The sequence below is a fragment of the Rhinatrema bivittatum genome, chromosome 18, assembly GCF_901001135.1.
Source record: "Rhinatrema bivittatum chromosome 18, aRhiBiv1.1, whole genome shotgun sequence".
In the NCBI taxonomy this organism is placed as follows: domain Eukaryota; kingdom Metazoa; phylum Chordata; class Amphibia; order Gymnophiona; family Rhinatrematidae; genus Rhinatrema; species Rhinatrema bivittatum.
In genome coordinates this window covers 41,217,917-41,505,681 of record NC_042632.1, presented here as the reverse complement: position 1 = coordinate 41,505,681, position 287,765 = coordinate 41,217,917, and the positions used below count along the sequence as shown (strand labels likewise).

At 43.5% G+C, this 287,765-nt stretch overlaps 5 protein-coding genes and 1 long non-coding RNA gene across 17 annotated transcripts in view; 5 read left to right on the top strand and 1 right to left on the bottom strand.

Moving 5' to 3' along the window:
* The first annotated feature begins 64,813 nt into the window (after positions 1 to 64,813).
* LOC115079937 lies at positions 64,814 to 75,968 on the top strand. The gene is made up of 2 exons (XR_003853455.1): positions 64,814 to 64,946; positions 75,430 to 75,968. It is a non-coding gene; the product is annotated as an uncharacterized LOC115079937 (long non-coding RNA).
* A 3,567-nt stretch (positions 75,969 to 79,535) lies between these two features.
* On the top strand, positions 79,536 to 176,119 carry CLINT1 (clathrin interactor 1). Of its 2 annotated transcripts, XM_029583904.1 has the most exons (12): positions 79,536 to 79,775; positions 131,338 to 131,442; positions 134,802 to 134,898; positions 143,920 to 144,028; positions 145,016 to 145,180; positions 148,261 to 148,438; positions 149,331 to 149,577; positions 163,488 to 163,569; positions 169,958 to 170,035; positions 171,644 to 171,930; positions 173,529 to 173,733; positions 174,586 to 174,938. In XM_029583904.1, exons 1-12 carry the CDS (start codon positions 79,735 to 79,737, stop codon positions 174,936 to 174,938), a joined length of 1,947 nt encoding a protein of 648 aa, XP_029439764.1. In that variant the 5' UTR covers positions 79,536 to 79,734. The 2 variants fall into 2 exon arrangements, with proteins under 2 accessions (XP_029439764.1, XP_029439763.1); XM_029583903.1 differs by lacking the exon at positions 79,536 to 79,775 and having other exon boundaries at positions 173,583 to 173,733; positions 174,586 to 176,119.
* A 28,067-nt stretch (positions 176,120 to 204,186) lies between these two features.
* LSM11 (LSM11, U7 small nuclear RNA associated) lies at positions 204,187 to 214,414 on the bottom strand. Of its 2 annotated transcripts, XM_029583400.1 has the most exons (4): positions 214,016 to 214,414; positions 207,939 to 208,078; positions 207,379 to 207,462; positions 204,187 to 205,270 (listed from the first exon to the last, which is right to left on the bottom strand). In XM_029583400.1, exons 1-4 carry the CDS (start codon positions 214,389 to 214,391, stop codon positions 204,935 to 204,937), a joined length of 936 nt encoding a protein of 311 aa, XP_029439260.1. In that variant the 5' UTR covers positions 214,392 to 214,414; the 3' UTR covers positions 204,187 to 204,934. The 2 variants fall into 2 exon arrangements, with proteins under 2 accessions (XP_029439260.1, XP_029439261.1); XM_029583401.1 differs by lacking the exon at positions 207,939 to 208,078 and having other exon boundaries at positions 213,927 to 214,414.
* A 103-nt stretch (positions 214,415 to 214,517) lies between these two features.
* On the top strand, positions 214,518 to 256,711 carry THG1L (tRNA-histidine guanylyltransferase 1 like). 9 transcript variants are annotated; one of them, XM_029583393.1, is made up of 7 exons: positions 214,518 to 214,854; positions 218,899 to 219,075; positions 220,435 to 220,604; positions 223,262 to 223,350; positions 223,905 to 224,012; positions 225,910 to 226,083; positions 256,637 to 256,711. In XM_029583393.1, exons 1-6 carry the CDS (start codon positions 214,544 to 214,546, stop codon positions 226,069 to 226,071), a joined length of 1,017 nt encoding a protein of 338 aa, XP_029439253.1. In that variant the 5' UTR covers positions 214,518 to 214,543; the 3' UTR covers positions 226,072 to 226,083; positions 256,637 to 256,711. The 9 variants fall into 9 exon arrangements, with proteins under 9 accessions (XP_029439253.1, XP_029439252.1, XP_029439254.1 ...); XM_029583392.1 differs by lacking the exon at positions 256,637 to 256,711 and adding an exon at positions 240,388 to 240,501; XM_029583394.1 differs by lacking the exon at positions 256,637 to 256,711 and having other exon boundaries at positions 214,518 to 214,770; positions 225,910 to 226,917.
* SOX30 (SRY-box transcription factor 30) lies at positions 228,407 to 265,518 on the top strand. Of its 2 annotated transcripts, none has more exons than XM_029583390.1 (5): positions 228,407 to 228,822; positions 240,388 to 240,627; positions 256,637 to 256,804; positions 260,709 to 261,213; positions 264,403 to 265,518. In XM_029583390.1, the coding sequence occupies exons 2-5, from the start codon at positions 240,390 to 240,392 to the stop codon at positions 264,776 to 264,778; spliced, it is 1,287 nt and encodes a 428-aa protein (XP_029439250.1). In that variant the 5' UTR covers positions 228,407 to 228,822; positions 240,388 to 240,389; the 3' UTR covers positions 264,779 to 265,518. The 2 variants fall into 2 exon arrangements, with proteins under 2 accessions (XP_029439250.1, XP_029439249.1); XM_029583389.1 differs by lacking the exon at positions 228,407 to 228,822 and adding an exon at positions 231,731 to 233,002.
* An 11,752-nt stretch (positions 265,519 to 277,270) lies between these two features.
* The window catches only part of ADAM19 (ADAM metallopeptidase domain 19), a 55,671-nt gene continuing 45,176 nt past the window's right edge, over positions 277,271 to 287,765 (top strand). The window contains exon 1 of the mRNA XM_029583447.1: positions 277,271 to 277,449. The gene's annotated coding sequence lies outside the window, so the exon portion shown is untranslated. The remainder of the gene's footprint in view (positions 277,450 to 287,765) is intronic.

The window sequence follows — 287,765 nt, the reverse complement described above, 5'->3', positions numbered from 1 at the left end:
AAACCATGAGGGGTTGGAAGTTGCATTCCTTCTATCTCCAGAATACTGTGGTGAGTACAGAAGGCCACCCCCTCCCCAAAAAAAAAAATCACTGTCACAGTGCCTCTGATATCCCACAAAGGTGATTGTTTCTGAGGGATCCGGCCTCTCACTCTTGGGTCCGTCTCTTGTGGGGAGATAAAGGCTCCAGACCTTAGTTCTGTGTGTGAACAAAGATCTACTTAGGAGTAGTAAGATGTGAATGTCAGGTGATGTCCTGGGGGCTAGCAATGTGGAAAGAAAGGAGAAACGGAGAGAGCTGGCCATCCGGTGCTCTGTCCCAGCGATCCAGGAGTCCAAATGAAGAAAGGAAAAGGCGCAGAAGAAGAAAGAATCAAGCACTGGAGCAACAAGTACTGAAAACGACCCTTGGGCGTCAGGAAGCCCAGCATCTGGCCAAGGGAATCATCCAAGGGGAACGGAATGAGGGGATCGCAGGAGGGCGCACAAGCAAAGATTATGTGAAATCTCAGTACTTGTTTGGAGAATATTGCCTTGCTGAAGGACTGTATAAATTGAAACTAAGTATTTAGTATTTATTTGTACTTATTAATCGCCCACCTGCCGAGGCTCTAAGCGATTTACACTGTAAACATGCATGATCATGATTAAGGAAGGAACATAAAATCATAGTAAACAATTTTTTTAAAAAAAAGGTCTAATTTAAATAGCTTAACAAAGATTTATTTTTGGAACACACTTTGCAGCAGTGTCTCCTTGAAAAGGTTTCCATCAAAACGCCTTGGGTCTTGGAGGTTAATCCTTACCCTGTCACCCCCACCCCCGACCCAAAGGAACCCATACCAGGGTTTGGGAGAATGAATTATGGACTCAGCCATGGTATTGAGTGGTTCCTTCTCAGTATTGAGATGTAGGATGGCCCTTCAAGTCCCTGGAGAACCCTTTCTCCTTTCAATAGGAGAACAAAGGATTACACTTGGTTGCTTCATCCGTCAGTCACAGGCCTGAAGCTACGGCAAGAGATCCACTTAAAGCCTGAGTGATCAGCAGCCACTAGGTCAGATTTAAGTACTAATCTAATCTAACCATAGAATTATATCCCACCCTTTCAGTTCTATAGGATGGCCCAGAGCAGCTTACAACACATAGAAATACAATTCCATAAGAACAAAGTACAAAATAAAACTTACATATTAAAATACATTTTATAAATACACATATTATTATCATCCTAGTTTATATATGACACTCTCTTCCAGCCTGGGAGTTCAAAGTGTGTGTTATAATATAGTGCAGTAATTATGGAGTCAGATGCATGATAAATATAAACAATATTTGGCATAGTAGCTTACAGTAGTTAGGTTGTGTAGTTAAATAACATAGCCAAGGTAGTGTATTTAGCCTGAGTTTAAGTAGTGCAAAGAGGTTGTCTAGCATTAGTATAGTGTAATCTGAGTATAGACAGTGCAGAAAGGCTGTCTAATGGGTTATATAAAGAGTTTTAGTAGCATTTGTGTCATTAGTTGGGACAAAATGCCTCAAAGAGCAATGCTTTCACTAGTTTCCTGAAGGATAGCAGATCTGGGGCGTATCTGATGTGAGGTGTTAAGTTCCAGGGGGCTGCAAAGGTCCAGAGATGCTTGAGTTTGTGAGCGCAGAGAGTGTGATGGTATATAAGGGATGAGAGACGTCCTGATGTAGGTTAGAGCTAGGCCGTTGAGTGTTTTATAGGTAGGACTAAGAGTTTTGAATGCAATTCACAAAACAATAACATAAATAATTAAAAATAACAACCCTAGCTTTCAACTTACTACCCCAAATCAATTAAGCCTATTTTACTTTGAATACATATCCAGCGCAGCTCACTGTTTTAACGGCAGGGGGAATGAAGAAAAGAGGATTTATATTCAGACAACAACCAACAAGGACTGAATTGCACAGGCTGGGTAAACAAGAGTGGGAGTAGCTTTCTTATTGCAGCGGTTACTACCCTTAACCAATTAAACTTGATACTTTACTTTAACGCAGATCCAGCACTGCTCTCTACATCAATGGTGGGGGTGGAAGGAAATTGGAACCATAAAGTTACCAATAAGGGCCCTGAACTCAGCGGTCAGATTAACAGATAAGTATGAGAAAAATAAGTGTGAAAGCTTGCTGGGCAGACTGGATGGGCCGTTTGGTGGTCTTCTGCCGCCATTTCTAAGTTTCTATGTTTCTATTACCTAATCTCACTAGGGTAAACATCAGCTGAGGCCAAGATATTAATTTACCATAAAGTCAAATTACAAAAACCCCAAATCTAAACCTCACCACCCGTATTAACCTCAATCCTACATGACCTTCAAACAGCAGGTAAGGTCGGGGGGGGGGGGGGGGGGGATCCATACCTGAAGCACTATGGCAGCCCCCCCCCCCCCCCCCATGGCACAAACGGTTCTCTCCTACATTCCTCCCTTCCAGTATCAGTTACAGGCCAGATTTCAAAGCTACTGCAGTTCAAGTAAGCCCCCTCTTGCTCACAGTAATCAGCCTAAGAGGCTCTTTTACAAACTCTTAGCTCCAGCTCCATGGAAGCAGTCAGAAAGTGTGGCTGGGCAACGTTGCCTGCCACTCCTTCCCTCGAACCACGAAAGCAACTACGCAACCACACAGATATCCAGCTGGGACAGTACCTGAGACACAAACTCAAGCCCCTCGTAGAAAGTACTGGGCCAGAGGTAAAGCAAGAAAAAACAAAAATCCACCCACGCAAAAAGCCTGCAAAACAATTTTTATTCGCACATTGAAGATGACAACAAGTCCACATGGAGCCGTTTGCGACGAGCCATTTCCATGGATGTCCCCCAACAGTTTTCTTACACAAAAGACAAAAGATGCTATGAACCTTACACTAGTTTGATCCTTGACTCAGGCTGTTGCTGAAGCTTGTGTCAGGGCCTTTTCACTCGAGCTTACAACTTCTCCCTTTGCTCTTGGACCTGTTTCAGGAAACCTGATTTCAGTCTGAAGGCCGAGATTTAACATGGCTTTGCTTTCCAACAGGCATTTTTATGGCCTCCTTTTGTTTAAAGATTCATGCATTTTCTCTATTTCTATGATGTTTGCTGCATTTAAATTTCTGTGTGAAAATTCAAGCGGTGTAATTTGTACTTTCTGCATAAACATTTTTCACAGAATGCAGTTTTTCATATTTTGATATTTTCTTCCTTCCACTGTGATAAATTACAGTTGCTGTTGTTGACAGTACAAGTCCTGCAAGGGAAAAAAATGTATAAAGAGTATTGCAGGACTTTTTGCTTAAAAGGGGGTTGCATTTAAGAATCAGGCAAAACTCTACATCGCTTTTTACACAAGCTTTTCCTTATGTTTTTTTCAATCAAAAATGTTTCCTTTCATAAATTGCTGGAAATTAAATATGGGAGCAAAAGTTAGAACTGCTTCAAAACTGTGCTAGCAAACTCACTTGTGGGCTTTTTTTAACCTTTTGGTCAAAACCTAACTCCAGGCCACCTTCTGAGCCAGAAACTCACTGCTGCCTCTTTGGCACTCTTACATGGTGAATCCAGTCCCAAATGCTAGAAGCACGTCTTTAGCCCAAGCACCAGATCAAATGATCTGCAATTTTCTGCATTTCGAGGAAAACGGACCAACCGAACTATATTAACAATGAGTGGCAGGCGGCAAGCAGGTTGATGGTTCTCTCGCGGGACACAGTGAGCGCGTGCAACAGAGCTCGGGTCTCATTGTCCTGATCAGAATTCAAGATGGCCGCCGTCTCAGGGCAGCGGTAACTCCAGTACTTGAGAACCACAAGTAGGTCTGGTTTTAATGATATCCACAATGAACATTGATCAGGCATATCTGCCTACATTTTGTCTAAAAGCCTGGTTAATTTGAATATTTTGGATATCCTGAAAAACAAACCAGTTCTTTAACGTTGCCTCCCCTGTCCAATGGATAATAACCTAATCTGAGCTTCAGATTAACTCTCTCGTCTCTCTGCTCTTCCCATTGTGCACATGCATGTCAATAATTTCATGCCTAATAGGAGGTAAGGTGAAAACATGAATTTTCAGCCTTGCAAAATATTTGCAAAATAAAAATTTATTGATTTTGTTTTGTACTTTTTAATTTAATTTAATTTTTCATTTCTTTTGTTTTGCTTTGTTTCATCTATTTAAAATGGAAAAGAAAAAATCGGAAAAAAAAACAAAATGTCAGATCCGCCCCACTCTCTTCCACCTCCACCAAAGCTCCCGCGGTGCTCCCCAGGATCCCCTTCACCTATTCACCCCCATCTGTTGGTCTAAGGAATATGAGTGATCCCCAGTTGCTCCTTCCCCACTGGGTTTCCATCTCAAAATGATTCCCTGGTATCGCACAGTTTTGTTATACAGAGGTAACTCAGAACTGGCTGGTGCCTTTTTGTGATGGAGACTTAGGGCCAGATTTTATAACATGCGCGCACGCAGGGGGAGGCAGAGGTAGGTTTTTGGGGGTTGCACATGTATCTTACTCGCGCAACCCTTTGAAAATCTACCCCTTAGTGTGGTAGGAACAACTGGAGATTGTTCTTTCCCCTTGGATCCGCGGTTTGGGTTAGTGCTCAGGGGCAGACCCTGAGAGGAGCAGTCATAGTTTGCAAATGAAACAAAAGAAAAACAAACAAAATTTTTGTTTTTGAAATGAAATGAAATGGGAAATTTTGTAGAAATTTTCCATTTTTGTTTCAAACAAAAGCACATCCCTAACATGTGTTTTACTTCCTCCTCTAGAAGCAAATCAGTATGAAACCTTTGATTTCACATTATACTTTTATGTAGAAATAAAGGCCAACAAACAACTTGACAGTCCTCTTTATTGGACATACTGTTGCTGTTCATTTCCACTTATCTGTTAGAAGATGGTGACATTCAAACCGGTGCACGGGTGCATCGGCCTGCGCCCAAGGACGCAGCTATTTTATAACTTGCGCGTGTAAACGAGTGCATGTCATAAAATAGCCTGGCCGTGTGCACGTGTACACCAAATTTTAAATGGGCACGCGCACAGACGTGCGAATCACGCTTCTGCCGCGTAAATCGGAGAATTTTGAAAGGGGCGCATGATCGCACCATTCCCAGTTTGCCAGCTCATGCAACAGTTCGCCCAGTTAACAGACAGGTCCTCCAATCCCCTCCCCGGTGCACCACTCCCCCCCCCCCCCCCCCCCCCCAGTTAACCCCAGACCCTTTAAACCTCTCAGAAATGGCTCGATCCTTTTATTTTATAACTTACACGTCAACCATAGCAGAAGTAAAGCTACGGGGCAGGGGACCTCAGTGCACATCGGGGCGCATAAGTATTTATGCGTACCTCTCTGGTTCACGCCCCGAAATGCCCATGCCCCGCCCAGACTGTGACCACGCCCCGCCCCTTTTTGGAAACATTGGAGATGTGAGTGCCGCAACATTTACGCGCATACATGGATGCTTTTTAAAAATACGGTCGGCGCGCGTAAGCCCAATTTCTTCGCACATCCCCTAACTGATGCGCTTGCTGCGCTTTTAAGAATTCACTTTTTAGTGAGCTAAGACCAACTGCATGAAATCATTTCTTCTGATAATCTGGAGCTTTCAGCATGAAAATTTTTTCCAGTAAGCACCATGGAAAACGTTTTCAGGGAAAGTGACAAATTCTGGCCAATTTATTTCCAGCGCAAAGAGTTCTGTCTTTGTGTGTCGTTTCCCAAGTGACTTGGCTTACCTTGGCAGAGCTGAAACAGCAGCTTTTCCCATTCTGTCAGGAACATTTTTCTGCCCCCCATTCTTTAGCCAGGTCCTGGGGTGCCAGCTGGCATTGACTCCATTGGGTGGTAAAGCAGTGAGGGACTCGACACCCACCTGTTCCATCACCCACCTCTGTCCCGTGTGCTATTAATAAACAGCCAACTCTGCAGTAACCGCACATCCTGGCCACATCCAGCCTGCAGCACGCAAAGCTTGCGGAAAATGATGGAATTTGGAGATTTTAATGAGCTTAAGGTGTGAAAGGAAAGGCCGTTTCTGTTCATAAAATTATAGTGCTTGAATCACGGGTTTCTATATCTAACGCTTGCTCAGATTCATGCATGTATATGTGTATGCACGCGTGTGTGTGTGTGTGTGTATGTATATATATATATATATATATATATATATATATATACAGTATTTGTTTATACATATGTCATTGTTAAAATGAAATGCCAACTTTATATGTTAGATCTGTTCAGAAATGGGTGGCAGTGGAGCAGATGTGGGATATGTGTTGCAGATAGAGAACACTCGTTGTAATTCGAGTCCCATAAATATGAACCTGTGAGTAACAAGGGAAATCTGTTCTCTGTGAGTAGCCAGCCCGGCTCTTTAAACAAAAATCAGGCCACGGTCTGCAGGCCCATTGTAATGGGCCTTTGCCATGTGCTCCCTGCAAAATGTCCAGGGGGGAATGGCAGGCGTAGCCGGAGGAATAGGAGAGGAGATGGAAGAGAGAGGAGAGCTGGGTAAAAACCACTGCAGGCTTTTCGGGGCACAGGCTCACACAGGGGATACAGACCTAGGCATTAGCACATAGAGACAGCATCGTGTGCTCACCTTTATGGAGACAAATGCAATCCAAAACACGTGGGCAGGGACAATGGCACTATCATATGCTTGTTCGTATGAGGGTGACGTGTGGAATTTAAGGCAAAATTTGTTTTATTTTCATTTCATTTTTATGGTTTATTAGGGAGTAGCGTTGATATGCTAGTTTTGCTTTTTGCTCTTTTCATTGGCGACACTACGGGGTCCGGACAACACTGGATGCCCCCCTGAAGAAGCTGGCGAAACATGTCGGGCAGAGTGTGTTTTCTTCGAGCATTATTTGAAGACTGTGTGTTTCCAAATAAGCAGTGACTGCACTTTACTGCAGCTCTTGAGGGTGGGAAATGCACATTGTTTAAGGATTTCTCCGAGAACTGTGGGTTTCAAACAAGCAGCAACTGCATTCCATTACAAACTGGTTTTTGAGAGGGTGAGGTTTGAAATGTTTGTGACTCTTGCTTTTTCAAGATTAATGCATCTAAATAAGCAGAAGTTGCATTCAATTTCACCTTTGAATTGAGTCTACATTTTTCATGCTCTATTGTCTGTTTTTTATGTGGTGTAATAAGTGTGTTATTGTGGATGTAATACTTCTTTATTTGGATTCATGGAGCTAAGGCATTAATAAGTGATATTGTACATATTTGCTAGTGTTGGCGTTTATTTTTGTCTTTTAAGTAATTTGGTGGTTTGTTTTTGTCTTTTGTATATTATTTGTTGTGGGGTCTGGTAGTATGATGAAACTGATATAAAAAGTATTGGTGGGGTGGTCTTTATATGTTTTGGGATGATTTGTATTTATATCATTTTATGTGAGGTTTGTATACAGTATGCGCTTGAAAGGTAATGGAGGCTGAATAAAGGTTCATTATTTGTATATTTCCACATACGGCACTTACAGAAACACTGACCACAGGAATATATGCGACAAACCCCCACAGCACTGCCATATTTTACTGTAGTTTAACAAATTCACCCCAGTGTGAGGAACGTGCACGCCCAGGTACCCAATCCATAGATGTGCCGCTGTTACCAAGATATTGATCTTCAGGGTGTGTTCATGTTGAGTTGATTGCCACTGTGTTACCATTGCATGGTCAGTACCATTAGCGAAGACCGCTCAGAAAACTGCCAGACATCAGAGACTGAGAGGGATTACATCGGCTCTTAGTTTATGAATTCTGCAAGAATAATTCCACAGCTAGAACTTTGGCTCACCTGTTGTTGTTTTTTACCCGCAGACCTGTGAGATGCCTAAGGATCTTAGGTGCTGTATCCCCTCCCCTCCCCCTAGCCTCCAGTGACAAAGCTAAAGGCCTTGTCAAGTGCAATGTTGTTCTTTAAACTGAAAATCATAAGTGTTCCCAACGGCGTAAATATTTGTCCTTCCAGAGGAGCAACGTTCAATCTGCTGCCCACAACACTCTGAGGAAAAAAAAAAAACACCCGAACCTCATCCCTCCCTCACCACCCACCACCTCCTTCTAAAATGATGCATTATTATTAATAAATGAATGGAGCTATTTGTTATTTATTATTTAAGCCCTCAGCAGGCTTGAGTGATATATGAAATATAGGCCAGTAATTTATTTATTAGGGAAAATAATGATTTTTTTTTCCCTGTTGTATAGAGTAGGCCCAACTGACCTGTCACACGCGGAGGTTTATCAAACACAAAGGATGTGGAACTCTGTAAGCACAGACTCCTTCCAGGGCCGTGTAACTGACATCCTCCCTAACATAAGTACATTGAAGGAATAATTTATAGAAGTATTCTGGGAATATTTGTGGGTGTTTTATTACCACTCTGGCGTGCTATTGATTTCAATATACTGTATTAACATAACTTAAAAGTGAGGGCACGCCACGAAAGCCTTTTATCCAAATCAGCTCTGATGGAGTCCGTGAACTCAGTGGACGAGGTTAATAATTACATGTCACAGCCAAAGGTTTTAGATAATGAATCTGACTCCTCCATGGCAGAGGGAACTAGCCATGGGGGGGGGGGGGGGCGGCTTCAGCCGTTTCTTCCGCTCCGTGCCGCTTAACTGGGCGGCGTGCTTCGTTTGCACATTTTGATTGGTCAGTCACTCTGAAGCACCTTCATTCTTCAGAACGGCCGATATCAGACAGAGCAGTTTGAAGAGCCAGTCCCATGGGTCCGCTGAAGCTTTATACACTGTGCTTCAGTCTGCAGTGGACCCCACTGGAGACTGCTGTCCATCTGAAGAAAGGCGCCACAGGGTCAAGGGAGAGGATTTCTGAGTGACTGGGAGAGATCATAAAGCTGAGCAGTTGGGGGTTGGATGGGCAAACTGGATAGGCCGTAATTGGTCGTTTTCTGCCGTCATGTTTCCGCTTCTGTGCTCTTATGCTTCGGCGTCTTTGTACAGTCTTCATGTTGGTCCAGTGACAGGTATCAGAAGCTGCAGATATTAATACTGTTTCAAAATGATGGGGTGGAGGGGGAACGGAAGGGTCCATTATGTTCCCAGTTCTTCACATGTTATAACGCTTGTACCTAAGCCTCATTAATGGAACCATTTTCAAAAGAGCCCACCCAGGTTCAAAGCTCGCAGGTACCCTCAGATGGTTCTTCAAAGGGAAAGTCCACGCAGAGTTTTCCCTTTGATAATTGCCCACAGACTTTCCGCCTGCTTTTCGTGCGGGTTAAATTTGGCTGGAAAATAGTGCATGTACATTTTGAAAAATGCCGCTCTACCCTAACCCCACCCACACCACGCCCCCAGGAAGGCCTCCCCTTAACCCGGATACAATTACATGAACTGTGGAATAACACCAGTGAAAGGGTGAGCAATTTCCAGACAGCCCTTGTACTTGGGTACATCGGTATTTACCTGGCTAAATGGCTTTTGAAAATTGCCTTCCAGTCTAGTTATCTAGGACAGAAAAATCATACTAACTTATTCAAGATGAGAATGACAAAGCTACTTAATATAGGAAAAAATGTCAGCAAGGCGTAAAATGAAAAGTAAAGTGAGAATTACGGAGTACTGGTCCTTGTAGTAATTCCTAAGAGCCTGGATGTCCATGCCACTGGCTTCATTCTCACTCACACTGGAGTAGTGAAACTGGCTTATACTGTGAAGTCCTCTCCAAGGCCCACTTATTTCAGGATTTGAGATTTTTAATACTGTAGGGAGAGAGGGAGACAGCGCATCTTGCTATCTATGAGTCAACAGAGTATTACTGCTCTGTAACTTGGAAAGAAGTGGAGCAGACCATGTTACATGGGTCTTGAACAGTTTAGTGCCTGAAAGTACTTGCAGGCCACAGAGGCAAGCACATTTTCAAAGGAAAGCTCCCCACGGAGTTTTCCTTTGAAAATCCGAGGCTGGCAGGGGAAAGTGGGCACATTGTTCCCAGGTAATTCACATCTGCTTTGCCACAGGAGGAATGTATGCAACTTAAAACACCCATGGAAATTTAAAATCTTTGCATGGACTTTAACTCTCCTAACTTAACCCCACCCTTTTTCTTTCTTTTTTTTTTACTGTGGGTAAAAAGTATCTGCACTGGGGGGAGGGGAAACAATTTTCAGATCTGCTGTTTACATAGATAAATAGCTGTTTACCCATGCAAAAAAGCTTTGAAAACAGGGGCTGGATCTGGAAGAAATTATCAATGGTGCTAGCCTCGGTCCACCAGTGGTCGTTTGTAAGCGCAACTTCAGCAGGATTCCCCTGTGGAGAATAAGAAAATTAAGATAACAGGGATTTGGGGGGGGGGGGGGGGGCAGATGGAGTTTGTTTCCTCCAAGTCCTGACTTTTTTTGTTTTGTTTTTCATTTCATTATTTCTTCATGATTTTTACATGGTTTGTTTGGTTTTTTTTTGGGGGGGGGGGGGTGTTATTTTGAATAAATGAAAAGTAAAACAAACAAAAAAAAAAAGATAAAAATGATCTGTGTACACTCCTAATGATATCATGGGCTCATTCAGGAGCTCAAGGCCTTCTAGCCAGATGCATGGAAGCAGAGATTCCTGCAGCATGGTCCTAGCTATGAGACACTTGGCTGTCACCTAGTAAATGGAGCTAATATCAACATGCTACTGTAAATGGGATATATATATATATATGATAATACTTTGGTTTTGGAATACTGTACTGTGGCTTCCACTGAGTAAGACTGTGGTAATAAACTACATGTGACGGTGCAGTTTTCCTATGATAATACTATGGCTTTGGCATGCTATACTGTGATCTCCCTTTGGTAGCATACAGTAATAATGTGGCACGTGACAGTGCGGTATTCCTAGGGTAATGCTGTAGATTTGGCACTAGATAATATGCTTTCCCCCTTGGCAATATAATCCCAATGACATGAAAGTGTTAGGAAAGAATGAGCCCTCACCAATTTCCCCAGAATTAAACCGATTTGGTATTTCCATTGGGATCTCAGCAAAGAGCCAAAATGTTAAGCCAATTTCTTTTTCCTGTCGTCTCCCTCACTTGTAATTTCTAATGAATACTAACAATAATCAGTTTGTATAAATATTGCTTTTAGGTTCACTCATGCTTTGCCAAGAAATTCTTCCCAGGTAACAAGTCTGAGGTTCATTAGTCTCTCATTAACAAGAGAGAAAAATAAAGATTCAGAAGGGGGAAAAAAAAGTCTATCCAAAGATATTGGTGGAACCTAATTGCCTGTAAGGAATTCTTAATAATGTTTGCTAATCGTCCCAGCCTTTTCAACGTTAGAATGTTCATTTTACCTTCCAAAAGAGTTATTACTTGTTCTTGCTGCAAACCTGCAAAGATCAATTAATGCACAGAGATTTTAAGAATGTGTTACAGATTCTCCATCGCTAGAGCATTCTGAATTTATTTTGTATTTTCTGGCATCATAAAATTGAACATAAGAACATAAGAAAATGCCATACTGGGTCAGACCAAGAGTCCATCAAGCCCAGTATCCTGTTTCCAACGGTGGCCAATCCAGGCCATAAGAACCTGGCAAGTACCCAAACATTAGATAGATCACAAGCTACTATTGCTTATACCATCATAGCAGTTTATGGATTTATCCTCTAGGAACTTATCCAAACCTTTTTTAAACCTAATTACACTAACTGTTGTAACCACATCCCCTGGCAATGAATTCCAGAGCTTAACTATGCGCTGAGTGAAAAATAATTTTCTTCGATTTGTTTTAACAAGCCTCCCCTAACTTCATGGCGTGCCCCCTGGTCCTTCTATTATCTGAGAGAATAAATAACCGATTTACATTAACTTGTTCAAGTCCTTTCATGATTTTGTAGACTTCTATTGTATCCCCCTTCAGTCGTCTCTTCTCCAAACTGAACAGCCCTAACTTCTTTAGCCTTTCCTCATAGGGGAGCCGCTGTTCCATGCCCCTTATTTTGGTCGCCCTTCTCTGCACTCTCTCCAGTGCAACTATATCCTTTTGGAGATGCGGTGACCTTATGATTGTGGATAAACTGGAGGGAGCAGGGTGATAGGAAAAAAGCCCGATGGAACTTTGTTTTATTATTTTAGAGTTGTGATTTTTATGGTGGGATGGGGGGGGCTCCAAGGCTGACTGCTACTGCCTTTTTTAAAATATAAAATGAAAGAAAAATTAAAAGAAAAAAACCCAAAATGGAATAAAATACCCCACCAAAGAAATAAAATGAAAACAAAATAAATAAAAACAAAAAAACACTTGCATACCACAAATTTGTACCGTTGCTCGCCTTTTAATTTTTTTGCCTTTCTTCTTCTTTCTGTAATGTCTTATTTATTTATTTTTTTATGTTTTATTTATATATTTATTTAAATGCTTTTAAAATATACCGACATTCATAGGACATATCATGCCGGTTCACAATCAACATTGGAAAGGCGGAAGAGGAAATTACAAATAACAGGGAGGGGGGAGGTGGAGCAGGAAAGGAAAATGGAGAGGATGGGGGCCAGGTGACAGCAAGCGCAGAAGTTGCGGGAAGGAGAAAGGTAGTGAAGTGCTAGGAGAGAGAGAAATTGATAGGAACTGTGTTAAAAACTGAGTATAAAATTAACAAATTTACAAAATCAGCAATTCCATATGATATACTTTATGAATGCTAACCTTTGGTTCCCAATGTTTATTATTGCTTAATCTATTCAATGTATGTGTGTGTGGCAGTGTACATATATACCCCAAGCTCAGGGCCAGATTTATTAAGTACTTTTCCCATGGTCATAGTATTACTACTACTAAACCTCTATCACCAAGAAGAGGAAAAGTTAACATTTCGGACAAACTGTTCCTCCAGCTACGTCTCTGTTCGTTTCAACCTCCTATGCAAACCACATGTTCCAATAACATATACTGTAAATTTGCATCTTGGGTCTTATTTTCTCAGCAATTAGAATGCCCAAAAAGAGTTTACTGTTTATACTGAACTAACCACACATAATTATAATAGATTGGTTGGAGCCAACAAACTTTGTAGTGGACATTTGTGGTGATATCGACTAAAGTCTGTTCCCAGGCTACGGATTTCAGCACCACCCTTCCCAGCAGTCTGCATTTCCCTTATTTGAAAAGAAGATATCTGGTTCACAATATTTCAATATTTCAAAATAAGAAACAAATAGTTACTCCACTACAGTATACAAGATTAAAGATATAATAGTCATAGCAAAAAAAAAAACTGTGAGAAAGTTGCAGTTTAGACACATTTTTATGAGTATCTTCTGTACACTTGGGCATAGTTGCTACTCAATACATTAAGATGAAATTCCCTATTACATTTGCAATTGGTAAACCATTGCGCACAACACAGAGGTAGAAAATTAACATTTCTTTCTGTTTTTTTTCTACAGGCCTTCTCTTACAAAATAGTAATACTCCATCTTCTCCCCATTCCAGCTCTGCAGTAAGTAACTCTTGGTGTCTGATCATGCAGTGTGTTAAAGGTCTGTAAAGGGAGCATCAGTTATCCATTAATTAAATAACATTTATAGTAAAACCTCACTGTAACATCACTTGGAAGGTAGCATTAGATGTGACTTCAAATCCATAGTTAATGCAGTCTTTGTCTATCCATCCAGTACGTGCGTAAGTCTGTTGGGGTGAGGCACTTAACACATGCAAGTCATGATATGCTGTTCTGTGACTACTGACTCTCCCATTTAAGGAAAGGCTGAAATATCCCTACACGTGAAGAAAGCCGCAAGACAGGTCCCGGGTTGGACAGGACCAACTACATCACCCACAAAGTGAGTACACCTTGCCAATCTTGTTTCATTACGGATAATGACAAATGTGGTCTTCTGTATCCTCATCACTTTTTATTTCATAAAACTTGGCCTCTAAAAACAGATAACAATGAATACGGATATATTTTAGAGGAGAAATGTTTCCAAAAGTTAGGGAAGCTTCCAAAAACTGCTGAATAGGTAGCAAGTGGACAAAGCTAGTGACTGAACAGGTTAGAAAATTTGGAAACTATAATCTGTTACAGCAGTCACTGAGTCCCACGCAGTTTTGAATCTATAACGAGTTCATAAGCCAAGAATATATTAATAAGGTTTGTATATAGCTTCTGAGCTTTCTCATAAATGGTATTGTAAAGTTAAAAAAAAACCTCATGACACAACACAAATACCATGCGCTTCCATGAATTTGCTTATCACTGGCATCAGCAATTTCCTCTCATTAGTACAGATAAGTATGTAGATGAAGAAGCTGGGGAGCATACAGATTATCCTGCTAAAGTTAACTGGATAACTTGTCCTGGATATTCAGCGGCATAATACTCTCCCAAAGTTATCCGGCTACATATGGCCGGTTAACTGAAAAACCTAACCGGCTATATTCAGACATATGACCAGAGGTTTTCAGTTATTTGGTCTTGTGTGGCTGGATAACTTGCTGCTTAACCCAGATAGCTTTTGAAGATATCCGATTAAGTAGTGCTGGCCCAATTTAAATAAAAAAAATGAATTAAAGGGGCCTCTGGCCCAGTTCTCTCCTTACCCTAAGCAAATTTAATAAACGGCCCTGTCGGGATGTGCACTCCATGTCCCTAAACCCCTCCTAAATTTGTGAAAAGCGTTGCAGTCCGCAGGTTGGGCCTCCCCACCCCCCCTTCTCTGTTTCCAAGAAAAATTTTAAAGCCGGCTTCCACCCACCCAATGGCCCGGGCCGCACCCCTCCCAGATCTCCCAATCAAAAAAAAAAAAAAAACCCCTCCCAGGAGCAAGGTATAAACTCTCCCGCTTCCAAACCTGCACGGCTGCTTCTGTTCGAAGGAACCGTGAGCTCCCCGCAGAAGCTTCTGACAGAAGCAGCAGCGCTAGCAGTGAGTGACTTTTTACCTCGTCCCTGGCAGAGGGAGGATGGGGAGTCCCGGCGAGGGGGGGGTGGGGGCCAGACCATTGGGAGTGCAGATGAGTAGGAGGGTCTGGGGGAGACGATAGATTTTAAAATTTTATTGGAGAAGGTGAGGGGCCCAACCTGCAGACCACAACACTTTTCATAAATTTAGGAGGGGTTTAGGGGGGATGGGAGATGCATGGCCCAACACGGCTATCTATTAAATTTGGTTTGGGTATGGACCCTTCACTTTTTTTTTTTTTTTTTAAATTGTAACAGCACTACTTAACCAGATAGCTTCCGAAGATACCCGGTTTAGTAGCAAGTTATCCGCTCCCATAGGGCCAGATAACTTTAGACATGCTCTGAAGCAAGTCCAAAGTTACTCAACTAAGTTAGCCAGATAAACCTGAAATTCAGCTAAGCTAGATAATTAAACTTCACCCAGAAGCATCCCGGAATGCCTCTCTTTTATCCAGCTGAATTATAGCCGGACAATGACTGAAATCTAGCTGGATTAAGTGGTTCAATATTCAAAAACTCGCCACTCTGGATGAATTTTTCAGGAAGATGTGGACTTTAAGAAACTGTAACTAAATAAATAAATACATTTAGACAGATAACTTGTGAATTATCCATCTAAATGGCCTTGAATTAGTTAAAAGAAGAAGTGGCAATACAGTTGAGTAGGGATAATATTATATAAGGCCAACAAATGTTTAAAGAAGGAAACTTTCAAGATTAATACAAATCTTGTTTTGTAACCTGGCAGTTTCTTCTTGCTCCTTTGGCGTTCCAGCTCTGTCACAGAGTCCCTCTTTCGCAACTACCTAAAGAAAAAAAAAAGAATGAAAAGCAAAACAAAAGGAGAGCAAACTGAGATGGAGAAAGAAATGGGAAAAAGAACAAACCGAAACCATTCCTCAGATACGACAAAACGTCTGTAATCCCCAGCTCACCATGTTACAGAAAACCAATACAGGGGTTCTTGTCCACAGAGGAAGAGAATATATGCTCCTCAATCCGCTGCACTTCAACAGCAAAATGGAAACATTGCACACTGGATTTGTTTTTCCCAAAGTCTTTTACTGTAAGAAAAAATATTAACAGCAGAAGAGTCTATATGCAAGTCTTCTCCTCTTTATTAGCAGAGCAGTGAATCTTTTCTGAACAACAGAGGTTACTTATAAAGCATCCCTTAAGCACATTAGAATATAAAAAAAAATTATTTATAAGGCAATAGACAATAATTATTAAGAACAGCAAAAAATAAAGGGACAACAGAAACAATATCGGTGTTCAATAATCTATGCAAAAAAAAACCAAACAAACCCCACCCTCTTACTAATGGCAATGGCCTGGGAGGCTGACCACCAGACTCTCTTGGTGTGCCTGGCTGAAAAAAACCAGTCTGACTGCAATCAAAACCAATCTCCTTTAGTGGGCTATCAGATATAGCTTGCTGGATGGGCCCAGATATTAATTGGCTTGCTAATTTACAAGATGCAGATCACTGCATTCAGTCTCAGTTCCTCTGAATGCTTGTGCCTAGCAATGAGTGCTGGTTTTATCTTGCGGTGTAGAATCCCAAAAGTAAACCCACAGGAGGTAGTTTTTAAAAGGCGTTACCAAGCAAACGTAACATACTATCGTAGCAGTGTTCAAAAGCTGCAGAATTCTCTGACCCTTGCCGCAGAATCTGTCTTTGGCCTTTCCTGTGTTAGAGCATCACATCTACTCTCATTCCATCTTCCTAAAGATCTCCCAACTACTATACAGTTATTATAGGTAACCATTACATTTTTTTACTGATACAGTGTAAAAATGGTGACGAGAAAGTAAACTTGTAATAATGCAACTTTGGTTACATTGCAAGGGTTAGAGTGGTGTTTGTGATGTCGCTCATCATTTTAAAAGCCACGCCTCTCTCCTTGGCTACTCAACTTTGTGACTGCAAAAATCTTTTATCAAGAAAAAGCTTGGATAATCCAGGAAGGCATAGTCTGACCTTCCCTGTTTTTCAGTGATTTGCAGCATCGTTGAACTGAAGTCATTGAACGTGCAGGGTCACGTGATTCTCCAGACATCATAAAAATAGCTTCTCCCGTTAACTTTTGGATGCAGACAAGTATTTAGCCTTTACCCGTTGATGCAGAGATCTGCGGCCTAAAAAAAAAAATTAAAAAAAATGCTCTGTGTAAGTGAGAGACCCGGTGATCGCCACCATAAAAACATGTCGGAGTGTTACTAGCACATTGCCAGTAACCGAAGAGCACAAAAGCTTGGCCGATTCCACTATAGCAGCATGGCGTACTTACACCAATGTATGACAACATGCTTCTGGAAATATTTCCGTAGCAAGAAAACTTAAGAGCATAACTGAAACATACTGATTTCTTTCTTTGGTTGCAGCTGCACTGATTCTCTTTGGACTAGAGGTTTCCTCTTTTTTTTTTTTTTTCTGGTTAGAGATTTTCTTTTTTTTTTTTTTTTTCAATAATTTTGCTCATGTTATGTCACAACTCGTTTCCCAGAAGTCCCTGCCTGCAAAGGAAATGTGGGATCTATTGAAAGGGAAAGGTTAAAGGATATAAAGCTGAATTGCAAGCTTCTCATTTTATGTGGTTCAGTTAGATCCCGGCTTGAGAACCTTCTCCCAGCTCCCTGCTGTCGGTGAGAGAGAGAGCCAGGCAGGGGATACTGAGACAGAAAGTGCCGCAAGCAGGGCCGGGATTAGGATGGCGGCGCCCATGGGACTAAGGGCAAGGAAAGCAGAGTTCAGCAGGGGGAGTCCCAGTTTTGGGGACTTCAGAATTTGGTACCCAAGGCACGTGCCTGTGCTGCCTATGACTATATCCGGTCCTGGCCACATGCAGAGAGAGGAAGACAAAGAACAGAGGTGCGCAGAGGGAACGTGACAGGTATAGAAAGAGAGAGGAAGACATGCAGAAAATATCAAGAGAGAAAGAGGCGCATGAAGAAGGAGAGTAACAAGCCGTCTTCTGGGACATGTTCTTTAGCTTCCAGGTTTTTTTTTTTCCTGTTTCCAAGGAGACAGCTTGCCGCTAACCTCACCTCTGATGCCCAGGTGACATCATGAGGTCAGTACGGACATAAACCATGTCGGCTGCATCTTCTGAGAACCAGCACAGGCTCCATTAAACTCACCTATTACCCGGCCCAAAAGCACACGGAAGCCAAATAATGTTTTATGTTTTCCTCTGGCATTGCGGTGACAGTACCTAGACATGGTGTCACTTGATGGAGACAGCTGGATATCACGGACTCAGGGGCCATTAGAGGCATCGTAAAGTATCCAGTGGAATACATTACCCACGACTGCTCAGTCTTTTTATATCACTGATACGAGAGAATCAAGGGTGCTGAGAGGGGTATTTTATCCAGCCTACAAAGCCCAGCTTAAGCTTTTCTCATTCTCTTTCCAGTCCCAAAACTCTGCTCCCACATATTCAAGAACATTTTCCAATCTGGTAGACGAAACTAGCAAGAAGGGAAACCATACAACATAAAATGTTTCTAACTAACAGGCCGATACAGTACAGTGTGCTCCAGTGGAGTGCACTGTTAACCTGCATTTGGATGTGCGTTTTGGAAGAATTAGCTTTACCCCTTATTCAGTAAGTGGTAATAGCGCGTCGAAAACGCGCGTCCAACCCCCCCCCTCCCAGACTAATAGCGCCCACAACATGCAAATGCATGATGATGGCCCTATTAGTCATTCCCGCGCGATACAGAAAGCAAAATGTGCAGCCAAGCCGCACATTTTACTTTCAGAAATTGGCGCCTACTCAAAGGTAGGCGCTAATTTCTGCTGGCACTGCTTTTCTGTGCACCCTCTGACTTAATATCATGGCGATATTAAGTCGGAGGTCCCAAAAGTTAAAAAAAAGTTTTAAAAAATGTGAAATCGGCTCGCGGGTTGAAAACTGGACGCTCAATTTTGCCGGTATCCGGTTTCCGAACCCGTGGCTGTCAGCGGGCTCGAGAACCAATGCCGGCAAAATTGAGCATTGGCTGTCAAACCCGCTGACAGCCACCGCTTCCGTCAAAAAAGAGGCGCTAGGGACGCGCTGGTGTCCCTAGCGCCTCTTTTTACCACCGGCCCTAATTTAAATATTTTAGTTTACTGAATCGCGCGCACAGAACACTGGCCTGTGCACGCGCCCTCTCTCCCGCGAACTTTACTGTATCGGCCTGTAAGGAAACGGTTCCCATACTTTCATACAAATGACGCCAGGAACATCACAAAAGAAACGTATCCTACGCCCATACTACTGCCCTCGTGGCACAGTGCAAATAACAAGGGAAGCCATTACTATGCAGCTGCAGGCGTGATGTGGCACACATAATAACAAAGGGAGCCACGGCTAAAGGCCGTTATTCCTCTTTTGTTGTCCATGACTTTTCCTCAGGTCATCTACCTTTCTTAATCTAAGTCTCTTTTCCTTCCCTGAGAAATCTGCTGGAGTAATGAACGTTCAGCATAAATTCGGCAAGTTGTCCCCTGCTTCGCCCCGCTTTTGTATGAAAAGAGGTTCCTGAGATTGTGCTGAACATCTGCATGTGCCCCTCCCCTAATAACTCTGAAATGGGTGGACCTGGCTCCACCAGACTTTGTGTGGGGTAGATCTTGGGGGGGCATCAAACTTTTGAGTATTTAAAGCTGGTGAGTGGTTGATGGGGGGGATGTGGAGTAGGGGGCAAACTTGGCAATTGTTCATAAGAAATGTGTTTCTTCCTCCCCCTCCCCACCTATAAGTTTGAAACAAGGGATCTGGCTGTACCAACCTTTGTGTAGAGAGAGGTCTTCAGGAGGGGATATGAGACTTTTCCACTTTGGAAAGTTTGGGGGGGGCAATGAGGGAGGGGCTAAATTAGGTATTTATTGGAATAAGAAATATATTGGGGGGGGGGGGGTACTTTGAACCAAGGCTATCTAGAAGGCTATAACCTTTACTGGTCATCTCCTTGAACCTTATTCAATAATTATATTTTCAATTGACTCAGAATGGGAAAAAGTCCTCTATGAATAAGGCCCTTTGCGCATTAAGATTTAGCTTGTAAAAAATAAGGGTCAACAAACAAGTGGTAGGCAACACCTTCCTGCTGGAGTAGCTCAATGCATCTGTGACTAGTTTTCAAGTGCTATATCAGAGCGCAGAATTTGCACAGAATTTCCATTCTCTGTGCAGAATTTGGCGACGATGGAGAAGGAGGCCCTGGTGTGCCCACGAGCAGAGCTTGACCTGCTCGCAGTGAAGATGAAGGCCCCAGCGAAGATGGGACAGGCCCCGGTGAGAGTGAATGTGTGTAGAGGTGTGTATGTGTGTGTAGAGGTGTGTATGTGTGTGTAGAGGTGTGTATGTGAAAAACCTTAAATAAATAAATAAAAAAAAAAAAAATGTGTGTGCGAGCCCGGGAGGGGAAAGCCAGGTTATGTTCAGATTACCTTCCGTTTCGAAAAAAACTCACGACGACTTGGCTATTCCAAACAACCTTTCCTGGAACCGTCTTGTCCTAGTTATGTAGTAAGCCTTACTGTATGTTGTTTGCTTTGGCAGCGACTTGCTTTTTGCATAACCTGTAATGCCTGACTTGTTTTTATATATTTTTTGCTTTGTTTGTGCTTAGCGGTTATTTTTATTTTATTGGTGGTTTGTATCTTTTGTCGGGGGGGGGGGCGGGGGAGAGAGTTATCTGCTGTTGCCTGCCAAGGGCATCTTTTACACATGATTGTGCAGGCTGCAAGTCCAACTGAAATAAATAATCAGGAAGGGATGGCCTGCAGTTTGTTTGCTTGGCCCTAATAGTGAAGTAGACTACACAGCAGCCACTGTGCTTGGCTCAAAATGTAAAGCATGGCCCGTTCTCCATCGGACGGGTAGCTCTTTGCCTTTCTGTGACTTGGGTCAGGAAGTATCGCCGATTGTCACATTATCCACCTTGAAGGTTATGGATGACAGTAAGATCCACAGTCAGATTTCACCGGGAAGAAACCCATTTTTGGGCACATTTTGAAGAAGAAGAAGCACGGCTATTGCTGCCATTCCCACCTTCTCTGCAAATTTTTTTTTTTTTTTTTTGGTATGATTAATTAAGTAATAATTTTTTTGTTACCTCATTAAAATGCTGAACATTTGCTTTACAGCTGGTCAGAGGAACAAAGGTGGGAAAAATTTATGACTTAATTTTAGTTCATTAGCGCAGGGAGAAACCTATCCCATCATTCTCTCTCTCTCTCCTCTCCCTCCCCCCGCCCATGCTATCCCGAGAAGCCCCCTAAACTCTTTGCACGGCACAAGGCGCCAGAGTCCTCGCCACCCCTTTATCTTCCGCTGCCTCATTAAGAGAAATGAACCCACTGAGGAGGGAGAGGCGACGCAGGGGAAATAAAACCACAGTCCCATGGTACCACCTATAATGAATTGTTATGAAAACCACAAAAACATCTGTCTGCGGATATTGTTCTTTGATTTGAAGTCAGTGTTGTAAGCGGTAATTTTTGTCATTAAAGCTGTTAATCTGCTCAGCGCTCCTCATAACTTTTTATGAAGAAGAAGGGAAAAAAAAAAAAACCTCCAGCTCTGCTGCCTCCGCCTTCCTTTAGAGAGAATGAGAGAAACAACCCCAGCGAGAGAGAGAGAGAGAGAGATGGAGAGACGGAACAGAGCGAGGGGGAGAAAGACAGGGAAGGAGGGAGAGAGAGAGAGACAGGGAAAAATTATAAGAGAAAGGGAATAGAAAGAGACGGCAAAGAGAGACAGAAGGGGGATGAGAAAGTGAGGTGGGGAAGGGAGAAAAATAAGGATTGAGAGAGGAAGAGACGAAGCGCACTCCGCACAAAAGCATTGGAATAATTGGCTTTAATGACCATCGATTCTGAACTCTGGTTTCTGCAGCAAAAGCCAGGGCGCCAGCATCCCGGGGCTGGCTGGGGAAAGAGGCAGGGCCAGGGTGCCAGCACAGGCAGCCCCTGGGGAGGGGGAGAAGGGGGGGAGCGACTTCTCCATCCCATCTCATTGAAATGAACACCCCCCCACCTCCCATTAAAGGCAAATATCGTGGGTGAGTAATTGCCTGGTAAAAAGCATTGGCTGACGCCTCCACGCTCAGCCACATTAAAATGGATGGCTGGGGGTGGGGGGGAGGGGGGTGGTAGCGTCCCCTGGGAATCTGCCTCCCCAAAAGGTGACGCGGATATCACAGACCCCGGCTGGAAAATTGTTTCCAGTTCTATTCTACAGTCCCAGATGAGAAATGACAACCATTTTAAATCAACACCTTCCCCCCTGTCAGTTCGCCAAGGGCTATAGCAGGAGCCTTTGCTATCGTTACTAGGTTGGCCTTCTTCAGACGATGGCAATTAAAAGAAAATGGTATGCAGCCCCCATCCTCTGGTTGTACTTATGAAGCCAGGGAACACAGTCAGTACCAGGGCTGTTTAGTGCATGCACAGTCCCAATAAACCCTGGCTAGGATTCTCCAAAAAAGAAAAGGATGGGAGGGGAATAGACTTCCAAGTCCCAAGGCATAATGTCAGTCTCTTTTCTGGGAGTGCTCAAACTCTATGCCTTGCATCACTGTGATACCACCTGCACTAAGAGTGAGTCCAGAAGATGACCAAGGCCTGTCACTGTGATGGCTGAGGAAGGAAGTTAAAAATTCAATTAGCAATGAACGAGAGCTCGTGGCACCATAGCCCAGCACGTACTGGTTCCAGTGAGCAGGAAGGTCAAAAGGTGCAAAAGAGTGAAGGGATTTAGGCTTCCACTTTTTTCATTAAGCCAAAGGATGCCCAAAGACTCTAGAGGGAGCCTCGGGAGTCTGAGAGACCGTTTGATACACAGGTCCATACAGGAGGAGAGAGGCATCCTGGCAAAACGTTAAAAGGTCTACTGAAAACTGTTTTACCCAACAGCATGGGAAAGGGGAGTAGAAATGACCGGAGTGCTTTTGTTTATTCTTTTGTGAGAAAAACGTGATAGCCCCAGGATATGGCCATGACGGTCTGAAAGTAATATACTGAAGGACTTAACACACAGACGGAATCTTTTGTGCGTATCACAGAGGACAAGCACTGGGGACCTGGGAGACTAAGCTCACCAATCTGACTGATTATCGGGGAATCTCCTGAGTAGCAGGGATTTTCTTCTACTAAAAGAAGTGGCGTACTAAGGGGGGGGGGGTGGGGGGCGGTCCGCCCCGGGTGACAGCCGGGAGGTCGTCAGCCGTGAGTGGAGCCCATCCTGCTCGCGCTAGAAGAGGAGGCCGCGAGGGGTGGGAGCACTGGGCGGCCACCTAGAGCGCTACGGGTCTGGAGCTGGCACCTGATTATCCTTTTCTTCTTCCCGCCCCCACGGCCCGGAAGAGGAAGTGGTGGGTCTGCACAGGTGGGAAGAAGGAAAGGTCTTGCAGTCACGGCCCGAAGTAGGAGGAAGAGCAACAGTGCTGGCCCCCCCCCCTTCCCACCGCAGATGCAGGAAATAGAACTGCACCAGCCCCCGTGCCGCCTTAAGAAAAATGAAGAGTCACGGGGGCTGAAGGAAGGAACTGCTGCTGTGCTTCTGATGGGGAGCGGGGTAGAAAGTGAAAGAGTGTTTATGTCTATGTGTTTGTGTGTGTGTGTGTGTGTGTATGGGAGTGAGGGTGCATGTTTGTGTGGAGGGAGCTGGGTGAAGGGGTGTGTATGTGTGAGAGAGAGAGAAATGGATGGAGCCTGTGTCCTGGGGTGTGTGAAAGTTTGTGCAAGAGAGAGAGAGAGCTTGTGTGAGAGATCACTGGGTGGGGGGAGGAGGGAAGGAGAAGTGAATCTGGTGAGGGGGGGGTGCCAAAGGATATATCTACCCCGGGTGCCAAATACTTTAGGTACGCCACTGACTAAAAGTAAACGCCTTGCTTATTTATTTAGCATTTAAACATTTTATATCCTGCTAAATCCAAAATCCAAAACGATTTATAATAAAACATTCATAATAATAATATACATAAAAACTAATAAACATACACAATACTAAAACAAACGAAGACAATTTATTTTAAACAAATATAGAAACATTGCCCATGAGATAAAACACAGTCACTAGTAAAAGATCAGCATTGCTCTTAAAATTGACAACAGAATCAGTATAGGCTCCACTGTTTAAAATCTTACTGAAAAAGTTTTAAATCAGTTTAAAAATGTCCAAAAACAAGAAAGCCTTCAACTGCTTCCTGAAAGATTTTACACAACATTATGTTTGGATTCTGAAAGTTTATTCCAAAGAGCCAGAGCCATAATTGTAAACATTCCATCAGAAGATTCATGTAACCTAACCATTTTAGGATTCGGCATGCTTAGTTTGAGAGCTTCTTACATTTGGAAAGGACTAAGAGAATCAACTGTAAATCATTTCTTTCATTTATTTGCATTTTAAATAAATATTTACTCCATTAACTATTTTCAGTTTCTACCTTAAATGAATGCAAATCATTGGGAACCCCATCCGAGTGTGTTAAGCATATTGTTACATCTATCCTGAGTTTCCTTCCCTGGAAGGTCCAGTTTGCCCCACTCCATCTGCCTCTGGGAAAAGAGTGGTCATAGATGCATGAATGGTCAGTAGCTAAGACTGAAGCTTCGGCCAATGGCGTCACTGCTCATGAGTTTCAAACTTGAGCTATTCAACCATTTTTCCATATGCATTAAGAATGAAAACCCAGACCAGCTATGGTCAAAACAGAGATTTCCTTTGGGTGCCAGCCTACTGTTATCGTGCATATTCCTGCTGTAATGGTGCCTGAAGCTGCAGATAGAAAAGTGTGGATTTAATGACAAGGGTGGCAGGCCTCATTGCCCGTCAAAGGTGAGAAGCTGGAACAACAAAATGAGCTTTCCAGATGTTAGTTAGTTTGGGTTACACGCTCTGCTGCTTCGAAGGTCAGCTGTTGTTATACACAGAGAAAGCGAGAGTTGTAAATGTCAGATTATAGAAACATGTTTAAATTAGCACAGGTTTGAAATGTATGAGTGGCAAGAGCACATCAAAGGTTTGGGAGAGAAGGGCAACCTTAGGAGTGGTTCTGAAAGGTCAGGTTCTGGTACCGAGGTGGCATAGAAAGGGCAGAAAGAACCATGAACTCTTGAGCATGAGAGAATAAAGAATCCAGAGCTTGCTTTATAAGGCATAGGAGCTCTTGTGTCCTATACTGCAGTGTAATGGGTGTTTTCTCTTGGAAGTTCACTCCTATAATCTTCTGCATTTGTGTTTATTCTTGACAATACTCTGCCATTTCTCCTGATTGAACAGATAGCCTTGTTTGTTTAGCAGGTCTTGTAAATAAACCATAGATTGCTATGATGAGGTACCTGAATAAATACAAATATTAAGAGGGCGTGCGTTTTATGGGAACTATGCATTGGTCTTTTTCTTTCATGGTAATGGAACGGAAATTTTGTTGAGCTGATTACAGCTCAGGCAAGGGAAAATACAAAAAATATACAAACTGTATACGGCAGCCGAGGTTTTAACTGTTAATCCTTGACTTAAAAGTTCCCACAGGGTCCATCAGTCGGGCTCATGAAGTTCCTGTCAACAGGGATATAACAAACCCTAAAGCGAGAGAAACGCAGGTACAAGCAGAAAAAAAACAAAATGAGATAACTAGAGCAGCACTCTGCCACAAGATGGAAAAATGATGGTCTCCCGTCGAAATACTGTAACATGAGGTTCTTCTCATTGTGGTCGTTCATGAAAGCTCACCTGCGGCGCCGTCGGCCGTAGGGACACCATGTCCCTAGCTTGCTTACTTTCCCTTTAAATAAGAAGTGGATCTCCCTTACTTGTATCTCTGCTCTTTCAGAATAAGGCTAATTCCTGGTCAGGGGAAAACACGACAGCAGGCCAATATATCTTATATATGCACTGGCTGCCACCCATGAAACGTTTTCCTGTCATCGCTCACCCGGGCCTCGCTCCGGCCACACAGCTGCCTTCTTCAAGCCCATGCAGGACCCCCACTGGCTTTCCATTGCATGGGGGTCTCTCTTCAGCAGATGCACATATGAACACACCGCTGGCCCTGGCAGTCAGTCACCACTTTCTAGGAGCCTAAGCATATATTATACATCTATATCCACATAGACAGATAAAATAGTTAGATGTATGTATATTAAAGAGAGATTAAATCCTCCTATAACAATGGTCATTACATCATCATGCCCCCTGTAAGGTTTCCCCCCATACTGCACAGGTTCAGGTTAACAATCTCAGCCAAAATGGCAAGAAGGGATTTCTCCTCAGCTCATAGCTCCAGGGCCAGTGGAAGCACTAGGTGGCTATCTTTAGTGCCACAATTTTGGGTGCTGGAGCAGCAGGACCAGACCAGGCTGGGAGGAAGAGGAAGAATGCACCTGGGGCTGGACTAGAGGCAAGGGGCAGAGAGAGAACGAGAAATGCTTCTGGAGCTGGTGGAGGGGGGGGGGGGGGGCACACGGCTGAAGCTTTGCCTAGGGTGTCTGGTACCCTTGCACTAGCCTTCCAGAGCTCAGACCCTGCATTTGCATCTTGATCAAAGAGAACTACTATCCATACCTGTTAATTTTTAAATGGTTTCTCTAGCATTGAGACTGCACACCAAAACGTCTATAATTACACTTTCTAGAAAGAGTGACGTATAAATCAAGGTCTGATTTGTACAGTTATTAGACTGAGTGAAAGAATTTTTGCTGAAAACTATCAGATTTCATTATAAAGGAGGAACAATTCCATGTTTTGATTATAAGATTACACATTTTAGCTCTCTGCCTATCAAACATGAACCCAGTCCAAATGTACTTCTGTAGGGATAGAAGGAATCTCCCCCCTCACAAATATTCCTATTGACAGCGTGCGGAAACCAATTCAGTCTGTATACAGAGACTTTAATATTCAAGATCAGTCTGAGACTCATAAATTTGATTAGTTTTTCCCATGTCGGTCAACAAACTGATCCTAAATGGGATGCTGCAGAAAACATAGAACAAAACCAGCATACAGGTATAAAGAGAGAGAGAGAGAGAGGAAAGGAAAAACATGGGAGGAATAAAAGAATATTATCTCACATTTTACAAGCAGCAGATGAAGGGGTCGAATGTTTTGAAGAAGCATCTTCAGAGAATCTTTCCCCTGCACCAGAAGCAAGCGTGATAAATTATTTGTGATTGTGACACCTGCCAGTGGATTTCACTACTTGAGAGTTCATTACGAGGAACTTCAGTGAGGTCAATAAAGCTCCTTCACACAGATAACATAGCAGAGGTTTAGGAACTGGATGAAAGATAAACTCAGAAGTTAAGTTCATGCTAATATAAAAAAAAAAAAATGACCATACTTTGTGGAATCCTACAGTCTGGTGAAATAGGTCAGGATTTCTCCACCGTATTTTACAACAGGAAGGGGAGCCCAGATCAGAAGTTTGATTAATGTTTTATGAAACCGAACTAAACTATATCTTTTCAGACTACTTTTATCTCGCAGGCACAGGTCCATGCCCAAGAAATGCATTAGAAATAGATTAGAAAGGCCTTAGGAGTTCTCTGCCCTAGAGTGGCCTTATCCCTTCTTCTTCTTCTTAACTTTTATTTGTAGAAATGCGCGTAGAAAATGGACGCTCGTATTGTGCCTGGTTTTCCTAACCTACGCCCATCTGCCTGTGCTGGGCACCTGATGTTATATGGTAATGAGGTGCCGCACTAAAAAGGGTGGGCTAGGGATAAATTGTGCGTCCCTAGCGTGCCCTTGGCATCAGAAGCTCAGGAGACGCAACTTTGTGGGTTAGGAAAATGGATGCTCAATTTACAAGCGTCTGCTTTCCTAACCCGGCGCACAGCCACTAGTTAGGAAAATGGATGCTGGTAAATTGGGCATCCATTTTCCTAACCTGACCACCGTCAAGACTTTTTTTTTTTTTTCTTTTTACAGTGCTGCTTTCTGTGGTTCCTCCTACTTAGTATCGTGATGATATTAAGTCAGAGGACTAACAGAAAAGCAGTATGTTTGGGTGTTTTGTTGAGGCTTGGGGTGACTAAATGTGCACGTCGGGCGCACGGTAATTTTGTGCATCTGGGGTACTAGCTAACACCCTCATCTACATGGCATTTACATGTGATGAGTGTTTTAGCTATGCATTGGTTTAGATGTGTGTTTTGGACGTGCTAATCCCATTATTGCATCAGGAGTTATTCTAGCGCTTCCAAAAACGCGTATCCAACCGAACGTCAAGCTGTCTGCTAGGCTGAGTGCACTATATTGCATTGGCCTCTTAGTGTGTACTTAGCTCAGGCTGGTTCATTGGTAGCTCAAGGCAAGTTACTTTCAGGTACGGTAAGTATTTTCCCTGCCCCCAGAGGGCTCACAATCTAGAAACATGTGTCAAACTCTTTGGTGAAACAGTGGATTGGAAGATCTGCCATGCAGGTAACTTTATTTTGCAAGCTAAAGCAAGGGTCTGGTGTGGCAGTGCATGGAACTTCATTGAAGATCTACTGATTTTTCCTCAAAGGCAAAACTGCTCTACAGCTTCCCATGTCTTTGCCCCCTAACAACATTTTGCATTGGATGCCCTAACTTATCCAGCCCAAGTTTTCAGGACATGTCAGATGGGGTGGGGGCATGAGGGTTTTTCCTTATAAAATAATGTCACTTTATGAACCAGTGACCATAGTCGCGCTTCCAGAGATGCGCTGTCGTTCTAAAAATGGCACGAAAACATTGATGGTAGTTATATCATTTTGTATCAGATTCATTTCTCATGGAAAACAACACAAGGACAAAATGAAATTTTGCTAGGTTTGGGTTTTTTTTATGCCATTTTAGCATGTACCAAAGAGTTTTTAGTATGTGCTCTTAGTGAAGTATGCAAGTTGTAAAAAAAGCAGTTCAAACAAATGATATAGAAGAGAAAGAACCAATCGAAATGTCCAAATGACATAAAAACAAGGGTTTTTTTCCCCCAAGCACATCTCTAATGAATTTACCAATGTGCACACAGCGGTGGTGATTTTTTTTTTTTTTGTAGGTCAACCTGGAACTTTTTCAACTTGCTTCCTTCTCTCCGTTGGAGCGGAGGTCACTGCTGGCCCCGACTTGGTGCCTTTTTTTTTTTTTTTCTTTCTCTCAGAAAAATTACCGCGGCATTCTGGTGCCTTTTTCTTAAAGGACGCGAAGATGACAACATGCATACAGGCAGTTCAGGCAAAAGGGCTGCTCTACGCTTCCATTTCCACTGAGCGATCTGGACTGTACTAAGCGCGAGCAGGGACATTCCCTGTGATTTGATTGCTCGGTAGAATTTGTGTGTGCAGTGGAGAGAGGGGGTTATTATCATCGGCCCTTTGCAGCGCACATTCCCCTCAGAAAAGGGGTTGCCAGATGTTTGCTTGGCCAGCCCCTCCTCAGTACTGTGCATGCAGGGTCGCAGCCTGGGAAGAACAGAGCGCAGTCACCCTGGCGGAAGAGGTTAGCCGAGGTGGTGGTCCGAAGGCACAGTGCGGTTTTCACTGCTTCCTAAAGCCACTGTCTCAGAGATGGTTTGGATAAACATAACAATGCACGCAACTCACAGTCAGGGAGTTGGTAAGAGTGGAAAAGTCTGCCCTCTGGTGCCGTATGTTTTTTAAAAAAATGATTTATTTTTTTTTAAAGGGATGTGATTGTGCCAGGGAGAAAGAAAAAAAAAAAGAGTGAGAAGTAAAATGAATTTTCCATATTTTTCTCAAGCTAGGAAAAAAAAAAACAGATGTGATGGTTCAATTCATTACAAAATAATTTAGCACAGCTTTTCACACACTTCCATTGTGTCTGGGATGAGGGAGGGTGATGGGACCAGTGCTGGTGTGGGAACTCATTACAAAGTACTTTCCCTTATTTCAATCAAACAACTTCTCAGAGTAGTTGGCTTTAAACACGCTCATTTACCCTCTCTGGAACAATCGGGCAGAAAACATGCACACAGTATACACACTCTTAGAAATGTACACTCAAATGCAAGATGACATACGTGACACCATATTCAGGAACACACAGTCAACATTAATAAGTGGTTTCTACCTATCTGTATCTAAACAGCAAGTAACAGCAGCATTTAGTAACATTGTAACACAGTAAGGACAGTGAAAAGGGCCAAATTGTTCATCCAGTCTGCCCAGCAAGCTTCTTATGGTAGTATCTGCCACACAGGGCAGGTTACCCCCATGTTTCTCTTAAAGGTAGCAACTGCCGCTCTGTGCAGTTTCCCCCCAAGCCTTATGATAACCCATAAAAAATTTATTGCTAGCAACATTTTTACTGGGCGATGAGCCTTCTTGAAAATTCAGACAGAGCTGATGTGTTTTCCTTATGGACTTGGCCTTAGAAGAGGTCCTGTGCTTTTTTCCCTTATGTCTCGTATCAGTACCCCAGACCGTAAAAGTTAGTGTCTGTCTTGGTTGTTGTCTGAATGCAATTTCTCTTCCCCCCCCCCCCCCCCCCCACACACACACACACTGTTGTCATAGCGGAGAGCGATGCTGTAGTTGCGTCAAACGAATCAAGGCTTGTTGGTTAAGGGCACCAGCAAGTTACCCCCATGCACCCTTTTCTTCATTTCCATCTTCTAGCCTTAAAGGATCCACAATGTTTATCTCGTGCCACTTTGAATTCTTTGACTGGTTTCATCTTCATAAGACCCAAGAAAGATTGGGTCTCCCATTCTGCATCTATTGAAAATATTTCTGATTAATTAGGACCATGGAGTTCTCACAACGATGAAGATTGTTTTCCATTGAGTGTCAGTAGCATGTGAAGTACATTAAAGCCCACCAATCCATTCATTTTGATTCAAAAAGGAAAAATGCAACTGAATCAAGTGAGCACAGTCCATGAAAAATCTGAATCCATTCTAGCTCTGTCAGTTTAATCTCATTAAAGTCTATGGGGGAAGTTTCAAGATGTCCACTGGATACATTTTAGTTCTGCTGGAAATATCGGCTGCCTTTGATACTATAGACCATCAGTTTTTGTTGTCATAGTTGCGAGATATAGGAATCGAGATAACGTTTTGAAATGGTTTGAATCATTTCTGACTAGTCATTATTTCAAATGAAAAGTGGTGATCAACATATGAACGGTACCCAGTTACCATGAAGATCCCTCAAGGGTCCATGTTGTCTGCCCCCTTTTTAACATTTATGTCTATACCCTAGTCACCAATGTGGGAGTAGGCTACAACTCTATGCAGATGATATCCAGTTTTTCATCTCAATTGCTGATACACATAATTTTGTTGGAAACTGCTTATGTTCAGTCCGTTATTGGATGTAGAACAACAAACTGGCAAAACTAATTGTCATTGGCAGATTTTTGTACTGTTTTACAATTATTAGTAATCTTTAGATTAGATTATTGCAACTCTTTCTATGTTGGGTTGCCTGCATATAAACTGAGATGTTTGCAGGCAGTGCAAAACACTGCTGCATGGTTGATTACCGGTGCTAATTTATCAGATCATATTACACCAATCCTGAGCTCATTACATTGGATTCCAAGCCAATGGCGAATACAATTTAAGATTGTAACATTAGCACATCATGCTTTCAGCAATGAAATACCATTATGTGTTGTCTATGGCCCACAATTTCCTGAATATACCTTCCATCCATCATGTTTACCTGGATGAAACCAGAGAACAAACTTTCTGTGTAGCTGGCACGACTTTGTGCTATCCAATGCTATTCTACTTTTCAGAAAGCAGGTAAAAGCTTAATATTTTAGATTATCTTTCAAGCAGGGTCATTACTAGGTTATTCATATATACTTCCTAAGACAAGTGCTTATTAAGACTTTTGATAATCATGTTTTCTGACCTTATGTATTATATATTGCATGTATATTTTCTGGTTTTTTGTTTTGGTTTGTCACAATATTTTAAATCTGTTTTATATTTGATTTTATCCATGTTTTGTTTATTCTGATTTTATGTATTTATTAATTATGTATTTATTTATTTATTTATTTATTTATTTAGGATTTTTATATACCGACATTCTCAATACAAATATCAAATCAGGTCTGTTTCCATAGAACAAAACTGTCGCGGTTAAAGCGTTACATTAAACAGAGTTTCTGAACATAAGAACATAAATATTAAATATTAAATAGACAACAATAATGTTATGCATGTATGGAGTTGGCAGATTCACAGAAAGATGAGTGACGGAGGACTATTTGGATGTTTTGAATCCAGGGTTCTTGAGTGTCCAGTTGCCATGTCTGTCTACGAGCCCCGAGGAACTGTCTCTGAAGTCCCCCTGCACCTTCACCCTGAATAGATATGCGAGAAGGGACACCTGGAGAGAGTTATGCTGGAGACCTTTTCAATTCCAGCATTGGGAAGAAGATTCTGATCCTGGGGAAAACTGACAAAGAATTTCTCTGATAGAAGTCTAAAAAAACCAATTTTAGGCTGGTGGCTGCCAATTTTTTCCAGATTGGAGGCATTGGTTGTGGCCAACATTGAGCAGCTGCATAATTCAGTTGTGCAATTTGAGCAGCACGTGACTCCCTATGAAGGAGCAATTATAGATCTGTCAAGAAAAATTTCTTTTAGAGATCCAAAGCTTCCTTTGCGCAATCTCTACAATATGGGGCGGATTTTAAAAGGAGCGCGAATAGCCTACTTTTGTTTGCGCTCCAGGCGCAAATAAAAGTACGCTGGATTTTAGTAGATACGCGCGGAGCCGCGCGTATCTGCTAAAAACCTGGATCGGCGCGCGCAAGGCTATGGATTTTGTATAGCCGGCGCGCGCCGAGCCGCGCAGCCTACCCCCGTTCCCTCCAAGGCCGCTCCGAAATCGGAGCGGCCTTGGAGGGAATCCTCTAACGCCCTCCCCTCACCTTCCCCTCCCTTCCTCTACCTAACCCACCTACCCGGCCCTGTCTACACCCCCCCTTACCTTTGTTGGGGGATTTACGCCTCCCAGAGGGAGGCGTAAATCCCCGCGCGCCAGCGGGCCTCCTGCGCGCCGGGCCGCGACCTGGGGGCGGGTACGGAGGGCGCGGCCACGCCCCCGGACCGCCCCGGGCCGTAGCCACGCTCCGGTAGGCCTATGTAAAATAGGCTTCCCGGCGCGCAGGGCCCTGCTCGCCTAAATCCGCCCGGTTTTGGGCGGATTTAGGCGAGCAGGGCTCTTAAAATCCGCCCCTATGGTTTTAGGTGCAAAATGAAAAATCATGATGCATTCCTTAAAGTACAATTTGTTGAGGCTTTTGGCTAACGTTGGCATAATAATTGCAACATATGAGTAGCTAAGATGTTTTAAATCACTTTCATGTATGGCTGTTATTATATTGTACGTGTGATGCTTCATATTGTAATTCGCATAGCACAATTTTTTCGATATAGGCAGTTGCTAAATGTTTTAATAAATAAATAAATAAACTAGCAGTTGTTGAATATTCCTAGAACGGCCCATATCTCTGTTGCAGGCCTCTTGAAGAGTTACTTAAGGGAAATGGTGAGTGTCCCAGGTTTGGCTCTGCCACCATTAGTGAAGGCATACTTTTTATCCAATAAAAAGGCTACTAAAAAGGTTATTAAAAAGGTTAAGAGAAAAATCCATAGCTAAGAGAGCTCCAGTGTTAGTGAGTCCTTGAAAATGTCACTTTGTTCATCTCATTTACATTAGAATAAGGTAGGAATTAGATCTTTAAATTGTTTTTCTCCAAGGAAGATGTTAACTTTTTTTGGCCAGACTGCTAGAATTTTCCCAGATATTGCTGGGAAAATTTAGCTTTAGAGGCAGGAATGCCTGCCTTTTAGACGGGAAGTTGTAGCACTGGATGTCTTTTTTTTTTTTTTTCATCATCAGTATATATAACATGCATAGCCTCACCGGATGGTGTCTGTTTGTCGGAGACAGCTGTGATGTGCATGTGTGCGCTGGCGTGCACGCCCACCCAACCAGCCTCTGGGCAGTGTACACATGTATCGCTGAACCGTGTACTTACTCTTGGATCCAAGTAGGTGCGTATCACGTAACTTATGTGCATGCACACCCCATCCCTGGGATGAAGGCAGAGGAGCTGTGAGAGGATAATGGCTGCAGGAAGATGAGGGGCCGCGGGCCTGGTGGGGTCCCAAAGGCAGGAAGCTACAAGGAGAGAGCTGCAGGCAGAGAATGGCTGCCGGATGCTGAAGGGCCATGGACCGGAAGGAGGCAGGGCACCTGGAATAGCGAGCTGTGGAGTAGCTGGACTGGAGGACACCTGAGAGACGGTTAGGAGGGAGAGATGGGGAGGAGTACATGGATCGGGTGGGGATGGGGTGAGGGGGGCTAAGCTTGCTGAAATCAAGCTGGGAAGGGGGGGGAGGGGCACAAATATCCAGGGCAGAGAAGATGGGAGAGGTGCTGGGGTGGGGCTGGGTCTGGGGAAGGGAGTGCCTGGGTCAGGATGTGGAGGGGAGGGGATCGGAGCGTGCAGGGCTTGGGTTGAGGGGAAGGGAATGCTGGGGGAAGACTGCGGGTGGAGGGGGGTGCTGGAGTGGGAGGTGAGGGATTGCTAGGGTCAGGCTGGGAAGGGGGCTTAGGCTAGGGTGGAGTTTGGGGGTCAGTCTGAGGAAAAGGGTTAGGCTGGGGAAGGGATTACTTGGGTCTGGCTGGGGTACAGGGGGCCTCTTAGGAATTTCACTGGGTGTCAGCTATTTATTATTGATTATCCCTGCAACTGTAAAATTGTGTATGGCAAAATGCTTATCTTTTCTACAGTCCGAGTCAATTGTCTGTTTTTTGGTACTTGAAATGGTTTCCAGCTATTCCTTGCCATTCTTTGCTTCCCTAATTTTGGAGGTTAATGTGACTTGTGTTTTTTTGTTTCTATCTTTCTGATAGTGAGATGGGAACAGCCCAAATCATTATTAAAGGCAGAAGCAAGGCATATATTTACATTTCTTTTCCCTTTGTAGAATTTTCTGGTTTTGGCGTCCTCCTATAGCTGTGATTTTAGTGTATGGATTTAGCAAATGCAACACTGATTTTGGCTGAGTGTTTTGCTGGCAATTTGTTTCGATTTCTTTTCAGTGATGCACATTATCTTTCCTGCTATGTAACACTGGAAAAAAAAAAAAAAAAGAGGTCAATATTCAGTGCGACTTAGCCAGCTAAGCGGAGTTGGGTGAATATTTAGCCATGCTGAGTGGCTGCCACTTAGCTGGCTGTTTAACCGGCTGAATAATGAGCTAGATAAGTGAGGGGTGAGACAAGGGCATTCTGGAGCGGACCTGCATTTCAGCCGTATAAGGCTTAGTTAGGTGGATAAATCTAGGACAGCTAAATCCTATAGCTAGCCAGATAAGCTTAACCGTCTAATTAAAAGGTAGCTGAATATAGTTAGTGGCGCGGCAGCACCAATGAAAATCTTGGCCAAGTTAGCCCGGTATGTTTAATCGGGCTTAGCTTGCTAGCCGGACAGTGGCTGAATTGACCTCAGAGTTTATGCTAATAAATCTCATTAATGTACCCATGGAACAGAATCTCACAAAAATGAAGGAAGGACATAATCCTCTCTGTGAATGCTTCCCTACATACACAAACACACACTTATTAAGCACAACAAGACTCCATTGAAAAGGCAAAGGAAAATACTATTTATAACGCAATGATACATAAACCAATAGACATTAACTGTTGATACTTTCTATATATATATATATACTCACCTCAGGTGCAAGATGAGGGACTCAATCTTCAAAGAATTGCAGCCCCCTTCGGAAATTGGCTAGGAGTGAGCACCTAAATTTAGGTGAAAAAAATCATTGGGGCAATCGGGTGCTTAATGCTGGAAATAAGCAGTGCTTAAATCTGAGCAAATGAATAGCAGACCTAAATTCAGGATCCTACACGTTGGGTGCCTAGCTTCAGGAATTTGTAGCTGAAACCTTAGGTCCCTACGCTCAACCAAAAATGCTCCTAAATTTAGGGACAATTTTTGACTCCTGAGCCCCTGGCTTAGCAGTAAGAAGTATCTGTGTGTCTTTAGTGAGTTTTCAAAGAGAAGAAATGTCCCATCGTACTTTGTGCCTGCTACATGGATTAGGCAGGGGGACACTATGCACATAGATTTAGAAACTGTACATACACATGTAGTTTACCCTTCCCTCCTCCTCCGCCCCCAATTAGTGAATGTATGATCCTGGTCAACCCCCAGGAGGAGAAAGTCAGGCAAGGCGGCCAATAATGCCTGTGCATGACAAGGATGGGGAGAAAGACAGACCTGCCAGAGCCAAGCAGATCCACATAAGGCACACACTAGAGAAACTCCCAGGGCAATAAGGAAGGGACGTGAAAGTGGGAGTTCTGCTTAAGAAAAGAGAGGGCCTTAGGGATTGGACTCCTGGGAAGAGGGAGCGAGGGAGTCAATATCCCCTCTAAGCCGTGCATGCGCACACAGGAAAGTGTTTCAAAGGAAACGGATCACTTGGTGCCATTTTGATAAATGAAGCCGAAGGAACGGGAGACAATTTTCCACTCGGCCCGCGAATGCCTTGCTGTTGGTTGAAAGATTTATATTATGTACAATCAGCATTTTATGTATGTTTTTATCTGTACATCACCTCATCCCATTTAGGCAATTAATAAATTTGAATAAAAGATGATAAAGATACTAAAATAAGGGGACACTCCATGAAACTAACAAGCGGAAGATTTGAAATAAATCATAGAAAGTACTTTTTCACTCAGCGCACAATCAAGATGTGAAATTTGTTGCCAGAGGACTGGCACAGCAGGGTTTAAAAGAGGTTTGGACAAGTTCCTGGAGAAAAAGTCCATAAAACCTTATTAGCCAGGTAGACTAAAGAAGGTTATTGCCATCCTTGGGCGTGAATAGCAGGAAACAGATTTACTTTCTGGGATCTGCTGGGTTCTTGTGACCTGGGTTGGCCACTGTCCGGCCCAGCATGGCATTTCCTGCCTTCTTGCGTTAGCCCAGCTATTTGATAGTGAAGCCCCCATCGCTCGTGTCTCCGTGGGTGGGGGAGGGAAGCTGTGGCATTGTTTCATTTCGGTACTTTGGGCAGAGTCTCCTGTTGCATACAAAGAGAAAACAAAAATCATTTTCTCAGTGTTCGCTGAATAGCGTTTGTCATATGACTACAAGACGGGTCCTGTTCTTTGGGATTTCTCAGCTGTGCATTATTATTCCATTATCATTCTCTGCTCATATGTTTAACTCTTTTTCCCTTGTATGTTACTTTCAGCTTCTTTCACCCCGCTCTGCCTCCCCCCGTCTACACAGCCCATACAGTAACCTGTCTAATATGCCACTTAGTGCATGCCGCCTGCCCTAGGGTTGACTCTGAAATGGAAGAGATGCCCCCTATTAAAGGTGTTGCTTCTGTGCTTTCTCTTTTCTTGTTTTGCTTTTGCTGCTTTCTGGGTTCTCTGTTTTGCCTCTTGTCTGTGTTGGCCTTTTTTTTTTCCCTTTCGTCCAACCGTGACACGATGATCCTCCGCCTCCAGGAACAAGTGAAGGAAGGAGCTAGTGTCCTAGAAGAGATCCCTCAAACCTTTTCCCTCATTCTCCCCTCTCCACGCCCGCAAGAGGCACCCAGGTCCTAGCACCACCCTGGAACCTGGCAGAAAAGAAAAAACAAAATACAAAAAGAGGCTTCAAAAAGATGGACTCATTGTGAAATATATTGCTTTGGAAATTGGGTCCATCATTTCGAAACACCTTGTATTTATATATATATACCAGTACGTAATGTTTTAAAAACAAAACCAAATAGCAATTTCTGTTAACTTTCTGTCCTATCCTTTTTATTATTATTATTATTATTATTATTATTAATAATAAATTCTAGTGATATGGGAGTGAGCTTGCTGTGTATCACTGCAGTTGTATGGATGCATGTGTACAGTGTATGTGTGATCGTGTAAGAATCAAGTGTGCATGAACAGGTGGAGCAAGAGTGAGTAATGTGTGCATATGTTGGAAAGCACATACATACATATATTTATTTATTTATTTATTTATTTCAAATTTTTATATACCGGCATTCGAGACAGCAGTCACATCATGCTGGTTCACATAAAACAGGGGTGCATAGTAAACATAACTATAACAATGGTGCTGAAAAGGCAGTTACATATAACAGGGTGATAAGAACTTGGCTGAGAAGGAAGAGAAAGGACAGGATTAATTCACACAGGTAAACGATAGAAGATATGGTTAATCAAGGTGTAGTTGGAGATTAGTTGACCATGTTGGTGTCCGGGAAAGCTTGTATGAATATCCAGGTCTTTAGTCTTTTTTTGAAGGTTGAGATGAATGGTTCTGTTCTGAGATTTGAGGGGATGGAGTTCCATAACGGTGGAATGGCTGTAGAGAAAGCCCGGTCTCTTAGTGTGCAGTGTCTGGTAGATTTGGACGGTGGTACCTGTAGCGATCCTTTGTATGCATCTCTTGTCGGTCTTGACGAATTGTGTAGTCGGAGAGGGATCTGTAGGTCAATGGGAGCCAGTTGGTGGATGATTTTGTATGTAGTAAGAATGGCCTTGTATATTATTCTAAAGTGTATAGGTAGCCAATGGAGGCTCTTTAGAATGGGGGTTATGTGGTCCCTTCTCCTGGTATTTGTCAGAATTCGTGCAGCTGCATTTTGCACCATCTGAAGCGGTTTGGTGTATGAAGCGGGAAGGCCGAGTAGGATGGTGTTACAATAGTCTAATTTTGAAAAAATGATTGCTTGTAGAATAGTTCTGAAATCTTGAGCATGGAAAAGAGGTCTAATTCTTTTCAGCACTTGTAGTTGGTAGAAACAGTCTTTGGTGGTTTTGTTAATGGTGGCTTTGAAATTCAGGCGATTATCAATTAGGACTCCTAGGTCTCTCACTTGTGTGATTGTTGGCGTGGCTTGTTGTGCAGAGGTGATGGTGCTATTTTCTGAGGCGATAAGCAGGAGTTCAGTTTTGCCGGAATTTAATACCAGGTTTAGGCTGGTGAGGAGGAGTTTAATTTTTTGAAGGCATGTGTCCCAGTAAGCCAGAGTTTTTGCGAAGGAATCCTTAATGGGTATCAGGAGCTGTATATCGTCCGCGTAAAGGAAGTGTGTATATATATATCTATATATATATATATATATCAGGAAGCATCTACTAAGCCATCCCTAGAAAGATAAGAGCTCTGCAGCTAAAGCAAAACAAAGGGAAGCCCCAAAAGTGACTTCTGCTCTGAGCGGGCGTGTAGATGTTTGGGGGTGGAGGCTACCGGGATATGACTGAATGCCAGCTCTTTGTATGGATGAGTAACTCCTGGTGGGCCGGCGTTGGGGGCAGAACAGAAGGCATTAGCGGATCCTCCATGGTGGCGCCACTTCCTTTGCACCTTAAACGTCTATTTTCCTGGCCAGGCCAAATAATTATTTATTCCCCCCCCCCCCCCCCCCCCCCCCAAATGACACTGAATAAACCCTGGTAAACACTTTAATAAATGTTGATATCTGGCTGTTGTTTCCCAACTCGAGTCCCAAAATGGCAAGAGTAAATCGAGACCTTTATGTTTTGCTCTTGCGTGAGGAGTCCTTCTGGATATATTTTAGCTCAGACCAAACTTCACAAAAGACTAAAACTGCTTTGTCTTACCCTGTTTGCTTTCTTTCAAGGATTACTACAAACAGTATTTAGCAGCTGAGAGGCTCCTGACACTCATGCGTTCCTAACTTGTACTGATTCCTGTGCACATCTTATTATCAGTGCTTTGTCCTTGGCTCCAACTTCAGAGAAATTCTTTTTTGTTTCGCTTCATCCAGGATGTTTTGCATTTCCTGACCCTGCTGTGAGGATCGAAACAAAAGGAGATAACAGGGTAACTTTGCCTTCCTTTAATGCGCACATTCATGCCTTGCTCATCTGGTGGCCCCTTATTTCTCATCTGTTCACGTGCCTTTTGTCAGGTGAAGATGGGATCCTTATGACGTGCACATTTCATGCTCACCTGGGAATCTTATCCCCTCTGCATGTCCCTGTGATTGAGACCTGCTTTTCATATTCCACCCCACTTATGTTTTCTTCATTGATCATGTGTAGCAAAACCCTGTGTTGATTCCATTCCCAAAGGAGAAAAAGATGCTATCATAGACCGGCTGGCAAGGCACAATACATTAAATAAAAACAACATGGTAGCTGTGGAAAAGCAAAGGTAGGTAGACAGAACCTTAACATCAGCCTAACACTATTCCTTACAGATGCAAGCATGGTGCTGTCATCTGGAATTCAGATTGACCTGGTTTAATGGGACACAGCCAGCGTGGATTTACCCAAGGGAAGTCTTGCCTAACAAATCTGCTTCATTTTTTTGAAGGGGTGAATAAACATATGGACAAAGGTGAACCGGTAGCTGTGGTGTATTTGGATTTTCAGAAGGCGTTCGACAAAGTCCCGCATGAGCGGCTTCTAAGAAAACTAAAAAGTCATGGGATAATAGACGATGTCCTTTTGTGGACTGCAAGCTGGTTAAAAGACAGGAAACAGAGAGTAGGATTAAATGGTCTGTTTTCACAGTGGAAAAAGGTAAACAGTGGAGTGCCTCAGGGTTCTGTATTTGGACCGGTGCTTTTTAATATATTTATAAATGACCTGGAAAGGGGTACAATGACTGAGGTGATCAAATTTGCAGATGACACAAAATTATGCAGAGTAGTTAAATCTCAAACAGATTATGATAAATTGCAGGAGGACTTTGCAAGACTGGAAGATTGGACTTCCAAATTCCAGATGAAATTTAACATGGACAAGTGCAAAGTGATGCATAAAGGGAAAAATAAACCTTGCTGTAATTACACAATGTTAGGTTCTATCTAGTGGATAATACATTGACATCGTCGGCTCAGTGTGCTGTGGTGATCAAAAAAGGAAACAGAATGTTAGGAATTGTTAGGAAGGGTATGGTACATAAAATGATGGATGTCATAATGCCTCTATATCGCTCCATGGTGAGACTGCATCTTGAATACTGTGTGCAATTCTGGTCACCACATCTCAAAAAAGATATAGTTGCACTGGAGATATACAAAGAGCAACCAAAATGATAAGGGGCATGGAACAGCTCCCCTATGAGGAAAGGCTAAGGCAGTTAGGGTTGCTCAGTTTGGAGAAGGGATGATTGAGGGGGGGTTAAAATAGAGGTCTACAAAATCATGAATGGACTTCAACAAGTTAATGTAAATCAGCTATTTACTATCTCAGATAATAGAAGGACTAGGGGGTACTCCATGAAGTTAGCAAGTAGCTCATTTAAAACAAATCTAAGAAAATTATTTTTCACTCAGCACATAGTTAACCTCTGGAATTCATTGCCAGAAGATGTGGTTACATCTGTTGTGTAAAAAAGGTTTGGATAAGTTTCTAGAGGAAAAATCCATAAACTGCTATTAATTAATAAACAATAGTAGCTTGTAATTTACTTAATGTTTGGGTACTTTCCAGGTACTTGTGACTTGGATTGGCCACTGTTGGAAACAGGATACTGGGCTTGATGGACCCTTGGTTTGACCCAGTATGGCATATCTTATGCTCTTATGGAATGATGAGAACAGAATGTTCTAATGCAACCACATCCCACTATTGTGTCTGCCACAGTATGTTTGTCAATTTAGCTCTTGCTAAGCACAGTTGCATTTTTCACTCAAATGTTTTATACCAGGGGTGGCCAACTCTGGTCTGGTTTTCAGGATATCCAGAATCCAAATCTATCTCATGCAAAGTCATTCTGGATATCCTGAAAACCAACTTCATTTGTAGATCTTAAGGACCGGAGTTGGCCACCCCTGACTTATATAAATATCTCCCATTCAGGACAAATCAGAGCCAAGGCATGAGTCCATCCTAGAAATAAACATCTCGGATCACTTCCAGTGGATTGTTGTCTGGTAATGTACACCCCCTTAAAAACACCCTGTCCAGCGGCTGAAGAATAGGAAATACCACACCTGAGAAGAGATCAATCTGAGAAGGTATAAAAGTTAAATAAAATGTTCCTGCTGACAGAAAAGACAGGATTGGTAACTCTTCCTTATCAGGAAAAGATTCCTTCTCTTGTAGTCAACATACTACAATTTTTCCAGCCCCTTATGTCAATTAATTTCCATTTCTTCTAAGCTCTTAAATAAATGGAGAAGATACCGTGAATAAGCAGAGGTCAATGTACAGAAGAAAAATGGTGGTACAGGGAGACAAGAACCCTGAAAATGATTAAACGAAATATGCTCATGAAATTCAAAATACAAAAGCAGCCATCTGCCTTCTCCCCGTTCAAGTTTGTAATGTCTTCTTGTTGGACTGGGGCAGCTGCATGGGCTTTCCATGTGCTGTGCGTGATTACGGAGGTCCTCTTCACAGATGCAAGGCATTAGCATAGCCTGCCTGGCAGCATCCTGTTTTTCCTATCACGCCTTTGAACCTCCTCCATGTTTCTCAGGGGTTTTATCAGAAAGACTGTTCCTTATGAAACATCTCAGCAAGGAGATCTGACAGCTTCTCAAACACCAGCTGAAATTTATTTGCCTTCCGCTGCTTCCTGTTTTTACAAGTTTATTAATGTTTCATCAAGATTTACAGGAGATTAAAATGCTCACCGCTAGAACTGAATTTTAATTTACGAGAATGGGCTCTTTTTACTTGGCACAAAGCAATACTGTAAAAAAAAAACAACAACCCTATGCTTTCTGACAAAATCTTTTCATACAATTCTAAAGAAAACACATATAATTTTAACCTTTTTTATTTTTCAAGGCTCAATTTACAGTTGCTCCATGAAACAAGAAGAGTGTTGCTAATGTTGCTAAAGACCTAGAAACATTAGCAATCACATTAAAATCTGTCATCAGCCTGCAATGTTAGGGACTTGGTGGGAGACAATAGATATTTTTGTAATGATTTGTTCTCCCACAGTAATGTAATAAATGGCTGCAGAAAATCGCCAACTGGCCCATCCAGCCTGCCCAGTTATTCTGGTCCATACTGAAAGGATTATATCCTGGCTACCAGCCAAAGGACCTTGTCCGCCTGTAGGATATCACTCTATGGAGCGGTCTTTGGCTTTAGGGAGACGTGCTGGAGGACAGAAAACTAGACTCTGGCTTTCAGCAGAAGAGCACTTTTATTCTTCACATCTGCTTTGTAGTGCCTGAAAAATGGAATATAAATCAAATAAATAAGGAGAAAGACAGCAAAAAGCCTGCTTACCTCAGCAATGTTACACCAAACATCAGGCATCCAAACAGAGGGTTCTGGCATAGTTACTGGAGCTTCCTTCTCCTGTCTGGACCTGCTTGCTCCTTCCTGAATGTGGACTTTCCTGCCCTGGGAAATGCCCTTTGGCCGGAATTCCCACTCTGGGTATTTAAGGTGGACCAGGCCAGATAACTGGTCCCCATCCTTTAAGGTGATTAGGGGGTTCTAGTCTATAGTACCCTTCACACCCTCCTTATCCAAGTCAACTTTTTTTGTCTTCCTCCGTGGATGACCATTCCAAGCAACTGAATAAGCAAGTTTTCATATCCAATTCAATGCCCAACTGCCCCTTCTCCCTGCTATCTCAATCCCAAGCCCTTCAATTGCCCAAGCAGCCAGCAAAAGCAGTGAAACCATTGCTGAGACCTCTAGCCACTTAGATCCCCTTGGCCTTGCTGGAAGTGCCCAGCACAGGCTCCATTGGTTTCTGGGGAGTCATGGCCTGCTTGTCCCAACCTGGCTTTTCCATGGCCTACTGTGTCACCAGGTTTACGCAGCCTTTCAGCCCTATTCCTGCTACTGCCTTCCATATCTGACTCAAGCATTAGGGTCAGATATGGAGTTAGAGACATATACAGAAAATAATTGTTGGTTGAGTTCATTATTTCGGTTTGGTTTCCATATTTTGTTTGTTTCATTTCTTTCAGTGCCCAAGTTCGTTTGTATTGTTATTCGTTCATTTCCATTAAAGTCAAGAGGGGAAATAATGTTTCCTAGTTTGGTCTCAAACATTGGGGTTTTCTATGTAAGTTTAATGAAATTTGCAGGCAGACATCAACAGAAGAGGGAACAGCTCTCCAAGACACCCAGAGTGGAGCAAAGGGCACCAACAGCAGTGGCATTAAAACCCCACAGCCCCAAAAGAGAGAGGTAAAGCAGCACAAACAGTGGCATGAGAAACCCAAAGCAGGCACCAAAAGAGAGGAAAAGGGCACTGGCAGCAGTGACATGGTGATCCAAGGCACTAAAAAAAGGGGCGAAAGCAGCCCATGAACACCCAAGACACCAAAAGAGGAGCAAAGAGCATTAACAACCATGGCATGAAGACCCCCAAGCTTCCAACGAGGGGAAAGTGGCATGAATACCTCAAAGCAGAGAATGAGGGGTATGGCAGCAAGCACAGTGACATCAATCCCCAAAAACACTGGGGGGGGGGGGTATGGAAGCAAACAGGGTAGCATCAAAACCCCAAGATACAGAGTGAGGGGTAAGACATCAAGAGGAGCAGCATCAACATCCCCAGGGCTCAGAGGGCAGAGTGAGGCAGCCAGCCCAGCAAGGCACTGAACCAGAAGAGAGGCAGGGCCTGAGGACCAGGCTGGGCAACAGTACAGCAGGGCGCCGAACCAGAAAAACGGCAGAGCACGAGAAGCAAGCCAGGCAACAGCAGCAAGAGCGGCAACTGGCGATGACATAGCAGGTGCTGAGACCATAAAGCACGGGCATTAGTTCCATGTAACTGTGCATTCAGACCTTCTTCTGCCACTCACATGAAAATTCAGAGAAACCCAGCAGAGGGAGGTTTATCTTAACGAAGACTGACTTTTCCACCAACTCTGGTGCCCGCTGTGAATAATGTGAGCTCATAATGTGCCTTTCCATTAAGCATTCTCATTCATTGGGGATGCTGTGGCAAACTGATTAAAGCTATAGCCTGTGGTCATCACGGGGAGTGGGGGAGGATGTGGTGGCTTCATTGGGGTAATTATAATCCACCACTTATAGCAATCTTCAAATAACAAATTTAAAGAATAATGAATATAGAGATCTTCATAACACCAAGTACTCACTGGCAAGTTTAGTAACTTGACTCCATGTTTTAATTATTGGTGTTTTATCTTCTTTTTTTAAGGATTTTGTTGAAGCATGTAAAAATCTCAAATTTAAACACAAGATGCTTAACATAATGTCTAAGATTCACGACACAGACCCCCATGTTTCAAACATTAACTTCAGGGGAAAATTTTCTCTTGCAGGCATCTGGATATGGTGTCTGCAGAACATGGATTCCTATACAGTAAAAAGGCAGCCATTTTATATGTTGTATTATACTTCCAAAGAACCAATCAGATTAAATCTGTAAATGCACTCTGATCACTGGAATCTATGACTATTTGCAAATTGCATCCAATCACATTTTTCTTCAGATGATGATGAGCCATCCTCATTCATCCCATAGGGTGCCAATAGTGTTAGGTGTAAAGATCCAGAATTGCTCTCTATAGTTTAGCATCTCCTCTCTCTGTCATTATGATAATGGACCATTTAAATTTACCAAAAATATGTCTGATGATAGGTGCTTGTTCTCTCTTAGTCTTTAAACTGTTTAGGTGCTCTTTTAAAAGTATACATACTGATCTCTTTGTGTAACCAATATATAATTTTGGGCACAGCTACTGTATCACATAAATCCCATTAGTTGTAGAGCACTCAAAATTACTCTTCTAAGTAAATAATACTATAATTGGTTGCTGAATGTGTCCCTGTTGACATGCTTTGTGATACCATACTTGTTGATCAGCTGTCTCTTACATTTTCAGTAAGGCTGCCCTTACTACATAAACTCTAGCATTGACAGCCCATGAATAAGTTATCAATGGAGGATCACCATTGGGCTATGTGTTACGAGCGCGCGCAGGCGCGGTCGTCGTAAGCGGGTGGTGAGCCCTTGGGCCACGGCAGGACTCAAGGAGGAGCCCCAAGCCACACCGTGGGAGGTGAGCTGAGCAGGCATGGTGAGCCAGGCAGGCAGGAACAGAAGCAGGGAGTCCGACCCTCAGCCGGACCTGCATGCCCATGGTAGCCAACACGGGGAAGTTGACTAATGAACGGTCCTCCGACTGTTCCCGGCCCTTTCGGACCTGCCGCTGGGAACGGCAATGGGCAGCAGGCCGGACAGAGGCGAGGGCAGACAGAGTCCTTACACTGAGGACGTGAGACGAGGGCTGAAGCAGACATCCAAGAGAGGCTGAAGCAAGACGTTGGAGACATCAGGGCAAGGGCTGAAGCAAGACATAGGAAAGATCCAGGCGAGCAGGAACTCCGATGCTGGGATACTGACATCCGAAGCCCCTCGGCTGGCAGAAGCTCAAGAGCCCGTGGGACGAATCCCTCCTGTTGGCCACTCCAGGGCCCAACAGGACAGAAGGCTCAGGAACCAGACCAGGACGTAGGTCAAGGCAGAGACACGAAGACATCAGGACAAGGGCTGAAGCAAGACAATCGTAGACAAGGCAGGTGCAGACATTGCAGACAAGGCTGGACGGAAACATGGCACTGTCCAACAGGGCGCCCTACTCAGCCAGCACAGCTAGACTGGTCACGGACCACCCCGTCCCAGACGCGCCCTACACAGCCCAGGAAGGCTGGTCGCAGACCACGCTGAGGAAAGGAGGGTGCAGGGAAACTCCAGGCGAACAGGAACTCCGATGCTGGGATACTGACATCCGAAGCCCTTACGGCTGGCAGGAACAGACATCGGGACTAGGTACCATCTAGAGACGGAGGACCTGGATCGGGAGAGGCCACAGACAACTGTGTAACCCAATCCGAAGGCAAACAGGAACTAACAAGCAAGTCCTTATATACTGGAGGTTGTAGGCAACTCTCTGGGAGGAGTTAGAGAGGACCGCCCCTTGCTGGCCCTATAACTGGGGAAGAGAGCTGTGGGCCAGCCCCTAGAGAAACGGGCGTGGCTGGAAGCAGGAAGTCCAAACACAGGCACGACGCCACAGGAACAGCTAGGCCTCTCAGGCCCTGGAGCAAGTCCCGGATGGAACACAGGCGAGGCCCTGGCTTCAGAGCGGCCTCTGGAGGAAGGTAAGATACCTCCTGTAGCGCAGCAACAGGGGGGATCGCAACACTATGTGCTAATATTTGCTTATGCTATTTGTTATATCTGCAAATTTGTTGGAATACCTCAACAGACTTACATCTAGTCACTGTTGACTGGAAGTTCTATATTGTAACAAGCCCAACCACAAAGAAGGAGCCCAGTTCCTGGATATCAGAAGACCTGTTATCATTTCGGTCACTCTTGGTGAGGTCAAGCTTATTAGCAGCTAGTTTTGTCCATCAACAATCATATAATAGAACTTAAATGTAGATCTGTTCCTGGATTCAAGTCATGGTGAAGGGCTGGGAAACCATTCTGTAGCAATATTTTTTCAGAGCAGCCAGGTAGGGAGCAAAGGAATGCAAGAGAGAATCAGGATCCTTGGCTCAGCTGAATCTAAGAGTTTAGTTTTCAGCTGAACAATAATTCTCAAGATGGGTAATATTTAAGTAATCATCGCTAAGAAATTGGTTATTACCTCCAAGCTAATGACTGATTTGTTAGTTAATAGTCCAAGGTGAAATCAAGGGCAGGAAATTCTCTGAACAAATCTTACCCCTATGGCAATAAGAATAGATTTCAAAGCTAATATATGTCATGTTCATGATTTATAACAACACTAATGTTTTATAAAAGAGCTGATGCCGTATGCTAGAGAATTCATTATTTCCTGGGACTTTCACAACCAACTGTTCACTAACCAGAGCCTGCATCTGAAACTTAATCTTATATATTTTCTGCTCTTTCTATATGGATATTTCCAGTGAGTGCTCAGCCGTTTGATATGTTGAACCAACGAAACAGTATTGGCAAACCTCTTTTACTAAGCGAAATCAAATTTTGCTGGCCAGATGGGCACAGCACAAATGTTTGCCCCAGATACAAATATTGGGCACCAAGAGATTAATCACATGTTGGGTCCTATGCAATAAAACACATGCCAAAAAGAACATACATGATAAAATCATCACTTAACGTGTTTTCCATCAATACTTAAAAAATAAGAATAAACAAAACACTAGTGCATACAGCAGGGGCCGCTTAACAACCAAACTTTTTTTCAGCTACCAAAAATAATAATAATAGCTAGGGCACTCATATATTTGTGACCTATTGTCAGAGCAGTTTTTAACTTCGCTCATATAGATCTGTGGTGACACATTTATAAACATCACCCTTTTCTTTTTTTTTTTTTGCAAGCTAATTTTTCTGCAGATTAAAATGCTCTTCTATGAGTGCATTCAATCCAGAAGAATATAATACCCCCACTGCAATACTAAAGATTGGTATCAGGAAACAGCTAATGGCGCTGTCATCCACATTTCCCCTTTATTATTCTCTTACTCCCCATGTTTGTTTTCTGAATTCCTTTTTAGATTTCTCGGCTTCCTTTCGGAACTATCAACCACATTAGGGATTTTACCACTCCCAATATGGGCCATGTTTTGGCTCCTTCTTCTGGGGTTCTTGTAATTATGAGAATTTACCAAAGACTGTATATATTCTCAGGATGAAATTGTGTCAGTAAAAAATTGCCTAAGACATCTCACTTTGTGTCCTGTGTTGAGCTTTAACAACTACCACCAGAGAGGAGATGCAGCTCTTGATGGTTGTTGCTGAAAGTAAGCAAAGTGAAGTGTTTTAGGAGATGTTGTTCCGACATATGGCATTATGACTAGGCTCTCTCTCTCTCTCTCTCTCTCTCCATGGTCCCCCCAGTGGTTGTATTTAGGAAATACCACATTCTGACACTTATGTCAAAGTGCGAAGAAGTTATCGCAATTTGCGGTAACTTAGCTCTTTGCATAGGTATTAGTGCAAATTGCAATAAACTGCCTATTACCATAAAACACGCCCCTTTTTCTATCGCAGGCAATATTTAGTGCATTTTGATAAATCCAGGCTTTAGTTGGATAACTTTATCCCACCCTGGAACACTTTTTTTTTTTTAATCCAGCTAAATTTTTGCTAGATAAGTAGCTCAATATTTTAAAAAATTCTCATTTATTTGGATAACTAAATGCCTCTGAACACTGACCCCCTAAGGGGCCCTAACGGGCCAATGTAGATGGCGTCTCCAAAAAGTCACTGAGAAATCTGTAAAGAATTTGGGGTATTGTTCCATACGTTGGGTGCAAAGCACCTTGTGCAGGCTAGCCTTGCTATAGCTAGTGAAGGGACGGATGAAAGGTACAACATGCACAGGCATCATAAAAACTGCCATACATGTCAGCTACTCGGAGAAATCCCCCATGCTAATGGGCCCAAAATGAAACGGCCAATCAACAAGGGAGAGTCCCTCTTCCTTGAACCCCAGCAAAAAAAAAAAAAAAGCTGATCCCTCCCCTGAACATCAATCTCAACCCCAAAATATAGCAGGCATTCCCCTGAATATTCACCCCAGCAGTGAGGCCACCAGCCCCTTGAACAAGTGTCACCCTGTCCCACTAGAGAGGCACTAATTCAGGAAAGTGAGGTATCCCCACCAAGAAAGGCAGCCTCTCCCCCTTCCAGCAGAAACCCCATCCACCCCTTCGGATCTAGGTACCCACCAGTCTTGATGGGTAGGGGGTCTTTGTAGGCAGGAGAGATGTCAAAGTCCTCATGCCCACACTGCAGCCAACATCAAATGACAACGCTGAGGTGCTTCACCATTCATGGTGAATGATGTGCTTTATCATACATGTAATGCAGAGTCAGCTGTGATGCAGGCAAGAGGGCTCCACCATCTCTCCTGAGTATGAAGCCCACTTCTCCCCGGGATACCTATACTGATAAAGTATAATAGAAAAGAATCAAAGCACAGCCCTTCAATATTGCTGACTTAAAAGCACAGGATGCTAGGCTGACAATCATTTCTGTGATATATTTCACAACTCTCAGATTGAAAGCCCTTGCAATACAAACAACACTGAGGAGAGTGTCTCAGTGGTAGTTTATTAATAGGTAAGACAAAATAACATAAACATTCCCTGACATACAATATAATGCCGGTACAAGTCAACAAGTAACTTCAATCATGGCTACAAATGCTCAGTGTTGGGGCAAAGCTTAAATCCAATCCAGGTCAGTTTCAACAGTAATTCTTCTTCATGGACAAGCACAGTCAAGATTTTAGATGCAACATCTGCTTACAGAGCTTCAGGACTTTCACATCACATAATATCAGTATGCATAGGAATAAGAACTCACGGATCTTCCACCGGTGTCTCACATCATCACTAGGCCATCTTAATTGTGGGACAAATCTTCCTGGAGTCCCAGCATACTTTTCGAATCTCCTGAGGACCAATCCAGGTCCTTAGGAGCAGTGCCGTGCACTAGGCAAACAGTTATCTGAGCCTGGCTTCTTCAGAGCTGTTCTGTGTGTCTACACCCATCACAGCAGTCGTGAACCAAGCAGACCCTGATTCAAGGCCAAAGGTAACACTTTTTGCCCTAACAACAGCCCTGTATGCTCGTAGAAGGTAAAAACAAAATAGGGAAGAAAGTTATTTATAGGAAGCTAAGATTCCATCCTTAACTTGATTTAATATTGTGCTGAGGATTAGGGGCCAGATATGAGAACACATATAAAATGCATACCAAATCTCAGAAAGGTGATGATAATTATCCAGCAGGGTAGAAGAGAAGCAAGAACACAGATAAAAAGATGCATATCGTATCGTCAGCCTTTGCAGAAGGGCTGCTAGAGATGGTTGCACTAACACAGCAATTTCAGGCGACGTGGTAACCCCCAACTGCAGAGAGAGGACAAGGCAAACCTGTTCATGGAGTCACAGCAACTGGAAACAGACCACAGAATTTAAATGAAAAACTAAGAGGGCTGCATACTTTTTTTTAACAAAAATTTTATTGATTAAAAATATACATTTTTACAATAGCTGTGATAAACATAGCATCAGATCCACTGCAATTAGAAATTAGATCAAATATATAAATATTATAAATACAGTAGATGATTATATAAAACATCTCCATATTGAAATAGCTGAATTAAAAAATTAAAGAATTGTTAGTATTCAACATCATAGTGCCAGATACATTGATGTTAGAGAAAACCTAATTATATATCTTTATATTTGTAAACCGTTTTGATGGCTTTATAATGAAGCCGAATGACAGTATATAAAACCTGATAAATAAATAAATAAATAAAAATATCTGTTTTGCATGGCAGATTATAGCAAGCATTCACATAATGTAGATTAATATAGTAACATGGTAATATATACAGTGGCCATCCACTACCAACCTTCTAGTACCGACCCAATTGGTTGCTGGGGAGTTATAGCTTGTTGGTAACAACCTGACTGGGTTAAAATACTTATTATTGTTGTTGCCTTCATTCCTCCATTTTCTTTTTGGGCTCCTTGATGATGGTATAGTCATGAAGAAAGCCGTGGACCAGCTTGCGGCAGGCTTGGCTGGACACTGTCTCCAGAGCATGCAGTGGTTGGCTCCTGGAGAAAGGGAGAATGTCCTGGATGCAAGCAGGATGTCTGATCTTGGGTGGTTTTCCCATCTGTGTGTGTTTTGAAAGAGTCAAATATCAACCAGTGGGATTCCTGTATTCTTGGGATGCCCATAGTCTTCAGTAAGTCCCATGCAAGAGGGCACTCTATGAACAAGGTTCCTAGCACACATGAATGCCTTTAGAAGCAGGCCACCCTGCAATGTCCCTGTGCCTTGTCTGTGATGTTTAGCTCCACCGTGGGGCAGGTGGCTTCCGGTGAGTTGCTCATAGCTTTCATAGCGTCCTTTGTGTGGCTCAGCCTGGACATGGTTCCTGTTATCCATTGGGGGATGCGCTTTCATTTTGAAAGAAGGCGTTTTTCATAATGAAAAAATCTATTTCTGGTTTGTTCCAAATGGAATGAACCGAAAATAGACTTACTCGAAAATATTTGAAAGTTTTCAGATATTTTTGGTTTCTTACTTTAAAAAAAAAAAAAGGGGGAGGCCCTCCCCAGGCTTCCCCACTGCTGTCTAACCTAATTGGAGTCTCCCCAGGTCCCACCAGGACCCCCAACAAACCCTCACACATACACACACACACACACACACACACCTACAAATAAGCTATGGCCCCTCTGCTCTGCATTGTTTTAGGGCAGCATGTAATCTATCAACCTTTTGGAATCCTGCTGGGTACTTGTGGATTGGCCACTGTTGGAAAGAAGATGCCGGGCTTGATGGACCTTTGATCTGGCTCAATATGGCAAACCTTATGTTCGTAAGACATGGCGTAATATTTGCAGCGTTGCCTTTCCATAGGCAGAGTTGTTACTTTTTAAGTTCTGGCAGTTTTGGTATGGGAGATTTAATTTATTGTAATTATAATCCAGTTTACTCATGACTTTCTGAGGGCCAAGCCCACACCCAACGTGTCTTACCATACGTCAAATCCCTGCGAGTTCCAAGTACCTTTTTTTTTGCAGGGTTTTCTGGCTGGCACAACAACAGGGTATGTAAATATAATATACATGCTACTGTGAAATTTTACCTCGAAAGACTTTACTTTGAATGTCCTGTTTCATGTAAAATATTTTATTATAAACACAATATTTTAATTGTTTGTGGAGAGGGCTGGAGCGGAGAGATTGAGGGGAGGGTGGGGCAAAGCTGTAAGGTTCACTTAAGGGTGCCTAATACCCTTGCACTGGAAACCATACAAATTAACTGTTAAAAAACAAAATCCAGAACAAGGAAGGAGAAGCCCAGTACTCGATCACACAGGGCAGCAAAAAAAAAAAAACTTAGCCCTAGCCCTGACACAGGCAGACAGAGAGAGGACAGCATTGTCAGAGAGTTGGGGACAGTCAAGTGGACTCTTTAGGATACAGCAAGAGAAAAACTATTTTCCATGCACCTTCATGGGAGAATTTCCACGCGAACGGTGGAAAAATGATTTTAAAAAATGCCAATTCCAAAGCATTTTGCCACTTTAAAAATAATGATAGCAGAAAGAGAATTTTGCAGGTTTTATTTGTGTATTTTCTCAGCAATGTGCTCATTAAATTCTTTGTGAGCTGCCTGGCCACATCTCTTTTTAAACCAGCCATGACTCTCCAAGAGCAACCTGGGCTATGCTAGAGATCTTTAGCATTGTGGGTGCTAAATTTGCTGATGTCCCTGGTAACTGAACGTATCAAATTAATTCTCAGCTGCTGAATGTACTAGAGACTCAAGCAAAAGTTTAAAAAAAAATGCAAGCTCTGAAAATGCTGATGATTTCTAAATGTAAAGATGCTGATCCGATAAGGTGGGAAACAATAGGAATCATCAATGTACTGTGCGAAACCTCTCCCCAGCTCACTCCATCCCACTCCGCCACAACAATCCCTGCCCTGCTTTTCGTCTTTCCCAGAGAAAGTGAAAAAAAAAAAAAGAAGAAACCAATCTAAGCATACAAAAACTTCGCTGTCAGGTTGTGGTTTTCTTGGTTTTCCTGAGAATTTATTGCTGTGCCAGGAATTAATTTGTGGATAATCAGAGTCTTGGGATCAGAACAAAATCCATGTGAAGAAAAGAGAAACCTCAAGAATGTCCTAATTGGCAAGGGGAGAGCTCTCCGCCGTCAACTCGACTGCCAAAGGAATGGGGACGAGCTTTATGAAAATATTTTTTTAAACCATTATTGATTACAACACTTTACAAATTATTACAAGTCACTTCTGAATGCTTGGTTTAACCAACCCCCAGCCGCCTCTAGCTTGGCTCAATACCTTCTCCATTTTGTGGAGTGTCTGGACCCCAAATTGACGGGTGAAATATTTTTCCGACTTACATAATAAGCTTTCTTCCTTTTGTTATTTTACCCTGCACTCTTGGAAAGTTCTCCGTTGGATTGAACAGGCCTCAGAATGTGTATCATAAAATTATATTTTAAATACCAAACTACCTTGTGAGACTGGAAAATTGGGCATCTAAATGGCAGATGAAATTTAATGTGGATAAGTGCAAGGTGATGCATATAGGGAAAAATAACCCATACTATAGTTACACAATGTTAGGTTCCATATTAGGTGCTACAACCCAAGAAAGAGATCTAGGTGTCATAGTGGATAACACATTGAAATCGTCGGTGCAGTGTGCTGCGGCAGTCAAAAAAGCAAACAGAATGTTGGGAATTATTAGAAAGGGAACGGAGAATAAAACGGAAAATGTAACAATGCCTCTATCACTCCATGGTGAGACCGCACCTTGAATACTGTGTACAATTCTGGTCGCCGCATTTCAAAAAAGATATAATTGCGATGAAGAAGGTACAGAGAAGGGCGACCAAAATGATAAGGGGAATGGAACAGCTCCCCTATGAGGAAAGACTAAAGAGGTTAGGACTTTTCAGCTTGGAGAAGAGACGGCTGAGGGGGGATATGATAGAGATGTTTAAAATCATGAGAGATCTAGAACGAGTAGATGTGAATCGGTTATTTACTCTTTCGGATAGTAGAAAGACTAGGGGGCACTCCATGAAGTTAGCATGGGGCACATTTAAAACTAATTGGAGAAAGTTCTTTTTTTTTTACTCAACGCACAATTAAACTCTGGAATTTGTTGCCAGAGGATGTGGTTAGTGCAGTTAGTATAGCTGTGTTTAAAAAAGGATTGGATAAGTTCTTGGAGGAGAAGTCCATTACCTGCTATTAAGTTCACTTAGAGAATAGCCACTGCCATTAGCAACGGTTACATGGAATAGACTTAGTGTTTGGGTACTTGCCAGGTTCTTATGGCCTAGATTGGCCACTGTTGGAAGCAGGATGCTGGGCTTGATGGACCCTTGGTCTGACCCAGTATGGTATGTTCTTAAGCATATATTCAGAGCTGGCGTAAACATATTTGGCACCTTAGGCATACCTTCAGTCATTCAAACAACCTCCCCTCCCCCCACCCCCTGACTTTACTAGCGGGTCTTTGCTAATATTGACTCAGGTACAGCGCCCCTCTGGACTTCATGCTGGCAGGATTTTGCCACCCCCCCCCAAAAAAAAAAAAAAATCTTTAGCGCTCCAGGTGACCGCCTAAGTTTGCCTGATGGAAGAACAGGATCCGCAAACATTGGTGTAAAATCAGGGCCCTGCATGACTTTCCACGGCCACGTCTTCAAATTCGGGAGAGGCTGAATAGTCCTGGAAGCTGCGCTGCGGCCTGCGTAAACTTGAGTTGGTGAATCCAGACCAGTTCCTAACATTCGGATGTCCACACCATTATTTATTTAATAGAACATTTTCTATTAAACTGAAACAGACACTACAATGTTTTACTTCTTGTTAAACTTTTTATCTTTCCTCTAACTCTAATCCCAGTTAGAATAACCCCTGTTTTATTGTAACTTTTTCTTCCATGCACTTGTTATACTTTTGTAATGTATACTCTTATGTTTTAGTTATGTACGTTATAATGTATTGCTCACCCCTTGTTTTATGTAAACCGACATGATACGAATTTCCGTGAATGCCGGTATAGAAAAACACAAATAAATAAAAATAAATAAATTAACTACCCTACTACCACTTCGGGGGGGGGGGGGGGGGAATGGAGCAGCAGCGCTGCCGCCGTGCCCGGATGAATTTCCCATGACATCTGATACTGGCGAGGGTTTTTCACCAGGCCCTGCTGGAGCAGCAATTCGCCGTGTTTCTGCTACCACATTTGTTTCCAATTTTGTGAATGTGGTTATTTCCGTAAGCTCCGTTGTGAAAGCAAAAAAAAAAAAAAGGCATTCTTGACTCTTCATGTTGCAAAGCTAATTATAAATCATTATAGCAGGGCTGCCCACAACAAAGTTCTCAGACCCCAAGAATGAATCGTTTGTAATGATTCTTCCCGCCCCCTCTCTGACTCTCACTCTCATTTTCTCTTTTTAGAACAGGGGAGGGGGAGGGAAGAGCTATGGGGGGGGGGTGAGGAGGGGGCTGCTTTTATTTAAAGATGTTTTTATTGGCTTTGAAAGGGAAAATGTCAGTTCCAAGGACTGGTTTTTTTTTTTTTTCCCAGAGTAAGATAAACTCCTGCGTGCCATACATCAGGGCTTGAATGTCTCTCTCTGACAGGACCCCACATTTGTTTTAAAGGCATTTTTTAGGATCCTATCTGATCAGACTGGAAGGGGAGGGGAATAACAGATGAATTTTCGGCAGGGATGAATGTCTCTCTGCAGGACCCTTTGAAGCAGGAACCTAGCACCAGGCTTTGCACGTTTTGAGATTTTAATTTTTTTTTAACAGTAATCATTCTTCTTGAGGTTTGTGCTGACGCTTACAGCAGGGAGAGTGACCCATTGTAAAATTCTTTCAGGGTTCTCATGCAGGTAAAAAAAAAAAATAAAATAAATTCCTTTTCTATTGCCTCTGTAGGGCGTAGACTATTTGACACACAGGGCAAGTCAGGAATAACCCAGTGCTAGGTCCCATAAAGCAGAGCAGTGTAATAGGACAGGAGAAGGAGCAGAGCTTAGCGAGTTTGCAAATCAGGAAAGTCAGAAAATCGAATAGGGGCATAAGGAAATTCAGTTGCTTTTTGGATCTGTCCTGATCCGGCAATACAATGGAGGATCCTTACAAAAGAAGGATCATATGCAATTTAATTAAATGCAAGCTAGTATATCTGTGTAAAAAAATGTCATCATTTTATTGGAATAACTTGAACTAGGTCAAACGCTATGAAGCCGATATTGGGGGGAAAAAAGCTTACTGGCGGATTTTTAAAGCCCTAAGTGTGCCAAAGCTATGGACAGCGTGTAAGTAATGAAATAAAAAATACTAGGCGAGTCAGCGGGGTTTTAAGGGTTAGGGTTAATAGGGTAAAAGGGAGGCAAGTTAGCTAGGGGGGTTAGGAAGTCCTCTCCTTTACTGGGACGAAGTGGGAACGAACTGGGGAAACAGGTAATTGCGTTGGCACGCACATCTACTAAAATCCCCGCCCCACACACACACACACTTACACACTCGAGGCAGCATTTGCGCGAACATGCGCGCATCAATATAAAGTCATGCGCACATGAACACGCATACAGCCTATTTTATAACGGGTGCACGTATACGCGCCTGTTATAAAATCCATGCCCGTGTGCGCGAGCCAGCAAATGTGTGCACCTGGGTCCACGCGCACTGGTCTTAAAATTCACCTCTAAGTTCCTACATTAGCTATCTAAGTTAGGTGCCTATTTTCAGCCGAACTTAGGAACCCAAGAAGTCTATATTCAAAAGCATTTAGTTGACTAACTCAGAAGCTAGCCAGCTAAATGAATATTTGGGCACTGATCGGGCTAAAATCTAGCCGGCGAATAAGTTAGGATGCTAAAATGTAGCCGGCTAAGAGCTGGATTTTCTATCTTCGCATGCCTTCCTGAATCGTGCGGTAACGGGGGGCCAGGGGGCGAAGCGGGGGGGGGCGGGCCTGCGAAAGCCGGAAGCGATCGCACCACCACGGTGTTATCGCTGCCAGCTTTCGCACCCAATAGCGCCACCGTGAAAGGTGGCGCTATTGGGTGTGCTACTGGCGGCGATAAGGGGGTCTTACCTTTTTGCGTGCGATAGGGATCGAAAATGACCCCCCTTATTAGGGGCGTAACTGGGAAGAGTTGAGCTCACTGGATGAATTAGCTAGCTAAGTCTGGTCGGGCCAAAGAGCTGGCTATCCTTCTAAACATTCTGCTCCTCTAATGCATAGTCTTTCAGATCTTGCCAAACGTATCATCTGAGATATATATATATATATATACATATATATATATCAGACACCTAGGACAAATCATACCGAGCACCTGATCCATTTAAGTGGCTCGGCAGCTCTGGGAAGGGAAGGTTAGCAGCGTCAATCCCTGGGGTTCCACAGCCCTCAGTTCTGGCTGCTATTTTTTAAGGGTATTTTTTTTTTTCTTTTAATATAATAAGTGTAGTAACAGATGCGGTTTTCTTATTCCAGCATGGAGACGTGAGAGAATGTACTGCCTGGGAGTCTGTACTGCATGATCTGCAGCCACCCCTCCCCCATCGTCCCTCTCAGCGGTTTGGTTCATTTTCAAGTCAAAATATGTTTAGGTGTCCAAATTTGGAAGCGTGTTAGCTTTAGCAGAAGCAGTGGCAAAGGGGAATTTATCGGAAAACTCTTTGCAAATTTGGGAAACCCAGACCCCCAACTCTTCTTTCCTTGTCACCCTCCCCACGTAACCCCCTGCATCCTCTCTCCTAAACTTTTCCTCCCCTATTCCTGCCTTCCCTCCCCGCCACCGCCTTCCCTTCCCCTCCTCGTTTTTCCCACATCCTCGCCTCCATCCTACTTTCTTCCACTCTCGCTTTTGTTCTCCTCCCTTCCCCTTTGTTCCCTCTTCCCCGTTACTTCCAAGACATTCAACCCCTTTGTCTCCTTTCGTTTCACCCCTCCCCCATTTTCTCCTTTGACTTCTTTCCTTCTTCTCTCATTTCCTTTCTCCTCTCCTTTGTGCTCTCTCTCCCCCTTCTCTCCTTTGCTTTATCTCCTCCTTTCTCTCTTTGCTTTGTCTCCCTCCTTCCCTACTTCTCTCTGTCCCCCTTTTCCTTGTGCTCTCCCTCCTCACTAGTGGGCTTTCTTTCCCCTTCCCTCCCATCTCCCTGTGGTTGCTGTAAAACAGTGGGGGCAATGCAAAACGCTGAGCAGTTTCCTAATGCACAAGCTTTTTTTTTTTTTTTAAACTCCTGATATGGCCTAGAATGCATGTTGATGGCCCTATTAGTTAGTCCCGCATGATACAGAAAGCAAAATATGCAGCGAAGCCGCACATTTTACTTTCAAAAATTAACGCTTTTCTGTACATCTTCCGATTTAATATCATAGCGATATTAAGTCGGAGGCCCCAAAAATAAAAAAAGACATTTTAAATGTGCCCGCAGCCCGCGGGTCGGAAGACAGACGCTCAATTATGCCGGCGTCCATTTTCCGAACCCATCGCTGTCAGCAGGCTCGATAACCAATGCAGGAAAAATTGAGCATTGCTTGTCAAACCCGCTGACAGCCACCGCTTCTGTCAAAAAGGAGGCACTAGGGACGCGCTAGTGTCCCTAGCGCCTCCTTTTACCGCTGGCCCTCATTTGAATATTTTTTTTTTTTACTAAATCGCGTGCCCAGAAGAGTGGCCTGTGCTCGCCCGCTCTCCCGCGCTTCTTTCTGTATCGGCCTGTAAGAAAGCAGGAGGTAATCCAGTGCGGCCCTCGGCACCGAGGAGTAATACCTAAAGCCACCATTAGCATGGGATTTCCCTGCGCACATTTCTTGTGCGCAAAACTCCTTGCTGTGTTGGCAGCAGAGGTCGCACGTAAAAAAATGTGCGCAGAACTAAAGGTTAAACTGCGCGCAGTGCTGAGTGTCACCTTTTGGCATCGGTGGGGTTCATGGGCAGTACAGCGAGAATAGCTGCAGGGTTAGGAAGTGCTTCAATCAGATTATGCCACTCCCAGCTCGCCCCACAGCCTATTGGTTTTAAGCACTTCTGATGATAACCAACAGGCCGGGGGGGTGGGGGGGGGGTGCAGAAGGGCAACACAGGAGAGAAAACTGCTTCCTGGTCTCCCCCCTGTGGCTGCTTCTGCTGTGCTGTCTGTGATATTTGTGTTGCGTTAGGGGGAGGAATGCCACTGGTGGGGGGATAGTTTGACAGGGCCCGTGAGGCTGGGAATTCACCCAGAGAGTTCCCAGCTATGCCCACGCTGCTTCTGGGCCCTGAGTCTTTATTGGTTCACTGCGGACATCAGCAATTTTGCTAGACCCCCCTTAGCCATGGCTCCCTTGCTTTGCAGGGGCTGTGAAAACGTCCCTTACACTGCTGTGCAGAAGTCAAAATGCTATGGTCCGACAACAAAAAAAAAGAGTACAATAATGTGATTATTGTATATTTGCTTAAATGTTGGTTTGTTTTTTTTGTTTGTTTTTAAAGTAAAATACAAGGATCCCAAATGAGGCTAAAGCTATCTGATGTCAGTTCATGCCACGTCTTCCGGGGTCTGTGCCACCAGAGGGCAGAGCACGGAGCCGAGCACCTTTCATCCAGTCTCCAAAAGAGGAGAAAGCTGCCAGTAGCCACCGCACGCTGCAGACAGAGAAGCCAGCGGGAGAGCACCTCGTTCCCGAGCCGCGGCAATCCCTCACTCCTGGTCTCATCATTGAGGCCGGCCCACAGATTTCCCAATGCCTGGAAATCCAGACCTGCCCGGAAAGTAACGGATAAGCCAGAGAGCTCTGTTCAGCAATAAGACCCGTGCAGACCACATCTGTGCGCGTTCTCTCCTTAACCCTGGCCTGCCTGAGCTTCTGTTTTTCCAGTACCGAATTCCTGAATCTCTTTCCCCTGTATCGTTCCCTGACCTGTAACCCTCCATGCCCAGAACCCTCCTCTGCCCCATTCCAAGGCCAAACCACCCTTTTAGAAGAAGCAATAATAATGATGAGTCTTTCTCAGACGGGCAGTGATACCGGTAAGCCTGCAATTGCCCTTCTGTGTCATTTCTAAATTGTGCAAGTCTGGGAAAAGAGGTTATTGGGGGGTTTTATTTTGTTTTCCTGTACTGCCAATTTTGATCAAACACAGAAGAGTTTCAGAAGGCAGGAGATGTTATTTCTAGGCTGTGGTTATTATTGCTAATGAAGATACCTTGAGAAAAGGTGTTGATAATCTCAAATATACTTAGGACAGAGCTTTGCTGGGCATGAATGAGTAACCAGTAGACTCAAAAGAAATGAACAAACTATCTCTTCAGGTGAAACTCATTTGTATTTTCTCCTTATCTTCACTGTGGGTTTGGCGCTGTTTGTCTGTCTAGAAACAAAGGGAACTAATCTGGCCCGTTGACTCGGGGACAGCGCGGCCACGCGGGAGGCTTGGAGTTCGGTCCCTGAATGGGGCTTTCCTGCTCTCTGGGCTTCCCGGGGCCCCAGAGATGCGGCAGAGCCTCCCCCCTCCCCCGGGAGGAGGCGAGAGGGACTCCCAGACTTAGGTGTCCATGCCAGCTAGGCCCAGGGCTGTCACTGCAATGGCCGGTTCCGCGCCGTGAGCGGGCTAAGAAGGCAGCGGGGAAAAGCACCAGGCGCGGTGGCGAATGAAGGCTCAGGGAGGCAGATCCCAGCACCGGGTTCAGCTGGAAGTCTGAAGGGAGTAGAAAGAAACAACCGGGCCATAAAAAAAAAGAAAGAAACTGGCGTGCCTGCTTCTCCCAGTCCACACCCCTCCCGTTTCTCTTTATCATCTTTGTGAGCAATATTGCGGAGGAAATAGAGGAGTAAGTTAGTTTGTCTTTCTGCAGATAGCTTGAAGATCTGCAACCAATTGGACGCCTCTAAGCGAGTGATGGGAACTGTAAAGCTAAATGAGTTTATTTAAGGCCCACACCGGGAGTATGGCCTAGCAGTTAGGTCAGGCTAGTATAGAATAGAGCAGTGTTTTTCCTCAACCACCAGGTCCGTGGACTGGCATCGCTCCCTGGAATCATCGCTGCAGCTCTGCGGAGCAGGAAGATAAGGGAGGAAACGAGATCTGTCCCGCAGCTGCAACGTGGCTGCGCTGCACCCTACATCCACAGCCACCCGAGGCTTCTCCTGTGGACCTTCATTGTCTTTATGTCCCGAGGCCCCGCCCCCCCATCTCTAGGAGGGGAAGCAGCTGCAGCCGGTGTGAGACTTGAGTCAGGCTCTGCCCCATTCTCATGCCCCCCCCCCCCCCCCCCCCACCTTTCACACAGAAGCAAGGAGAGGGCAGGGCCAGCAAGAGGCCTGAGAGAGGAGCAAGAGTCTGACTCGGTCTCATGCTGGCTTGTGAACGTTCAGCTACAGTTACGCCGCTACCAGAGATCAGGCCTCGGGGACCGAACCCAAAATGGGGGAAAAAGGTTCACTGGCTGGGGATATAATTGTAGGAACGTTGGCTGGCAAGGGAGGGAGGGAAAGGGAGGGATTTTTTATTTTTCATTTTTTAGACTACGTTTTCCTTAAACTGGCTAGTTGCGTTCTTAAAATGACACGGACCAGTTGCAGGGCTGGCACATGAGAGCAAAGAGCTGGTGGGGGAGGGAGTATATCCTCCCCCTCTAATTTTCTGAGGGACTCCCCCCCCCCCCCCCCCCCCCCCCCCCCATTCTCAGCAGCACTGGTAGCCGGTTCCTGGCATCCTGGAATAGAGGAATGCACCACCTATGTCACAGCATCCCTGTCAGTGGCCACTGTACTGGTTTTCTCCTGCTCGTGACACACACACACACACACACACCCCCTCCGGTATCTATGTGGATTTTTGGTTTGGATTTAGAGAGAGAAGGAGTGCTTCCTTTCAGTTGCCGGAATTTTTCAGAATAAAAGCCCAACGTTTTGGCTGAGAAACTAAAAAAAAAGAGAAATTCCCAGCTGACACCCAGTGGTTGGTAAGCCATCTCTAGTGATTTTTGCAGTGGAGTACTATGTGTGACTCTTTTTGTTCGGAAGGAAGCTTTTATCCCATAAAGAGAGAAGTTTCTTTGGTCAGTTTGGTGTCCCTTAGTCTAAAGGATTTTCCTTCCTTGCCATCCTGGCAAAAAGAGTGACGCAGAAGTAGTGGATACTTAGACAGCATCCTCACAGGGAGGAGAGTGTCAATCTGAGCTAACCGTTCTGCTCGGTTAAGGAGGTGCCCGCAAGGCAGAGATGTTCGAGTGCCCAAGAACAAGCATATGGATTCCGGGTGTTTGGATGGGGAGCTACACTGGAAGAAAAGGAGACGGTTTTGCTCCCCCCGGAGGCTTCATATTCCCTTCATGAACAAAGAATGGAACCTAAGGGAGAGATCACAGATTCACTATTCTGCATTTCTTTAGGGAAGTTATCTGAAAGAGACTTACACCGAGTGCTCTTTCATGCGTGAGCTAATCCATGGGTCAGGTTGTGTTGGAAGCCCAGCTTTGGGGACAGCTTGCTTACTGGGCACTCCCTAAGGAGACGGGCAGTAAAGCCTATGGCTTCCCCCTTAGGGAGGAGCCTCCCTCTGGAGATCTGAAAGAAAGGCGATAGCAGAGACCTAGCCCCGGTATTAAGTGTAACCCCCGTGACTCGCTGAGGAGAGGCCAGAGTACGGAGGTCACACTAACACTTGCACGCCTCCTCATCGCCAATCCCGGGGAACACCCGAAGCGGTGAATAAATAAATGCCAAAGGCTCAGGGCGCCAGAAATTGTAGATTCTAAGTAACGCGGGTGGCAAACGCCAAGAAGTCGATAAGGAGGCCTGTCCGGGTAATGTCTGAGTTACTCGGACGAACCCTGAGTTTTGAATTTCCCACACCACCAAGCGCCTACATTTTACCCGAGTAAAATTTAGGCGAATGAAAAGAGGCAAGTTGGGCGCCATTCCAAGGGCGTGACCAAAATCTCATCTTTAAGCAGGTACGTTCGGCGGCAGCCTTATCCAGCAAAGCGCCACTGATTATCTGCGCAAAGTTAGCCAGCTAAACTCAGTGGTCTGCTGAATACGGGCCCCCCCCCAATCTTTGCAGACCCCAGACCCTCACATATAACTACAAAAACAAATGCCACAGTAAAACATCCACAAGCACCGCCATACCATAGCCGACCTAGCACTAGCGTCAGTGACCATCTACTTTAATGAAAGAAGAAAAAGAAGCCTGGTCAGGCATCCAGCATTGTGGATGGCCGAATGTCTGTCCCCCCCCCCCCCCCATGTATAGACATGGAGGAGTAGCCTAGCAATTAGAGCAGCGGGCTATGAACCAGGGAAACTTGCGCTCATATCCCACTGCTCCTCCTTGTGAACTCGCACAAGTCACTTCGCCCTCTGTTGCCTCAAGTACGGGCTTATATTGTGAGCCCACTGTGGACAGGAAAATACCTTCAGTCCCTGAATGCGGTCCACTTTGAAGTGGGTTAAAAAAACAGAACATAAGTTAATCATTCCTTACCTGTATCAGCATACTGCCTCAATGAGAAGCAGAACAATTGGATTTGAAATCGTAGGTAGGAGTGGCTAGAAGACGTTTTTAGGCTTAAATATATTTATAAATTGCAACAACAAAAAAGCAGAAATAATAATGACAGGAAAGTAATGATTTCTGAACACCTCATGTCAAACTTAAGAATTACAATTTCTAATTGCAAGATTCATGTAGGAATGCTGGCTTGATTCCAGAAGAGAAGGCTCTTGTTACTGATGTGCTGACTCCTTTCTTATTTGGCTCTGGCCACTCTGTGTTGCCTCTTGCGAGAGCAATCTTTTCTCACTTTCAGTCTTTCAGCCCAACCGTAACAGCTACTCCCCAACTCTGGAAGTGGGTGGAGGAAGGGGGGAGGGGGTGTCTATGCCCCGACCCTTCAAACACCCCCACAAAACGTGCCCAGGACTTAGGAAACCCATAGAAGAGAGCAGAAAGGGAAAGGAGAGAAATGTTTTTAAAAAACCAAAAAAAAGTTAATCAAGCAAGGTGAAGATGAGCAGGCCAGAAACGGCCCACCCGGGTGGAGGTGGCAGGGGCCAGCGCTGAGACAGATTTTGGATGTACCGGGGACAGATTTGGTGAGAGGTCAGATGGAGGACAATGAGGTACGAAGGCAGGGGGATCCGGTGTTGGTTTGCATGTGGGAAGTTGAACTCTCATCTGTCCAGGGTGGTAGAAAACCAGAGGAAAAATCTCATCTGGACAGACTGCATGGGCCAGTTGCTCTTGATATCTTGTTGGTTTTTTTTTTGTTTTTTGTTAATTTCGCTGTCCTCTTTTTTTTTTTTTAATTATTAGATTCAAGAAACGTAGAAGATGTCGAAAGAAATGCATTATCGGGTCAGCTCGATCTGCCCATTTGTGCCTGCCTGCTGTACTGTTGTAGGTCTTACTGGATATGTGGTTGTCTTCTTCTTGGCGGAACATAGGTAGGTCAACCAAGCTAAATACGATGACTGCACTGATAAATTTGGAATAAGCGTTTGGAATGTACACAATACGCTGCCAGAGAGAAATACAGGAAATGTAATACGGATTGCAGATAGGGTATCGGCAGCAGACAGCTCACGCACAGCCACTCCCAGGCAATCCCAAGATTAACAGGACTGGCAAGTTTGATTCAAAGGGCACAAAATAATGAGCTCTCTCCCCAGCAGCAGAGGAGCTCAAGGCTGGTTTTCTATGAAGCCCTTAATTGCAACTTTCTTTCCTGCCTGTGTTTTGCACGAGTCTCACCCTAGGAAAAATTACAACATTAAGATAATGGTACTACTTTACGCTTTCTGGGACGCCAGGGTTTTGTTTTAAAATATTATGCTTCTAGGAATATTTTTAACAGGTCCCAAGACTATTCTTACATACTGCATCATCATTTACTGATTTCTATTACTGTTTACTGTGTTGATTTTTCCCATAGTAAATTTACCATAAGTACAGGCAGTATAGTGAATTACTATAGTTAACAGTACCAGAGCATTATCAGGTTACCAGCTGAAGTTTCTACAGAAGCATTGCACATTACCCTGCTATCTGGACCTATTCTTTGGGATCCTTCTGCGTACTTGTGACCTGGATTGGTCACAGATGGAGACAGGATACTGAGCTTGATGGACCTTTGGTCTGACCCAGTATGGCATTTTTTATGTTCTTACGTAATAGGGGCACTGACACCACTAGCAGCATAAAGAACCAGCATGGCTTGGCTACTGAGAAAAAGTAAGACCAGAGTACAGCTGGTTGGCCTAAAACAGAGAGAGAGAGAGAGAGCAAGAAAAGTACAGGTGTGAGTGAGAGAAGGAGGGAGTATACGGTATATGTATGATAGAGAGGTATACAGGCTTTGTGAGAGCAAGGGACGTAGTATGTGTGAGAGAGAGAGGGATGGAGAGTGTGTGTGTGGTGTATGTTTGTGAGGGGAAGGAGAGATAGAGGGCGGAAGGCTGTGTGTGAGAAGGAAGGAGAGAGAGTGAGAAAGGTATAGGTGTGAGTGAGAGAAGGAGGGAGTATACAGTATATGTGTGATAGAGAGGTATGCAGGTTTTGTGAGAGCAAGGGAAGTAGTATGTGTGAGAGAGAGAGAGAGGGATGGAGAGTGTGTGTGTGAGAAGGAGGGAGCTAGAGAGAGGGGAGAGAAAAGAGCATCCCCCTAATTTTTTTGCCTCTCCTCCTCCTCCTCCGCTCTGCAGGCTGATCCTTCAACTACCACCACAGAGAGAAGCTTCCTTCCTCCTGCACAGCATTATTGAGTCTCCTGCTTGCAGCTATCATATGGAAGGGTGTGGAGGGGAGGGTCAGTGGTACCCTCTTGAACACTGTGCCCTGTGCAGCCACACAGGTCACACATCCCAAAAGCTAGCCTTGGGTACAGGATAGAGGTTGAAATTATTCTATGCACAAATCAAGAGTGTGATCTATGGTTGATCATATTTGATGATCTCAAGGTGGCCAAAAAGGTAGAGAAGGAGACATCAGAAGCTAAAAAAAAAGATGCTTAGGTACATAGGAATGGCCAGAAGACCTCATTCTGGAGTCCACACCTTCAAAAAGGTATAAACCAGATGGAGTTGGTCCAGACGTTGACTACTAAAATGGTCAGTGGTATTTGTTGTAAAACCTTATGGGAACAGACTTAAACATCTAAACGTGTAACCTAGAAGAAAAGCAAGATAGAGGAGATATGATAGAGACATTCAAATACCACCAAGGTATCAAGGCAGAGGAGGAGGATCTCTTTCAACAAAAAGGAGGCTCTGGATGAGGGTGGGATGTGGGATAAGGGTGAAAGAAAGTAGACTCAGGAGTAATCTAAGGAAGTATTAATTTACAGAGAGGGTGATGGATGCATGGAACGGCCTCCCAGTGGAGAAAATGGAGACTATCTGAATTCAAGAAAGCAGAAATGTCACAAAAAGCAACACATTTTCATCTGGTTTTGTTTCTGCATTTCAGCATGTGCATAAATGCAAAAATGAAATAAGAAAAAAAATAGTAAAAAAACCAAAACAAACAAAACAAAATTTTTATTGCCATGCACACCCTTATTGCCTGGTGACTACATTTTTCACCTCAGAGGCTACCCATCAGTCTGCAATTACATATCACATAGCAGGCATCTTTCTGTCAGATAAAACCAAATTGTACCTCCTAGTGAGGAATCATGGGCTTTCCAATAACTGCCGTTTCATAAACAACTGATAGGGCAATCCACTTTCTCAGAAAGTCTTTTTTTTTTTTTTTAATAATTTAAGTTTTTATTAGAATTATAATTGCATAACAAAGTATTATCAAATTCAACAGTACAACACTTTTCAACTCCACAAACCTGTCTGCAAATCTAACCTCTCCCTTCCTTTCCACTCATCCCCTGACCCATCCCTAAGTGCAAGTCCCTGCAAAACACGTTCTATTCCAGTGTTGAATCATTTGCCAAATTCCCCCCCCCAAAAGCTGGACGTTTATTCTTCCTTTTTACAATTAACTTCTCCATTTGGTACATGCCCCTTAGCTGCTTGTAGAATAATACAGTACTAGGCACAGAAGATTGTTTTCATTGTGCAGCTATCTCGCATCCTAGTTGCTAAGAGTTCATTGTCTATTCATTTGCTTTATTTTATCGACACCTCCTCCACCTGAGCATTCAGAAAATATCTTAGAATGCAACTCAACCTTTTACTTTTCTAATATCTAGTGTCATATTTTGTACTCTCTTCCAAAAGGAACAATATAGAAATGACCTTGTGTGTCTCGGATTTTCAGGCTGTCACTCGAGCACTTTCCCTTTTCATTGGATGTTTTTATATTTGCCCCATACAAAGTCTGTATTTTTTTTTTTATTCTTACTGTTTTGATTGACTCTTCCCCACAATGAGCCTGGCAGCAGCCAGTCGCCAACAGAGCAGAGCTAGTGTCCACCTCAGACTGAGTATCCCAGCAACATGCACTTAATAAGAATGCAAATTAGCTCATCTGCATATTTTCTGGAGTGGGGAAGGGGGTGTTAAAGTAGAACTTCTTCGAATTGTTAGCGCTACAAGATTTGTGCTTGTTAGAAGGCAATGGCACCACAGCGATTGTTGTAACAGAGCCCAGCTGATGTAAACGGAACGATTTTCCTTAACAGTCATGTGATCAATGACATCCTGCTCCTTTCACCTAATAACGGTGGCAATAAGGGCCCGCATTATGGCAAACCTGTACCTGTGCTGCGGCCTTTGCTCCAGTTCTCAAAGGGACAATATGAGCATGCCTTCCCTCCGGAAAATTGTCCTGGGAAAGAGTGAGATTTGCAGCTGAGATTTGCAGCTGCAGCTGCTTTTTCAGTAAGCACTTTCTCCATACCAAATAATGCAGTGAGATATGAAAATGGAATTTTCGTGCACGGTTTCCTTCCCCCCCCCCCAACCTGAACACAGGCCGGGCCTGCCACCTCCTTACCCAGGGTAAAAGTATCGCATTGCTGATCCACGTGCATACTTTCGCCCAGCTATGGGGGTGGGCAATATCCAGACAGCCAGTTCAGTCAGGTAACAGGCACAGAGTATTTAGAGTTCATTGGTGGCAGTATGAATAAGAAATGGCAAGCAGCACACTGCTCTTTCAATGAGCTTACATCTCATCGAGGTCATAACGAGTAGATGAAATGGTTCTCTCCATAGCGCCTGGATTGAATAGGAAAGTGCCACAGAAAACCTGCAGCATGGAAAATTGTAAGGTTCGACTGCAGTGGTGTTCTGACTGCATTCCCCAGGCAACGCAACTACAGCCTTGCGTCGACGGAAGTTCTGCTTTAAACTTGGACTCAGACTGGAGCCACTTCCTCGTTCAAAGGGAAGGGAAAATTGCTTTGCATTTAGAGCCCGATTTTCAAAGCTGTCGATGTGCGTAAAATACGATTTTATGTGCCTAAATGGCTGTTATAAAAAATGCACGTAACCCCATTTCACGCGTACTTGTTCACGTACTAGCCACAGGCATTCTGGGGAGGCAGTGTTGGGACTTGAGCGCATATGCTTTTATTTTCACAAGATAAAATTTCGCCTTGCGAAGAGCAGAGATAACTTGGTGCGGGCTATTTTGTAAGTGATGAAGGACACTTATCCAAGCATTTTCAAAGTAAACTTATGTGCATAAGTTTGCTTTGGAAATGTGGGGTGAAGTCTGCGTTTACATGTTATACACACACACACACACACACAAAACACAGCTATTAAATTACCCTCCCTATTGCTCTCCACTGCTTTTTTTCCTTCTAAGTGTTATTATGACCCGGGTAGGCATTACTAACCAAAGGCTTCCTCTCTGATTTTTCAAACAATGATTTGTTCTTCTAACATTCCTAATATTTTCTAAGTAAGACTTTTAAGTGCTTTACAAGCTACCACCTCAGACATAGGCATGCAGTCACATCTGTGAAAGATGTCATGCAACTTTCGGTGTTTGGACACAGAAGGCCAATACAGTACAGTGCGCTCCGACGGAGCGCACTGTTAACCTGCCATTGGACGCGCTTTTTCCCTTACCCCTTATTCAGTAAGGGGCGGAAAACGCGCGGCCAACCCGCCGAACCTAATAGCGCCTTCAATTTGCAAATGCATGTTGATGGCCCTATTAGGTATTTGCGTGCAATTCAGAAAGTAAAATGTGCAGCCAAGATGTACATTTTACTTTCAGAAATTAGCGCCTACCCAAAGATAGGCGCTAATTTCTTCCGGCACCGGGAAAGTGCACAGAAAAGCAGTAAAAACTGCTTTTCTGTGCACCCTCCGACTTAATATCATGGCGATATTAAGTCGGAGGTCCCGAAGAGTAAAAAAAGTTAAAAAAAAAAAAGAACAAAAAAATTTGAAGTCGGCCGGCGGCTGTCGGGTCGAAAACCGGATGCTCAATTTTGCCAGCGTCTGGTTTCTGAGCCCGTGGCTATCAACGGGCTCGAGAACCGATGCCAGCAAACTTGAGCGTCGGCTGTCAAACCCGCTGACAGCCGCCGCTCCTTTTGCCCGTTTCTATTGCCGGGCCTCATTTGAATAATGTATCGCGTGCACAGGCAAGTGGCCCGTGCGCGCATGGGCAAACGGAATAGGCCTAAGAGAGGGCAATAATAAAAGCCACATCTGCAGGTAAAGCAGGTATGTTCCTGCAGATATGGACTCTTTGATTACTGCCCACCTCAATGCGTGGAAAAGTATGGTCATTGCTCAATGACACACTTACTTTTACAACTGCATACTGTGCAAGAGTTCCTTGGGTCAGGGAGAGCGCAGACTACACAACAACACGTGCAGTTTTGGAATAAGCAAAACTTTGCAGGTTATTTACGATGGAAAAAAAGTCCCCATAGACAAAGCAGGCACAAATCTCTGCGGGCAATTTTTCTGGGGACAATAAGCAAACCCGGGTAGTTTTGCTTTGATTATTGGTATAAAGCCCGCGGGTAAAAGTTACCCCCGGGGGTTTGTAACAATGCAGGTAGTTTGATCATTTACCCCGGTGTGACAGCCTATGGATAAAAGGAACAATATATTTATCAGCCTTACAGACTTGCAAATGAACAGATTGCAAAACTGGGGCATGGTCAATGTGAATCCTGAGCTCGTGATATCCGTGTGATTAGCATTAGACAATCTCCTGTCATCGAAAGAGTTAAGCATCACAGCTCTCTGCCTTTTTGGTCTCTAATGAGATATTTCCCTGGTAGGCAGGAATGTCATTGCCTCTGGCAAGGATGTGCTCACGTCTGCTGCATCTGTGGACTCCTCTGTATTTATCGCTAGGTATTCTTGAGCCTGTTGAGCATAACTGTATGTTTGGCAAGTTCTGACTAGCAATTTACACATCTAAATTCATCTCCCTTTCACCTCCCAAGCAGAGCCCAGTGAGAACAGATCAGAGCTTCCTAAAGAGGTGTTCTGTATTCACTATATCAACAAAAAGATGGGCGTAAAGTTAGGATTTTTTTGGGGGATTCGGAGTGTGTTAAAACCTAGGAGCTATGAATTCTGAAATAAAGAGCTCATGGATATTTAGATTCAACAGCCTTTCCTTCTGAATCAAATGAAAGATAATCAGATGGATCCTTCCTTCGTTTTCTCCTTCGGAATTTGAATCCGGTCCAGGGGCTAGGCTGGACTCCAAGCTTACCATGCATAATCAGATCTCAGCTACTGTTCATGCTCTATTTTATTATCTTCGTCAGGCATGTCAATTGCGGCCTTTCTTAGAGAAAAAAAAGCATTTTGAGACGATTGCTCATTACTGATTCTGGATCACCTTGATTGCTAGCAATGCTTTATGTTTCCCTAAAGTGGGAACTTAGATGAAGCAAAAGAGGGAGAGACGGCAAAACAGGCACAGAAAACTGTATGCCACCCACATAGAGTTGATAGCCAACATCCAGGTTGGCCAGGACTCACATAATGAGTTGAATTCACTCCCCAAAGCATTTGTTATGAGGAAATAGTCGACTTTGCCTTGCTCCTCTGTACTATCACCCCCACCCCAAATCGCGCATGACCTTTGAAAGATACAAATATCATACCTGCCCCCAAGGGCTACCTCCACCCAAAGGTTGGCTACGTTTAGTCTAACCATTTAGAAACTGAAAGGGGGGGGGGGGTGCACACCCACACATACTCTGAACGATCCGAAAAGCTCTGCTCTTTAAATTAAAATATGTTCAGAGCTATCTTAAGAATTACAAGTCTGTTAGAAGTGAAGCAATATAATGGACCATCATAATAAGCATTACCGGTCTACGACCTTCATTGCTTTCTCAAAATAAGATTCTGTTTCAGATCTGAAGCAGAAACTTATGTCGGGGGATAGTTGGGATTACAATACAAGAAAGCAAAGAGAGCAAAGATAAGTTGATTATCATTTTATTTACATAAAATTATCTTTAAAAAAAATACACACCTTATTGGACCAATGATTATTGAGAAAGCAATGAAGGTCGTAGACCGGTAGTGCTTATTATGATGGCCCACCATACTGCTTCACTTCTAACAGATTTGTAATTCTTACCATTTTGGACTAGTGCAGACAATTTTTTGACTCTTGTGTTTAATTGTCAGAACTACCTTAAGACATCTTGAAATGGTTACTTTTCAGCAACTTAAAAGATATTTGAACTGTGAAAGACCCCAGGAATGTACCTAAACTCCTTTAGATTTGGTTATTCAGAGGTTCATATTCAACGCGTTTGTCCAGCTAAGTTTGGCAGTTAGCAGGACAAACACTAGGATTTGAAAATCCTGCCGGTCTGACTGCCCCCGACATAGCCAGCTACATTGTTATCCAGCTGCAAACATATCCAATTATGTCAGGCGAGGTCCGGGAATTTTCCAGTGAGGAGCACAGATATCCAGCTAAGCCCGATAGCTCTGATTTTCAAATTATCTAGTTCATGTGACCAGCTAACTTTAGGACAGCATGGAAGAAAATCCTAAAGGACACCGGATAAACTTATCCAGCAAACCTGGATATAGCCGGGTAAATTCAGTGGTGTGCCCGTACCATTGAATATCCCAAGCTAGCCAAATAAACTTATGTTTATCTGGCTAACTTTGCCAGCCAGCCAGTGGCAAAATATGGACCTCTCTGTATACATATCTGAGCTGGAGCTAGAACTAAGTTATAATAAATCACCAGGTAGCTATTATATAAATACATATCCAGAATTTAACCAAATATGGATCTGAGCAACCCTGAGTAGGACTGAGATTTGATCGGAAGTAGTGGAACAGGCCACAGAATGACATCCAAGGTTTAAAAATAAGCCAACCCTGAAAATACGCCTTGCACAATCCTTTTCCCCACTCTTTATCAACTCCCGAATTGTGGGTGTTTTTAGGTTATTTTCCATGCACGGTTAATACAATTTGTGGTGACCATGTCGGATTTCTTCCACAGACAAAGTTCCACAACTTAACAACCACAGCTTAAAGCCGCATGCGCGCCTTTAAGCTCCCTCCCGCAGTCCTGAAGTTGTGGTTAAGGACTGGAGTGGTTTTGAGAGAAGTGAACATCAGCTACAGCAAGGACTCCATCAGCAAAGAGTGGGAATAGTTTCTGAAAGATCGAGGGGGGGGGGGGGGGGGTCATATGATTGCCCTTTACGTGGATGCTTCATTTCTCTGTGAATGGCTTCAGGGGCTTATGTAACTGTAAGTGAGTTCTATCCCATGGGCTGAAGCCCTTTTGGTGACTTAAGTGCTGTCGCTTGTCACGATGCATTTTTCCACAAATGTATGATTTTTCAGGTTTGCATGTCTTTTTTCGATCTCTCGGCTCTCTAAGGGACATCATGTCAGTTTCCCTTTGACTGTTGCTGAAAATCCGTCTGCTCAAATTCTCCAAAGCCTGTTTGATGGGAGGACATGCTGACAGCTCCTACCTCTCTGATGTTCGTACCTTGATGTCCTTCCTCGTACATATATTTTTTTTTCTTCCTTATAACTGGGGCTTCTATTCATGTTGGCAGCATTTACATTTCCCTGCCTTGAAAAGGAAAATTGCACAATCAAGAGACTTCAACAGGCTCCCTGTGTCTCCTGACCTTTTCCTTCCCAGTATCTACCAGTAAATACAGCCGCCACTACTCAGGAACCGTTGCAATCTCCTCTGTGCCTCAGCTCCTCTATTCCTTGCCCCTGTAATATGCATGTTGCATTTCTACATACTTGAAGATACATGATAAAGTGCAATGCCAGATAAGTGACAGATACCAAATAGATAGGGAAACGGGCCCTGGCTTTATTCAGCTCTGTTCCATCAATGTGTTTGCTTTCCACAGCCTTTTCTAATTGAAGGTAAGAGCAGTTTGCTCTTTTTATTTTTTTTTTGCATGACTAAGCAGGAGATATGTCTGCTACATGGCTCAAAAGGCTCCATTCATCCACAATCCCTTTGGCCTTCAGCCGTCCAGAATGCTGCCTCAGGAGCCTGGCCATCTTTGGCCCTACTATTGACGTACCACCTTAAAAAATATAAAGTATAGGGCTGGCCTGCTCAGTGGCAATGCTGTGCAGCACCATGCCAGAGACCATAGCTCATCCAGGGCTGGGGATGCTGCAAGGGCAGTGTTCACAGCCATCATACAGCAATGCTTAGGTTTGCTGGGTGACTATTCTAGTAATAAATGGATATTTTGTTAACTGGTTTATGACTTAGCCTCCCTAGTGAAAGTAGGCTTGATTTAAGTTTGTCCAGTTTGATATATTGATGTATTGTTTTGTATTAGTTTTTATATTAATTTATTTTACTGATGTATTAGATTAATGGTGTATGGGGACCGATTCCATAATAAATATTTTTATGTACAAACCCTGAAGGCACTTAGTGCTTATTCAATCTGAGGTTGTTGGACCATTTGTGAACACCATTGCAACACACCTGCTCCTTGCTATTCAGCCTAGTGTGTTTGCTCAACTCTCCACATTTTTTGTCTGGCTTTGCTTTGTTTTTTTACTGAAAACATGTATGATCAGAATAAAATAAATTTTGGAACAACAAATAGATGTACCTAAAATTATCAAACTCAAAATACGATACATGAAAATAGCAAAATGAGCCAGTAGTGAAATAAAACTTCTAAATTACAGATATACCCTACAACAGGGGGTCTCTACCAGGTCTTCAGGACACAACTAACTAGTCAAGTTTTCAGAATATCCACAATGAATATGCATGAGATAGATATGCATACAATGGAGGTAGTGCATGCAAATCTATCTCATACATATTCTTTGAGGATATCCTGAAAAACAGGTCTGTTTCTGGCTCTCTAGGACCAGAGATGGCCACCCCTGTTTTATATTTTATGCTCTGACATGCAATCTATTAGCACCTTTTGTACTGTCATAGGTTTCTTATTATAGTTTGTAGTTTTAGTATCCATTTTTGTTGCACTGTTATGTTTTTGATGTATTATCTTTGACTGTATTGTACTATTTTTTACATATTATTACTACTTGCTTTGAGCATTCTATGGAAAGGTGAGCAAAAAATCAAATTAAATAAATGCATTCATTTATTTAAAAAGGTAAAAGAGTAACAACAGATCTCTGGCTTGATCAGAACCCTGCAACAAGTCATAGTTAATATGGGACCAGAACACAGGGACCATAGGACACCAGCTGCATAGACTGAAAGGAGAGATGTAGGGAACAAACCACATGGGGAACCCCCTGTTTCAGAGGAAAGGAGACATCAGGACACACAGCTTTCAGAGCTGCACACACTCCTCCAGATGAGGCCTCACCAAATCTTCAGTGATCAACCATGTTTGGAAAGAAAGCAGAACAAATGAAGCAAACACTTTGCATTTGTGATGAAAATTGCATATATCATGTCATGCAAATAGTTTAATTAAAATACTGATTTTTTTTTTTTTGCACTTTGTATCCATGCATATAGGAGAGTTTCAAGCTCGGGGGATCTTCGGACAGAGCTTTATTAATGCTGGGTAGTTAGTCTGAAACTGCTGCCAAAACCTCTCCCAGAAGATTGTGTTGGCCACTGTAAGGATCTTTAATTGGCATTAAGTGACGGAGACAGGCAGTGCTGGTGAAGTGGAAGGCATAAATCACGTTCAGATGTTGGCAAGCTGCATTTCTCCACCAGCGTTCTGTAAACACTGAGGATTAGTTTTCTTTAGAGGATCCTGCTGCGCCCAGAATTTGCCAGTCAATAGAGTTTGCATGCCTCGGAAGTAGCTTCAAGCTTGAGATTGGTTCCGACGTGGACGCTTGAATGTAACATACACCAACATGCCACTGAAACGCTGAAAAGAAAGCGTAGAAGCATTAAGAGCAATGTTTTACCGTACAAATGATATGAGCATGAACAGTACACTGTAACCAGCAGGAGAATATGGCTGCTTTCTTGTTACTAGTGACGCTCACAATAGTGCTGTGTAGACAATATTCCAAGAGATAAAATGTGGATGCTACCTATTTAATTTGTACGTAAGTAGTCACGGGCTCTAGTCTAATTTGCAAGCATATATTTTTTTTCAGATCTTGCACTGGATTTGCCAACATAGGCCTGACTGCTTTGATGGTGCTTTCTCTTTTCTTTTGCCCCTGCTGAGGTCCTTGGCACCGGTGTTCAAAAACTGTAGAGGCACATGGCACTGAAGTCAACATGAAGACAATATATGAAAACTTTTGTTTCCCTTTCAGAGTTCTCAGTGATTGCCATTGCAACCAAGGACCCCAGATCGGATAAGAAAATGAATTATTTATTTATTCAATAGATTTATATTTTGCCTTTCAAGTGCTTCAAAGCTGATTACCCTTATATTTATGTTTTCTTGTGACACAGATTTCAGCTTTCTACCTAAGAGCCTAAATTTGGCTTCCAGAACCTCCCTCCCACATTTTCCTATGTCATTGGTGCCCACATGTACCACAACAGCTGACTCCTCCTCAGCACTGTCTAAAATCCTATCTAGATGACGCATGAGGTCTGTCACCTTCACATCAGATAGGCATGTTACCAGGGAATCCTCACGCCCACCAGCCACCCAGCTGTCTACATTCCTAATAATCGAATCACCAACTATGATGGCTGACCAAACCCTTCCCTCCTGGGTAGTAGCCCTGGGAGACACATCCTCAGTGCGAGAGGACAATGCACCACCTGACAAGCAGGTCCTTGCTACAGGATCATTTCCTGCCGCATCAGGTTGATGCTCTCCAATCACGAGACCTTCCTCCTCCAAGGCAGCACCAGGGCTGCCAGTCTGAAGTTGGGACTTGACTACTATGTCCCTGAAGGTCTCATCTATATACCTCTCTGTCTGCCTCAGCTCCTCCAGGTCTGCCACTCTAGCCTCCAGAGATCAGACTCGTTCTCTGAGAGCCAGGAGCTCTTTGCATCGCATGCACACATACAATTTCTCACCAGTGGGTAAAAAGTCATACATGTGAGACTTGATGCAAAAAACTAGAAGGCCCCCTTCTTGCTACTGGACTGCTGCCTTCATCTTAAATTTGTTCAGTTCCTAGTTAAGTTTTAGGTTTCTATGGAAGTAGGAATGCGTACAATTAGGATCCTTTAAATGTATTAGTGTATTCACTATATATCTGGTAGTGACCTAAAAGGGAATGATCAAACTCTTGATAAGGTGTGGGGAATTTCTGAGTTTAAGTTAAAAGGCACATTTTTTTTTTTAAGTGTGAAAGTGACCCTGCCTATAAATGTAAGCATAAGCTAGGGGTGGGTGGGAGTGTTGGAAAATTCAAACACACAAACGTATGTTTGTTGCCTGCCTTTCTGACTACCTTTTTCAAACAAAACACACAAACACACTAAATAAAATACCACAATAGTTTACTTCTTCCCAGTACATTTAAGTTTTAAAAAATTTCTCCAAGCAGTACTTACTGATTCTTTCCAGCCACCAGCAAGGTGATCTGCTCCTCTCAGTGCTCCCACTGGAGCACTGAGAGGCGAGAAGGAGGATTTTGGAGTGGGTGGCTGGGAAGGGAAAGATAGCTGGAGATGATACTAGCAAGGGGGAGAAGGAGGGCTGAGAGGGGGTAATAAAGGCAGAGGCAGACTTCCCTTTTAGGCAGAGAAGCAGCTGCCCTACCACCAAAGTCGGACCTGTCACCAGAAGTAGCCCTTCTGCATGGCCCTGTCATTATTTTGTGATGGCTAGCTGACACAACATTACGAAGGGACCTCATGGGCCTGCTGCAGTGCTGAAGGTGGAGAAGGAACCCTGAAATCTAGCTATGAGTGAATAGAGAGGCAGAGAGAGAAAATTGAGAAACCAAGGGAAAGATCAATGTCAGAGAGACAAACGTAAGGAAAGATTTGAAGAAGGCAGGAGAGAGAAGAAACGGACAAGGGACAGCAGACTCTGAAAAAGGAGTAACAGTAGGAGTCCAACATAAGGAAAGCAGAAAAAGAGATGAGAACCAATGAATTAGAAAACAAAATGCCAGTCAACAAAGATAGAAATAGCTTTTTATTTTCAGTTTAGTGATTGGAATATATCAGATTTGTAAATATGTATCTCCGATATCTTTGTATTTCATACAGTACAGGAGCAAATGCATTTGTGTTTCTATTTCTCCAGTGTTGCACTGCATGTAGAATTGGACTTCTTGGAGTTTCCATTTCAACTTTTGCTTGCATGCTTCTAATTTGTGGTCACTTATTCTGTATTTCTTGAGGTTCTATCTGTATTCTGCCTGGGTGACTCAAGATATTGTGCTAGCATGTAGCATCTTTATATGACTCTTTAGCAGTCTGGATCATTCTGTTTTTCCAGTAGGAAGTGTATTAGTGTTCCAGAACCTGGCATAATTTTGCAGCACTGCCTTTTCATATATTATTACCGTTTGAGTCCTGGGAATTATTGCTATCCATAATATATCGGGCTTGGTAGTGGGTCCATCAGTGCTCGCGCATGTTCCCCAGCCTGTCGATAGATGGAGCAGGTGGCTCCCTGGCCGCCTTAGAGACTCAAACACGCCAGAGGTACGAAGGACAGCGGCCATCGCGGGACAGGCAGAATATAACAGAGGAGACTCTGGCATGTTGCGAATGGAGCGCTTCCCGAGGCACACGCTCCATTCGCAGCGAGGATGAAGACACGGCGCGCCATTCGCGGCGAAAAGGGAAGGCCCCCGTGTGCCGCGATCGGCGCGCCCAGGCCTTCATCTTCGCTGCGAATGGAGCGTGTGCCACAGGAGGCACTCTCTTCGCGGCATGCCGAGGTCTCCGCTGCTATTTTCTGCTCAAGGTGAAAATGGAAGGCCCCCGTGTGCTGCGAATGGTGCACCAGGCCTTCATCTTCGCTGCGAACGGTGTGGGTCCCGCGGCATGCCGGTGAAAGAGAATGTGTGTCAGGGAGGGGAGGGTGAGAGAGAGCAGGAGGGTGTGAGAGCATGGGGGGGAGGATGCCAGTGAGAGAGAATGTGTGAACATCATATCGGTTTACATGGTGCTTGAAACAGTAGTACATTGAACAGGGAGCACAGGTAAAGTGTATTTACCTGGGTAAAACCCAATTTTAAGCATGTAAATGCTTTATAAAATCAGGCCCTTAGATCTGAGAACCAAAGGCAGAATTCCCAGCTCATTCATTCCTTCTGCTTCCTTCTCATTATTCGTTACCCTTATTAATACTGACCTCATTATGTTCTAATTACTACTTTGATTATTTGTGAAATCACAACAGTTCTCTCACTGTTGACTTAGCAGGACTAACCCATTTCCAACTGCTGAGTTACACCTACTTAAGCTAAAAGAGCACAAAGTTATTTCTCGGTGTGCCTGTCATGAAAGGACAAATGAGTCAGTCTGGGTGAGAAAAGCCTTCTCCGCCAAGTTTCGGCAACCTTTACTGGAATTTGGCCGAGTTAAAACCCGGAAGCAGAGTCCTTGCTGCCGCCCCACAGACTACAATTCCCAGGGAGCCATGCGCCAGGACGTGCCTCCCACGCACGGCGCCGTAACGTACCTGACGTCTATGCCGCGGCTCTCCGGCTGACCTGAGACGGGAGAGGAGCGGCGGCGGTGGTGGCTGCTTCGCGAGCCCCCACCCCACCCGGCGTAAGAGAGCTAGGCCGTGGTCCCACCCCCTTCCTCCCTCCCGTCCGCGCGCCGCCACTTCCTAATCCGACTCCATCGGCCGCCGCCGCGGGACGAGCAGAGGGCCAGGTCTGCCGAAGCGGAGAGCCCCGCCGTGGGGAAGCAGCCGTCATGCTGAATATGTGGAAAGTGCGGGAGCTGGTGGATAAAGCGTGAGTATTTCTAACGCAGGGTGCTGGGGGGGGGGGGAGGCAAGACCCCCTCCGCCGAAACCGACCCGCAGACACGTACCCTGCCGCTGACGTCACGGCCCGCGGCCCTCTCTCTCCCTCCCTCCCTCCTTCAGCTGATGTGGACGCGTCAATGGCGGCGCCGGCTGAGAAGGAAGGAGGCCGCAGGCGAGGGAGCTAGCAGCCCTCAGGTGGGGCTCTGAGGGACAGCCTGGACCTGGTGCTCTCACATGGCCAGGCCGCCCGCCCTCATTCCTTGCCCATCGTCCCTGTGGGCTGCCTTTTCAGCAGGAGGTTATACTGAGAAGCTGCTTATTTGGGGGTTGGTTTCTCCGATAACAGCAACCTGCTGCACCTCCAAACTTCCAAGCTATGTTGTTTCCCTTGTAGGCCTGTGCTTTGGGGGTCTACTCTGTTAGGTTGCACAGTCTGCGTTCCTTAACTCTCACAGAATTGGCTTGAGACTTAAAAGAAGAGGCTTCTTAAATCGAACAGGTGTTATAATCTTTCTGGAGATTAATTTTTATAGACTTAACATTTGCTGTGGCTCTGAATTATGCGTCACACTGGAAAAAACATTTGCCAGGACTTTTTTGGATAGGTGGTTTTTGGTGTCACAGCAAAAATTGGCCTTTAGCAATATTAATTAAGGAAGAAATTGAATAGAAATAATTTGGGCATTTTATGTGTTTACTGCATGCATGGAACGTGTGTGTAAACTACAAATTGCTACACTGTCTATCCTCTCTGCAGTTAAAAGCATAAACTCTGTAAGAGCATATGTGCTTTGTCCTACTGCAACAGGTTCGTGTGTGGCTGGGAAATGGTTTGGAAGTACATATGCTATGTATGGGAGTTTTGTGCCCACTGTTGAGGGAGTGAAGCAACTTGCATAGGTGTCATTTTTCTCTGTCACTTTTGACAGGCATTTCCACAAGTTTTTATAGAACCAACTTAGCTGTATGTGCATTGTAATAAGGACAAAACATCCTATCAAAATGAGCTAATTACTATCATAGTAGCAATTATGCATACAAAAGATTTCCAGTGACTGACTACAGACAGCTTTTGTTTTTGTTTTTTTTATTTTATTTTGAAGGATCTTCTGCATGTTGTGAATAATAGAACACATTCACAGGAAGTTTTAGGTTTCCTTTCACTATTATTTACTGAAGGAAAGTGAGTATAGTGACCTTGAAACAACAATGTGTTTTATCTGTTGGGTTTTTCCCTAAGACAAAAGTTTACAATGTCTTTCTTTACTTATCCCAACAGTATATATGGATGTAGTTCAGTTCAGTACCTCATGCATGTCTCTGTATAGCTTTTCAATTCTTTTTATGTAGGTTTGTATATTACAGTGCTTTAGGCATGCTGAAAACTTGTGTATTGTAACAGAACAGTTTTGAGGTTGTATAATCTTTGGTGAGTGACGTTAGATGGGTGGAGCAGTATATGTGTTCTGACTGGCTGAAGGAACACACCATTTATCTTCTGAATCATCTGTTCTGCTTATGCAGCTGTGAACTAATTCAGAAATGGACTGTAAATTTAATAACTTGAAGGGAATTAGGTGTAAAAAATGAATTTTTTCACCTAGTGTCCACACCCATAAACATTTAATTCTTTTCAGTATGCAAAATCAGAGCTTTATTTAGCTTGGTCGGACAATAAAGGTTGTCCCTTGAAAAATTAGATATGTAGCTGTTCTGATTAATTACCTATTAGAATTTTGATATTTTCAGGGCTGTACCTGAATATTGTTGAACAATGGATTATGTATGATATGATGGCAGGGAGGGATAGACTCAAAAGTAAAACTATTTTTTCACCAGATGGGTGGTAAGTGTATAAAACAACCTCCCAGAAGAGTAAAAATCAATGTTATAATTCAGGAACATGAGGGCAAACTCAGAAAAATTCTTAGTTGTGGTTTTAGGCATCTACTGGGTACTTGTGACCTGGACTGGCCACTGTCTGAGACAGAATGCTGGCTAATAGTCTGATCCATCATGGCGTGTCTTTTGTTATTATGAAATAAGGCTAAAACAGAAGATCGCGCAAGGTGAGCAATAGGTAAGGAAAACAAGCATACTGGATGGGTCTTATGATCTTTGTCTAACTTGATATTCTGTATTGGAAGCTTAAAATAAATTCTTCTTTCCATGTCTGTCTTGAGTTCGACTTACACAAAGGGAAGTTTTATTTAAAAACCTTAATGTAGGTGACAGGGCATTGTGAGTGAATTTTTGGCATTAAAGCTGGGAAATATTAGCACATGGATCCATGCAGCTTCTAAATGAGCTTAAATGATTTAAACTAATCAAAAATGGCTTAACAGTTTGCATCTGCATTGCCAGAAAGTTATGTCAGATACATCTCTGCCATATGTTTACAATATGTGGGATGTATGCAGTAACCGTTACCTAATTATTGCATATAGAAACTTAGAAATGATGACAGAAAAGGTCCAGTGGTCCATCCAGTCTGCCCAGCAAGCTTCCCATGGTAGTATCTGCTGCGCCGTGCAGGTTACCCCCCATGTATCGGTTAGTTTTGCCTGACGTGTTTTGCTTATGGACTTGGCTGAAGAAGCAGTCCTGTGCTTTTTTCCTTAATGTCTGATCATCAATATTCCACACTGTAAAAAAAATAAAAAGTCGTGGTTCGTGTTGGTTGTCCCTGAATCCAAACATCTCTTTCCTTTCAGCTCCCACCCCTCTCCTTCGAAGCAGAGAGCGATGTTTCATCAAAAGCATCAAGGCTTATTGGTTAAGGGTAGTAATCCCATGCTTCTGTTAAGGGTAGCAACCATGCACTGTACTGGTTCCCCCCGTGTTCATCAGTTCTGCAGACCTTTAAAAGTCAGGGCCCTCGATGATTGCTGTCTAAATCCATTTCTCCTTTTCCCCCCTGCCATTGAAGCAGAGCAGTGTTGGAGTTGCATCAAAAGTATCAAAGCTTATTTGGTTAAGGGTAGTAAGCGCCGCACCATCAAGTTACCCCCCATGCATGCGCTTTTCAGTTCCTTTAAGACTTGACCATAGAAGCAGTCCTGTGTGGTTTCCCTTATGTCCGCGTAACAGTATTTCAGATCATGGAAGTCTGAGCCCTCGACTGTCGTCTGAATCCAGTTCCTCTTATCTCCCTGCCAACTAAGCGGAGAGCAATGTTGCATTAAAAGCATCAAAGCATATTGGTTAAGGGTAGTAATCTCCATGCTTTCTGCTAAAAGTAGTAACCTCTGTATCAGCAACTTACCCCCCCCCCCCCCTGCACAATTATCTCATTTGTCTTCTAGCCTTTAGAGATCCACAGTGTTTATCCCATGCCCCTTTGAATTCTTTGACTGTTTTCTTCTTCACCACCTCCTCCGGAAGGGCATTCCAGGCCTCCTCCACCCTCTCCATGAAGGAATATTTCCTGACGGTTCTGAATATTTCCTGTCATTGATTCTGAGAATATTGCAATACAATATTCTTAATATTTTTTTTCTTTTATATTATATTAAGGAATTTTTCCTTATATTAAGGAATTTAATCACATTGTACATTGTTGTCTTCTTGTGATGACCTCTTGTTGATTTCTTGTTGTTTAATCTATTTTCCCTACTGCCCTAGGTTAACCCCCTGCCCAGTTCGCCTACCTTGTTGAAATGTACTTCTAAACCTTTTGTTAATATGTGAACCGGTATGATGTCCCCACTAATACCGGTATATAAAAGTTTCTAAGTAAAAAAATAAAATAAATATTGTATTGCAATATTAGTCTGTTGTAACTTGCTTTGAACTCTTTTGCTGGAAAAACATTTAACAAATGATACAGAACTTGACTTTTGGCTTAGTCTTAGCACTGGTTTAGTTATCGCTTCACCCCATGTTGGTTTGGATTTTAGTGTGTGTACTCCTGACTTGGTTTTGAAACGTGGACAGAACCTGTTTGATTTTGTGTGTTTTGCAGTTACAGGGCTCTGCTAGATAACCTGAAAGCTCTCTTAAGTTGTAGCACATACTTGTGGATACATTGGGAATAAATGAACAAACTGCAACACAATATTTTTTGACCTTGGAGCCTCTGATTGCTAATATGGTATGCTACGTATACATACAACAGGATAATTAGTGGCTTCAAAGGATCTTTTTTGGGGAAACAATTCTGTCTTGTTTACCTGAGGATGTTGGCCTTCAGATCCACTCGGCTTCTTATAATTTTGGATGTGACTGCATTCCATCCGGCTCCCCATCTCCTAGTCTTCCATTCCCTGTCTGTTTTTCCCCTCTTCCATCTCTTCCTTGCTTTTGTTCTCTCTTCACCTGTCTGTCCACTGTCTTTCCTGTTTCTTATTTCCCTTCTTAGTGCTTTCTAGCTTTCTTACCTCCACCTCCCCAGTTTTGCACTCCAGCAGCAGCAAACCACCACCACATGCCACAGGGGTAGTGAGACTCTGGAGAGGCCTCTGGCACCTTGCTATCTATCTCTGCGGTAGCCGCCTTTCCTGCTACCCTGTACAGGGTTCAATTCTAATTTGTAAGACAGGAGGAGGAGGCAGCAAAGGTGGTAGCAGCTGCTGTGGGGACAGGAGGCATAGTGGTTTTTTTTAGCTGTCCTCTGTGGTGCCAGCTGTTTTAGTTCCATGATCCAGCTGCCTTTCTTGCTACTCTCATGCTAGTGGTGGCATCTTAGCCTCTTGCCGGTGACCAGTGAGGCAGGAGGGCATGGATGTAGATGGCAATGGATCACTGACCAGGGGTCCCCAAGCTTTGGCATCGAGGGTTGCAACCCAGTTGAGTCGTCAGGATTTTCATGGTGAATATGCATTTTATCTATTTGCATACAATAGAGGCAGTGCATGCAAACAGATCTCATGCCACATAGATTGTGGAAATCCTGGAAACCATACAAGGTTGAGGACGGAGTTCGGGGACAACCTGACTGAGATCAGTTAATTTGGCTCTTCTGCAGCGGTCACATGTGCTTCTCTCCTATTCCTTGGGCAGTGGTAGTTTGCTTGTGTATTCCTACTTCAAAGTACTCCTGGTTGAAAACCAGTGGTTTAAATTATTTATCACACTGTTCCTCGCAGTGCAGGCAGAAAACTTGGGCACCAGCTCAGATATTTTTAGAAGTGAGAGAAATATTTTGTTCTTTATCTGGATTTTGTTAGTTTTAACTTGTTTCTAAAAACTTTTTTCTCTTTTAGGGAGGGTTATTTTTCTTTTTTTTATCTCCCATACCTTTTGACTCTTTGTTCTCCCTTTCCTTCAGCTCCTTCTCCTCCTCCAGTGTCTTCTTTCCCATTTCTACCTGCCACAGCAGCTCTCCCAGGGGCTTGGTGGTGGCTCTGCTGTGACCTTCCTGGAGCCCAGCAGTGGCTTTACTTGAGCAGATGCCTGGGCAGCCTGGTGCCTAGAGTTTTTCCCAGCCTGGCTCCAAGCTTCTTTGCTATGCACAAATGCAGATGCCAAAAAGCTGACATTTTGTATTGTTGAATAGTAAAAAAAAAAATCTTTGGGACACATTTAACTTGCTGCCTAGGTCAACAAGTACATTCAGTCTGAGGAATTAGCAAGATATAGGGGGCATAGTTCATAAACTTCAAATAAGGAAGAAGATGAAAATTGTAGTTTGGCCTTTAACAAGTGGAATCGGTTACTTATTTTTATAGTGTTCTTGGTGTTCCGTGTGTGCAATCGAAAAGAACTCATGTGATTTATAAAGTCTCTAACCCAAATTAAAATCACACAGTGAACCAGCGTCATCTTCAGAGAGAACATTAATCTGCCTATTCAGTTTTCATGGTTGTGTTCTGCTAATTAAGGTGTTCAGTTACTGTTTTAGTTTAACCGCTCTCCTTGATAGAGAATCTGGATTTGTTTGCAGCCTTAAATCTCACACTTTAAACTGATCAGAGTTCTGCTGACGTGGCACTCTCAAATTCTGGTGGTTAGAAAAGAAAAAATGAGGCCAGGACTGCTCTTATGCTGGTTATAAAACAGCAGCATTGGCAGGAGACAAGTTGAGGGAGTCGCACCAAACTTTACCAGCTACAGGAGTAGGTTACAGTAACTAGGCCTGTAGGAAGGAAAGTAAGAATTGTGTGATGGCTTGCTGATGAGGAGGGACAATTTCAGAGTAACAGTTGTATTTTGAAATAAGTTAATTGCAGCAATATTATTTTTAGCTTAGAATTCCCTTTCTGCTTGGAATTACCTGCAGATCAAGGTAGGCTTGTGCTGATTGCAGGCCTGCAGCAGTACATAACCAAAATACTGGATTACTTCTGAAAATTAAAGCATGGAGATAAACCAGTCATAAATTGTCTTAAACTAAATACAGAAGCAACTTATGTGATCATCAAGTCACGGCCTTGTACCATTCTGTCCTTCTTGCGCTGACTCAGTAAATATATTTTTTTTTAATTGTAATTTAAAATTGTTTTTAATTATTATCCTGTGCCTATCCATCTGGTGACTGGGGTTAAGAAGATAGTCAGTCAGTGACTGTCATATGATGTGGGTTATTATGTAATTAAAAAGGAATTAGACCATAACTCATAGTATGCTTATCAGGATGACGTTTTCAAATATTTGTTTTGCCCATACCATGACAAGCATGAACCTCTTTCTTAAGCCGGGATATATCTCAATCTTTCAAATTTATCACTAGTGCCCTTCTTATCTATTTATTTTGTTTTGCATACCGATATTCTGATAACAATCATGCCAGTTTACAGCATAAATGTAAATAACATCGCATAAAATGTAAAAGTCCAAAAACCATACAAATACAGTTAAAATAAAATACAGATAATTCATTAAAATAAAACAAGATATAATCAAATTTCATAAAAGAATAACATAAAAGGCCTCACTTGCTCATTCACAGCAGCTCTATTCATAAATCATTTAAAATGCTTCCTCTCCAAATGCTCATCTAAATAACCAAGTTTTTAAGTCTTTCTTAAAAGTTTGAAAATAAGACTGTAGTCTTAGATCCACACAAAGTGAGTTCCATAATTTCGGCCCAGCCAAAGATATCGCTCTTTCCCCTAACTTCGCTTAGATGGACGGACCTGAGCAATGGAATAGTTAAGACATTTATTTGCTGATCGTAAGTTACGGTGTGGAGTATGAATACGTAGAGATCCGTTTAACCATTCTATTTTGTCGTCATATAATTTGTGTATTAGACAAAATACTTTTTACTCTATTCTGAATTTAATCAAGTCACGGAATAAAGACTCACCAAAGTTAGAAGCTGTTATTTTAACCTAACAATGCATTGTAATGGTAAAACCAATCCACCTAAATGTTCCCAACAAACAAGCTTAACATACACACTTAGTTTATAATTATGAATTGTTACTGTACAATGATGGCACATAACCAATTTGTAATCTATACCACCCATATGTTTCATTGTTATGCCCTTATGTAAACCGTTGTGATGGTTAGCTAACTTAACGACGGTATAGAAACGTTTTTAAATAAATCTGTAACCAGTGCAAATCTATCAAGGTTGGTGTAATATGATCATATTTTTTTCCGGTTAGGACTCTTGCAGCTGCATTCTGTAGTAGGTGAAGAGGTCTTAGAGTACTCATGGGAAGACCTAAGAGGAGAGCATTACAATAATCCATCTTTGAAAAAATTAATGTCTACAACACGGTCCTAAAATTATTAAAATATAAGAGGTTTTAATTTTTTTTTTAAATATGTAACTTGTTAAAACTGTCTCTAACTGTATTTAATGGTTTTCTTCATATTCAACTCACTATCCAAATAATACTCAGATCCCTAGCGGAATTAACTAAATTGAAATCAGAATGACCGATTCTATAAGTCATAGTCATGCTCTAATTTGTTGCATGGTGAGTCAATGCTAATTTCATTGTTGAATTGATGACACATCTCCCTTTATTTTATTTAGATTTTTATATTCCGCTTTTTCACACTTTTATTTAAAGCACTTCAAAGCTGATTACATTCAGATACTGTAGGTATTTCCCTATCCCCAGAGGGCTTACAGTATAATTTTGTATCTGAGGCAATGGAGGGTAAAGTGACTTGTCCAAGGTCATAAGGAGCAGCAGTGGGACTTGAACCCTGGTCTCATGGTTCATAGTCCGCTGCTCTAACCACTAGGTTACTCTTAATCTCAAAATATTGTCTGTGGAATCCTTTAGTGGTTAAAGCATCTGTACATTGTCAGCAGAAATGTAATGTATTATCCCTAGTCCAGATAAAAGTTTACAAAGCGGCAACATATATAGATTAGATAGAGTTGCTGACAAAGACAAACCCTGGGGTACTTCTCAGTCAAGAGATATTTTATCAGATTTCAAAATCCCAATTTTAACCGTATATGAATGATCTTGAAGATAGGAGTTAAACCAACACAATGTTGTACCAGATAATCCAATTTCTGATGGGTGATTAACTGGACTAATCTTTTTAATTGTTTCAATTTCAGTCTAAGAAACTGTTTCAAAAGCATCCCAAACTTGACCTCTGCAAGGGTGATCTTTTGATGTGATAGTGTGGGAATGTTATTAAGCAGTTTTATAGTTTTTCCTTAAAGAAGGCAAAATCATTACTTTTTGACTCTGTGGTCTCATAATTCTGCTTAAGTTGCATCGACTTGATAAGATCTTGAACATAAGAAAGCAATCTTGGGGTTAAAACTAAAATCATGTATCTTCCTAGCATAATCATGTTTCGAATTAGAGATCTGAATTCTATATTTGGAAAGCAATGCTTGGTAGACAGCTAGGGTTTGGGTAGAGGGCTTCTTTCTCCATGCCCTTTTCTGTCTTTATTAAGACCCTTTTTAGTTCTTTTAATTCATGCATGTGCCAGAGAGTATTAAACTTTCCTTTTACATTCATCTGCTTTCTAGTTAAGAATCATAGAAAACCAAGACATCACTGATCATTCAATATTCTCATATTCTAATTTCTGTAGGGCTTCACTAAATCATCAGTACTGATTGGTCTAAGGAGTTCAGGCACAATATTAAGGTTTCTAAGGTCTTGCTGAGTCTGTTTAAAAGAGAGGGTGGTATGAATCAAATAATCAGATCACTGTACAGGTTTACAGATTGGGAAAGAATAGTTAACAAGGGGCTGATAGATCTAATTTTTGTTAAACTTATGGCCTGCTTTGTTGTTGGTTTGTTTAATTTGTTGTAAACGAAAAGCTGCCAGAGTATCGAGAAAGATCTCACATGCAGGAGAAAGTGGAATGCTATCTACATGTAAATTGAAATTGCCCAATATTACTGTAGGTATGTCCACTGCTGTATTAACTAAAAATTCAATTAATGGGGAACTATTGTGATCCAGGAGGACAGTACACTAAACATACCTGAAGGAAACTTTTTTATAAATCCTACTTCAAAAGGTGGGGCAATATCCACATGGTGTTTTATTAACTTTAGTTCCTTTTTTGCTATAACCGTAATGCCATCTCCTTTCCGCTTAGATCTAGGAATAAAGTCATGTGACTGAGAAAATTGATTAAAACTAAATCAGAACTTTTTAACCAGCAAACATTGGAAGAAAACTCTTCCAATAAATCATTAATTTCAGGTATTTTCTTCGATTGAGCATTAATTAAAAGCAAAGAAAACTAACTTGACAAATTGGGGATCTACTTACAGAGATATAAAGTGCAAAGTCCTATGTCTTTTGAGTCTGCATTTCAGTTGGCAATTCCCATTTTTTCCATGATTTAACGTAATCTCAATATTTTCAGCCATTTTAGAACTTAGTCAATCCAGAGGAAGAAGACGACATTGTTATTGATCCTTGTTGTGAATTTGCGCCCAAAGGGGCACACTAAGGGGCAAGTCTCTTACTTGCCCCCTTCAGCGTGTACCAGATTTAAAACAAACTAGAGAGTATTTTTTTCACTGAAAACATAATCAAGCTGTAGAATCTGTTGCCAGTGGATATGATCAAGGCGACTAGCATAGCGGGCTTTAAAAGACGTTTGGACAAGTTCCTGGATGGAAAGTCCTTAAAACATTAGCCAGGTAAACTAGGGAAAGCCCCTACTACCCCTGGGAGTAACAAGAAAGTGAATCTGTTTGAGATCTGCCAGGTACTTGAGACCTGGACTCAACACGGTTTGAGACAGGATGCTGGGCTCGATGGCCCTTTGCTTTGAATCAGCGTGGCTCATCCTGTGTTTTTAACAAAGGACTGTACAGTACAGACAAGACAGTTCATAGCAATTACAGAAAAAAACCAAACCTGGCAAAACAGACAAATGCAGATTCTGTAGTACAGAAATGGAAACAGTTATACATCTCGTTGCTGGGTGTGATATGCTTATGAATGATTAGAAGGCCTGTATAAAAAAGGTACAAGGAGGTAGCATGGCTGATAGACTGAAAACTGTGTAATCACTATTACATCACTTTACCCTGATAGAATTACAAAAAATGAATGGTGCGATCACTTAAGTCATTCCCATTCCAACCAATAAAAAGCTTGATGCTAGAAAAGCATCCTTTATCCATTCTTCCCACTCTTGATTTTATAAACTTCTACCTTTGTCTTTTCGAAGCTGACTTTTTTATTGCCCTTCTCTGCACTTTTTCTAGTTCCACTATGCCTTTTTGAGATGGGGTGTCTAGACCTGCAAACAATACTCAAAGTACACTTACACCATGTATCAAGACAGAGGCAATATATTATCCATTTCTGTTCTGAATGTTGTGCATATTTTTTTTTATACACACAAACCAGTTAGATGTTGAAGTGCTATAGCACAGATATGTACCCCTGCAAAAAAAAAGCATTACATTCGTCTATAGCCAAAATGCTTCTGAAATGAATGTAGTCAAACTTTACTAAATCTGTGTCACCAAGAACAAAAATGGTGCTTAAAATTGTTGATTGGCTTTAAACTGACCACCCTTGCACATCAAACTGGATTTAATGAAGAATTTCACCAAGGGCATGGACAAAACTAAAGCAGCCTTCGTTTCCCCAGTGGTAAATTTGCAAGGTTAAGTGAAGCTAAGATAAAGGAAGATGTCTTTGGCCCTTCGAGATTATGCATTTAACCATGCATTGTGCGGCATGAAAAAGGCATTGTAGAAAGCCTTCCAGTTAGTGGTAACACGTTTTCTTGGAAACAGCTGACAACCACAGGGAGTTGATAGAAATCTCCCCTAAGGCATACGAAAGCCTTGGCTGCAACATGTCACTAAAGATAACATTTTTTTTAATTTTTTTGCACACTCATCTAGATTTTTTTCCACAAACTGCTGAGCAGCGAGTGATCATGGTAAGCAATTTCACCAGGACACTGCATCAATGGAAAAACAGTAACAGGGTAAATGGAGCTCATCAAAGCTTGTTCACTATTGCCGGACAAGGACAAGAAACGTTCCATTTAATGATTATAAGCAACCAACCAACTAACCACTGAATGAGAACTACACTATGTACATATTATATACATAATAGCTGTAGGCCTTTTGTTTTAGTAAATGTTATTTCTATAATCCTTTTGCAAATTTAATTTTTAAAATGTTAAATAAACAAGAGAGGTCTTTTCAAGTATTTACGATTGTATATTCCACCTGAGTTTTTACAATTTATGGTTAAAACTCTACTACATGTGTAATAGACATGGACATAAAATGTAAAAAGTTAAATATCAAGGAAACAGCCAGCTGGTTTAATTATATTTGAATTCAGCACATCTACATTAATAATAAATGGCACATTTTATCACTGAAGCAAGACTACTACTGTAAACCGTTCTGATGGCAAAACCGAATGACGGTATACAAAACACATTAAATAAATAACTTCTAAAAATTTGTATAGCAGTGTTGTTAGTGTCCTTGAAGGTAAACCTTGTGGCTCCCGTTGATCCCTTGTATGGCACTTGCTGTGGCTCCTGGCTTGCATTTTTTTTTTTTTTTTACCTTTTATTGTGGGGAAACAGACTTGGGGCACTGGCCAGCAGCACAGAAGAGGTGTATCAATGGGCCTGAGCCAGCTGAAGAAAATAGGAATGGAGGAATGTAGAACATGGTGATAGCCAGCGAGGGGGGAGAGACAGCGGTAGCAGCAATTATTTAATATTCCAACATGCAAAGGCAAGAGGAGGCATCGGTGATCCTGTGCCGTGGCAGACCATGGTAAGAGAGGCTGCTGAGGAGGGGGGGAGGCTTCTGAGGAGATTGAGAGAGAGGGTGACTGCTGGAGATGGATGGGGGAGTTTGAAAGAGATAAGAGCATGTTGGCACAAGGTAGATGGGATAGAGAGAGAGAGTGAGGAGTCATTGGCACATGCCAGTCTTTAATGTTGTTGGCCTGTGATCTTACACCAAAAATTTGTCAGCCTTCCTTCAGCCCCTCTGAATCCAAATTGGCCCCCACTTAAAAACTGAAAACCATTGCAAATTGGCTTTTTGAGAGAGAATAGTGGTCTCCAGAGGTCTTCATCACTCTTGGTTACAGTTCTTTACCTCAACATTTTCTACCATTTATCCCTTTAGGAATTATTTTTTGTCATATTTGCTCCAAGCATTTCCTTGCATTGCATTTTCTATTTTCTATTTTTTCTGTTTTCACTTTTGTGTAGGAAGTAGAGGCAAACTTTTAATATTGTAAAATAGGCCTGTCTAAAAATAATAGGACTTCATGTTCAGACATTGACATCACATAATCTTTTATCAAAAGTAATGTTTTGAATTTCAGAACCTTCAACTTTGTGAATTAAAAATGTGGCCTATTGAAATTTATACTGTGATACCATGAGACTATAAATTTAATTTTATGAATTTGAAAATGTACAACAAACAGCCACTCTCAAAATGTAAACCATGCAATTATTTTCTGCCTACTTATGTAAATAAGATTTTGTGGGTCTTTGGCCTTATTGATATATGCTGGAATCGAGAGAGTGCATAAAATACCAGAGGGGGAGATAATTTAAAAATGTTGTTTCAAGAAACATTACCTTGGATTAGAAAACTGGGTGCCATGAATTCCTTAAGTGTAACTCTGGTTTGTATCTGACCAGCAGTGGAATTGGATATGTTTGAATAACTAAGAGACCATATATAGCATCAACTATTTAATGTCTGCCATGGAAACTTGAATGTTAGATATGACCCATAGGTTACAACTCTGCCTAAGATTTTGTTGAGTATTCATATATTTTTTTAGTTAATTGTTTGGTAAAACAATTAATTGTACTTCAGAATGTATATCTGTACAATATTAGATATATTCATGTTACTAAAAATACTATAAACTTATCTAAATACAATCTCATAGGATTGTAAATAAATATATAATTGCCTAGTAATTAGAATTGGAATGGTATAAGTTAATGTTACCAAACACGACGTTAATCCTGACGAAGGCATTCATGTGCTACAACTAATCAGGCAGGACCATACAGTGGCTATAGAAAGTCTACTCCCACCTTCCTATACGTTCATTTTTTGTTACCTTTTAGCCTGGAAGTAATGTATCCACACATCCTACCCCACAACTGCCAAATGAAAAATATTTATTCCTTAAAAAACTAAGTAGAAATAAAAGCATGGAATAACTTGGATAAGTGTTCCTTCCCCCCCCCCCCCCCCCCCCCCACACACACTTCATCTGTACTTCTGTAGCAAGCCTAAGTACTTAAAGGTTTAGTATAACCAGTGACCTTCAAAAGCATACACATGAATTGGCCCCACCTGCCTTAAATTGTACTGATTTACATAAGAGGATACATTCAGCAGTTCTTGTTGGTTCTCACTGCTGGGTAGTGTATGATAAAGCAAAGAACCAACTATGAACACCAAAGAACTCTGGGACAATTCTGGGAATAAAAGAATTGCAAAGTCCTTGAATACCTCTTGGAGCCATGGTCAAGATAGTTAAGGTGTATGGCATCTCCAAGACCTTTTATGGTTAAATAATTTTTATTGAGCATACAAGAAAAAAAAAAACAAAACAAAGCCTCCAGGCTGTGTGTACACTGTCACAACCCGGGAGCTAATACAGATAACAGCCAAACTTAAGCTCATTTATAAACAGACACATATAACCCCCTCCTTACAATCTCCTCTATATCTAATTTACGCAATCTGGGACTGGCCTAGTCAAGACACCTGGATAAACAAACGAACAACAAAAATACCAGCCCCCCCGACTGCTAACTCTAGAAGGAGAACCGTCCCCCTATGCCTAAGATGCCAAGATCCTCCCCAGAACCTTCCCCCCATCTTTCCCTCCCCCCCCTACCCCCCCCCTCAACCCAAAGACCACGTCAATTGTATTATTTAATCATATCGTTTGGCATCTGCGAGCAAACAAGCGAGTCCGTACCCACTACAGTCCATCATTTAGCACCAGACTTCTGGAACGATGTGGCAGAGCTTGGAGATAAGCGTCCCAGATCTGCAGGAACCGACGACGTCGTTGCGGACACGCTCTGGAGTCCAAATTATCCATTTGCATCATGCGATGGAGATGAATCCGCCAAGCCCAGATCGAAGGGGGCTCCGACTCCCTCCAGTTGAGTAATATAACCTTCTTCCCCACTGCCGCTGCTTTCCTCAAAAACAGACGAGTACCCACGCCCCGTACAAGCGGGTGTGGGATGCAGTCAAATAAACACATATAGGGAGAAAGAGGAAGGTTAATATGCAATAATCGCCGTAAATAACACAGAATCTTACCCCAGTAATTTTGCATATAAGGACAGGTCCAAAATACATGAGACATAGTCCCCAAGGTCGCGGCACAACGCGGACATGTCGCTACGGGGGTAATCTTGATCTGAAATGCCCGCTGGGGTGTCACGTAAGCTCTATGCAAGAATTTAAACTGCATTTCCCGATAATACATATTTCCAGTAACTCTGGTTACATTCTTCATACAGGCCTTAAACGCTGCCACAGGTATGGTGAAGTCGCCATCCCGCCCCCATCGCTCCACAGAGATGTGACATGCATCAGGGACATGACCTTTAAGTAATTCCTGATAGAACCGGGAAAGAGATATCCCTTGCTTGCTGTCAAAGTGAAAAATTTGATTTAGCGCTTGATAGTTAGCAGGCAGTTTGGTGGAACGCTCCAAAGAATGGACATAATGGCGGACCTGCATGTAACTAAATAGCTGATTATTGGATATCTCATACAAAGCCTGTAGGTCCGCAAATGGAAGTAACTCACCTCCGGGGTCTACGATATGGCCCACTTGCGCTATACCTTTCAATTCCCACTCCCGAAATCCACGAGATTGGGTTCCCGGTGTAAAGTCAGAGTTCCCCATTAGGGGTAGCAAAAATGCACATTGCGCGGGAATGCGCAGGTGTGCAGTCAAAAATCGCCAGGCCTCTCTAATCGGGCTGATTAGCCAGTGCTGTGATAGAACTCTGGGGAGCGTCTGACGAGGACACATGAGGACAAATTTGAGATCAAAGGGAGCAACTAATGTGTTTTCTGCGATGTAGCTTACAACCGTCGATTCTCCCAGCATCCAGTCTCTGACCAATCTTAAGTTGGCAGCTATGTTATAGCGTAACAGATCTGGAACTCCCATTCCTCCAAGTCCCCACTTTAACTTGAGCCACGACAAGGGGATGCGAGCCTTCCTCCCCCGCCAAAAAAAGACGCGCAAGAGAGTGTCGAGGGCCTTTAAATCGCTGCGCCGAAGGGATAGCGGGAAGTTCTGCAGTTCCAAGACCTTTTAACTGCATGACCTAGCATGGGTGAGACCGATCAGGGAGGCAACCTAGAGGCCAATGGCAACTTGGAAAGAGCCATCAGCTTTCATGACGAAGACAAAGTGTGCCTTTGATGACAATATCCCAAGCACTCCACAGATTTGGCCGTATGGTAGGCTGGCAAGAAGGAATGAACTACTTAAAGCTCACCTTGAGTCCTATTTAAAATATACAAAGGATTGTTTGGGATATTGTAGCCATATGGCTAAACGTTTTCTGGGCTGACAGAAATAAAATAGAACTTTTTTGCCTGAATACAAAGTTGTTGGTTTTTGGTTTTTTTTTTACATTTTGGTGCAAACCCATCAATCACCCTGAGAACACCATCTCTACTGTGAAGCATAGTGGTGGCAGTAGCATGCTATGGGGATGCTTCTCATAGGCAGGGATTGGAGCCCTCGTGAGGATAGAAGGGGACGGTGAATGGAGAAAAGTACAGTAAAGTCCTTGAGAAAAACCTGATGCCCTCTTCAAAAAAAAAAAAAAAGATGGAGACCTATTCCCAGCAGACTCATAGCTGTAATTGTTGCCAATGGTGCTTCTACCAAGCATTGACTTAGATTTATCCATTTTGTTTTGGCACTTCTGATTGGAATTGAGAGCTGAAACTCAGTCCAGGTATAGGTGATCATATAAATTGCTTTTGATAATCAATTACAAGCTTGGATTTGAAAATGTCAGTTCCTGGGGAATAAAATTGTGATCATTTTAGTACATGCTGCATTTTAAATCCATTTTCAGCAGTGGTGGTGATGTTGGTCTTGGAGATTCCAGTGCTTAGACACAAAAAAAATAGATGCCTGGATCTTTTTCAATTGTTTATTCAAACAGAGACGTGTTAACAATTCGCCTGACTCAGGCCGAGTTTCGCGGCTCAAAAGCCGCTGCCTCAGGGGCTACAAACAAATCAAATATAAATTAACATCAATATCTAAAACCACCAAACCAATTACCAACATCATTAAGATCTTATAATGTCTATGTTTGGGTATGTTTGTTATTAATAATTTTATTTGACAAAATGTTTTAGATATATGTCTGGGTATGTTTGTTATTAATAACAAAATTTTTTGTCACCATTTTAATATTTCAATATCTGAGATCTTAGTGAAGGATTAAAAAAAGTTTTTATTTTTAATATTGACTTTCTAATATTTATAAGATCTTAATGATGTTGGTAATTGGTTTGGTGATTTTAGATATTGATGTTAATTTATATTTGATTTGTTTGTAGCCCCTGAGGCAGCGGCTTTTGAGCCGCGAAACTCGGCCTGAGTCGGGCAAATTGTTAACACGTCTCTGTTTGAATAAACAATTGAAAAAGATCCAGGCATCTATTTTTTTTGTGTTTATCCTGACGGCTATCATAGATCGCCTACCTCTTTGCTTTCTTGGATTCCAGTGCTTAGTGCAGGTAAAAAGCGTAGACGTTATATTCAATAACATCTTACATATGTGTGAACACATTAAAGCACTTGTGAAAGCTGGCTATTATAAATTTGTTTATTGAAAGCATTAAAGCCCTTGTTGGGCCATTCTGAATTGTAATCGGTAGTTCAAGGTTTAGTGTTACCAGCTCTAGATTATTGTAATTCTGTTCTGATTGGCTTCCCAGCATCCACCGTGCAGGCCCTCCAGATTCTTCACAATTCTGTTCCACGCTTGGTCTTGGGTGTTGATATAAGCTCATATCACCTCCATATTGAAGGAATTACACTGGCTGCCTGTTAATTGGAGGATCAGATACACAAGTGATTAATTCATAAGATGCTTAATGAAATCCTCCCTTCCCTCAATGACTTCATTGTTGCATGTTTATAATCCTAAATCGACCTTAGGTTTGTCATGAAGGGGATTATTGGATGGTCCTTCAGATCGGCTATCTGAAACGCTGGAATTTGCTGTAAGAGGCCCAGCATCTTATTACCTGTGCTAAGACTTTTAGAAAATTTTAGACATTTTTCTTTCAATGGGTGTTTGTGGAATGAAAGACGGCATATGATTTTTTTGGACCTAAATTTTAAGATTTTGATTTGGCATCAGTACTGTATTTAAATCTATCCGTATTTTGTTTTTTCACACTTTATGAATGTTTTTATTTGTGAGCCACTTGGAGCTATGGTCAGATGACATAATTATATCTCAAGGATTTATATGCAAGTCTTTTCACAAAAATTGTGTGCACATTCTTGGATCTCGGTGGTAATTTTGGGAATATGGTGATTGGAGTGGACTCTGAACATACTGGCATTATCTTTAAACCTTGAGTATTTCATATCTGTGTGTCATTTCTACCTCATGGAGCCCTGTGCATCTTTTTTGGCCTGAGCATCAAATGGTAGTACAGAAATGGCCTGTCACTTATGAGTGCAGGTGTATAACTTGTGACTTACGTGTGTGTGTGTGTAAATATTCTTTACATTTCAAGCATTAGTGTTCCTTCATTTATATATGTGTGTGTGTGTGTATAGAAATGAAGGAACACTAATACTTGAAATGTAAACAATATTTGAGAAACTTTTTTATTCTAAATTAATAAACATTAAACTAAATGTACACAATGATCTATAAGTAAATGTTAAACTCCGCTGGCACAAAATAAGTTCTTCCTTGAGAAGGTGGGTGATAACAATCTTGTAAAGAGTTGAGCATGCCGTGGTGAAATGATCTTGTAGCAGAACAGCCTTTACTTGTCCGTGCTGAGCTTGTGCACTGGGCACCAGCACTAGATGGTTCTAGAGCACAGATCCCCCATCCCGGTAATGGCTTCATCAGGGGGATGGAATCAGCAAGTGCCGCAATTCCTTAATGGACTTAATGCAATGTCTGTCTCGTATTCTAGCATGGCATTGCAATGAGACGACAAGCTGGACACGTATTGTAATGATTTAAACATCAAGAAAATCTCAGCCTTCTCTACTCCCATACATTTCAGAGAAAATCATGAAATTCCAAAATTTCCCACATTTTTCTAAATATTGTTTACAATAGTGTTCCTTCATTTCTGTAGATATACATACATATGTATAACTGTATATATTGGTTGGAACGCCAAACATTTTCTCTGCCAGTACTCTGCATTTTAAAAATTCTTACATACTACTTGATTCAATAGGGTTAGGCCCAAGTAGTTTACAATCTATATATAAAATTTGTGTCTCTGGGTGGTGTGTTTATTGATTCTCATAATTTAAGGTTGGTTTAGGAGAAGGAAAGGTGAAAGTCCGATAAGAGTAAAATAAACATTAAAAACATAAGTAGGGTACATGCTTATCCATGTTTGCCTGCAGGGAAGAAATCTTTGAACAGCTTGCTTAAAATGTTTAAGCTGAAGTAGATTAATTCTTTGATAGAAACGAGGGTATGCTCACAAGATTTAATAAACTGTAAGAAAGTAGGGTGGACAGAGAAGGGGCCAGCTGTTCCCTTTCCGTACTATATTGCAAACTCTAATCTTCTCAAACCTTGACTACTGTAACTCCTTACTACTGGAGTCTTCCAGCAAGTCTCTTAAAACCACTGCAGCAAGGCTATTAGGATCTAGGAAATATCACATTACACCCTCACTGCTGTCACTGCATTGGTTACTACTACAATCCAGAATCTACTATAAAATATTAACGATGAAATTCAACATCTTTCACGCCAATAAACACGGCTTATTAGGAGTGACACTACAACTGCACAATTCTTGGCAAACACTAAGATCTCAAAATAAAGGACTATTGTCTATTCCCACAATACGGTGCATGCATCTGGCGCAAATAAGAGATCGTGTGTTTTCCATAGCAGGTCCAAAGCTCTGGAATTCTCTGCCTGAGGCACTGCGTATTTTACCAGATAGAAATTTAACTGTGAATTAAAAATATGGCTATTCAAAAATGCTTATGATTTAACTTAAACAGAATAAACAGAACCAAAACACAAGGACAAAAGATAATCGAATCATGAGGAATAAATCAAACAAGAGAATGCAAGATTCTCAAAACTCACTTAGACATGAAAACTTTCATTTCATTTTAATATCCATATTCTTTGCTTATGTACTAGATCAATTTTAATATGTACCAGAGTATTTTCACTTAATAATAATTAATGCCTGCCTATGAATGCCACCTCTGTAACCAGTCTGAGTTACAATTATGAATTCACTTGTAAACCGTTGTGATCTATACATGGAATGACGGTATATAAAATATTTAAAATCCTTTGTGACCATTTCGAGGAAAACGAGGCTGCTGTAGCTCATTTGTAATATAGATTCAATCAACAGTTTGCTGAGGCATAGCATATTAATATTTTAATATTCTGTAGAGCAAGGTTTTTAGGGTCCATAAGTTCTATAAGCTTGCACACATACATAGTGCTTGTTTTCCCCTTTACAATTACAATTGAGAGAAACTGACTGGTCTTTTAATATCTTTTCCTTGGAATCTTTTAGACCTTGGGCAAGTTATTTTATTTCCTTGTGGGGCAAGTTATTGTTCCCTTTCTCCCGCATTCCCATGGATGTTGCTGCAAAGTTCAGATTTCAAGAATCTGGTTATCCATACCCAGAAGCATGTTTCCAAAATGCTTTAAATTACAAAGGAAATGCACTTCAGTTTGAATAAAAATGACTATATGAATAGTTAGAAATCAGAATCAACAAACAAGTTGTAGGTGATTCACCCTTTTATTGGACTGATCCTGTGATCAGCTTTTGAGAACTCTGCTCCATCCATCAGGTCAGTGAAGAAACAGTGCAGTTACAGTGTGCTACATAGTACAGACAGTTGTTAATGAATGCCCTTTGCAGGAAATTATCACTTCTGAGGCTATTCTTATTAGTATGAGTAGTATTGGGAGAGATTCTGGAGAGGCTTCTCTTTCATCCCTTGGCCAGCCAGTGGAGCTAGACTTACCTGGTTAGTCATCCTGCCTGAGGAGGTGGTGATAGTGAATGTGGCGTAAAGGGCAAATGTCTGGCCATAATGTTGGCTGCCACAGATGAATACATTTTTGGGATGTATAAATAAGAATCTATTCTCCGAATTTGTAGGCATTCCCTATCATAGCAAGACATGTACAAAAGCTATTCACTGTAAATCTATATTGCGTACAAGATGTTACTTATTTTAAATAATTAAAGATGTCTCCTATTTAGAGTTGAATGATTTATTTTTTCATAAGACTGAGTCATGTTGTACATCGCTCTAGAAATACAGAATTTTTCAGAGATGTGAAGATCAAAGTAGCTCGGGAGTAGAAATAAGTGACCCTGTGGAACAGACACAGTAGAGGAGACATTAAAGGGTACCAGCATGAGTTGGTAGATGGGCAGAGAGATCAGCTAGAGAACGTTGAGGCTTCTGGGGTGTTGAGATCTCGCTCGCTCTCTTCGGTGGCCTACATAATACTGAAGTGGAAAGATTGGCACGACACTCAATATGCTGTCTCTTCGGGTACAATTTGTAGCAGACTCTGCCTGTACTGCTACAAATACACTGGGCTGCCTTTTAGATCATTTCTCTTGAGGGGACTTAGACAATGTTTTGTTACAGACCATTGTAGAAGGTGAAGTATTAGGATTTATAAAAGATGCAAGGATGTGAAAGTTTGATTTGCAGTGTTGGGAAAACAAGTCTGACTTTTTTATGATGCCCACAAACATTCATCAGACACATTGAATGATTACAGGCTAATTTACATATTTGGTTATCTTGAAATCTCAATCTGTGTGCAACACTCAATATCTGAATTTTGTATAGCTTCCCCTCAGAATCCATATTTTTCTTGTTAGGAAATGAGTCTTGATGAATTGACTTTAAACAGAAAATGTTTGGTAATATCTACAGTAATATGCAGTTTTACAGACTATTAGAAATGAATGAACACTAGGGGAAATGTAGAGGTTTTATATTTACATTTTGTTTTGTTTTACCACCATTGGCTTTTGCTGAGCATTTTGTATTTATGCTCGAAAGCAACGAATTCCAAGAACTTGTCAGACGTAATTTTGAGGTTTATACATTTTCCTGAGATGCATTCTGTATCAGCTTGAGAAATGTTATGTAGTAGAAAGGCTTAAAGTTCCTGTTTAGTCAGTACCCTTAGTTTCAAGAGCCTGTTACGTTTTGCCACACAAGTAAAAAAAAAAAAAAAAAAAAAGACTGAAGAGGCACAGAAAAGCTATCATTAATATCTGATGACAGCTTGAACCTTTCAGCCCTTCTGGAAACTTTGATTGTAACACTGGTTCTTGACCCAGAGATTGGCTATTAAGACCCCCCCCCCCTCCCCCAAGCACCAGGCAGAGCAGTTTTTGACATTGAAAATCAGGGTCTTTCCAGATATGTCTAAGAAGGCCACACAGAAGAGGCAAATAGATCTTGCTGTTAAGACCCGGAGTTCTTCAGTTAGGAGCTTTTATGTTTTAAAGTTTTTTCCTGCAGATTTTCTGTGAAATGTTTCATGTTCATTTTTTGAGCTTTAGCTGTTTTGAGTGATAAGGTTGGACAGTTGGGGTAGGCCTGGGGTTCTTTATTGTATGTATCTGATTAGTTGTGTTTTTCTTCTTACAGTTTTGCTTGTCAATTGTCTTTGCATTATGTAAATTTTCTTGGATTGTGGAATTGATTTATCCAATTATGATGGGCTGTATGTTTGAGTTGGCAGTGTTGTTTAATAGTAGGCTTTTTTTCTTCTTTTTTCCTTGTGCTAACTTGTAATTCCTTTTCAAGAAGTTCTGCAAAATATATTTGAAATATGTTAGAAATAAAGAAATAGAACAGCGAAAAATATAAATTCAATCAGAGCTCATGAAAGATTTGAAAATTGTCAACTCCCCTTGCCTTCCCTTCCAAACAGCTCAGGGATGGGAATAGGATGGAAACCTGCTCCCCCAAACTCACCCAGTCTTCAAGCTTTAGGATAGGAGTCAGATTCAGCTGAATGTCACCCTAGGGTCGGCCCTGTCAGGGAGAACCCCCTCATGTCCCAAAATCTCAAAGCTTAACAAATTTAGTCAGGCCAGGATATGTTACCATGAATATACATAAGACACAAATTATTCTTAAGACCATTTTGAATTCCATAAGTTTCAGTCCAGTTTTCCACAGCTATGCCTGTTTACTAATGTCCTTCAGTTGAGTTTCATGCAAATTAAGTCTGTTTTCCAGAGCTAAAGTCTTATCCAAAACTAAAGAAATTTGGGCAGTCAGGAACTTTCCAAGTCCAAAAATTGCCTTCCGGATTTCTTCCAAGGTAAACTCGGGGGGCTTTTCCATCTGGAAGCCATGCAAATGTTCCTGCAATGTATTTAAACTACCTGCAATGGTCTTCTCCAGCTTGCACCTTGCCAGAAATTCTAACTAGTGCAGTGTCCTCCCTCTGCCTCCTTCCAATCCGAGCCCTGGAAACTGCACCCGCAAGCTCCTCTCCTGCAGCTCTCTCTGCAAACGCTGACCTCCAAATGATGTTGTCTAGTGCCCAAGGCAAGCAGTCTTCCGCGGGATCCATCAGTAGCTCTTGTTCCGTGGGGGTGAGCGACGTGCTCAGTCAGGGATAGATGGGTACACTGAAATCTCCTCCAATGACCACTGCTCCCTGGAACTCTATGCAAAGGGCGCAACAAAAGAATCTATCTGAAGGAGAAACTGGGACAGCGAGGTAAGTCCTGGTTTCCCCTTCCCTCTTCACCATTACAACAGCAAGAATATGAAAAAAAAAAAAGGTGGAGTGTTGAGAGCACTCGATGTCCACAGCTCCTGCTGTGGCGCCATCTTGGATTCTCCCACCTGTCTTATGGAATTTTTTTTTTTTTTAATGCCTCCGTTCTACATCTTATTTCCTCTATGTATTGTATCTATTCTATGGACATCTTCCCCACTACCTGTGCCCTATTTTTCCTCTTTCCCTTGCTTGCTTTCTTGTTTTCCCTCCCTATCTTTGCCCCCCCCCTCACTTTTCTCCTTTCACTTATTACTTTTCTTGCCCTTGCGTCTTCCTCCTTTCATGCTTCCTCTGTGGCTGAGTAAAAGAGGACCACTGGCTGGCAGCTGGAGCTGTTCTCACTATGTGGACAGGCTAACCGTACCCCCCGCAGCTCGGGAATAGCACGAGAGAACTGGCACTGCACACCTGAATCTTATCCTGCGCATGAGGAAGCAACCGTGGCACCGGCAGATGATGGAATCGAAGATCTCCGCTCAACATTTCTGTGCTGAGCTCCCAGAATTTCTGACTGGTGGACATCATGGGTGGGGGCTCCTCCTCTCTGACTTTATGCTACAAGAGTAGGATGTGGCAAGGACCTCTTATCCTTTATCTGATTGTCACAAATAAGAAATGTCTTTAGTCAAGTCTTAATCTTCTAATGTGTTTGGGGTTTTTCTTTTTTCTTTCCTTTGCATTTCTGATGACACGTTGAAATAGTTCAGAAACCTCTACAGAAACACACACGGTCTCATGCAAAAAAAAATGGCTCATGTTTACAAAAGCATTTCATTTAAATGTGCAAAGCTTAGCTTAGAGGTGCAAATTTAAATATTTGAATGTGGACTAAACTCCAGTTGCCAGTCTTACCCTTTGTGAATGAGAAATTTAATTGCATTCACGCTGCCTCCTAGCTCTCTGTTAAGTGTGCAAAAATATAAATTCAGATTGATGTGGGGAAACCTTCATAAAATAAGTGTTCACAAGGCTTTAAATTTGACATTAGCTAATTGGTTGTGTAAGTATGTGCATATGCCACTGCTTATCGTATACCAATAGTTATTCAAAACAGAATGCTACAGCAGAGTTGTCAAACTAGTCCCTTGTGTGCCACCTACAATTCTATAGTCAAACTATCCCAAAAGAATATTCATGAGATTCATTTCCATGCATTGGCTGTTTATGGTTGATTTTCATATCTGGTTATTCTGAAGCCAGACTAATTTGTGGCTCTCGTGGGTCAGACACTCCCCCAAAACATGATGGCATGCTTACTCAGAGTGGGATGATTTTATAAAATTTGTACTTGAGATCTGGTTTTGTCCCATTGTCTCAAGGTGAACACCAGTTTCGCTAAATCTGATATTGGTGGTTTTGAATTTCGACCTACTTCTCTAAACAGTGAACAAAAAGAAATATACCCAGTAGGTGATCTTACCTAGGATCCACATATCAAACAATAGCTTATTTCAAAATGTTTTGGACAAGGCTAATTTTGTGAAAGTTGCTGTGTAACTTTTGGACCCCTTCATGATGGAACATGTTGCTACTTTTGGGGAAAAAGGGTCAGGTTAGAATTTTATTTAGTAGCATTGCATGTAAGGAAATAAAAGATGCATACAGTATTGTTCCATTTCGTGTCAGTCTCAGAAACCTGAGACTTGAACCTCCGATGCAAGTGAAACGACCTTGTGTTGTTTAGAATTTAGTTACTTGATCCACTAGTGAAACCAGTTTTGCGTATTGTACTACTTGGGGAGAGATCAAACATTTCACAACCTTTTGTAGGAATAGGCAGGGTTTCTCAGTAAGCCTCTTCTGCAGTTTCCTTTGTGAATACTTCTGGGAAGTAGGAGGATGTCCATAGCACCTACAGCTGTAGTAAATCTTAAGAAGAAATCCTGGGCTAGGGGAGAGTGCATTTGTATCTGAAATCGTATATATTTCTGGCAGAACAGTTCAGCATAGTCAAATATATTTTTACCTCTCCTGCCCTGATGCTACCGCCTCTTAGCACTACTGATTCAGGACACTTATTTTTGCAATTATATTTACATGGCAGGTGCCTTATTAATTAGAGAGAGAAAAGCATTCTGCCTGGTGCTGTTATAAAGAAATTGAGTTTTCTGATAGTTAAAATTGGATTAATGTAATCCTGTGTTTAGAATGTGATTAGCTATCTAAGGGGAGTTTAACTCCTATTCATTTCAATGAGGAAAATTTAAAAAAAACAAACATTTGAATGATATAACTCAAACAACCCAGTAGGCTTAGTTCTTTGAAAATGTGTGTTCTTCCCAGCATTGCTAGGGCATTTCTTAGAACACTGTCTCAGATTATAGTGAAAAATATCTCTGGAATCAAAACCTCCTTTTCTGTTGTTTTTAGTACCCAGTGCTATTGAAAATAAGTTTGCATAGGTAAGAATGTTTAAAAATCCTTTCTGCACAAAAGGATAAGGATGCAGGTACGCATACCTTCAAATTGAACACAGTCATTTGCAATTCAATATATGTTCAGCAATATAGTTTCTACCATTTTTGCCTGGCACAGACATCAAACTCACTGTAGTTTTCTGGATCACCCCTTGACCCCTTTTTAAAAATTGTCATTGCATTGGCAATCTTCCAGCCTTCAGGTACCATAGATTGTTATTGATAGTTTACAAATTTCCAATACCAGGTCTGCAATTTAATTTCTCAGTTCTTTCAGTACTCTGGGATGTGTACCATTTGGTCCAGGTGATTTGCTACTCTTTAGTTTTGTCAATTTGTCCTAGTACATCTTCCAGATTCACTGAGGTTTATTTCAGTTCCTCTGAATCATCACCTTTGAATTGCATTTCTGGCATGGGTATCTCTCTCACATCTTCCTCAGTGAATACCGAAGCAAAGAATTCATTTAGTCTGTCTGCTATGGTTTTGTCATCTCTAAGTACCCCTTGATCATCCAATGGTCCAACTGACTCCCTCGCAGGCTTTTTACCTCAAATGTACCTGAAAGTTTATTACAAGTTTGTTTCCATGGCAAGCTTCTTTTCAAATTCTTGTTTTGCCTTCCTTATCAGTGCTTTTCATCTGACTTGCCAGTGTTTATGCTGTTTCTTATTTTCTTCATTTGGATCCCTTTTCCATTTCATAAAAGATGTTTTTAGATGATATATCTCTCTCTCACCTTTCAAAGTCTCTTAAACTTTCTTCCACTTTTTCTAATGTGTGAAATACATCTGGTCTGGGCTTCCAATATGGTATTTTTAAACAGAAGAAAGAAAGAAAGAGCTTAATACGTTTTCCATCCAAGAAAACTCCTTCCAAAAAGGAAAAACTCAGACAACCTCTTCGTCTCTACTCAACACTAGAAATATTATAGATTTTGCATATACCGTATCAGCAAGCCTGGCGATGTGCCAACCCAAACGTTTTGAAGGAGGCCGTCCGGTCTTTTAATCATCTGCGGTTAGGGTCTTTAAATATGCACACGTCCTTGTGCTAGAATTAAGACTCGCATTAAACCAATCGCAGTGCAGTTAAGATATTCAAGTTGTCTTTTTCTTTTTAATTATTTTTTTCAATTTCAGACCTCTTTGTAATCCCCATAAGTGCAATTCAAATAATATGGCATCAGCTCGACACCTGGCTGATGTTTCGCTAGACAGCTTCGTCAGGAGCTGCTATTAGTCCTTTACTACCATTTTTAAAGGGATCACCACTTCATTCATACTTGATTATATGAAGTATGAATAAAGCGGTGATCCCTTTAAAAATGGCGGTAAAGGACTAATATCAGCAGCTCCTGCCGAAGCTGTCTAGCGAAACATCGACCTAGTGGTTTAGGGCAGTATAGTGTCGCATGCATGACTGCAGGCAACTAAGTGGGAACTGGTACCTGTGCAACTGCAGAAAGCAGCTGCACTGTGTGCCTGTCTTGTCCTGCAATGACTTCCACTCTGTGGACAAGCAAAAATACTGCCAGGGACCACTGCTGGTTAAAGGACTAGTGGTTGAAAAACACTGCGCTAGGCATCGATGTGAAAGCAAGGCATGATAGGTTTTTCAAGCCGCTGGGATGGCCACATTACTTAGTGATATTTTGGTATGACAGCTTGAATTCTTGTCTGTGGTGTGGTTTTCTCTTCCTGTGATGAGCTGATAATATAGCATTTAGCTCGACACCATGGCACAGTTCAAAAATCCACTTCTAGCTTCTGCTCTCCTTTTATCTTTTTATTACTGAATAAAAAGCAGACTTGTTGGCTCTTGTCACTTAATCTTTATAAACAGGAAGAGAATGATGCAGAAGATACCAAATGTAAGCTGGATATAGTACATGGTCAAGCTGAGTTTTAGTAGTGTGATCGCTGGCAGTGACTCACTGCAAGTTCTCTTGAATGCAAGGAAATGTTACAAAAAAAATTAAAAATATATGTTGATACCTTGCTGTTGGCACAGCTTAATACATTTCTTGACTAGCTTTCGAGAGCTAAAACTCTGCTTCATGTCAATAGAATGAGCAAAAGATAACATTACTAGGAAATGTCATTGTCTCATTCTGTTCTAGCCTGAGGAAGAGTTTTAGATCTCAGAAAGTAGGCAAATGTATTGTTAGTCCAGCAAAAAGGTATTACTATATATGTATACCCTTATTTTTTGGCTATGTTAACCTTTATTTCTGTGTAAGCTAATTTTTATATTCCCTCCCATTGCTTAGTCATTACGGAGACAGTCCTTGTTCAGTGGCCCAACCCAATGGCTCCTTCTGGAACCCTATAGTCGTGAGCCCTAAATCTGGTCACTAGATATATTGTGTGATGACTAGGACCCACTCTACAACTCTCCCTCCCTCCCCCCTGGGACTGAACACAGCCACTGTGGCATTCCCATCTCTTGTTGACTCTGTGAGCAGAAGACCTGACTCAAGAATTGAACACACACCTCTTTGTCTGGCCACACACAGCACTGCCACTGTATTATAAGGCTGGTCCATTTTGTTAACTTTATTTTGGTAAAGTTAGTGGTTGCAAATGCTTCTGAATCTGCAGCACTAGAAACAGAAGTCCTTCACTGATCTATGAACAGGTATAGCACAGGAAAGTGACAGTGCAAGCTCTTCTTCCTTGTCCATTGTCTCACCAGTGTACCAAAACTGCACTTTGGAGGTAGCAACTCTAGGGGGCATCAGAAAACAATTTAGTCTCCCTACCCTTGCAGTCTTTGACCTGTCTGCTGAGACCGCCAACAGTGCTGCCAGTTAGTGAAAGTATTTGTCTGTGGGGAGGTGCCCACGGAAAATTGAAGAGACCATAAGCATATTTTGTATGGGCCAACTATCAGCTCTCAAGTGGTAATGTCAGTCACACTTTAACATTTATAAGCTTCCTCTATGCAGATTACTAGCAGGATTGGATAAGTTCTTGGAGGAGAAGTCCATTACCTGCTATTAATAGCCACTGCCATTAGCAATGGTAACATGGAATAGACTTAGTTTTTGGGTACTTGCCAGATTCTTATGGCCTGGATTGGCCACTGTTGGAAACAGGATGCTGGGCTTGATGGACCTTGGTCTGACCCAGTATGACATTTTCTTATGTTCCTTATACGCTGATGACAAACATAAGAAATTGCCATGCTGGGTCAGACCAAGGGTCCATCAAGCCCAGCATCCTGTTTCCAACAGAGGCCAAACCAGGTCACAAGAACCTGGCAATTACCCAAACACCAAGAAGATCCCATGATACCAATGCAATTAATAGCAGTGGCTATTCCCTAAGTGAACTTTATTAATAGCAGTTAATGGACTTCTCCTCCAGTCATTCACCCAGGCATCTGCCACCCTCTCTGTGGAAAAAATGACTGACATTGTTCCTATATCTACTCCCTTGAAGCTTTCTATTGTGACCCCTAGTTCTACAACTTCCTTTCCAATGCCAAAGCTTGGCTTCCTGTTCATTAATACCTTACAGAATCATATCCCCCCCCCCCCCCATCTCACTTTTCTCTTCTAGGGTATATGTATTAAGTTCCTGCAATCATCTCATGGGGCTTTTAGTGCAAAAACTGTTCATTTTAGGTTTTTTTTTTGTTTGTTTTTTTTAATAGCCTCCAGAACTGAACACGGTACTCCAGGTGAGGCCTCCTCAGTGGTCTGTAAAGAAGACATATTGCCTTTTTCTACTGGTTATGCCTCTCCCTCGTCATCCAAGCATCTTCCTGGTTTTGCTACCTTGAATTAATCTGATGCCATTACACATGCAGCTCGTAACCTTTTATGACATTTAACATGCATGAGGACGCTATTAGGAAGTATCAACCACTGTGATAACATTGAGAGACTGCAGTGGCATTAAGACAGTAAAACAACTTGTCTAAAAACATGATTTTGTATGTTTATTTGTAGCTACTGAGAGTGTTTCTTTGATCATGTAGGTAGAGTTCAGTTTAAAAAAAACGGTTCCTTATCTTTGCTTACAAAAAGGTGTGGTGCGTAATGATATAAAAGTCAGTACATGTTGAACCAGTGCAGAGCCCTAATGGCAGTCCAAGAAGAGTTCTGCATTGCACAATCTCTGAACATGGTTACGGCATGACGAAATGTGAATAAGGCCTTGATTTTTCAAGCCCTTGTTTCTCAACACAGGATTTATTTCTTAATCCCATTTACATTTTCACATTTCAAAACACTGTACAGGGTATCATGAATACCTAATAACTTTGCTTTTAAAAACTGTTACATTTTTTCCTCTGTGAATAATCTAACTTTCTTTTATTAAAATAGTCCATTAGTTTGGGTGTTTGTTAGATATAGACTTCTGTTCTTCTCAGATTGTGGACATGACTATTTTGTATACTTGTAATTTATTAACGAAATACTTGGAATAAACAGATAAAAATGTTAATTAGAAGTGGACAATCAAGATCCCAAGAACTGCAATTGTTAGGCTGGTTTTGGAACTGTTGCTGTAAAGTTGTGGAGCTTAATAGACTACAAATACCCCAGTAGTGCATTAGCAAGTCAATGCATGGGGGGTAGGCAGGAAGCACCTCTGGTGCCTTGCTGCTTCTGCCTTGTCCTCTGGTCTGTCCGTACATGCATGCTGACAGTCCAGGGGCCACAGGAGACGGGTATTCTTCCAACTTTCCCCAGCTTTCCCTCTTTCCGACTTGCTTTTTCTGTACCCTGACCGGCAGCGTTTAGTGCTTTGTCCCTCTTCACTGATTCTCACTGGCAGCAATACATAGCATGCAAGATACTGAGTACTAATGGTCCCACTCCCTCAATTTTTTCTCCTTTTCATCTCACCCTTTTATCTTCTCCCTTGCCATCTATACGGTCCCTTTTACTTTCCTTCACCTCATCCTTTACTCCCATCTTTTTACTTCCTACCTATTCTGATGCCCTTAATTGCCCAGGTTGTCACTACTGTATCGCTTCTCCTTTGTCGCCCCCTCCCATGCTCCTTAACAGAAGCTCCAGGATCCTCTACAAGTTAGATTCCTCTTTGGTGGATTCTAGATAACTCTGCCTGCCTCATTTCTACTGCCAACATGCATCATTTAAATATGTTGCGCCAATCTTATGTTAGAGTGCATACATAGTTGGTTTTTTTGTTCTTTGACCGTGGCAGTTTCTGCCTGCTCCATTGGGCTTCCAGCTTAATTGGAACCAGACCTGAGATCCTAGCACCATGAGCCTTTGTTCACAACTACCTAGGAACTTTTTTTTCCCCTATTTTATATCCCACCAACAGTCACCTGAACTCCGTATCCTCTTGTACCGGATCCGGTACTTGGTAGGCACACTCCCGTGCACCTACAACTGCAGTCAATTGAAAATCCCTCCTCCAGGTCCAGGAGGTTCCCCTAGTGGAGCTCAAACCCACAGTCTCCGGCTAGTTGGGGAACTGAAGTTCTCCTGGTGAGCCACCTGCTCCAGCCAGCTACCATGGAGCTTGGCTTCCTGCCTGAGTCTCAGCCTTTATATTACAGTCCTCTTCTTTGTATGCCACAAGTCCCAGCAAGACAAAAAGAATGTCCCAAAACAAGCCAGCAAGGAATTTAAGTCCGGCCCTACTGGCCTCTTTGCCGCCACCTTCGTATCTCTGGGCCTCTACAACTTTTCCCCAGAGATAACGCCACCCACTTGACAGTCTTAGAAATAGTTCATTGGCAAAACAATTCAAAACCAATGACAGTCTCTGGATTCCCAGGCTCACCTTTCCTGGCACCAAGGTTGCAGTCCTTCTGCTTTCAGTCTTTCCTGCGTGCGCAGCTTCCTGGGAACTGAGTCATTCCAGAGACGGGTATCACGGTCCAGGATCCAACCTCTTTAGTCCCCCCAGAAGGAGACTGAAGCTGCTCTGGATGAGGTTCGTTTTTGTAGGGTAGAGGCTCCTCCCCTAGTGGCCAGGGATTGGTTCTCGAGGCTCCACCCCTTTTCCTCCCACACCTGTGTCTCTTGTCTGTTTATTGCTGGGGGGAAGGAACCAATGTGACTCCCTAGTCCCCTGTCTCTGTTTTCCTTCCCTCTTAAATTTCTTCCCTGGGGTTTTTAGTTCCTGGGGTTTTAACCTTCCTCCCCGGACTGGCATATTGACCCCGTCACACATGCATAACCTAGTTATTGCAGTGACCATCCTTGTCTGGGAGGCTGTGCACCAGAGCTGCTTCTGGACTCCTGCGTTGTGGCCCTAAATCTGGCCACTAGGCATCCTCCTTAAGCAAGAACCATGACTCCTCCGTTCTCAGGCCTGTGCTGCCACTGCAGCGTTTCCAGCATTCCCAGCCCCAGCTGACCCGGGATTGACACAGGAACCTTGTGCATGGTATTATATGCATAACACAATTGTTCTAATCTGTTACCTTCAGCAGTCAAGTTTTCTTCTCTGGAAAGAAAACTGAACTCTTTGCAGGTTGTGCTATCTATTAAGAAATACCGAAGATAATCTCTGAGCTTAAAAGTTCCGTTTCAGATGAGAACATCCAAAGAATCCATCCCCACCCCTATTTTCAAAACGCTGCAAGCAAACTGAGATAAAAACCTTTTTGCAATTTTATCATGGCTTTTGGCATGACAAAAAAAATAAATAAAACTGGGGTTAAAACTATTTCTTAAGCCAATTCAAACAACTGATTTTTATAAAAATCCAGTATAAAATGTAAGTGAAGAAAATGGTGTATTCATATGCACTCCACAGTCAAAACATTAGCAGCAATGAACAAAAAATTGTATAACCATTACACACCATAAAAAAAATAAATTCAATTTTAATTAGAATTAATCAAGTACTGTGTAATCAGTCTCATTTGATTCATTTTTATTAACATTTAATTTTTGTCTTTTACAGTATGTAATGGTTATACAATTTTTGTGACTTGACAGTGTGGGGTTTTTTTTTTGAGTACATGTGATTTTACTTGGGGGGGGGGGGGGGGGTTTCCACTCAGATTTTTATATTTTTAATTTTCAAAGAACAAATGAAAATCAGTTTTCTAAATTTACTTGCACTATCACATCCTAAGCTAATCTCGTTTACCCGCCTTCCCATGCATGTCTACAGAAGGTTCTGAAATCTCAGTGGGATCAAAGTTTTTTCATTCACTGTCTCCAACGCATTCAGATTCCTCTCAGGGTGCAAAGCTGTCTTCTGTGGTGGGAAGATCAGGCTTTGCTTTCTCTAGAGCTGCTGCTTTGCTGCTGGAGCCATCGGGTGGTCCTAACCACCGATGCGTTCTTCATACAATGGGGAGGACACACTGACCTAGCTCAGATCGAAGGAGTGTGGTTGGTAGCAGAGTGTGCCCTATAGATTAACCTTTTGGAGCTAAGGACTATTCTCAAAGTCCTAAAAACCCTTCTCCCGTATACTTTCAGGGAATAGGAACCAGGTGACTGTTCTCTCTGAACAAGCAAGGCAGATACTTGGACTATGGGCATGGGCCTGCAAGAATCAGCTTTTTCTACAAAGTGGCTTATCTACTGGGCACTCAAAATTGCTCAGTGGAGTTCTTCAGTCTCATGAGTGGTCCCTGACAGCCTGTTTTGACCCAAGGGGAAGGCTGAATGTGAATCTCTTTGCCTCTGATATGAACTACAAACTCAGCTGCTGTTGCTCCATAAGATCGAGCAGGTACAAATTAGAGTCTAACACATTTCCTCTAAACTAGAGCATAGGTCTACTCTACATTTTTCCTTCAATCCCATTAATCTCTAAGGTGCAGAGGGACAAGGCTGGTCTTATTCTCATTGCTCCTGCATAGCCACATCGGTTCTGGTATCACTAAGTGTTTTGTCTGTTCATCCAGCCTCTGATATGCCTGAGACTCTCCTCCCTCATCTATCAGGAGGAGGTAAGGATCTGAATCTGCCATCAAGGCCAGTGATGGCATGGGTGTTGAGCACAAGATAGCTGCACCCTTTCTCTTGACCAGGGAGATAAAGGATATTCTGATGTCTTCCAAACGTCTGTCCAAGAAGTTGTATGGGTTCAAGTAATGGAGGTTCTTAATCTGGTTCGAAGCCAGGGGTGCAATCCCTTCATTTTCTTGTCTGGCAGGATCCAGCAGTACCTTTTTCATCTCTCTTCATCAGGATTGGCCACATCTGTCAGGGTTCACCTGAGTGTCATAGCAGCCTCTCTCGATCCATCCTTTTATCCTAAGTTCATGAGGGGTGCTGAGGTGTTCCAGGTCACCTATTTGGAAATATCCAGTGCTGTGAGATCTCAATGTGGTTTTCACTCAGCTCATGAAACCTCCATTTGAGTCTCTGGAGAAAGTGGATTTGAAACTTCTTGCCTTCAAAGTGGTGTGCTCTGTAGCAGTGACATCGGGAGTTGGGTGAGTGAGCTGCAAGCACTTGTCTCATATCTGCCCTATCATCTCTTTTTTTTTCATAAGTTATATTATGAACTGCCAAGGTGTTTCAGTCTTTCACATCAGTCTTTTTCCAAAACCTCATACCCATATAGGGGAAGAGGCTCTCCATTCTTTTGACTGCAAGAGGGCTTTGGTGTACTATTTGCAGAGAATTCAACTACATGGTCAGTCTACACAGTTGTTTGTCTCTTTTGACCCTAATCATCTGGGTCAGGCCGTGGCCAAGATAACCTTTTCAAATAGGGTTGTGGATTGCATCATCTACTTATTCATTGGCTGTCTGTGGGAAATTATTTTAAGGAGTTGTTTAGCTTGCGGAAGAGTAATTGTACTGTGATAGAAAGCAATGACGCAGAGAAATAATTATTTGATATAAGGCCTATAAGTTCTGGGAATATGCCATTTTTCTTAGCCTGCTTGTAACAATAAAACAAGTCTTGATCAGATATATTGAAAAAGCAGTTAGTCAAGAAGGCTAACTGTGCAGATATCTGAGAAAAACAGGACACTAGCCTCTAGGCCACACCTAACTGCTTTACTGATGTGATAACGGACAGTTGGGGCCTCAAAGAGCACATGGGAGTGGCCTAGAGAAGAAACTGGAGCAGAGGTCAGCAGAATTTAACTTAAAGACCTACTGCAAACAAGCTGTTTGAAATCAGAGGAAAGTTTTGGAACATTACCAGTGGCTAATGAAATGATTGATGAAGGCGGGAAAGCTTTTGAACATTACTAGTGGTTAATGGAGTGACCAATGAGTGTTGTGATTTTCCAAAGCATTGTGTTCCCAGATTTTCCAAAAATATCTCACATCGGGAACTGTGAGGAAAGTATTTTGTATATATATATATTCTTTAATGCAATCTCTAATCTTGTATGCTTTATTGCTTATTCTCAGACTTGTAAGAAAACTTCTATACTTATTTATAAGTGTGTTGTGTAATCTGACAAAATAATCACTAATTTTTCCTATGTACTACACTGTCCTACAATTTGGAGGCATGTCTAGAGTATATCAAGTCAGGCTACCAAGGCAGCTACCACTCTTTCTAGGTTCTGCTTCTATCAAGGAGATTTGCAAAGCTGCTACCTGGTCATGAGTTCACACCTTCATGTCCTACTGCTGTCTTGATATGGTGCATTTTGACAAGCAATCTTGAACATAAGGACTGCCATACTGGGTCAGACAAGGTCCATCAAGCCCATATCCTGTTTACAACCATGGCCAATCCTAGTCACAAGTACCAGCCCAGACCCAAAAAGTAAATAGATATCCCTGGGCATAAGCAGCATGGAAAGCAATGGCTTTCCCCAAGTCTGTCCAATAAGTTTATGGACTTTTTCTCCAGAAGCTGGTCCAAACCTTTTTAAAACCCAACTACACTAACTGCCTTTACCAATTCCTCCAGCAATGAATTCCATAGAGTAACTGTGTTTTTGTTTTGTGTGTTGCTTAGTAACTTATTTATAAGAGTAAACTGATTTTGCATTTACCCATTCCACTCCACTCATGATTTTATAGACCTTTGTCATATCTCCCTCAGCCTTCCCTTCTCCAAACTGAAGAGCCCTAACCTTTTCAAACCATGCATTACTTTTCAGCTGAGTAGTCTGCTTTTCCCCTCTGTGGAAGTCTTAGGTTGTCTTGGATCTGATCTTAGACTTTTTTTACATTTACAACCTCTGCATTGGACTGCTCAGTTGTATGGTTAATTGCATTCTACTTGTAGATGGAGAAAGTTGTAATTGCTTACCTGTAACAGGGCTTCTCCTTAGACAGCAGGATTAATCATCTACCCCTATATGCCTCCCTGGAGAGCTGACTCTTGCTGTGACCAAGCTCTGGGGTAGACTGAGGGACTCCCACTCATGCTCAGATGGAATCTTGAAATCTGAGCAGTGGTCTATCAGTGACATTGAATTGACATCATCTAATCGTGTGGTTGATTTTTATCCTGCTGTCAATGGAGGGCTACAGGTAAGCTACAATGCTTTCTTTCTGTTGCAATCCACTTCTTAATATTTACCAGTACAACCAATAAGAAAAGAAAATTGACAGATGCATTTTAAAGAACTTGATAGATGATTTATTCTTCATTTTTTAATCTCAAGTTCTGTAACTTTTTTTTATTCAAATACCTTATGTTAAGATGATGGTAATTGCCTCCTGAGTTAATCTAGTTAACTCAGAGCTGAGTGAGGCAGCTTTGAGATAAACTAATATTTTTTTTTATGTGCAGGCAATAAGTGGTTTGAGGTTTTGTTTTTGTTTTTTTTTATATTATATTTTACATAGTAAAATAGTTTTCTCTTGGCTTTGTTTGCTGTTGCCCTCATTTAGAACACAGCGCCATATATCGGAGCGGAAACTAGTCCTTTGCAGACAAAATCTATACAAGGAGCCTTATTGGAATGGTGAAGAGGTTTGATTTCTCTATTGCTCTGCTGCTCAGATATGTGTTTAAAAGCATTATTAGTGATTTGAGGATGGAAGCAAAAAGCTAAAACCTATCTTTTTTTTTTAAATATTTATAACCTGCTTGCTCTGTCGTTCACAGTGGGTTACAGTAAAAACATACATAAAAGGTAGCAGATAATGCAGCAGACAAAAATACAAATTGACATAGATTTGTTACTTATGTGTTACAAATAAAGAGTACTCAGTGAGAATGCAGGACTACTGGAGGAAAGAAAGCTAGCTCTCGGCATAAGCAAGCTGGAAAAGAGAGGTTTTCAGCTGTGCTTGAAATAAATTTTGGGCATGAGGTCAGACATAGAAACTGCGGCAAGGAGTTCCACAGACAGCGACTGCAATGGAGAAGACGAGACCTCGTACCTTGCCAGGCCGAGCCTTTCGAACGGGCGATGCCTCGAGCAAACCAGTCGGCAAAACGCAAGGGTCTTTGTGGACGCTATACACGTACACTTGAATTTAACCTTAAAACCATTGCTGTGGTCCGTTAATACTTAAAGAATGGAAAATGCTATTGTCGCAAACATTTTCTTACTCTGTTAGCAAAGCATTCAGGCATGTGTAATGCAAGGGAGATTGTAATATTCGTAGCAATAAAATTTTGAGCAAATAGTCCAGCAAAATAAGTACAGTTGCAGTTTAATCTGTTGTATCCTACACCATTGAATGAATTGAAATGAGGGGGCAAATCCTATTTCATTTGTGAAATTATACCTGGATCTGGCTTTTTTTTGGGGGGGGGGGGGGGGGGGCAATCCTTTGACAAATCAGTATTTAAAGTTTGCATCTATTTCAGGCATGCGCTTGTACAGTAAGTTAGGAAAACTTTCAAACAAGTTGGGTGCAGGTTTCTCCCTCCTTTCCTACTTGAGCTTAGGCCATGATCGGCTGTGTGGCAGCTCAGTGTTTCCCCAACCAGTGTGCCTTCAGACCTGATCCAGGTGTGCCATGGAAAAGCCACCACTGCCTGACGCTCAAGCCCAGACCAGCACCTGGGTTCAGCCCTCAGCACCTCACAGCAACAAGAGACAGCAGTTGCTGTTAAATATTCAGCAGCTCCTCTGAGAAACATGTCATGCATACTCTCCTTCCTGAACTGTGGGAATTAAGCGGCAGCAAGCAGAGCAGGGATAGATGGGCCCCACCGTGTGCATAACATACACTGCACCACCACCTCTTCCCCCACTCGAGTCTCTCTTGGGTTCTTGCAGCTTCTATCTTATCCCCAGGTTGGTGAGACAGGCACATGCACTAAGCCCCTGATGTGACTCACTCTGAGTGTTGGGAGCATTAGCAGTGGATGTTAGTTTTGACTACCATATGTAGATGACAAAGCCAGCTGCCTGTACAATATTCATATCTCCCTTCTCCTGCAATTTTGGATCATTGTGATGGGTTCATGTATGTCTCTGTCCCTTTGTTTTTAAAATTTGAGGAGAGACCAATGGGGCTTTAAGTGCTTTCCTAGCGTGCTCTTTTTGGCTATATGAGTCTTAGTGTCTGCACTGCCTGCTCCAGAGGATGGTGTGCCATGTACCATGTTTGTTAGTATAGATGTGCCTTGCGCTTGAAAATTTGGGCAACATTGTGATAGCTTCACAAGCCTTCCTCTGCTTCTACCTTCCTCTGTCCTTTCGTTGCCCTGTTCATTTAATCTTCCTTCCATCATCCAGTCCTCTTTAGACCAGATGTAGTTTCTGGGAATGCATTTTATCTTGGTTGTCTAGCATCAGAATGTTTCTGATTTTCTATGTTTAACCTCTTGTAGCCACACGTTGTCTAAAGCATGACGTGAATGGTGTAATAAGGCTTGTTTTGAAAATGCACATATAAAGAATGATTTTTAAGAAAATACCTAATGTGTATTCTAGTATATTGCTTCTTATAATAGTGCAGTCTTTTAGAGATGTGAGCTTGAGTGATGGTGGACAGCATGGTGCTTCTTGGAAAGGTTTTTTATTTTTTTTTTAGGTACTGTATTTAATAACCCATAGGAGTTGTAAGGGGCACAGGAAATAGCTTCTTAGTTCCTTCCTCCCACAAGCCATAACTCAGCTTTGGACATCAGGATTGTTTGGTCTTGGCTTTCATTTTTCTCAGTGCAAGGCAATTGCACATCTGCCACATAAATTATGAAAACTGTTAACATGAAAGTTGGAAATCCAGGTCAGACTGTTTGTGGTTGACCAAGAAGATGGTACAAATGGGTAAAAGTTAACTGACTGAATTTCTGCATGAGTGAGGGAATCCTTTGGCATCTAGTATTTATACACTTGAGGGCCTGACATAGATTTAAATTGCCATTCATTTTGTACTTGCATACAGTCAAGTGGTACTTAACACGGGGGGCAGTTATCCTTGGATGATCTACGATATTAAGTCTAGACATTTTTAACATGCAAAGTTTATCTACCATCACTAGTTCCAGCTGCAGAGTTAGCATGTCAAGGGCTCAGTCCATATTTAAAAGTCTAGGTTCTTTTTCAGAAATAGGCCACTTGAACTACTGCAAAAGATATTAATAAAAAAAAATGCACCATGTCGTCTGTAGCAGTTTCATCCATAGGGATTAGATTGAGGGGTGCTGGGTTACCCCAGGAAATTCCATCAGATGGCAACTAAAGGAAACTTAACAGCATTGATTAACAATCCACAGAACATTTGTGCATATCACAATCTAGATGAACCCATCAACTGGTTGGTTTCCTGGCAAATGAGGCATGAGAAACCCAGCATAATGGTCAGAAGGGAAGAGGTAGTAGAAATGTTTCTATCCTTCTATGCGTTCCTCCTCTGATAATTTCTTTAGGGAATCCTAGAGAGGTTTCTTACAAGGGTTGATGCGTTGGTGGCATCGTACACCAAGAATGCACAATGCCAGTCTTGGGAGCCTTCAATGTGCTTTTCTCTCCAGTGTAAGAGTAAATGTCCCAGTTTGAATTGTTGATACCAGGCTGATTCCTGAAATTTATAAGGGCCCTTTGTCTTGCACATAGTACGAAGAAACAGTTTTAGTGAAAGTGCTGTAAGTTAACACTTGTCTTAAGTGCTGTATGTGTTGAGAGAAATGCTTGTACTTGTGCCAAACCTGGAATATGACTCTTAATCACTTGAGGTCGTGTCCCCCCCCCCCCCCCCCCCCCCCGCAATCATATATTCTGCTGTGGTTTCAGTTACAGAAGGAAACCTAAAAGTAGGAGAGAGATTACACAAAAGAGCATGCCATTTGGAATGATCATTTAATAATATACCACTTAAAAAGAACAATACCTCCTTGGAAATAATTAACAGTAAGCTGTCACCACTCATAAAGTGATGCTGCCGTAGATGTGCCCCTAGCAGCTTGTATTGGGAGTGGGAGGGTGGCATGGAATCGGTAGGCACAGTGTCTTCAAAGATTTAATTATTTCCATAGGATAGGGAATTTTTGTTGTTTTTTCTCTTCACCTACATATTTTACAGCAGCCGACCTGTGACTGCAGCACCACGTTGAATGTGATTGATTCTTTCAGATTGAAAACAGGCCTAGAGTAAGACAAGATTCCAAACTTTACTCCTTTCTTTGGGCTGGATGTATTGAACACTTTTCCACAGGCACAGAATGGGGAAAACCCCTTTTGTAGGCCTGCCCTTTGTTCGGCTTGTGTGCGTGATATGATGCTGGCACTCAGCCCCCCCCTGCTCTACCTCTCTTGCATGGCCCGTTTGAGAAGAGGCGAGCTTTGAACTGGGGTCGGTGTGTCAGCTGCTGTTAGACTGGCAGCTAGAGTAGAGCCGAACAAACCAACCCTGCCAGTTTTTTTAATTTCAAGCTTTTAGTGTTCCCGATTGTAAAATAAAGCAGGGAACGGAACGTAATGCAGAATATTATGTTCCCAGGGCTCCCATCTATGCATGATATCATAAGAGCTTTGAAAATGTACATTTATAAATGTTTTAACTGTATAACTCTTTCCAGTTCCTTAGCTCATCCCTGCAGTGCAGTGGAGCCCTTCCCAGTGCCCCTGAGATAAGAGGCATGGTTCTCGTTCTGCCCTTTCCAGCTAATGGCATCTTTTTCCTGTAAGCCCTTCAAGAAATCCATTGTAGCTTTCCAAGTCTCATTTCTGTCGCAGGGTTAGATGTAAAGGTCAGCGCTTACCTCACTACCTCTTCCACCAAATTCATTCCATTGGGATGGTACCACTGCTGCAAACCTTTCCTTTTTCTTATTCATGGTATCCTTCCTTTGTTGTACTTTCTTTTTTTTTTTTTTTTTATTTTCAAACACTGTTAACGAGTCAGGATACCTGTTACAAATACAGTTTCTTTTTTACCTGCTTGCACTCGACAACCAAGCCCATGCTATTGTCGTCACTAATAAACCAGAGTCCATGAAAATGTATCATTGCCTTACTGCCCAACTGCATTTTAAAATTTCTATACATGTAGACTAGTAGGAGGCTTAGCCCTAGGTATTAGTTTAAAAAAAAAAAATGCTTCAAGGAACTTTGGTGGGCTCAGCTTTGCTAATAGGCTCATTACTTCATAGAAATGTGAAGGGAGCACCTTGTAGTGCTAGCAAAGTGGTGCTTGGGCCACAGATTAGCTTCTCAAGTTCTACAGGGCTGTGAGCCTGTGCCAGAAGTCCAAACGGGAGTCCTGCATGCCGTACAGTTCATGCGTTGATTTATCGAGCGCCATTTCTGGGTTCGGTTTCTTTCACCAGGCACAAAATTGAATATAAACGATTCCACGGCATCCAGAACTCAGCCATCCTGACGCATTCACGTCGGAAGAAAGCAAGGATTTATTGGAAAAGTTTGGCAGCTGAAAAACAAAACAAAAAATGCTTTTTTTTTTTTTTTTTGAGCTTTTGAAAGATTTGCAATTTAAGACATTTTTTGTCTATTTTATGGAAGGTTTCTTTTTTTTTTCTAAATAAGAAAATGTTTTAAAGAGAAATTTCCAGTGTCCATGCATTCCTTTGTTTTACACAAGAGAAGATTTATCAGTTTTTCTTCCAGCCAGGATCTTTTGTGCGATCTGTGTTCTTTTTGTGATTGAGAGACAAGAGTATTTAGTAGTTAATGACAGCTTTGCTGTACATTGGGATATTGAGGTCCAGGGTGGACATCCAAACACCCCTAAGTAGAATAAAAAGATACAATTTTTATGGTGAAAAATGGTGTGTTCATGTTTGTATACCATATAACTTCTTGTTTTTCATTCTTTTGCTTATGATGTATGGCATTAAATTTAAATGGACAGACTGGGTGAGCTAAGTAGTCTTTTTCTTCTTCTGACAGTCTTCTGTATTTTTATGACACAAGCCAGATTACTAAGCCCTTCTCCCCACTGTTAACAAAATGGGGAAAAAAAGCCCTTTATATGTCCCATAGTCTGATATAAACTACTAAACAGCAGTGTCAAATTAGAAGTACATTTCTGCTGATTGTGCGAAAATCAGGTTTTGGTGCTGGCATTGTTTCTAATTGCTACTTTCTACCCAACTCCTCAAGCTTCCATCTTATTTTAATCCAAGCAGTGGACTAAATCATTGAAAGCTTACTTAATTATGACTGTTAGCATCTGATATTTTACCAAAACTTTTAGTAATGTCATCAGAAAATGTTGAAATTGAAAATCAAAGGTTTGTATATGATTATATGACACAATAAAGGCACCGGTTAATAAGCTGCTGCCTTCATGCGAGATCCTCCTATTCCTTTAGGAAGGTCTCGTATCTAAATTGCTAAAAGTTCTTTGTGCATACTTTAATAATTTTATTAGATTGGTACCTTGTGGGATTAGTCAGGTTTAAATGCAGAGGTAATCCAAAACTAAGCACAGCATGGGTGGGGGTTTTTTTTTTCTGCTGAGAGAGTGCTGTGGAACAGTAGGATGAAAAGATTTCATCTCATGCGTTTTTTTGCTTGTTTGGAGAAGCATATATCCATGCAGCTCTGCATGATTTTTCTGGAACAGCACCCAGGTGTAAACTAATCAGAGAGCTCCCCCTGGCCTCGGAAAGTGTCCGCTGAATATTAAATTTATATCAATCACAGGAAGTTCTTGGCAATCGGACTCCTCATTTTTTTCCCTTCACATCTGGACGTAAATTATTTTTTGCTGCAGAGGTCACAGGAATCATGGGTAGGGCATGGAAACGAGGGCCATAGAAAACATGGGAAAGGAAGAATAAAATCAGAGTCCCACCTTTTTTAACAAATAGTTATTTTAAGCAACCTGGATCCCAGCCAAACTACACAGCTTTTTTTATTTTTTTTTTTGTTCAAGTTTACATTTGTAACTGAGTTAAATGCTGCTTAACCTTATTTGTTTTATGTTCGAACTGTTTATTGCCATCAGACCTCATCTTGGCATTTCTGAAAGACTAAGCTTGTTTCTCCTTTCGCTGTGAATGCCGGCATTTGCTGCAGAGGTGTGCTCCAGAGTTCTTATATTTATGCCCCCTGTATCTGCAACTCTAGTTCATTTAATCCTCCTGACTTCCACCCGAGTTCTTTGTTTCCCTTTTTTTAACTTTTTCTTCTACCACCAGCACTAAGTATATGTATGTATGTGTGTATATGCTATTAAAGCCTTTACATTTTGTAACTTTACAAAAATAAGTAAACACAAAATCATAAGTTTCCTTCTGTGATGACCCTCCTTCTGTTTTCTCAACTAGTTAGTGTGTATGTATTTCTTGGAAACGGAAGAACAAATATAACAGAGAAAAATCAAACTTTTTTTTTTTTTGCTGCTTAGATATCATTATTTACTAATAAAAAGGTTTTTGCAGGCCTGTTTCTGGTTTCTGCATGAAAGAGAAAATAACACACTTCAGTTTTTTTGTTAGGTTGACCGGTCAGTGGTCAGGTTTTACCAGAAGCGTGCTTTAACTGAACAGCACCATGGAAGGCAGGGTCTGAATCGATGGAATTTATAAATCATGCTAGTTACTCTGCATATAACACACAGATATCTTTAATATCACAGCATTCTTATTCACAAGGTTGTGATGTCAAAATGATCTGGGAAGGAACAGGAAAAATAATACTGTCGTTTTCATGCCAAACATCTGGGAGTATTTTTTTTTTTTATTTTGTTTTGTTTTTTCCCTTACATATGATTTATTGATTTATAACACTGAGCAGATTTCTCATGGGTTTTACTATCTTCCCTAGCATTCTAGGATGTCGGATCACTGCTCTGCTTCTTGGTCCCTGCACCACTGGCGTGTGGGGGGAAAAGCAGTTGTATGGCAATAAAACTTTCCTTACACTAATACGCATGGCTCATTTTAATAGATGGAGATTCAGTACTTCCCAGTGGAAATTGGTTGTTTTAGTTTTGGTGGTGGGTTTTCTCTTCACCCCTCCCCAAGTCCTAAGTGGAACTCTAATCATGAAAGTAAACAGAACCTTCCTTTTCCTCTTGCGAGATTAGCCCTTACACTTGGGATTTCCAACTCCTTAGCTGCTGGAAACAGAAGGCATATCCCTCTCATGACCTCATTGTTGTCTATAAGGGGGAAGTGGCCCTAGGCTCTTGCTAGTAGTCTCTGTCTCCTGCAGCTGCAGACAAGTATAGACAGACCTTCCAGATTCTCCCAGTGTCAGAGAATGGTCCTGGCCTGATGGAGCTTTCTATCTCCTGGGGCTTCAGGCTCTAGAGGCTGCTTTCCAGGAAGGATCCTGGTAGAAAAATGACCTAGGAGCTTCCCTAGGGAATAGAGGATCCCTCCTAGCAGTGATCCCCCCTCTACTAGAGCAGGGTTCTCAGGGAACCTAGCCCTGTTTAAAAAAATAAATAAAAATGTATATGTATATTTCTAGGGGACCTAAGGTTCTTTATCTCTTACTCCCCCCACCTTCACCTCTCCACTTTACTCATGTTCCTCCTCAGGTTGTGCGGGTGGAATAAAGAGAATTAAAAAAAAAAAAAAGGACAAAACAGGAGAGGGGGAGCCCAGGCAGACAACACAGCCATTTCCAGCCTTCTCCAAGACTTTTCCAGAGATGCTGAGTATGGGTTACATTGGGAGAAGGAAAGCAATGGCTAAGTTTACTAAATATCAGGCAGGCTTTCAGGTCCTGGGACACACTAGCACAGTGGTCTATTTAAAAAAAAAATAAAAATATATATATATCTCTATGGCCACAGGTGTGTGGCCTGCAAATCCAAGAAGGTCCTTGGTGTTGCCAGGCAAGAGTGGGGTTCCTGACCCTGCCTTCCTGGATAGGCCTAGTGAGAACCTGCCTCGAACAGGTGAAGGGTTGCATGAGGGGGGCAGGCCTTCGGGCTGATGTTTTGTCCCAACTGCTTCAGGAGAGGAGGAGCCTATACCTCCAGGCCACCTAGACCCGGCAGTCCCTTCAGTGGCAGGGGACTCAGGAAGGTATGGGAGGCAAATTTGAGGTATTCCGGACATGCCTCGAGCAGAAACTTATAAAGGGCTCATCTGGAACTTATTTCAGGGATTTTTCTCAGAATGTGTCTTGTTTATGCACCAGGCTTTCTGTGTTAGGTCTGGTTTTACTGCTGGTTCAACATTGCCAAACCAGGGTTTCACTGATAGAGCGTGGCCCTTAAACTCTGAAGGGGCACCTACATGGATAAAGCCTTGCCAGCTTTAACAATTATCCTGGACTCCAGAGAAGAGGGCTAGTCAGCAGATAAGTTGGAGCCTAGCACACCCCTGGGCTTCCAGAAGGGAGAGGCCGTGCCCTTTGAAGGAGAATTCAACAATAGTAAACCTGTTTTCCCCCTCTCCACCCCTCCTCCCCTCCCCCACCCCCTCCCCGTCCCCCCTCCTCTCTCTTCTAACTCTACACAATTGTCTTTCTATGGCATTGCTATTTTTATGAATACTTTGTATATATTGATACTCTATATATATTTGTAAATTTTGCTCATAACGTTTTGTTTGATTATTTCCCTCCTTTATCTCCCCTCCTCATTTGTTCATATGTTAATTCATTATATCTGTTCGATGTAAAACGCCATCCCAGGCGCCTGTTTGTTACACTGTAAACCGATGTGATATCCCTGATGAACGTCGGTATATAAAAATTTTAAATAAATAAATAAATAAATTAGTATGCAGGTGGCCCTGAGAGATCAGGCACCAAAACAGAAGATCCTTCAGAAGGGGGGATTACATCCTTCAGGGATTAAGGGAGCACTTAAGAGCTTTTCCCTTACATGAAGCCCTAAAAAGGAATGGTATTAGTGGAGTGGGTTACCTCACAAGTAGGGCTCAGAGAAGGCAGGGTAATGGGAAATTTGTACCTTTTCCCTGCGGAAGAAAAGAACAATTACTGCAAATCCCAAGGGTTGATAGCGCTGGTGTCTGTGGTACCCTGTAAAACCACCACCCCAGTGGAGGGAGGAATAGCCTTGAAAGACCCTCAGGATAGGAAGATTGAAGTAATTCTAAAACAGTCCATCACAGGGGCCATGGCAATTCAGGCCTTTGTTTATGGAGGCCATGTAGCCTGAGCCGTCTTATTCTGGATACATCAGTTGCCTGAGAGGCAAGAATGCAAAGGGGGTACCCTGCTTGGAATGGTAGGTACTACCATAGGCAAATTGCAGGGTGAACTAGATGGACCATTTGGTCTTTATCTGCCGTTACTATGTTAAGAAACCGCACATTAGAGGTCAGCCATGACCTTTTTGGTAGACACGATGTATGACCTGATTAGGCTATCCTCTAGGGCAGTTGCCCCTGGGGTAGCAGCCAGACTCCTCTGGCTACAGAACTGGGCAGCAGACTCAGCATCCAAGTCACATTTCTGCAAGGTTCCCTTTAAGTGGGGGGATTACTATTTAGAGAAGCTAATAAAAGATTTGGTGGAATCTAAGCTGTTACAGACTCCTGGAGGATAGAGCCTGATGAGGCACTCGGGAGGGCTAAGAAGACAACATCTCAAGGGCAAATCATCTGGTCAGGTATCCCTACTCATAGCACAGAGTAGAGTCCATTCCTTTTGAGGCACCTGAAGACCAAGGGGAGGCCTAATTGCAGGCATAGGAAGTAGTCACATTTCGCAATGATACCCAGCAGGTCCCTCCAACATTAATACTGGTAGATGGACACCTGATGTGGTATTATGCAGAGTGGAACCTGATTACTATAGACCAGTGGGACCTGGGCATAATACTAAGGGGTATGTGCTGGAATACATCTTGCCAGTACTGCCTTTATAATGTCCCCCTGCATGTCTCAAAACAAAAGGGAGGAGGTAAGGACCAGCCTTCTAAAGTTACGGAACTTAGAATCTATGGTTCCAGTCCCTTGCCAGCAAAGAGGACCGGAAACATTCTTGATTTATTTGCAGTCCCAAAGAAGGATGGCAGCATTTATCCCATCTCATCCTAGACTTGAGGTCAAGTATTTTAAACTTTTTAGTTTAAGGATGTAACAATACAAGAAAGATGGAGAGACTCCACTCAGTTATGGCAATGAAAGGAAAAGGTTTTTTTCCTCCTCATTGATTCTGGCAGTGTCCTATCTTAGGGCTTCTTATCAAAACTACCTCTTGCTTCTGTGTCCTAGGCAAACACTGCCACTTCCAGGCTCTACCCTTTTGGTTTTGCAATTGCCCTGAGGTCTTTTACCAAGGTCATAGTAGTCATAGGCAGCAGCTCTTTACAAGCAAGGGATAAAGATTCATCCTTATCTAGATGGCTGGCTCAACAGAGCAGAAAACACACAGTAGAACTAGCAGGCATCAGCCATGGTAGTCAGTTCCTAGAAAGGCTTGGTTGGGTGTTAAACTATGCAAAGAGCAACCTAGAACTGTTGCATTCCATTACTTCCTACCTATGATGAAAGGTGGTCAGAATCCCCGGACACTGCCATGGAGGTAGCATATGTGAGCAAACTGGCACCTGTACTCACAGGCTTGCGGAAGAAGCAAGCAGAATTCTCAGTTGGGCAGAGGAACCTGTACATGCTGTCAGCATCTCGTGTTTCAGGAAAGGAAAATGTTCAAGCAGACTTTCTCAGGAGAAATAAGCTGTACCCAGGAGAATGGGAGCTGTCAGAAGGCCTTTCAGATGACAGTGGAACAATGGGAACCTCCAGCCGTGGACTTAATGGCAACCCGAGTGAATGCTAAAGCTAACAAGTTCTTCAGACGATGGACAGAGGTAGGATCCAGCAGGATAGATGCCTTAATCCAGTCATGGCTGAAGGGCTTTCTCCTTCACGTTTTCCCACATTGGCGTCTAATAGGCAAGGTGATTAAGAAAATAGAGGTAATCTTGGTAGCCCCAGATTGGCCAAGGGAGGACTTGGTATACAAACCGAAAAAGGCTTCTAGCCGGGGGTGTCCGTCCCCCCCCCCCCCCCCCACACACACACACAAAACTCCCCAGAGAATGCAGTTTGCTGTGCCAGGAGCCAATAACAATGTAAATCCCATCTCCATTTTGAAAGGGCATGCCTGCAAGGGAAAAGCTATTTCTCTGCAGTGGTGATTATGTTGAAAGCACATAAGATCTCGATGTCATTAGCCTCCACAATCGAATATAGGCTATTCGAAGCTTTCTGCTGGGCATATAAAACCTCCCAATGGAGATCGTATATCTTACAAATTCTAGTCTTCTTGCAGAAGAGCCCTGGACAAGGGTTTAGCACTCAATTCACTGAAGGTGCAAGTTGTGTCCATATCCTACTGTGGGGGGCTACTTTAAAGGGACCCAAGTAGCAGCACATCTGGACATAGTGTGCTTTTTGAAAAAGGTGAAATATATATGAACACTCTTCAGACCAGTGCTCCCTCAGTGGAATCTCAACCTGGTCCTCACAGCCTTAGTAAGAGCTCCCTTTGAGCCCTTAAGGCAACCATCCATTAAGGACTTGTCATTGAAAGCTAATTTTTAGATAGCAATCTGCTCTACCAGGTGTATCTTGGAATTGCAGGCCCCTCTCATGCAGGGAGCTGTACTTGGTGATTTTGCCTCATTCATGCCCTTTTCGTCAGGTACCCTCCTTCCTTCCGAAGATTGTGTCTCCACATAAATCAGACTGTGTCCTTACCAGCCTTCAGGAGAAAAGAATATAGGGGCAAGGACGAAAGACTGCACCTCCTCAACATGCACTGCGTGATACTAAGATATAGAAAGGTGACGAACGCCTTTGGGAAGTTGGACAGTTTATTTGTACTGTTCAGAGGACCTTGAAAAAGAGAAGCATCCTCCAAGGTCACATTGGCTAGATAGATCAGAGACAGTCACCTCAGCCTATGTACATGCATATTCGACAAATTCGTAGGCATCATCCTTAGCAGAAGCTTTTGCCACTTAGTCATACCTGCTCTCGTTTTCCAAACATTATAGGCTAGATGTGCAGATTGGGCCAGACGTGGCTTTCGGGTTGAGGGTGCTTGGGGCAGCTCCATGTTCCTCCCACCTGGCCTAATAGCTTTTTTAACTCCCAAGTGTAAGGACTGGTCTAGAAGAAAGAAAAGGTGACGTTTTGTTCTCACGTGTTAATTTCCTTTCCTTAAGTCCTGCTAGACTAGTCCAAGTCTCACTCTGGAATACAGGGGCTACAAGCAGATATGTCCTGGGCAGTCTGACTTGCGTTCTCTCTCTCTTTCCCTCTCACCTCTCTTCCCTCTCCCCAGGGAGAGGGAGTAACCTCAAGGGATCTAGACTGAGAGAGAGTCCTTTTCTGATTGCTCTGGCAGAAGGCTGCTGGCGAGGGCCTATAGACAAGAATGAGGTTATGAACTCATGAGCTGAGGCATGGGGAAATACCAAGTGTAAGGACTGGTCTAGCAGAACATGAGGAAAGGAAGTTAGCAGGTAAGAACAAATTTCACCTTTGTCATTTCACCATGTTACGTTAAATAAACAATCCAATGTGTTGGAAATAGGAATTCTAAGGATATTGCATAATGCTAAATATTCCATGTGGATTCAGAAAGTAGTGAGAGAATTGATGGAGAGCAAATCTCTCGAGTAGTAGCATGTTGAAACATGCTTTTGATAGTTAATGTGTCAAGTTTACCTAACACTGTTTTGATAATTTTTATCTGGAGAGGCATTAATGATTGCTGCTTATTCTCATGGGCTGTATCAAGCTCATAGAGATACACCAGAACAAATAGATGTCCCTGCAGAATATCTAGATAGCATGGATAATATGCACATCCATCTCTGTATATACATCTTATTTCCAGGTTTTTGTGTGTGTGTGTTCTGTTTAGAGGATCCCCACATTACCTTTTTGTAAAGGATGCTCTTGGACAGCTAGGTTTATATAATATGGAAGAGGGTGGGAAAATATTTAGAAATCTTGAGTACCAGCCAACACTATGAGGAGCTAGTACTACTTATGACTTCTGTAGTGCTATTTGACATTCGCAGTGCTCTACAAAACACACAATCAGTCCCTACTGTGTAGAGCTTGCAGTCTAAGACAAACATAGAGGGCAAAAGCTAAGGGAAGACTCTTCCCGTCCCCCCCTGTAATTAAACCTTTTTTTTTTTTTGGTACTTATTTTGCTCCCTTAATTCTCCATCTTCTATCCTCCTCCTCTGCTTTTCTTTCTGTCCCACTGTCTCTTGTTCCCTCTTCTGTGAGGCAGGATACTGGACGCAATGGACTGTCCTCAGCAGCTTCTCTCGGCCCCAGGTGCTGGTTTTTCTCACCCCCGATCATTTGTACATGTTTGGGGTTTTTCTTTTTAGCTTGAAACTGAGGGCAAGTATAATATGAGGAGGGAACAATTTGTGAGTCCGTTTAAATTGATTAAAACTTCCAGGAGTGTGTGTGTTTTTGGGGGTTTTGGGTTTTGTTTTTTTTTTTGGATGCTTCTTTCATTTCGAGAGCCTTGAATTTTAATTTGGCTGATGTCATTGTGTAATATAATACAGCTCCACACAGAGATGAACTAGCAAGCCATTGTATGAGAATCCTATATGTTTGAGTTCTTTGTAGAGTACCTTGGATACAATCAAGAAACAAGAGTCCATTTCTGACGTTTATTTCAAAGAGGAGGGCACATTTTTTTTCTGCTTGTGTGTATATTCTCCTGTTGTATGTGTGTTTTTGTAATTCCCATCAGACTGTTAAAACTGATCGTGCATCAGCTTTAATACAGCCTTATGACATGTAAGAACTAAATTTAAACTGGATTACTGGAACTTCTGAACTGAGTTTGTTTTGCAGGTCTTTGAGCAGGTAGGTAGACTGTCCTGCTGGACACTACCATTCAGAGGACTGGGATTCTATTTTTTTTTTTAAACCCTTATGAAAGTACTGCAGAGCTTTTGAAATCCTTGGAGGGTTTGATATTCCTATTTGCAGGGGAAAATAGTTGCCTATCTGCTAATATCTTTCGAAGTTTGGGTAAATGGATAGTGTGCAAGCTTGCAAGCAGATCCAATCCAGTCAGAGGCTAGTTAGTTTTTTAATAGGCTCTCGCCATGCAGTTTCACCTTTAATTTGACCAAAAGCCATTTTTACTGGCATGATGCCAGTTTTAATGTATTCCCTTGTCTCTCATCTGTATTCTGGCAGCTAATGGAATAGTAAAACCTTCTTAAAGATAACTTAAATGCATCATATTAAGTCCTGAGGGGTAGCTGGTGCACTAAAGATGTAGTCTGGTGTGTTTTGTTGTTTTTTTTCCCCCTCATCCTTTCCAGGTGTCTCATCGAGGTGTCCAGTTGTGTCGTCAAGTTTTTGTGAGCTTTTCAGTTTTGAGGCTAATCTTGTGGGTTTTTCTTCCTCCTTGCAGCACCAATGTGGTGATGAATTACTCGGAGATTGAGTCTAAAGTTCGAGAAGCAACGAATGATGATCCATGGGGACCTTCAGGGCAGCTCATGGGAGAAATTGCCAAGTAAGTGATGGTTTGACACGGTGCAGCAATGTATGGATAGACCACAGTTTTTGCCCAGAAATGCAACAGTCCTTCCTTATCTGGTTGGCACTTCCTGGTTTAATAAAAATAGTAATAGAGAAAGGGTGATGTTTACAGAGGCCCTCTTTCTCTCAGTGCTACATATCCATGATTATTTTAACCCCAAATGTCTTTTGTGAGTGAACTTTATTCCATTTCTGACATAGGAGTTAAATTTCCAAACTTTAAAGGTACTTGATTAAGGACCTCCAAACCAGAGACTCTCTGCCCCAGAATCCCCAAATCAGAGATGCAGAATTGCTGTATAGGTAGTTGTCTTTTGTTATGTAAACTCTTTGGGGAAGCACTTATAATAGCACAGATAGCACTTAGTGCTTCTGTGGATTTACTGGCCAATAGCAGCACGACAGGAGGATGGCAGACTTTTTTTACAGCAAACCAGAGAAGCATGAGGCAACAGTGATACAGTTGTACATATAGCAAACCCTGCATGATGTTGACAATAGTGCTCCTATAGGTCTCAGCCCCAAAGAGCTTACTTAATCATAGATAGATGTACGTAGGGAAAAAGTGCATTCCCTAAAAAGCTTAGATAATAGGTGCACACTGGTGACAAACTAGTAAATGCCAGTCCCAAAGAAGCCCTTTTTTAATTTTATGCCTGCCTAGTGCATTTTTCAGTTTCATGTGCACTAATCATGTTTTATGCATGCTAGGCATATTTTTTTAGTTACATCAGAATTAAAAAAAAAAATGCTATTTGCATAACATTAGCTTACTGCATTGGGAGTTGGCTCATTTTTCAGCTCGTGAATAAAGAAAATATGTGCTAAAATTTAGCTCATATGTGAGTAAAAAAAAAAAAACCAAAACATTTTATTGCATCAGCCCTGAGTCATGAAAAATGCCAGGGCATTCACCTTTATAACTCCAAATGGCCTGGGGCAGCTTGGCTCTGTCTGAGACTTATTTTAACCAGTCATGCTTGGGTAATGTGATAATTCCTTACCCATTCTCCACTTCTGAAGCTTTTATGGAATCCATCCACAAGAAATTGTTTGCCTGATTGCAAAGCATAGCAGAGCCTGTTTGGGTAAAAATGGCTGCACAGATCCGCAGTATCAATCATCATCTTATTCGTCACTAGAGATGCCAGGTTAGAAACATCAAGAAGTACAAAGCTTGGAGCTTTTTTTTTTATTTTTCTTTATTTCTTTATTTTTTAATGAGGTTTCCATGCAAGTGTCTGATAAAACTGCAAGGGAATAAATGTTTTTTGGAATCTAATTCAGCTGAGTGGCTTTTCAAAATAGGGATATATCTATCTATTTTATAATGCTGTTTGAGCTTATCAGAGTGATTCTTGACATTTCTTGCTGTTAATTTTTTTTTTTTTTTTTTTAGTTCTCCCCCCCCCCCCTATTGTGGGCTAATGAATAGGGATGTGCATTTGACGGGCATTCGTTTCCCAGTACGCGCGTACCTTACAGATGTATAGTACACCCACAGAAACTTCTAATACGCGCATAAGTTTCTATGCATCTACTATACATCTGCAAGGTGCATGCGTAATAAGAAACTAATGAAACAAATGGCTGTCCAATGCACATCCTACTAATATTTAATTATATGTGATCTGTTTTATTTTTACATTTTTCTTTTAGAAGTACTTGAAAAAGTGGAATATAAATAAAAATATATAAATAAATTGATGTGTATAACTTGCAGTGCTTTTCTTGTATCAAGGTTCTTTTGATTTGAATTTTTTTTTTTAATCAAAGAGCATAAAAAACAGTCTAGATCAATTTGGTGGTGTTAAATGCAGAGTTATCGGGTATATTTTATGATGTCTTCCAGAAACTGAGGTATAAGTTTTTTATAGTGTTTGCTATAAAATAAAAAAGCTAAAAATCTCGAGAAATTACATCTGAAGAACGGATCTTGTGGTCCCAAAGTACATGTACTACAATGCATTTTTTGTTTGTCCTTTTTAAAAAGAACATAAGAACATGCCATACTGGGTCAGACCAAGGGTCCATCAACCCAGTATCCTGTTTCCAATAGTGGCCAATCCAAATCGCAGGTGCCCAAACATTAGATAAATCACAATCTACTACTGCTAATTACCGTGTTAGCAGTTTATGGATTTTTCCTCTAGGAGCTTATCCACACCTTTTTTTAAACCCAGTTACACTAACTGCTGTAACCTCATCCTCTGACAATGAATTCCCGAGCTTAACTGTGCACTGAGTGAAAGAATTTTCTTCGATTTTGTTTTAAATAAGCTACTTGCTACTAAGAATTGAGAAATAATTTGTCTTTTTATGAGTTCTGTGCCTAGAACAGAAAAATGTATAACTGTCATTGTAAAAAGTTGAAGTTCTAAACGTTTTATTGGTAGCTGCTTGCTGTGGTTGCTAGTGTTTTGGTTTAAATGACAAGTTTTCTGGTTGGTGATTATTATCAGAACTGAAGACACAACTATGGTGGGGAGAAGCATGGGACTATCACATGGCAGCTGGGTGGATCCTTCCAGTCCTTGGTTAGTGTGGGACACGTGTACAGAGGGGAGAACCTTTATGCCTCTTGAGCAGAAGGGTGTGTCGGGGTGAGGGAAATGAGCAACAGACTGAAGTAGACTGGGATCTGAGCTACCGGGAGCTGTTCCTTTTCATTCACAGGTGGCATCTTTGGTTTGGAATCAAAAGGTTGCAAGTTTCAAATCCTGACCTCCCTGGCTGGAAGTAGCAGCAGCCATAAAAACCCTCTCAAAACCCCTTCCGTACATGATCGGCCTGTTCAGACCTATGCAGCTTTAAGTCTTTTCATCTAAACTAAATTTATATAGTTATTCTGACATGTTCTAAGATGGATGACACCCCTTCCTTTTGCTACCTCTTTGAATCTTCTGCCTTCTAAGGATTCTCACCTAAAGGAGCAACTCCTCTTGCTGAGTTGGTAGAAGGTCTGTCTCCTCATGTCCCTTCCCCCCCCCCCCCCCTTAAGTTACCATCACAAGTTTCAAATCATAAGGACTTATTGCAGTCTCTATAAGGTAGAAACTGGGCAGTCCCTTCGGAGAAATGAGCCACAGCACAGATATAAAATTAAACTATTCAGAAAGAAATCTCTGTGAGTTCAGGTTTATAGAATACTTTCATTTGTGCATTGAAATGTCCTCACTTTGCTAAGGGGGGGATTTGTGAGGTTTTGCTACAAGATGTTGGATTATTGTAATTAAAACCAAGTCTGCCATCTAGTGCCTGAGCTCAGCTAGGCAGCCTGCCCATCAGAGGATATTATATATCTCCTGTTTTTTGTTCTTTTTTTTTTTTCAGGGCTACGTTTATGTACGAGCAGTTTCCAGAACTGATGAATATGCTATGGAGTCGAATGCTGAAGGATAATAAAAAGAACTGGAGGAGAGTTTATAAGGTGCGCGTGGTAAAGGAATTGACCCCTTCTGGCCTTTTGACCTGTAGCACCACATAATATTTTCTGTATTTTACAAAAAAAAAAAGCCCTGGTTTTCTAGGTGCCAAATATTTTATCACCTTCGTAGCAAGATGCACCAGTGGTGGAACGTGACTTGTTTAGGTAGCGTGCTGCAGCAATGCCCGCTTTAAGCATCTGTTAGGGTCTTACCAGATGTTTTGTTTTAAACTTGTGGGTTGCAATTGAGAACTGTAACGAGCATTTCAGAAATCCGTGGGGTGGGGAGGGAATTCTGTTACCTGCCTGTCTTATGCCTTCTGAATTGTACAGTCAGATACCGTAGCAGGAACTTGGCTACAACTAGAAGTGACCTCGCTAGTGGTCAGATAGGGAGGGGGGTGGGGAGAGAAACTGTGTTTAGGTGGTTATACCAACACCTTAGGGACCATCTGAACTGTGTTCCTTTTTGGCAGATGGTTCTTGTAGCAGGGATTATTGACATGGGAAGCAGCACACGAGGAATTTGAGGCGATGTTCTTATATCTGGAGCAGTGTAGGCTACGTATCCTGAAGCAGTGACTGCTCATCTCGTTGCTCTGTGATTTTACAATTGAATGTGTGACTTGGGAGTTCCAGTAACGTTTTCTGAGACAAACTTTCACTTATTTTTTTTAACCCACCTTCTCATCCCCCATTCCCCTTTTCTAATATGTCGTTTTGCAAGCTGGTTTGTGAGTGTAACGATGCTTAAGGATAAATGTTTTTCTTTTTAGTGGTATGTAAATCATGCCCAGAAGGGGGGGACGGGGGACTAGCATCCAAAGTCTGTCCTTACCAAAAAAAAAAAAAAAAGTGCAGACCGTTAGTCCCAGCCAAAGTAATGTTGTTATGTAAAAATAAAACAAAATGTATTTTAAGATGTGCAGGGAATTCATACACAGTTTTGAAGACTTGGTGTTTCTCCAACAACATACTTGGAAGTGGAGTTTTGAACCTGTTTACAATTTAGTTCTCACATTCAATGTGTATTTTTTTTTTTTTTTTTACTTCTGAATCACTTGTTTCTAACATTTTTGCCATGTAAATGGTTCATTTGCTTCAAAAAGTGCATCTTCTCACATTTTCTGTTTTCCTAGCGTGTAGACAAATGGACTCTGGACCAGTGGGTTATGCTCCCCTGCCAGCAGATGGAGCAAAGGAAGCTGACATCACAGTATATATACTCCTTTAGTGACCCCAGCCTGCAGTATTCTCCGTCTCCAGCAGATGGTGAACGTGCATCTCCCTATGGGGATTGCTTAAGGGTTTTTTTTGTGTATTTATTTATTTATTTATTTATTTTTGGAAGGAGAAATTTGAATTCTGGAAAAGAGCCCTGCTGTCCTGCACTGATACCAAAAGATCCATTCCCCAGTTGAGAATTCCTGAGGAGATTTCTGTGGTCCCTCAGAGGTGTGTCTTGGTCCGTTAGCTGGGTTTCCTAGCGTGGACTTAGCTGCTCGTTCAGCTGAAAAGCAGCGGGTGCAGGAGGCCGAGCGTGGCGGTGACAGCAGATGCCCTCTCCCTCCGCAGCCGGAGACCTTCTCTGTACTCAGCCGGTAAGCACTGAGCTTGGGTAAGGGTGAAAAAAAAAAATTACCTTCGGAGACAAAAACAATTAGAGGGGTTTTAGGAATTCCTCCGGTCTCCATGTTTGGCGTGCCATCCCGACATTCGTTTCCACTTCCATTGGGATTGGGGAACTGGGCAACCTGGCGCGTTGAACAGCCCCAGTGGGCTAGGCCCCGCAGTTAGGCTTTTTGCTTGCATGCCACGTGGTAGGCCACAGCATCGTTTTTGCGCGCTCCTGTGCATGCTTTGCTGCCCTCTATAGGCTGTCTGTGCGCGCAGTGCATCAGTTTTGCACACGTATTGTGCGCTTAGTTTTGGGTGTGCCTTTTGCGTTCACAAATTTTGAACTGTTTCAAATGCTTTAGCTTGGCGTACAAGTTGTGTGTGTGTGCCTTGCAGTGCTTGCTTCTCCGGTGCTTAATTTTTGTGTGCATACATTTTTGAGCGCAAGCCATTTAGAGACATGTTTATTGCCATGATGGCGCCGGTAAACAAGAAGCCTAAGTATATTTCTCTTTGTGTTGCCTGTCATATTAGGGCTTCTCAGCCTGACCTGTCTTCTAACTTGTCGGTGCTGTTCGGGTACTCAGGGAAAGTTGTCTTCCTCAGATTTTGCTAAGCCTGGCTCTTCCCATTCTGTTGATGGGTTGGTTACAGCTTTGGCTGGAGGGATGCCAGACCTTGGTTCTCCCTTGACTGGCTCCTTGCAGGAGAGGTCAATTCTGTGGGCCCTGCTCCAGTTCCTTCTGGGGTTGGTTTGGACCCAGCTGCTTTTTCTTGGGTGAATTTTATTTTCAAGTCTTACAAGCTTTTCTTCAGGTGCAGCCCTCCGCTTCACCCAATCTTGAGGTCTGACCTTCAGCCAGTGTCTCCTCCCTCTTCCAGTCCTATACGGAAGCGCCGGGGCTCACCTCTGCTCCCTGCAGGTATTCTCGACAGGAACCCAGATGGCACTGATGATGAGGCAGATCCTGATTCCTTGGAAGATTGGGAAATCCCTCCAGGTCTGGAACCATATCTCACCATGTTGCAGTTCTTTCATAGAGATGAATTGCCAGCCCTGATTTCCCAGACTGGGTATTCCTGGTATGGATGCCATGTCTGAGCCACTGTCCCCAGGACGTTTTCCAAGGTTATGGTGGTAGTAGTGGTGGCCTTGAGAAGCGAAGTCATCCTGGATACTTGGATGACTGGCTGATTCGTGCCATGTCTCAGGAAGAAAGCCGCCTGGTGATGCACACGGTTGTCTCCTTGTTGCAGGAGCTCAGTTGGGTAGTGGACATGGCCAAGAGCAGTCTTCAGCCGTCCCAGTCATCAGAGTACCTGGGTGTTCAGTTCGACACGAGACGGGACAGAGTTTTCCTGCCGGAAGTTCAAATTCAGAAATTCATGTGTCTGGTGCGTCAGTTGGTGAACACTATAAGCCTCATGGTGTGGTCCTATCTGCAGCTTGATGGCAGCAACCCTGGAAGTGGTGCTATGGGCGAGGACACACATGCGTCCTTTTCAGCACTCGCTACTGTCTCATTGGAACCCACAGACTTGGGACTATTCAGTTTGGCACCACTTGCCAATGGAAGTCTGCTCTCGCCTCCAGTGGTGGTTGCAGAAGGCTCATCTAAGAGAGAGTGTTTCCTTCTCCTCCCTGACCTGGCAGGGGAGCATAAACCCACTGGTCCTGTGTCCATCTCTCTACATTAAGGAAAACAAAATTATCAGGTAAGCAAATTTTCCATTTGAGTTCGGGAAAACTAACTGGCTATTCAATTGAAAATGTTTTCAGCCAACTATGCCTTTCTACGTTAATTATAATGCAGCAGGATTTGTGTGGGGATTTTTTATTTTTTTTTAAATATAAAATATATTCCTTGGGTAACTTCACAGTGACCATACAGCAGGAAAACCATTGGAGCTACGCCCAACCCCAAACCCTCCAGAAAATCCATAATGGAGTTAACAGCATCCTCATGTCATGTAAGGAAACCATGGGCCCTGTTGGCCTGTGAAAGGCACGCTTTTAATATTCTGCAGGCACTCCCGATATCAAAATGTAATCTCTTCACCTCATGTTTGATAAATGGTGGATTTGTTAAATTTTGTATATTACTATACTTCCATTCATTGGTTCATTTTGAGTTAAAATATAAACCAACTCAACTCGAGCTCCCTACACTTTTTCTGCAGCTGTTATTTAAGAGTCTGCTTCATTTTGTATTTGTTGAAAAAGTGTTGAGCTGAGACAGTTAATATTTTGTGCACGTTTGCATGGGGGGATGGCAGCAAAGGTAGCATTAATTCTAAGGCAAGGTGCACATGTTCTCAAGGTACTTGTGAGCACCATAATTGTTTTCCCTGGAGTATAATATAAATTAATATTTAATGCTATCTTACATGGTACATATAGTTCTAAAGCTTTTCTCGAACTAGCAGCCAGACTTCAAAAAGGGTTTCTTTTCTTTCAGTCCCCCCCCCCCCCCCCCCCCATTCTGAGGCTGTCTTCTCTTTTGGTAATAGGCAAAAAATCAGATCCTACATCTGCCAATTTGGAATTAGACTAACTGGAAGAAGTTTATTATTCAGAATACTGCAAACTTTGCTTTCTGGTTGCTTTGAAATGTACCCGGGCACAATGCAGTTTCTTATCTAGAGCAAATTGAAATTGCCCTTTGTATGTATATTTTGTATATATTTATTCTTTGCTAGATCTGGAAAAATAAGATGTATACTTTCATGAACTCTTCAGCTTCTGATGGAAAATGTTGTTGTTTTTTGCAATAGCCAGAATAAATTATTTCAGAATCACATATGCCGTAAGCAAACTTTTAAAAACAAAATTATAGTTGAATCGCTGCATCTTTGAAGGAAACAGGGAAAAATATTTTTACTTTGTGTCAGCTTGTCTTTGACCTTTCAAGGGCATCCAGATTTATTTTTTTTTGTTATATGCTTTAGCTTTGACTTTTGCCGTAAAACCAATTGTGTGTTGCCCCTGTTTTGCCCTGACCCACCCCTCTCCTACCTCTTCATCTTCCTGGGAATATTCTACATCAAGACTTTTCAACCCAGTCCACGCGTACCCCCTGACCTGTCTATTTTTCAGGTTATCCACAGTGAGTATGCATTAGAGAGAGTTGCATGCACTGGCTTCGTTATATGCAAATGCATCTTGTGCATATTCATTGCGGGTATCCTGAAAAGTCGAGTGGCTAGGTTGTACTCTCAAAAACATGGTTGAAAACCTCTGCAACATCAGGAGTTTTCCTTTGTAGCTTGGCTGAGTGTGCTCCATTAAAGCAAAAATAACTCCAGCAGTAACAGTGCTCAAAATAATTGAGCATCCCAGCAGCTTGGAAAGCGATAGAAGGTACTGCTGGGAAAAGGGGGACAAGCAGGTTGGAGCAATAACAGAAAAAAGGTGGAAAGCACATTGGTTTCTAATTTCCTCTTGAAAACTTAGGGTTTTCAGAAATTGAATATTTTTCTTGGAGGGCAAGCAGTTCACTCATCACAAAACTGTGTGATGTCATCTTGACGGCATCGAGCCAGGCATTATCTTCTAGAGCTTTCTAGGAGATTCTTCAATTCCACTGGGCATGTGCAGCAGTTTCCTCCCACAGCATACCTCAGTTTTGTTTTTCTGCGGTTTCTGTCATGTTTTTTCTTACAGAGCAGCCTACTCAGTCAGTGATTTTTTTTTTTCTTTTCATATGCTTTAGCGTTTTTTTTTTTTACTTCCCCCTCTAGTTTTCAGCTAATTTTTCTCTCTTGTATTTTATTTTGTCATCTCTGCATCAAGCCTGTCTCTTGTGCCTCCCACAGACCCTGCATTGACATCCCTTTATTTTTTTTTTTTTTGTCTCCCGGGTAGATTTAGTTCAGTGCAGTCATTCTCTATCTTTATTTCACACTGATGATCTTTATTGCAGTTGCTGAAAAAATAAACTGTTTCAAGGAGTACTAGGACTGCAGTCAGAAGATGTCCCTCAGATTTCCTTGCAATATGCTATTCGTGTCTAGGTGAGGACCACCAGATTTGTGCAAGGAAGTTGCTGAGAGTCATCATGTCTGACAGGGAGATGCTTCAGACCCATCTTTTACTCGAGAAGCCCAGTTCACTGGTTGTCAAAGGAGAACAATAGAGCAGTGTAAACTACTGGAAGCAAGAAATGCTTAAGGATGTCTTGACTCCTTTGGCATCAAATCCTGCTGCTAGGCCTAAAGAGCGAGTCCACGCTTGCTCTCCCAGCTTGTGCTAACCAGAGTGCTTTTGAGTGTTTGAACACACTGCTGAGAATTTCCAGCGTAAAGGGGCCATCAAAGGCAAGGACTGTTGACACTTCTCTGAGAGCAAGGGAATCCTGGAATGCATCATTCAACCCCCAAAGCAACTGTGCTTGGAGGATAGTTCTACCTCCCATCACTAGCATCTGTTGCCTCGGGCTATTCAGGGCCAGCTTCAGGCTGCCAACTTCCCTTGGAGCGCTCCAAGATAGATTGGTCCAACTCCTGGTTCCCATTGACATTTTGTTTCATCTGTCTTTGAGAAGGAACACGGGAAGCACATTGTAGAGGCAGTTGCTCAGCACATAAAGAGCACCGAGTTGTCTGCATCATCCAGCTCGATACTGCGTGTCATGCTTAACTACCTCATTCATCGCGTGTTCTTGCTCAGAAAGTGAACTTCAATGTCTGTATAGGGTGCACTGAATCAGTTTCTGCTATTTTGGGGTCTGGAAGACTCTATCCCAAGTGTCTCCCTTTAGCGCTGAAAGGCATTTCACTCTGAATTCACTGTGGCGTCAACAGTCCTCTCCAGTTTTTTTGAGAGTGACTGTGAAGATTCTTGGGTATCCTTTTACAAATTAGTAGAGGGTGGCTCTGAAGAAGAGTGCTCTACTGATTTCCCTGCTGACCCATCTCCTTCTCTGCAGTTCCCCTACCTGGGGATTTCTTGTTTTCTGATTTTGTCCAGGTAATGGTTAAGACCATTCCCATCAAGTTGCTTCCCATCAAGTTGCAGATTGAGAGAGCCCAGGCTGTCTCTTTTTGGTTACCTCAAGTCCATGGATGTCCCAAAATGAGCTTGTTCGTTCTCTCTACCAGGATATACATAAGAGGATGTAGGAAATTCCATAATCTATACTTCCAAATGTCTCACTAGTCAACTGTTGAATCCACCCTAAAACGTCAGTCTTTTGCCTTTAGTACAGTGCCCTCTGAGTCATGAATGCAAAATTAATAGGGGTGGGCCACAAACTGATCATGTGTTCAGGGTATGCCTAATGAATAATCCATGAAATAGGTTTCCCTACGACTGAAGCAGTGTCATGCAAACCTTTCTTATGCATATTCAATAAGAATATTCTGAAAACATGACTGATTTGTGGCCCTCAAGGGCTGAAGTTGGCCATACCTGCTCTAAATCATTTTGGAAGAAGGCATTATCAGAATTATGTTCTTCAGTTCTGCATAGCATCTTATCAGACCTACATGGTCTACTATTACACACCATTTTTGAGAAAGCACATAGCTTCACTGAATGCTTCTCTCAAGAGGGGCACGTTTAGCTTGCTATTGGCATGAGGAGTGCAAAAAGCATCTTATCAGCTTAGCATATAACACTTTTGAAATGGCATAGTGGTGGTTGAGCACAGGCTCTCATGGTTGCATGCATCAGACCTATGTAAGGACATGCAAGAAAGACTTGCTGGCATGCAATATACAATCTCTTTTTGGAGATAAGGTCGAAGAGGCCATGGATCTGAAAGTCCACCAGGTCCTCTCCTCTACCACAGCTTCCTAGCTAGCATTCTCTGAGATACCAGTCTTGAACTCAGGAAGTATTTCTATCAGAAGAAATCATTCCCCCATCACCAGCAGGGCTTCATTCTTTGCCAGCATGAGGATATATGTTTTAAGCCTCATACTACCCAGCCAAAATCTGGAATGGGCTTTTGACTGAACACAAGGAGGTCAATAATCAGACATAGCCAGCTAAGTAAGTTAGCCAGGATATTCAGTGGTGCAGCTGTGCCACTAATATCCATGGATAAGTTTACAGTTAGCCCAATAAAGTTTGAATATTGCTACTTATCTGGCTAACTCCTCTGTTACATCCCCAGAATGCCTTTTTTTTTTTTTTTTTTAATCCAGCTAGATTTTAGCCAGATGAGGCTAAATGTACCAAAATTTGTAATTGAAACGGATCTTTATCCTTCCAAATGGCTTTTGAATGTCTCCCTCAGAGTATCGCCAGTACCTCGGTCTGTGTTCTGGAGTTGCAGCATGTGCGAGGGAAACTATATAAAGTTCTGTGCACACCATTGGCCCATCATAACCTCTTGATGGTTGCATGCTTCAGATAATTTGTAGCCCCGTGAGATTATCTATTGGCTCTGCCACCAGATTGTCCACTAGAGAGAGGCTTTACCTTCTGACAAACTCTGGGACCTGCTGAGGTTAGAATTCTGTTTTGGAGATCAGATTGATCACACTGTAGCATCTCAGGAAACAGGATGTGGATTTTATTCTTGTGTTCTTCTGGTACCCAAAAAATGAGGGTATACTGTCCTGTCCTAGATCTAAAGGCCTTGAAGAAGTTTCTCATGAAAGAGAGAGACATGCATTCCCTGGGTACCTCACTGCCCATATTAAACAAAGGAGACTGGCTGTGTTCTTTGAATTTGAAAGAAGCATACACCCACATCCAAATTGCAAGTATTTCAGATTTCAAGTAGGGGAGCTCCATCTACAGTATGGTGTCCTACTGTTTGGCTTAGTAACAGCTCCTTGGGTTTTCACAAAATGTAGAACAGCAGTGGCTATTTTATCTACAGAAACTAGGTGTGCGTGTGTTTGCCTGCATGGATGATTGCTAGTCAAAGGCAGTTCTCATGCGGAAGGCAGAATTAAGCATTTTGGTGCTATAGTTATTAGGGTTCATAATAAATTACCCCAAATCCTATCTAAGCCAGATACCTCATATGGGCTCTGCTAGATGGAATTTGAACCTTTGCTTCCCTGTCAACAGAATTATGGATATTGAGGGTCTTTAAAAATAGAAATAATTGTTCTGATCGGTTTAATTATGTTCAGTTTTTATTTTTGTTAATTGACATGTAGTTTAAAAGATATTAAGGAGCTGAACAGAGAGAATGTCCAAAAAAAAAAAACCCCTCAAATAAATTGACCTCTGGCTCTCACTGTCTTGTAATTTTAACACTTCTGTTTCTCTAAACGAGTCACAGATAAACCTTCATTAGCTAATTTGGTGAATTTTTAGTTTTTTGTGGAACACTTAAAGTAAGGAAAAAAAAAAAAGATGCTGAGGGACCTTTTGCTCATGTAATTATTAGATGACTTGTGTACATTACTAGCTTGTAAATATGTTTTTTTTTTTTAATATTTTAGTCTTTGCTGCTCTTAGCTTACCTCATAAGGAACGGATCAGAGCGTGTTGTTACGAGTGCCAGAGAACACATTTATGATTTGCGATCCCTGGAAAATTACCACTTTGTAGGTGAGCATTAGAAAAATTGTATAAGCAAATCAAACCATTCGTCGAAGTTGTCAGTCACCTGAACAGGCTTCAGAAGCTTCTGCGTTGCTCTAATTAGAATGTGACTGTTGCCGGTTGTGTATAGAGGGCAGAATCCAAGATGTGGGACCCTAGAGTATTAATTAGTGAAGACAAGAACTTGCAGAGAGGACTGGCTAATAACAACAGAACCAACACAACATGAGTGTTCGGGTTTATATTAAAATATGCACCAGAGACTGGTCCCCTGTGGTGTCCATAAAGGAATAGCTTTAATTATACGGGAAGAAAAGGTTAGAGTTCCAAAACACACACATCTGTTTGAAGCTGCTTTTTTTTCTCCTCTCCACCAAATAATATTTACAATGAAAAGGGAGCAGGGGCCAGTATGTGTGCTGAATGTCAAAGAGGCAGGAGCGAGAGGAGAGAAGCACATTTGAGTTTATAGCTGCCTGATCTTGCCTGAAAGCACTTTAATAAAAAAATAAAAAAAATGGGGAGGGGGGGTGCCTAGTATTGCAGCGAAACAGTCCTGCTAATTAGTGTTTCCAAAAACAGCACCCGTAAAACCAAGGAACGGGAAGAGTAGTTTTTAAAATGTGTTAATTTGGTTAAAATATTTTTGAAGTGGGAAAAAAGCTAGTCATTTTAACAAGAGGAAAACAAGTAAAGAATAATCAGAGGCAGTCACATTTTTTCCTTTATTTTGTTTTGCTAATCGTACCAGTCCTTTCAACAGAACGTTTGACAATCTTTTGTAATAAAAATGTACCCTTTACTAGGAAATTGCTGGAATTATCGCAGAGGAAAATTACCTTTTGTAAAATAGAGCTGCATTTTTTGTCTTGTAGGCGTGGAAATGTAAAATTTACGAGTTTTGGGGTTTTTTTTTCTCTCTCTCTCTCAATTTTATGCTGATTTATTCTGACCAATTCATTCTTTCTGCTTCCCCCCCTCCTTCCCATATAGATGAGAATGGCAAAGACCAAGGGGTAAACATACGGCAGAAGGTGAAAGAAATGGTGGAGTTTGCCCAGGATGATGACCGCCTTCGGGAAGAGAGGAAGAAAGCAAAGAAGAACAAAGACAAATATGTTGGAGTGTCGTCAGACAGTGTTGGAGGGTTCCGATACAGTGAGTACTGTGCTGTGTTAGGCGAGACGATGGGGAGAGCAGTTTGCACTCACAGATTGGACTTTACATGGATGTACTGCAAGGAGAAAATAGACACCATGGCACCAATGCTTGGTAGAGTTTACAGAAGTCCTTGAGCATGTTCTTTCAAAGCCACTATAAATATGACCAGCCAAACTGTGTGCCATGACAAAACTAGGAGACAGCTCTAGTATGTACGGAAGTTATCCCATTAATTTTATTTATTTATTTATAGTTGAGTATATGCTACGTCTCATTAGAGGTGTTGCTAGGAACCTAAAAGACGCAGGGTACAGGCTTATAAGCCTTCTTTATCCTTCCCTCCCTTCCCCCCCCCCTCTGAGATTTCAGTAACTAACTCAATCACGATCAGCTGCTTCCTCTTCCCCTTGAGCAATCCTATAAAAATTGGACATCGTACAAATGATCTCTGTTGTATTCCCAAGCATAGAAACATGACAGCAGGAAAAGACCGTATGGCCCATCCAATCTGCTCATCCGTCCAATTAATTGAACATTATAATTCTCATCACTTCCTTAGAGATCCCCTGTATTTATCCCATGCTTTCTTGAATTCAGATATGGTTTTTTGTCTCCACCACTTCCACTGGGAAGGCTGTTCCACTCATCCACCACCCTTTCTAAATAACAAAGAAACCTCTGGCTAGTTTCAAAATCTAGTTTAAATATCACTAAGATTATTTGAGAGCATTGGTCAATAAATACTTTATATGAGAGAGGCCCCAAACTTCAATCAGGATAGGACAGAATCCCAGTATAAAGCTTGCACCTCAGGTTCTACAATACCCTGCATTCACCGAAACTCCCCCCAACAAAGGGTGCAGAGCAGAACAAGGACACTTCCCCTTATCACTCATTATAGAAAAATGTTCAGTTTCTGGTATCACCTCAGTAACAGCAACACAAACTTCATCCACTACCAGGAACATTGTGTAGTACAAAATCCTACAAAAATGTACTCTGAATCTATAGCCATACCATAACTCCCTAACTACTAGAATCACAGTAAGCACCCTACCTATGAAAAGGCAACACAGCAAATATTACACCAGGCCCTAAAACATCAGTTAGCTTCCTACCAGGAAAATTAGTCGGGCTGCTACAGATCTCTATACAGAAACTACAGGCTAATGTGCAGAACAGGTTCAGACCCTCATTACATATAGAATAAAGAGACCATAAAGTAGAAATACAAACATTCAGATAAAAACCGAATTGGAAACTGCAAGAAGCCAGACTGTACGCAGTGGAAAAACAGAATCATCACCGTTCCTCATGAAACATCAAACAAAATCAAGAAACGTAAAGCATCAATCATAACAGTAATGTCACGGGAAGTAAAAATGGTAAATTTTTTTTCTGTGGCAGCAATTGTGTGAAACAAGACAGGCTTGAGAGAAGGGATTGTATGACATGGATTCTATTTTATGGGTCTTGTGGGTAAGTTTGAGGGCGGGTTTGTTGTACCACACTTTGTAGTTAAGCCGCGTGCGATTAAGATTTGCTAAATAAAATACCAAAAATATTTTAAAAGTACCCAATTTACTTTAAACTGTTGTGTTGATTGCTCTGGTTGCAGTAGCATCTCTGAGGTAATTGTAAACTCCTGCCTTCATTTAACTTCCAGCCAGTTATTTGTTGTGCATTCTCTCTAATGATTGAATCATTTGTGCTAATTGTGTCTTGCACATCCCTTTGCTCTGTGGGTTCTCACCGTTGATCATGTAAATGTTCTTGGCAGGCAGATACAGTCACAGAGCTCAGGGAAGTGTCTCCTTGCAGTTATACTCCCCATGGGGCTCAGGCTGCACCGCTCCTGGTTCTCTCCTCTCTTCCCCCTCTGCTTGCGAAACACACACACGGGTCGCTGCATCTGCACCTTTTCAGCAGTCGTCTGCTTCCTTCCTCTCCAGGGCTGGCTCTTCATATTCTGCCGTCGCTCTGTTCACGAACTACTGAGTCCAAGGTTTTATCAGTGATCAGAGTCCTACCTCCTCATACTGGTTTCCTTGCAGTAGGAGCACTGGCACTTATTCCACTTCAGTTTGATCTTTCAAATAAGCTCCGCTCCAAATAGAATGAACATTTTCTTGCATTTTTCCCCCAACATGACCAATTGACACCACAAAAAAAGAAAAAAAAAAACTATTATATGCATTCAGTACATATAAACCTACATACTGTACTATGGAGAACGCTTAGAAATCCACCATCTCTGCCACCTTAAGTGTCAAATCTCTGGACCCTGATATGAGGAGGCAAGGGGGGACTGATCTCTGTTCAGTAATACATGTACAGAATGTTATGCAGAATATGTAAAGCCAGTACTACTGTTTTAGTAAAATAATGTTGAATTGTTTGGTGGTATATTCAATTTTGGGTTTGAAATCTCTTGTTAAATTTTCTTAATTACTTCTTTTCATTTCAGTTTTGCTCTCTGGCTTGGAGGCTTTAATTTTCTTGTATCTAGAAAATCATTGGGTTTTATATTTGAAATGTAGTGTGCCGATAGAAAAACAAATGTCCTTTCATATGTTCTTTGCTGTTAGATCTCAATGGAGTACTGTGTGGCCAGAACTTGGTCTCTTTTTTTTCTGCCAAGTCCATGTGGGCTGTGCACAGACCCGGGCCTCGGTCAAGGAAAGGCGTGCTTCAGGCAGCCAGATTTTGGGAAGAATTCTGCAGCCAGGCTTTAGATAGTTCCCCTTTGACTGATTTACTCCATCGGAAAACTGATTTCCGGTTTTGCTGGCACAAACCAGTTACTGGTTGTGCTTCCCTTGTGCTGCCCGTACGGCACGCAGAAACCCTGCATATTCGCATGGCCAGCATTTAGAAACTTGCATGGTGCGCTGGGCTGGCATTCGCCAGGACCCCAAGAACTTGTCATTTACTGGGAAGAAGGGGTTCCTGGTGACAGGGAGAGGGCTTTGTTTTGAAACCCGGATCCCCCTTCTCCTCTCCCCTGGCCCCCCAGCCTTTTTTTTTGTTCAAATGCAGCGCCTTCAGTTTCACTTTGCTTTTAATTCACGACGTAGACGAAAGGTACGATCCGGAGCCCAAATCCAAATGGGATGAAGAGTGGGACAAAAGCAAGACCAGCTTTCCATTCAGCGACAAACTAGGCGAGCTGAGTGATAAAATTGGGAGCACAATCGACGACACCATCAATAAGTTCCGCAGGAAAGACCGGGAAGAGTCTCCAGAGCGATGCAGGTAACATTTATAAGAGCTTAGACCTCACCATAACTGCCTCTTCTCTAACACTGGTACCATCACCGGGTGAGGTCCTAATTTTGATCTCCTCTCTAATATAATTGTATGGTTCGTTCAGTAAATATTTTGCGTGGGTTTCCCTGACTTACTCTCAGGTCTATCATCATGCATAATTAATTCCCTACCCCCCAGCCCTCCCTGTATTATCTGTTCGGGAGCATTCTCTGCCCTCTGGCCTACTCTCCAAGCACAGCATTGAGGTCCTGGGACTATTAAGAGCCCAGGATTTCTCCAAATTTTGATTTTTAAACCTAGTCAGCATTAAGTAAATTCCACTCAAAGAACAGAACAGTATTTATTATGTTTGCGGTGTCCTGCAAATGATTCAACTTTAAAAACTTCAGAATTCTCTTAGTCTACAATAATGCCTATCTGAAACAGGCAACCAGAGTGCTGAGTAGACATCAACTGGCCCTTTGAGACCCACAAAAGCCATTTGAACCACGATAGCCCTGTTAGCTGATTTCTTTCTTGGCTTCCAAACCACAGTAATGCATGAACTTAAGTGGCTAGCCTAAAGTTCTGAAAGTTATTGTCCAAATGACTCTCAGTAATGCCTAATATCATCTCTTCCCTTCTTACACCCCCCCCCAGGCAACTCTGATACCTAGATCAAGTGTGCCTGTAATTCTAAACCTTGGCAGACTGCAGGAGGTTTACATCCTTCAGACATCCCTTCTAGAAGAAATAGGTCTTAGAAAGAAAGCATGATTATAATGAGATTTTTCTGCTGTTTAAAGAAATCTTGTTTAGTACTGCCGCTCCACAGGTGGGGGAAGGAGGGAGATAGCAAACTTTCCTTGATTTGCATCTTCCTTTTCTTCTACCACAGTGACAGTGATGAGGAGAAGAGAGCTCGACGAGGTAAATCCCCCAAAGATGAATTTAAGGATGAGGAGGAAACCGTGACGACAAAACACATCCACATCACACAAGCTACAGAGACCACCACGACGAGAATGAAACGCACAGGAAACCCGTCAAAAACCATCGATTTGGGAGCAGCAGCACATTACACCGGGGACAATGGCAGTCCCCAGCTGAACGCCACAGCTCACACACAGCACGCTACAGCCAAGGTGGGAATACCGTGATATGTTTGCTATAGCACCGACTGGGAATTTACCCATCAGATAAATGTCAGGGTAATCCGAATGGAAACAAAGGCAGAGTGAAGCCAGCCTCTAAAGATGGGAAAGCAAAACCTTTTTTTTTTTAAATAATATACTTACAACAAGAGGTTGCAGTAGCGCCATTCCTCAAGGCATCAACCCCGTCTGCTGTTCATTCGCACATCTTTCATATACATTCATAGTTAAATTGTATTTAAAAATGATCTAAAAGAGAGAGCATTTCTCTCGTTTACTTCATGCTTAGATCAGAAAGGATTGGGCATTCAGGCTGCAAACCTAAGGAGTTTCCTTGGGGAAATTAAAAATCAGTAGATGAATGGGTTTGCAGGTGGATATACCCCTGGTGAGGTTTCAGTTTTCCAAGGACACTCCGTTTAAGAGTTAGCAGTTTGCTCAGCCAAGCATGATGTAAGTAAGTATGAGATGCTGTTCACTTTAGGCAGTGATGGTTCTGGACTGGGGACCGTGGATCAGGGCTTCCTTCAGAACCTTGTAATCATGAGCCCTGAATCCAGCCTTAAGCAATGACCATGACTCCCTTCCTGCCAGGGGCTGTGAATGCTGCTTCCGCAGTATCCACTTAAGATTTATTTTTGTTTCTGTCAGCACATAGCCAATATACTTTCACATTTCCATTAATATATTAAAATTAAGAAACTGTCAAAAACTGCTGATAGAATATATTTTTAGTATACAGAATATATTATATTCTCACAGGACAAGCAGGATGGTAGTCCTCACATATGGGTGACATCAAAGGATGGAGCTCAATCAGTCTTCTTTATTCTGCGCAGCAGTAGCCTCGCAGTTAAGGAGCTCTGCAGAGGTTCCTGACAGGAATTTTCCTCACGGAATTACTAAAAGTTAATTTGCCCCACAGGGGTCCCTCCTTTAACTTTTCCAAGCCGCGGTACTCCGGTAAGTTTTTACCCATTTTTCCGTCTATTACCGTCGAGTTTGGCCCTCGCAGCCTACTGGCCGTTGACCGTACCGCAGCTAAATTTTTTCCATGGCGTCGGGGTTCCATTGGTGCCCAGACTGTAATCGCACCATGTCCATCACAGACCCCCGTAAAGTCTGTGTAATGTGTCTTGGATGAGAGCATGATGTCTTGACCTGCACCAAATGTGCCCTAATGACACCAAAAGGTCGCAAGGCCAGAATGGAGAAGCTGGAACTTCTCTTCCGTGCTCAAACCCCGACTCCGTCCATTGCATCGACACTGTCAGAACCGGCTCAGTCAACTTCACGCCAGCATCGACCACCGGCCGGTGACCGGCCGGCGTCGACGACATCTCGGCCTTCGACACCCTCTACTCCCCCTCAGGACCGAGGGGCTCGTAGAGACAAACATCGACATCAAAAGTCTCGGATCATCCGAGCTGCTGTCGAAGAAACCCCGTCCAGAAAAGGCACCGACCTTTTTGGTGACTGGGTCACCGAGGCAACCCTCACCCGAAAGGGTATCGGGAGCCGCGACTCCGCCTTTAACGGTGGTCCCTCCGGCTATGCCTCTGCCTCCTTCTGTTCCGGAGCCAGGGCTGCTTGCTCCAGGTCTCCGAGAAGAACTGGACCAGATGGTTCAGGAGGCAATCGACAGGGCGATGCAACAACTCCAGGTTCCTCCAGCACCGACACCGGTACCGATTGTGGAACAGACCACAGACCCGATTCCAGCAGTGTTGGCATCGCTGCTCTCCAGGATGGAAGCGCTCATTGCCGCTTTTTCACTGATGGCTCCGGTGCCCTCCCCACTTACTTTGTCATCGGGAGGAGAAACACCGTTCCGCATCCCTCCATCGGGAGTTCTGCCTCCGCCATCGATGCCGATATGCCCGTCGGCACCACCAAGCCATCCATCGATGCCCTCGATGCCTTAATCGGTGCCTCCAATTATTCCTTTGATTCCTTCGGAGCCTAGACCAGGACCCTCAGGTATCCCACCACCCCGTCCCCCTCTACCTCCTAGAGGGACACGTGCTGATCCCTATGATTCCTGGACTGATGATTCCTCCCCAGATACCGATGATTTGCTTTCACCACCTTCACCCACTGAAAGTAGAAAGCATTCTCCTCCAGAGGACCTTTCCTTTATAAATTTTGTGAAGGAAATGGCTGAATTGGTTCCCTTCCAATTACAGACTGAACAGGATGATAGATATCAGATGATGGAGTTGCTTCAATTCCTGGATGCTCCAAAGGAAATAACCTCCATCCCTATCCACCAGGTTCTTCTGGATCTCCTTAAGAAGAACTGGGAACATCCTGGCTCTATTGCTCCAGTCCACAGAAAAGCTGACACTACCTATTTGGGGCAGTCAGCTCTGAGTTTTCAAAAATCTCAATTGGATCACCAGTCTGTGGTGGTAGAATCCACACAGAAAAGAACAAAAAGATCAAAGCCTCACACTTCTTTTCCTCCTGGCAAGGAACAGAAGTTTTTAGATGCCATTGGTCACCGTGTCTTCCAAGGATCAATGCTCATCTCCCGAATTGCCACTTATCTGCTCTATATGACCCAATATAATAGGGTCATTTTTAAGCAGATACAAGATATGACTCCCTGCCTCAGCAATTTCAAGAACAACTCCAAACCCTAGTAAACAAAGGGTTTGAGGCAGGCAAGCATGAGATCAAATCATCCTATGATATCTTTGATACTGCTACTAGAGTATCTGCAGCAGCTATTTTGGCAAGGAGATGGGCCTGGCTCAAGTCTTCTGACCTTTGCCCTTAGGTACAAGACAGGTTATCTGACCTGCCCTGTGTCACAATCTGTTTGGCGAACAGATTCAACGGACAGTGGCGGAACTGATGCCATTACCTGGGGCTCCAGGACAACCGGAATTCGCATTATTCCAAATGCTGATGAATAGATTAGATGCCCTCGTCGATGCCATTCCACCGCAACCTACTCTTGCTAAACTGCAGGACTAGGGGATGTTCCTGGACAGAAACCTGTCGATGATCCTCAACCAGGCCTTCAGGTCTCTTTAGACCATTGATTCCATCACTTCCACCAAGATCTACTCCTCCTTCTCCTTCCGGACAAGTGCCATACGACTCATGGGAGGAGAAAAATACTGATTCTTATTTGGAAAGCTTCATGTCTGACCTGTCTCCTCCTGAAGGCAGGAAGAAGTCTCCACCAGAAGACTTGTCCTTCACAAATTTCATAAAAGACATGGCAGACGCAATTCCCTTCAACTTAGTGTCTGAGGAGGATACACGACAGCAGACTTTAGAAGTCTTAAAATTTATTGACCCTCCAAAAGAGGTCCTGGCCATTCCTGTCCACGAAGTACTTTTGGAGTTACAACATAGGCTTTGGGAACATCCATGTTCCGTTTCACCTATTAATAAGAGTGGATTCTACATACCTTGTTCAACATGTGCCTGGTTATCAAAAGCCACAGTTACCGCATCAATCGGTAGTAGTTGAGTCGGCTCAAAAGAAGTCCAAAAGAGTATGACCTTATTCCTCTCTCCACCTGGGAAGGATCATAGATTCCTAGACTTTCGGGAGAAAGGTATTCCAAGGAGCTATGCTCAACTCAAGGATAGCGTCCTTTCAACTTTATATGATGCAATACCAAAGGAATCTATGGAAGCAGATGCAGGAACTTTCTAACTCCCTACCTCAACAGTACCAGGATGCAGCTCAGGCCATTATACATAAAGGACTTGAAGCTGGAAAGCACGAAGTCCGGGCTGCCTACGATAACTTCAAAACATCTTCAAGGATGGCAGCCTCAAGAATCAGTGCACATCGCTGGGCCTGGCTAAAAGCCTCTGCCCTCAGGCCTGAGGTACAAGAGAAGCTAGTGGATTTGACCTGCGTAGGTGACAACCTTTTGGGGTCGAAAGTCCAGGATGCAGTGGCCCATCTAAAAGAACACAGAGACATTGCGCCAACTGTCGTCAGTTCCGCAAGACTCTTCCTCATCAATGTCTCGCCGTCCACCACGGAAAGAAACCAGAAAACCTTTCTACCGGCAGAGACGATATTACCCACCAGCATCCAGGGGTAGATCTTCTCGTCCACAACAAAGATCTCAGCCCAGACAGCCTAGAGCCACTAGGCCTCAACCGCCACTGCAGACGGAACCAGCTACAGGTTTTTGAGGCCACCACCAGAGAGCAAAGTCATCTCCACAATCCCAAACCGAACCTGCCAGTAGGAGGCAGAGTTTCCTCCTCCTACAACCATTGGTTGCAGATGATAACAGACCAATGGGTTCTCTCAATAATATCACGAGGTTACCTACTCAATTTCCTCTCAACTCCAAGAGACTTTCCTCCAAAACCTCTTTCATTAACCGAAAATCACATAATTCGTCTACAAGCAGAATTATCCACCCTTCTGAGAGCCAGAGCTGAGGAACCGGTGCCCCGGACTCAGCAGGGCAGAGGATTCTACTCCCATTATTTCCTCATTCCAAAGAAAACTGGAGGCCTACGTCCCATCCTAGACGTCAGAGATCTCAACAAATTTCGAAAGAAAGAAAAGTTCAGGATGGTTCTCTAGGCACCATGCTTCCCCTTCTTCAAACAGGAGATTGGCTTTGTTCTCTGGATCTACAAGACGCTAACGCTCACATTCCAATATTCCCTCCTCATCGCAAGTACCTGCGTTTCCTGGTGGGTCATCAACATTTCCAGTACAGAGTACTACCATTCGGACTTGCCTCAGCTCCCAGAGTATTCACGAAATGCCTAGCAGTAGTAGCAGCACATTTACACAAGGAAAGTGTCCACGTTTTCCCCTATCTAGACGACTGGCTCATCAGAAGTCAATCTCAACAAGGAGCTTTGGCTTCTCTCAGCCGAACAATTGCTCTACCTCACTCGATGGGGTTTCTCATCAATTATCAAAAGTCCCATCTCATTCCGTCTCACCTACTTCAATTCATCGGAGCAGAATTGAACACCATCCTTTCAAGAGCTTTTCTACCCAAGGATCTGGCAGACACACTCTCCCTACTAGCAAACTCACTACACTTGCAGAAACAAGCAACAGCTCATCAGTTTCTAACTTTACTGGGCCACATGGCCTCCACAGTTCGTCACTCCTATGGCAAGACTATAGCCATGAGAATGACCCAATGGACATTAAGGTCACAATGGATCCAAGCCATTCAATCACTGTCTTCTCCAATTCAAGTAACCCACCAACTGTGGTGTTCTCTCATTTGGTGGATCAACAGAGACAACTTGTGCAAGGGTTTACCCTTCCAACAACCAGTCCCACAGATAACTTTAACTACAGATGCATCCACCTTAGGTTGGGGAGCACACATACACGATCTCCAAACCCAGGGTACTTGGACAAAACTCAAAGCAACATTTCAAATCAATTTCCTGGAACTTCGAGCTATACGAAATGATCCTCATGTGTTCAAAGACTGCCTTTCACACAAGACTGTTCTGATTCAAACAGACAATACAGTAGCCATGTGGTACCTGAACAAACAGGGAGGAACGGGTTTGTATCTCCTTTGTCAAGAAGCTGCACAAATTTGGGACTGGGCCCTAACACATTCCATATTTCTCTGGGCCACTTAGCTAGCGTGCATCCACAGCGTAGTTGTAGATCACCTCAGTCATCAGTTCCAACCTCACGAGTGGTCCCTGGATCCCTTAGTAGCGACCAGGATATTCCAACGTTGGGGACAACCAATAATAGACCTCGTTGCATCACACCTGAATCACAAAGTGGACAAGTTCTGCACTCTGCACAGGCAGAAACACCAGCCAGCCAAGGACGCCTTTGCTCGCCCTTGGAACTCCGGCCTTTTATACGCGTATTCTCCGATACCGCTAATAACCAAAACTCTAGTGAAGCTACAACAGGACAAGGGGTCCATGATATTCATAACCCCGTATTGGCCTTGACAAGTATGATTTCCCATACTCCTAGACCTCTTGATCAGAGAACCAATTCGCCTGGGTGTAGCTCCTAATCTCATAACTCAGGATCAGGGCAGGTTGCGCCATCTCAACCTTCAATCCCTATCTCTGACAGCATGGATGTTGAAAGCTTGATCTTACAACCCCTCAATCTTTCAACTAATGTCTCAAGTGCTTATAGCTTCACGTAAACCTTCCACGTGAAAGAACTATTCTTCGAAATGAAAAAGATTTACTTTGTGGTGCATGCAAAAGAACATAGACTCTTTCTCCTGCCCCACACCTTCTCTGCTAGACTACTTATGCCATCTTTCAGACTCTGGTCTCCAGACCTCATCTGTAAGAGTACACTTAAGTGCAGTCTCATCTTACCATAAGATGGAAGATGCACCAATATCCATACAACCTCTTATCAGTAGGTTTAACTCACCTAAAACCACCAATTCAGCCACCTGTCACAGAATGGGACCTGAATTTGGTCTTAACAAGGCTCATGCATTCTCCTTTTGAACCCATGACTTCCTGTGATCTTAAATTTCTCACATGGAAGACTATCTTCCTCATAGCCTCATTAAGGTTAAAATACCGTCTAAGTTTTTAACTTGTACTTTCTATGGTAAAATTTCTTTTACCGGCCTATCTTCCTTCCAGCTTGTTGCAAGCTTCCAAGTTCTCTCCCCTTGTTGATTGTAATTTTTGACTTATTCCTACTTATTGTTATCTTTCGTTTACGTGGATTTGTTACTCTTGTTGTTTTTCCCTTTTGTTAATCTGTAAACCGATCCGATATGGTAATTTACTATGAAGGTCGGTATAAAAAACTGTTAAATAAATAAATAAATAGCCATTACATCGGCTAGAAGGATTAGTGAGTTACAAGCACTTAGCACTTACTCACTCTGTACAAAATTCCTACATGACAGAGTGGTTCTCCGGACACATCCAAAATTCCCCCCCCCAAGGTAGTTACGGTATTCCACTTGAACCAATCCCTAGTTTTGCTCACATTCTTCCCAAGACCTCACACTCTCCAAGGTGAAAGGGCCTTACATACCTTGGACTGTAAACGTGCGTTAGCATATTACTTAGACCGCACTGGTGTCCATAGGAAATACACTCAACTCTTTGTATCTTTTGATCCAAACAAACCGGGTAATCCAGTGGGCAAACACACTCTCGCCAACTGGCTAGCAGATTGTATAGAATTCTGTTATGAAAAAGCAGGCCTTCCTCTCCAAGGGCGAGTAAAACCGCATTCAGTAAGGGCAAGGTCAACCTCAGTGCCCAATCCTTGGCCTATGCAAAGCGGCAACATGGAGTTCTCTTCGCACCTTTGCAGCTCATTACTGTTTGGACAAAGAAGTACGACTAGATTCCGCCTACGGACAATCTGTCTTAAAGAACTTGTTTCCAGTATAATCCCAACTCCTTCTACATCCAACCTACTGTGATTTTTGGCTGCCTCATTTTTACCAACAATACTGCAATGTTGCTTCACTACAAAATGACTCTGCCTCTAGCTTGCTAATCACCCATATGTGAGGACTAGCATCCTGCTTGTCCTGGGATAAAGCAAAATTGCTTACCTTGTAATAGGTATTATCCCAGGACGGCAGGATGTAGTCCTGACGAAACCCACCCGCCATCCCACGGAGTTAGGTCCGATACGTTTTATTATTTTATTTTTTGCTAAAGCTCATTGCTACATACAAGACTGAAGGGAGACCCCTGTGGCTGAGAATATCATGGCACGCTGGGAGGGCTCAGTGTGCCAGTCAAAAGTTTCTAGAAACTTTGGCAAAGTTTTCCATGATAGGGCTCAGTCAGTGACGTCACCCATATGTGAGGACTACATCCTGCTGTCCTGGGATCCACACCTATTACAAGGTAAGCAATTTTGCTTTATGTTCAGCAACTATTTTTACTTGATCCAGATAGAGATCGGATTCTTGGATGTTTTTAAATTTTAAAGTTAGTTTTCCCAAATGTATCTCAAATGACAGAGAAGAAGAGAGCAATTTCTGTGGCCCAGAGTCCTGCAAATGGCGGCCCAGTTTTGGTTAAACTTCCCATGTAAATGTGTGTTAAAATCTCAAGGTCTAAGTATATTTTCTATGATCTTGCCCAGTTAACTGAGTTTTTGGGTTCTAAGGCTGTAGTCTGAACTCTTCTTCCTTATTCCTTCCCTGTTAGTACTATCTTATGGGATAGTTATCTATGTTAAGTAATAAAAGGCAACCTATTATCTGGATTTATATTATTGCTTGGAATGATGACTCGGCCTAATCTTATATTGTGGACTGCTTCCTATATAGAAACATAGAAATGACGGCAGAAGACCAAACGGCCCATCCAGTCTGCCCAGCAAGCTTCACACATTTTTTTTTCTCATACTTATCTGTTTCTCTTAGCTCTTTGGTTCTATTTCCCTTCCACCCCCACCATTAATGTAGAGAGCAGTGATAGAGCTGCAACCAAGTGAAATATCAACCTTGATTAGTTACGGGTAGTAGGGGTACTAAGCGCCGCAATAAGCAAGCTACACCCATGCTTATTTGTTTTACCCAGACTGTGTTATTCAGCCCTTATTGGTTGTTTTTCTTCTCCCCTGCTGTTGAAGCAGGGAGCTATGCTGGATATGCGTGTAGTATCAGTTTTTCTTCTCCCCTGCCGTTGAAGCAGGATATGCATTGAAAGTGAAGTATCAGGCTTATTTGGTTTGGGGTAGTAACCGCCGTAACAAGCCAGCTACTCCCCACTTTGTGAGTGCGAATCCTTTTTTCCACATTTCCTCTTGCTGTTGTAGCTTAGAGCGATGTTGGAGTCACAGTAAGCATGTGTATGTTTATTGAATAAGGGTATTGACTCCAGGCAGTAGCCATCATTCTGGCGAGTCACCCACTCTTCATTGGCAGCCTCTTGACTTTATGGATCCACAGTGTTTATCCCACGCCCCTTTGAAGTCCTTCACAGTTCTGGTCTTCACCACATCCTCCGGAAGGGCATTCCAGGCATCCACCACCCTCTCCGTGAAGAAATATTTCCTGACATTGGTTCTGAATCTTCCTCCCTGGAGCTTCAAATCGTGACCCCTGGTTCTGCTGATTTTTTTTCCTATGGAAAAGGTTTGTCGTTGTCTTTGGATCATTAAAACCTTTCAAGTATCTGAAAGTCTGTATCATATCACCTCTGTTCCTCCTTTCCTCCAGGGTGTACATATTTAGATTCTTCAATCTCTCCTCATAAGTCATTTGATGAAGACCTTCCACCTTTTTGGTCACCCTTCTCTGGACCGCCTCCATCTTGTCTCTGTCTCTTCGGAGATATGGTCTCCAGAACTGAACACAATACTCCAGGTGAGGTCTCACCAAGGACCTGTACAAGGGGATAATCACTTCCCTTTTCTTACTCGATATTCCTCTCTCTATGCAGCCCAGCATTCTTCTGGCTTTAGCTATCGCCTTGTCACATTGTTTCACCGACTTCAGATCATTAGACACCATCACCCCAAGGTCTCTCTCCTGCTCCGTGCACATCAGCCTTTCTCCCCCCATCGAATACAGTTCATTCGGATTTCCACTCCCCATATGCATGACTTTGCACTTCTTGGCATTGAATGTCAGCTGCCATATCTTCGACCACTCTTCCATCTTCCTTAAATCCCGTCTCATGCTCTCCACTCCTTCCGGCGTGTCCACTCTGTTGCAGATCTTAGTGTCATCCGCAAAAAGACATACCTTACCTTCTATCCCTTCCGCAATGTCGCTCACAAAGATATTGAAAAGGACCGGTCCCAACACCGATCCCTGCGGTACACCGCTTAAAACCGCTCTCTCTTCAGAGAGAGTTCCATTTACCATCACACATTGTCTTCTGTCCGTCAACCAGTTTGCAATCCAGGCCACCACCTCGGCACTCACTCCTAAGCTTCTCATTTTATTCACCAGTCTCCTGTGCGGGACAGTGTCAAAAGCTTTGCTGAAATCCAAGTAGATAACATCGAGTGCTCTTCCTCGATCCAATTCCTTGGTTACCCAGTCAAAAAAGTCAATCAGATTTGTCTGACAGGATCTTCCAATGGTGAATCCATGCTGCCTCTGGTCCAGCATGGACCAGTTTACACTATGTTTATAGTTATGTTATTTCAGTTCATTGCTGATTCTTTGGGAGATTTATTTCATGGATATATGTGATAAATAATAAGTTAACGGGGAAAAATAAAACCCGTAAGTGCAAGCCTCTCTTCGTGCCTGTTCCCAGGAACACCTCGGCTCAGTGCAGGTAAATTTACCCACAGACATGACACAGCCACATATTGGGCAGGCAGTTTTATAATGAGCCATTTCAGCGAGCAAAATGCTTTTACCCAAGGAAAAGGCTTGGGAAAATTACCCTCTGTGCTTAAGTTGCAGAAACTTAGTTCTAGTCAGTGGAGCTATTTTAAACTTAAAATGTAATTTTACTAGCTCTGGAAGGAATAGAAAGAAATGATTTGAAAGCAGCAAATAGGGACATAAACAATGATAAATCTGAAGAGAAGGACATCTGCTGCCCTGGATGGTTTCCCATGACAAGTTAAAGAGCTGTAAGAAATGCAGTGCAGTCAGGACTTCCTCGAGCTGTCCTGTTATTCTGCAGTGAACTCTTCTCAGACCCCACCGGTCTTCCTACTTTCAGATGTGCTAGTTTCTCAATTACTTTCTGTCTATCTATCTATATATATCTATATCTATAGAGAGAGAGTGAGAGAGAGATGTTGATGGCAGGTAAAGTTATAAAAGCACTGCTAGCAATGCTCCTACATCTTAGTGCACACTGAAACCATTTATTGTGCGCTAACAACCCAGAAACCAACCAAGTTGGAACCAGAATGTGGGTGGTAGACGGGTACCAGCCAGTAAAAGCCACAGGCATCTTGGAGGCCAGATGGTTAGCCAACATACTCATTAATTTTTGTTAGCATTGAGATTATTACAAAGCTTGATGGCAAGACGGGGAGGGGGGTGATTTTAGGACAATGGAGGGGATAAGTGACGGATTAAATATGAAAATTTGTATGCTCATGTCCCTGTCTCTGAAATTTGCGACAAACTATTTTCAGTGGCAGACCCACAACTTTGGAATCAGTTACCCCTATCTTTGAGAAAACAAGAAAGAGCATCAACATTTAAAAACAACTCAAAAGCTCATTTATTCAGGCAAGCATTTTATTAAGATGACATTTGTTAATATTCATGCTAAATGAGCTGATATCTGCAGTTGTCACGTTATGTGTTCTCATAAACTGATGATGTATTTCCTTCTCATATTTTGTTCTGCAATGTCAGCATTTTACTTGTCTAATTGTTTTACTACTGTGATTTTTATTGTAAGCCACCTAGGGCATAGGATAGAGCGGCATATGAGAATTTTAGAATAAAAATAAATACCTAGTAAGAAGACAAAAACGGACTTGGGTAAGGCGTAATATCCTAGCAAAACTTGTTTTATGGTAGTAGCTGGGAGATATTTTTAACAGTATGGAGAGAATAACTGGACAACTAGTTGGGCCAATTGATCTGTTTCTGCAGTCCTCTCTGTTAAAATACGATAATGTAGCCCCTTGACTCGAGCAGATTACAGGACTCCAGACAGCTTGGTTTCACAGAGGGAGATCTTGTCAAACAGACCCGATCGAGTTCTTTGATAAAGTGACTAGAGGAGTGGATTCAGTGAGGCCTTTGATACTATTCCACATATTCTATTCTTAATGTTCCTTGTAAGACATTTACTTGTCACTGTTGTTATTGTTCAAAATGTAAACCGAATTGATCAGTAATTCTGTTACTGGAAAATCGGTATAGAAAAGTTCTAAATAAATAAATAAATAATGTACGTTAAGGAGCTAAATATCAATGTTCCAAGGGCTTCAGAAGAAAGTTTGTGTAGTTTTGCTATTCCACTGACGGAGCGCAGATTACATTGATTGTGCCACGTAGACTGGTTTAAAAAAAAAAAAAAAATCAACCGTGAGAGCAGAGGAGAGAGTTATCGGGGCGAGAAACCAGTTACACAGCAAAAGCAGTGGTGGATGAAGGCACTCTTTTGGGGGGGGGGGGGGGGGGCGAGTGGTGTGCCTCAGGGTTTGGTGCTGGGGCCAGTACTTTTCAGCACATGACAGTGTTCAAGAAAAATGACTGTACTCGGATGAAACAAAAATGTGTAACGGACACTGGGAGGGATGGAAAAATGGAAGGTGACATTTTAAAAAGTGGAGGAATAGCCAACAGTTTGGAAAGTGTACTGCAGTGCAAAAAGTCTGAAATCATAGGGTGGTCGTTTATCAATTACAAGGGTAAGAACTGCCAACTGATAAGCAGAACAGAGACCTAACAGGAACAACCTGATCTGAAAATTAGCATTCAATGTAATGAAGCCTCAGAAAAGGCTAACAGTATGCTTTTGGTGCATGAGGAAAGGAAATATTGCCAAGGTACAGGACATTGTTGAGACCCTATCTTTTGATTACACTGTTCAGTTCTGGGGGTCTTATATAAGGACATTGAAAGGATGATAGCGGGTCAGATAAGGGCTACCAAAATGGTGCAGAACCTACTGCGTTGGCACTAGAGCTTTAAGGAACTTAAAATGTACTCTGTAGACCAGGGATCAGCAATTTTTTTTTTAATACGGTCAAAAAACATGCAATGTTCCTTAAAGCGATGTAGGTGTGCCAACCCTCACCTCTAGGGGAAGGAGGTCCCCAGCAGAGTTGTGCATCCTCGTTTAGGGGAAAGTGGGATGCTGCGTATTGGTGAAAGCTTGCATCTTCTGCCCACTCAGCATGCCCCCGTTTGTCGCTCCTTCTACAATCCCAACACTGCCTTTTCAAACCATACAAGCTAACTAATCTGATGCACTGCAAGATTGCCAGAGCTGGCCTGCAAGTTTTTAAAGCTGTGATGCCAGTATTGCAGAGGGAGATCTTCATGTGGCGTGCATGCCAAGAATTCTAAGCTCTTCTCCAGTAGTAGAAGGGCAGGTAGGACAGAAAGATTCACATATTTAGCCAGCTTTAAATTAGGAAAAGTAATGGCAGGATCATTTTCAAATTATAAATAAAAGCTTAAGGACAAAAGTGGTGATATAAACTTGGAAAAAAGGACACTGAGAGAAAGCTGTGTGTAGGGTACTATAAGTAGGCAGGGGCAACTGGGCAGATTGGGCTACAAACTTAAATAGGAGATGTTAGTGAAAGTCTGCCCTCCCAAGTTGCGTGCTTTGCACATGTAAGTACATTTTATTATTGCTAGAGAAGCAAGTCTTGGAGCAATTTTCAGAGTTCATACAATGAAGTTTTAATGCTGTTAAAGCTTAAAAAGAATGTTGAAGCAAAATTCAAGATCCTGAAACTTACATGTAAAGTGATTTTTAATGTATGTTTGGATGTATTTAAATCCAGTCTTTGAGGTTCACAAACTGGTCTGGATTTCCAGATATTCAGAATGCATATTTTTCAGATACATTGCTATAAATGAACACAGCACTGCTAGATGTACGCAGCACTGTTCAAATACACCCAGACAATCAAACTAGAACTGGTTGCGAAACTCGAAAAACTGGAGTTTGGGTACTGTTTTTCATAGTTCATAGTATAGTTCTTTATTTTGATTTCACAAAAATTGCTTTTCTATATTCTAATGGTTAACTTCACAACTGTTTAATAGGGGCAACAAGCATTCAGTAAAGGATTTTAGCATATTTCCCAGGTGTTGAAGTTATGCCTCAGAACTCTCACCTAGGATGTACATCAAAATCCTTAAATGCACACTATGTTTTTATTTGGTACTATAATGGCAATAAGGTAACACGAATGCCATGTTTTGACTTACTGACTAGAACCCAATGGGTAAAGTTTTGCTAAGTTAACTATTTGTAGCTAACGAATTTTGTGGATTTCTTTCTAGGCCTCCGCAGGATCAGGCAGCAAGTCATCCAACGACCTTGTGGATCTTTTATTTGAAAACTCTGGCCAGTCGCCCACCTCAGGTAGACGTGTATTTCACACTCATCCCATTTATCCTTTTGCAAGATCTAGTAGCTTCTCTCCTTTGTTTATCAACATATTACTTGAGCTTTCTCTTTTGGTGGTGGTGATTGTGATTTTTGCTGTTCCCAAAGAAAAATCTCCTCCACAAATGAATCTTTCAGTGCCACTCTTGAATGAGCAGTGGTCACCTCTGCAGTAGTAATTCTTATTGCCTCGGATCTCCAGACTTTGCCTCCCTGAGAAGAAACCTGAACACGGGTCTCTTGCACTGCTCACATGATAGTACAGCTGACCCACAATACTCCTTTATCAATCAGATGTTTGTATCTTATGCCCAAACTGTAAATCTGATCTCATCTTAAATGGTGGATATCTAACTAGAGAAATCACAACATGCTGTACTTCAAAATTCATACTATGCTGTCGTCTTGGCATGCTTTGTCATGCCCAGTATTTGGAAACTGATAGATATAAGCAGCTATCCTCTTCTCCACTTTGTGTCAAATGCATTTTGGGTGATACTAATTTGTGTTCTGGTCTTTGTATTAAACTGTGCAGCTGCCTCAGGTTGTTATTTTCCTTTGTGTTATGGTAAAGGTAATAGTGGAGCAAAATAAACTCAAAAAGTCAGCAAGTCAATTTGCTGGCACAGTGTTAAAATGACGCCTCTTTTGCTTCAGACTTGCAATTTTAATTTCCTGCAATATCTGAAAGGAAAAGGTTTGTGTAAGCAAATGTGTCTGCAAAAAGGGCTGCAGAACATTGGGCCCCAAAGCATCAGCTTCATGGATGAGGCCAAAGCTCTGTAGTCTTTCAGTTGTTAAATTTTCAAGAAAAAGTTGTGTTTAAGAACATAAGAAAATGCCATACTGGGTCAGATCAAGGGTCCATCAAGCCCAGCATCCTGTTTCCAACAGTGGCCAATCCAGGCCATAAGAACCTGGCAAGTACCCAAAAACTAAGTCTATTCCATGTAACCATTGCTAATGGCAGTGGCTATTCTCTAAGTGACCTTAATAGCAGGTAATGGACTTCTCCTCCAAGAACTCATCCAATCCTTTTTTAAACACAGCTATACTAACTGCACTAACCTGAAATTGCAGGAAATTTAGTTTGCAGTAAAAGTTTAATTTAGGTCACCTTTTTCTGCAGGAATACCTGTACTCGACATGTTAAAAATACATCATACATCATTAAGCATGATACATCAGTAAATTAATACAGGAAATCAAAATCAATGGCAACAGTATGAAAACATCCTAACATAAATACATTTTCCCCCAACCCTTCCTTTCACAAAGGGCTTGAGCTACATAAACCCATATCTCCTAAAATAAATTATACAGACAACATAAACTCAGAGCCAAGAAACTTTGACCCAGCCTCCCAAAAACTTCTTACCTACTTACTTTCTTCTCTAATCAAAAGCAGCATAATATGGATCCATTCACTATCTAAGGAGCTCCCCAAGGGGGCCGGCCTCTTTTTGGTTACCACTTTGGAGACATCCTTCCTCTTCTTTTCAGGTCAGCCTGTGCAGACAACAGCAGTAGGGGACAGAGGGAGAGCCTCCCTCCGATCCACAGTGGCAGAGAGGAAAACGGTGGTAGCTTTTGGCAGCGGGAACATGATGGCAAAAGCTCGCCACCTGCAGTGTCTCGGCAGGCTCCTTGCAGTAGCTCGCCCTCTATATATGTAATTGGGGCATATCCCAGTGGAAGTCTTCTCACTGGTCTTTGACAGATTTATTTTTCTTCTTCTTTGCCTTCTTTCTCAAGTGATTTTAGTCATAGTTTTGCACGCCTCACTTGTATGACGTTGACCCCGTGCCCTTTGTGACTATAACAGCTTGTTGTGGATAATGCAGAGTGCCCCAGTCCCTATGAAACCCAGTGGATACGCCAGTCTTTAATTTGGAGCCTCTTGCAAGAAACAATCCAGTAATCCTGGCAAAACCAGTCAAACAGAACTTTAGGTAACATCTGGGAGGCGCATCTCACAGGAATGCATGACTGCCTTTCCAGTGTTTTGCAGCAGCTTTTACGCTGGGCTTGATTTTTTAGCGTAAGCATCCTGTGCAGTCCTCTGCAAGGTTGTATAGAGTCCTGCAGAATGCCAGAGCCAGGAAAGGCTCTCCTCCAGCTGGTTCTGCAACTCATCCGCTTACAGCATCTCTGCTTGGTCATGTTCATCTCGCTGGTGACACAGTTCCAGAAGCAAGCCCAGGCTGGCAGGGAGGGCTATCGGTCTCCCAGCCTTCAACATGTTAGTTCTTGGCATGAATGTGCAGGAGCATCTGGAATCTACAGCAGCGCCACTAGAAGAGTCTTCCGGGATGCGTTATCTTAAAATGTATGTAAGGAAACTGATTTTCAGGCTTCTTGAAGGTAATTTTGCCCTGCTGTTGCAGGATCTTCAAATCTTGGCTGTTGGTAATCTGTGATAGGAGATCCTGTCCCTTGAATCTTGGTACTAATGTCTTCCTACTTAATAATAGAAGGATCTTGAGCTTACCAGAGGTTTACTGATACAGCAAACACTATCCAGTTCCTGCATCCTCTCTGTTGCATGACTGTTCCATTTCAGGCAGCCTCTTCTGCCTATGGCCTTCGGAGATGAAGTGAGGATTTCCTAGTATTTTAGCTTTTTGACTTGGAACTCCAGATCAGTGGTTCTTAATCTGGTCCTCAAGGACTGTTCAGCCAGTCTGGCTTTCAGGCAATCCACAATGAATGTATATAAAATACATGCAAATATATCTTATGCATATTCATTGTGGGTAGCCTGCAGACTAGTCAGGTAGTCCCTGAGGATCAGGTTGAGAACCACTACTACAGATCTCGAGAACCATGGGATTAATCATACAGTCCAGTAAGCAAATTCAGCCTTCATACTCTCTTGATTTACTGACTTTTGTTTTTGGAGGACAGTTTTGGATACAGTGGTGTTCATGTTTAGAGCAGAATGTTTGCAGCTGCAATTCTTGTAAACAGATTATTTTTTCTAGGCAATCGGGTTGTTGTGGTGTTGTGTTGCTGTGTTGCAAAGCACAATTGTACACGCTTTACTGTAACACAAGCTTACGTTTGGGCTAACCTAGCGTTCTGGAGAGATCTCTGGTGCATGACTCCTGTTCTCACTACTGTGACTGCAATGACCAGACCAGGAAGAGTGGGAAGGGTGGGTCTGTTCAAATAGGCACAAAATCCCCAGGTAACTGTAAATCAAAGTCTCATGGTGCCAGAATCCCAACACTGGTCTCAGTTGAACTGAAAGAGAAAGTAGAAACTTACTGAGCCACAAAAAAAAATGTTTAGTGGCCTGGATCCATAGCAGTGCCATGCAGAGAACCTGGATTTGATTCCTGAGTCAGGATTTCCACTCCTAGAGTCAACTGGGGCTGGAGATGCTGTGGAGGCAGGATGGGCAAGTCGTAGTCATTGTGCAACAGTCTGACATACTGGCCAGATTCGGGACCCACGATTGCAGGGATCCGGAGGGAGCCCTAGTGCTTGCCTCCCGGCCGAGAACAGTCACCATGACGACTGCGCTAGGTGAGTTGGAGGGGCTATAAAAATAAGGGCTAAATATTCAGGTGGATGTAAATGATTCCAGTTGAGCTGCAAGCCCAAAGGATCAGGAGGAATCTGCTAGCTGAAAAAATATATATATTTCAGTAAAAAAAAAATAAAATAAAATAAAAATAACATGATCTTGATTTGATTTTGTTTCTTTAACATGGACCTGTAGCTCTCAGATGTCCTTAGTAGAAAGGCACAGAGCGGGTCAAGGGATGTTAGGCCACTCTTTCACTAGATGATGATGATGTGGTCACAAAGCAGCTTCACACACGGAAAACTAAATTGACAAATAAATTAAATTTAATAATAATTCTTAAATGAGTGCCTTTTGTGGCTCATTCTGTTTACCAACGTGTCCTGTTAGAAATGAAGTAACTTGTAACAGAGAGGCAAATGCACTTACAGGAAAAATGGATTCTCTCCTTTTGTCCTCCATAGTTGCTTTTGTCCGTTTATTACCAAGGACATAGTTCCAGTTTAATTAACCCAGTTGAGTGTAGCAGATGGGGTAGAATGTCTTACAGCAATGTGACAATTTAGGAATGGTACCAGATGTTGGAAGCTGTCCCTGGTGGTGTTTGAGTGCTGCACAGATGTTCCAGTCCCACCTGGTTGCCTCCTGAGCACTGTGTGCTAAGCAGCTGTGGTATAACAAATATAATGTATGCAGAACACTAAAAGCGCAATAATTGCACCGCTGCTCGTGTGCATGAATGGGGCTGTGTCGAGGTGAAATCGATAAAGAGAAGAAAGACAGTTGATGAGCTATATGTAATGTAGGGGCATATAACACAACTGATGGATGGATGCAAAAGAAAAAAAAAAAAAGAAGCGAGATGCGCTTACTGTACCAGTAAATAATTACATTCAGTTCAAAGGGGAAAGAAACCGCTGCCTTCAGCATTCATAGAGAATAGTGGACGCATGCCTGAAGGACATGGGAAATAACTTTAATACTCCATATGAGCTGCAAATGATCGATCATGTAGCAGAAAAATGAGGCACTGTCCCATCTGACTGCAGACCTGCATGAGATGAGCCTAGAGACTGTTAGCAAGCATAGTCTTTTGTACCCAGAATTGGCTAAGCTAGTGAAGAACTGGAGAAATTGATCAACAAAGAAACTTGCTGAAAATTATTAGTAAAGACTATGACAACGTCTTTCAGAATTCAAGCCATCATTAATCTGTAATCTCGAACATAGCCCTTTATATTCAATACTAGTGTAGCAATGCTGTTCAGTAGCGACACTTTACTGTGTGCTACTAAGTAGACCACCAAGGTTTGTTGGATGGCAGCCTTGTTTGTGGGCCAGCAATGAGTGTGATTTTTTTTTTTCAAAAGTGATGTTCCTGGTCCTGAAAAGAGAGAGTAAGGCAACAAAGCATTAAAACTAACAAATCGTGCTACGTACTTAGGGTTGCCTACATGATGCAAGTATAAAGGGATTGGGAGAAAAGTGCATGTCCCTAAATGACCTTGAAAGGTAGAAATGAGAGTCCTACAAGCACATGATAGTGTTTAAATTCCAAGCAAAAGAAACAATTAAGAGAAAATGTGACACACAGGCCAAATTCCTGGTGCAAGCTATTCTAAATTACTAATTTTTTGCTTAAGAGTTTATATAGTGCTGTACAGAATAATTCATAATTACTCCTCACCCCCTAAGTCAGAATTTGATCATGGGGAGGTTGTGACTCATTCAAGGTATTGTACTGAATGGTGCATTGGGGAAATGAGCTTCTATCGCTGAATCTTCTGCTACTGTCATTGTCCAGGCCAAACTAGAAACACTGAGGTCAATATTCAAAGCACGTTCAGCACTATTGAGCTGTAGAAGTCTAACTTATCTGAATATGCTCCTACGTTCAGCGGCCACCACTTGGCCGCATAAGTCACTTGTGTGGCTAAAATGTTATAAAGTAAATAATAATATGCATGTCCTCCAAAACATCAATGAACCCTACTACAAATAATCAGAGGTAAATCAATAAATACCATATCATAACTCCATACTCAATGAAATCCAATCCTTTATTTTGTAATTATAATAGACCTATGTATCCTATAAATATAAGCACATTAAAAATGAACGCACCTAAATCTCAGTTCATCACACCCATACCACAACACATCATGTTTTACTCTGCCATCATTACAACCACACCATTACACTCTCATTCATAACATAACTTAATGGTTGTAATGATGACAGGGTAAAGCATGATGTGTTGTGGTATGGGTGTGATGAACTGAGATTTAGGTGCGTTCATTTTTAATGTGCTTATATTTATAGGATACATAGGTCCATTATAATTACAAAATAAAGGATTGGATTTCATTGAGTATGAGTTATGATATGGTATTTATGGCTAAAATGTTAGCCATATATATATATATATATATATATATATATATATATATATATATATATATATATATATATATATATATATATATATATATATATATATATATATATATATATATATATATATATATATATATATATATATATATATATATATATATATATATATATTTTAAGCAACTTAGCCGGATATGACTTATCCGGCTAAGTTATAAGATACATTTAGGAGCACAGCTAAGCCGCTGAAGATTATATATATATATATATATATAATCTTCAGCGGCTTAGCTGTGCTCCTAAATGTATCTTATAACTTAGCCGGATAAGTCATATCTGGCTAAGTTGCTTAAACAGCCAGCTTTGAATATTGACCTTGCTGTGAATAGGGTAAGTGGTCACAAGTGTCCTACAGCCGTGTTGCCTCTTGGATTCTAGGTCCTTCACCCGGCCCGTTTGGAGGCTTTGCTGACTTCACCTCTGCAGCAGCAGCAGCAAGTTTACCAGCAACCCAAGGTATGAGATTTCTTCAGCCGGAGCACTAGAGTTAAGAGGTTATTCTTTAGTCTGTTTGCTTTTGAGTTGTAACGCCGCCTGATGCCCAGAAGTAACGGGAAAGGAACGCTTGTCTGCTAATTTTGTGGTTGCAGCTGATTGGTTGGATGCTGTCCCATTGTTTTCCCGTATGGGAACTTTTAGCATTCATACTTTGCAGCTGCTTATTTTCAAAAGGAAGCTGTGGGGAGTTTCTTTGAAAATTAGCTGCAATGTTCACAGGCCCCAAAAGGTAGCTGTTGATTGCACACACACACACGACACATATGTAAATAAACATACGATTGCACATTTAATACATTTTAAAACATGCTTTTAAATTTTGTTGTGGTTGGAGGTCTGTAGTAGAATAATATTGCCCCACATGGATGGGGGAGGGGGGGGGGCATATACATGTCCTGCCCTGGTGAAAGAATCAGTAGTGGCTATGGTCACATTGGGTTACTTGCCATGATAGCCCAAGGGGGTTGGCTTTGATTTGACCCAATACAGTATAGAGGCCACCATTTGATTACTGACAGGTAGTATGAGATGTAGAAAGGACCTGTGCAGCTTAGAGCAGCTTTCCATTATTTGCCCAGAAATCAATAGCTTCTTTCTTTCTCTGTTCACTTATGTACTGTTCAGAACCAAAACAAATCTATTGTGTAAACTGAGCAGCAATTTAAGAGAAGTGGTTAGGTTCCTGAAAAGCAGGGTGATAGGTAAAAAGGCTAGGAGTTTGAGGGTTAGCCTGTCAGTCTCCAGCCCATGTAGTCTGAATGCTTTCAAGGCAATCCTAGGAAATGGGAACACAGGAATAAAACCGGTTAGAATCTGATCGTGAAACTACTTCCTACCCCCACAGTTCCAAACCCTCTCTTACTATACTTTCCAAAAACGGGTTGGTCTAGAGTGGCTGGGGCCCAACAGGCAATTTAGGTAGGAGAGATTCCTCTTTGGTTAAAGTTTAACAGTCTGCGCCTGTGGAGCCCAACTACAGCAATGCCCTACTTGGGCGCATTAACCACACCTGCCTTGCAAATGGTGATGTTTTGTAAATATGTGTGCATACCAACTGCTATATGACAGCTATACAAATCTCTGCCATAGATGCTTTCGCTCCCTGAGAACACCATAGTCTGTATGCTTAAAAAAAATGTTCAGAAATCTTGGATGAACAGTGCTTCATCTGGAAACCCAATGGCTTAAATGCATACCCCAAACAACTGTTCCAACCTTTGGAAGGATCTTGACCATTATTAAACACCTCATAACATCCTCTTCAGCTACAACTAAAAATCAGGTGCAGACTGCGACAAGCCAGTAAACAGAAAGTAGTGGTATTTCAGTACCCCTCTGAAAGATAAGCAGATCTCCTTTACTGTCGTGCAAGGAGCACTGGAATATTCATGAGACAGGATGATGTCCAGATGGAGCTCTTGCTTGCAAATGGTAATCGGGACGGACACAGATCTACTCTCATTTGTTTTACTTCACTGAGCTGTACATGTTGCGGTCCTTACCTTACAGAAAGTCAATTTTACTTTTCTCTGGCTGTTTTGTTTTTTTTTTTTGCCCCGTGTGCAGCAGTGAGTGGGAATGGAGAATTTGGAGACTGGAGTGCCTTTAATCAAGTATCTCCAGGGCCAGCGACACCCTCCTCTGACCTCTTCAGCGGAGTCTCACAACCAGTTCCAGACCTCTTTTCTACTTCCCCGCAACCAGCTCTGGGCCACCCTCCAGTTGCCACGAATCCTGCTGCATTCTTCGATATGATGGGCCCTCATGCTACCTTGACCTCTTCTCAGAGCATGAACATCTCCATGATGAGCTCGAACTCCATGGGAATCACACTCCCCATGTCAAGATCCCAGGTACGGAGGCCCCTTATCCTCCTCTGTCATTATTCATATTGCTTTTTGGCCACATGGATCCATAAGATGATCTATACCTTCATATTTCAGAAACTTACCTCATTTGCTATGTGCATTAATCCTGCAAATACAGACCTAAACCATTTTAAAAGTCAAAACTTACTAATGTTTATAGTGTTGCATGTTGTAGTAGCTGCCTTTCAGATTGACTGTTTCCTGAATGCTGCTTTTGGTGAGGTTAATAATTGTAATGCCTGTTGCACTTGGATTAGTGGTTTCAACTCGCACATCAAGCTTGTAGGCAGCAGTGTAGACCACGTGCAAAAGGAGATTTTATATTTGAATGTGTAGCACAAGGTCAATATTTTGGTCTGTTGGAGATCTTCATTTCTTAGGATAAAAATCTTGTATCATATCACAGATCCTTCTGCCTAGGGAAGCAGGGGTTTGGGTGTTATGCATCTGATTTCATCTTTGTGTGTGTGTGTAGGGGGAATTCTTCACTTATCTGTATTTGAGGAGCACAGATGCACTATAGGATTTTCTACTTTTTTTTGCTCTTAGCTGGAAAACATTGAGGATAATTTTCCAAAGGATTAATGTACTTAAAACTGGGTTTTACGCACCTAAGTGCAGTTTAAGCATGAAAGTGGCTTTTTGAAAATTGCTATGATATATGCTACTTTTGCACACACAAATCATTAATGTTCAACGTGGTTGCATTTAAACAAGAAAATTCCAATAATCTCCCACCATAGATAGGAGAAACAGTATTCTTTTAATCAGAGATCCTGATTGAAGCCCAGATTTTTAAATTTACTCAAAACAAATTCCCAGCAATGTACTGGTTGACAATTGCTCAATAGTCCATTTGAAAATTCAATTTATTTTTTGTTTATTTCATCTGTGTGTATTCTGTGCAACTGATCCACCATTTATTTGTAGAATTCAGAAAAAAGCATCACACAGCAAAAAGCTGTAAGGATAGCTTAGTTATTTTAAGGCATCTGCCTTTAACATCTATAAACCGATTGGTATCCCCTGCAGGGCTGACTGAAATAGATAAAATGTGGGCTCTGCTCTCCCTGCATCCTGCCATATGGGAGGCCTTCTTTTCATTCCCTTCTGATGGCAAGGGCTGGAAATGTTGCAGAGGCAGCAGTCCCAGCTTTCTAGGATGAGGGTCTTCACCGTGGCGTGATAGCAATGCCTGTTGGCCAGGTTCTGCCGCTCAGCAGGAGGATTGAATGAGCTGGATGAGAAGAGGTCTAGCTTGAATGAAGTTAGCTGGGACTCCCAAAGGAGCAGAAGTAGGTTACCAGGCCAAAAAATGAATAAAGGGGACGATGTAGCTGGGTGATAATTGCTCAAACTGCTTGTAAAGCACTTGGGATGAAAGCCTTATGCAAGTACAATAGTCGTGAAGAGAAGGAAGAGTAAGATAAATGCCTTGGCACTGAAGGGGAATGGAGTGCAATGTTAGGTACATGGATAATTTAATCAAAAGAGATCAAACTGTACCTGAAGGAGGGAAATGAGCCACATCTTAGAAGAGCCAGTATTGTTTTAACTGGACTTTTCTGTTTTAACTCTTATAGCCTTTGCAAAGTATTAACACAGCTTTACAGAAGCCTCACCCTCTTCCTACTCAGGGCACAGACATGATCCCAAAGCAGATCGGCAAGACGTTACCATCCACCTGGTCGGACCCCAGCGTGAACATCAGTTTGGATAACCTCGTTCCAGGCATGCAGCCATCTAAACCTCAGCAGCCGTCACTTAACACCATGATACAGCAGCAGAGTAAGTCGGCACGGGAGCACTCGTTCACGTGATGCACCATTTCTTTCTGTCTGCTGTTCTTCCTCCTCCTTCAGTATCTGTTCTCACGTTTGCTGAACTTCCAAGACCACCCTGCCCCTTTTCCTGCTGTAAGATGCCCTCGTTTCAATCTGCCGTCCACGGAAGTGAGCACGGGCGCAGTCTGCTGGCGTTTGGCCTTACTCGGTGGTCAAGAAAGTGAATGACTCATGGACTCCAGCAGTGTTCACAGACTTTATGCTGTTCTCTGTTGCCCCAGAATTACATTTCTGATCTTCCTACATTAGTTTCAGGTGCTGCGACACTACAATAAGCAAGCACTTAAAAGTAATTTACTGACCTTTATTCCCACACCACCATCAGCCCTCAGCTGAATCAAGACTACCCCACTGTCTTCAGAACGTAGCACGACAGCTTAGATTTACTGCTTCACATTGCCCACCTCTTGATAATCCAGCTTATGTAGGAAAGTTGTTTGTTTTTGTTTTTTTTAATAAGCTCTCTGCACTTACGTACTGCAGTGTTTCTCACTGTCAGTTTGAGACCAGGTGATCTGTGCATTTTAAGCTGTTCTATCCCTGCTTCTCCAGAAATGAGCCACTGTGTGTTTTGCCAATGCATCTGTCTTGTCTTACAGCACATCCTGATGTTCTATTATTGGGCCATCATATATTTCTCTTAGCATACCTCAGTCCTGAAGTACTAAAACTTCCATGATTTTATGCTTGTGGGTCTGTCATGGTCCATTTGGAGACCAGCAATTGCTTTAGTACCAGTGGAGAACTGCTCTGAATTGTTCAGGAAACAAATGAAGCTTATGTTCTTGTTCTGTAGGTCTTCAGCAGCCCGTAGGTATGACCCAGAATTTTGCTGGCATGCCTGTGAACGCAACCCCCAACATGATGCCCATTCGACCTCCGAGCAACCCCATGATGCCAGCAACCCTGCAAATGGGAATGGGCATGCCGAGCATGGTGACCAGCACGATGGGCATGACCTCAGCACCAATGATGAACCAGGGCATGATGGGGATGAACATGAATATCGGGATGCCTGCTGGTGGGATGGGTTTGACGGGCACAATGGGCATAGGAATGCCCAATCTAGGCATGACCGCTGGGATGGCTCCTGGTACTGTGCAACCGAAACAAGATGCCTTTGCAAATTTTGCCAACTTCAGCAAATAGAAAATGGGTAATGAATTGGTCAGACAAATGAAGGATTTTAGCTGCACCCAGTTGTTCCCTTGGGTGGGAGGAAGGAGGGAGTGGGTGGAAATCACGGAGATCTGTACCCCCTTTTTCTCTTTGAATTAAAGGAACTTGCATTAAGAACCTACAGGATCTTTTGTAAGAGTGGACCTTTTAGATCACAAGGGATGGTGAGAACACCAGGGGCTATTTTAATACATGGTTGGGCTGAGAATTTCTGTATCTCCGCACATTATTGGTTTTGCAGCAAGAGCATTAAATCCTTTAAAGATTGAAGACCGAATTTTGAGTAGGGAATTTTATGTGGGGGGGGAGACTGGACTGGATTTGAAATTTTAGTCTAATTTTGTATTTGGATATTTTTTTTTTTCCTTCCTTGAAGATCTAATTTTGTTCTTTCCCTGATTTCGTGTTCAATCACGGCTGGACACATTCCTTGTCTTGCGTTGTACCAATCTGGGTTCAGTGCAGTGATTATTCCAATCTAATAATTTTTTTTATAAGAATATATATTTTTGTCCGAAGTGACATATTGATGAAATTCTAGCTAATTCCAGGGTCTGGAAGATCTCTTATCTGCAATGTATATACTTTTTGCTAATTTTCCTGTAACAATGTTCCTCCCTTTTTATGGCAAAGCTTGAAATTTCCTCTTATTTTACTATTGTAAGTAACCTCCAGTGCAGAACAAAGAGACTTGTTTGCTGCAACCAAACTTAATTGGGATTTAATGGAAAAAGAAACAAAACTCCAGCGACTGGGCTCCACATGGCAGTTCTACAGTTCCCATGGCAAGTGGTAATGATCTGTGTAACATGAAGCCTTGGGCCACATTTGTCAGATTTCTCCCACTTGGGGCCACCTACGAGGAAAGAGTCTTGATAAATCCGGCCCTTTGCTTTTTGAAGCTGGTTTTTCTGCTGTTGTCTTAGGGAGTCCTGTGGGAGCTGCCATTTTGCCAAGAGTATTACATACGGCATCACACATGCTGGCACCCGGTTGGTCCAACTGAAACGCATGGAAAGCAGAAAGCTTGGTGTACGATTGATCTAGGCATTCTGTGAAGTCAGGACTGTTGCTTATGTGTTCTCTGTACAACACTGTATATGCCTGGTAACAAAATGATTAATAATAAATAATCTGACTGCACTTATTAACATGGCTGCCCCTAGTGAGGATTATATAACAGCTACTTAAGAGTTATGTTTTTGTTTGCTTGCTTTTTTTTTTTAAACATTCGTTATGGAGTTGATTTAGTTATATATAAGGTGAAAGTTATTCAGTTTGGGAGCTGCAGAAGCCAGTGCAAGACTTTTTCCATTAATTTTATAGGGATACAAGGGTTGTTTCCTATCAGAAGGAATGTTTTACAGGTGGAGAGAGGACATGCCTTATCCCCCCATGGATGTGTATTGAACTGAATGATTGATTTATTTTTTTTGTGATGAAATGGAACATAAAAATTTTAAATTTTTTTTTTTTTTTAAACAAATAGGGGTCATCTTTCCTAAATAGTATCTGGCAGCTCCTTGGATTCACTGTATTTAAGACTGTGGTATCTTCCTATGCCACTTGTTTACAAAACCTACGGACATCACAAGTAAACACTTTCCTCTGACCGTAAAGAGCTTCAGTGAGGGTGCACGTGGATTGATTGACCTGTCACTTGGGTCATTAGAATGCCTGGAGAGCCTTCCCAAAAAAGGTTTCTGTGTGCTTAGACAAGAAATTGCAAGACACAGAACCAGCAGTTCTCCACTTCAATTTTGTCTATCACATGAGTTGAATGATCTTTTCGGACCACTGTTTTTCTTATCAGTTTCTCTAATTAAGAATTTTGGTTCTTTTTGAAGGTGTTTTGTTTTGGTGGGGGGTTTTTTGTTCCCACCTTCTCAGCCCTGCAGCATTAATCTCAGCAAGCCCTCTGCTTCACTAAATTGTTGATCTAAGCCTTTGGCCCACTCCTTTATTTTCTTGGAAAGAAAAAGGAAAGCTTCAGCAATTTTTCATTCAATAATTTTTGCTAGATATTTGCAAAACAAGACCAGTGGCATCGGGCATTATCTCCCGTACTCTTAACAAGCTGCCTGTCTTGGATTCTCACCAGCTGTGCTACCACTATCTCTGAACAAGATATGAAACTGAATGATGTCAAGAATTTGGCACAAATTGTGACAACTTGATGCTTTCTCATTTTGCTCACAACTCTAAGGGCTCGGATATGGTGAATTTGCTGCATTCTACAGTGGTCATGTTGATAGGTTCACCTAGCCTCCCGTGCTAGGCTTGAGCTGCTGCAGACCCGCGGGGTCATGCTTCGAACTTTGTGGACCTTGCCCTTGAGTGATAACTGCAAGATATTCTTCTTGTGAATAGGTGTTCAAGTAGATCAGCTAGTCTGTGATGTTAGTTCTCGAGACACCTTCAAAATGTTGTTGGGCCACTATTGGGTACTGCACCTGAAGGTACATCGAGCAACCCTTCCACAGTCCCAGCCATCACCCTGGATGCTGACAGTTTGCACACCCTAGCTGATACAGCCATTTCCTTCCAGTCATAATGCAAAGAAGCCTTTTAACCTGATTAATATGCTACTACCATGGTTCCAGGCAGGCTTACACTCAGACCAGTGTCAAGACTCCTTTGGAGTCTTCTGCACCTGGGCCACTTTCTTCACCAGCTCCGGGTCCTCCAGTTGAGGAACAAAAAAATTGGTGTGGATCTGAGATTTTTGAAGAGTATTCTGATCTGAGCCATCTCCTGAGGCTATTTCTTTGGTTTGCTTTGTTCAGAAATATTTATCGCTGTCCATTTTTGAGTTACATACACAGGGAGAATTCCACAGTACACCTAAATTTCATGAAAAATCTGGATGACCCCTGAAGCAGGTGACATCGTGTACCCATCTTTTCATCTCGGATGCAATGTTGAGGTTGTTCATCTCCGGTCAGTGCCACTAGTCATCAATCACATGTCCAACCAGAATTTGACCCCTAGTATCTTCCATATAAGTGGTGGTTAATTTTAGCTTTCAAGAAGATCAAATACACTAATGGTCATGCGTGCATTGATCCATCCCACTAGGCCAGAAATCTAAGATTTGACCTTCTTGGATAGAAGTTTTAACAATGCTTTGTTTTGTTTCCACACAGCAGACAGCCAAGTTTATATGATCAATTGTACACCCTGTTGACTGAAGTACAGACCATTATTTTTGTATGTCTGTTTTCTTTTTAGCATTTCTTTCCTGTGTCTCATGCTCATGAAGGAGAAACTGCTTCATCCACTGGATTGTAAGAGTTCTGTAACCTTCTATCTGGTGGGAACTAAAGCTGTTGAAAAGACTATACAGTTTTTTTTCGGGCTGAGGGGGGGCACCAAGAGGTTTGGCCTTCCCAGACAGAAAAACACCAGATTGCATTTCTCATTGTTACCTCTTTACATTGATCTTAAAAGGGGCATATCCGAGCCAGTAATATGGCCAGTGATGAAAGTTACCAATTGAAAATCAAACGTCCTTGGAAGAGTAAAACCATGGAGTTGAGTGTGCATTCAAGCAGCATCATTGCCTCTCATCGGTTTTTGAAACTTCATCTGTTGCTGCTCCTTCGTCAGGGTAAAATCCTACCAGGGCCCTTTTTCTGTTGGTGTTGAGCGTTGTCTTTCAGTTTGCTTTCGGTGAAAGTTAAATTCCAATTATGGAACAGAAAAGACCAAACTGGGGTTCTCAAACAAAACAAATAAAAAGTATTAGTGAACTCTTTAGCCTCTTATTTGATGATGCTTAATCCCATATGTTTGCCTTCATTGAGGCTGCCTGTCATTTGCAGGAAGTAAAATTGCTTACCTGTAACATTCATTCTCTCACATGACAGCAGCTCCGTAGTCACACAATCCACCACCTTGCCCTCTTCTGAGAGTTGTTCTTGTCACTTTCTGTCCTTGATAAACCAAATAACCAGTCCAGTTTTGGGCAGCCCTTCCTGGAAAGCTCTCAGATGCCTGCCACACAGGTAGCATGACCCATATATTTGGCTCCACCGAACTGCTGTCATCTGTGAAAAAATATAACAGGTAAGTAATTTCACTACCTCTCTCCCCCTCCCCACCAAACACCATTTCAGAATTATGTAGGTAATGAGATAACACTGCAGGGTTTTTTTAATGCACGGATTCAAAAAACCTTCATCAAATGAGACTGGATTTTAGATTTTATGCAAAGTTTACTTTTTCTGTGTAAATATGACACTGTCAGCAGTGAAATCCAGTAGAATGCAATTACAGATATATGGACATATATATATAAAAATATATATTATTTAAAGAAATGTGTAGATTCCAGAAAAAGAACATTTGATTTAATAAGAATAAAGGCAATTAAACAAAAGAACTAGTTTCCCATGCTTGGATTTCCAGCTGTAATTCTGATGATGATTTTGTCTACCAATCATGATTCTTGGGGGTGAAAATGGAAAACATTACTAAGAATAAACTCTATGCCATACAGGTGTTAAGTGATTTGCTTTACTTCTTAACATTGGAATTTTTTTTTTTTTTTTCAAAACATTGAATTGAAACCCGCATTTGTTTTTATTGTATTCCATAATGTCCTATTCTGCATAATATTAAAATTATTTATATTCTACTTTTCATGGCACTTTCAAGTGGATTCTATTCAAATACTGTAAGTATTTCCCTGTCCCCAGAGGGTCCCCCATCTAAGCATTTTTCCCCATTGACACAGAATGGGAGAAAAGCCTTAGTACCTGAGGCAGTAGAGGTCGCCCAAGGTCACAAGGAGTATTTCCCTCCTTTCTCCTCCCCCCCCCCCCCCCCCCCCCCCCCCCCCCCCCCCCCCCCTATTTGCTAGCTAACCCTGTTTGAGAGAAGGGAAAAACAGTTATCATTTGGAATAAGCCGTTTATGAATAATTTACAGCTGTTTAATGACTTATTGTATCCATTGCTTCCTCGCAGAATCCATGGTTGAGAATTCAAATGGAGTGGGGAAAGATAACCTGACCCTCTGCAGCTTCGCTAATGCTCCATCTAGCACATTTGTAATTAGGTAAAAATTCATGGACTTCAGCTTAAGTGGTAATGAAAAGTGATTCATTCACTGAATAAGAGATGAGCATGTTTAATTAGCTGGATGGATTTTAATCTTTAAACAATTTGAGGTCTTTAAATTAGTTTCAAGAAGAAGGGCTTTCAAGTGTTATATCAAACTGTTCTTTGGACACCACTCAGATTGGAAGCTCATGCTGAATTTAGTAGCAATAAATCTAGCAAGATGCAATGAATTTCCGTCCTTTACTACCTCATATTTTGGTAGTCGCTGTAGTCCAGAGTGTTTTTCTTGTGAGGAGTCAAACTTGGGCAGGTGGAATATTTTTGTACATCCCGTCTAAGTAATATGATGATATGAGCAGGAGCAAAGCTCATTTTTGAGGTATCTCACTGAAGCAAAAAGTGGCTGGGAAGAAGAAACCCTATTGACAAAATGATGGTATACATGAGCAGTAAGGCTCGATGGGTTATACATTATTGGGGGATATCTCCATTAGGCCAAAAACAGAATATTCAACCTCCCTAGTTTATCATGCATGCTGGAGTGTTGTATTTGTGCTTCCAAAGTTATTTTTAACTGGTAATTTATACAGTGTTTGGATCTGACCTGTGCTGCATTTTTTTTTTTTTTACTATATCCGCATTAGTTGGAACTCTCAGCAGCCAATTAGAGAATGAGGATTAATTGTACAATTTTGTAATGTACATTAACATCCCACACAGTTTAGACATTTTTTTTCCTGCATTTTGTACGTAAAGTGACACTCTGGTGTCTGCATGTGCTATAATAATCCCATGTTCCTTGGCAGTTGAAGGTTCCTGCTTGTGCCTCATGCCTTACAGCCCTTACAAGCTTGTGAATTGTTTCACTTAGTACAACACCCTACTGGGTATTTTTGCTGGCCAGCTGAGGTGTTCAGTTTGAAACTCTATTTTAAAAAATTGAAATATTTCAAGATGAGCCATCTAAAACAGGGTAACCAGTGGATAAAGTGGTTTTCAATTTTTTTTTTTTTTCCTCTGGACTCGGCAGAAGAAAAATGTTGTTCTCAGGACCAGGTGGCAGGAGAATGCACAACCTCACCCCCTTTCCCCCAAACACTTTTTTTTTTTTTATATGATCACTCTTGCTGCCACCACCCCAGGCCCCACTACTCACGCTATCTCCAGTGTTCCTGCTAGGCCCTCGCTGAATCCATGTGGCTCTCAGCCACTTTGAGCTGCACAGTGTTTCTACTTCAGCATTTCTCTCCATTTGTTGCAAGAATAGTATGGGCACCACATGGGTATGTAAGAAAGTTTACATGTGTAAGGGAGAGAGCATATGTATGTGTAAATATAGATATATATCTGAGAACGTTTATGCATCCCTCTCTCACTAATCCACGACTCTCTGAGTGACTGGAAATCAAAAGGTTCCAGGTATGGAGAGTGTGAATTATTTTATGCTTATTAGTTTTAATTTTGGGATACTGTTTGTATCTGCTGTTTTGAAATATTTTATTGGTGTTTTAAAAACTCAATTTCTTTTAAATTTCTCAGTTGGATTTTCCTTTCACCAGCTGTTTTGAAATACTCGTTTTATTAGTATGTTTATACTGTTATGATTAATGTATTTGTTATATTTCTTGATTTTACTGTTTAATGTCGGGATCGGTAGTAGTTCCTGCTTTTCTATTGTTGCACTGCATAGAATCTGACTTGTGGTTTTCCTATTCAGTTTTTGTCTGCATTGTTTCTATTTATACTTTATGGTCTCTTTATTCTGTATTTGGTGAGGGTCTGCCTGTGTTCTGTATGTGTGACCGAGAAGAGGTATTCTGCTAGCGTGTCGGAATGTAGAGCAGCTTGGTTTCTTCTGTTTTCTTAATAGGAGGTGTATTTGTGTTGTAGGGCCTGGTGTAAAATTTTGCAGTGTTGCCTTTTCATGGGTAGGGTTGTTACTTTAAGGGCTGTTTTGGTGTGGTAGGTTTATTATAATTTAATTGTAATTTACTCATGGCTTTTTGAGGTCAAGCCTACACCTAACTTGCATTACAGTAGCCCTAATGCCATATGGGTTTCAAGTGTCTTTTTTTTTTTTTTTTTTTCCCCCCATAGGGTTTTCTGGTTGGCGCCAAAGCAATGTAAGCAAATTCTTGTGATATTTTTTTTTACCTCAGAAGACTGTACTTTGAATATTCTTTTTCATGTAAAATCTGTTATAAATGCATAACTTTTAATTGTGTACATAGAGAGCAGGAGGCAGGGTGCAAGGGAATAAGATTCGCCTGGGGCACCTACTATTCTTCCACTTCAAATGGACTCCGGGGGAGGGGGTGAAGACCTGGAGGGTAGAGGAGTGACAGTTTTAAAGTTTAGGTTGCTGGAAGGAACCGGGCCTTTTTTTTTTTTTGGCAAGGCCAAGACAGAAACTGAATGAAGTGAGTGTGGAAGGGGAGGGGGAAGCACAATAATTGTTTGCACAAGGCAGCAAAACAGCTAGCACTGGCCCTTACTTTGGCTAGAATACTCAGCAAGCAACAAGCATGGGTTTCTTATTCTCCATTCTTAGTTGTCCACAATAAGTTAATACTCCTTATTCATCCTACGTTTGTGCCTAGAGTGGATTCTGCATTCTATCTGGTTCAAGCCATTGTTCTGCCCAAGTTCTTTCCAAAATCTCCCTCTTCTTGTCAGGTGAATGGAAGGCCTTCTCCCCTTTATGAAAGGAGCCTTAGCCTCAACCTCATCATTGTGCTCCTCAGCTTTTCATCTTCTATGAGGCCCCCAGACTAGACATGGCTGTTGCCAAACGCATGTTGTCTAACTAGTAAGCAGACTGTATTGCACATTTCTACACTCTGGCTGACATTCAGATCATGGACTCTATCAAGGCTCGTCAAGTGACAGCTCTGGCTGCCCTAGTGGTCCACCTAAGAGTCTTCTCTATTGAAGACATTTGCAAAGCTTCAACTTGGTCATCTGTTCACACCTTCATGTCCCACTACTGTGGGGATAATCTGCCCAGAAGTGATTTTGGACAGTTTCTTGCAGCCTGTTCACCCAGTAGTCTACTTTCCACAGGGGGACCAGGTTGCTCATTCAGCAAGTACGCTGCCATGCAACCTTCAGCTTGGGCCTCCCCATGTGTCATGGCTAAGTCAGTCCTGCTTTTTAATGGAGAAAGGAAATTTACCATACAAGGATTTCTCATAGACAGCAGGATGAATTAGCCATGCTTAATAACCATCTGCCTCCCTGGAGAGTCAAGCACCTACTAGAGATGAGCTCTGCAATCACCTGAGGGGGCTCACAAGGCAGCACCTGGGTTGGAATTCTTATGCATGCTCAGTACAGTAAAAGCTGTAACGACCTCAAGAGAGGGAACCTCGTCCATGTGTCGAGGGAGAGCCCTGCTTATGGCAAGCAAATTTGCTTTATACTGGTAGCTTCTTTAACACAAATTAATAAGCTAAAACAGAAAGTGTCATGACAATAGCAGAACACCTTTTACCCTTAAAATGCATTTTATAGCAAACATTGTTCTCTCTGCACTCATTTTGTCATGCCAGGTGCTGTCCAACTGATTATTGCAAAATCTTAAATTTTGTGATAGTACTGACATTGAAACTACAGATTTCATCTCATATTTCTCTGAAAGGACAGGAAGAAGCTACAGTTGTATCCCCAAATTTAACATACAGTAAGTGCAAATGGTGCCAATGTTCAGTGGCTTATTAGGGACACTATGTAACCTAATCAGTATTAGCTTCTTACCTGGCCAATACCTCATATGCTTACTATAGTCATTAACAGGTTCAGCCTCTTCTGGTCTCCCTTATCCTCATACTCCCTGTGCTCCCCTCCTCCACAAAAGGCTATGGCAGTGTCCCAAAATCTTGTTTTAATGGTGCTTGTTTTTACTCCATTTCCCTGAGGAGGGTAGCCATGCTGATATTAAGTGTTTAAAGGACTTTTGATTCGTTACTGTACAGTTAAAACATTCTCATACAGTTTTATTCCTTTTCCGTTCCTTGAAAGAAAACTATTATGCACACAGTCTTTCATTTCTTCCAATTCAGATGACATTCACTTTAACCAAAATCATTCTCCTGCACAATAAAGCTACATCCATAATAGAATGTTTCTTAAAACCAAGGCCCTGGTCTCGACATCTGGAAGAGAGAGAAATCTGTGTTAAAATGTTTGTTTAGTTTTGCATCGCATCCGTGCAAAACATCGGGTGGAGGGCTCTCTGGGGATTTTCAGGCTTATGCCATGACTAATGGGAAGTGGAATGTTGGCCACCAGTGCGGGAGGTGCCACTCGAGCGGTCCAAAACCCAGGCTAGAAACCGCAAGGACCCAAGTACCCCTCCACTCCCCATGCTGTCTAAGCTCAGCTGCTCTTTGCCAATGGAAAGGCAGTGCCAGTGCGACTCTGGCACAAGTTCTACGCAGAGTCTGGGATGGCAGTGTGTGCCAAATCCACATACAGATGTCACAAAGAGGGTTGTGCTAACCCCCAGTGGGAAAATGGGCTTTTCTTTGACTTCATTTATGATTGTTTAAGGTATCCAAAAATAGAATTTTGGGGGGTGGAGGACAGAATAAAATGTTTTGCTTCTTAATCTGATCTTGGTGAGGTTGCTTAAGACTTTCAATGGTGGGGGGTGGACAGTAGGGCTGGAATCTGACTTTATCAACGCTCCTACGTGGAGAAGCCCAAACGAGAAATTCTAGTTGCCTTGCAGTAATTCCTTCTTTATTATAAAAGGAAGAGGCATGCTCAGAACGGCTGGGATGGGAATTCTGCTTGGGAGAGCCCTGCAGGGAAACGTGTGCTGGCTGACGTGTGGGGGATTATTACTGTACGTGATGAAAGTTAGACACTAATCTTCTAGCACATGTTTATTCTTCTCTTTCTGTTTTCTACAGTGTGATGAGTGACCCCCGTAAGCTTAAGCATTGGGGGTGATGCACCTGACAAGGTATGGGCTTTGAGGAAATACCCTCCCCCCCCCCCCATTCTGTTGCTTTTTATTTGGGGCTAGGGCTGGACTCTGACACAACTACCTGCAACTTTCCCCCCCTATTTTTAGGATCCTTTGGTTTAAACTGAAAACAATTTTCACTAATAAATTCCCAGATTTTTGCAAAAGTGAAAATCTGTTTAAATGGATTTTCACCTTAATTTCAAAAACACCACTGCAGGTCCTTGCTGCTTTCCAGATTCTTCTCCCCCCGAACGGTGATAGTGGGGCATGCACAGGCCCTGGACGTGGCATGTGCATGCAGGAAAAAAGCATGGGAGCGGCTGCCACCACCCACCCACCCCACAGGCAGAAGAAGGAAGTTGCTGGTGGAGGGGGAAGGTCAGCTACACTCCCAAAGCCAGAGTTACCACTAGAGGGAGTCCCAGAGCTGTTGTGGGGAAAGGAGGTGTCACCAAAGGTGGAATAGAACAAAAGGAAAATTGTACGGTCAAAGCTGCCCTGGAGCTGCTGCTGAGGAGGGGGGGGGGAGGCACGGAGACAGTGGGTGAGGAGACGTCCTGCAGAAAGGGAGGAGGGGGAGAGTGAAGTAGTTTTTCTTCCTGAAGCGGAGTGGCTGGAGCAGTAAACAGAGACCTGGAGCTTTCGAGTGTTTTTTGCCAGAGACCTGAAAATTGATACAAATTACTGGAGTCTCCAGGTGAAAGCCGGAGCATTCGTAGGCATGACCCTACTTTACTGCATCCATACACATTGCTATCCTAAATAGGTATGAAATTAAGACCACCACCTGTAGCTTTAGATGAATGGTCCTAAAGCACCGTGCCTACGTGGGTGCATGCACTGAAGGATGGTAGAGCAGTGGAGCCGGTTAAAGACTGAAAGGACAGAGGACAAGGGAGTTAAACAGTGATAGGTACTGTCAAGCTCAGGGTGCACATGGACAGGGTTTGAAAGGGAGATGCAGTCTCCCGCACCTTAGTCAAGTATTGTCATAGTAACCAAAAGAGCTACCCAAATAAAATCACTCCACCTGCTAAAGAATTTAAAAGGAGCATCTTCTAGACTCTCTAATGCAGCAGTTTGCAATCCAGTCCTTGAGGACCTCCAGCCAGCCTGGTTTCCAGGATATTCCTACTGGATATATGCACAATCTATGGGCATACACTTGAGTCCTAGTGCATGCAAAACTCTCTAATGCATAGTCAGTTATCCGGAAAACCAGCCTGCAGCGGTGTGTGTCCAGAACCAGCTTGGGAACCAATCTACTACTAGTCTCAGAAGCGCTGCAGGTGGGGGTAAGAGATATAAAGGCGCCCCCCCCCCAAATATGATTACTCACGCAAGACCGCTAGAAGTACTAGCAAGACCCTAGGAGTAAGGAAATATTTCTTTGCAGAGGTTGGTGGATGCATGGCACAGCGGGCCTGTGGAGGTGGTGGAAATAAAGGCAGTGTCTGAATTCAAGAATGCACGAGATAAGCAAAGGCAATCTGTGTAGGAGCAGTAGGGATTATAATGCTGAGTCGTGGGGGGGGAGGGGGCAGACTGGATAGGCTGTACAGTCTCTTTCTGCCATTGTTTCTAGTACATGAAAGCAGCTGGATCAAGCACATTCCAATTTGTAGTAGTTTTACTTTGGGGTGGGTCCTGCAATTATAGCTGAAACGCAGGCCCCAAATACCATGGGGTTTTTTTTTAACCAATGCCAGATTGGGAGGGGAGGTGAGGAGGAATGTTACAAAGTAGCATTAAACAAGCCACAGCATTCCAGAGACAAGTTGTATGCATTTGGATTTAATCACAGTCTGTCATGTTGCATTGAGCCCAAGTCTATGTGTGCTTGTGGTTCTGAACAGAGCTGCGCCATTACTCTGATCTCCTTAGCATATATAAACACATAATAGAGAAGGCACGCAAACCTATGAACACTGCATGAGTCACACAGAGCGCTAGCACTAAATCAGCGCGGCTGAGATCATCTCCAGCATTACCAGTAAGATGCATTCCTATCATGGTATGTGCAAAACAAACTCAGCTGGAGACACCAACCTGACCGACATTATACCGACTGCTAAAAAGCTCGATGCCAGAAAACCACAGTAGTGAAAGGGAAAACCACAAGAATGGCATTGCTAGGAGAAGTGTTAGGACTAAGTGACTATTCTGTATTAGGTACCGGGAGCGAGATCACAACTAGCAGGAGATGCAAGCCGAGACCAAGAAACTGTGGCAGAAATAACAGAGACAGTCCCTGTTTTACATGCTGGGTTAAAAATGCTTTAGTAAAGGTCCAGGAAGAAGCTCTTTGCCATGATGCCAGTATCTAGGTCAGATTGTACACAACCCATGCACGTTCAAGAATGCTTTCTTCCTGTCCTGGAACAATGCCTTGTAAAAGACTTCAGCCTATATAATGCAGTGGTTCCCAACCCTGTCCTGGGGACCCCCAGCCTGTCAGGATTTCAGGATATCCACAATGAATATACTTGAGAGAAAATGTGCATGTTATGGAGGCAGTGCATGAAAACTCTCTCTCTCTCATGCATATTCATTGTGGATATCCTGATTGTTCGGTTGGGGGGGCAACCACTGGGCTAATGCATTTTGCTTTGTAGTTTATAAAGTTTGGTTCACTGATCTATACAACATATTCTACACTTTCAATGTCGAAGAGCAATTACAGAAATATTCCAAAAGGAATTAAAAATAAAACATAGAAATAACAGCAGAAGACCAAATAGCCCATCCAGTCTGCCCAGCAAGCTTTCATACTTATTTTTCTCATACTTCTGTTACTCTGACTGCTGAGGTCAGGGCCATTATTGGTAACTTTTTGGTTCTAATTTCCTTCCACTCCTGCCATTGATGTAGAGCAGCGATTCTCAACCGGTGTGTCGCGACACACTAGTGTGTCGCCAAGCACCGGCTGGTGTGTCGTGTGCTCCCGGTCTCTCCCGCTGCTCTTTCTTCCCTGCTGCCGTTGCCGCCGGGCTATCAGAACGTTCAAGCCCAGCAGGAACAGCAGCGGCGCTAGAAGAAGCTCTGGCACCCGTGGCTGACCTTTTTTTCTTCCCGCGCGCCCCCCCCCCCCCCCCCGTGACCCGGAACAGGAAGTGATACGCGGTGCGCGGGAAGGAGAAAGAGCTGGCCCGTGCCGCGTAGAAAAGTGGCAGCAGCAGCATCGGTCCCCGAGCAATTGAAGCAGCCGGAAAGGAGACAGCAGCATGAGCCTCCCGCGGCCGATGGGATTCTTCTTTCTTGGCTTGCGGGGGCTGGAGGAGGCTGCTGCAGCTACCATTTGTGCTCGGGGCGGGGGGGAGGAAGTGAATGAGAGAGAGAGAGAGAGAGAAGCAGCCAGCCAGCTTGTGTGTAAGTGAGAGAATGTATTTGATTGAGAGCATGTGTGTGATTGAGAGAAACTGGTCAGAGAGCTGATGTGTGTGTATATGTGAGAGACAATGAAAGTGACTGCTCAAGGAGATGACTGTGTATGTGAGAGTGTGAGACAGTCAGGGATGTGGCTGGTGTGTGTGTGTGTGTGTGAGAGAAAAAGCATGGAAGTGAGAAATCTGGGTATGAGAAAGCATGGGAGTAAGAAGCCTGGTGGTGTGGGGGTGTGTGTGAAAAAGCATGGGAGTGAGAAGCCTGATTATGTGAGAGCATGGGAGAGGGAAGCCTGTGTGTGTGTGCATGCATGAGCGAGAGACTGGCTGGTAAGGTGACTGTGTGTGTGAGAGAAAGACTGGTGTGTGTGAATGTGAGAGAGAGAATGTGATTCAGGGAATGAGAAGCCTGTGCAGTGGAGAGCGAGCATGGAAATGAGAGCGAGACTGGTGTGTGTGTGTGTGTGTTTATTTTATTTATTTAAACATTTTTATATACCGGCATTAGTTGTGGACATCATACCGGTTTACATCAAAACAGGTAAAGTATGGAAGTTACATTTTAACAGGGAATTAGAAACGGAGGAGGGTAAATAATTAAATAGGATAGACGAGAAATAACAGTAACATTAACATGGTTCCTCGGTGTGAACGAGGAGAGAGGATAACAACATATGATGTGTGTGTGTGTGTAACAGAGAGAAAGTGATTACGGGAATGAGAAGCCTGTGCATGTGAAGAGAGTGAGCATGGGAGTGAGAAACATGGGTGTGTGTGAGTCACAGCATGGGAGGGAGAAACCTGTATATGTAAGACAGAACATGGAAATGGGAAGCCTGTGTGTGTGTATGCATGAGAGAGATCAGGTGACTGGTGTGTGTGTGAGTGAGAGAGAGAAAGTGATTATGGGAATGAGAAGCCTGTGCATGTGAAGAGTGAGCATGGGAGTGAGAAACCTGGGTGTGTGAGAGACACAGCATGGGAGTGAGAAGCCTGTATATCTGAAAGAGAACATGGGAGTGGGAAGCCTGTGTGTGTGTATGCATGAGAGAGATCAGGTGACTGGTGTGTGTTTGTGTGTGTCTGTGAGAGAAAGAAAGTGATTATGGGAATGAGAAGAACAAGCATGGGAGTGAGAGACTGGTGAGTGTGTGTGTGTGTGTGAGACAGAGAAAGTGATTATGAGAGTGATAAGCCCGTATATATAAGTAGAACACAGGAGTGGGAAGCCTGTGTGTGTGTGTATGGCATGAGAGAAACTGTTCAGGAAGGTGACTGGTGTGTGTGTCAAAGACTGTTTGGGAGATGATTGGTGTGTGAGAGACAGAAACTAGTCATGGGGGCATGACTGGTATGGTGTGTGTGTGAGAGACATGGGACTAAGGAAGAGGACCATGAGTATAGAGCTTAGCCTCTACTGCTGCTTCTGCTGTGTGCTATGGCCTGCATGGAAGAGGAGTAGGAGAGCTGCTGGAGGGGGTAAGTAAAAGTGGCTTTTTAAGTTTATTTTTCTTGATTGACTGCCATTTTAATTATTTAATATTATGTGATGTCTGCTTTTTTTGAAATATTTTATTGGTGTTTGGAGAATTTTTAATTTTTATGAGTTTTTAATTGTTGGATGTTATTCTGTTCATAGCTGTTTTGAAACATTTATTCTGCTTATTAGTATAGTTTTGCAATTATTTTTGTGTGGGGATCTATAGCTGCTTGCTAGTTCTGTTTTCCTAATAAGAAGTGTATTGGTTTTTAGGGCCTGATTTAATATTTGTAGTGTTGCCTTTTCATAGATAGGGTTGCTCCTGTTTGAGTGTATTCCATAATACAGGTGTAACTGTGTGCGGATTAGTTTATGTGATTTACTACAGATCCTGGGAGTATGTTAGGTCGGTTCTGTGTGTGTTACCGAGATGAGATATTTTACTAGCATGTAAGTGTTTGTATCAGTCTTATTTGTTGTGTTTTCTCAAGAGGACATGCATTGGTGGTTAACTGCTGTCTTTTCATAAGTAGGGCTATTCAGCCTGGAAGTAGAAGGAGTTTGAGTTGCTGTTACTGCGATGACACCAGAATATCTTTTTTGTAGGGTGAGTTGTATGGGGAATGTCATAATTTTGCTTTACATCCATTATTGTGGGTCAGGGGGGTTCCCGTGGATGCAAACTGTACTTTTACATCTAGCCCCGTGACGATCATGGGTCAGTGTGTCACGCATGTGAGAACCATCTGTCAGGTGTGCCTCGACAGAAAAAAGGTTGAGAACCACTGATGTAGAGAGCAGTGCTGGAGCTGCATCAATGTGAAGTATCAAGCCTAAATGGTTAGGGATAGTAACTGCCGCAATAAACAAGCTACTCCCATGCTTATTTGTTTCCCAGCCTGTGCAATTTAGTCCTTGGTGGTGGTTGTCTGAATTTAAATCCTCTTTTCTTCATTCCCTCCTGCCATTGAAGCAGTGAGCTGTGCTTTATGTGTATTCAAAGTGAAGCATCAGGCTTAATTAGTTCAGGGTAGGAACCACTGCAACAACCAAGCTACTCCCATGTTTATTTGTTTTTCCAGCCTGTGCGACTTAGTCCTTGTTGGTTTTTTGAATATAAATCCTCTTTTCTTCGTTTCCCCCTGCCATTGAAGCAGAGAGCTGCTTTGATATGCAAAACAAGGTCTTAACTGTATAAGTCTTCACATCCTTTATCAGAGCATACCCAAATTAGCTCCAGTTCAAAAACTTACCTTAACAAGGCCCATAATAACTCAAATAAAGCCATGAATGTCCAATTACAGCAGCTAAGCTGCTTCAAATATTGGTGGATAAAGAATAAAAGCTCTCCCCTAATTGACATTGTCACTAAAGCATTCCCAGAACCTGAATCAACTCTAACCATTGCAGATTTTAATCTACATGTAGACAGCATACCCAAAACAACAACTAGGGAAATTTTTCTAGATACTATGGAAGCAATGGGCTGGTCACAATTTGTAACCAACCCCACACTCACAAAGCTGGATACATCCTAGACCTAATTTTTGCCAATCACAATAACTACATAATCAATACTAATGGCACAGTACCCTGGTCAGATCACCAACTAATTAAAGTAAACTAATTAAAGTAATTAAACTAATTAAACTAATTTTAAATCATTCATTAACTCTATCATTAAGGAATGTTATTATAAGCTTCAAACGATAAAAAAAACTCAAACCTCTTCTCCATTTCATGGATTTCCGCACTGTACTTCAGTCTATTATTCTATCCAAAATAGACTATTGTAACGCACTTCTCTTTGGCATCCCCGCTTCACACACCAAGCCTTTACAACTTTTACAAAATGCTGCCGCTCGTATACTATCAAACTCCAAAAAGAAGGATCATATCACTCCCATACTCATCTCTCTCCACTGGCTCCCTATACACTCCCGAATTCTTTATAAGGCACTCTCCATCATCCACAAAAGTCTGCTACACTCCAATCTCAATTGGATCAACCCCCCACTCATCCCTCGCACCTCCAACAGACCCACCCGCACAGCTCTACTAGGAACGCTACGTTCCCAACCCATTAAAGCTTTCAAACTCTCCTCCACCATAAGCAGAGCCTTCTCTCTAGCCGGTCCCACTATTTGGAACTCCTTGCCTCATGACATCCGCATGGAGACATATACACCCACTTTCAAAAAAAAACTAAAGACCTGGCTCTTCCAGCAAGCCTATCCTACGTCACCCCCCATCACATAAACTTCTTCTGAAATGGATAACCCCAATCCACAATTGTGAACTCGGCCTGAATATGGATTACGATATGCCTCTGATTTTGGTACTTTGAACTGTTATAATTTTATGTTTATAGTTATTTATATATATATATATATATATATCTGTTATAGTATGTAAATCAATACCCCCCTCCAGTGTATTGCTTCCCTGGTTTTGTTAAGGGCTACGCCCTAAAGTTAACTGTATTTATCTGTTCTTTGTAAGGGCTTCGCCCATAAAGTTCATGTTTTACTGTGAACCGATGCGATGTGCGAACGGACATCGGTATATAAGAGACATTAAATAAAAAAATAAAAAAATAAATAAAATAAAGCAGAAATAACCCTCCTCAACACAAAGCAAACAAACTCACACAATAATCATTTTCACCTACAAAAGAAGAAACAAAATTACTCAAAGAAACAAGACTAAAATAACTTTGCCTATGATATGCCTCCTTATCTTTTGACGTGTGGGATAAAATCATTAATGAAATAGCAGATACCCTATGCCCAATACAGGAAACAAATTCCAGAATGAATGCAATAATGCTAAACAAAAGAAACCTTGGTATAAGAAGATCTAAGTCACTCTAAACAGACCCTGAAAAAAATCAGAAAAGCAATGAAGGAAAAACCGAACTATGGAATCCCTAGAAAAATATAAATCCCATTTAACAAAATATTGTGAAAAAAAAATCAATAAAGCAAAAAAAGACTATTACGCAACACAGCTTCATGGTGTAATATTTAACTTCAAACTACTCTTCGAAACAGTTAAAAACGTAATCAAGGACCCATCTTCCCTCACGTCAAACAGCCATGAATTCTGAAAAAACTCCACACTTGAATATGCCACCATTATGTTAAAACAAAATCAATAAATTTAAAAACAATTCCCCAACAGCCTAACAACAAAAGAACCTGAACGATAAACAGAATGGAACCCATTTGATTAAGTATCTATTCTAAACTTGAAATAAACCAAATCATAACAAAGATCAAAACTGCAACCCATCCACTAGACCCAATCCCTGCAAGTACCCTAAAACCAGTACATCGTGCAATCACTCTGACAATAAACCAATCACTATCAGAAGGCTAGGTCCCTGCCAAAGCTAAACAAGCCGTGATAAAACCAATCATAAAAAAATAGATGACTGGGACAATTATCCAACCTGCCCTTCATCACTAAAATCCTACAGAAAGCAATATTATCACAATTAGAAAACTACCTAGAAGACAATAACATACTATACCCAAACCAATTTGGTTTCAGAAAAAAAAAATTGCTGAACAAAAACCCTACTCATTTCACTAGCAGACCCTGTACTGCAGGGGGTTTGACAAAAATGTTTCCTATATACTGGTACTAATTGATCTAACAGCAGCTTTCGCCACAGTTGACCATACCCTATTGTGCCATCAACTAAGAAAAATTGGAATAGACAAAAGTCAACAAATGTTTTTCCTCCTTCCTAGAAGATAGAACATTCCAAATCAAAATGGGAAATCACATTTCTGACACCTTCGCAACAGATACGGGTATCCCCCAGGGTTCAGCACTCTCAGCTACACTATTCAACATGTACTTGCTGCCTTATGTCCTCTGCTAGCAAATCTTGGCCAACTTCTTCCTATATGCAGATGACATACAATTCTACATCCCTTTTTGAGAAAACACTGGAAAAAACTGCGGCAACCCTGTCAACCATCATGAACACAATACAACACAAACTTTCTCAACTGAAACTAATGCTTAAACCCCAAAAAACTGAAATTGTGTAGCTACGAAGAGATTCGACAATAATCAAAACACCAACATTAGACCTGGGAATTACTAGGTGTACAAATCGATGAGAACTTCACAATGAAAAAACATATAAATTAATGAAAACAGGATACTCCAAGCTAAGAATATTACATCGGGTGAAACCACTAACAATTCAGCACTTCCGCCCTGTATTCCAAACACTAATATTTTCAAACCTAGATTACTGCAACTCACTTTTACTAGGACTTCCTGCAGTGGTACTAAAACCACTACAATTACTACAAAATGCTTCTGTGAGCCTCATACGAGGGACAAGTAAATTTGACCACATCACCCCCTTGCTAATGGCACTGCTATGGCTTCTGGTACAATCCAGAATTCATTATAAAGTATTAACTCTAATCTTTAATATTATCAACAACATTTTTTTTAATTCTTTATTTATCAAGTTTTCACACTTACAATACACACAAGATATTAACTTGTATACAGAAACAATACTGAATATAAGAAAATTTTTAACAATATTTATATCCCTTCTATTCATATCCTTCATAATATTCAGTATCAATTAAAGGTAACCTTAAGTGAACACACTGATTCTTTCAGAGCGATTCTAAAGTAACATATAAATCAAATTTATATTATATTATAGGAAAAAGTAAGATAATCTTCTAATTATTTATTTGCCTGAATATCACCTCCCAACAAAACTCTAAGATGGTCAGGGTTAGTGAACTGGTAGTTATGCCCCTTATATTTTATAGCGCATGTACATGGATATTTTAACAAAAAATGTCCCCCAGCTTCTATCACTTCTTTCCTATAGGCTAAAAATGTTTTCCTTCGAACTTGCTTATCTTTAACAAAATCTGGATATATCCAGATTTTCTGTCCATAATAAGTTTTCTCCCTATTCCTAAAGAAAAACTTTAAGATATTCTCTTTGTCTGAGACCAATGCAAATGTTATAATCATTGTTCCACGATTTTCAATCTTTAATTCTTCCTGAGATTTCATCAAGAAATCTGTAAGATTCATAGAGTTCTCCCTATCATCATTTTGCAGGCTAGCTTCCTGTTCTTTCCCTTGCTGATCTAATTCTTTTCCTTTGATCTTTACTGAACTCTTCAAAAAGAAGGCTCTTACAATAATGGGCATTCCTTGTTCAGGGATTTTTAGTACCTCTCTAACATAAGATTTAAATAATTCTGCTGGACTTACTTTGTCCAGCTTCGGGAAATTTATAACTCTCAAATTTAAGACTCTAGTATGATTCTCCAAATATTCAGTCTTTCTCTGTATTTCTGTATCTGCTTTAATTTGTAAATGCTGAATTTTCTCTACCTGCTCCACTCGTTTATCTATGTCACAAATTTGTTTTTTTTGGGTATCTAGTATCTCAGAATTCTTTTTTACTACAACATTGGTCTCCTGGACTACATCTGCAAGTTTCATAATTGAAGAATCCAATTTTGCAATATAATTCCACAACATTTCCATTGTTACAGTTCCAGGTTTCATCTCTATACGCTTAATTTTCTTTTCTACAAAACTATTCCCTTCTTGAGAATAAGATAGAATCTGTTCTTGTTTCCTATCATTCTTTGGTGTACTCTCTTGTTCCGGAGTAAATAAGTTGGCATTACTATTATCCAGTCCAGATATTGTCTGTGGTGTTTGTATACTTTCCTGGCCAATTTGATTTTGTTGAGGCATTCCTGGTAATGGTGGGGAACTAGCCCCATTTCTTCCAGGTGGTGATGGCATCTCAGGCGCCCCTGGACTTAGCGAGTTGTCGTCGGCCATAAGGGGAGATTTTCGCCCTAAATCTTCCCCTTCTGCGGCCCCCTCGACAGGGGTTGTTTGAAGATTATTTAACCACTCAGGCATAAATCTTTGAGTAGATTCTATTGAAATTCCAGGAGCAGGCTTGAGTTTCGCCTTTCTCTTGGTATGAGGCATTATTTTCTTTCACTTTAATAGTAATCAATCTATCTCAGACCTATGCAAGTGGTGCTTACTTATAAAGTGGTTCACTTGGGAGACAAGGAGAAGTAAACCCGCCTACCTGGTGTTGCTAATCTTTTCCAGAAAGATAAAGGGACAGTCCCAGCAATCCAGCGAATCCGGTCGAAGCTGGTCAAAGCCGCGCGCGCCTATGGCTGCTTCGTGCCGTAGGAGAGCCCTTAAATCCTCCACGACCGGCTCCTCCTAATGACGTGGCTGCTGTCCATTGGCTGATTACAATGCCGTCGGGGCTGAACTCGCAACCCCCGGAAGTCCAAGGCACACAGCAGAAATTAGTGAATTCAACAAGAAATATCCCGATAAGGTAAGGTGTAAACCTGTAGGCTGTCCCTCTCCTTGCCTCCATTATCAACAACATTAACCCAAGCTTATTAGGAGTGACACTGCAACCATACACGCTGCAGTGAGCCCTAAGATTGAAAAACAAAGGACTTCTAAATGTACCTACAACACAGAACACACACCTAACACAAACAAGAGACCGAATGTTTTCCATAGCAGACCCTAAGCTGAAGGCGGACTCAAACTCTTAGATTCTTGGAATAGGCACAGGTTACTGCAGTGGTAACAAAGTATTCTCTTAAATACCCCTTTAACCCTACAGGTAGAGATCCAGGCAATAAGTGCATTTTTCTGGTCCAGCCCCGCTGAACGCTTTTCTTCTGGATAAATTTACTTTCCTTCACCCTAGACCTTGGTCTCCTGCTAAAGAGAGTGCTCTCCCTTCTCCTCTTGCTGAGGGATGCAGACCAAAGCTTTGAGTATTGATATCTATTGGTTCTTAGGCTTTATTTCCTCTTTTCTATATTTCTCTCTCACTTGTGGAATGAGTTACTTAACTCCTATAGAAAATGTTTTTCCTTTTCCCCCTCCTCTCTCATAGGGTTGGAGTTATTACAACTTTATTTCCTATTCATTTCTGGAATGGATTGCACGTAAAAAGACAATGCCAAAATGCACTTGAAGTAGCTGGCCAAAAGAGTGGGTGGGACCGGTGCTATTTAAAGGCTGATTTGGTGAAACCTGCCATTTACGAGATGCTCCATAAAAACACAACAACATCTCAGGGTCTGATGAGCCCTATGCCTGCAAAGTCACCCAACCCCCCCATCTTCTGCATGTTCGCCGGGTGCAACCTGCTCTACATCCGCACCCCATGCAGCTGCGGTGAGCAGTCTCAACAAACTTTTCTTTAGATGCTTCAAAACTATGCAAATGCATTAAATAAAAAGCTTCGGCGAGAAGGTGCCAGTTTAGTAATTAACTGGCTCTTTAATAGGTGCCTCAATTACTTTGTTTCATGATAAGGGAGTGGGGGGGGGGGGGGGACCCAGCATTTCAAGACGGCTCCCTCCGACATCTGGGAACCTCAGAACAGCTGGCCACCTAATGAATATGCAGCTGCTTTAAGAGGCTGTAGTTCATTAATAAACCAATAGATGTAAAGCAGAAAAGAGCCTCTGTCAGCTCCCGATGAGATTGGACGCAATGTGCTGTGAAGTGTCACTGTCACATTCAATTGAGTTTGCGAGGTTAACAATTGACTGTTTCCTGGCAGCGGCCCTGGCCCCAGCGGGAAGGTTTTGCTTCTGTGCCTCCCCCACCGCATCACTTTCTCTCCTCAGGACCAGGGTGATCGCTGACCCTCCCTGAGCTCTTTGGGTTGTGCACCCCATGTGCAATACCTGCCCTGGGCCCACACTCACGGGTGCGGCTCGAGCCTGGTACAAAGGGAGAAGCTCTGCCTCCATGTTTAGTTGTTACCGTGCATGCTCGATGTACAGTTCCCAATACTGAAAGCAAACATCATTGCACCCACAAGCAGCAGCAGTGGCATTTGAACCCTGGTTTCTAGCCTGCTGCTCTAACCCCTAGGCTACTCCTCCAGGCCTGTTTATAAGCTCGTTTGGGACTGGGACATTATATCTTTAAAAAAAAAAAAAAAAAAAGTAAACTGGCTTGAGCTAAAACTGGAACTACAGACCCTGTTTATTAGTCTTTTTGTTTTCAGGTATTAGGTGTACATGGGGGGTTAATTGATCTGAAGTCAAGTGATATTGACATAAATGTAAGTGGATTTCCCTAGTGAAGACAACCCTTCCATAGGAAAAAGAAAAACCACGTTAGAGCTGCACCTCAATCTGTGGTCTTTAAGCTGGCAACTAAGGCTGATAGGCTGGGCTCTGGCAAAAATTTTAGAAAAGAGAGATGTTTTAGGCACCGCTGGAGCAGGGATTCTGAGTTCATCTCTTTTATTCTTTGATTTCTATTCTGCTTTCAGGCACTTCAAAGCAGAACTGGTGGCGGCTCTGGATCTTAAGCCTTCAAAGTGGCCATAGAGGCGGCACTTGGAAACACTGAATGGGGTAGGAGGAAAGCAGGATTATCACACACTCCAGCAATTAGAAAAGGGCCCTTGTGCTTTCCACGGTGGGATCTCGCTTCTCTTTTTCGCTCATCGATCCCCAAAGTGCCCAGCGCCAAAAAGAACCTTACGGCAAGGGTCATGAACCACTTCATCCGCGCCCAGCTCCCACCGGAGCAGACAGGAGACTGTTTCGGGCCTGCGGCATCGTCTGCCATTTTCAAGCCGACCATCTCTGCTTTAGGCTCAAGGGCATCTACATATGGAAGAGAGTTCCCAAAACACAAAAGAACCTTAAATTTTAATCACTTGCAACATCCTTTTAATAGAGGTAAGTACCTACCTACCCATATTAAAAACAAACAAAAAATACCTAGACACCATGACGCAATCAGGTTAATGAATTAAAAATACCTGGGGTGGGATAATGAATGGGCTGCAGGTCACTGGGGTTCATTAATCTTAGCGCGAATTAATTAGGCGAGCAGGCAGTCCCTGTCCATTCCTTCCCAACCTTTGCACTGTAATGTATGTTTCCAAGGCAAGCAATGCTGCCGACACCGCACCTTTCTGCATTTATCACTCTCCTGCCTCCTTCACTACTGGAACCGCTTTATTAATTACAGTGTCGCTAATGATCTGCTTAAAATAAATGCAGGCCTCGCTCGGTGGATTCTGCGCCGCTCAGCTGATATGCACCCAGCACCTGCCGTATGCGCAGCTTCACCAAGTGACCTAATTAGTTAATAAAGTAATTGAATATTAAAAAGGATGTTGCAAGTGATTAAAATTTAAGGGCCTTCAGAACGTTATTAAAGCCATAAATCATACATCACTGTTTTCATTTGCATAGCTACAGAATTACTAATGGTCCCGGGTGCATATGCTGCTTGGCAATTAGTCATTTTACAAAACGCTGGGGGTGTGGGGGGAGGGGGGGGGAACTAAAATCTCCGACGCTTGATCTAGGTATTTATTAAATATGATAGAGTTGCAGAATAATCAATTAAAAAAAAAAAAAAACAACCCATACATTATTTGGGGGTTTCGCTGCAGCATATACGATTTGTCCCGGACTTTCTGCAGCGCCAGAGTGGCTCCTCTGGCAGCCGGGTACAATTACCCCGGGGATGGAAGGGAGGGTAGATAAGCTCGGCTTCCTCTAACCCCGAAACGTCCAGATCCATCACTTAATTTTCCCCGATTCATCTCGGCTCCCCTCTTTGAAAAATACTATCACATAATCTTAAAACCTAGGTTGGAGCGTTACCCCATCCCTCCCTGGGAGATGGGATTTGAACTCAAGCCCCAATGCCAACCCACAAGAGGGAGCATTTTTCTACCTCTTTATACCATTCTCTCCAAACAATAGGCCCAGCCTAAACTCCTTGCCGCAGGTAAAATTACCACAGAATTTGGATTTGATTAGCCTTGAGCTCGGATTTGAGAGGCAAGAAGTTATATAGCGGGCACAATAGGCATGCCCACGCCCCAGAGAGCTTACCTTCTAAAGAGGCACCTGAGCCAATGGCAGGTGAAGTAACTTGCCCAAAGATCAAAAGAAGGGTCAGTTAGAGAAGCAGGATTTGAACCCTGGCCTAACTGGGCCTCAGCTTGCTGTTATAAGCACTAGGCTACTCTTAGCAATTATCACCATCCCTCCCATAGAGGGCCTCAGTACATCACCTTGATATTTTGTCTAACTTCACTGCACGTCTGTTCACCATCAAGGCACGGTTAGCTAGGAGTAGTATAAAGAAGAAAGTGTGCCAGACCCTAAGATCCCCCTCTCCCCAAAATGTTTTGTCTTTGTTGTCAGTCCTAGTCCCAGCAAGAGAACTGCTTTGATCTTTCCTCCCCTTCTGATGTTGTGAACCAAGAGTACTCACGTTACTCTGGCACCATGTCACCCAACTGGCACAGCATCTGTAATGTAACTACCCACCATTGGCAACTGTAGTACTGATGCAATATCAGCTAATCCAGGCCTGTCCAGGGAAAGGACACTCGTGGCAGGTGATTAAAACTCCAAAAATGAACGGCACACTGGGAAGATGGTGTGCGCGTGACAGTGGAGGCTGCATATCAGTGAGGTACGTTTGTCAGTTACCGTCACCCACTGTCGTGTAGGCGTAGCACAAAGTTTAAAAAGTGAAAGCCAACACAAGGAATAACGATAAAGGCAGGATCAAAGAACTAGAACGACAAGATTTTCTCTTGCATTTTCAAGATTCCACTTTACTAGTCCTGAATGTGAACTTTTAAATGGAAACACTCAAGATTTCTTTTGAAAATTCTTCTTGCCTTTAATTTTAACATTGTACACAGTAACACCAAACCAGTCTACAAAAAAATTATGAACGAGCAGTATGGTTTGTTTGATGGGATTAAAACCAGGGTATGTAAAGTAGGCCACCTCGTTCTCTCCGTGACACTGCAGCTGCTCAGCTAGAAGAGCAAATAGGACCCAAAAGGTCTGCTCCATCTCTCCCTCCCCATCACCTGCAGTAAATGCTCCACGTGACTCCAGCTCATCGGGACTGACTAAACTTACTTGGTTGTGCTCTATTGCCTGCGTGCACCTGTAGTGTCCATTTCCCTGAAAACAAGATGACCAAGTCCATGCCCATACTGATCCCATCTAACCTAGACTTAGGCAGGAAGAAGGTGGGACGGCCGAGCACCTCTTGGCCTCAGTCTATTCCAGTGAAATTCTGCAAAACAGCAGCCTTTTTGGTGATGGAAGCTCTCATCCTTGCCGGCAATATCATCATTGTGCCCATCTTAAAATCTTCAGTGTCTTTAGGTTGGATCCACACTTGTATGGTTGACATTAGAACTGAACTAACCTAAGCTTCCTTCAGGATACCTGCAGGGCTGCAGCAGGAACTTACCGTATTTTTTGCTCCATATGACTCACTTCCCCCCCCCCCAAAAGCAGGGGGAAAATGTCTGTGCGTCTGATGGAGCGAATATATATAAAACAAAATTGAACTACAACCCCCCACCTTCCTGGCCCAAAGACTTGCCAAAAGTCCCTGGTGGTCCAGCGCAGGTCCTGGGAGTGATCTCCTGCTCTTGGGCTGTCGGCTGCCACTAATCAGAATGGCGCCAGTGGCCCTTTGCCCGTACCATGTGACAGGGGCTACCGGTGCCATTGGTCGGCCCCTGTTACATGGTAGGAGCAATGGACGGCCCATGCCAAGATGGTGCCAGGGCATGCAGTATTAGAGGGCCCAGCTCCTCCCTTTGAAACAGGAGAATTACCTTAGGGTCGTCCCCCTCCAAGGAAGGAATCTTCCCAGGCTCCACTTCTTCCAGATCCTACCCACTCTTGGGCAGAAGAACATCAGGCGGAGGGGGAGACTACCATCCCCCGAGGACAACCCTTGTCAGACTCCTCTGACGAAAAAACATCCAGGATAATCTTCCCCCGTGGATCTCTGACCTTACGGATCGTTGTAGGCCCCGAAGCTTCAGAACACCTGGGCCGTCCCCCTGAAAGCCTGCACTTGGGGGAACAGACCCCTTTGGCCCTCTGGGCCAGATATGCTTCATGCATTAACAAAACCTGGAGAAAAAGGGGAAGGAACCAGGCCCATCCCCCTCCGACTGTCCCTCCATGGCCCCCCGGGCCTCAAATCTGCTGGCGACAGCATTGCTACCCTCTCTTCAGCAGCCGTGAATGTCTGCAAAATGGCTGCCGTTCCCATTCCTTCTAAATCAGCCGGCAACCTCCCAGGCTCATGCTGCTTAACACTGACACAGTCCCCCCATGAGGAACCCTCCCCACTGGAGAGGCAGCAGGAACAGCGGGCTGGCGCTGGAGAGCCGCGAGTGGTGCTCCCCGCATGCGGAGCAAGGGCTTGACGGTGGCTTGGCTCGGTGGGTCGCGGACCGTGTGGCCTGCCCCAAAAGAGAAACTGGATTGGGAGCTGTTAGAAACAATCAAACTGAGGTTACCTGCCTCCGGCCCCGAACAAAGGGTGGCAGAGGCTTCCAGCGATCCTTGCTGAAGGGGGAAGGTGCCAGACCACCAGCTTTCACCCCCTGACGCAACAGCTAGAGCAATTTGGGATCCCCGAACCTGCTCGTTCTATCCTGCTACCAGGAGGGATGGCCCCACCAGGACATCTCCCTTTTTCTTGTTATTTGTAGGTACAGAAAAGCAACCTTTGCACTGAGGAGCTGCAGGTGGCACACCAGGTTAAGAGGTGGTGCCTGTAAAACTTTCTCTGTCTCCACCTGCTGGAAGGAAGGCAAAACACAGGAGTCTGGACCGATCTGGGTAGGCACAGGGAAACACGAATTAAGCCTTCAGGGCTTGAATGCACCTCCCTTGACCAATAGCTAATGCCTTCATTAACCTGGGATGTGCATGGAGAAGTGCTAAGTTGTGTGTGCAGATTTGTACTCTCGTTTCTGGACACATTGTGTGTGCGCTAAAATCTATAGTGAATCACAAAGTCACACACACAACAGCGCAGTCTAGTGCCCATTACTGCATTGGCCTCTTTCAGGGCAAATACACGTTTCTTAAATTTTCAGTGTTAACTTCTGGGGGGGTCCTGTTCTTGTGTCCCTGGTGGACCATCGCACCCAGGTGCTGGATCATTCTGGCACAGCACAAGAGCCCCAGAAATGTACATGAGCTTTACTCTGTCCTTGACCCAGGAGTTAAATTTTCAAGCCTGGGGAAAAAAAACAAAAACCCCAAGGCTAAGCACGGAGGTACCCAAGCCAGAGGGATTGGAGCCTAGGCCTCCCCAGAGATGCAGAACAGTATGTGCAATGTCTATCGTTCTGGAAGCTTTCTGGGACAGGCACTTATAGGAGTACAGCTGTCGCCATCGTGCTGCCCGCTCCCTGGATGTAGCGCCATGGTCTCGTGCTTCTCTGGATTTGCATAACAGGAGGCTGGTGGGCTTTACAGAGCAAACCAGAGAAGCATGAGAGGACAGGGATAGACAATTATTAGAGCAGTGCTCGCTGTCTGTACAAGTGCCTTCCTTAGCTGTAGCTGCGTATTTTTTGCATCAGTCTGCTTTCCCCCCCCCCCCCCCCCCCACACTCTTGATCCATTTGCCTGGATTAGGTTACTGCATTAGTCAACTCAATTTTTACCATGAGTAAAGAAAGTGTGAGTTCTTACATTTTATTATTTTAGGCCTAGAGAGAGAAATATATTTTTTATATCATGTTTTCAATGGTTCTAAAAAAAACAAAACAAAAAACCTAGTACTCAAAATGTCCCCCAATCAGGCTGATTGATCTTTAAACTGCTGCCATCTAGTGGTAAGAAACAAGACTGTAAATGAATTCACTCGCCAGCACGCTGGTAGCTGGTGCTCCCTACAGAATGGAGGGGCTCTATTTGCACCATAGAATAAGTGGGAAGCAAAAAAAAAAAAAGTCTGGATCTGAAGCACCAAGAGAGAAACCAGCTCATGAAGGTTGTCTGCAAGCGGATGAATCTAGGTCCTCAGCAGGTAGGTCCTGGCTCTGTACTGCATGAGTTACAGGCCTGCCGCCACCACTATAAGACTTTGCTATGTAGATCTATGTTATCACAAGGCATGTACTACCCCCCCCTAGGGGTAACAACAACTGTGAGAGCTTAATGCCCTTGCAATGCAGGGAGCAGGGCCCAGCAGTAGCTGTACAGTTGCACTCCCTTCTCCAGCCTTGGCGTGGGACTAGCAATCTATTCCCTCAAAAGGCCCAGCCATGCATGCTCGGTCCAAACCTGACATCTGTCTCCCGCAGATGCACGGCCAACATGGGTCTGCTTACTGTTACAGCACAACGACAGTTGCACCAGGAACCATCGCTGCAGCACCGTACTGCGCTGAAGGCTCAGACCGGTAGTAAGATAAACAAGTTTTATTACTTTTTCATATAGGACTCCAGAAACAGTGAGAGATGCTGAACTTAAGCTTAAAAAAAAAAAAAAAAGTCACACAGAACAAGGGCTCTGGTTCTTGAGGTAGACCATGGTTAGACTGAAAAAGGGCAACCCAGCCAGGCTCTCAAACCAAAACGTTAAAGAGAGAGAGAGGGCACTGGTGTCCTACTAAACTCAGCTTTCTGGGCCAAGGAAGAAGCCTGTGCAACCCTGGTAACTACACACACAGCACAGCCCTTCTGAGGGCTGGCACCGCGGTGGCACACGCTCAGGGGTTCCAGCATCACCCAGTGCAGCTACGAGGTTAGCAGTCCCAGCAAAGTTTCCACCACCACCATCCTTCATGGCTTAACTCAGAGCAGGTCACGTCCCCCCCGCTGTTAAAAATTCAGACTGTACGTTCGGTGGGACACGACTGCTAGAACCCCCATGAATAGTTACATAGCCTCAGCTTCCCTAAGGGCATTCAAATATCCACATGCGTTTTCCTTCAGACAGGTCTTTCACTTTGGGGAAAAAAGTGTCCATCCCTGCTCTAAAGCGAGCGACTGTACATGGCCGGTACCCCCACTTTTCTTCCTAGCTTCCCGCTTCAGCGGTTTTACTATGCAAACAGAGCCTTTAGTTCTGCAGGGAAGACGCTGTGGTGGGAGAGCAGAGATCCTCCGCGGCACAACGGGATTTGTTCTTTCAGCTCTGCTTCTGCACTGCTCAGGGTGCGAGATGCACCAACAAGACGTTCTCCCCGCGTATAAACACCTGCTTCATGTGCCGTGTGAACACCTGCTGATAATCCACCCTGGGTTCTTTCACTTTTCCCCCAGGGATGGAGCTGCCTTCACTGGGTTTGCACGCCGTAGCCGCTGACGTGCCCTGCGGAGCTTCCTCGTGGTCTCCGGCCGGCCCCTTGCCCTCACCCGTGGCTCGCCCCTGTTGGGATTCTGCAGAGGGCTTCACTTCTTCAGCTGCCACCGGCCGCCGTAAAGACGCCTGGGATTCATCTCCTGCCTGCAGCCGGGACTCCTGAATTTTGAGGCGGTCAAAGAGCTGCAGGAACAAAAGCAGGAGAAAAGAGGTATGAGGATGCCAAAAAGCACATTGCTCCTCCTTTTCCACCCCAGGCTCAGGAAAGGGGAAGTCAGACAGTCACGGCCCAAGTCGCGTGATACAAGAACTGTGTCCTGTGCCGGTCTCCCTCCACATCCAGCTCAATCAGTGGCCCTCGTGTGACCATTCCTGTTCCAATAATTGGACCTTAGCTCTGCCCCATCCTCCTCAGCTCCCTCCTCCCCTGATCCTGAAGAAGCCAAGACTAAGTTAATCTGCCTTAATTGCAGCTTGCTTTTTTTTTTTTTTTTTTAAAGGATAATGGATTTATGGCTCTGTCTAGCTTTCCTCCCTACTAAAAATACGAGACTTCGTTCTTTACACACAAAAATGGTATAACCTCATTATCTCTACCTCTGTGCGTGACCCCTCTTTTGCTAGCAGTATAGAGCCCCTTATAGGAATAGTCTGTGTAAGTACCGAGCTTGTTCCTCAAAGAGGAACATTCTAGACTGAATCTTCTGAGAAAGGGAGAGATTCAGTTGAGGCTTCGCAGACGAGCAAGAGGTGGTGGTGTGTCGTTTGGGGCAGTTTAATTGTTTTCTGAACAGAGGAGGCGGAGAGGAAACAAACAATGTTTAGAAGCAGGTGTTTCGTCCCTCTTGACCTACAACCTGGAGATCCGCTGACGGAACGAGGTACGTTCGGCAGCGGGCACAAACTTTATCCCTGTGCACACAGGCCGGCACCCTCTCTCTCATGCGTCAGCTATTCCCCCTCCAGTGCAGAGAGGTGCGCCCTGGACTAACTCGGGTGTTCTTGGGGCTGGAAAGGTAACGCCTAGTCAAAGGTGCAGTAAAGTCTGCAGTGCCAATCTGGAGGCAGAAGTTTGAGTTCTGGGGCTCTGGAACCTGTGCTTATGATTTATGTGCAGAAAATGTGCGGGCTGCACTGAAAACAGTTTTTGTACGCATAAATCATGTTTTTATGCACATTGTTGGGTAGCGTGTTTTGTTTTTCAAACCCCAAATGCCTTAAAAGGTGTGCTAATGCATCAGGAGTTTTAAAACATTTTTAGTATACGGTTTTCAATCTTCAGTTTATTACTTCGACCCCTGAGAAGAAGCCTACATGCGGCAGAAGTTCCCAAGCTAAATTTTTCCATACATAAAAGAGAGCAAAAGCACCGTTTGTAGCAGGGGCATGCCTGTAGGGTTCAGAGGGGGCAACAGTAAGTCCCTGCCAAGGCTGTGAGAGAACAAACATTTCAGCCAGAGGAAGAAGCCCACAGACCAGGAGGAGGAGGCAGTCACAGCAACACAGGTTGCTAGGAGGCTTAGTCTGGTGTGGTGGGCCAGGGTGGAAGGAAGGCAGAATGCATTGGGGCCAGGCCTGGGAAGGGGAGAGATGTAATTGTAATTATGTTTAAGGGGTCTCACATCCCTCTAGGCTCAGTCCTGGCCAAGGAGTTATCCTCTTTTTAAGCAGAGGAACTCTAAATAGCCTGGCTCTGTGCATAATTACCTGTCAGCTACCTCCAATAAAACACTTGTCGTTGGGAGAAACATATCCCAAGTGCCCTCTCTTCCATTTTGAACTGAAGTTAAAGCAGCACGCATGTCACTGGAAGACCCTGGAAAACTATTCTCCACATCCCTCCCAGACCAGGAATCCCATAGAATTTTTAAGCAATGGGGCTACACTACATTCCCATGACAGAGCAGAGAGCGCTCCAGCATCGGAACAGGGACTCACACTGCGTGTCAGCACTGTAAGGACCACATCTCTTAGCAAATCAAGGAGTATGTGGTGCACGTGCTGCAGCCAAGGCAGAACCACACTCCTGGAATGGCACCCCTCAAATGTTTACAGCTGAGAATGGGGTGCCTTCTACATAGGAGGCAGCCAGCCGGCAGGTACCACTATAGGATCACCCCCTTGTCCTGCAGGTGTTTGTTAGGAACACCAGAGCTGCCCAAGCTGTACACGAATCCCGAGCCTCCTGCCAGGCAGCACACAGGACAAGTCAGTGCCAGGTCCCAAACCCCTGTCCAAAAATGTTTGTATCTAAACATTAAATATCAGAAATGGATCTGCAATGTGCTTACCCTGGTGAGAGTAAGCTGAGGCTCATGGAAGAAGGCCTTGCCCAGCACAGGCTTCCTATATGTCTCATCCACATCTGTGAGGGCCTGCATAGAGAGACAAGAACACCACAACCAATTGGAAGGCCTCTATCTCCATCTTATATATGTCCCACTATATTCCAGCCCATCCATGGTACATAGCAGGAGCAGGGATCTCATGATTAGGACAGGGATCTGAGGCCCCAACTCTGTTGCATGCACTGTGACCTCAGTTTATTCATCATAATGACATTGTTCCTTTCTACTCCTCACATGCCAGGTATAAGTCAGAGAGCAGGGTAATTTCTGCTAATGGAAAATTTGTGTAGCTGTCTTGGTACAATTATAAATCATGCCATCACGCTTTCTGAATGGAGAGTTCTGTACAAATGCTAATTCTTCCTCCAACTGTATTAAAAGAAGGCCACACTGATTAATCAGATTATCCCTCTTGATAGCACATTACACAGAAGAATGTGATCACTGTTTATTCCAGGCCCCAGTGACCTCCAGCAACCACTAAAAAGCTCCCCAAATGTTACCATGTTCCAGAATTTGTCGAAGGCCACCAGGAATCCTGCACACACGCCACGCAGTCCCTTGAAGGTGCGGATGTGCACATTGATCTTTATCCGGTCCCGAACACAGCGGTATAACTCCCCCAACGGGCTGCCCTTATTCACTAAACATAGAAAACACCAGCGTGATAAGTCACAGTCATTTAGCAGCGCAGTATAGGGGCCAAATGAAACACCAATCTATACACATCTAGAACTGGCATTGTTCTGGGGCAGAAAACCACAAAAACATAGAACCTACACCTGTGAAAGCTGCTGCTAATCCCAACACGTATTTTTAAGAGCCTTGCAGTCCAGGTACCTTACACCACCAAATCTGGTTAGCTTCAGTTGACACTGGTGCAAATAACTGCAAATACTGCCTGTATCACCATCCATATTATTACTATATAGGCAGATTACAAGTCCTCTTTATTTACAGGTGTGGAATATAAAAAAAGAAAAACACCCCCCTTTCTTTTTTGTGCTTTAACAAATTTGCCGACCCCTGACATTATTTTGCTCTTCTGGTTTCCCCCTTCCCCAAATATATGGAGATCTCAGGTAGATGGAATCATATCTCAAGTTGACACGTCACATCTTAAGACTGAGTCAGCTCAAATCTTTGATCTCCTAACATCCATGATCTATCTACTGCTACTTTACATACAAGCCACTGCAGGACTGTCAATACCTATTTTCAGTGTAGAAAAGCAGAAATAAATTTATTTATTTATTTAACAGTTTTTTATACCGACCTTCATAGTAATAACCATATCGGATCGGTTTACATTTAACAAGGGTATAACTGGAGTAACAATTCAAGTAAACGAGAGCTAAACAATAGGTAGGAATAAGTCAAAGTTACAATCAACAGGGAAAGAGAACTTGGAAACTTGCGACAAGCTGGAAAGAAGATAAGGCAGGAAAAATATAAGGTATTACCATAGAGCGTACGGTTAAAGCTTAATAGGTGCTTTAACCTGGAAGAGTCAGAGTCCATTCGTGAATGTAAATGCCAGGTCGGGTAAGAGTGAAGGTCAACTAGTGATTGTCTGGTGGATCTGTGAAGGCTTGGTGAAAGAGCCAGGTTTTAAGTCTTTTTCTAAAAGTTAAAAGGCAGGGCTCCAGTCTGAGATTTGATGGGATGCTATTCCAGATAGATGGGCCAGCTATCGAAAAAGCTCTGTCTTTGGTCGTAGAGAGGCGTGAGGCTTTAGTGGGGGAAATTTCAGAGTGCCTTTGAGAATATCCCTAGTTGGTCTGTTAGAGGAGTGGAGTTTGAATGGGATTTCCAGGTCGAGTTGAAGATGATGATGGATGGTTTTGTGAATTAAGGTGATTGATTTGTATAGAATTCTGAAATTAACTGGTAACCAATGTAGGTTCTTGAGGATGGGTGAGATGTGTTCGCCGCGGCTGGTACTGGTCAGCAATCTCGCTGCCGCATTTTGAATCATCTGCAGTGATTTGGTAGTGGATTTGGGGAGGCCTAGGAAAAGGGCACTGCAGTAGTCTATTTTGGCGAATAGTAGCGCTTGGAGGACTGTCCTGAAGTCATGGAAGAATAAGACTGGTTTAAGTCGTTTTAGAACCTGTAGTCTGTAGAAACAGTCTTTGGAGGTTGTGTTGACCATTTTCTTTAGGTTTAGTCGATTGTCTAGTATTACCCCAAGGTCTCTAACCTGCTTACAGGTAATGTGAGAAAAGTGTGGTGATGGTGGGGAGATATTGTTTTCATTTGAGGAGATGTGGAGCAGCTCTGTCTTGGAGGCGTTGAAAACCAGGTTTAAGCTGTTGAGTAGATTAGTGATGGATAGAAGGCAGTTATTCCAATGAGTGAGCGCTTTTGAGATAGATTCTGTTATAGGGATTAGAATCTGCACGTCGTCTGCGTACAGATAATGAATTAGGTTGAGATCTGTTAACAGTTGGCAGAAGGGGAGGAGGTATATGTTAAAGAGGGTTGGGGATAAGGAGGAACCTTGTGGTACACCAAGAGTTGATTTTGTTAGGGGTGACTCTTTATTGTTGATTTTGACTTTAAAAGTCCTATTGTTGAGGAAGGACTTGAACCAGTTGTGGGCAGATCCGGAGATGCTGATATCTGCTAGGCGATCCAGCAGGATGGTATGGTTGACTGTGTCAAAATGCCGCCGAGATGTCTAACAGGACTAATAAAAAGGAGTGTCCTTTGTCTAACCCCATAATAATATGGTCTGTAAGTGAAATGAGGAGGGTTTCCGTGTTGCGTGATTTACGGAAACCATATTGCGAAGGGTATAGGATCTTGTGGTCTTCTAGATATTCAGAAAGTTGGGTGTTTACCAGTTTCTCCGTTAGTTTGGCAACGAAAGGGAGGTTAGAGATGGGTCTGAAATTAGCTAGTACATTAGGGTCTAAGTTGTGTTTCTTGAGGAGGGGCTTGAGTGAGGCGGTTTTGAGACTGTCTGGGTAGCTTCCTTGTGTTAGAAGGCTGTTTATGATGCTGGTCAGAGGTCCTGAGATTGCGTTTGGGATGAGAAGCAGGAGTCTCGATGGGATGTTATCAGCCGGATGGCTAGATGGTTTCTGTCTTTTTAGAAGGGATTCAATCTCTTTAGTGGAGATTGATTCAAAACTGTCAAATTTGGGTCTAGTAAGAGACTGGGGATTCTCGCCTGACTTGAGAGGTGTTGTATTTGGAGGAAGGAGGGTGAGGGTATTTAAGATCTTCTGTTGAAAGAATGAAGCAAGCTCATTAGCCTTGGAAAGAGCTTGTTCGTCTGGGATAGGTGGGGGGGGGGTAGATTTAGTGATTTGTGTTACGTAGGTGAATAGGGCCTGGGCATCATATTGGAAATGGTGTATTTTGTTTGCATAGTATTCCTTTTTTTTCTGTAGAATGGTGGTCCTGTAGTGATGTAAGAATCCCTTGTATGTTGCAAGGGTAGATGTGTTAGGGGTTTTGCACCATCTATTTTCTTTATGGCGTAAGTCCTGTTTCATCTGTTTAAGTTCAGTGCTGAACCAGGGTTGATTTCCCTTTTTTGTTGGGTTGATTGATTTGGAGACTATTGGGCACCATTTATTTGCGACTGCTTCTGTAATCTTTTGCCAGGAGGATAGGGCTGAGTCAGGGTTAGCTAGGTCTAAGTTAGAGAGTTCTTTGGAGAGTTGATAGCTGAGTGTATCAGATGGACATGCTTTCCTGAATTGAATGGTAGAAAGGTGTGGGGAAGTGTGTGTCTGTTTGTGTGTGGAGAAGGAAGATTCTATCAGGAAATGATCTGACCAAGGGATTGGGGTACAGGTGGGTTCTACTGTGCAAGTGAAAATAGCGTTGATGAATATTAGGTCCAGAGTGTGTCCAGCTTTATGTGTGGGGCTGTTGATGGTCTGAGTGAATCCCATAGCTCCAAGGGTGGTGAGGAGGGCTTCACAGTTCGCAGAGCGAGGTGTTGCGTTTGTATGGAGGTTGAAGTCCCCCATGATCATTGTTGGAAGGTCTGAGTTAATATGTTTCACAATGGATTCTATGAGGGGTGAGGGGTCCGTTTCTAGAACTCCCGGAGGAGCGTAGACTAACAGTATTTGTAGATGTTTTGACTTGACTAGGCCCAATTCCAGTTTGGACTCTGTCTTGATTGAATGTGCGGTCAGTCTGAGTTCTTTCTTGGTGGCTAGAAGAAGTCCGCCTCCTCTTTTTTTGTGTTTATGGAAGGTGAAGATGTCATAGGTCTGGATGGGTAGTTAGTTGGTTAAGGCGATGTCTGAGTTTTTTAACCAGGTTTCTGTGATGGCACAGATGTCTGGGTTGGAATCCAAAAGAATCATTGAGAATGTGTCTTCTTAGTTAAGGATTGCGCATTGAAGAGGGTTACTGAGAGTAGCGTGAGGCCTAGAAGTTGGTTCAATGGAGATGTCATGATAGGGATAATTCTTTTTTGTATGACGTTGATGGTGTTAGATGAAGGGGTTCTCCTTTGGTTGTGGATGATTGGGATGTTGTAAGTGTGCATGATGAGTGGAGTTCTGGAGGAAGTTTAGTCTGAGATGAATGGATGAAAGAAGGTGTCTGTCTGATTGAGGAGAGGTTTGGATGAATGATGACAGTGTTTGTATGTTTGTTGGTTCGGCTGGAAGAGTGCTCTGTCCTCCGTAGGCGTGAATGGGGTTGTCTGACCGGTTGCTGGCAGAGTTTCTGTCCTGGAAGGTCACAGCATTACTGTTTAGGGAGGCATTGCTTGGGTTGGACATACGAGGTGCTTTAATGTCATTTACGGCACGTGCGTGGCAAAAAAGCGTTGGAACTTACTGCAGATATTCAGCGTCCGCTTGGAGACCACGAAAATTCTTCTGGGCTGTCTGAAGGGGCTGCTCGAAGGGGCGCTCAAAGGGGCAGGCCCCTTTGTCGTGCTCCTTCAGCGCGCGACGCCTTGGAGCTGTGAAGAATTTAAAGTCCAATCGGGGCTGTCCCCCGATTGGCTGGTCGGGGAGGGAGTCCAGGCGCCGGGTTGGCTGCCGAAGATGGGAGCGCTGGATTGGCTGTCGGCAGCAGAAGAGGAAGCAGCAGAACGGCGGTGGAGCGTCAGCGGAGAGAAGGCAGGGGCTGCCTTGTGGTTGGCGCTGGAGGCGGTCGCAGGTAAGAGTGAAAGTAGTAGGCCTTACCCTGGCGGGTCTCCGGCGCAGATCGCGCAGGCCCTGTCGGCGTTCAGGCCTCTCTTCCTCCTGCTGAGTCTGTGGCCGAAGAGGGCTCTGTCCGGGAGCCGCGAAGAATTTAAAGTCCAATTGGGGCTGTCCCCCGATTGGCTGGTCGGCGAGCCAATAAATAAAGAGGTCAGAGCTGTTGTAAAAGGATACCTTTTTACTAGACCGACTGAATATACATGTGACCAGCTTATGAGTTCTGCTCCCATTAGCAGGTCGATACTGTAAAAAGTGCAGGAGAGCCGGTGCTCTGTGTTGAACGCCCGCACTCCTGGGCGTGCAATTCTCTATTTAACGGGCAGATACAGTAAACCAAGCGGGAAAGCGGCTCTCCCGGCGCACAGGCCACTCTCCTGTGCGCGCGATTCAGTAACTTAATTTATTTAAATTAGGGCTGGCAGTAAAAAGAGGCGCTAAGGACACTAGCGCGTCCCTAGCGCCTCTTTTTGACGGAAGCGGCGGCTGTCAGTGAGTTTGACAGCCGACGCTCAATTTTGCCGGCGTTGGTTCTCAAAGCCGCTGACAGCCATGGGTTCGGAAACCGGATGCCAGCAAAACTGAGCATCCGGTTTTCAACCCACGAGCCCATTTTAATTTTATTTTTTTTTACTTTTTTTTTTTTTTTTTTTTTACTTTTGGGACCTCAGACTTAATATCGCCATGATATTAAGTCGGAGGGTGCACAGAAAAGCAGTTTTTACTGCTTTTCTATGCACTTCCCTGGCGCTGGCATAAATTAACACCTACCTTTGGGTAGGCACTAATTTCTTAAAATAAAATGTGTGGCTTGGCTGCACATTTTACTTACTGTATTGCACGGGAATGACTAATAGGGCCATCAACATGCATCTGCATGTTGCGGGCGCTATTAGTCTCGGGGGGGGGGGAAGCGCACTGTACTGTATCAGCCTGTAAATGAGGTGTCATGCTAATAGCGTGTCCCTAACACCCACTTATTTAGCGGTAGAGGTGGCTGTCAGCGGGTTGGACAACCGATGCACAATTTTACAGGCATCAATTTTCGAACCCACTGACAGCCATGGGTTAGGAAAACAGACACTTGTAAAATTGAACGTCCATACAGAATAAAATAAGCATAATGTCCCCTCAAAGGAAAAAACAACTTACAGGTTGCATTACAATGGAGGTGTAGCATCAACCTACTAAAAACTAGCCCAATACAAACTCTCACAAATAATTTACTTTCCTTTTCTACCTAGCGGTACCTTATTCAGTTTGGAAAAACAAAAAATGTGTTTTAAAGTGATCTTGACTTTTGCTAACCTTTTTCGACCAGGGAGATTTCTGTATTATCTCCTCGGAGCACGGTTCAGGGTACCAGAAACCTATCAACACGATCCCCCTATACTCACGGGGCATTCGGGTGAGCACGTTCTTGGGGATTCTCTTCCTCCGGGGCTCCCGGGGGGCTCCTTCACCCTCCCCTTCCCTGGTCACCATGAGCTGTTTCAGCCTTTCGATCCTAGCAGGATCCGGCGGCGGCGGCCCGCGGTGCTTGCGCAGCTTGGACGCCTTCCTGGAGGACGGCGCCCCGCGGGCCCGCAGGCCCCCGCGCTGCAGGAAACTCTCGTACTCGGCCAAGTTATTGAAGCAGCGCACGTTGGGGAAGGGGATCGGCGTGCAGGGGGAGTAGAGAGCCAGGAGAGGGTCGAAGAGCTCCGAGCTGACGTCCAGAGAGCTGGCAGCAGCGGCGACAACCCCAGCTCCCTGCCGCTCCTCCTCCTCCATGTTTGCAAGACCCGCAGGCCGGGGCCGCTTGCAGTACCGCCTCCGGGCGAGAGCAGAGCACCGCCCCCCCCCCTCCCGGCGCTCCCGCTTCCGGACACAGCACGAGGACTAAACCCCCGACGCGCAAGCATCACTTTTCCATAGGGCAAGGGATGATGACGTCACCAGCTACCACTGAAAACCATGGAGCTAGACCCGACCATAGAGAGAGAGTCACCCAGCGGCTAGAGGAGTTTCGACCTTTTCGCCTACACGGTGTTCCGTTTCCGGTAATGGTGTTATCGCGTGCTGCCGGCTTGCTGGCCCCTGGTTTGCTCCGGCGGCGCCTGAATGGTGTTCCCGCAAGTGCGCTCGGGTCCATGGCGAAGAGCAAGTTCGAGTACGTGAGAGAGTTCGAGACGGACGACACGTGCCTGCGGAACTGCTGGGTCGTGGTGCGCCTGGACGGCCGCAATTTCCACAAGTGAGAGCCGCGAGGCGCGGCCATGGTGTGTCACATGGCTCGCGCGACTACAAATCCCAGTATCCCACGGTGCTGAGCCTTTGTAATTCCAGAAACCCCGGTCTGGCGAGTCGTGCCAGTCCTGGTGGCTTTAGAGAATATTCCAGGGCAGACGTTACCTCTGTGTTAAATGTATGCTCTCTTTCCGTGTTTCTATTAACTCCTATTCTGCTATAGAAACTGCAGCGGTAACAGTCACAGCCCTCACCTATTACCTGGCTAACAGCGCCGCTGTACCTGCTGCCGCATGCATCTCAGAGGACTATCGGAAGAGGGTTTAAAAATGGGGGACAATCCAGGTCGATGAGAAGGGGCATGGCACCCAATAAAAGAAAATTCCATTAGATCTGGAAGCGCTGAAAAGAGCAATAAGATGTCAAAGTAAAAAAATACTCACTACAAAGTGGTAACTTTAGAGAGGAAAATAGTGTCTTTAACTATTTACCATAAGCACATTCACTCAGACTGGAGACAATATCATCGACATATGCTCGTAATAGGATTTAATCCGCTGTCTCTCGCCCTCAATGGGCCGCAGGCAGTAGTCAGCCTTTGAGCAAAAAACTTTTAATCATTTATTGTCTCCCGTCTATTATAACAATTTTGTCTTTTTTATCTTTTTAAAGTTTTTATGTATCAACTATTCAAGTTTAATTAAATTAAATATAGAGCATCTATCAGAAAATACTCAACCGGCTTGTTACCCAAAAGCGATTTTTTTAAGGAAATACTTAGCCAATAGAAGGTCATTCAGGTATTCTCCCTTTAGATATTCAACCCTGAATATGGTTTAAATGTCTCTATTTCTTTACAGAGAGGGTGGTGGATGCATGGAACAGCCTCCCTGTGTAGGTAGTTGAGACAAGACCAGTATCTGAATTTTAAAAAGCATAGAATAAACACAGGGGATCTCTGAGAGAGCGGTGGGGATTGTAAAGCTGAATTAATTGATGTGGATGAGCGGCCATATCATATTTTTAAGGAAATACTTAGCCAATAGAAGGTCATTCAGGTATTCTCCCTTTAGATATTCAGGGGTAACAAGCCGGTTGAGTATTTTCTGATAGATGCTCTATATTTAATTTAATTAAACTTGAATAGTTGATACATAAAAACTTTAAAAAGATAAAAAAGACAAAATTGTTATAATAGATGGGAGACAATAAATGATTAAAAGTTTTTTGCTCATAGGCTGACTACTGCCTGCGGCCCATTGAGGGCGAGAGACAGCGGATTAAATCCTATTACGAGCATATGTCGATGATATTGTCTCCAGTCTGAGTGAATGTGCTTATGGTAAATAGTTAAAGACACTATTTTCCTCTCTAAAGTTACCACTTTGTAGTGAGTGTTCATTTGAGAGGAGTTTGCTTTTGTTCTGTGAAAGTAAAAAAATAAACATGAATGCACCTTAAGCTTTGCCACTCACACTGCACTGCTCATCAAACAAGTACACCCTCGAAAGTATGATATGGCCGCTCATCCACATCAATTAATTCAGCTTTACAATCCCCACCGCTCTCTGAGATCCCCTGTGTTTATTCTATGCTTTTTAAAATTCAGATACTGGTCTTGTCTCAACTACCTACACAGGGAGGCTGTTCCATGCATCCACCACCCTCTCTGTAAAGAAATAGAGACATTTAAATACCTCCAAGTTTTCTATGCAAAGGAGGTGAGTTGCTTTCAATGGCAAGGAGGCTGTAGAATGAGAGGTCAGGGGATGAGGGTGTAAGAGGGGAGACTCAGGAATAATAATCTAAGGAATTAGTCAAACTCCCCTATCTCGCCTTTCTTCTAGGATACACTTGTTTAGACTTTACGTCTGTCCTCGTATGCTTTAGAACAAAGCCACCTTCTGGACCAACTCCAACTTGTTTTTATCCTTTTAAAATTGCAGTCTCCAGAATTGTACACAGTATTCCAGATGAGGTCTCAGGGCCCTATACAGGGGTAAATATCACTTTCCTTTATCTGCAGACCATTCCTCTCCCTATGCAGTAAAGACTCTGGCTTCTGCCTTTGCCTTATCCAGCTGTTTGGCTATCACATACAGTCACAACCAGATCCTTCTCTTCTTTCGTGCTTAGAAGAATTTCACCCTCTATACTATCCTCTCCCTTGGATTTTTGCAGCCCAAATGCATAACTGCATTTTTTAGCATTAAATCTTAGTTGCCATACCATAGATCATTTCTTGAGCTTTGCTAGATCCCTCCTCATATTTTTCACACTTTCCTGGCTGTCTACCCTGTGGCAGATTTTGATATCAGCACAGACAAACCTTCCCTGACATTACGCAATGTCGCTCATGAAAATGCTGAAAAGGACAGATTCCAGCCGCACACCACAAGTAATGCCTTCCTTCACAGAGTGAACTCAATTTATCGCTACCCTTTGTCACCACCCAGTCAATCACGTTAGGGCCCATACTAAAGGTGCTCAATTTATTTATAAGTTATCAATGCGGAACCATTGGAAAAGGCTTTATTGAAATACAAACACTCTCCCCTGATCCAAAGCTCTGGTCACCCAGTCAGAGAAATTGATCAGATTCATCTGACAAGACGTACCTTTGGTAAAACCATGCTGCTTCGAATCTTGTAATCCACTGGATTACTGAAACTGCACTATCCTCTGTTTTCTTAGACAGTCAAAGAAAATGCAACGGGAACGAGCGTGCTCTTTTGAAAATTATTATAGACTTTAAACAGACACGATCAGTGCTAATTCTGACCCCTGACAAGAGGAATTTGAATGCTTGATCAGTTCTTGTGTATCCAGAGCGCACTGTTCATTAGCTCTGATAGTCATCAGTAGGCTTTTCGGCAATTTCTCTGGGTATTGTCTCCATTGCATGCAAATCTATGACATGCAAATTCATCGTGGATATCCTGAAAACTAGACTGGCTAGGGTAGTACTCCAGGACCAGCTTGAAAATGCATGCATACATTGTGATAAACCTAGGATTGGGTCAGCTTGCCTTGAAATAGAGCTGGTTCGTAATCCTACTCTGAGGAGAAATTGTATTCTTCAGCATTAGCATCTCTGTTCATTTTAGTCTGGGCATCTCAGTAGAGGTAGAATGAATCAATCGCTACATAAATTGCATCCTAGATTATTTATTTGTATGATCTATGGTGCAAGTATTGCTTGCCCTAGCTCAATAAAGATATAGTGGAACTAGAAAAGGTACAGGGAAGAGTGACAAAAATGATAAAGGGGATGAAATGGCTCTCCTACAAAGGTTAGGGCTTTTCATCTTGGAGAAGAGATGGCTGAGAGAGGACATTATAAAATCATGGGAGGGACAGATAAATATGGAGTGGTTATTTTACTCTTTCAGATAGTACAAGGATTACGGGACACTCATGAAACGAACGGGTAGCAGATTTATAACACGTTGGAGACAGTATTTTGCACTCAATACACTGTCAAGCTGTGGAATTTGTTTCTGGAGGATGTGGTCAAGGCACCTAGCATAGCTGAGTTAAAGGGGTTTGGACAAGTTTGTGGAAGGAAAGTCCATAAAAGGTTATTAGCCGGGTAAACTGGGGGAAACCACTGCATATCCCTGGAAGCGAGCAACAAGAAGTGGATCTGTCAGGTATTTCCTAGAAATCCAGACTGGCCAGTGCCGGACTTGATGGACCTTTGGTCTAACCCAGCATGACACTTCTTATAATTCTCAAGATTAATTAGTAGCTATTATCCTTATATTTGGAAATTATTTTTGCTGTGCTCACATGATATGTTGTCCTGTGTATGTTTTGATTGATGTGTTTATTGTTTTAAATTATTGTGATTAGCTAAAATGCCTATTTTAATTTTGGTGTCTCACCTGCATTTTTATTGTCTTACAATATTTGTTATGTTGGTTATGTGGATATTTTGTAAATTGTTGTAATCTGCTTTTTTTTTTTTTTTTTTACTGTAAAGGCAGAATAGAAATATTAAAATTATTTTCCAAACTTATTTGTAAAAGACAAAAAAATCTCTCTGTAGATTTGCCGAGCAGCATAACTTCACAAAACCCAATGATGATCGGGCCTTGCAGCTGATGAACAGGTGTGCACAGACCGTCATGCAGGAGCTGAAGGATATCATCGTGGCTTATGGACAGAGCGATGAATACAGCTTTGTTTTCCACAAAAAATCAAACTGGTTCAAGCGGAGAGCCAGGTAGGAGGAGAAGGCATGTTAGAAAATAGGTGTTTTCCAAGAGGTGGATGCAATTTGTCACACAATCAGAACAGTTATAATTGCAGTGGTGCTTATAGTGAAAACTAGATAAAATGTCTCTTTGAAGTCAGATTTCTGTATTCAGTAGCCTACAACATACTGGGAATATTTGTCATGGGATGTGTTTGTGTTTTGGAACAGGGTGATTCACACACAGGTCTCCAAATAAAATAGAATATCTCGCACCTTAGTACAGGGATAGGCCATCTACAGCCCATGGGCCAAACCTGGCCCAATGACAGGCTTTTTACCTCTCTTCTCCTACTCAGTTTGCCACATTATAACTGGTTCTCCGGCACCTTGCAATGATGTCATCAACAATGGCCTGACATTGTGGGCCTTTGTTGATGATGTGAATCTGGGTGTTGGCTGCTGGCAGTGACTGCTCCCTCAGAGGCGTAGCAGTGTCGGGAGAGTAGTGTGGCTAGCAGGACAGGAAGAGAAGGAACTTTGCGGCCCCGCTGGAACTGGCACCGTGGCTTGCAGGGCCTTAGAGGAAGAGAATTGAGGTCCCAACAGAATCAGCAGTTTGGCCAGTGGAGCTTTAGGTTAGGAGGAGCAAACGTAGCATGGCTCTTTCTCATCATAGTCACATTTGGGTTGGCCGTGGAGAGGGGGGGTGGAGTCTGCTGATGGAGGGAGAGAAACGAGAGAAGGAGTGTGTGTGTGAGAGAGAACATGTATGTGAGAGCATGCGAGTGGTTGGGTGACAGTATGCATGTGTATGGGTGGGTGAGAGCGTGCATCCATGTATGTGGGTGAGGGAGCATGGGTAGATGGATGGATAAGAGCACTGTGTGGGTGGGTGAGAGCATGTGTATGTCGGGGTGGGAGGGTGAGAGAGCATGTGTGTATGGATGGTGAGAGCACATTGTGTGTATGGGTGATAGCATGCATTGTATGCATGGGTGGGTGTGAGAGAATGTGTATGTGTGAGAGAGAGCATTGTGTGTATGGATGGGTGAGAGAGCATGTTTCCATATGAGTGGGTGAGAAGAGCGTATTGTGTATGGGAGGGTGACAGAGCGCATGTGTATGTGCAACAACCTCTCCTTCCTCTCTGCCTGCTCATCTATGACAATCTCAAAGTATTAAAAGTTCCCAGGTATGGAGAGCGGGGAATCTTTTAAAATCCTTACTAGTCTTAATTATTGGATATTATTTGATGTGTCAATTTTTAAATATTTTGTGGGTGATTTGGAACATTTTTATGAGTTTGCATGTTTAAAAACTCAGCAACAAGGCTCTGCCCTTGTCGGGTGCTGTAACGCTTCCACTTTCTCTCCCTCTCCTGAAAAGTAAGTTCATGACACATGTGGCATCCCAGTTTGCCTCCAGTTACGTCTACTGTTGGAAGGATTACTTCAGCGAGCAACCGCTTCTGTACCCGCCAGGATTTGATGGGAGAGTCATATTATATCCGAGCGACCAGAATTTGAAGGACTACCTCAGCTGGAGACAGGCAGACTGTAAGCATCGTGGCAGAATCTGTTCGTATGATGTAATGCTCAGTGCTTTAACCTGCAGGGGGTGAAGTTTTGTGCACAAGAGGAGTGGGATCTGGGGGTGATTATGCCTGATGATCTGAAGGTGGCCAAACAGGCGACGACAAAAGCCAGGAGAATGCTTTTGAGAGAGGAACAGCCAGCAGGAAACGGGAAGAGTTATTGCCTCTGTTTAAGGCTCTGAGACCTCATTTGGCGTACTGTGTACAAATCTGGAGACCGCACCTTCAAAAGGCTGTAAACCAGATGGAGTCGGTCAGCAAGTCAGTGGTCGTCAAAGTATATGGGGACAGACTTAAAGATGTAAATACGTATACCCTAGAGAAAAGGCAGGATAAGGGGAGATATGATAGAGATAGTTAAATACCTCCAAGGTATCGATGCACAAAAGGCAGGCCTCATTTATTGAATGGGAAGCTCTGAAAGTCGAGATTTAAAATGAGTGATCTATCGGACAGATAATTTTAAATAAAGCCATGTCTGAATTTAAAAAAGGTCATGCAGTGCGTTAACTTTAGGACAGGTCAGTGGCAAGACCAGAGTTAGCTGCATACGTTAAGCGGCTACCTCCACTCCGTTCCGGCAGTTCACACAAATGTACGTGACTTATACCCAAGTATATACGGTATTTCTGTACAGAAAGGGTGGAAAATGCATGGAGCAGCCTCCCTGCGGAAGTGGTGGAGATAAGGACACTGTGTAAATCCAAGAAAGTTTGGATTAAAGCCCAGGGGATCTCTGAGTGTTAGGGAATGTAGAGCTGAGTGGTTGTGAGGATGGGCCATATGGTCTTTATCTGATGTCATGTTCTATTGAGGTCCATAAAACACTATAAAAAAAAGCTATTGCTATCCCTGGGAGTGAGTAACAGGAAATAGATCTAATTTACGGGATCTCCTTGGTACTTGCGACCGTGGATTGGCCACGGTCAAGAGACTGGATGCTGGGCTTGATGGCCTGTGGTCTAACCCAGCATGGCAGTTCTTATGCTCGTAGCTTCCCTTGTCACATTCTCCATTGCTTCTTGTCAGAAGCTGGTTAGCATCTGTTTAAACTTAGTGTTACAAAAAAAAAAAAAAACCAAACTGAGCACCGCCACCTTTCAGATGAGGGTGCGGTCAGTTTCAGTCTGCGGGGCTAGTTAAAAGCAGACGTGGCTCTGGCCTCAGTCTGCTGTCATGGTCTTCCCTCAGCTCTTTTGAATGTGGTTTAACTGTACACTTATTCCGTGTTTCAGATTTGGGCTTCCCTTCCTTGTCATCAGCATAGCATTTATAAATAGCAAAACTTTGAAAAAATATGCAATACATCCAGAACCTGCCTCATGGGCGCTGTGTGATTGTCATTTCCATTTTACATGCATTCAGAGCACTGAACATTTCGGCTGAGGATGAAAGCAAATGTGTCAGCTCCTGGATAACCTTTGCTTATGTGGTGTTGGTCAGCTGCTAGACCAGTTAGGATCCCTTTCTTAACGAGACACAAAATCCTTAGCAAGAATTTGTGAAGAAGCCCTGGGACTTGAAGAACAGGTTTAGAAAAAGCCTTAAAAAGAGTAGCCTTATTTTCTTTAGGGCAGATGGCTGCTTCCTGAAACACCAAAACAAAGCAGAAATCTCTTATCTAGATATTATTTAGATCTATAAAAGGCTCGTGTCTGTCTGTGGCCACCAGTGAGCACTCTGCAAAGACAATATGCTCTATCTGCAAAGTCTTGTGGGACTGGAGGACAAGCTACGGGACCACAGAGCAATGAGGAAGATGCCCCAAAGGGATGGGAAGAAAAGCCGAGGGGAGGAAGGGGGCAGCAAAGAAGAGGACAAAGGCAGCAGGAGGGAAAAAAAGGGGGATGTGCCCAGATGGGGCAGAGTGCTGATGGTGGTCTGAGGGCGTGGGGACATTTATTTTCCTACCTCTAAGTGGAGTGGCTGTTTCTCCCATGGACAGGTGTATGTAGCTCTTACTAGAGTTGGCCAACAAGAGAAGTCAAACATACTGCAGCTGCCAGACAACAAGACTGTTAATGTAGTTTATGGAGAGCTTCTCTCTCTGAGTTTAAATATGCTGTTAATTAGTTAATGAAATGAAACTATACTTATCTTTTTCACTTTTGTTTAAATGTCTTTAAAATTCATTTTGTTGGCATTTCTGTGATCTTAACGCCGTGGTTGCCTCTGAGCACGTTCCCCCGCGGTGACATCAAGAGCATACGGTCTGTCCCACTGATGAATTATTTCAGACCTGCTGCCGGCAGGAGGCCGGTTGCTATAGCTTGGCTTGCAGCATTAGTCTGTCCTCTTCCCTGTTCCCTTTAGTGCTGAAAGAGTCTGCACCAGAGGAGATGGGCGGAGGACATGTCAGCTGTGTCCCAGGCCCAGCCTTGCTCTCCTACTGCCATGTATCAGCTTTGTAGGATTTCTTCCTGCCTCGTTTTAGAGTTTCCAGGAGCAGTAGCTGACAGGTCAGGGAAAAGCTGCCTATTTTGCCCTATCTGCTTTTAGTTGGAGTAAGCAGCTTGTGCCTGGATGTGATATTTAGTATTGATTCAGCGTAGTTTTCTGTTTAAAGCCTTCGGTAGAGTGAGGAAACTAGAGCTGAACTGCCCCTCTCTCCCTTCCTAGGCCACATCAATAATCTTTACAACACTGCTTTCTGGGCGCTGGTTCAGAAAGGAGGCCTACCAACCGCGCAAGCACAAGAACGGCTCCAGGTAAGCACAAGAACGGTAAGGAAGATGCCTGTTTAGAACTCGCGTTTCCCAGTGGAGAGAATGCCGAGTATCTGAAGACTTGGGGTTCTGAGTTTGCTGGAAGCCTGCGCTGCTCCCGTGTACCTCCTGGCTCGTAGCTGCTCACTTCACTGATTCAAGGGGAACCATTGTAAGAACATAAGAACATGCCATACTGGGTCAGACCAAGGGTCCATCAAGCCCAGCATCCTGTTTCCAACAGAGGTCAAACCAGGCCACAAGAACCTGGCAATTACCCAAAAACTAAGTCTGTCCCATGCTACTGATGCCAGTAATAGCAGTGGCTATTTTCTAAGTCAGCTTAATTAATAACAGGTAATGGACTTCTCCTCCAAGAAATTTGTGTTTTTCTCTTTACACAGAGTTCCATCTACGTAACCTTTTTGTAGTTGTAAACTGATATTTTTATTAAAAACTAATAAACTTGTACAATTATATCCATTTTGTCAAAAACAGAAGCTTGTAGTGTGTTGCAGTAGGGAAGACGTTTTCAATGTTATCCTCTTCTTTTCTAGGGAACCGTGTCGGCAGTCAAGAATGAGATTTTGTTTACTGAATTCAACATAAACTACAACGATGAGCCGTTAATGTATCGGAAGGGAACCGTCTTGGTATGGCAGAAGGTAAAGGCTGCTTGGAGTTTGTGAGTTTATTGATTGCCCCCACCATCACCACCACGTGACGTGTCCATACTGACAGCAGTAACAAGGTATACCAGTGTGACAGCAGCGTGCAAGATCTATTCAGTCTGTAAACACCGATTAGGAACCTGAGTGCACGACTGTGGCAGATGGAGCCATTGGGATTGCACTCACCTGTCGCAGTATTAATATGTGTTATTTGGTGTTATCAGCGTTCACGGTACTATATGGGTTGGCATGCGTATGGTGTCGCTGCCCCAGTAAGACGCACAGGTTCCAGAATTTGAAATCTTCCGTTAGCGTAGTCCAGGCATGTGTGAAAGGGAGGACTCTTCCATTAGCGTAGTCCAGGCATGTGTGAAAGGGAGGAATCTTCCGTTAGCGTAGTCCAGGCATGTGTGAAAGGGAGGACTCTTCCATTAGCGTAGTCCAGGCATGTGTGAAAGGGAGGACTCTTCCGTTAGCGTAGTCCAGGCATGTGTGAAAGGGAGGACTCTTCCGTTAGCGTAGTCCAGGCATGTGTGAAAGGGAGGACTCTTCCGTTAGCGTAGTCCAGGCATGTGTGAAAGGGAGGAATCTTCCGTTAGCGTAGTCCAGGCATGTGTGAAAGGGAGGACTCTTCCGTTAGCGTAGTCCAGGCATGTGTGAAAGGGAGGACTCTTCCGTTAGCGTAGTCCAGGCATGTGTGAAAGGGAGGAATCTTCCGTTAGCGTAGTCCAGGCATGTGTGAAAGGGAGGACTCTTCCGTTAGCGTAGTCCAGGCATGTGTGAAAGGGAGGACTCTTCCGTTAGCGTAGTCCAGGCATGTGTGAAAGGGAGGACTCTTCCGTTAGCGTAGTCCAGGCATGTGTGAAAGGGAGGAATCTTCCGTTAGCGTAGTCCAGGCATGTGTGAAAGGGAGGACTCTTCCGTTAGCGTAGTCCAGGCATGTGTGAAAGGGAGGACTCTTCCGTTAGCGTAGTCCAGGCATGTGGGAAAGGGAGGACTCTTCCGTTAGCGTAGTCCAGGCATGTGTGAAAGGGAGGACTCTTCCGTTAGCGTAGTCCAGGCATGTGTGAAAGGGAGGACTCTTCCGTTAGCGTAGTCCAGGCATGTGTGAAAGGGAGGACTCTTCCGTTAGCGTAGTCCAGGCATGTGTGAAAGGGAGGAATCTTCCGTTAGCGTAGTCCAGGCATGTGTGAAAGGGAGGACTCTTCCGTTAGCGTAGTCCAGGCATGTGTGAAAGGGAGGAATCTTCCGTTAGCGTAGTCCAGGCATGTGTGAAAGGGAGGACTCTTCCGTTAGCGTAGTCCAGGCATGTGTGAAAGGGAGGACTCTTCCGTTAGCGTAGTCCAGGCATGTGTGAAAGGGAGGACTCTTCCGTTAGCGTAGTCCAGGCATGTGTGAAAGGGAGGACTCTTCCGTTAGCGTAGTCCAGGCATGTGTGAAAGGGAGGAATCTTCCGTTAGCGTAGTCCAGGCATGTGGGAAAGGGAGGACTCTTCCGTTAGCGTAGTCCAGGCATGTGGGAAAGGGAGGACTCTTCCGTTAGCGTAGTCCAGGCATGTGTGAAAGGGAGAAATCTTCCGTTAGCGTAGTCCAGGCATGTGTGAAAGGGAGAAATCTTCCGTTAGCGTAGTCCAGGCATGTGTGAAAGGGAGAAATCTTCCGTTAGCGTAGTCCAGGCATGTGTGAAAGGGAGGACTCTTCCGTTAGCGTAGTCCAGGCATGTGTGAAAGGGAGGAATCTTCCGTTAGCGTAGTCCAGGCATGTGTGAAAGGGAGGAATCTTCCGTTAGCGTAGTCCAGGCATGTGTGAAAGGGAGGAATCTTCAGTTAGCGTAGTCCAGGCATGTGGGAAAGGGAGGATTCAATTGCTGACCCCAGCTTGTTGTCTCTTAGGTGCAAGAAGTCACCACAAAACTAGTAAAATGGTCACAGACAGCAGAGGAGAGTGAAGTGGAGGTGACGCGGACACGGAGGAAAGTCATGCCGCTGCACTGTGATGTCATCGGAGAGCCATTCTGGGAGGAGCATCCAGATATCCTTGCTGATGACAACTGATGCGCCTGGAAGGTCTGTGGTGTGGTGTAATACCTACAGTCACTGGGGAAGGAGAGCTAGAACTTTGACCACAAATCCTGAAGAGTAGAAGAAGCCAAGAGGAGGCCATGGAGAGTGTGAGAGAGGCACCTCTGGGACGTTGTCTGGGAGGAGGAGAGAGTGTGATTTTGATAGACTGCCAAGCCCTTGTATGGGAGGGGGGAAGGCATTCCATTCTTGCAGAGCTTTTGTCATATTCCAGATCCAGCCTCGCAGTATGAATGCAGCATATTTACTAAATATTTGTTTTACTATGTAAGTTTCTCACAAAATGCTAATAACAGTTTCCCCATTATTCCTCCTTGCGCACTGCTGTGGGAAAAGTTTTTTTTCTCCCAGTGCTGTTTGATCTAAGGCCTGGTTCATGATGGCCAGGAGGAGGATTCTCTTCTGATCCACTAATAGACTTATGTACTTGTGGAGTAGAGATCCTACAGCATATAGAAGCGGGTTTCTAGAATTTAATGGGTAAAATGTCAGAGCAGATCCCCACCTGTCCAATACTAGCATGTGTGAGAGTTAATGAGGAGCAGCACTGGTCCTTTCTGTTCAAACACCATTCCCTGTAGCTTAAGATTAGTTCATGGGCTCTCACAGCACCAGGATTCCTTTAAGATCACAGGGGTAAAAGTGATTTCTGACAGGTTGCCTTTATAATAAGCAGGATTCACTGTTTCATGTATTTTGATACCTGTATGACTGTGATTTTGTGTTTATTGACTATGAATGTGTTATGTTGTACTTCACCCTTGACAAATGTTGGAGATTGTGGAATATAAACTTTTTAAATAAATAAACTCATATTTATTTGATGTCCTACTGGACTTGTACATTTCCACTAAATATGAATCATTGTACCTATCAATCCACACGTCTTTGTATCTAATGATCTTAAGGTGGCTAAACAGGTGGATAAAGCGATGGTAAAAGCTAGAAAGATGCTTGGCCACATAGGGAGAGAAGCTGTCAGCAGAAAAGGGGAGTTGATATTACCCTTGTATAGGTCTTTGGCGAGACCTCACTTAGAATACTGCGTACAATTCTGGAGACCACTCCCTTAAAAGGATATAAACAAGATGGAGATGGTCCAGAGGGTGGCCACTAAAATGGTCAGTGGTCTTCGTCCTAAAGCATATGGGGATAGACCTAAAGATGTGAATATGCATACCCCGGAGGAAAGGCAAGATGGGGGTGATATGATAGAGACATTCAAATATCGCAAAGGTTTCCATACACAGGAGGTGAGCCTTTCTCAATGGAAAGCAGGTTCTAGAACGAGGGGTTATGAGATGAGGTTGAAAGGGGGTAGATTCAAGAGCAAATTTAGGGAATATTTCTTTACAGAGAGGGTGGTGGATGCGGGGATGGATAATTACAGGGGGATCTCTAAAGAGTGATGCTAAATTGGATGGATGGGCAGACTGGATGGTCCACACGGTCTTTTTCTGCCGTTATGTTTGTATGTCTTCCAGCAATCACTTTTGATTACTGTCTACTGCTTTTGGGCCTAAGGGAAAAGTGGCTTATAAACTGAAAAAGTAAGAAAATATTTTAGATATCATTGCAATTGTTTTAAATGTTTGGCTCTACAGTCCTACACTACAAACAAAAGTTCCAAGTGGGTTTAAGATTCCTCCCATGCCGTCCCATTCACCTATACATTTCAAAACTGAGGACTTGGAGTAAAGGGGACAGATGTTCTGCTACACCTAGGACAGTCCATTTTTAAAGAAACGGTCTCATGTCCTGCTTAAGTGAGAAATGGATGCACAACTTTCCTGTTTTCTTCAGCCTGGCCATACCCAGAAAAAGATACGAGTGACACACTTAGATCTAAGATTTGTAAAAGAGAGGGTGTGCCGTCGTCATCATCATCATCATCCCTCAACTCCTCCTTCCCTTTCCCTCTCATCTACCCCAACAGGCCGCTGGTTCCTCTCCATCTCCCATATCCCTTAAATTCACACCCACCTCCCTTCTTAAATTCTTTTCCAGCCCCTCCTTCCACCCCCCCTCCTGTTCATCTCCTCCGCCCATGGGTTTCTCTCTCTCTCCCCCCCCCCCCCCCACACACTCTCTCTTCCTACCCTCCTTGCTCAGATTAATCTCTATCATCCCACTTCCAGCTTCCTCGTCACCCCTCCCTCCTCTTGTTCACACTGTACTATAGGCAAAGCAGTAGCAGGTCAGCAGATCAGGGACGCAGTAAGGGTGTGCTCCCTGTCCCCCTGGCTGCTCTTCCCCTGTGATCAACATTTCCTTTATGACCAGGAAGCACAGGATAAGGAGGAGCTGCCACGGAGACAGAGACTGCATGCTTACTATGTCCCCACATTGTTGGCCCTGCTGTTGCTCTTCCTGCCATGAAAGAAGGGAGGTGGATGAAGGTTGATCTTTTAAACACAATCTTTGGTTATGGCTGTTACACCAAAATGTCCTGTACCATGGATAATGTATCAATGCCTACCAGAGGTTGAGACCATTCCCCACATCAATACATTCATTTTATCAATTAACAAGAGCATGCATTTTAATCCACCTCTTCTGTTCCTCTCCTTTCCCTCTACTCCATAATCTGGACAGCTGCTACCCTAGGTCAAGGAACTCAGAACATGTTAATACTGTAAAAAAAGAAAACAAACAGAACCCAAAGACTATGTGATGATGATCTGGGAATCATTCCTACACAAGCTTAGCTAATATGTCCTTCAGGTGAGTTTTAAAATCTGCTACTGTTATGTGGAGGTGCATGGATGCAGTCTTCAGATAAAAACCTGACCAAAGGTTCAGTAAGACTTTTATTGGCAGGAGTGAGCTATCCCCCGTTTTCAGGGAAGACTGAAAGGCTAGCAGCACAGGCAGGAGTCAAATGTTTTGTTTTTTTTGTATCGCGCAAGCAAGGAGAATAAATTGCTATGCTTTAAAGTACAGGAATCTGCCGTCTTTTTTGAAATCTATGTTGTTTATTTATTTGAAACTTTTATATACCGGTATTAGTAAGCATACATCATACCGGTTCACATTGTAACTAAAGGCAGAAATTACAATCAACAGGGAGGGGGAACAAGGAGGATTATACATAGAGCAGGGGGCATAGAAATTAAAGCATTAAAACTGTAACGGGCTATTTACAGGACTATATACAAATTTAAGCAGGTTACTTACAGGAAGTGTAAAAGAGGGTTCAATTAAGGCAGGGGCTGGTAGGGGGGGGGGGAGGAAGGGCGGAGAATTAGTTAGGGTAGAGGGGGGAGGAGGTGAAGATTAGTCAGGGTAGGCTTGTCGGAAGAGCCATGTTTTACGTTTTTTTCTGAACTTGGAGTAACATGGCTCCAGCCTGAGTGTGGTGGGGAGGGCGTTCCATTGTTTAGGGCCTGCAATGGATAGAACGCGATCCCTAGTTGAGGTGAGGTGGGCTTTTTTTAAGGGGGGAATGGAGAGGGTGCCTTTATTGACAGTTCGAGTGGGTCGTTCAGTGCGTATGGGACAAAAGGGTTCATCTAGCCAGTTAGAGTTGTATGAGTGGATGGATTTGTGTACTATGGTTAAGATTTTAAAGAGAATTCGGGATGCGATGGGGGAGCCAGTGGAGTTCTTTGAGTATAGGAGTGATGTGATCAGCTTTCCGTGAGTTGGTGATGACCCTAGCGATAGCATTTTGGAACATTTGTAAGGGTTTGGTAGTGGAGGAGGGTAGACCGAGGAGGAGGGCATTACAGTAGTCGAGCTTTGAGGAAAGGGTAGCTTGGATGACGGTGCGGAAATCATGATAGTGGAGGAGGGGTCTGAGTTTCTTCAGGATATTGAGCTTGAAGAAACCTTCTTTGAGGATGGAGTTGATCTGTTTTTTTAGATTGAGTTGTTGATCTAGGATTACTCCAAGGTCTCTTACAGTAGTGTGGGGCATTATGGTGCTGAAAGCTGGGTCATTGGAGATCAGGGGTTTGGGAGGGAGGTGAGGAGAGGAGAGATGAGGAGCAGCTCAGTTTTAGAGGAGTTTAGTGCAAGGTGGATATTGGTGAGGAAGTCATTTATGTTGTCCTGAGTTATCACACTCAGGACAAAGCCACAACACTGCTAGTTAAAGGAGTTCTTCTAGCACTGAAATGTCACAGGGAAGAGCTGTGGGAAAAGGAATTTATTTCATTGTAAGTGAGAAAGGAGGTAGTGCTGGCCAGATAGTGGAGTCAAAAGGCTGCTGAAATATCTGCATTGAGAAGATTTTTTAAAAAGCAGCAGCATTGACACTGCAGGAATTATTCAGTTTACCAAAGTGCCACATAAGAAAATCTTGCCATGCCTCTACTGCAAGCCAATGGGCACTTCCCAGTTCTTGGGCCATATCACCATGCTGCACCAATTAGAAAGTTAGCCTTTTTAATGGAATAACTATGTGCATTATAGATAAATATGAAAATTATATGGCCATCTGGATTTCATTTGTGCAATACAGGGAAACACATTTTGAAACGGCCACTAAATTGGACAACTTGAAATCATTTCAGTTGGTTGCAAATACTAAGTTAAGACATTTACAATAGCTTCCTGTGTGAAATTGAAATCAGTCATTATCGGTTGTTACCTTATTTTACTTAAAAATGTTGTAGATTTCAGCAGTGCAAAGCACCTATTGCAGTCACCATCTGTCCAGGGCTGGTTTTAGGGTAGAGTGAGCAGGGCTGTCACCCGGGGTGCCTTATGAGGGGTGCTACTGACAGATCAGTGGCAGCAGTTTTCCTTGCAATGCTCATGCCCAGCTGAACAGGACTCCTTAGGGGAGCTTGCATGTTGCACCTTAAGTCATGCAAAGAATCAGTCCCAGTAGATCAGAACAGCAGAAGCAGGGGAATATACATGCCTGCACTTCCTGCATTCTGATCTCCTGTATCAGAGAGGATGCTGGGGACAAGAGGGCAATTAAAAGGCAGGGGAGGGGATGCTTGATGAGGGAGGGGTAAGAAGTGGGGATGGATGCTTGGGGGGGGGGGGGAGAGACCCCCCACACCCACCTCACTTATAGCTCCTTCTTGCCCTCTCTTCCCAACTAAAGCCCCTAAAGATCAGGGGCTGGGGATCAGTTAGGGAGGGCCATCTATTATTTTCACTCAGGGCACCATTTGCCCTAGAGCCATTCCCTGTGACTGTCTCATCTGTCTGCGTGTTGGTGGCCCTCCGTATAAGTTGATTTGGCTGAAATTTGCTGTAACAACATTCCTGTCCAAAGGTAGAGTCACTGATACACATGATCGCTTCAGTCAAGCCAAGCACTGATGGCAGCTGGCAGGAATCTGGGTTTAAAACACAAGTCTAGGCAACAGGCCTTCCTTGTGTACATTACATGATCAGTAGCAAAGGGACAAGCAGGCCCAATGTAGTCTATAACCTAATAAAAAATAACCATATATTTATAACAGTTCAAAAACAAATGAATATATTATTTAAAACCGGGCACTACAGCTTCTAACTGTGCCCTACATCTCTCAGGCCGGAAGCACGCCACCTCCTCCCCGAGTCTGTCCCTGCCGGCTCCCCGCCGCGCACTACAAAGCACGCACCCGGTCAGTCTCCGGCGCAGGACGTCGCTGAATCCCCCCGATGACGCCACAATGCCGGCGTCCCCGTAACCCCCAGCGACCACTGTGCACGTGCTCCCCGCGGCTCCCTCACGTGCTTGAGCTCTCGGCCGCCATTTTTTTCACACGCTCCGTGCCCCACGTGGCACCAATGGGAAGGCGCGCTGGCGCAGGAGGGAAAAAGGGCGTCGAGGGCGTGGCCCGCCGAAGGGGGAGTAGGGGCGGGGCCAATGATTTAAAACAAGACCGGCGTTCTAAGAACGTTGGCAACTAACCGAAGGAAAGAAAAGCAACAAAGAAAACAAACAATCGGCCGCCCGCTGAGCAGGGCATGCGCAGTGGCTGAGATCACAATAAAAAAAACAATCACAATCCCATCATGGAGAGGAGCGGCCCGGGCGGAGCCTACAGCCCGCAGAGCCGGCCCAGGCAGGCGTGGGAGCGGTGCTCCGGCGCAGGGGGAGGAGCCGGGGACCAGCCCAGGCCGCAGGAGGCTGGGGAGCAGATCAAGGAGACCCCCCGTAGAGCAGAGGCCGGCGGCTACAGTGCCCCGTGCGGGGAGACCGAGGCGCTGCAGGTGAAGTCGGAGGCTGCCGAAGGCGAGGACGCGGCGAGCCAGGGCGCAGCCTCTGACCACCGGAAGGGTCACTGTGACCACAGGACAGCCGCCTCCCGGGTATTGTGGGAGGCCACTGAGCAGAGGACGAGTCACAATGACTACCGGGCAGCCGGCCTCAGCAGAGGATTATGGGAGGCCCCTGAGCACAGAAAGGGCCACTGTGACACTGAGCACAGAGCTGCCACCAGCACCAAAGGACCATGGGAGGCATCAGAGAGCAATCAGGAGCCCCTGACCAGAGATGATAAGAGTAGGGCCAAAGCGCTATGCGAAGACAGCAGAGGCACTAGGGGCATGCATGTGATAGTCCGAGAGCGAGCCATTAAAACCGAGGATGTGGAGCGGGAGCGAGCGGAGGAGCATCACCTGGAGGAGCAGAGGGAGAAGAAAGATCTCGCCGGCCTTGCTAGGCCGTCCGCCCCCAACGGGTACCTGCACCCCCAGAACAAGGAGGTCTTGCTGGCTCAGGATCCCAGTGTCTTTGGGACGCTGTCCCAGGACCTGAGGATCCCGTTGACGCTGCACCCTGTCCCTCCCGGCACCAGGATCCAGTTTCAGGGGGCCCCTGCCGCTTCGGAGATGATCAGACTGACAAAGATGCCCCTGACACCGGTCCCGATTAAAATGCAATCTCTAATGGAGCCTTCAGTTAAAATTGAAACGAAAGATGTCCCCCTCACAGTGCTGCCCTCAGATGCAGGTATATTATAGCGATTTAGTAGAAACTGTTCAGAGATGTAGTTGGCCCTTTTTGCTGCCTCGACTCCATCCCAGGTGTTTATCTTACCCAGTAGATTGTGTATGCAGTATGTGACAGTGGCCGCAGTAGTGGGGCTTGGCATCGGCACCAAAAATGGGATGTGAGCCAAAGGTAAGACATCTAACCAACAAGCAAGAGCAACGTGGTATTAGGGGAAAAAAATCCAAAAGTAAGATGTCTTACCTTTGGCTCTCATCCCATTTTTGGTGCCGATGGCCACTGTTAGGCTAGGAGATGTGTTCTCTTTATTTACAAATTTGACAGAAAGAAGGGTCAACAAAGCAGGCTGTAGGTGAGACCTTCTTATTGGGCTGCTCTGCTCCCTTCAGTAAAGAATCGGAATTTACGCTGGGCTTCAATAGTGCACAGTAAGCTGGTTCTGATAAATTTAAGAATAAAAATGGCTTGCTCTTAGTTGTCTGCTAGTAACATCTGCAATAGGAATTTTTAAATTGTAAAAAAAACCCCCAAAAACCTCTCCGGATTCTCATTCATAAATCGTTGGTAGGTTTAAAGATGTATTTTCAATTTTAAGAGATACGTCAACTGCACATATTGGGGTAGATTTTTAAAGAAGCGCGCGCTACCCGGCACGCGCATGCGCCGATTTTATAACATGCCGGCGCACGCGTGTTATAAAATTGTTGGGCGGGGGGGGGGAAGATGTAGGAGATTTCCGCACGGTAACACATCCCAGCCTTCCCCAGTTCCCTCCCAGTCCGCTCCTCCCCACCCCCCAAACCTACCCTACCTTATATTTTTTTTATTTTTCAAGATGCTGCTCCACTGGAGCAGTAGTAACTTGCAAACAGCCGCTGTAATGGCCACCTCCAGTCCCGTCCGCCCCCTTATCTGGGCCTGGCCCTTCGGCGCGTAACAGGGGTCCTTTGAAGATGCGCTCAAGGCCCGTCCACGCGCAGGGGGAATAAAAATGTGGCCGATTTTGTCTAACTTTCCACAGATTCAATGCACTTGCACAAGCTGAGGACACATGCCAGTGACTAACGTATCTGTTTTCCCTGTCTAACCCTTCCTAGGGTAAATCTCTTCTGATCGCAAAGCTTTGCTGACCCTTCATCAATTATACGAGACCAGTGCCCGGGCCCGACACAATAGTTTTTAGGAAATATGCGTAAAGTCTGTATAAGTGAACTACATTTACCTTTCTGAGGAAGAGTAGATACATTGTGAAACAGCGCATGATAATGGTTTAACCAAGATTGCTGACTTGGTTTTTTTTTTTTATTATTTAATGTAACAACTTGTGTGGTAGTATCCATGGTAGCAGATTTCTCACCTTCTAAATGCTGTTACCAAAGGAACAGCAGCTGCTTTTAGAGAATAGAACACAAAAACACCCATCTTTAATTTTTTTTTGAAACCAGTGCTCCATCTTTGATTTCCTTTTTAGCCGGGCAGAAAGTTTGTTAGAGCTCAAAGCAGACAAGACTGGCATGGAGCTCTGCTTTCTAAATTCTGTTTTCCACAGGAAGAGTATTTGTGCGCCAGAGATGGCGATTGGTGACAGTAATTTAGTTTCACCAGGTGCAATGGAGAGTATAAGTAAAATACAATATTTATTTGTTTAGAAATTGTTATATACCGATATTCTAACAGTCATAATGGTTTACGCGTTTAAAATAACATTTGACTTACAGCATTGAAAAACTATTGCCTTCTCAAATTCAATTCTATTTGGGAACCATACATTGTCTGGAGGGGGTCTGGCCTTTTAATTGTGACACTGAGCTCTTCATGGGATACTACTTTCTTTCTGAATGGAGAAGCGACTAAATCCTAAGGTCTATTACTTGACTGGAACGATGCATTTCTATGCATTTTTTTCTTACCTTTCTTATCAAGCATGATGGGGGGGACGGACATTGCAATGTATGATGTACATTTCTAGCACATATTTGTTATAAGCTGTTTACCGACTTGTATAATCTTATTATTGCTCATGTCTTTAAATTTACTAACAGCAGTAAAAATTATAAATAAAAAAAAAAACAACATTTGAAATCAGATAAAACATTCCAATTCCTAAACATAAATAATCTATCTTTAAAAATAATTGCACAAAATTAACTCTAAAAAGTAATATAAAATGAATCATAAAAAGAAAATTATATTAAAAAAATAAAAGTAAAATAAAATTAAGTTGTATGCCTTTAAAACATCCTAGCGTAATCTTTGCCTGCTGCTGATATAAAATGTCCGATCATCTCATAAAAGTAACGTGAAAAACCCTGATTTGATCTGTCAGTAAAAGCAAACTGCACCCTTCCTAAACTGCTCGGTGTTTCAAAAAATATACACAGCAAGTAGCCGTACACTTTATCTCTAGACTTGCATTGCTAAGCTAATTTTTGCAATGCTTCATGCAGCTTCTTGTAATTCTTCTGCACCCCTCTGGGCTACCATGCTCTAAATATTGTCACAAATCAATCCACACACACTGAGAACTGCTTGATTCATGCATGTGAGGTCACTTCTGACATCACAGCTAATATAGACCAATAAGGTTTAAGATGTGTGATGTCATTTGTGACTGCATGGCACTAGAATGGGAATACTATTTATTTATTTATTTATTTAAAATTTTTATATACCGACATTCATCAATGATATCACATCGGTTCACAGTGTAACGCAAACAGACGCCTGGAATAGCGCTTTACATCGAACAAACATAACAGGTTAACAAAAGAGAGATTTAGTGGGGGGGAGATATAATGGGGAAAATAGCATTAAGAATTGTAACCAAGAATTGCAATTATATACAATATGTACATTTATAGGAGGGTACGAAATATATATATTTGGGCAGAATTTGAGAAGGGGGAGGGGTGGGAAGAGGGAGGAGTGGGGAGGGAAAGGAGGGGAGGGTTGCAAGGTGGAGAGGGAAGGGGAAGTTAGGTGTATGCTTTAGTGAAAAGCCAGGTCTTAAGCTTCCGCTTGAAGGTTTTTAGACATTCTTCTTGCCGTAGTTTGACTGGCATTGAGTTCCAGAGGGTCGGCCCGGCGATCGAGAGTGCACGGGCTCTTGTGGAAGTTAGTTTGTAGAGTTTAGGAGAGGGGGTGGGCATGGTGGCGAGATGTGGGTGTCTGGTGGGCTTATTAGATTGGTGGAGGCGGAAAGATTCATTAAACCAATTCATTTCAGGGTTGTATAAAGCCTTGTGGACAAGAGATAGAGCCTTGTATTGTATGCGGGATGCTATTGGGAGCCAATGCAGGTCTTTTAAAACAGGTGTGATATGGTCATGTCTGCGTGAATTGGTCAGTATCCGGGCTGTAGTGTTTTGCAGTATTTGAATGGGGTGGATGGCATTGTTCGGTAGGCCGAGGAGGAGGGAATTACAATAATCGGTTTTGGCGAAGATGGTGGTTTGTAATACTGTACGGAAGTCAGGGGGATGTAGTAGGGGTTTAAGTTTTTTTAGGGTGTGAAGTTTAAAGAAGCCCTCTTTTAATATATTACTAATGAATTTCTTCAGCGTGAAGTGACCATCAAGAATGATTCCCAGATCACGTACGTGTTGGGCGAATGGTATATGAGATAGAGGGGGGGGGGGGGGGGGGGGGGGGGGGGTTAGGTTGGTTTTGAGGTGAGATGAACATAATTTCAGTTTTTGTGGTGTTTAGGGCTAAATGGATGGATGAAAGTAGATTGTTTATGGCTTGGAGAGTGTCATTCCAGATATCCATGGTTTTCGATAGAGAGTCGGTGATTGGTATGAGCAACTGAACGTAATCAGCGTACACATAATAAGGGAGATTAAGACTAGAAAGGAGGTGACAGAGGGGTAGGATGTAAATATTGAAAAGGGTTGAAGAAAGGGATGAACCTTGAGGGACACCGTGTTTGAGGGGAATGGCCTTGGATTCATGATTTCCTAGCTGGATTTTGAAATTTCTGTTGCTAAGGTAGGAGTTGAACCAATTGTGGGCAACACCTGTAATGCCAATTTCAGTTAAGCGCTTTAGGAGAATAGAATGGCTGATGGTATCGAACGCGGAAGAGATATTGAGAAAGGCGAGGATATAGGATTGCCCTTTCTCGAAACCTTTAAGAATATGATCTGAAAGGGAGAGTAAAAGAGTCTCAGTACTATGGGATTTCCGGAAACCGTACTGAGCGGGGGCAAGGATGTGGTTATCCTCGAGGTATTCTGTAAGTTGTTTGTTGACGATTTTTTCAAGGAGTTTAGAAATAAATGGGAGATTGGAGATGGGGCGATAATTAGCTAGATCAGAGGGGTCAAGTTTAGGCTTCTTTAGAATAGGTTTGACGATTGCCTGTTTAAGAGGGACAGGTACCTGTCCAGAGTTAATGGACAGGTTAATGATGTTTGTTAAGGGTTTAGCAATAATATTAGGTATAGTAAGTAGATGTTTCGTGGGAATTGTGTCAGATGGGTGTGTGGAGGGTTTGGCTTTCTTGATGAGAATTTTTATTTCAAGTGTTGAGGTGCAGTCTAGGGAGGAGAGAACTTTAGTGCTGTTGCTAGTCTTTGTTTGGTTGGAGTCAAGTTCAGAGTGGTTGAGGGAATTAGATGAGGAGTTAGTGAACTTGGATAGTAGATTGTTTATTTTAGTTTGGAAGAATGTGGCAAGTTCCTCACATTTGGATTTGGCTACTTCATCTGGGATGTCAGGGGCTGCTGATTTGGTAAGTGAGGAAACGTATTCGTATAGTACTTTAGGATTGTATTGGATTGTATTGTACTAACCAGCTGTGATCAATATAAACCTTACATCATATATAAAAATGCATTGAATGTAATTTGTTAATGTATATTTTGCTGTTTTTATGTACTGTATTCTGCCATGAATAAAATGTGGTAATTTTGGTGGGCTAGAAATTGTGTGTAAAAACAATTAAATAAACTTGTATATATGAATTGTTAACACAATTCATACATCCAGCATTCTAAGCCACTGCAGAGCTTTAGTGGCGTTTCAGCAGCCTCGCAGGAGTTAGATGTGACCCCTGAAAGGAAGCCCCCAAATCTTCATGAAAGCAAGTTTTGGTTTTTTTTTTTAAATTTAAAAACACTCGCAGAGCAGCTATGGGACAGTAGTGGATGGTCCTCTCTGGACTTGCTCTTTAAAGACAAACGAATATGAAGGAGCCATGGAAGGAACAGGTGCAACATTTTAAAAAATATAATTGCAAATGATTATTCCTGCTGCCCAGTGATAACTAGCAAAAGGCCATCAGACTACAGTACCTTTTATGTACCAGCCCAACAACTCTTACATAACGTTGTGCCTTTTGTATTTTACTTTAACACTTATTAATTGCTAATAACCACACATCATAAATGCATGTTTAGCATAAAGCTTGTTCACCCATTTACGTAAAACTGGGAGCAGCAACTATCACATTCCAATCCGGCTGCAAGAAGCAAGTTCTTATTTTAATATAATTTGAAACCCTCTCCTCAGGAGCTAAATTTACAGTAACTGAAATGCCTCCCAGAAAAATTGCTGCTTTTAGCCGTCTTGCGGTACCGATAATAATTCTCTAAGCTTCTCCCTGCCCCAGGTCAAGACCATTCCAAAATTCCCTGCAATAACTGGAAAAGCCCTCTTCCTAGCCTTTTGCAGGTAAACCTCTCGCACAAAAGGAACGGCCTGCAAGGACTGAAGACTTCTGGTGGGGATATAAACTGTCGGTCACGCCGCATAAAACCCAGGGGCCTAGATCATACCTTGAATTTACAATGATGTTCAAACAGGAATGCAAAATAACAAAATGGTCTCTCTAAGCCAGACCCACACAAGACTGTAGCGGCCGTATTTTGTAAGATGCAATCTCCTCACCGTCCGCTGAGGTAAACCTGTATATGTAGAAGGGCAGTACTCCAGTCTAGATAACGTGAAGGATTTGAGAACTGAACAAATAAGGACACAGCTATTGTAGCATTGACTTAACAAGCGAGGTGGTCTAAGCCTCAGATGATAGCACAGAGTCTAACCAATAACCCTAAACTGCATACTGATGACCGTACTAAATTGCTAGAATGATCTTTAAAACATGATTAGGCTGCTCCTTCCCCACCCAAAGTGCCTCAGTCTGCTTCGTATTTAACTGAAATTTATTTTCCCATAACCATTGGGAGATAATCTTCAATCCATTGTTGATCAGCCCTAGTTCCTCGAGGCCTCATATAGTGACTAGTAAGAAACCTGAATATCAGCCCTAAAACAATGGTATCGCAGTCCCTTCACCCCAATATAGCACAATGCTGCCGTATAAAGGTTAAATAAATAGGGTGGCAGGGCTGAACCCCGGTGGCGCCCACATGAAAAAGAAGGCAATCCGACCGAGCACTATATCACTCGGTGTAGCTGACCGTAACTGGGTCAAGCATCTAGCCATGGTGAACGGTCTCAAAGGTTGCAGTCAAATCTACAAAAAAAGAAAAAAAAAAGCCGCTGTTATTCATCCCCCAGCCCCCTTCATCAGGAGGATTCCCGAAAACCTGATGGCAAAGCAGCAATGCGTTGCCATTCCCTTCTCGAGAAGCAGGTTGGAGGCAGGTCTATAGTGATGCTTCACCACCATTTCTTTAATACGGGTTTTCTCCAGGCCCCTCTGAAAAACCCCTTCCATCAGTGATGTCTCTGCTATATCTGCCAGACTTCTCCTTCACGGCCTTAATTGAGAAAGAGGGACATGTAAGACGAATGTATTCATTTTTTTCATTAGATACAGAATTGCCCGGGTCTCCCTGTGGGCCCTGGTTCCTTGTTTCCCTCCTAAAGGCTCCCAATCAATTCTTGTAGCAGACATGACAGCTCCCTCTGTGTCTCGCCCATGATTTATCAGCTGTTGGCAGGTATGCAGCTAATCCATGCACAAGGAGAACTAGAAGAACGTGTGTGTGTGCATGGAAATAAATCACTTACAGTATTTCTGTACATTGTCAGTTACCGTAAATGTGTATATATATATATATAATTATTTATATTTGACTTCCAGGGTGATACAGAGTCGCCAGCTCCTTCAAGGCCGCTAACACAGCGCGAGCCAATCAAGAGTATTCATTTAATTTTTCTAAGCATTCTGGGATTTCTTCAGGTTTTTGAAGAAGCAAAACAGGCTTCTCTATCAAAGGATGCTTAGAATTTGAAAATCTAAAGTGACTTCAGCTATTGCTGAATGGCCTGGAGTTAGCTAGTCTGTGGCTATCTAAACAGAAATTAATCAGAGCCAGCTAAAAGCACATTCATTGCCTTTGTAGGCCCCTGTAGAACAAGTAGGACTCCAACATCAATAACGTCTTTATCCATTTCTTGATTGTGTTACGTAGGTATGCCTGATACACCCTTTAGTAAAGACAGGAATGGCCACGTAAAGCGGCCAATGAATGCTTTTATGGTTTGGGCAAGGATCCATCGGCCAGCACTAGCCAAAGCAAACCCAGCTGCCAACAATGCAGAGATCAGTGTGCAGCTAGGGCTGGAGTGGAACAAACTCAGTGAGGATCAAAAGAAGCCATATTACGATGAGGCCCAAAAGATTAAAGAAAAACACAGAGAGGAGTTCCCTGGTAAGGAAAATCTTTCTTTCTTTCTTTACATTTTAGTCATAAATTTAATTCAGATTGTTGACTACACAACTGATGAATATGGGAAACGACAGAAAACATCTGATCCAGTCTAATGTAGATGATGTAGATGAAGAATGTATCAGTCATCTTGTCCATGATATTCTTTTATTTAAATTAAGAGGTTCTTACACATACAAGGTACAATAAAAACAGGAAAACCTAAATTCCAAAAACTACAGAGATGGTTTCACCTCTCACATTAATGCAAGAGTTTCTTATGGCAATCAGTAGGGCCATGCTAAAAAAAATGTTTTAGGGCAAAACCACATTGTTTTTGTTTGCGTGTTCTCAAAAGAGTGCTCAGGAGACCACTTGTAGAAATGATGACGTGTGATGGCCAAGGCACTCGACACATTTGCTTGACTAATGAGCATATCAAGCTCTGTAACCTGGTTGTTTCTTAACATAGGCATTTGTCATAGCAGCCTTTGTGACATCACATGTAGCTCTGTTTCCCTGGGGACCCGCAGGATAAATACACATAAACATCTGATCGCACCAACAGAACGTGCTCTCTCTAGAGCTCAGAAAGATCTTGAAGTCCTTCTGAGCGTGCGTGGGTGTTCCCACGCACCACTGCGCGAGTCTTCTCAGTCCTTTTTCTTCCTCTCTGGTGGATAGAACATTTTGTTCTCTCTCTTGCTGGTTGCTGCATTTTTTCACATAGTATTGGAGTTTCCCTCTGAGTTTTCTGTTCCTTTATTAAGCCGCCTCCAAACCATATTTTTTTTTTCATCATTTATTCCTAGCCTCACCATGTCAGAAAAAAGTTCCAGGTCAGGTAAAAAACCTTTCAAATGTTGTTTGAGATGCAAGCATAAAGTGTCTGGCTTAGATTTGCATGATATTTGCATCAGGTGCCTCGGACCCAATCATGATACAGCTAACTGTTCAGCATGTGTAAGAGTGTCACCTAAAACACTCTCCTGTACAGATCGTAAACTTAAGTATCGGTTCTCCTCTCCTTTGGATAAGGAAGCAAAGGGTTCTAAGAGACCAGTGCCAAAATCAAAAATCCTAGAGACTCCGAAGCACCATAGCCATGACTTGAACAGTTTGAAAGAGCACCATAAAAGATCTAGCAAAAAGTCATCATTAGCACCGCCTTCAAAGAAACACCGCTCCGAGTCACATTTGGCAGGGAAATCTATGGCACCATTCACTCTTTCAAAGCAGCACCAGACTAAGACCATGGCTCCATCTACTGTCAACACCAAAGCATCCGTGCCAAAGTTGCTTGAGACGTCCATGCTCTCTATGCCTTCAACCTCTGGGCAGAAGCTTACAACACAGACAACCTTCAGAGTAAAACCTGTTTGCAAGGAATCCTCTTCGGTATCATCACCTCCAGAATCAAATAGTTCATCACTTCATCCAAATTGCCATTCTTTTGTTCAAAAAATGTGGCTGGAATTTGTTCATAATTATATGAAACCATTACCATTAATTTCACCTTCACCGACTATGAAGAAGCCTGTTATACAAAAGTTCACTTCGACTTTATCTTCTCCGTCAACAATTCCTGCCTACCGAAAGCGTCCTAAAACACAGATTTCACTGAAATCTCATGAATATGCAAAAGAGGAGCCAATAGTTATTTCTGATTCAGATGAGGAGGTGATAATTATTTCTGATTCAGATGAGGAGTCATTCTCGCATTCAGATCAAGCATGGGACTCGTTCGAAAGTTCAGAGGAATTCCTATCAGACCTATCACCAGAGCCAGCAAGTACTACTGTGCTACCAGTTGACATGTCGTACTCATTATTTATACAAAAGATGACAAATTCTATCCCATTTGCGTTGGAGAAAAACAAGTCCAATAATGAAGACTTTCCTGGCATTTCACAGATAATACAGCCACCTGCACAAGCTAACGCAGTGCCCATCCATAAGAGACTTCAGCACCTTCAGTCGAAGATCTTGCAGATGCCTCCACCCATTCTTCCAGTAGATAAGAAAATAGATTTGAAATATAGAGTGCAACAATGTCCAGAATACATGAAGAACCAACTGTCTTATGATTCAGCAGTAGCCGAGGCATCTCAAAAGAAAACAAAAAAATCTAACACATGTTCCGGCACATCCCCCGGAAAAGACACAAAATTACTGGATACAGAAGGGAAAAAGATGTTCCAGTCAGCTATGTTACAATCAAGGATATCAGTGCACCAATTTCAGATGGTTCAGTACTTGAATAATAAATTACAAAAAATAAGAGAAATAACAACTACGTCTTCGGATCTTCAAACTACTCTTGCTCCGCACATCAGTGATGCAGAAGAATGTACCAAACACCTAATTCAGTCAGGATATGATGCTTTTGACACATCTTCCAGAGCCACAGCAGTAGCGATAAGTTCCAGAAGACCTGCATGGCTAAAAGTTTCATCCCTAAAAGAAGATGAGCACGATAAACTGGCAGATGCCCCATGCACAAGCAAAAATAGTTTCAGCAACAAAGTAAAAGGAGAAGTGGATGTAATTCAGAATCATTGCTCCACATTACAAACACAGTCAGTGACTACTACAAATGAGTTTTATCAAAAGAAATTCCAACATCAACAAGCGGGCAGGCGATACCAACCATACCAATATCACCAAAGCAAACAGCAAACCCAACGTCAACAAGTAAGACCCCATGCCAGAGAAAAAAACCAGCAGAGGCCTACCCAGCAATTCACGCAGAAACCTGATCCTCAATTTTGACCACTTCTATTCAGCCCACTCTCTTCCTATGCAAAGTTTTCTAGTGGGTGGAAGAGTGTATCATTTTTATACTCAATGGTCTCTTATAAACTATGGACTACTGGATTTTAAAAATAATTCATTGAGGTTATCACATTAATTTTCCTCCTTAATTTTCCTCCTTAACCTCTTCAAATGCCTCTGTTCAGGTTCTGTCAGAAGAACATCTCAATTGGAGTTCATAGGAACTTGCCTGGACACAAAGGAACAAACCAGCTCCCAAGCCCACAAATGTAGGTAATATCCTAACTATCAAATCATCAAAAAAACCCACATTACTCCAAATTATATCCAAAATCAATTCTTTCTTATATTACTATAATCCTTCAAAAGACTCAAAAAGAATTCAATAAAACTCTAAGAAAAATTCAAAAACGTTATTCTTCTAAATTGAAATATTGTTTCATCAAAACTGGGAACAGTCCACTACTCTCGTGGCCAAAAATGGCTTAAAAACCACTCACGGTAACCCAATATCTCAAACTGGTGGTAGCTAAATAAACATTACTAAACATATTCTTCAAGAACTACTTCATCGACTTTGTTTCCATTGAATTTAAAGAGATGGATACAGATATTATTTTAGAGTCCTGATAATGAGGCTCTAACTCTCTCTTACCAGATGGGGGCTCTGCTATTGCTGGAGCGCCGGGACTTAACGTTTCGTAAGTCTGGAAGCTCAGCGCCTGCTCCTGGCCGATTCCTCCTGCGACTGCATCCGGCGTAGATGAAGGCGTTCTTGAGAAACAGTCCTCTATCTGTGGTTGATTCATTTGCGCAATTGGAGTTGAGGAAAGCTCTTACACTCTAGCTTTCCTCTTTGTATGTGGCATCTCGATAAAAGGAAGACCGAATGAGACGCTGAACGGAAATACTTGGAAGTGCTTTTCCCCGCCATTTTTGAAAGAGGTGTATTGCAGCGCTCGGCGAGCGAACTTTGAAATGGAGAAAATAAAAGTAGTACAGATGAAGTTGACGAAAAATACTTTGGGGCAGGTTTAAAAGCCCTAAGCGGGCCGGGCCTATTTTCAAAAGGCCCGGTGGCGCACGTAAAGCCCCAGGACAAGTGTAAGTCCGGGGCTTGCAAAAAGGGGTGGAGCATGGGCGGGAAGTGGGCGGTGCAGGGCGCGGCCGGAGCCTCCAGGCACAGCAGCCATTTGCCGCTGTGCTCGGGATCCCTTTTCACTGCCAGTAGCCCGAGTTTCCAGAGTTTCCAGGCAAGTTACGCCTGCTCGAAGCAGGCGTAACTTGCCTGCGTTGGGCCGGCTGCCGGCGCGTCAGGGTCCGGTCCGGGGGCTGGTGCGGAGGCCGCGGCCACGCCCCCGATGACGCGCCGGCCGCAACAAGCCCCCCCGGAACGCCCCCCCCCAGGAAAGCCCCAGGACTTACGCTTGTCCTGGGGCTTGCGCGCGCCGCCGAGCCTACTCAACATAGGCTCAGCGCGCGCAGCGGGAGTTTGGGCCAGGTTTTCAGAGGGTACGCGTGTATCCCTTTGAAAATCTGGCCCATAGGTTTTAAAATCCGGCCCTTTGTGCACGGAGACATGTTTGGTGATTTGGGGGTCATTTTCATAGCGTATCGCCGGAGTCCGCCCCGGAAGAGGAGGAGTCGTGACGTCGTCGGGGCGGAAGCGGCGGAAACTTGGCTGGTGGCGAAAAGGTAAGAACCCTTTTCGCTGCCAGTAGCGCGCCCAATAGCGCCACCTTTTAAGATGGCGCTATTGGGTGCGAAAGCCGGCAGCGATTGCACTACGGAGATGCGATCGCTGCTGGCTTTCGCAGGGCCGCCCCCCGCTTCGCTCCCCCGTACGCCGTGCGTAGGTTTTAAAATCCGTGCGTAGGTTTTAAAATCCGACCCCAAGCCCAGCGTGCGCTGCCTGTTCCCTCCAAGGCCGCTCCGATTTTGGAGCGGCCTCGGAGGTAACTTTCCTTCGCCCCCCCCCACCTTTGTCGGCAAAGTTACGCGTGCTGAAAGCCCCTGGGCTGGCGCAACGCCCCCGGGCACACCCCCAAAACGCTGCGTCGTTTCGGGAACGCCCCCGGACACGCCTCCGTCGCCCCTTTTCGAAAGCCCCGGGACTTACGCGCGTCCCAGGGCTTTATGCGCGCCGGCGGCCTATGCAAAATAGGCACGCTGGTGCGTGAGGGCCCTGTGCGCGCAAATCCAGAAGGATTTACGCGCACAGGCCTTTTAAAATCCGCCCCATAGGTTTTAAAATCCGGCCCTTTGTGCACGGAGACATGTTTGGTGATTTGGGGGGTCATTTTCATATCGTATCGGCTGAGTCGGGGCATCGTCGGGGCGGACGCGGCAAAAACTTGGCTGGCGGCGAAAAGGTAAGAACCCTTTTCGCTGCCAGTAGCGCGCCCAATAGCGCCACTTTTTACGATGGTGCTATTGGGTGCGAAAGCCGGCAACGATTGCACTACGGAGATGCGATCGCTGCTGGCTTTCGCAGGCCCGCCCCCCCGCTTCGCGCCGTGCGTAGGTTTTAAAATCCGACCCTGTATGCACAGAGACGGGTTTGGTGATTTGGGGGGTCTTTTTCATGACATAGGGGTAGATCTTTAAAAAATACGCGGGGGAGTGAGAGGCGATAGAGGCTGAAGGATAAAGCGTTTTTTCTACAATTCCTTTTACCACAAAACTGTTACCTGCCGGACTCTGAGCTGCCGCCTGGTGTGCCACTTCCTGGTTTGCGCCCCTCGACGTCATCAAAGGGGAGGAGCCGGTAAGGTTAAAACCGGCTCCCCCTGCGACGCGTGCCGTCGCCGCCACACTGCGCGTGCGGCTTTGTTTTGGATCCTAGGAAGGAATCGAGTTTATTCAGAAATATATACAAGGAAATTCTTAGATTCTAGATTGATTAAATAAGATATATATACCCAGGTTGATTTTAGGCAATTAGTAAGTGACATTTAATTCACCTTATATTTGAATTTATTTCTTATTTTGCTCCCTTAGAAATTACACCTAGGATTTTCAGATTCCTTATAACAGGGTTAAGTAGAGGTTTCTTTAATCATGTTGAAGATTATTATTATTTACTTATTGTCTTTTGAATGCCCTAATATTGATTTGTATATTTACGGTCAAATAATTGTTGAAAAAATTGCATAAACAAATAATAAAAAAAAATTTAAAAAAATACGCGATCGCGTACTTTTGTTCGCGCATGAGGCCGCTCCGATTTCGGAGCGGCCTCGTGCGGTTTTAAAATCCAGCCCTCCGAGGCTGCTCCGATTTCGGAGCGGCCTCGGAGGGAACTTTCCTTCGCCCTCCCCCCCCACCTTTGTCGGCAAAGTTACGCTTGCTGAAAGCCCCCGGGCTGGCGCCACGCCCCCGGGCACGCAGCGTCGTTTCGGGAACGCCCCCGGACACGCCTCCCCCGCCCCTTTTCGAAAGCCCCGGGACTTACGCGCGTCCCAGGGCTTTAAGCGCGCTGGCGGCCTATGCAAAATAGGCGCGCCAGCGCCCTGCGTGCGTAAATCCGGATGGATTTACGCGCGCAGGCCTTTTAAAATCCGCCCCATAGGTTTTAAAATCCGGCCCTTTGTGCACGGAGACATGTTTGGTGATTTGGGGGGTCATTTTCATATCGTATCGTCGGGGCGGACGCGGCAAAAACTTGGCTGGCGGCGAAAAGGTAAGAACCCTTTTCGCTGCCAGTAGCACGCCCAATAGCGCCACCTTTTACGATGGTGCTATTGGGTGTGAAAGCCGGCAACGATTGCACTACGGAGATGCGATCGCTGCTGGCTTTCGCAGGCCCGCCCCCCCGCTTCGCGCCTCCGTACGCCGTGCGTAGGTTTTAAAATCCGACCCTGTATGCACAGAGACGGGTTTGGTGATTTGGGGGGTCTTTTTCATGACATAGGGGTAGATCTTTAAAAAATACGCGGGGGAGTGAGAGGCGATAGAGGCTGAAGGATAAAGCGTTTTTCTACAATTCCTTTTACCACAAAACTGTTAACTGCCGGACTCTGAGCTGCCGCCTGGTGTGCCACTTCCTGGTTTGCGCCCCTCGACGTCATCAAAGGGGAGGAGCCGGTAAGGTTAAAACCGGCTCCCCCTGCGGCGCGTGCCGACGCGCTGCGCGCGCGGCTTTGTTTTGGATCCTAGGAAGGAATCGAGTTTATTCAGAAATATATACAAGGAAATTCTTCAATTCTAGATTGGTTAAATAAGATATATATACCCAGGTTGATCTTAGGCAATTAGTAAGTGACATTTAATTCACCTTATATTTGAATTTATTTCTTATTTTGCTCCCTTAGAAATTACACCTAGGATTTTCAGATTCCTTATAACAGGGTTAAGTAGAGGTTTCTTTAATCATGTTGAAGATTATTATTATTTACTTATTGTCTTTTGAATGCCCTAATATTGATTTGTATATTTACGGTCAAATAATTGTTGTAAAAATTGCATAAACAAATAATTAAAAAAAATTAAAAAAATCGCGTACTTTTGTTCGCGCATGAGGCCGCTCCGATTTCGGAGCGGACTCGGAGGGAACTTTCCTTCACCCTCCCCCCACCTCCCCCCCCCCACCTTTGTCGGCAAAGTTACGCTTGCTGAAAGCCCCCGGGCACGCCCCCGAAACGCCGCGTCGTTTCGGGAACGCCCCCGGACATGCCTCCCCCGCCCCTTTTCGAAAGCCCCGGGACTTACGCGCGTCCCAGGGCTTAAAGCGCTGGCGGCCTATGCAAAATAGGCGCGCCAGCGCCCTGCGTGCGTAAATCCGGAAGGATTTACGCACGCAAGCCTTTTAAAATCCACCCCATAGGTTTTGAAATCCGGCCCTTTGTGCACGGAGAAATGTTTGGTGATTTGGGGGGTCATTTTCATATCGTATCGCCGGAGTCGGCCCCAGAAGAGGAGGAGTCGGGGCATCGTCGGGGCGGATGCGGCAAAAACTTGGCTGGCGGCGAAAAGGTAAGAACCCTTTTCGCTGCCAGTAGCGCGCCCAATAGCGCCACTTTTTACGATGGCGCTATTGGGTGCGAAAGCCAGCAGCGATTGCACTACGGAGATGTGATCGCTGCTGGCTTTCGCAGGCCCGCCCCCCGCTTCGTGCCCCTGTACGCCTTGCGTAGGTTTTAAAATCCGACCCTTTATGCACAGAGACGGGTTTGGTGATTTGGGGGGGTCATTTTCATGACATAGGGGTAGATCTTTAAAAAATACGCGGGGGAGTGAGAGGCGATAGAGGCTGAAGGATAAAGTGTTTTTCTACAATTCCTTTTACCACAAAACTGTTACCTGCCGGACTCTGAGCTTCAGCCTGGTGTGCCACTTCCTGGTTTGCGCCCCTCGACGTCATCAAAGGGGAGGAGCCGGTAAGGTTAAAACCGGCTCCCCCTGCAACGCGAAACCGGGGAGTGAGAGGCGATAGAGGCTGAAGGATAAAGCGTTTTTCTACAATTCCTTTTACCACAAAACTGTTACCCTGCCGGACTCTGAGCTGCCGCCTGGTGTGCCACTTCCTGGTTTGCGCCCCTCGACGTCATCAAAGGGGAGGAGCCGGTAAGGTTAAAACCGGCTCCCCCTGCGATGCGTGCCGACGCACTGTGCGCGCGGCTTTGTTTTGGATCCTAGGAAGGAATCGAGTTTATTCAGAAATATATACAAGGAAATTCTTAGATTCTAGATTGGTTAAATAAGATATATATACCCAGGTTGATCTTAGGCAGTTAGTAAGTTACATTTAATTCACCTTATATTTGAATTTATTTCTTATTTTGCTCCCTTAGAAATTACACCTAGGATTTTCAGATTCCTTATAACAGGGTTAAGTAGAGGTTTCTTTAATCATAAGATTATTATTATTTTCATATTGTCTTTTGAATGCCCTAATATTGATTTGTATATTTACGGTCAAATAATTGTTGTAAAAATTGCATAAACAAATAATAAAAAAAAATTTAAAAAAATACGCGATCGCGTACTTTTGTTCGCGCACGAGGCCGCTCCGATTTCGGAGCGGCCTCGGAGGGAACTTTCCTTCGCCCTCCCCCCCCCCCCACCTTTGTCGGCAAAGTTACGCTTGCTGAAAGCCCCCGAGCTGGCGCAACGCCCCCGGGCACGCCCCCGGGCACGCAGCGTCGTTTCGGGAACGCCCCTGGACACGCCTCCCCCGCCCCTTTTCGAAAGCCCCGGGACTTACGCGCGTCCCAGGGCTTTAAGCGCGCTGGCGGCCTATGCAAAATAGGCGCGCCAGCGCCCTGCGTGCGTAAATCCGGAAGGATTTCCGCGCGCAGGCCTTTTAAAATCCGCCCCATAGGTTTTAAAATCCGGCCCTTTGTGCACGGAGACATGTTTGGTGATTTGTGGGGTCATTTTCATATCGTATCGCCGGAGTCGGGGCATCGTCGGGGCGGACGCGGCAGAAACTTGGCTGGCGGCGAAAAGGTAAGAACCCTTTTCGCTGCCAGTAGCGCGCCCAATAGCGCCACCTTTTACGATGGTGCTATTGGGTGCGAAAGCCGGCAACGATTGCACTACGGAGATGCGATCGCTGCTGGCTTTCGCAGGCCCGTCCCCCCGCTTCGCGCCTCCGTACGCCGTGCGTAGGTTTTAAAATCCGACCCTGTATGCACAGAGACGGGTTTGGTGATTTGGGGGGTCTTTTTCATGACATAGGGGTAGATCTTTAAAAAATACGCGGGGGAGTGAGAGGCGATAGAGGCTGAAGGATAAAGCGTTTTTCTACAATTCCTTTTACCACAAAACTGTTACCTGCCGGACTCTGAGCTGCCGCCTGGTGTGCCACTTCCTGGTTTGCGCCCCTCGACGTCATCAAAGGGGAGGAGCCGGTAAGTTAAAACCGGCTCCCCCTGCGATGCGTGCCGACGCACTGTGTGCGCGGCTTTGTTTTGGATCCTAGGAAGGAATCGAGTTTATTCAGAAATATATACAAGGAAATTCTTAGATTCTAGATTGGTTAAATAAGATATATATACCCAGGTTGATCTTAGGCAGTTAGTAAGTGACATTTAATTCACCTTATATTTGAATTTATTTCTTATTTTGCTCCCTTAGAAATTACACCTAGGATTTTCAGATTCCTTATAACAGGGTTAAGTAGAGGTTTCTTTAATCATAAGATTATTATTATTTTCATATTGTCTTTTGAATGCCCTAATATTGATTTGTATATTTACGGTCAAATAATTGTTGTAAAAATTGCATAAACAAATAATAAAAATTTAAAAAAATACGCGATCGCGTACTTTTGTTCGCGCACGAGGCCGCTCCGATTTCGGAGCGGCCTCGGAGGGAACTTTCCTTTGCCCCCCCCCCCCCCCCCCCACCTTTGTCGGCAAAGTTACGCTTGCTGAAAGCCCCCGGGCTGGCGCAACGCCCCCGGGCTCACCCCAAAAACGCCGCGTCGTTTCGGGAACGCCCCCGGACACGCCTCCCTCACCCCTTTTCGAAAGCCCCGGGACTTACGCGCTTCCCAGGGCTTTACGCGCGCCGGCGGCCTATGCAAAATAGGCACGCCGGTGCGCGAGGGCCCTGTGCGCGCAAATCCAGAAGGATTTACGCGCACAGGCCTTTTAAAATCCACCCCATAGGTTTTAAAATCCGGCCCTTTGTGCATGGAGACGTGTTTGGTGATTTGGGGGGTCATTTTCATATCGTATCGCCGGAGTTGGCCCCAGAAGAGGAGGAGTCGGGGCATCGTCGGGGCGGACGCGGCAAAAACTTGGCTGGCGGCGAAAAGGTAAGAACCCTTTTCGCTGCCAGTAGCGCGCCCAATAGCGCCACCTTTTACGATGGCGCTATTGGGTGCGAAAGCCGGCAGCGATTGCACTATGGAGATGCGATCGCTGCTGGTTTTTGCATAGGTTTCGCAAGCCCACCCCCCGCTTCGCCCCCCGTTAACGCCTGATTCTGTAAGGTCTGTGACCTTAGAAAATCCAGGCCTTGGTGAGCTGTTACCCCTGAAGAAGAATTCTGTTCGAAACCTGGCAACGTCAGGGAAAAAACGCTTCCAAGAATTTCCGTTCAGCGTCTCATTCAGTCCATTGTTTAACAGCATTTATTCAGCTAAGTAGTCATCATCTCTTTAAATTCATTAGAAACAAAGTCGAAGTAATTCTTGAAGAATATTTTTAGTAATGTTTATTTAGCTACTACCAGTTTGAGATATTGGGTTACCGTGAGCGGTTTTTAAGCCATTTTTGGCCACGAGAGTGGTGGACTGTTCCCAGTTTTGATGAAAAATATTTCAATTTAGAAGAATAAAGTTTTTGAATTTTTCTTAAGAGTTTTTTTGAAGTCTTTTTGAGTGTTTTGAAGGGTTATAATAATATAGGAAAGAATTGATTTTGGATATAATTTGGAGTGGGGTTTTTGGATGATTTGATGGACACCAAGGAAGGCAAAGCTTTCCTCCCTCATCAAAGGATGGAAACCTAAATGACACAAATAAAAACTTCTCCAGCTAGACAGACCTTCTTGAAAATGTTAGGTCATATGGTCAGATGTAGCCCCGCTTGTTCACCTTCACACAAGGCAAGCCCAGGCGTATTTAAGACGTTGATGGAATCACACGCAGCTGACGACTATCAAAGTACAGATCACGAAACCACTAACCCAATCCCTTTATTAGGGGACCTAGCCATTAAACTATTTTTGTGGTCAAAACTTTGAATCCTCTTCAACTACAGCAGATGCATACAGATAGATGACTGTATGCAAAGATGAGATGCCCATGTCAATATAACTTGCTCACAGGGCACTTGGACTATTCAAAAAAAATATTTACTATATAAAGCTCCTGGAACTCAGAGCCATATTCAAAGCTCTGCTGATCTCCCAATAATGGATACAGGGAACATTACTTCAAAGTCAAACAACCAATCAAGGAGCCATATACTGTGAACAAACAAAGAAGTATGGGGTCTGCAGCACCAAGAAGCATGCGAGATATTGAATAGCAAAAAGAAAGATACATTTAATAGCTATATATCTCCCAGGGAAACTCAGTACCCTTGCAGATTCTTCAAGCCATCGGCTGCAACCTTACAAGAGGGTCTCCTCACCCCAACAGGGTAAACTATCTCTTTCAAAATGGGGAGCACTAAAAGTGGACCTGTTTGCAGGTTCATCAGATCACAAACTTCTCCTCAAAAATGCCAGATCCGAGTGCTCTAGCAAAAGATACCTTTGTCATCTCATGGGACAAACATCTCGCCTATGCATTCCTTTCATAGCACAAACCCTCTTCAAGTTGAGGAAGGACAAGGAAAAAATGATCTTCTTAGCACTTCTTTGGCCTTGCCAAGTTTGGTTTCCATGGCTACAAAGAATAGCTATTGCTCTGCCAATACACCTTCTATTGTTGCTCACACAAAACCAAGGTTCTGTTCTTTACCCAAATTCAAGTCTTTTGCACTGACTGCTTGGATATTGGAAGCCAATTAGTGGAATTATTGCCATTTCCTGTGCAGATGAGGGAATTAATCTTGGCATCAGTGACACCTTCCACCAGACATTCATCTAACTTCAAATGAGAAAGATTTTTGACTTGTGCCAGCAAGGAAGCTGATCCATTCAGCTATTTAACGTCTCCCTTGCTGCAATTGTAGCTAGATTCATCAAAGGCCTTTACCATCTTCATCCTCCCATAAAGATTTCTCCTTCTCAATGGGATCTCAATAAAGGTCTTGCCGAATTGATGACTTCATCATTTGAGCCCTTGACATCGGCAGAACTCAAAATCCTATCCTGGAAAGTATTATTATTCCTAATAGCAGTAACCTCTGCACGCAGAATAAACAAGCTTCTCGCTTTAGTAGTTTATGCTCCATATACACAGATTTTTAAGAATCGAGTAGTGTCGAGAACTTATCCAAGATTTTAGCAAAGGTTGTTTTTCAATTTCATTTAAATCAATCCATTGAACTTCCTCCATTTTTCCCCAAAACCTCATCCTATCAAAACTGAACAGACTTGTCGCACCCTGGAATGTAGCTGAGCTTTGTTATTTTACTTAGAAAGGTCTAAGCCTTTAGAAAATCTTCACAACTCTTTATCTCTTGCGATTCGGCAAAGCGGGTTTTGCCGGTCCAAAAACAAGCCTTATCTGAATGGCTCTCAGACTGTCTTACCTTTTGCTATACACATTCTGGAATACATTTGCTTGCTAAGGCGAAAGCCCATCAGATAAGGGCAAAATCAACTTCAGTAGCTCATCTTTGTTCTGCCTCAGTTCAAGACATTTGCAAAGCGGCCAAATGGGTCATGCATACACACTTTTACAAGGCACTACCGTCTTGATGAAGACTCCTGCAATTTTGGCGAAGCAGTTTTGAAAACAACTAACAGCTTCAACTCTCCCTCATGCCTCTTTTAACTAAGTTTATTTTATTTCATGTATTTATGTCTCCTACTACCAAAGCCCTAGGCAGCATACAAATTAAAACAGGCCCAAGCATTAAAAAGAAAATTATCAATTAAAACCTACCCATGCTGTATAAAATTGTAGCAAGAACATAACTACATCATATAACAAGAAAAATCAATCAAGAGCCTACTGGAAGAGGAATGTCTTTGAAAGTCTTTGAACAGATGGTCAAAAGTAGACTTCCAGGTAAAGAGTTCCAAAGAAGGCCACAGCTACTGAAAAAGCTTTCTCTCTCGTCTCTGCGAGATGCGCCAGCCATACCGTCAGCATGTCCAACAGTCCATACTGCGAGGAGCAGAGAGAGCATGTCAGGTTATAAACATGGAGCAGCACATTTGCTTATAGGGAGAGAATCAAAGCCAAGCGATTTGTGTACTAATAGGACAATTTTATATCTTATTTGTCACTGAACTGACAGCCAGTGCAGATCATATAGCACAGGTGTGATATGATCCCTCATAGTCCTTCCTGAGATCAACTGAGCAGCAGCGTTCTGGAGGATCTGACGCGGCCTCGGAGCATAAACTAGGTAACCCTACATAAACTGAGTTACAATAATCTAACAAAGGCAGAATCAGGGCCTGTACAACTGATTGACAATCAAAGGTGCTCAATAATGGCTTCAGAGATCCAACTCTAACCCCTGCCTTAATTTGCTGATGGAAAGTCAAATTGAAATCTGTGAGAATACCCAGACTTTGTCATTACTGTTATCCATCAAAATTCCAATATATCACCAGAATCCTCAGCATGTGAGTCCTCCCTTGTGTGGCTGAATTTGTCCTGCTTGTCCATGGACAAAGCAAAGTTGCTTACCTGTAGCAGTTGGTCGTGGACAGTGGGGCAAACCAGCCACACAATCCCACCCTCCTCCCCAGAGCTGAAGCTGAGCTAGTTTAATGACTGAGGAGGCATGCATGAGAAGGCCTGCAACATGCTCAGAAAGACTTCTAGGTCTTTCTGAGCTCTAGGGGAGCATGTTCTGTATTGGCATCATCGGATAACATCATCTACTTGTGTGGCTGGTTTGTCTCAGTGTCCACGGAGGCATCTGCTACAGGTAGGCAACTTTGCTTTATTCCTGCAGTACAGTGGCTGTCACATTGAGAGTGTCATGACTGGGCTTTATATTAGCAGTGCAATAAAATATCTGGCTGGGTTCTGAATTATGCAAGATGTTGTATTTATTCAGTTATAAAAATCTTTAGCCTGCTGATCCGCAAATCTCAGAGGGGTACAACATAGAAACATCATTATAAAACTCAAGAGAACACAATACAAATAGATACTAAAACAATAATTGCAACCAGTCAAACTCAAGAAACTTGTAATTGAAACTGTCACCAAATCTAGCGATAACACTCCCAAGCGATCATGAATTAGTCAGGTTTGCAGAAGCCATGATTTGCATAGTTGTCTCTCCTAGTCTCCTGCCCGCGAAGCTTTCTGTCTGCCCCCTTGCGAGCATGGCACCCAGAAGTGACCTCTCATCACCTGACACCACTATTACTTCTTCCCGAACACCCAAGTTACCCCGATTGGCTGAGGCGCAAGACGGAGCTTTCGGAGCACACCTCCAGCTCAGTTGCATTTTATTTCATGTCATAGATCCTTCAAGAGACAACTGAAGGCATGTTTATTTCAACAGGCATTTGAGAGTTTGATATAAGAAATGCTTTAATGCCTTAATGAGGTTTGTTTGCTGATGGTCTGATCAGAGTTTGGAATGTTGAGTTGTGTAATTTTGTATCTTTTTATGCAACTCACCATGAACAGTGAAATGTGGGAGTAATACATTTTTATTAACAATAATAAAGGGGGAATATTTAGTAAAAAAAAAAAAAAAAGATCCCCCAAACCTTCATAACCTCTGATCTGCTAATTATGCACTAAGTTTTGTGGCTGATGTGGTGCAAATCAGGTTTTAGACTAGTGTAGAGGTACTAATTCCTTACATGCAACAACAGATAATTACATATTCAGTTTCCCACAATGCCAACTGCCACTGATTTATCTGGGTAAGTTTGTAACTGGATAAAAGTCATCTGCATAAAATCCAAGGCATTCCAGGGCGGAACTAACTTATAAAATCCAGCATTGTCTGCCTAAGTTTGGTTGTGCCAGAGCGCAGTCATAAAGTCATCCGGATATCTGTGCGGGTCTATTCAGCAGAGCGCATGCGCGGCTGCGTTCTGCTGAATGTGTGAGTAGAGTTGTCCAGGTGACTTGAGAATTTATTCACCCCTCCACACCGCTGAATGTGCCCCTCTCTTTCTGCGTGCCTGTTATTGGGCACAAAGGATCACAGTTTGAATCTCGATCTTCAACCCCTCCCTCCAACTCTTCTTGGGTATTTGCTTATCGTCAAGGTTGAAGATCATGATTCAAAGTCGTCATTTTCTTGTCCATTTCTGGCTGTTTGGAATTGTAAATGGAAAGGAAACGGCACAGAAATCGGACATTCTGATTGGTTAAGTGCTTGAGAAAATCCCTAGCAACCAATGATTTGGCTTAAAGTAAGAACTAAATACCCCCTGTTTGTAATTATCTTCTAAGAGTACTAATGATCTCCAAGTCTGGTATTTGTCAAGGATGTTTCACTCTGTCTTTTGCCCTTAGTTCCACCATTAGAGTTCTAGCCATGAGGAATTTCTTTCCTTGTGATTAGTAATGAAATAAATAGTGATAACTTATTTTTTCCCTCTTGTTGATTCCATAGGCTTGGGGGTCGCAATCCTCCTGAAGCCAGGGACCTGACTCACTTCTTCCTGTTCTCTTCCGTAGGATGGGTTTACCAGCCACGGCCTGGCAAGAGGAAGCGTTTCCCGCTCAGCTCCTCCACGGTGTTTTCCAGCCCTTCTCAGAATATGATCGCCACCAACCAGCCCACAATTTACCCTTACCGGTCGCCCACCTACTCCGTTGTGATTCCCAGTCTCAGTCATTCAGTTGGTGAGTTTGAACATTTAACACTGGTAAAAGAACTTGGGTAGAATTAAAGAGTATGCTGATTTAAATAGATGGTTGCAAGGTGCCCGGTCCGTTCCCTGCTAATCATATTCCACTCGTGCTGGTGCACCTCAGTTACGAGTCCCACATGCTGCTGAGCTTTTCAGCTCTGCCTAGCAGCTCCCATCTGCTCTTTAATTCCCGAGTTCTTCCAAAATTCAGTCAGTTGTCCTCAGTCCTAATCTTTCACGTCCTCTGCTATTCCTCTCCCGAGCTCAGCCTGTCCAGTGCACTCTGCTGCTGATCAGCCATCACCTGTGACCTCCAAACAGGTTGCTAGTGCATAGTAATCCCGGCCACCTCCTCTTCTGCCTGCAGAGTACAACTCCTGCTCGGATTCAGTTCTTTAGTCCCAGACATCTCCTAAGTAGAAAATTCCAATCCAGCTGCAGTGATGAGCCTTATAAAGTAAGACCCTATTGCTAAAATTCACCCTGTGAAGCTATGAGCCTGCGTTCAGTGTATCTCCCTGCTGTATACCATTTGCGTCAGACATGAGTTGCTTGATTCTTGCAACCTTTGCAAGGCAGTCTTTACTGTAGATGAACAGGGAAACACTGTCCATTATTTTTCAGTTGCCCAGGTACAGAAACCCAGGTAAAACTGCTTTTTAACTGGATAAATTGGCTATTGAAAATTGCCTCTCCTGTACGCAGGGGCAGGGATCAAACAGCAGGCATACTTTTACCTGCAGGAAGACCAGGTGGCTCGGAGGTAGCGTTAAGGTAGGGGGGAGGCAGCCATGCATGTAGGTTTGCGTTTTCAAAAGCCACGCGGCACGTTTTGCAGGGCAAAAGCAGGGGTAGATCTCCATGGGCACTGTTTTTTTTTTTGCCTCGGGCAGCGTACAAAGCGAAAGAAGGCGGGCGCTTTCTTTCGAAGGACTGGTGCAGAACCCACAGGGAAACGTTCCCATGGACTTTGCAGCCTGGTGTAGCTTTGAAGCGTTCACCCGCAGCCTTCGAGGCACGCGCCCAGCTCTGCGCGCTGTGAGGGTGGCTGATAAAGAGTTTCGGGGCATAAGCTGACGCGTGTCTTGGAGAGGCCCGCATGCGAGATGAGAGAGAGGACAGGGAAGCCCACAAAACTATTTTGGAAACTGGCGCCCGGCGTGAAGAGCGACTTTTTGGAAATGCCTGCCATCGGCTGACTGCCCGCTGGAGATGGAATGCGGGGCTGGAGGCTTCCTGCTCGTGACCTGTTGATGTCACGGTTGCAGACGGACCTGACTAGAATGATCCATTTTTTACTGCTCAGAATAGCAATGAATGCAGGAATTCTTTAAAGAGAGTCTTTGATCTTGTTCACTAGATTAGCTGCACCAATGGTAAAACAACTCATTAATGTCTGATTTTTGTTGAACTTTTTTTTTAATATAACAGTGCTACTACAATATCAATATGAATACAGGATACATCCCCACATTCCCCCCACCCACCCCCCTCCTCGCCATATCAGTGGAGTTATAGCTTCCCAGCTACAAAATCTAGGAGCATTAATGATATGTAATGGGTTATTCACTTTCATACTATAAAAGTCGTATACCCAGTGCTTAATAAAGGCATATTGAAATACCATAGAGGATAGAAGAGAACAATCTCGTTCAGTATGGTTAAAGGTCAATACCTTTCCCCAAATAACACCTAATCTCTTAACCCCATATGAGTTTACATTTGATAAATATATTCCACAAACGGTTTCCAAGCTCTAATCATCGAAGGCATTCTCCCATATTTGGCGGCTGTTAAGAGAAGCTAGCCTGCAATATGTATGGAGTTTATCAATGACCTCTGACAATTGCGGCACTTGATCTGTTTTCCACTTTGCTGCTATCAAAGTACGAGCAGCAATAAAAAGCATGAGAACAAAAGCGCTGCTGAGACTTTTGTATGACATCCGGGTATACATGCGGCAGGGCCATAATAGCAGAAGCCTGAATAGGTACATGGAGCAGGGCACTTAACCAGGTGAAAAGAGTCTCCCAAAAGGTCTGGATTTTCGAACAGTTCCACCATATATGAAAATACGTTCCCCTATTTCCACCGCTGCGCCAGCAAGAATCTGATGCAGCCGGGTATATCCTATGGGGCGGATTTTCAGAGCCCTGCTCGCCTAAATCCGCCCAAAACCGGGCGGATTTAGGCGAGCAGGGCCCTGCGCGCCGGTAAGCCTATTTTACATAGGCCTACCGGCGCGCGCAGAGCCCCGGGACTCGCGTAAGTCCCGGGGTTTTCGGAGGGGGCGTGTCGGGGGGCGGGCCCGAACCGCGCGGCGTTTTCGGGGCGTGTCGGGAGCATTCCGGGGGCGGGCCCGTGGGCGTGGCCGCGCCCTCCGGACCCGCCCTCAGGTCGCGTCCCGGCGCGCAGGAGGCCCGCTGACGGGCGGGGATTTACGCCTCCCTCTGGGAGGCGTAAATCCCCCGACAAAGGTAAGGTGGGGGCTTAGACAGGGCCGGGTGGGTGGGTTAGGTAGGGGAAGGGAGGAGAAGGTGAGGGGAGGGCAAAAGGAAGTTCCCTCCGAGGCCGCTCCGATTTCGGAGCGGCCTCGGAGGGAATGGGGGTAGGCTGCGCGGCTCGGCGCGCGCCGGCTATACAAAATCGATAGCCTTGCGCGCGCCGATCCAGGTTTTTAGCAGATACGCGCGGCTCCGCGCGTATCTACTAAAATCCAGGGTACTTTTGTTTGCGCCTGGAGCGCAAACAAAAGTAGGCCTATTCGCGGAGTATGAAAATCCGCCCCTATGAATTTTGTCTGGGGTGAGATACCATCTATATATCATCTTATAGCAGTTTTCACGCAATCCAGCTGAAGTCGAGCATTTCCTGGCACAATATAGCATGGCCTCCCGAGTCTGAGGACTCAGTTGCTCTCCCAGATCCATTGCCCAGTGTCTCTCAACCGTGCTAGCTTCCTGCTTGTCGGGGAAGAGAGCATGATAAATTTATGAATGTCTGATTTTGACTCTAATTAAAACAGTTGAATTATTTGCTGTGGGCAGACTTTTCTCCAGAAAGGCCCTGCTGAGTAAATGTAAAGAAGAAGCAGGGCCGCCATCAGGAATTTTGAGGCCCCATACAGCAAGCAGACAGCGACGGCCTGCGCGCTTTGCCGGCGCATACTGTCTGACGCGGCGGTGACGTCACAGCCGCGTCAGACAGTGAACGCTGGCAGGACAGAGCGCGCGGACGAGTCTCTGTCTGCGGTGCTCTGTAAATCAATGCTATGTGTGTCTAAAAGACACGCATAGCATTGATTCTCTCCCTTCTCTGGGGCCCGCACCCAGGGCCGGCTCCAGGTTTCAGTAGGCCCCTGGGCGACAGACTGTCGGAGAGAGCCTCAGTGGGCCTCTTTGCCATGAACTAATACATCCCCCAAGCGCACCTGCCGCCTGGCGGCTGCGGCGGGCCCCCATATGTGGCAGTAGATCCTGGGGCCCCATACTGCAGGCCCAAGAATACTGCCCTGATGGCGGCCCTGAGAAGAAGTTAGGATGAAAAGAGGCGAATGAATCAAATTCATGTAGACAGAGGCCTACTTTCACGAGCTTTGTCATAGACAGAAAATAGGAGAATGCTTTTTGAAAACAGAGTCTACAGTGTGGTCATAAACCGGTCAAGCGTGTTTATAGGGTGAGTGAGATGGAAGGAAGGGAAAAACAGTACCTGATGCATCAAGATATGTTCCCATAGACACAGAATACGAAAAGAAAGTTATCAGGCCCTACGTTGGGGAGTTTCCATGTATTAAAAATGAAAGCAAAATGATTTCCTTTGTATTGTTGTTAGAAATTGCACTTTTAGTTGACTTGCCCTGCGTTTGAGAGAATCTTTCTGTTTCCTTTCAATAGGTGAAGCTCCGCCTTCTCTCCAGCTGCCTGCTCCGCCCGTTCAACGCCCCACGCCGATTACTCTTTTCCAGCCAAGCGTTGGCAACGCTAGCCAGATAGCTGTTCAGACTCCAAACCTACCTCTTCGCCCTCCACTGCCTCCCCAGCGCTCTGGCCTGTCTACCCAAGCGGACGCTCATCACGGGCTCTCCGGGCCAAGCTCCGGGCCGACCCGCTCCATGGAGCGATCTCCTGCAGTGTCCGTGGAGCCCTCCGGCAGGAGTATCAATAATGACAGCTCAGTGCACTCCAGGTTCACAGCTACCGACATTCATATGCCCAAGGAGTATTCCAGTATAGCCACGTGCCCCAGAGGTCCACCCATGCCACAGGCTCCACCCATGCCACATCCACACGTGTACCAGCCTTCTCCCTTGGGGCATCCAGCCAGCCTGTTTGGACCTCCTCCTCGGTTTTCGTTTCATCATCCTTACTTTCTACCTGGACCCCACTACTTCCCATCCAGGTACAGTCTTTAAAATTGGCACAATCAGAAACATACATGGAGTTAGAGATGGTAGTGGATGCATGCCTTAATTGTCTGGCACAAGAGAGCTTCTTATTTCACTAAGAAGGTCTCTTGAAAGACATCAGTTTTAGATATTCGTGGAAGCTAGAAGTCATTTTAATGTGTCGTGTTGATTTAACAGAGAGAATATAGACGTCTTCAGTTTTCTTTTTATCTATCAGCCATAATAGTTTGGATTGCAGCGGTTTTGATCTCTGAAAGCAGGGTCCCCTCCAGGTATTTTCCAGGAGGTGGGATATTTTGGATTGCAGTCCAGCAAAAGTGGATTTAAAGTTACTAAGTCCCTGATCCACTCCAAAAATCTGTGCCTCTCTGATACAAAGGGATTGTGACAGCTCTCATGGAAGCATCTTTATCTGTATGCCAGAAGGGCAACTTGCTGGTTCTTAACCTAAGGAACTTGAATGATGAAATCCCCTTGTATCACAGAAAGAATGGAAATGGAAAATACTATCATAGAATTTTCAAAAGCCCATTTATCTGCGTTAAGTGCACGTGATGCGGGTAAAACCTATTGACAACGCGACGGCGTATATTATAGCAATTTTCAAAGGCTTTTGAAAATTGCTACAATAGTATGTTACGTTTGCTTTTGAAAATGACCCTGTTAATGTAGAAAAAGCAGCAGGGGAAAAGTCAGGCATGAAAGACTCGGTCATCTAGCAATCTTCCGACCTGGCTAACGGAGGTTACGGTGAATCATTCTGAGACTAAGTGATGAACCATGGCTCTACTGAGACACCCCTGTTACTATGGGGGCGAGGTGGTTAGAGAATGTGAAGGCAAGTGATGTGGGTGACGACCTTCAAATTGAGGGGGGATCTCTACCTGTAAGAGCCCCCGCCATCTTTGGTAAATAAGGAGGGGTCTCACTAATGCTGCCGCTGGCCGATGCCCAAGGGACCCAGAGACCTCTCCCATTCTGGAGCGATTCTCCCCGTTGGGAACTTCAGGGATGGTTAAGTTACCCCAGAATAGTGCAGGGGCAGACTGTCGCTCCTGTCACTGTCCTTGTGAAAGAGCTGATGTGATCATTTAAAAATTATGCACAAACCAATTTTTTTCTCAATGCCCTTTCTCTGCATGCACCCTTGGCGCAACTTCTCTGTCTTTTTAAAGGCAAAATTCAAAAGGGGTTTTGGGAGCAGATGCGTCCCATTTATTCTGTTCCTGTCCATTCTTTGCCCATTAAAAAATGGCTCGGGGATTCAAGAAATCCAGGCTTGGATCTTGTAAAGCAGATATGGACTAGGCGGTGGCACCCTGCCCAGTGTTAAACAGAAATTCTCTCTAAGTTTTTTAAATAATTTCCCGGCATCACGGTTGATCAAAGACCGAACTGAATATGCACGCGGAACATTCTTTGCAGACCAAATGTAATGAGCGTGCATGTAGTGCCCCCACAGATGTGGCCACATGCTGACAGTTTTTGTGGTGGTGTAACACTTTAGCGATTGTGGCATTCCAGGTTTATTAAAATGCGAAAGTGTGACAGCAGTAGAGGAATCTGACCGATGGAATGCACCGAGACCAATAGGGAAATATTGTGAATGTGAGCTAACTGCAGCATTCCCTGCAATGACCTCCATGCTGGAAAGATAGACCTCTGCAAAAAACTGATTCGCAGGCCTGGAAATCTCTTTGTGCATCATGGGATAAACCAGCCTGCATATTCAGATGTCCATGTTTGAGAGTTTTGCAGACTAGAGGCCCGGGGTGCTTTCAGGACAGTCGAGGATTTTCACTATAGGCGATCATTTCAGAGGGAACCCTGCGAGTCTGTGGAATTGCAAAGGGCACTGGAGAACGCCAGGGATACCTCTATGAACACCGCAGACAGTATTTTTATTAAAAAAAAATTATATATCACACATTTAAAAAAGTATATGCCGCCTATCTAAAATACAAAGCAATAGGATTCAGATAGAGCCAATATTTACATTTCCTGGTTAAAATAGAAGGACATTAGAGAGCCAGTGAAGAAGGTAACAAAACCTGAATTGGTGAGGAATGCTATTTTATATCTCATCTGTACAAGAAATCTCTGGGCGAGTTACAACGTGGCAGCTGGGAGCTGGGATCTTTCCTTGCATGGGCCAACTGCTCTTTTTCCGCCTCCATCTACTGTGCCGCACCTTGCCGTCTGCCAGAGTGTCTCATGGCCTGGCAGATGTGGAGTCGCGCTGCTGTGGAGCAGTGCCAGAAAGCAATACCTGCTCTAATTATCATTAGAGAGGAGATTTGTTCTTTGGGGGAAGCTGTGTCCGAGGTCTACCACTAGATGGGGCTCCAGAACTGCACTTTTCAACACACTCGCCTCTCATCGTTGTGAATAGTTTTGTACAGAGCAGTGCAGTTGTCCTGTTAGTCCCCTTGGGTATGGAGAAATAGAGATGAGCAAGCAACTTGTAGGAGAGCCCTTGTACCAGGACTAATATAATTCATTTGTGACTAGCGTCTGTGAGCTACGCTCCCTGATTAACAGAACACAGCTTCCAACCGCTAGTGAAAAATGAACTAAGCTAGGCCAGTAAAAAGGTGTCCCTTCCACATTTCTGATCACCTCAGAAGGAGTCTGCTGCTCCTTAAACAATACCTGCTCTCCACTGAATATTGTTGGATATAAAACTCAAATGTGCCAAATTTCCTCCGAGTTCTGTACATATCTGTCATGTGATATTTCTGGGTTTATAGTAATGCGTGTTTTACCTACACTTAGAGCTCCATGATATTAACTTTAAGACGTGCTTTTTCTTTGTTGACATCACAAGAAGGATAAATAACGTGCCCGCTAGAAGTACGACAGAAAGATGCGTTTCCTTTTCTTTCAGTAAGTTAAAAATCACATAGGAGATGGAGACTAAAAGTTGTCAGGCAATTGGAATTTTGCACCGATTCAAAGCAAAATTACAGTTCCTTGACAACATTTAGTCTCAATTCTCTGTGCTGAATTTCAGCCAAATCTGGATAATTGTTTTCACGTTCCACCCTGCTTATGGATAGGACAGACACACCATCGATCCTAGCTGCTCTTGCACTAGAGAAGTATCCCTTCAAGCCTTTGCTGTGTTTGATTCCTAATGCATGATTCTAACGGAAGCTTTTCCTGTGTTACCTTTGGCGCAGCACCTGTCCTTATAGCCGGCCACCTTTCGGGTACGGAGACTTCCCCAACCCAATGCCCGAGTGCCTGGGTTATTACGAAGACCGCTATCAAAAGCACGAGGCCATGTTTTCGGCTCTGAACAGGGAGTATCCCTTCCGGGAGTACGGGGACGAGCGCCCGCAGAGCGAAGACTCCCGCAGCTGTGAGAGCCTGGAAGGCGTGTCCTACTACACCAGCCACAGCAGCGAGGAGTACCTCAACTCCATGCCTCATCTGGACATCGGAGCCCTGGAGAACGTCTTCACTGCCCCCACATCTGCCCCCTCACGCATCCAGAGGGTAAATGTGACCGACAGTGACGAGGAAGACGAGGGCAAAGTGTTGAGGAATTTATAAAGGGGAAATTTGAGAGATATATACACAATGCAATCATTTCTTTTAGAAAAATTATACACAGAATAAAAAAATCAATAAAACAGCTTCTATTTCAGTCTGTTCGTTGAAGAAAAAAGGGGGAAGTGCCTTGAAGTGATTAACTACAGATACATTTCTCAGTGTAAATTCAGTTTTGAAGTTTTTAATAGCTAAGGTGCTCATTCATTTTAAGAATTTTAACAAATTTGTTTACTTTGTGTTATGTCTGTGTAACGCCTGTAAGACAGAATATGTAAGGATTTTACTCCACATTTACTAAGTTATCCTGTGCTGATATGCAGCGAATCATATTTGGCCGTCGGATACGTTTCTGTATGTATTTATGTATTTTTTAACTGCTGGTGCAATTTACAATGTATTTAATATCATCAATATTTATATTGGCTATTGTTCTATCCTCTCTGAGAAGCATTTGAATAATTCAGGGCACCACCCCGAGTGGCTTAACACTGATTTTATATCTCTGTCTATCTATCGATACATATACAGATAGATATCTATCGATAGAGAGATAAAATACTCACCTCCATGTTAGCTGGTAAGTGCATTACTTCTGTTGCAGTGGAAGCATACCTGACATGTACTGCTCCTGTTCCAAAACGGTTCCTCCTCTTTCCACTTTTTCTGTCAATTTTTTTGCACTGAAAAGAATTGTTCTGCTCTCACTTGTTAACATTTCAATAAAGTTTTGTAAAACGCTGGCCTGGCCTTATTGCTGCATCCTGTCTTTCATAGCTAAGGGTACTTATTTGTGTTTTATTCTTTTCCCGTCCGGCAGATACTTTCACACTGTAGTATCTCAGCTCCTTCCACCTTGTACATGATTTTTCGCCTCCCATGTCTCCTCTTGCTTGGAGGGTACGGATGAACTGCCCGCTGAGCCTGCGGCAGAACGCATGGCTGTTGGAGCTGCCAACTAAGTCTAAGCCATTTGCCATATTTTAGACTCCCAACTCCAAAAATGAGGGGATTTGTTTTCCTGCATTTCGTAAGGACAAGAACTGAGTTAATCTAACACTGCTTCAGAGATTGGAGGGGGGGGGGGGGGGGTGGTAAAAAAAACATTAGTGTTGGCTCCAACTGTCCCCGATGTCTTGAAATCAGTTGAGGATCTGAGGAGAAAGTGCAATAGCATCATATGTTCCAAGAACAGGAGTATTTTCAAGCAAATGATAAACAGTCTAGGTTGTGGATGTTCAAATGGATAGACCACAAATCTTAGGCCTTTCACAAGGGGTATAGAGAGAGACATTTCAAAACCTCAATAGCTAACTAGTGTTTTCATGCTGGGTTAGCATGTACAGGGTGTGACTATTACTTCTCCTTACAAAACACACCTCTTCTGATAAAGTGATCTGCCCGTGTTACTGTTAATGTGACACCTGGCCTGTGCACTCTTCTCTGTGTGTATAAGATATGGTTTTGGCATACATTTTTACCTAAATATTTTGGATTAAAGATGGTATTTGGAATACGTTTAGTGTATGACTAGTTCCTCTGCTGAGTACTGTGATACACTAGGTTTGGCTTGGAAGATCATCAATTTGCATGGTTGTTAATTGTGAAAAACTTGAGGCTGTGAATAACCCACTAGAAATGTGAATAACCCACATTTCTAGTGGGTTATTCACAGCGTAAATTTGCTTATTCATCACCTTGCCACTTCCTTTTATCAATTTTTGGACCCGCAGAAACTGAAATAAGAGCAAAAGTAGCTTAGAGTGGAAGGGAATGTAACTATTACATTGGGGTGCATTAATCCAAAGGAGCTGTATATGATAGGGGGGTGAAAGACTGATGTGCACAGACCAGGAAAAGAGACCTCAGGGTGTTTGACAAGCTGAAGGCAGTGAATGTGATAAGGTGGTAATTAAGGCCAGAGAGATGCTGGGCTGCACAGAGAGAGGCATAACCAGCAGGAAAAAGGAGGTGGTGATAATGCCCTTGTACCAGTCGCTGGCGAGGCCTCCACCTGGAGTACTGTGCTCGGTTCTGGAGACAGGATGAGGCAGGATGGAAGTCATCCAGAGACGGGCAACCAAAATCGTGTGGGATCTGCATCAAAAGCCTTATGAGATGAGACTGAAAGACCTGAATGTGTGAACCCTGGAGGAGAGGAGTGACTTTTCGGTACCTGAAAGGTATTAATGATGCACAAGAATCAAACCTTTTCCAGTGAAAAGAAAGCTTGTAGAACTAGGGGTCAGAATATGAAACTCGAAGGGGAGGGGAACAATGTCAGGAGATACTTCTTCACAGAAAAATGTGCTGGATGCATGGAATGCCCACCCTTGAAGAGGTGGTGAAGACAAGAACGGTGATGGAATTCAAAAGGGCGTGGGATAAACACGGAGAATCCCTAGTGGCTAAAGGATGGAAATGAATAAAAGGAGTAACATGTTAACTTGGGTTACCTGAACAGAGCAGCAGTTACTTACCCTTAACAGAAGGCTGGGGGTAACCTGCTTGCTGGGCAGACGGGCTTTTTCTGATGACACTATGTTACTATTAGAAGGCGATTTCTGAATTCTAGTTTCGGCCACTCCAGTTAGAACAAGTAGCTAATAAGAATATTTAATTCCTCCTAAACATTACAAACGCTACAGTCTGCTCATAGACATAGTATGCAGGACACTGGATGGCTCAGATTTTACCCTTCGTGCTCTTGCTGAAAAGGGATAATGGCATGCGAGACACTGCCCCTGTCAGCTTACATTGGATGCATTTGGAGACATTGATTATTCAGACATTTGACATATGACATTGAGCATTGTTATAAGTGGAAACCTATGGCGCCGTGTTTCCAAAGATTTTGTCAAGATACAGAATGGGGAAACCCAGTCCAGCCCAGTGGCTCGGTGGTTGGGCCGTGCACTGCTATAAGAAATAAAACAAGGAAAACATTTCCAGCTAGTTGTGAAGGAGGGCTTAAGGCACCAGATTCCAGACCTGGTAACAACGGAATTGGAAATCCAAAAAGAGGAGAAGGAAACCCAACAGGTTGTAAAAAAAAAAAAAAAAAATAGTGGGGAAATCCTAGGAAAGCAGATCCCTTTTCAGGCGTTTCCACACGACTCGTAACTGTGCCCGAGACGATGCTGAACTGGAAGCCGTGGCGATGAGAGGTGCTAATTCTAGTAAGGCGGGTATTCTGATATGTAGACAGCAGCTGGCAATGGGAAAACCCCACATCAGACCACTGCCGGTTCTGGTCTCTCAGCTCACTCGCATTTCACTCCTTCCTTTTTTTTTTCTACAGTTTTTGGATTTTTAAAGCCGTTGTTCTTAATTTGTTGACAACATCTGACAAGCGAGCAATTTTTAGCACTTGTATAAAAACCCAAACTATTGTGTTTCTATTTTAGCTGCACTGAACCTGGGTATCAAATGATAGCAACGGCATGGAAAATATTTTGAAATTGGGGTGGGTCGTAGATGATTTCAGGGTGGGGTGTGGGTGAGCAGCTGCTCCTTTCCGCTGGGGATTTTGTTTTGCTCCAAGGTTTTATTTTTACCTTGACAAAGAAGGTGGTGAGAGAAGAGTGCCCGGTGGGGAGTAGGGGGCTGGGCAGACTCTTGCACTGCCTCCTCACCGCCACTAAATCGTGTTTTCACCAAAAGCCATACTCTTCTTGTGCAAAACACGCACACAACCTTTGCTTTTTGACTTATTTATCCCAGATGATGGTTGCCTGGGGTCAAGTTCCATAGTTTGTGCTATAAGTCATGGAGCGGGGGGACAACTTTCAAACCCTCGGTCTGGTGGAAAATCTGCGGGCACTTATGAGCTGTGGATGCTGCCCCGAAATTTCACAGGAAACACAGGCGCGTACGTTCCCTTTGAAAATCTGTACCTGCTTTTTGTGCAGGTGGAATTGGATTTGAAATGTCCCGGTAAGTGTGTTCTTTCCGGATCCCACCCAAAAACCTAGGTCTGGGAATGCATCCCCCAAATGCGGGTCAGAAGGCCTACACTGTGGAACACGGGCCTCTTTATCCAAATGAAGATCTTTGGCAACTGCCCTCCCTAGGATAAAAGATCTCCCCCCCTGCTCCCAACTGTTTTGTTATCTGTCTCCGTAGAATCTCTTGTTCCATTGTTATCCGGTTGTACAATTCATGGTAGAATTCAGTTACTGTGCAACAGCCTCATCCAAGGGCCCAATGATTCATCCAAGCTGCAGCACGAAAACCATAATCCATTATTTCTCTGGCTCAGTTGCTCATCTTCCCTCCGCCTGTACAGACCGGAGGTTCTAGCTTAGCTACCTCCTAGAACTGGGAAGGCAGGTCAAGGTTGTTGCAGGTCCCACCATCATCTGCGATTAAGCACCAGACTGGTCATTGCTCTGCTTTGGTGTATTTTGCCCTTGGTACGTGAAATGCTCTTCCTGTAGGTATTCGCTCCGAGTTTCATTATCCAGCCATTAGGAAAAAGCTAAAGGCCTAGGTGCCATGAGTGAATAATTTGTTTATTTAGCACAGGAATGGTTATTCACTGCATTTTTATTATTGTAGTATTTTTGTGTGTTAATTTTTTTTTTCTGCTCTATATAATCATATTACTACCCTTACCATAAGGCTTGGAGGTAATCTGCACGGAGCAGCAGTTGCTTCCATAAGAAACTTGCCGGGCAGACTGGATGGATTATTTGGTCATTTTCTGCCATCATTACTATGTTATTAGGTTATGTTGTATATTTCAATGTTTGCTGTAATTGCTTTGGGATGCCTGTATGAAGCAGAGCATCGAGTAGGACAATAAAGTAAAAGCAAACATCTGGAGCCCTAGGCAGTGCCTCCCATGGGCCATCCAGCAGTTGTGGTCACTAGAGCAGTCTTTCGTGGGCCTCTGGAGTTGGTCAGGGCAGTGAATGATGTCTTTGTTATTGCAAAATGTGAAGACAGCATGCTCGAACTCGGGACAGGAGGGAAGACAGCAGCTGCTGTGAAGCCTGCAGGCCAGAGGGCAATACTGAGGGGGAGGATGTCTCAGCGACATCCCTCTAGCCTCCAAGGTACCCTCGCCAAGCAGGCATAGTCAGGGTATGGAGTGTGTGTGTGTGGTGGGAGGTGGAACGTGAAGAAACTATCCAATAATAAAACTTAACTAGAATGTAGAGAATCGTGTTGTCTAGTTTGCTAAGTCATCAGTTTGCCACTGTTTGGAACGCCAATCGTGATTTGCGATCGCATGGTTTTGAAGAGCACGCACGCTATTGCTATTCTAAGCCCCAGTGAAGCCCCTGCTCTTTTGGACGACAGCTCTATCTAATTATAGCTCAGGCTGCTGATGAAGACATGCCAGTGGGCTCTGAAGGGTCTCTCGCCATTGAGGTTTAACCTGATTTTCAAATGTAATCTGGGTAATTGATGTAGGGGGCGAATGCAGTTGAGCAGTTAGGGGATGACTCACTGGAGCTGACTGGCCCTTCTCTTCTGTTGCCTTTTTTGAAATGCTGCTCATATCCAGGCTTTCTCCGCCACTTCAGCAGATTAATATTGTCATTATGCATTACTAGAGAGAATTCCAAACAGGATATGAAGACCAGAAATCATCCAGCAGTCCTATAACTCTTCTGTTCATCAGAAAATAGATATATCAGTTGTTAAGCACCAAAAGCCTTAAAAAAAACCCCCTCCATTTGATTTGAAAAACTGTGTGATCTGCCTATTTCTTGGGTCCTTATTATCAGGATAATAGATTGCAGATGTAAAAATGAATATCCAGTGACATTTTGGGCTACAGCCATAAGGACTATAACTCTGAAGCATTTCTTTCATCTCCAGTAAGAATTTCAATATTCGGCAAGCACAGAATCTTAACTCACAGTCTGTCGTCCTTTGCTCCAGCCCCCTCAGATCAATCATGAGGCTTCAGACAGCGAGCACTTACTGAAATGAATCAACTGTGCTGCCGGTTTATGAATTAAAAAAAAAAAAAAAAGCTGCCTTGGATCCCTGTCCCGTGTGTAATGCCACCTTGTTCTGCGGTGCCTCGCTTTGCGACAGACCAGCTGTTGCTGCACAGTAGAAATATTAGCTCCCGCTGCTAACGTAAAATAGCTGAAGCCAGAACAGATGCTTGCAGCTAGGCCATGTGATAAATGGATGCTTCTCCTGGATTTTCCCCCCCTACCAAAAATAAGTGTCCAACCAAAAGATCAAGTTCATCAAAGGAGTTCCAGGCTCTCTGCTTGAGAGGGCTCCGTCCTTGATCTCTCTCATACCGCAGAGCAAGATTTAATATCATGTACATGTAACACAGACTGATGTCTTGGGCTGCAATTGCCCTGATCATTGTGCTCTACTATTTGTATTTATTTTACTACTTTATTTTTGCTCTCAGCTCCACAGGAAGCGAACGCAGTTGACCTGGTTGCACCACGAGCCTCCACTCACAACCAGTTGCAGTTTTATCCCCTTTTGTCTCCCCTTTCCGCAGTACCCAACGAGCCTCGGCTGGGAGCTGCACCAGGACTCCCTCGGGAAGCCAGCAACCGCAGTTTCTAAGTCCGGCAACAAGGTGTCGCCACCGAGCGATGGTGGTCGGTGCTCCCTCCCAGGGTCTCCGCAGCACCCCCAACCCTGGCTGAGCCAGGGGAATGGACACCTGGGTGGGAAACGAAATCCAGGTCCCTCCATGGGGTGGGCGCCATGCTTGGCACCACGTCACTGGCGCTAATTCTAGGGCAGAAATGGAAAGTAATAATGTTTGGGAGACTGGAGAACGATGATCCTCTTGACTGCGAATAATAACGTCTTAGCACAAGACTTATGGCCCGCGGGTGGCATGTGAGCTTCCTGCATACAGCTTTGCTAACAAACCTCAGTTCTGAGCTGCAGCTTCTACCGGAATCCTAATTCTGATCATTTCCCAAAACAGACAGAGCTCGGTCATTGTACCTCATGACTAACCTACAGCACTGCCTGCATGCCAGGCAGGAACCTTCAGGTTTGTAGCATCTCTTGCTGTCCTAGTGTACAACTCTCTTCCTGGGTGCCCCCTAAATTGCTGCAGCTGCTAAAGGCTGATAAATTGCATCCTGGTCTTTAGGGATGAGTTGAGATCCCACCAAACTCATAACAGTTAGGACCTCCACACAAATATGAAGCAACCCCCAGTCTTAAAAAGAACTAAACCCTTGCACCTTACAGTTACCCTGCATTTATACCCCACCTTACCAAACTCAAAAAGGACTGTCCAAAGTGGGTTACAATAGATTTAAATGACAATTCATAAACAATTCCAATTCAACAACAATTAAACAGTATAAAATATAATAAAAACACTGAGCATAAAGGATTCCTTACTAGCTCAGCTGAGCTGCTGCCTTAGCTTGCTGCTCAGGTTCTAATATTTGAATTCTGAATGCTAACAGGGGAAGAGTTGATGACTGGCACTTCTCACAAGTTTCAAACTTGTGCTAATCCAACCTCTTCTGTACTTGTGTTTTGCTCAGCAGCATCTGCTTCAGTATCTCCCCCTTCCCCTCCTGCTCCCCATAGAACAGGCCAGTTTAGGGTGCAGAGTGGCTGTCCTCTGCCTCTCCTTTTCCTTGCAGGCTGCCTGAAGGGGAGGGTTTGGAGCAGAACAAGAAGTGGTGGACCTGCGTTCCTCACCGTTGCCCCACAAATTAAGCCCTGCCTTCAAGCCTGTGGCAGGGTGAGCCTGGTGGCTGTGGCTGCAATACAGGGGGGAATCTGAATTTGGATCCCATATTGGGGTCAGCTGCACCTAGACGATGTACTCAGGGCGAGGAAGGGAGAGCGGGCGCCACTGCTGTGATGCCCCTTGCTAATCAAGATGCGCCACTCAGGCTGCGCCTCATAGGAGGTGCTCCTGCAGCAAAAGGTTATCCTGAAGCAGTCCCGAGAAGGGCTATCAACGTTTTTCCAGGGTCTTCATCAAAAGCCCCATGACAGGGATGGCCAACCCCCGGTCCTTGAGAGCCACATGCAGGCCAGGTTTTCTGAATATCCACAACGAATATGCATGAGAGAGATCTGCATACGATGGAGGCAGTGCATGCAAATCTCTTGTGTACAGTAGTGGATATCCTGAAAATCTGACTGACTGGCTAGGTGTGTGGGTTGAGAAGCCCTGCCCTAAACCAGGGCAAATGTACCTATTACTTTGTGTTGTAGGGGGGTGGGAAGTTGCACCGAGGCAGGTTCCCATTACCAAAGTGAACAGATTGCATAAGGAAAAGAAGATGATGAAATCTGTTCAGAGGAGGGCATTTGTAGAAACCCCACACTCTGAAGCAGACGTCACCCCACTGCAATGGTCTCAGAATCCTTTTTTCTCCCTCTTCTTCCAGTTACATTTCTTTTTTTTAAGTTCTTTATTTAGCAAATGTATGACCTGCTATTCCACAACGTAAGCCACAGCAAGATACCTGCAAAACAAAACAACAACAAAAAAAACCAAAACAAAGCCACAACTGAACCAAGAGTTTATTTACCAAATCGTATTTCATCAGAAACGCTGCAGGCGCTCCTTCCTCTTATTTTTCTTCCCCCTTCTTGTGCTAGGTTTCTGAACACCTTGCTCGGGGTGAGGTAGGGCTGCTGTATAGTAGAAGACAGAAAGTTGTAAACAAACAAGATAGATACCTGGAAGTCAGCTTTCTGTGGCTGCAGCCCCCCTGATCGTAGACGGCTGCTTCTGCTCTGCAATAGGGAACAAGAGTATGAGAGGAGCATACGGCATCAGTTCTATTCTGATTTTAAAACTGGAAAAGCAGGTCAGAAAACCATCTGGAATACCCTCCGCCATAGCATGAAGGCTCCTGCAGTGGAGGGGGCTGAAAAATCAAGGTCCCCCAGCACCGCTCCCCCGTAGCCAATCCTCTTGCCATCGAGCTTCTGGCTGCGTACGCAAATGAATATACCAAACACATACCAGGACAGCCAGAGAGGAAGTTTCTTAAAATGATGTGGCCAGGCGCAAAACCTATGGGTGGTTTTCGGGCACAGATCTGGCACTAATTCTCAAAGAGCCAAGTCTGCATGCACAACTTTTATTAAAAAAATTCACAACCAAAAAAAGAGCCCCATAGATTTGTATCTATGTTTTCTGCATGTAAGTCTTCTGGGGGTAGGGGTGGGGGAAGGAGATGCATTTTGCAAAGTCTCTGTGTATTATCACCACCCTTGCCCCGAGCAAGCATGTGCTACTTATACCTACATACAAGATGGGCAATTTTAAAGAGCCCTTTTACCTATGAAAGTAGCTATTTTCACAACTTAATTGCTTTGGATTTTACTTGCATTTTAATTTTATGTCTGACTGCTTTTTTCAATGGCAGTTTAAAAAAAAAAAAAAGGTACAGAAACGCATTTGAAAGTAACTGCCGGCTATTACAGATGGACGCATGCACCCATGGCCTCTGTGTGTACGTGCACTGGGACTGACTAGAGGCATTTCTGGGGATGGAATGGGAGTTCGAACCTCTGCACCCGTGTTTGAATCTTCGAAAGCTAGGCCTGTGGCTTTCCTTGCTGTAAATGGAAGGTGGGAGTGTGCAGAGAGAGATTTGTCAGGAAACATTTCAAAGCAGACTGAGGATACATTCAGTTTGAAAACTGGTGTACATAAGAGCTACAAATTGATGTGGACAATTAAAAGATTGCTCATGTTATGTTTAATATACTATAAATCTCATCATTCTGTGCTTCTGATCACTTATAATAAATAAAGAGGTAAAACCTTAAAAAAAAGAAAAAAAGGTAGAAAAAATGTTCTCCCACCTCTTTTCTACACTTTTTTTTTTTTTTGCTCAAATTCTGGTAACAAAATGTTTCCGGGTCAAGAATCCAGGAAAACAATTGACAAAACGATTTCCAGGTAAGTGGCAGCAGAGAAACAGCTTTGGAGAAGAGCATTAACCACTCACCAGTAAGTTTGTGCAAGGTACGAGCAGGACCCCGTCGATTTTATAAGGACAGGTTGGCAACTGAGCAGGTGAGCCACTGTTAGCTCTGGAAAGTAAAGTCCAGTAATGCGTTTTCGATGCGCTATTACCCCTTACTGAATAAGGGGTAAAGCTAGCACGATGAAAACGGGCATCCAAACCTGGGCTAACTGTACTGTATCGGCCTGAAAGGTAGAAAAGTATTTTAAATTATTAGAGACTGGAATATGTCAGCCATGGAAATGTGCATCGATTCTGGTTTTTTTATTTTTATTTTGCAGAAATGCATTTCTGCTTTGCTTTTGCCAGTACTTTGCACTGCTCACAGAGCCCGGCTTCTCAGGATTTCCATTTCAGATTTTGCATGCATAGATCTGTACAGAGGGGGGGCTGGGGTTTCCCCATTGCCTGTCATTAAGAATGTTCTAGTAATGGGTTCGGAAAACGGACGCCGGCATAATTGAGCGTCCGGTTTTCAATCCACGAGCCGCGGGCTGATTTTAAATGTTTTTTTTTTTAAATGTTTAATTATTTTTTAACTTTTGGGACCTCCGACTTAATAGCGACATGATATTAAGTCAGAGGGTTGCACAGAAAAGCAGTTTTTACTTTAGGTAGGCACTAATTTCTGAAAGTAAAATGTGCGGCTTGGCTGCACATTTTACTTACTGAATCACTCGGGAATAACTAATAGCGCCCGCAATATGCATTTGCATGTTGCGGGCGCTATTAGTCTCGGGGGGGGTGTTTGGACGCGCGTTTTCGACGCGCTATTACCCCTTACCGAATAAGGGGTAAAGCTAGCGCGTCGAAAACGCGCGTGCAAACGCGGGGTATCAGTGCGCTCCGCCGGAGCACACTGTACCGTATCGTCCTGATAGAGGCACACTGATGGTCTAGAGCCGGTTTAATATGCACAGTGCTGCCTTTTGACAGGAAGGGTTACTGCTGCTGGGGCTGCTGCTTCCATCGCCATTTATTTGCTAGATTTATTGCCTTTCAAACAATAACATCAAAGAGAATTGCAATGAAAACAACCCTAATAAAAAAGAAAACAAAAGCAAACCCCATATCTGGCCAACAAAGAAGCATGGAGTCCTGCAAGTTAGCATTGGCAGGGTAGACCTGCTTTACAGGCAGCTCTGGTTTGGGGCATGAAATTTTGAAGGTGCCTAATGGCCAGGCCAAGGAGGAGCCTGCTCTGGGACTCTAGAGAGGAATGGAGGTAGGGGGGGGGGGGCTTCACTCACTATCTGATCTCCGGGATCTCCCACCCCGCACTATCCAATCCCGCCTGCGGGCGCCCAAAGCCTGAATCCCGCCCCGTGCACAGGTTTCACAAACAGGCCGAGGCAACAAGACGCGCGCAGAAAATGAGCGAGCACACTGAGCGCCTGTTTTCCTAATGCGGGCAAATCCACATCCCTGGCGTTGTCCAATGTAATATTTAAACGAGGGAGAAGGTGGCGCGGCTAAGGAGAAAGGCGCTTTTCTGGCGCTCAAAGGTTTATTGCGTTGGGCGTACGGACATGTAAATCGTGCGGTCCTAACAAAAGCGCCTCCTTCACCTGACATCATGGAAATCCGCAATGCCTGCTGCTCACCAGAAGGAAAGCACTCAGCCACGGTTTTTTAAGGCGTCACCATGCTCCCCTCCCCACTACTCCCTATATACATTGTTTTAATTTTTTGTTTTAACCCCATAGAACGAATCCTTATACTAATCTCTCTCTAAACAACCCTACCCTACAAGGGGCACATTTATCGCAACACCGAGGGCCACAGTTTTTACGTTTCTCATGAGCCCCTGACTGCGATTAAACTTTTCCGCCAGACCTGGTGGCTATTGCCACCCGAAGCTCTCCTGCGCCGGGCGGTAATAGCCAATGTCTTCACTGACGTGCAATTTCAGTGCGACGGGCACCTGCTTTAGACGCGCCAAGCTTCTCGCCGCATCGGATGCTATCATCTCACGCCTGAAACCCGTGCCCGTCCGCGAGTAAACCCGGGCGCACCTTATCGAATCGGCTTGAAAATGTCTGGCAGTGGACGGGAGCGTGTGCTGCCCTTCCTCAGGTCACACCACAAGTGAGCGTGGGTGGCGAGGGGTAACACCCTAGCTCCATTGCAGGGGGATGCGGGGTGTGCGTGACAGAACCGGAGGTGCAGGGGTTTATACGGAGATTCTGTCCCATCCTGTCCAGACTCCACTCCCTGGTCTCTCGCCCTGCGCCCTCTCCCCATTCCGCATCTTCTCTACACGGTGCCTCTCTCTTATTCCCCTCCCACCTATCCCCCTTTCTTACTCTGCCTCCCACCTCCTGTATCCTTTCCTTCTCCCACCCTGTGCCTGTCTTTAAACTCCCATCCCTGCTCTCTCACAAGCTGCCACTTTTTCCTTCTCTCACCCCATGACCCCTCTCGTTAACCTCTTCCACCCCTCTCATTAACTCTGCCTGCCCCGCCCCCTTCCTACCTGCACATAACCCCGGCAGCGCGGAGGATCAAACCATCCTCAGCCGGCCCCCGCCGCGGCAGAGGAGGGAGGAGACGGGGGAGTCTCTGCCCGAAGTTGGCGGCGATCGCTGGCAGAGGGCAGCAGGATGCGCCGGTGAGCGGGAGCAGGCATGGGGCGAGCGGCCGGGCTCGGGGCGCTGCGGGCTCCGCTGCTGCTGCTGCTGCTGGCGGCTCAGCCGGGCTCCGCACAGGCAGGTAAGGAGCGGGGGGAGGGGATGCACCCGCTTCCCAGGTTAGCGGCGCTGGAGTAGGCGGCCATTCTGCCGGCTTTGCGCGCCGATGGCTTTCTTGCAGGGAGCCCAGCCCGATGCACCTGACGGAGGAGCGCCCGAGCGATAGGAAAACCGGAACTCACCGGGCTGGGTTTCAATGGGAACCCGATCTGCCTTTAGTGGCTTTTTTTTTGTCCTTGTCGGAGAGGTTAATGCACGGGTGCGTGGGATCGGTTTTGTTTACAGCCGAAAGGAGAACCTGAGGGCAGTTTCGGCCAGGACGGCAGGCGGCTGGTGCTCCGGGCTCGGCAGCAGCAGCCGGCATCGCGCTGGAGGCTGGAGGCAGGGCTCGCTGCTGCTGCCGGAGGGGGGGGGGGGGGATGAAAGGGAGCGGCCGGGCTGCGCCGCATCAGGAGGCTCCCGCGTACAGCGCTGCCCACTCCGGGTGGGTTTGTGGCGCGAGAGAGCGCGCACGTGGAAGGGGGGGCCCATTGAGAGGGCGGCACCCGCTGCACCTCTTGAAACGCTCGTCTCTGACGTAGCCGAATGGCATCAGCCGCGTCTGTGTGTGACGCGCCTGGGCTACGTCATCGGTCGCTGTGGAAGCGGCTCGCTGACGTCACCGAAAGGTTCCTCCAACGCCAGAAGATGTAAAAAAAAAAAATCCCTCCTTTCTTTAATAAATCCTGGCCATTTCTGTACTGGCTGCCTAGCTAAAAGCTTTTATGTGAATGATGGTTGTTGCCTATCAGTGAGGGTCAGAAATCACTCATCTAAGCATATGTTTGTATATTATACGTGGGGGGGCAATATTCAGTGGCATTTAGCTGGCTGTCTAGTGATATAACTCCTCATCTGTCTACAGTTTAGCCTGATCATGTACCTTCCAGGGTGGAGTTAAGTGAGCCAGACAAATTATCCAGCTAATTACAATATTTGCAGTTACCTTTACCAGGATAACTTGCCTAGCTCACTCTGCTCATGTTGCTACTTCTGCAGTTAACCGGATAAACTTTATCTGTCTAACTTTAAGATAGTTGAATATATTCAGCTGTGCCTCGGAATAATACACCATCAAAGTTAGGCAGGCAGTGGATGACTATTTACCCCCCCTAATTATTACATGTTGAAGTGATCTTTTCTTCTAATCCTTGTATACATCCCACGCTCTACAAACCACACGGCCAAGCTAATCAAATTCCCCTCACCAGCCAGGAGGGCTGGAAGGAAGTCTCCTCAGAGACCACCCCTGATAGAGGTCACTTCACAGGTAGCAGCGGTCTTCTCTCCAGCCCCGGGATCAAGGGCATGGCTTCCCTGGTGTGACTGACCGCAGCAATGCAAAGTGCTGCAGCTTGAGATTCTGGGGCCAGCCCCACAGGAATGACTTCAAATATAAACCACTTACAGCATCAGGGTCCCTGCCGTGTGCACTGATGGATAGGGGAGCAGTTTTCAAAAGGATGCAGCAGACACCCTAACCTGCAGACTTTTGTATCCGTTCTCGAAAGGAAGAAAGCAGCCACTGATATTGGCTCCTGCTTCTTCCGTGGATAGTTTTTCCCCATCCAAGCAAGATGCATGGTTTTGAAAATGTGAAACTGGAAGTGTTGTAGCATTCCCTGCCCTAACCCCCCCCCCCCCCCTTCCACTCACGGAGGGTAAAAGTCCGCAGAATTGTGGAACCACAGGGCGGGTGGGGCACTTTCAGGCAGTGGATTTAGGAAGGTAATTAGCCATGTACCTGTGTAACTGGCTTTTGAAAATTGCCCCACAAATTAGTGCTAATCTGAGTGTTATAATTATTTTGTGGCTTTTTTCTTGCCACCAGTAACAGAAGCATTTATTCCTCCCTCCCCGCATGCAATAATAGTCACTCATTCGGTATTACAGGGACTACTTCCTCACCATGGAGGTTGGGGGGGGGGGGGGATGCATACATTTCTGTATCTTCTAAAACAGAATCCACTTTAGGCTATTAGTTTTGGAGTTCATGGATGAAGAATATTCATCTCTACAGGTCCAAGGTAATCCAGAGTTAGAGACATATTGCCCACACTAAATTGTGCAGCGATTGTAAGGGCTCATGTGGTGAATTAAAGCAGAAGTCCAGCCCCCCCCCCCTGTAAATGTTAATTCTGTTATGAGGAGGAGACCTCTGGAAGGAAATACAGAGATTTCCCTAGTTCCTATTTAAAAAAAAAAACAACCCCGATAAAGTTAACATGGACCTCTGGTTATGAAATTACCTGGACACTTTGAGCTCCTCTTCTATACCCAGAAACAGAGAGGGGAAAAACAGACCCCCCCGAGAGGGATGTTTGAGACGGACATAAAACCCGGAGGGATGGATCGCCCTGTTAAAGTGGAGCTGGGGAGCCTTGAGGCAATTCTGTCTGCCGTGCTACATGGGACACTCAAGCAGCAGTGTCTGAGGCTATGAATGACCTAACGAGCAAGAGGCAGCCTTATATATTCAAGCATTTCATATATCATTGCTGAATTATATTGTCGTCTTAGCCCTCTGCCTGTCCTGTTTCTGCAACCCCATTCTGACATTAACTCTTCCTGTCAAGGTAGAAAATAATTCATTCTGTTTCGTGCAGTTAACTGTTACAGTTTCAGTGTGGGGACAATTAGCAAAGCATCCTAGCCGTGTCGCTGTGCTAATTGCCCCCAGACTGAAGGTGCATTGGAACGTCCACCATTATTGTAGGAGAGCGATGACAGTGCTGCACCAGATCTGCCAGTGCTTTATTTGTGTTCTGTGCAAGCTCAGTTACCTTTGTGCACGCTGTACCTCTTTCATAAAAGGCTCCTTTTATTAGGGATTTTTAAAGTCTAAAATGCTCGTGCAGGGGTTTAATCTGGTCCCCCGGAGGCAGGGTAACTTTTCTGTCCGGTGGACCCATCAGGTTCAGACTTTATTTCATACGGTCCTAGAATTTACCTGATTGAAATTCACCAGAACCTGATCAGTGGGCCATTGCTGCTGAAAGAAGTCCATTTTTGGCCTTCCTGCAGCGCTTACAAGCCCACAGGTACCTTGTACCCATAAATCTGCAGGTCAAGCTTTCCTTTGAAAATCCCATGGCTGCCGGTGCCACTGGAATTTCTTTTCATTCCAGGCCACTGGTCTATCCTTGCCCTACATCCTCAATGCTGCTTTCCCCTCCCACCCACCCATCCAGGAAACGTAAGTGCGTGGTTGACAGCATGGGTACTCTTCCCCACAAGGAGAGAGGCAAAATTTCAAAGGGGCTTTCTTTCAAAGGTGAGGCAGTCTGGGATGGACTGACCATACAGAGGCAGGCAGGGGGTTGGCAGCTGAAAGGAGCAGTAGCTTGCTGATTTTTGTGAGTATTGTGAAGAGAAAGCAATGGCCGGATTATGACTGTGAATAAATTCTAAGCATCGCTGTCTGTCTGTAACTTAAGTTTGTTAGAGGTTGTGGAGATCTTGTTTGTGTGATTCATTTGTTTATGATCCTGGTAATGGCTCTGAACTTGATGGACGCTGCAGGGGTAGTTCTAGAGGGAGCAAACAGGGCAGTTGCCTATGGCCCTAGCACGACAAGGGACCCTCTTGGCGATGCCAAGCGATGTCAGAGCTTCATGACATCAGGCATTGGCTGGGTCCCATTCTTTAATTACTGCTATGGGCCATTGTATATCCAACACTGGTTCTGGGGAGCTATACTTTGTCACAAAGGTATTATACAGTGGTAGGAGAAGAGCTGGAGGCACAAACATGACTGGATCATGAAGAACACCCAATAGATCAAAAAGTGTTAGTCCCGATGGATTGGAGTATTACTGGGGCTCGTCTGGTGGAGAATGCCACCAGTTTTCCCAGAGAGGATGATATGGCAGTGTTGGAGCCACAAACAATAGACATGGCCCAGAGGTTGTTTCAACACTGAGAAGAATCTCTGCCTCTCTAGAATGAAACAGGACACATTTCAGGGAACTTCACGGCCTGACTAAGAATTATCTGGTTCTTCTACTATTTTAGAGACATTTAGAGCCTCAGATACCGCTACTAACAGCTTATGTTTGAAATAATGTAAAGCTTTTGTTAATGGCTATTCAGGATTCAGAAAAGCAGAACATGGAAGATAAGGTTGAGCGGGAAGTGAAAGGCATGAAAGTTAAGGACAAGTCAGAAGTCAAGTTTTAATTTAAACAAATGTGATTCTTCAAAAGCCTGAGATCTTTTTTTTTTTTTAATTTACTTTTTATTAAATCTTTTCATTTTACAAAAGAAATACACAGCTCTGTATCATTGACTTATATATAAGGAAATTACCTTACATGTTGAAATTTAAACTTGATTATACATACTGTGAATTCTAGAAAAACATTTATTTTATTTATTTATATAAAAGTTTTTTTATATACCGGGGCACGTTAAAAACATCACCCCGGTTCACAGTGTAACGTAACGTAGCAACGGGCTTTACAATAATTTAGAGTAGATAAACATAGGTAAACATTATTTACATTTACAGCTATTCACAAGGTGTCAGGTCTTTAACTATTCACAGAGGTGTCAGGTATATGGTATTGGAGGGGAGAAGGAGGAAGGGGGTGTTGGGTTGGGAGGAGGAGGAGGGTGGGGGGGGGTACAGTGATGTGGGGGGGAAGAGGGGGGTAATGGTTGTTAAGTTCAGGGGGACGTGTCAGTCGAGGGTCGTATCTTTAGTCGGGGTATGCTAGTTTGAAGAGCCAGGTTTTCAGATTCTGTTTGAATTTTTTATGGCAAGGTTCCTGGCGTAGGTGGGGTGGCATTTTGTTCCATTGGGATGTGCCTGCTATAATGAATGATCTTTCTCTGATTGAGGCATGTTTGATGACTTTGGGGGAGGGTGTCAGGAGTTTGGCTTGAGGCTGTTTTCTAGTAGGTCTGGTTGTGTTGTGGATGTGGAGATGTTCAGGGAACCAGTACATGTTTTGGTTGTGAATGGCTTTTTGTATGAGGGTAAGGGATTTATAGATTATCCTGGAGTTTACTGGGAGCCAGTGTAGGGATTGGAGAACTGGGGTGATGTGGTCATGACGGTGAGTATTTGTGAGGATGCGGGCGGCAGCATTCTGTAGGAGCTGTAGCGGTTGAAGGGTGTTTTTTGGGAGACCTAGTAGGATGGCGTTGCAGTAGTCCAGTTTGGATAGGATCATGGCCTGCAGTACTGTTCGGAAGTCAGCAGTGTGTAGGAGTGGTTTGTTTCTCTTCAAGGTGTGGAGTTTGAAGAATCCGCTCTTTATGGTGTTAGATATGAATTTTTTGAGGTTAAAGTGGTTGTCTATCCATATGCCTAGGCTGCGGACGAATTGTGTGGGAGGGCAGTCTGGTGGGGAGGGGGAAGAAAGGCTGAGTGCGAGAATGCTGGGGGGAGAGAGGATGAGTAGTTCGGTTTTGTTGGTGTTGAGTGCTAGGAAGTTGTCGGTGAGTAATTTGTTTATTTCAGACAAGGCAGATTTCCAAGTTTTCATTGCGTTAGTGATAGAGTCTGTTATAGGTATGAGTATCTGTACGTCGTCTGCATATATGAAGTGTTGGATGCCCAGTTTGGAGAGCAGTATGCAGAGGGGTATGAGGTAGATGTTAAAAAGGGTAGAGGAGAGGGATGAGCCTTGAGGAACTCCTTGTGATAGCTTGACTGGTTTGGATTCATTGCGGCCGATTTTTACTCTATAGCTCCTGTCATGTAGGTAAGACTGCAACCAGAGAAGGGCGTTGTCTGTGATGCCAATTTCCTTGAGGCGCTTAATGAGTATGTTGTGATTAACTGTGTCGAATGCCGCCGATATATCTAGAAGTGCAAGTATATGGGGCTGACCTTTGTCCAGGGCTTTGAGTATAGTTTCCGAAAGGGAGATAAGTAGGGTTTCTGTGCTGTGGTGTTTACGGAAACCAAACTGGGAAGATGAGAGAATATTGTGGTCTTCTATGTATTCTGTAAGTTGTTTGTTAATTATTTTTTCGAGTATTTTGGAAAGGAACGGGAGGTTTGACACTGGGCGATAGTTGGCTGGATCAGTGGTGTCTAAGTCTGGTTTTTTGAGGATGGGTTTTATAATGGCTTGCTTAAGTTCTGTTGGGACTTGGCCCAGTGAGATAGATTTGTTCAGGACATTTGCGATGTGTTTGGCAATTGATGTAGGGTTTGAGATTAGTGTTATAGTGGGCAGATTGTCTGATGGATGATAGGCGGGTCTGAGTTTTTTGATAGTATTTTCAATTTCTAGTGTGGATGTGTTTTCGAAATTTGTGAGGGTGGTGTTTGAGGTTTGAATGGGTGTAATGGGATTGTATTGGTCATTTGGAGTATTGCTGGGAGTTGTTGAGATTGGGGTGAGGTGAGAAACGAGCCATAATGGTATGTACCTTAGTGTTGAAGTAGGATGCTAATTTTTCACATTTTGTTTCATCGTCGTGGTCAAGGTTGTGTCTGTCTGGTGCTGTGATAAGGCTGGTTACGTACTGGAAGAGGGCTTGTGGGTTGAACTGGAACTGGTGGATTCTTGCGGCATAGAAGTCTTTTTTTGCTTTTTCAGTGGCTTTTCTGTAGGTGTGTAGAAGGGCGCAAAACTGTGCTAGGATGGTGGGTATTTGGTTCCTCCGCCAAGATTTTTCAATTTTATGAAGGTCGAGTTTCATGGTTTTAAGTTCATTTGTATACCATGGTTTTTTATTATTTTTGTTTGGTTTGATTTCTTTGGTGTGGGATGGGCAGAGTCTATCTGCTATGTCTGCGGTGATTTGAAACCATGAAGCTGTGGCTGTGTTTGCGTCGGTGAGGTCTATGTTGGGGAGTTCTTTTGAGAGGGCCTCAAGGATGTCTTCAGTCTTACCTTTTTTGCGAAACGTTATTGTTTTTTTGGGTTGCGAAGGGGGGGGGGGGTGTATTTGATTGTGCAGCGTGTGTCTATTCGGAAGTGGTCTGACCAGGGGATGGGTGTACATCTGGGTTGGTCAGTTTGGATTGAGGAGTTGGTAAAGATGAGGTCGAGTGTATGCCCAGCCTTGTGTGTGGGTTCTGAGACATTTTGTTTGAAACCAAGTGCTGTCAGGATAGCTTCACAAGGAGAGAGGGGGTTGCGGTCTACGTGAATATTCATGTCTCCCAGAATTATGGCAGGCTTGGTGTTGTTTATGTGTTTAGAGGTGTATTCTATGAGTGGGGAGGGATTTTTTTCGAGAAGGCCAGGGGGGCCATAGATTAAGCAGAGTTGGAGGGAATCAGATTTGAATGTGCTGATTTCCAGTTTGGGGGGTGGTGTAATATTTTGGAGTGTGAGGTTGAAGTTCTTTTTGGCAGCCAGGAGTAGTCCACCTTTTTTTTTTTTTTTTTTTTTTGCTTCTAGGAATGGAAAATAGGCTGTATTTATCTGAGGACAGTTGGTTAATTAAGGGGGAGTCGGTATCCTTTAACCAGGATTCCGTGATGGCGCATGTGTCAGGGGCTTCGTCTGTGAGGATGGTCTTTTTTAGAATGGATTGAGCATTGAGTAGCAGAATGGAAAATGATAGCATGCCCAGGAGTTGTGTGAAGGGGGAAGCTATAATGGGGATGATTGATCTGTGTTGTTGTGTCATGTATTTGTGACTGGTCATTTTGTGGGGGGTGTAGAAGTGTTTTATGGTGGGAATAGGTTGTGGACTCATTATTGTAAAGAGTGTGGGTTTTTGCTCTTGTTTGTTGTTGTATGTAATGTGGGTGTTGATTCACTGCAGGGGGAGGGTTAGTATGGGGTGACGGGTGGATACGAGGATGGTTAAGGGGGGAGGAGGTGTAGATTCTGGTGGGATTGGGGGTTGTGTGGGGGCAAGTTATTGTAGTAATTACAGAAACTGGAAGGTAGAAATTGAGCAGTTATTGTCAACAAAAAAAACATAATTTCGAGAACAATATGTCTAATCCACCTTCTTTTATCCCCCATATATACTAAGGTGTGACTAAGAGGCCAGGAAGGTTCGTAGCTGGTCTGCCTGATTAAATATGTATCTGTTATTTTGATAAAGGACAATACACCTACAAGGAAAGCGTAAGATAAACTTAGCTCCTCGCTGCGTAACTTGTTCCTTTAATGTCAGAAATTCTTTTCTTCTTAGTTGAGTATTCAAAGACACATCAGGAAAAATCCTGATGGGATGACCATGAAAATTTAAACTCTGATATTTGAAATATAGTCTAAATATTATATCTCTTTGTGAGATATCTGCAAAATGGACCACTAATGTAGCTCGTGATTTTATTTCAGTATCTGAGGACTTTTCTAAAAGTTCTGATATATTTATATCATCTTTTGCCTCTTCCTGATTCTGTTCTGAACCATATCTCCCTTTAACTTGAGTAACATAGTATATCCTAGATATCACTGGCAGAGTATTTTCAGAATATTTCAAAATATTTATTAAGTAACTTTTAAACAACTCTCGGGGAGAAAGCAAGTGTGTTTTAGGGAAATTCAGCACTCTCAGATTGGTTCTTCTAATCTGATTTTCTATTTGTTCCAAATTTTCTATATGAATCTTTTCTGATTTGATCAGATTTAATTGTATTTTCTCTATCTCTTCAGTTTTTATACTCAAACTACTCACTGAATTTTAAGCCTGAGATCTTTAATCAGTGAATTTGTACATACAAGCTTTAGACTTGGCTTGCTTGCTAGACCTGAGAGGGATTTTGTGGGCTGCCCAAGAGAGAGAAGGTTACAGTTCTGTTGGCTGAGATACTGGGTATTCAGTTTGATGACCCACCAAAGATGGATAAATGTCTTACAGAACCCAACTAGTACAAGACCTATTTCTAAACACAAAGGGGCCTCTTCACAACAGCTCTCTCAGCGATGCTTTCAATCTGCGATCAAAGACTGGAAAATGGGACCGGCATTATTGATTTCCTGCTATACTGATACAGAACTGCTTATGTTTAGAAAGACACAAAAAACATCCTAATTTTGTGTTGGTCATACAATTCAGTCTTTTTCATAATGTTTCCAAAGCAAGGCAAATGCAACAGAAACAATTGTTTGTCATCTAAAGGCTGTTACTATTCTCTGCTAATGTCACAGTTGCTTTCTCTGACAGTAGATATGTATTTTTTTGCTTTTGATAATGCAAAATCCATTGTTGGGCATGAAGGTTCTGGAAAAACAGGACAATTCTGAGGAAGGGAAGAAGATTCAGATGCTTTCTTCTAGATCATTTCTTGGAGTAATCCTTGTACTATTGCACGCTGCAGCACTCTGTCGGGTAGGCAGGTATTGTGGTGCTGACTTCAGTGAGCTTATGATGATGTAGGATGGAGTTTCACACCTTCAGCTTGTTCTCTGCTTCAAGCTATTCTCAATATATTGCCTGCGTTACTTTGTTCTTTTTTTTTTTTTAACTTTTTAGCACCTCGTTTCTCCTCTTAAACTGAGAGTAAGGCCATATATTTAGAACAGGGAGGAAAGCTGAAAAAAGAATACTCAAGAGTCGAGTATTTTTCAGTGGACAAGAAGTTTGTGGTATTTTCCTGAAAGAGGGCAGAAAACAGGAATAACGTTAGGACATACGGCTTTACAGAAAGGGAGGCCTCCCAGAATTTAAGAGAGTATGGGATAAGCACAAAGGATTCTTAATCGCGGGGACGTGAAGGTAAAGGTGGAGATGAGGTGGATATGACAGCATTGGAAAACCGGTCAGCCTAGATGGACGGTGTGGTCCTTATCAATCATCCCATTCTCTGTCTGTGTACTCCTGTGACTGGTCTTCCTATGCATAGTATATATATACATTAATAAAAAGCAAGTTTATTTATTTATTTATTGTTTTTGTTATACTGAGTTTCATGATAGGCATCACATCAACCCGGTTTACAAATAACAAGGAGTGTAAAGCATAAGGTAACATAAAAAACAATATTTTCAATAAGAACCTTGAACTTTAAATACAGTGAATCAGAAAAAGGGAGAGGGAAAGTTACAAAAAACAAGGAAAATAAACTTGGGATGGAAGGGGAGAAATTGAACAGCACAATATTTACATTTCAGCCTATTGATACATTAGAATAGCAAGTGAAAAAATAAGACTATGAAACGGTACATAGGTAATCAAATGAATAAATATGACACAGTTGTGAATGGTAATAGTATGATAAATATTCAGCAGGAATTAGTGAGAGAGGGTTTGAGGTTGGTTGATTCGTGTTTACATTCCATTATTGCATACGAGTTAGTGCTAGTGAGAGGAGGTTTTATTCAAGGCTTGGAAATGCTTTTTTGAAAAGCCAAGTTTTTAGTCTTTTCCTAA

Excerpts from the sequence above, each read along its gene's own strand:
- CLINT1 (XM_029583904.1), top strand. The coding sequence starts at position 79,735 with ATGCTGAATATGTGGAAAGTGCGGGAGCTGGTGGATAAAGC. Across the intron at positions 79,776-131,337 it reads CGGGAGCTGGTGGATAAAGC|CACCAATGTGGTGATGAATT; the intron begins GTGAGTATTTCT and ends TCCTCCTTGCAG. Across the intron at positions 131,443-134,801 it reads CTCATGGGAGAAATTGCCAA|GGCTACGTTTATGTACGAGC; the intron begins GTAAGTGATGGT and ends TTTTTTTTTCAG.
- LSM11 (XM_029583400.1), bottom strand. The coding sequence starts at position 214,391 with ATGGAGGAGGAGGAGCGGCAGGGAGCTGGGGTTGTCGCCGCTGCTGCC. Across the intron at positions 207,463-207,938 it reads TCGACAAATTCTGGAACATG|GCCCTCACAGATGTGGATGA; the intron begins GTAACATTTGGG and ends CTCTCTATGCAG. Across the intron at positions 205,271-207,378 it reads CTCAGCTTACTCTCACCAGG|CTCTTTGACCGCCTCAAAAT; the intron begins GTAAGCACATTG and ends TTGTTCCTGCAG.
- THG1L (XM_029583393.1), top strand. The coding sequence starts at position 214,544 with ATGATGACGTCACCAGCTACCACTGAAAACCATGGAGCTAGACCCGAC. Across the intron at positions 219,076-220,434 it reads TGGTTCAAGCGGAGAGCCAG|TAAGTTCATGACACATGTGG; the intron begins GTAGGAGGAGAA and ends TCTCCTGAAAAG. Across the intron at positions 220,605-223,261 it reads CAGCTGGAGACAGGCAGACT|GCCACATCAATAATCTTTAC; the intron begins GTAAGCATCGTG and ends CTCCCTTCCTAG.
- SOX30 (XM_029583389.1), top strand. The coding sequence starts at position 232,063 with ATGGAGAGGAGCGGCCCGGGCGGAGCCTACAGCCCGCAGAGCCGGCCC. Across the intron at positions 256,805-260,708 it reads CAGTCTCAGTCATTCAGTTG|GTGAAGCTCCGCCTTCTCTC; the intron begins GTGAGTTTGAAC and ends TCCTTTCAATAG. Across the intron at positions 261,214-264,402 it reads CCCCACTACTTCCCATCCAG|CACCTGTCCTTATAGCCGGC; the intron begins GTACAGTCTTTA and ends CCTTTGGCGCAG.